The 288358-nt window shown below is 46.0% G+C and overlaps 2 protein-coding genes and 1 long non-coding RNA gene across 6 annotated transcripts; 1 reads left to right on the top strand and 2 right to left on the bottom strand.

The window, feature by feature from the left end:
- Positions 1-77056: 77056 nt before the first annotated feature.
- On the bottom strand, positions 77057-260047 carry LOC141129452 (uncharacterized). 3 transcript variants are annotated; one of them, XM_073617489.1, is made up of 6 exons: positions 259778-260047; positions 238809-239141; positions 235871-236134; positions 235431-235519; positions 233026-233736; positions 77057-77124 (listed from the first exon to the last, which is right to left on the bottom strand). In XM_073617489.1, exons 1-5 carry the CDS (start codon positions 259809-259811, stop codon positions 233461-233463), a joined length of 996 nt encoding a protein of 331 aa, XP_073473590.1. In that variant the 5' UTR covers positions 259812-260047; the 3' UTR covers positions 77057-77124; positions 233026-233460. The 3 variants fall into 3 exon arrangements, with proteins under 3 accessions (XP_073473590.1, XP_073473588.1, XP_073473589.1); XM_073617487.1 differs by lacking the exon at positions 259778-260047 and adding an exon at positions 255054-255184; XM_073617488.1 differs by lacking the exons at positions 77057-77124; positions 259778-260047 and adding an exon at positions 255054-255184 and having other exon boundaries at positions 230438-233736.
- LOC141129453 (uncharacterized) lies at positions 109743-198257 on the bottom strand. 2 transcript variants are annotated; one of them, XM_073617491.1, is made up of 5 exons: positions 198034-198257; positions 129431-129757; positions 124313-124576; positions 119761-119843; positions 109743-114188 (listed from the first exon to the last, which is right to left on the bottom strand). In XM_073617491.1, exons 1-5 carry the CDS (start codon positions 198065-198067, stop codon positions 113964-113966), a joined length of 933 nt encoding a protein of 310 aa, XP_073473592.1. In that variant the 5' UTR covers positions 198068-198257; the 3' UTR covers positions 109743-113963. The 2 variants fall into 2 exon arrangements, with proteins under 2 accessions (XP_073473592.1, XP_073473591.1); XM_073617490.1 differs by lacking the exon at positions 198034-198257 and adding an exon at positions 195508-195658.
- Positions 190259-204086, top strand: LOC141129454 (uncharacterized). Its single transcript, XR_012241831.1, has 3 exons — positions 190259-190780; positions 192427-192589; positions 202720-204086. It is a non-coding gene; the product is annotated as an uncharacterized lncRNA (long non-coding RNA).
- Positions 260048-288358: the final 28311 nt, after the last annotated feature.

Below are 288358 nucleotides of genomic sequence, written 5' to 3'. Positions count from 1 at the left end.
TCATTTTTCGCACTCCTATTAAAATGTGAATTTCTGGCTAGACAAATTATTTAGACCCCCCAGTATATTATATATTCTGAATGTATAGGCCACGTAGAATAAAAAAACAGTCTTTGAAATTGTTTATGTTGCACAATATTTGCCAAACTGTTTATCAAATCTATATTTTCAGGAAAGATACAAAACCCAATGTAATCCCTGATTATTTTTTTTTAACAAGGAAAAAAGGTTGCGCATAAGTAGATAACAAATATGCCAAGCCTGAAAACTGTGTGCTCCTGCAAAACGACAAAAAAATGACATTACCCCAAATTATCAATAGGTGGCGCTTTAAATGCCTTTACAGCTCATCAGTTTAGAGTCCATTGTAAATAAGGGATGTATAATTATTGCTTTCACTTTGATGTTCTTAGTGATACCTAGCATGGCTTGCGCAATTGTTTACATATGCACTGGACGTGCCCATTTGTGTTCTGTACTATCAATCAGGAAAAATACCACATTGTAAGTGCCATCTAGTGGCAATAAACATACGAGATTAATATATTGACCCCTTAGTGAATATTAAGATTATTATATACACCAGAATGTGACTTTTTTTTTCTTGAAAAGGAAGCGGTTAAGAAATGTGGTATTGATGTGTTTCAGCAATCCCTGTCCCAGTATATATTAGAGACATAAGATATGTGAATGATGAATACAGAGATGATGGTATTGTTGAGGATCGAAAAGATAAATGGGCACTTTTTCAAGCTCTCATTTTATAAACCTTCCACTGGTTTATCCACCAGAACTCTAAAATAATTGAAAATCACCAAATGTGGGCATGTCCTGGTCATAAACATATTGGGTTCATTCTCTAACCCCCCCCCCCACACACACATTAGTATTTCTTTTTACCTTAAATTTGGTGAAAAAAATGCAAATAGGAGAGTATTTATAAAAAATGCTGCGCTATATATTCTGTAAAGCTGTTTGTACATTTGTTCTGTGCCGTTCAGGGCAAAATGTTATGTTATTAGCCTATTTTTTTCTCCAGTTTTAATGTTCTTCAAAGAGTGAATGGGAAAATACCGCATTATGGCCTATAGATGGAGCTGACAATCATAATAAATATCCAATGAACATCAGCTCCATCTCGTGGCCATAATGCAGTGTTTTTCCGGTTCACTCTATTGTGGATGTATGAAGAAAATTTGACCTACAGCCAATATAGCCTAATAACATTCTATTTTGCACACAACTAATGCACATGGAGCTTGACAAGACAAAAAACTCAATCTTCATATAAATGGGCCTCACGGTGTTCAACATTTGCTGGGAAAAAAAATGCACAAATGTCCTCAACCTTTCCATTCCAAAACTTCTACAGAAAACCTCTCCATATGCATTTTGATGGCATAATCTGTAATGTCTGTATGTACGGGGTTTCCCAATCATCATCTCAGGGTTCTCATAGTTGCTCGATCTCAGGGGCTAATGCAATAAAGCATTTACTAGATGGAATATGTGCAATAATGAGATATGGATGATGTAAAGTGCACCTGTCTAATTCCATGGAAGGACTTTGGGTCACCTAGGAGTATCAGCCGATGTATGGTCCCTGTGACACTCGGATCAGATAACATTGGAGCACAACAAGAACATTCTGCCTTAACACCATGACCAGAAGTGTAACATTTTGTAAATACTTTGAATTGGTTTCTTTACACAAATGTATCATTTTCCAGACATATCAGCATTGTATTATCTATATTGGTGTTGTATTCCTAAGGCCTTGGGCACACAGGAGGTAAAAATGGTTTTACTGCCCCCCAACCGTCCAAATAAAGCCTAGCAAGCAGTGGCAGCTGGTGTTCAATTTTTTTTTGGGGGGGAGAAAGAGAGAAAAGCAGGTCTCAGGACCCCCATTCTGATTGGCTGGGAGGAGAATCCGGAAGCCAATAGCGAATATTAATTTGCTACTGTCACACAACTTGGTGGGCTCAGGGCACAGTGCCCCGAGCCCACCCTTTTTTTAAACCAATTCGAGCCTCTGGCTCTAATCGCATGCTGCACAAAAATAAAAAATTAAAATCCATGCGTTCGGTGCCCTGCATGTAGATTAAGGGGGCTGCGTCCTGTATGGATGGGCCACCATTGCAAGGCAGCTGGATTGGGTTGCACAAGTCTGGAAAATTTAACTCCGGTTGCAGCACATGTCAGACTTGCCCACTGAAGTCAATGGGACTGCATCACCACCAGATGCTTGGCTCTCGGTTGCGGCGTTTCATACCAAACCAACATGTGGAAAAAAACAAAAACATACAGGCATTCAGGAGGCGTCAGCATCACCTCTTCCATTAACTGGTAGCTACTGATCTACCACCCTCTGATAAACAGTCCACCATGGATCATTTTTCAGAGGGGAGGAAGACACTGTGTGAACTTAGCATTGGATGTGGTTATATTACCACTCTCTGGATAAATTGCTGTAATTTTATATCCTTCATGCTGGAAAACTCTAGGAGGACACACCCATACAGCAATAAAATGTTTTATACTTTTTCCTCATTGTGTGATTTCCTTTGTGTCCATCATCTCATTCATATTTGGGAACAAAGTTTTCATTCCTGGACATTCTTGTCATTCTTGGATTGGGATTCTCTTCACTGCATTACCAGAAGCCCCAAAATCAAGTATTAAAGTATATGTAAAAGCAAACCTTTTTTGGTGGGTTAGACCCTCTGTCCAGATTTTATTACTGTCTGTGTCCCGGCTAGGGAGAGTCACTCTTTAGGTTCTGGTGACCTTTATCCAGAGACAGAAACTGAAGGAAAATCACAAATTGTACAGCCGTCACCGGAGGGGGAATCATCCAATGGGGACACATTTCTAAGATGGGAATTCTCTTCGCTTTAGTCATTTCCTGTTCCTTCCCCAGCATAGGAAGTTATGAGAAATCACCCAAGGGGGAGACAGAAATATAACCTGATAGGGGTCACCTGAGTGCCTTTCAGTGCCTTCACTACCTACCGCCTGAGGAGGACCTGTGATGTCACCGGACTGGTCAAATGACACTGAGGAACAAAGGTGTCCATACATTGAATAGAAGATATAATTCCTGCCTTACACTATGTTTAAAAATGTCCTGACCCCCCCACCTCCTGCTGCCTACCCTGAGTAGGAAAGATCTACACACTTCCCTATTTTTAGTTCACTCTGGTCACATGATCAGCAGTGGCTGCTGCAGCGGAGAGGAGGGAGCACCAACAATGGCTGGGACATGAAAACCTAAGGATGACATCACAGATCCCGAAATTCCCAGGTGTTGAGAGCTCCCTCCTCTTCCCTGCAGCTGCTGCTCATTAACAGAAACTAGAAACAGGATAGGTAGCAGGAGGGGGGGGGACATAGACATAGGCTGGAATTCCACTTTAAAGTGGTGTTCCACCCTAAAAAAAAAAATTCATGACTGTGCCTAAAAAAAAATAAAAAAAACATTTGGAAATTTTTTATTTTTTTACTTACTGTCACGGAACGTCCCACACTCCACTTGAGTGCTTCCGTAAGTATACCACTTCCTTGTAGTCTGTATACAGATATCAGATATTCCAATCTTTCTGAGCACAAAACAAGGCGACACTTGCTTGTTGCTAACATGGACTAATTTATTTAGAATCAAAATTACAAGACTTTATATGCTGTTGGAACCTCCTCTAACAATACAACTGTAACCTAATTAATATGAGCTAGTGACTAAGTGACTACGTCTCCTAGCTCATTGACTATTCAACACACATTACCATAAACATCAACACAGGGTTAATTAGAACAAACAACAATGAGTTGAATACCCTTAGAACCTGTGGTAAGCCAGACTAAACTCATTTACATTAAACACATTATAGCTGACATCAGACAGGTGAGTGGAGTTGATGACATTAGCATCTTCTCACAGTATGAGTCCCAACAGTATAACCTGGTCTGGACATGCGTTAGTCAGGCAGATTGAACTCACAAAGTCTGTCCGCATGATCTCCTTTCTTGGTTGGAAGGAATAGTTGACCTCAGTAGGTGTGAGGCAGAGGTCATTGACTCTCTGTCCGTCTGTCAGTGCTTTATCTGGGTGGTGTTTACCATTCCATGGCTTGGCCTGTTGCTGGGCAGAGGGGCCCACTGTCCCAGTTCCCTGAAGCTGAGAAGAAACTGTAGGTGCTAGGCAGAGGCCAGCAGTGCTCTGCCCTGTTGCCAGTGATTCAGCTGGGAGAAGCATCTCCACTACATCAGCTTGTCGCTGGAGCGAGGGGCCGACTGCCCCGGCTCCCTGGAACTCCACAGTTGTTGCCGGTGCTGGGCAGAGGTTGGTAGCACTCTGCCCTGTTGCCAGCACTTCTGCTGGGGACTCCGCATCCTCCACTCGGGCTAACCGTTGGGGCAGGAGGCTGGCTTCTTCCACTCCCAAACTGTGTAGCTGCCATTGGGGAGGTGAGCCGGTTGCTTCCTTTTCCATTCCCTCATCTGGCTGCTGGGACGACATGTCTATGGTTCTGTCTCCCAGGTGCACAGATCTTTGCTTGGGAGAAAAGTCCGCTTCCTCCACCCTGGCCAACTGTTGGGGAGGGACAACACACACCTCCTCTCCCTTCTCCCCCTGTATCTGCTGCTGGGAAGTGATTGCCACCTTCTCTCCCTGAGCCTCCGAAACTGCCAGAGGTGTGGGGCAGAGGTCTTGGACCCTCTGTCCAGTTGCCAGCATTTCTGCTGGGGGTTTGCTAGGTGGTTCCTCCTCTACAGAAATGTCTATTAAATCCCCAGTCTCTGGAATTGCTAAAAGTGTGGGGCAGAGGTCTTGGTCCCTCTGTTCCGTTACCAGATCTTCAGCTGAAGAAGTTTGTTGTAACTCCATAGATGCTGCTGGCAGAAAATCACATGTCCCTGTCAGTGTTGTGGGAGAAAGGCCGACTACCTCTTCTCTCAAAAAGGCCGAAGCCACTGTTGGTGCTGGGCAGAGCACAGTGAACGTTGGCCCTGATAGCAGCTCTTCTGCTGGAGGCTCATCAGGTTGTTCTTCCTCAGCAGAAAAGTCTATCAAATCCCATGTCTCTGCAACTGATGTCTGGGGATATAGGTTCACCATCTCCTGTCCATGGAACCCAGAAGATGCTATCATTGCTTGGCAGAGGTTAGCAGAGCTCTGCCCTGTTGTCAGCACTTCAGGTTTGGGGACGGCAATCTCCGGATTTTCCACTGCCGATTCTCTGGCATACTGCTGAACGTGTTCTAGCAGTTTCCTGTATGCCCTTTCCAGATGCTCTTCCTTCCTTAGCAAATGGTCCAGATCAGGTTTGAGCTCTGAGACCCCTGCAAAACCGAGCATAGCCTCTCTATATTCTCGCAGGTCCTCAAGGGCAGGTTCCCCTTCATCGCCAAACACAAAACGATCTGTAAGGCTCTCCCACAGCAATCCAGGGCCGCCAAAGTCATATCCCTCTGGAGAGCATTCTGTTGTCTCCCCTAAATATCCCTGCTCTGCGTGCCATTGCAGAGCCCGATAATGGCTGTCCAGCTCTATCTCCTGCTGGACCAGCCTGTTCAACTCAGTCACCCATTGCTCCTGGGGCCGCTCTCCCAGGAATGCCATCCACAATGCCCGTTGGTCACTGGCCCATTGCTCTTGGGTTGGAAAGCACTTGCCCTGTTTTATAGCAGCGAGCTGGAGGGCTCCAATCCAAAGCCCCACCCGAATTTGCTGCCTAAGATCCAGGTATTCATCCTCAGACACAGTCCTAGTGTATGTTGAAAGGATGATCCACAGCAGCCCCGGGAACTCTGATGCCAGGTCCATATCTCCATTGGGGTGACTGAAGTCTGCTATCCTGATCTTGGATCCAGGTGGAGGTTTAGATTTCCCAGACTGCAGGAAGCTTTCCCGCTGCTTGCCACCAATGTCACGGAACGGCCATTTTTTCAGGAGCAGTGATTTTAATAATGCTTAAAGTCAAACAATAAAAGTGTAATATCCCTTTAAATTTCGTAGCTGGGGGGGTGTCTATAGTATGCCTGTAAAGGGGCGCATGTTTCCCGTGTTTAGAACAGTCTGACAGCAAAATGACATTTGGAAGGAAAAAACCCATTTAAAACTACCCGCAGCTATTGCATTGCGGACAATACACATAGAAGTTCATTGATAAAAACGGCATGGGAATTCCCCACAGGGCAACCCCGAACCAAAATTTAAAAAAAAAATGACGTGGGAGTCCCCCTAAATTCCATACAAGGCCCTTCAGGTCTGGTATGGATATTAAGGGGAACCCCGGCCAAATTTTTTTTAAAAAATGACGTGGGGTTCCCCCTAAATTCCATACCAGACCCGAATGGTATGGATTTTAAGGGGAACCCCGCGCCAAAAAAAAAAAAAAAAACGGTGTGGGGTCCCCCCAAAAATCCATACCAGACCCTTATCCGAGCACGCAACCTGGCAGGCCGCAGGAAAAGAGGGGGGGATGAGAGTGCGCCCCCCCCTCCTGAACTGTACCAGGCCACATGCCCTCAACATTGGGAGGGTGCTTTGGGGTAGTCCCCCAAAACACCTTGTCCCCATGTTGATGAGGACAAGGGCCTCATCCCCACAACCCTGGCCGGTGGTTGTGGGGGTCTGCGGTGGGAGGCTTTTCGGAATCTGGAAGCCCCCTTTAACAAGGGGACCCCCAGATCCCACCCCCCTGTGTGAAATGGTAAGGGGGTACTTACCCCTACCATTTCACTAAAAAACTGTCAAAAATGTTAAAAATGACAAGAGACAGTTTTTGACAATTCTTTTATTTAAATGCTTCTTCTTTCTTCTATCTTCCTTCATCTTCTTCTTCTGGTTCTTCTGGCTCTTCTGGTTCTTCCTCCGGCATTCTCATCCAGCATCTCCTCCGCGGCATCTTCTATCTTCTTCTCCTCGGGCCGCTCCGCACCCATGGCATGGGGGGAGGCTCCCGCTCTTCTCTTCATCTTCTTCTCTTCTTCATTTTCTTCTCCGGGCCGCTCCGCACCCATGCTGGCATGGAGGGAGGCTCCCGCTGTGTGACGGCGTCTCTTCGTCTGACGGTTCTTAAATAACAGGGGGCGGGTCCTCCCGGTGACCCCGCCCCCTCTGACGCACGGTGACTTGACGGGACTTCCCTGTGACATCACAGGGAATGCCACAGGGAAGTCCCGTCATGTCCCGTGCGTCAGAGGGGGGCGGGGTCACCGGGTGGCCCCGCCCCCCATTATTTAAGAACCGTCAGATGAGGAGACGCCGTCACACAGCGGGAGCCTCCCTCCATGCCAGCATGGGTGCGGAGCGGCCCGGAGAAGAAAATGAAGAACAAGAGAAGAAGGAAGAAGAGAAGAAGAAGAAGAGAAGAGCGGGAGCCTCCCCCCATGCCATGGGTACGGAGCGGCCCAAGGAGAAGAAGATAGAAGACGCCGCGGAGGAGATGCTGGACGAGAACGCCGGAGGAAGAACCAGAAGAACCAGAAGATGAAGGAAGATAGAAGAAAGAAGAAGCATTTAAATAAAGGAATTGTCAAAAACTGTCTCTTGTCATTTTTAACATTTTTGACAGTTTTTTAGTGAAATGGTAGGGGCAAGTACCCCCTTACCATTTCACACAGGGGGGGCGGGATCTGGGGGTCCCCTTGTTAAAGGGGGCTTCCAGATTCCGATAAGCCCCCCGCCCGCAGACCCCCACAACCACCGGCCAGGGTTGTGGGGATGAGGCCCTTGTCCTCATCAACATGGGGACAAGGTGTTTTGGGGGGCTACCCCAAAGCACCCTCCCAATGTTGAGGGCATGTGGCCTGGTACGGTTCAGGAGGGGGGGCGCACTCTCGTCCCCCTCTCTTTTCCTGCGGCCTGCCAGGTTGCGTGCTTGGATAAGGGTCTGGTATGGATCTTTGGGGGGACCCCACGCTGTTTTTTTTTTTTTGGCGCGGGGTTCCCCTTAAAATCTGGTCTGGTATGGAATTTAGGGGGAACCCCACGTCATTTTTTTTTTTAAATTTTGGCCGGGGTTCCCCTTAATATCCATACCAGACCTGAAGGGCCTTGTATGGAATTTAGGGGGACTCCCACGTCATTTTTTTTTTTTAATTTTGGTTTGGGGTTGCCCTGTGGGGAATTCCCATGCCGTTTTTATCAATGAACTTCTATGTGTATTGTCGGCAATGCAATAGCCGTGGGTAGTTTTAAATGGGTTTTTTCCTTCCAAATGTTATTTTGCTGTCAGACTGTTCTAAACACGGGAAACATGCGCCCCTTTACAGGCATACTATAGACACCCCCCAGCTACGAAATTTAAAGGGATATTACACTTTTATTGTTTGACTTTAAGCATTATTAAAACCACTGCTCCTGAAAATCATCCGTTTTTAAAACTTTTTTTTGCATTGATCCATGTCCCCTGGGGCAGGACCCAGGTCCCCAAACACTTTTTATGACAATAACTTGCATATAAGCCTTTAAATTTAGCACTTTTGATTTCTCCCATAGACTTTTAAAGGGTGTTCCGCGGCATTCGAATTTGCCGCGAACACCCCAAATTGTTCGCTGTTCGGCGAACTTGCGAACAGCCAATGTTCGAGTCGAACATGAGTTTGACTCGAACTCGAAGCTCATCCCTACTCAAGGGTACCCCAAATGCCAGGGGCCATAATCTGTAGGCAAGAGGCTCACATTCAGTCCCCTCCAAAAGCCTCTATCCCGGGTGAGTCTGTCACACTTACCTCTAAATGCCTGTTGCTAGGTGGTCCCTCGTTGTCTGCCTCTTCCAGTGCCTGGGCTGGTGACATCACTTCCCCCTCGGCACAGGAAGGGCTCGGCTCTGCTCCCTCCCTCCTGTCAATCATCTGGGACCCATTACAGGTCCCAGGTGACTGAGCGGCTAATCACGGCGCCGCTCGCGCATGCGCAGTGGGTGCCAGGCTGTGAAGCCACAGCCCGGCGCCCACAGTTGCAATGCTGGCACCGCTGAACGGAGGGGGAGACGAGCGGGGCTTCGATCTCCTGCATCACTGGACCCTGGGACAGGTAAGTGTCCAATTAAAAGTCAGCAGCTGCAGTATTTGTAGCTGCTGACTTTTAATTTTTTTTTTTGATGGGCCCTCCTCTTTAAAGTGTATGTAACTCTTGCAGTGCCAGGGGGAGGACCACCTAAGGGGTAGATTTTTCAAGAAGCCCGGAGTTCAGGTTTAACAAGACCCTGTCACCAGGGGGCATCATTCTCCTTCAGGCAGGAAAGGTGGAAACACTGGATGTACTCTGTAACGAAAATGTAAGCTTAGGATAGTTTTGCCTTAGCGAGATGTGGTGTGATCTGTAGAAGTAGTGTAATTGTATATGTAGTTTCATTCTGGGTTATTAAAAATATAGTATTCTATGTCAGTCATGCACATATGTTCTTTCATTAGCATTTGAAAAGGACAGAGACAGTTTTTTAGGATCGAAGTGACAACTAGATGCCAATAAAAATTCCCATTAGAGTAAACACAGATTGCCACCTTCCTGAGGCTCAAAGAAAACTGCTAGTCATTTTGGCTACATTGATCCGCAGGGGGCATTTGCAAGGCCCCAGCAAGTCTGCAAGCTTTGATTAATATCAACAGATCTAAGGAACCTATTTTATCTCTCATAAAAGCTAAAATATTAACGTCAGAGAGATGAAAATCATTCCTTTTGATAGTACACCTGATGGGTTACGTGTACATGTGACTCTGTAGGTTTAGCAGGTGTGGAATCCTAGAAAACCACACAAAACCGTTATATGGCGCATGATTGCAGCAGGCAGGCAGTGATTGGTACTGTCGCGATCGGACTGATGCGCTGGTATCGAAAATCCTATCCATGACCCAGCAATCAGCACCGTTCTGGGCCAATTTGACTCTGGTCATTTCAGAACACAAACCTTCTGTGGGCTCAGACAGGAACACCCCCCAGGGTTGATTGGCCAAGGGCTAAAGTCCAGCCCACATCCATATTTCAATAAATTGGGTAGCCTGAGATATGGACATTGTTCTTCCATGAAGCCAGTTTGAAACTGGGGAGTTCCCACATGTTCCAGTATGCTTCTACTAACAGATAGACTTCGGTAAAGTTCATTTCTGTTTTTATCCTTTTATGTTCATAGCAAACTGCCAATTTGTGTGTCTTTCTGCATTTTTTTTGTATCTTTTTTAGTAAATAGTTTTTCTTTGTATATCTTTTATGCACTGCCCACTTTCTGGATATTAAATGATAAAATTAATAAGTGACTTCTGTGTACTAAGCTAGGACTCATATCTCTGGAGAGGTTGGTGTATTTTAGTGCCTAAGTACTCGGTCTAAGTTACGTGCCAATCGGTATGCAATTGCATGCAGATTGTAAGCTAACAGATCTTCCAGATGGAGATCTGTGTATTTGGTGGCTCAGCAGACCAGTTTGCGGACAAACTGTTGGGTGGTGGCAGGCTATCGTTTATTGTGTGTCTGGTGTGTGGACAGTCGGAAGAGTGATTAACCCCGGGGGTTCAAGCTTGCAGGATAGCTGGAGGAACCCTAGAAGTGTATAGTAATTGCTAGATTGCTCCTCAACCCTTATGCCGCGTACACACGAGCGGACTTTATGGCAGACTTTGTCCGGCGTACTTTTCAACGGACTTTACGATGCATTTTCCGAATGAACGGACTTGCCTACACACAATCAACCAAAGTCAGACGGATTTGTACGTGATGACGTACGACCGGACTAAAACAAGGAAGTTCATAGCCAGTAGCCAATAGCTGCCCTAGCGTCGGTTTTGTCCGTCGGACTAGCATACAGACAAGCGGACTTTTCGACCCTAGTAATTTGATGAAGGGGGCGGGGAGAGGAGCAAGATAACAGACATGCAAAAGAGAGTGAATGTCCTCATTAAATAACTGAAACTTTCACGAAACGCTAACACCTTGGGGAGTGTTGGATCAACATCTGTCCCACCCTCCCCAGCACTTCTATCGCCAGAGTTTACATACACAGATATCCCTCCCCAGCACTTCTACCCCCAGAGTGTACATACACAGATATCCCTCCCCAGCACTTCTACCCCCAGAGTGTACATACACAGATATCCCTCCCCAGCACTACTACCCCCAGAGTGTACATACACAGATATCCCTCCCCAGCACTACTACCCCCAGAGTGTACATACACAGATATCCCTCCCTGGCACTACCCCCAGAGTGTACATACACGGATATCCCTCCCTGGCACTACCCCCAGAGTGTACATACACGGATATCCCTCCCTGGCACTACCCCCAGAGTGTACATACACGGATATCCCTCCCCAGCACTACTACCCCCAGAGTGTACATACACAGATATCCCTCCCCAGCACTACTACCCCCAGAGTGTACATACACAGATATCCCTCCCCAGCACTACTACCCCCAGAGTGTACATACACAGATATCCCTCCCCAGAACTACTACCCCCAGAGTGTACATACACGGATATCCCTCCCTGGCACTACCCCCAGAGTGTACATACACGGATATCCCTCCCCAGCACTACTACCCCCAGAGTGTACATACACGGATATCCCTCCCTGGCACTACCCCCAGAGTGTACATACACAGATATCCCTCCCCAGCACTACTACCCCCAGAGTGTACATACACGGATATCCCTCCCTGGCACTACCCCCAGAGTGTACATACACGGATATCCCTCCCCAGCACTACTACCCCCAGAGTGTACATACACAGATATCCCTCCCCAGCACTACTACCCCTAGAGTGTACATACATGGATATCCCTCCCCAGCACTACCCCCAGAGTGTACATACACGGATATCCCTCCCCGGCACTACCCCCAGAGTGTACATACACGGATATCCCTCCCCAGCACTACTACCCCCAGAGTGTACATACACAGATATCCCTCCCCAGCACTACTACCCCCAGAGTGTACATACACAGATATCCCTCCCCAGCACTACTACCCCCAGAGTGTACATACACAGATATCCCTCCCCAGCACTACTACCCCTAGAGTGTACATACATGGATATCCCTCCCCAGCACTACCCCCAGAGTGTACATACACGGATATCCCTCCCCGGCACTACCCCCAGAGTGTACATACACGGATATCCCTCCCCAGCACTACTACCCCCAGAGTGTACATACACAGATATCCCTCCCCAGCACTACTACCCCTAGAGTGTACATACATGGATATCCCTCCCCAGCACTACCCCCAGAGTGTACATACACGGATATCCCTCCCCGGCACTACCCCCAGAGTGTACATACACGGATATCCCTCCCCAGCACTACTACCCCCAGAGTGTACATACACAGATATCCCTCCCCAGCACTACTACCCCCAGAGTGTACATACACGGATATCCCTCCCCAGCACTACTACCCCCAGAGTGTACATACACAGATATCCCTCCCCAGCACTACTACCCCTAGAGTGTACATACATGGATATCCCTCCCCAGCACTACCCCCAGAGTGTACATACACGGATATCCCTCCCCGGCACTACCCCCAGAGTGTACATACACGGATATCCCTCCCCAGCACTACTACCCCCAGAGTGTACATACACAGATATCCCTCCCCAGCACTACTACCCCCAGAGTGTACATACACAGATATCCCTCCCCAGCACTACTACCCCTAGAGTGTACATACATGGATATCCCTCCCCAGCACTACTACCCCCAGAGTGTACATACACGGATATCCCTCCCCGGCACTACCCCCAGAGTGTACATACACGGATATCCCTCCCCAGCACTACTACCCCCAGAGTGTACATACACAGATATCCCTCCCCAGCACTACTACCCCCAGAGTGTACATACACAGATATCCCTCCCCAGCACTACTACCCCCAGAGTGTACATACACAGATATCCCTCCCCAGCACTACTACCCCCAGAGTGTACATACACGGATATCCCTCCCCGGCACTACCCCCAGAGTGTACATACACAGATATCCCTCCCCAGCACTACTACCCCCAGAGTGTACATACACAGATATCCCTCCCCAGCACTACTACCCCCAGAGTGTACATACACAGATATCCCTCCCCAGCACTACTACCCCCAGAGTGTACATACACGGATATCCCTCCCCGGCACTACCCCCAGAGTGTACATACACGGATATCCCTCCCCGGCACTACCCCCAGAGTGTACATACACAGATATCCCTCCCCAGCACTACTACCCCCAGAGTGTACATACACGGATATCCCTCCCCGGCACTACCCCCAGAGTGTACATACACGGATATCCCTCCCCAGCACTACACCCAGAGTGTACATACACGGATATCCCTCCCCGGCACTACCCCCAGAGTGTACATACACGGATATCCCTCCCCCTCCCGGAACTACTACCCCCAGAGTGTACATACACGGATATCCCTCCCCAGCACTACTACCCCCAGAGTGTACATACACAGATATCCCTCCCCAGCACTACTACCCCCAGAGTGTACATACACGGATATCCCTCCCCCTCCCAGAACTACTACCCCCAGAGTGTACATACACAGATATCTCTCCCCCTCCCGGAACTACTACCCCCAGAGTGTACATACATGGATATCCCTCCCCCTCCCGGAACTACTACCCCCAGAGTGTACATACACGGATATCCCTCCCCCTCCCAGAACTACTACCCCCAGAGTGTACATACACGGATATCCCTCCCCCTCCCGGAACTACTACCCCCAGAGTATACATACACTTATATTCCTCCCCCTCCCGGAACTACTACCCCCAGAGTGTACATACACGGATATCCCTCCCCCTCCCGGAACTAATACCCCCAGAGTGTACTTACACGGATATCCCTCCCCCTCCCGGAACTACTACCCCCAGAGTGTACATACACGGATATCCCTCCCCACAGCCAAGAGGCAGGACCGGTACATAAATATCCCTTTCCACGGCCAAGAGGCAGGACCAGTACATACGGCGGCCACTATATAAGGATAAGGGGATGTAATATTCAGTAGCCGGTGGCGCAGTACCGTCCCAGTATAGGAGGAGGCGGAATATACAGATGCGGGGTGAGACACCAGGATACCGTGTAATAGGGAAAGCGAAGGGTGAGAGTACTTTGGGGTAAAGGGAGCGTCACTGTGTATGTACTGGGGGTCAGCGGTGGGGACCCCCTTGTACTCCTTTCCTCTCTATGTACTGCCCCATTGATGATCTTGCACACTCCTCTCCTGTTCTCATTGCCTTCCATCATACTGATCACTGTCTGTATCTAGAACTAGCTGTATGAACCTCATGGGAGGCAATATAGAGGAGAGGAGTGCAGAGAGTATTATGGTCTGTATGGGATCTCTTCATATTCTGTACACATTACCTCCACACCCCCCCATACTCTTTTCCCACACATACTGCACCCTGTCATTCTGCACTCCTCTCCTACACATACTGCCCCCTGTTTACACCCTCCAAACTATAATACCCCCTGTACATACTGCCTCATATCAGACTCTATACTACTTATCTCCTAAAATGCTTCCCACTGTAATACTCCCCGCACTCCTCTCCCATATATACTGCCAAATGTCATCCATTCTGCGCTCCTCTTCTGAACACATCCACTTTAATTCTGTATACACTGCCTGCTGTCCTCCCCATCCAGCACTCCTCTCCTGTATACCCTGCCTGCTTTCCTACTCTTCCACTCCTCTTTCTTGCATATGACAGTGGGGGAGGGGGTACAGGGAAGGATAGAAGGGGGGTACAGCAAAGGATAGCAGGGGTGGGGTGTATAGGGAAGGATAGCAGGGGTGGGGTGTATAGGGAAGGATAGCAGGGGGGGTATAGGGAAGGATAGCAGGGGGGGTATAGGGAAGGATAGCAGGGGGGGTATAGGGAAGGATAGCAGGGGGGGTATAGGGAAGGATAGCAGGGGGGGTATAGGGAAGGATAGCAGGGGGGTATAGGGAAGGATAGCAGGGGGGGGGGTATAGGGAAGGATAGCAGGGGGGGTATAGGGAAGGATAGCAGGGGGGGTATAGGGAAGGATAGCAGGGGGGGTATAGGGAAGGATAGCAGGGGGGGTATAGGGAAGGATAGCAGGGGGGGTATAGGGAAGGATAGCAGGGGGGGGGTATAGGGAAGGATAGCAGGGGGGGGTATAGGGAAGGATAGCAGGGGGGGTATAGGGAAGGATAGCAGGGGGGGTATAGGGAAGGATAGCAGGGGGGGTATAGGGAAGGATAGCAGGGGGGGTATAGGGAAGGATAACAGGGGGGTGTATAGGGAAGGATAGCGGGGGGGTATAGGGAAGGATAGCAGGGGAGGGGGGTGTATAGGGAAGGATAGCGGGGTTATAGGGAAGGATAGCAGGGGGGGTATAGGGAAGGATAGCAGGGGGGTATAGGGAAGGATAGCGGGGGGGTATAGGGAAGGATAGCGGGGGGGTATAGGGAAGGATAGCAGGGGAGGGGGGTGTATAGGGAAGGATAGCGGGGTTATAGGGAAGGATAGCAGGGGGGGTATAGGGAAGGATAGCAGGGGGGTATAGGGAAGGATAGCAGGGGGGGTATAGGGAAGGATAGCAGGGGGGGTATAGGGAAGGATAGCAGGGGGGGGTATAGGGAAGGATAGCAGGGGGGGTATAGGGAAGGATAGCAGGGGGGGTATAGGGAAGGATAGCAGGGGGGGTATAGGGAAGGATAGCGGGGGGGTATAGGGAAGGATAGCAGGGGGGTATAGGGAAGGATAGCAGGGTGGGGGTATAGGGAAGGATAGCAGAGAAGGTATAGGGAAGGATAGCAGGGTGGGGGTATAGGGAAGGATAGCAGGGTGGGGGTATAGGGGAGGATAGCAGGGTGGGGGTATAGGGAATGATAGCAGGGGGGGTATAGGGAAGGACAGCAGGGGGGGTATAGGGAAGGACAGCAGGGGGGGGTATAGGGAAGGATAAGGGAAGGACAGTGGGGGGAGTTCCAGGGAAGGATAGTGGGGGGGAGTTCCAGGGAAGGATAGTGGGGGGGGGGAGTTCCAGGGAAGGATAGTGGGGGGAGTGAGTTCCAGGGAAGAATAGTGGGGGGCGGGTAGTTCCAGGGAAGGATAGTAAGGGGGTACAGGAAAGGATAGTAAGGGGGGTACAGGAAAGAATAGTAAGGGGGTACAGGAAAGAATAGTAAGGGGGGGTACAGGAAAGAATAGTAAGGGGGGTACAGGAAAGAATAGTAAGGGGGGTACATGAAAGAATAGTAAGGCGGGGTACAGGAAAGAATAGTAAGGGGGGGTACAGGAAAGGATAGTAAGGGGGGGTACAGGAAAGGATAGTAAGGGGGGGTACAGGAAAGGATAGTAAGGGGGGGTACAGGAAAGGATAGTAAGGGGGGGTACAGGAAAGGATAGTAAGGGGGGGTACAGGAAAGGATAGTAAGGGGGGGTACAGGAAAGGATAGTGGGGGGGTACAGGAAAGGATAGTAGGGGGGGTACAGGAAAGGATAGTAAGGGGGGGTACAGGAAAGGATAGTAAGAGGGGGGTACAGGAAAGGATAGTAAGGGGGGGTATAGGGAAGGATAAGGGAAGGACAGTGGGGGGAGTTCCAGGGAAGGATAGTGGGGGGGGGGTTCCAGGGAAGGATAGTGGGGGGGTAGTTCCAGGGAAGGATAGTGGGGGGGGAGTTCCAGGGAAGGATAGTGGGGGGAGTGAGTTCCAGGGAAGAATAGTGGGGGGCGGGTAGTTCCAGGGAAGGATAGTAAGGGGGTACAGGAAAGGATAGTAAGGGGGGTACAGGAAAGAATAGTAAGGGGGTACAGGAAAGAATAGTAAGGGGGTACAGGAAAGAATAGTAAGGGGGGGTACAGGAAAGAATAGTAAGGGGGGGTACAGGAAAGAATAGTAAGGGGGGGTACAGGAAAGAATAGTAAGGGGGGGTACAGGAAAGAATAGTAAGGGGGGTACAGGAAAGAATAGTAAGGCGGGGGTACATGAAAGAATAGTAAGGGGGGGTACAGGAAAGGATAGTAAGGGGGGGTACAGGAAAGGATAGTAAGGGGGGGGGTACAGGAAAGGATAGTAAGGGGGGGTACAGGAAAGGATAGTAAAGGGGGGTACAGGAAAGATAGTAAGGGGGGGTACAGGAAAGGATAGTAGGGGGGGTACAGGAAAGGATAGTAAGGGGGAGTACAGGAAAGGATAGTAAGGGGGGGTACAGGAAAGGATAGTAAGAGGGGGGTACAGGAAAGGATAGTAAGGGGGGGTACAGGAAAGGATAGTAAGGGGGGGTACAGGATAGGATAGTAAGGGGGGTACAGGAGGCGGGGGGGTGGCGAGGGGGGGAGCCGGGGCGGGGGGCGAGCCGGGGGCGAGGGGGGCCGAGGGGGGCGGCACGCGCACATCGCTCATCTTTTATGACCAGGCGGGGAAGTGCACAGTTCTGAGTTGAGACGGACACAAGCGAACGGAAAAAGGAGTCGAGGACGCAAAAACTGAATACACAGAACCGGGGGATACGGGATGAGACACCGGATAAGAGTGTGATAGGGGGTGGAGGATTTGTGTGTATTGGGGGGTCTGATAATGGGGGTCAGATGGAATGGAGGGGTTTTCATTGTGGTGGTGGAAACAATTGAGGGAAAATGAACCATATAGTACTGGGGGGTGATATTGGGGGTCAGCCCAGTATGGGGGGGTGATATTGGGGGTCAGCTTAGTATGGGGGTGTGATATTGGGGATCTTGCACTCCTCTCCTGTGCTCATCACCTTCCATCATACTGATCACTGTCTGTATCTAGAACTAGCTGTATGATCTTCATAGGGGGCAAAATAGAGGAGAGGAGTGCAGAGAGTATTATGTATGGGATCTCTTCATCTTCTGTACACATTACCTCCACACCACACCATACTCTTTTCCCACACATACTGCACCCTGTCATTCTGCACTCCTCTCCTACACATACTACCCCCTGTTTACACCCTCCAAACTATAATACCCCCTGCACTCCTCACCTGTACATACTGCCTCATATCAGACTCTATACTACTTATCTCCTAAAATACTTCTCACTGTAATACTCCCCGCACTTCTCTCCTATATATACTGCCAAATGTCATCCATTCTACACTCCTCTTCTGAACACATCCGCTTTAATTCTGTATACACTGCCTGCTGTCCTCCCCATCCAGCACTCCTCTCCTGTATACACTGCCTGCTTTCCTACTCTTCCACTCCTTTCTTGCATATGACAGTGGGGGAGGGGATACAAGGAAGGATAGGGGGGTTTAGGGAAGGACAGAAGGGGGAGGGGTTACAGGGAAGGATAGTGGGGGGGGGAGTTACAAGGAAGCATAGTAGGGGGGGGTTACAGGGAAGGATAGTAAGGGGGGGTGGTACAGGAAAGGTTAGTAAGGGGGGTACAGGAAAGGTTAGAAGGGGGAGTACAGAAAAGGATAGTAAGGGGGGGTACAGGAAAGGATAGTAAGGGGGGGTACAGGAAAGGATAGTAAGGGGGGGTACAGGGAAGGATAGTAAGGGGATTGGTACAGGAAAGGATAGTAAAGGGATTGGTACAGGAAAGGATACTAAGGGGGGGGTGGTACAGGAATGGATAGTAAGGGGGGTGGTACAGGAAAGGATAGTAAGGGGGTGGTACAGGAAAGGATAGTAAGGGGGGTACAGGAAAGGATAGTAAGGGGGTGTACAGGAAAGGATAGTAAGGGGGGGTACAGGAAAGGATAGTAAAGGGGGGGTGTGACAGACCTAGCCGGGAGAGAGACTTTTTGAGGGGACTGTATGCTAGCCTCTTGCCGATCGATCGTGGGCACTGGCATTTGGGGGAACGGTGCTTTTTGTGAGCTGTATGCCTGGGGACCCTTGAGGCGTTATTACTGTGGATTCGGGTCCTGGTCCCCCAGGACACAGACTGGGGGGACCCTGAATTTGCCATATTGGAATAGTGACTGATTCATACCGTTACTGTTAAATGCTAATGTCATCAATTCCAGCTACCTGTCTGTTGTCTGCTAAAATGTGTATTGTAAATAAGTCTCTAGTATGGGATCTAAGAGTCATTAGATCCCCATTGTGGTTTGTGTTAATTGACTCTGCTATTGTGATAATGTTGATTGGATTTTCTGAACTACAAGATGGCCAGTCTGGCCTAAAGGTCATGTCTGAGTCATCTAGGCTGTCTAAAGGGATTAGTTAATTAGCTCATGTTAATTAGGTTAATTAGGTTACAGCTGTATTGTTAGAGTAATATGAGCAGGAGGTCTGCACCTCCTCTTTTAGTGTATAAAAGAGCCTGTATATTGCAATAAAAGAGATTCCTGGTTGAACTTACATACAGCCTACCTGGTGTTTGTTCTGAGCTACACAACTGAGTTAGAACGGCACATAGCTGTAGTTCTAATCCCGGAGCATTGGATGACCGAGCAATCAGATGTTGCGATCTGCAATCTGATTCTATAGCTGCAGAGGAGTGTCGGGAGAGTGGAACCGAGCGAGCAAGGGGCTTGTTACATTGGTGGCAGCAGTGGGATTTGCTCTCCAGTTACGGGGACACTCCAAACCAGCCTGCAGGAGAGCCACGCTGAAAGACTTACTTGAGAGCCGTGAAGGGAATGGTGGGATCGTGCTTCCTTGCCGTGAACACATCCAAACCATCACCTGGATCCAAGGTCCAGATAGCAGGAGAGGAGAGATACCAGCCACCATGGATGAGGAATTCAGAAGGAGGTTGCGAGAGATGCAGATACAGCACAGAGGACAAGTATCAGAGCAGGTCCTGCTAAAATGGTTTGACTTTATCCGCTGTGAACTCTGGAAGGAAGCGCTAGCCCGTGAACAGCGACACCAGGGAAAAGTACTCCCCTCCATCCATGTAAGGTACTGGTCACAGAATGAAGTACGATTTCTGTTTTTGGGGGAACAGCTGAACCAGGAGTGGACAGCCGAGTTAAGCAGGCTGATCCGGGCAGAAATGCGGTTGGACGAGAGCTACAGAGCCCTCCAGTGGTATGTAGCCCAAGTGTGCCCGTGGACAGCGGATGACAGCCCCACTGAAGGCTTTGACTACGATGGCCTGGGATTGTTATACTGGAGGCTGTCCAGGGACCCTGACTTTGGAAGTGATCGGGAGTGGCGTTTGGAGGAAATAATGGAGCACAGAGAGCAAAGACTGACTGTCTCAGAAGTGCACTGGTCACAGGAAGATTTGGAGTTTCTGGCCGTTCAGGAATGGGAGCTGGAGATCGCCTACAAACAGCTGTTAGACTCCGCTCAGCAGCAGGGTGGGGCTCCCTTTGCCTGGGACTATCAGGAAATACCAGCTGACAACTCCGAAATCCTGGCTGAAGCGTTGACAATGTGGCAGAGTCACAGTGTGCTTTTCCAAACTGCCCCCGCAGCTATGGAGGCGGAGGTCTTATGGCAGATGCAGCAAGTGCTGACTGACCTTGATGAACCTGTTTCTGCATTGGATGATCTTGGATGGAGGAATGTGCATGTCCAGCAGAATGCCAGAGAATCGGCAGTGGAAAATCTAAAGATTGCCGTCCCCAAACCTGAAGTGCTGACAACAGGGCAGAGCTCTGCTAACCTCTTCCCAGCACTGATAGCATCTTCTGGGTTCCACGGAGAGGAGATGGTGAACCTTTATCCCCAGACACCAGTTGCAGAGACCGGGGATTTGATAGACTTTTCTGCTGAGGAAGAACAACCTGGTGAGCCTCCAGCAGAAGAGGAGCTGTTATTAGGGCCAAACTTCACTGTGCTCTGCCCAGCACCAACAGAAGTATCTGTGAAGTTACAAGGAACTTCCCCAGCTGAAGCGCTGGCAACCGGACAGAGGGTCCAAGACCTCTGCCCCACACCTGTGGCAGTTTCGGAGGCTCAGGGTGAGAAGGTGGCAATCACTTCCCAGCAGCAGATACAGGGGGAGAAGGGAGAGGAGGTGTGTGTTGTCCCTCCCCAACAGTTAGCCAGAGCAAATGGTGTGGGGTTTCCAGCAGAAGGGCTGGCAACAGGGCCGAGTACTGCTGGCCTCTGCCCTCAACTAACAGAGGATGGATTTCCTGTGAAGGTGGATGGGACTTCAGTCTCCACCTGTATACCCCAGGGATGCTGGGCAGTCGGCCCAGATCCCCAACAGCATGACAGAGTGAGCCCAGACACCCTGTCTTCTCTCCAGCGGCAGAAAGGACTCCAAGGAGAAGGGCCAGTCCAGGCCTCTCCCCAACGGCAGATATGTTCTCTGAGAGAGCCAGAGGTTGGCTGGGTGAGTAATGCTTTGTTTGGAACAATTTGTTTGGGGTACTGTGTGGGTACAGGCATTAGTGGACTGGAACTACTGACTAACTTCGGAGTCAACCCGTCTGGGGTCTCCTCCTGTGTTAGTCTCCTGCCAAAAGGGGAGAAATGTGACAGACCTAGCCAGCAGAGAGACTTTTGGAGGGGACTGTATGCTAGCCTCTTGCCGATCGATCATGGGCCCTGGCATTTGGGGGAACGGTGCTCTTTGTGAGCTGTATGCCTGGGGACCCTTGAGGCGTTATTACTGTGGATTCGGGTCCTGGTCCCCCAGGACACACAGACTCTGGGGACCCTGGATTTGCCATATTGGAATAGTGACCGATTCATACCGTTGGGACTCCTACTGTTAAATGCTAATGTCATCAATTCCAGCTACCTGTCTGTTGTCTGCTAAAATGTGTATTGTAAATAAGTCTCTAGTATAGGATCTAAGAGTCATTAGATCCCCATTGTTGTTTGTGTTTAATTAACTCTGCTATTGTGTCTGGCCTAAAGGTCATGTCTGAGTCATCTAGGCTGTCTAAAGGGATTAGTTAATTAGCTCATGTTAATTAGGTTAATTAGGTTACAGCTGTATTGTTAGAGTAATATGACAGGAGGTCTGTACCTCCTCTTTTATTGTATAAAAGAGCCTGTATATTGCAATAAAAGAGATTCCTGGTTGAACTTACATACAGCCTGCCTGGTGTTTGTTCTGAGCTATCACAACTGGGTTAGAACGGCACATAGCTGTAGTTCTAATCCCGGAGCATTGGAGGACCGAGCAATCAGATGTTGCGATCTGCAATCTGATTCTATAGCTGCAGAGGAGTGTCGGGAGAGTAGAACCGAGTGAGCAAGGGGCTCGTTACAGGGGGTGCAGGAAAGGATAGTAAGGGTGGTACAGGAAAGGATAGTAAAGGGGGGTACAGGAAAGGATAGTAAAGGGGGGTACAGGAAAGGATAGTAAGGGGGGGGTTGGAGAAATAGACCCGCTTGCAGTGGTGTATTTAGGTTTTGTGCTGCCCTAGGCCTGACTAAACTCATGCACCCCCCCAATTTAAATATGGCCCACCCCTTCCTGCCGAAGCCACACCCCTTCCTGTTTAAGACCCACCCTATTATCTGTAAACCACACCCCTTCCTCTTTAGGCTCATTTGGCAACTTTCAGGGGGAGGGGGAAACGGGTACCTGTTTTTGACAGGCACCCTTCCCCACTCCTGAGAGACTGCGCTGTCCCCTCTAAAGTTTGCCTCCCCTCCTCCTTCCTCCACTGGGCCATTCAGAAAGTGCAACGCGCTTCGCACATGTGCAGTAGGGAACCAGACGGTTTCCCTAACAATGAATGATGGTGGCAAAACCCAAGAGCCAATCCGAAAATCGTCTGAGGTGTCAACATCGCGGGATCCCTGGACAGGTAAGTGTCCTAATATTAAAAATCAGCAGCTACAGTATTTGTAGCTGCTGAGTTTGAATGTTTTTGGGGTGGGGGAATGGGGGCGGAGCTCCTCTTTAATCATTGATGGAGCACTTTATTGCAATATCATAATCTGCATATTAATGCACTTTCACTAAATGTGGACAGTTTAATGGGTTTGCATTGATTTTAGCATGCATGGAACACTTTGCACATGCCAGTGGCGGCTGGTGCTCCAAATTTTTTGAGGGGCGCAAACAAACTAAAAAATTCAGAAAAAAGACATCAATTGCAGCCTCACTGTGCCCTCAAATGCAGCCACTGTGCCCATCAAACGCTGCCACTGTGCCCTCAAATGCTGCCACTGTGCCCATCAAAACGCAGCCACTGTGCCCTCAAATGCAGCCACTGTGCCCATCAAATGCTGCCACTGTACCCATCAAATGCTGCCACTGTGCTCAATTGTAGCCACTGTGCCATCAAACACAGCTACTGTGCCCCATCAAACGCAACCATTGTGCCCTCAAATGCAACCACTGTGCCCATCAAACGCAGCCACTGTGCCCATCAAACGCAGCCACTGTGCCCATCAAACGCAGCCACTGTGCCCATCAAATGCAGCCACTGTGCCATCAATTGCTGCCACTGTGCCCATCAATTGTAGCCATTGTGCCATCAAATGTCACCATTGTACCCATCAAATGCTGCTACTGTGCCGATAACACTGATAGAATTTACTCAATAAATTTTACCTGCTGATGTCCTGGGGGTTTCCCTCGTGCTCCTCTCTCTCTCCTCCTCCTGATGTCACAGCCAGACCCCGTCCCGGTGCCGAGGAAAGGAAAAGGAAAAGGAAAGGAAAAAGGAAAGCAGTGCGGAGGAGGGTAGGCAGAGCATAAGGCTCCACCTCCGCCAGTCACCGGCCGCTTATGGGGGTGTGAGTCACACGCCCCCCACACTCTGCCAAGCACACCCATACACAGCGGCGCAGCTACAGCAACCTGGCCACCGTGGGCTGCATGTGTGTGGGAATCGGGAAGACGGGTGGGGGGGCAGCCCTGCCTAATTGGAGAGCAACCGCAGACAGAGGAGGATGATCGGTCTGTATTATGGTGGCAGTATAACCAACTGTCAGAGTGGGGGGGTCTGCACCCTCCCAATACACAGAAGATCAGTCGGTGCTCCGCTCATCACCATAGAGGCTGCATTCAGAAAAACAAAACTCCGTGCGGAGGATTTGCAGCTTCTCCCGATCACTCCGGGTCACCTCCGGAGATTAGAGAAGGATCATCACCGGGGAGAGTCCGGGCTACACATCCATCACAGTCCGGGCAGATGTGAGGAAGCCGGTGTTCTGCCGAGAAAGTTCCGCTCAGCGGATAAGTTCCCCCCTCCGGATCCGGCGGAAATAGCCGAAGCAGAATAGCTGAAAATCAGCAGTACACGGTGCCTGTAAGAGGGCCCCTCGCGGGCTCGCTTCGCTTGCCACGCTTCGGGCACGGCCTCGCTTCGCTCGGCTCTTTTAGATTCCCCCTCTAGGTCCACTTGGATGGTGGGGAAGGAACCTGGACCCAGGGCGCAGGCGCCGTGTACAGCTGATTGAAGAGTTTGCGCTTCGGCTATCTCCGGCGGCTGACAGTAGTCCGTACTGCGCAGGTGCTGCGCCTGCGCAGTACAGGGAGGAACTTATCCGCCGAGGGAACTTTCTCGGCAAGACACCGGGCCGGTGTCCTGTCATCCGATACATTGTATCCAAACACTACAATCAGCACATGTCTCCTCCGATACATTGTATCCGCCCCTCTCATCACACTGACCAATCAGGTGAAGGCGCAGTGACGGCGGAACGGGCACTCAAATATCTATATCTATCCCAGTTCGGAGGCGGGAGAAGGCGAAGAACGCGCACATCGCTCATCTTTTGTGATTAGGCGGGGAAGTGCACAGTTCTGAATTGAGACGGACACAAGCGAACGGAAAAAGGAGTCGAGGACGCAAAAACTGAACACACAGAACCGGGGGATACGGGGTGAGACACCGGATAAGAGTGTGATAGGGGGGTAGAGGATTTGTGTGTATTGGGGGGTCTGATAATGGGGGTCAGATGGAATGGAGGGGTTTTCATTGTGGTGGTGGAAACAATTGAGGGAATTGGGGGTCAGCTCAGTATGGGGGGTGATATTGGGGGGTCAGCTCAGTATGGGGGGTGATATTGGGGGGTCAGCTCAGTATGGGGGTGATATTGGGGGGGTCAGCTCAGTATGGGGGGTGATATTGGGGGGTCAGCTCAGTATGGGGGGTGATTTCAGCAGACTGAACAGGCAGCATTGTTTATAAAGTAGGGGGGGCTCATAAAATAGAGGGGACCCTCCTGTACTCCTTTCCTCTCTATGTACTGCCCCATTGATGATCTTGCACTCCTCTCCTGTGCTCATCACCTTCCATCATACTGATCACTGTATCTAGAACTAGCTGTATGATCCTCATAGGAGACAATATAATGGAGAGGAGTGCAGAGAGTATTATGTATGGGATCTCTTCATATTCTACATACATATTACCTTCACCCCCCCAACCACAAATACTCTTTTCCCACACATACTGTCATTCTGCACTCCTCTCCTACACATACTACCCGCTGCTTATACCCTCCTCAGTTCTCTCCCATACACCCTCCAAATTATAATATCCTCCAGTACTCCTCTCCTACACACACTGCACCCTGTCCTCCCCTCCAGTACTCCTCTCCTTCTACACGCATTGCACCCTGTCCTCCCCTCCAGTACTCCTCTCCTTCTACACACATTGCACCCTGTCCTCCCCTCCAGTACTCCTCTCCTTCTACACGCATTGCACCCTGTCCTCCCCTCCAGTACTCCTCTCCTTCTACACGCATTGCACCCTGTCCTCCCCTCCAGTACTCCTCTCCTCCTACACGCATTGCACCCTGTCCTCCCCTCCAGTACTCCTCTCCTCCTACACGCATTGCACCCTGTCCTCCCCTCCAGTACTCCTCTCCTCCCCCTACATGCATTGCACCCTGTCCTCCCCTCCAGTACTCCTCTCCTCCCCTACACGCATTGCACCCTGTCCTCCCCTCCAGTACTCCTCTCCTCCTCCTACACGCATTGCACCCTGTCCTCCCCTCCAGTACTCCTCTCCTCCTACATGCATTGCACCCTGTCATCCCCTCCAGTACTCCTCTCCTCCTCCTACACGCATTGCACCCTGTCCTCCCCTCCAGTACTCCTCTCCTCCTCCTACACGCATTGCACCCTGTCCTCCCCTCCAGTACTCCTCTCCTCCTCCTACACGCATTGCACCCTGTCCTCCCCTCCAGTACTCCTCTCCTCCTCCTACACGCATTGCACCCTGTCCTCCCCTCCAGTACTCCTCTCCTCCTCCTACACGCATTGCACCCTGTCCTCCCCTCCAGTACTTCTGTCAGAGGGCGTACCTCGGCAGACAGGGTGCTCGCGGTGGTGTGCGGCAGGGCGCGTCGGCGCGCGCGTTCCTGTGGACCCCGCTGTGCGTGTTCCTCGCGGTGCTGGTGTGTGTGTCCAGGGTCATCCTGCTGTGCACGCCGGTGTGCGGGGGCGCGCGGACGTTGGCGGGTGCGCGTGCCTGTGTGTGCCGGGGCGCGCGCGTGCACGTCGTTTGGCGCCAAAAGATGCATTTAAGCTGGCGTGCCCCTGTGACCAGTGCTGCCTGATCAACAGCTAGTCGTCCTAGTGCCTGACCTTGTACCTTGACCGTTCCTGATTACCTGCTGACCCGGCCTTGTCTCCTGGACCCCTCCCTGAACTCCGCCTGTACCTGACTTCTGCTTGGTTGACCATCCGCTTGCCTGCTCCACTGTACCTTTGCCGTCTGTCTGTTACCGAACCCGGCCTGCCTCCTGACCATCCGTCTGCCTGCTTCCCTGGATCCCAGCTGCCTGTCTGTTGTCTACCCAGCCTGCTTTCCAAACAAACCTGCTCAGTCTTGTGCCTGTGCTCCAGCCAGCTTCAGCCTTCTCATCTGTTAACCCTGCAGTACCTGGACAGTGAATACAGGCTCTCATACCACTCCGTACTTTCGTGCCTTCTGTTTACTCTACCAGGGGCCGTTAGTCGGACGCGTAAGGGAGCCTACCCTCTGCCCGATTGGACTCGCCGGTCTGGTAAGTAGGAGCCTGACAGTATCAGGCAGCCATGACCGAGTCCGGGCAGGGGGCTTCTCCCATGGATGAACTCTGCAGACATCTGACGGGTCTAACCCAGGCCGTGAAGAGCCTACAAGAGGGATACTCAAGCCTGGAAGAGCGTGTACAGGCCTTATCCGCACCTTCCGGGCCGCAGGGGTCCGCAGCTGCAACCTCAGCACCCTCCGTGGTCATGTTACCTCCAGAGCCAAAGGTACCAGTACCTGAAAGATTCCTTGGAGACCGAAGTAGGTATCGTGCTTTCCGGAATGCCTGTAATCTCTACTTTGCCCTTCAGCCACGCACATTCTCTCTAGAAGCCACTAAGGTGGGCTTCGTTATCTCCTTACTATCTGGCGAACCTCAAACATGGGCTCACCGACTTTTGGAGCAAAAGTCTGCTGTCTTGGAAAGCCTGGATGCCTTCTTCGATGCTATGTCTCAACTATACGAAGACCCCCAGCTTACCGCCACCGCGGAAGCCACCTTACATGTCCTTCGTCAAGGCCGTCGAGCGGCAGAAGATTATGCCGTCGAGTTCAGACGCTGGAGCTCTGATACAGCGTGGAATGACGCTGCTTTGCGCCATCAGTTTAGGATGGGGTTGTCAGATCCTCTCAAGGATGAGTTGGCACGGGTAGGGGTACCTCAGACCCTGGAAGAGCTAATCAACCTGTCCATCCAAATAGACCGTAGGTTGAGAGAACGACGTACCGAAAGAACCACCAGTACCTTTCGTCCCACCTGGATGCTCCCACAAGTACCCTGTCCTCCCAGCAGATCTTCCGCTCCCTCACCAGTCTCGGCCAGTGATGCACCAGAACCAATGCAGCTTGGTCTACTTCGTCCCTCCTTGACCCCAGAAGAGAAATTACGCAGACGGGCACATAACCTTTGCCTCTACTGCGGGGAACCCGGGCACTGCGCCAGCAGTTGCCCCAACAAGACGCGTAAGTGTCGCTCTGCTGATCGTACCTGTGCTACTATTGTACCCACTGTTGGCGCACACCTAACTATCTCTGTCATTTTACAGCTTCCCGGAAAGGCTATCCAAGTTCCAGCCGTCATTGACTCTGGAGCCTGCAGTTGTTTTATCGACCGGACCTTCGCTTCTCAGCATGACATCCCTCTCCTGTATTATTGCGATTTCGCCTTTTATTGACACTTCTAATTTTGTGAACATTTCCGCCATTTCATCCTTAGTTGGTAGCTGTTTTTTTTGTCGGGTCTCCATTGATGATTCGTCTAACAGCGTCGCGCCTCCTACTGGGGTCTCCGTCACTGCCGGCTGTTTCTTTGTTCCGTTCCTCTGCGGGCTCTCTGTTTGTTTATTTTTTGTTCCAGACGAGTTCTCCGAGTTTTCTTTTGTCCCTTCTTGTATTATATATTTTCTTATAGTTCCCGGACTAGCGCTCACTCTAGGTGGAATTCCTGGGGTCCCTTTCCCAGCCTTACCCCTCATCTCCTCCTGTTTCCTAACTGAGGGTTTTTTCTGGCGTCCAAGTCGCTGATTGGTTGCTTCTTCCTATACCTCCAAAGGTTGTCTACTGCTTCTTGTGAAGAGGATTGGGGGTGAGGGTCTGCTCAGTCTATTGTCGGGGCCGAGATCTATCTACTATACTCCACTTCCTTATCTCTAAGGCAGGAGTAATCCTTTAGCTAAACAGTTCAGTCCCCCACGTCGTACAGGTCAGATAAGTCAGATGAGACCAATGTCTCTACAGCGTTTAATACTCTATAGTTACGGCGGAGGAGGCACAAAATGACACAGCATACAATACCAGTTTCCCCAACAGTCCTGCATAAGATTCCTCCCTCGTTTTCCCCTTATGGGTTTTCACAATCCTGCATCTTAGACCATTCACAACTGTTCAGCATAAACTGTCACATCTACTTTTTTTTTTTTCAAACTCACCCAGGACACTGCCGCTACTTCCTTCCTCCTGGGTTTGGCAACTCCTCATAAGTTTTTTTTTTTTTTTTTTTTTACCTACTCCGACGGTGTCCAGCTCTTTTCAAAGCTCCGAGGGCTCACTGCGATCCTCCCTCTCAGCTGTTCTGAGCCTCCTTCCTACCTTACTGCTGCTGCACTGCCATCAGGCTCTCTCTTCAGCTCCGGATCTTTAGTTTTTTCACCGGGGGGTTCGGCGGGTTCGGCGGGTGTCCTGCCGCTTTCAGACAGCCTCGGGAAGACGGGCGGGGGGGCCGTGGGGGGAAGCTATACGGCCATGTCTCCGATCAGCCGCATTTTGGGAGAGCCCGTGCTGCGTGCACACAGGACGAGCTTGGCGTCCACACTAACCCCGCCTCAACATCCGGCTCCTCCCTCCAGCATGACATCCCTCTCCAACCCAAAACTCAAAGCCTGGCGGTTCATCTTGCAGATGGCTCTACTCTCCGTTCCGGTCCGGTTACTCAAGAAACCATCCCCTTAGAAGCTATCATGGGCCATCAACACCGGGAATATCTCTGTTTGGATGCCATCTCCTCACCCCTTTTCCCAGTTATCCTAGGAATACCATGGCTACAGGTTCACAACCCTCAAATCAACTGGGCTGCTGGTAATGTTGAGTTTCTCTCAGGATATTGTCTACAACATTGTCTACAAAGGGTCGGCCGTGAGGTTACCCAACTTCTCTGTTTACATCCTGATGTTGAACTGCTCCAAGCTATTCCTGAGCCTTACCAAGATTTTGCGGATGTGTTTAGCAAAAAGGGTGCAGAATTACTACCTCCACACAGGCCCTACGACTGCCCTATTGAACTGCTTCCAGGAACCGAGGTACCTTTCAGCCGGATCTTCCCACTGACTGAGCAGGAGCTGGGTACCCTGAAGCAGTACCTAGATGAAAACCTGAAGAAAAAATTTATCCGCCCGTCCACTTCCCCAGCCGGTGCTGGCTTATTCTTTGTAGAGAAGAAAGACCATTCCCTGCGACCATGTATCGATTACCGCGAATTGAACAAGATAACAATTAAGAATCGTTACCCGCTTCCCCTGGTACCTGAGTTATTCCAAAGGCTGGGCACTGCCAGAATTTTCACTAAATTGGATCTTCGTGGTGCATACAATCTAATTCGCATCCAAGAGGGTGATGAGTGGAAGACCGCCTTTCGCACTCGTTTTGGGCATTTCGAGTACCTGGTCATGCCCTTCGGTCTTTATAGTGCCCCAGCCACGTTCCAGCACTTTGTGAACGACATCTTTAGAGAATTCCTGGACCTCTACGTCATTGTTTATCTGGACGACATACTCATCTTCTCCTCTTCCTTGGCTGATCACCGCAGGCACGTCCGGAATGTTCTTGCTCGGCTCAGGCAACATGGCCTATACGCTAAACTTGACAAATGTGAATTCGAACTTCAAAGTATCCAGTTTTTGGGCCTCATTATTTCTGTGGAAGGTATTAAGATGGATCCACAAAAAGTGTCTGCCATCCTGGACTGGCCTGCACCTACAGACAAAAAAGGGGTCCAACGTTTCGTAGGATTTTCTAACTTTTACAGGAAATTCATTAAAGACTTTTCTAAAATCATTTCTCCCATAACGGAACTTACAAAACAGGGAGCACGATTCTGTTGGACATCCAGAGCACAAGCAGCTTTCGAGAAATTAAAGGGACTGTTCACATCTGCCTCTATCCTTAAACACCCTGACCCTGCGCTACCGTTTGTGCTGGAAGTTGATGCTTCGGAGATCGCAGTGGGGGCAGTACTTTCTCAACGCCAGGGCCCCAAAGCCCTTTTGTTCCCGGTAGCATTCTTTTCCCGCAAACTCTCGTTGTCAGAAAGGAATTATGATGTGGGAGATCGGGAACTTTTGGCCATCAAGGCGGCTCTGGAGGAATGGCGCTATCTGCTGGAGGGTGCTGTACATCCTGTTCTCATTTATACCGATCACAAGAACTTGGAATACCTAAGGTCAGCCAAGAGACTTAAACCACGACAGGCTAGATGGGCACTTTTTTTTTCCCGCTTCTCCTTTCACATCACGTACAGACCCGGATCCAAGAATGGAAAACCTGATGCTTTATCTCGAATGTTTCATGATTCCAAGAAAATTGCTCCTCCAGATACTATCCTGCCAGTGGGAAATTTTTTACTTCTCCAGGGAGATTTAATTTCCAGAATTAGGCAAGCCTCCTCAGGAATTCCTCAACCTACTGGGACCAGTTTAAGTGATGGGTTGCTCTGGCACGAAGGCAAGATTTTGGTTCCTGAAAAACTTAGAGTGCTGGTATTGGAATTGTGCCACGACCACAAGCTGGCAGGTCACTTCGGAGCCCGGAAAACGACTGAATTGGTGCAACGCACCTTTTGGTGGCCACGATTATTGGAAGACTGTAAAAGGTATGTGGGTTCTTGCCACACTTGTGCCCGGAATAAAAGCAACCGCTCAAGGGCCTGGGGTTTGTTGAAACCCTTACCGATTCCTGACAGGCCTTGGAGAATGTTATCAATGGACTTCATCGTGGAGCTACCCCCATCTGAAGGTTTCTCGACCATCTTTGTGGTGATCGATAGACTGTCCAAGATGGCACACTTTCTCCCCATGAAGGGTACACCCACAGCCGTAGAAACGGCGAAGATCTTTGTCAAAGAAATAGTGAGACTACATGGGGTACCCGCGAATATTGTATCGGATCGGGGTTCCCAGTTCACCTCCCAGTTCTGGAGGGCACTGTGTGGTGCGCTGGAAATTGAATTGGCATTTTCTTCGGCCTATCACCCTCAGACAAACGGCCAGACAGAAAGAACTAACCAGACGCTGGAGCAATACCTCCGTTGCTTTTCTGTGTTTTCGCAAGATGACTGGGTGTCCCTGTTACCAGTCGCTGAATTTTCATACAACTCCCTACATTCAGCTATCAACCAGACACCCTTCTTTGCCAATTATGGATTCAACCCTTCCTTCCTTCCCAGTTCTATCCCGGAATGTACCCTGCCTGCGGTAACTGAAACAATGGAGTTCTTCTCTAAAAACTGTAAGATCTTGCAGGAGACCATGGCCCAGTCCCAGGCATCCTTCAAGAAGATGTTTGACAAGAAAAGACGTGGAGAACTTGTCCTTGAACCTGGTAACCAAGTGTGGCTTTCCACAAGTAACTTAAAGTTGGCTTGTCCCTCCAGGAAGTTGGGACCTAAGTTTATGGGTCCTTTTCAGGTGAAAAGAAAAGTGAATGATGTCGCATATGAACTTAATCTGCCGGAGTCCCTTAGAATTCACCCGGTCTTTCATGTGTCATTGTTGAAACCAGTTATTCCTGATTCCTTTTCTGATCGTAAGGCCAAGCCACCGGAGTCTGTTATGGTCAACAATGAGGAGGAATTCGAAATCGAGGCAATCCTGGATTGTAGAAAGAGGCAGAATCAGTTCCAGTACCTCATTAAATGGAAGGGGTATGGACCCGAGGATAACTCTTGGGAGCCTGAAAGTAATCTCCATGCTGATGAATTGTTACAAGCTTTCAAGGACTCCCATGCAACCAGGTTGGCCCAGCTGGGCATCCAGAGGCTGCCCTTGAGGAGGGGGCACTGTCAGAGGGCGTACCTCGGCAGGCAGGGTGCTCGCGGTGGTGTGCGGCAGGGCGCGTCGGCGCGCGCGTTCCTGTGGACCCCGCTGTGCGTGTTCCTCGCGGTGCTGGTGTGTGTGTCCAGGGTCGTCCTGCTGTGCACGCCGGTGTGCGGGGGCGCGCGCGCGGGCGTTGGCGGGTGCGCGCGCCTGTGTGTGCCGGGGCGCGCGCGTGCACGTCGTTTGGCGCCAAAAGATGCATTTAAGCTGGCGTGCCCCTGTGACCAGTGCTGCCTGATCAACAGCTAGTCGTCCTAGTGCCTGACCTTGTACCTTGACCATTCCTGATTACCTGCTGACCCGGCCTTGTCTCCTGGACCCCTCCCTGAACTCTGCCTGTACCTGACTTCTGCTTGGTTGACCATCCGCTTGCCTGCTCCACTGTACCTTTGCCGTCTGTCTGTTACCGAACCCGGCCTGCCTCCTGACCATCCGTCTGCCTGCTCCCCTGGATCCCAGCTGCCTGTCTGTTGTCTACCCAGCCTGCTTTCCAAACAAACCTGCTCAGTCTTGTGCCTGTGCTCCAGCCAGCTTCAGCCTTCTCATCTGTTAACCCTGCAGTACCTGGACAGTGAATACAGGCTCTCTTACCACTCCGTACTTTCGTGCCTTCTGTTTACTCTACCAGGGGCCGTTAGTCGGACGCGTAAGGGAGCCTACCCTCTGCCCGATTGGACTCGCCGGTCTGGTAAGTAGGAGCCTGACAACTTCTCTCCTCCTCCTACACGCATTGCACCCTGTCCTCCCCTCCAGTACTTCTCTCCTCCTCCTACACGCATTGCTCCCTGTCCTCCCCTCCAGTACTCCTCTCCTCCTACACACATTGCACCCTGTCCTCCCCTCCAGTACTCCTCTCCTCCTACACACATTGCACCCTGTCCTCCCCTCCAGTACTCCTCTCCTCCTACACACATTGCACCCTGTCCTCCCCTCCAGTACTCCTCTCCTCCTACACACATTGCACCCTGTCCTCCCCTCCAGTACTCCTCTCCTCCTACACACATTGCACCCTGTCCTCCCCTCCAGTACTCCTCTCCTCCTACACACATTGCACCCTGTCCTCCCCTCCAGTACTCCTCTCCTCCTACACACATTGCACCCTGTCCTCCCCTCCAGTACTCCTCTCCTCCTACACACATTGCACCCTGTCCTCCCCTCCAGTACTCCTCTCCTCCTACACACATTGCACCCTATCCTCCCCTCCAGTACTCCTCTCCTCCTACACACATTGCACCCTGTCCGCCCCTCCAGTACTCCTCTCCTCCTACACACATTGCACCCTGTCCCCCCCCTACACACATTGCACCCTGTCCTCCCCTCCAGTACTCCTCTCCTCCTACACACATTGCACCCTATCCTCCCCTCCAGTACTCCTCTCCTACTACACACAATGCACCCTGTCCTCCCCTCCAGTACTCCTCTCCTCCTACACACATTGCACCCTGTCCTCCCCTCCAGTACTCCTCTCCTCCTACACACATTGCACCCTGTCCTCCCCTCCAGTACTCCTCTCCTCCTACACACATTGCACCCTGTCCTCCCCTCCAGTACTCCTCTCCTCCTACACACATTGCACCCTGTCCTCCCCTCCAGTACTCCTCTACTCCTACACACATTGCACCCTGTCCTCCCCTCCAGTACTCCTCTCCTCCATACACTGGAGCCCGCCTTTCTATACATGTAGTATGATAGGGGGGGGATGTAGTACAGGTCTGCTTGGAGAGCAGACATTAGAGGAGGATGTTCGGTGGCAGCATAACCAGGTATGACCAGAGACCTCCGACACCAGCCGGATAGAACCAAGAGATCTGTCCAGTACCGGTACACCGATATCCAACCAATTTATATGGGCGACACCTTGAAATCTCCATGTCTGACCCCCTGTACTCCTCTCCATACCATCCCATGTACTCCTCTCCATACAGCCCCATGTCTGACCCCCCCTGTACTCCTCTCCATACCGCCCCATGTCTGACCCCCCTGTACTCCTCTCCATACCGCCCCATGTCTGACCCCCCTGTACTCCTCTCCATACCGCCCCATGTCTGACCCCCCTGTACTCCTCTCCATACCGCCCCATGTCTGACCCCCCTGTACTCCTCTCCATACCGCCCCATGTCTGACCCCCCTGTACTCCTCTCCATACCGCCCCATGTCTGACCCCCCTGTACTCCTCTCCATACCGCCCCATGTCTGACCCCCCTGTACTCCTCTCCATACCGCCCCATGTCTGACCCCCCTGTACTCCTCTCCATACCGCCCCATGTCTGACCCCCCTGTACTCCTCTCCATACCGCCCCATGTCTGACCCCCTCTACTCCTCCTCATACCACCCCATGTCTGACCCCCTATACTCCTCTCCATGCCATCCCATGTCTGACCCCCTGTACACCTTTCCATACCATCCCATGTCTGACCCCCTGTACTCCTTACCATACCATCCCATGTCTGACCCCCTGTACTCCTTTCCATACCACCCCATGTCTGACCCCCTCTACTCCTCTCCATACCACCCCATGTCGGGGCACTGTACATCAGGGCACCGCACATCAGGGTACAGAGCCCAGTACATCAGGGCACAGCACATCAGGGTACAGAGCCCAGCACATCAGCTAATAGGGCACAGTACATCAGGGTACAGTACATCAGGGTACATGGCACAGCAGATCAGGGTATAGCACATCTGGACACAGCACATCAGGGCACACGACATTGAGCCACAGCACACCGGGGCACAGGACATCAGGGCAAAGCACATTGGGACACATCAGGGCATGGGGCACATCGGGGCACGCAGCACATCAGGCCACAGGGCACATTATGGCACATCAGGGCACATGATGGGGCACATGGCACATTATGGGGCACATCAGGCCACATGGCACATTAGGGCATGGGGCACATGGCACATCAGGGCATGTGATGGGGCACGGGGCACATTGTGGCACGGGGCACATTATGTGGCACATAATCAGGGCACATTGTGGGATCTTGCTAGCCAGCATGCAGAGTAGCGCAGGGAGCTTCTGTAGTAGTAAGTTCTCTCTCTCGTGTCATCACGCTGTTCCCCGGCGGCCCCTCCTCTCTTCTTGTCTATACCAGACGATCTTACAAGCCAATTGGTATAGACAAAAAGAGAGGAGGGGCCGCCGGGGAACAGCGTGATGACACGAGAGAGAGAGAACTTCAACAGAAGCTCCCTGCGCTACTCTGCATGCTGGCTAATCTCGATCTACCCCTCAGGTGCCAGCTGTTGGCGGTTGACAGGTAGATCGCCGCACACCGCAGATGCGGCTCAAAGTGAAACTGGCCACACTGAGCCATCGGCCCACCGGGAATCTCCTGGTAGTCCCGATGGCCAGTCCATCCCTGACCACACCCCCCATACTCTTTTCCCACACATACTGCACCCTGTCATCCTGCACTCCTCTCCTACACATACTACCCCCTGTTTACACCCTCCAAACTATAATACCCTCTGCACTCCTCACCTGTACATACTGCCTCATATCAGACTCTATACTACTTATCTCCTAAAATACTTCCCACTGTAATACTCCCCGCACTCCTCTCCTATATATACTGCCAAATGTCATCCATTCTACAGATAGAAAAAGGGGGTGATGGCGCTCCCTATAAATAGTTATGTTGGGCGTGAGCAGGTGTAAGAGGGAGAGATGGAGAGCCAACGTGCTGACCCCAGAGTGGGGGTACCCCACCTAGATGCAGATTATATGTATAAATATACTACTACACATACAATCCCCCTCCGACAAATTATATAAATAATATAAAATATCGTAATGATATATATAAAAATGATAGGTCCCAAATTATTAACCCAGTGTGTGTTGAAATATACCATAGGTGATATCCACATAAAGTGCCAAAATACCTCTCAATGGTGTAGAATAGTCAGTGAACGGTGCAATAACCAGATTAACTATGGTAATACCCCTAGTGGTAGGTTAGTGGTATACCTCCATAGCTAAAAAATGAACCATAAACTGCAACCAATAGCAATAGAAATAATAATAGTAATGCCCATAGATCACCATATAGCTAAAAAACTAGTTTAATAAGCTATACTCTGCGGCCAAGTTATAAAGTCCATAGGAATTATAAGCAAACAAAAATTATATAGTGTTCATATAATAGTCCATAATTTGTGCATTAAGTTTTCTTCAAAATGGTGAAAAAGAATTTTCAAAAAGGTGACTTGAGTGCTCTCAATATCCTTGGTGACTTTGTGCTCCCCCTCAAGGGTCCCCACTCACCAGATCCAGTCACCCCAAAGGGGCAATGCGCATATAGATATAGCCTCTGCGGTCTTCTTGCCAGCGTAATCAATGGAGCTCCAGGGGTAGTCCTCAGTATTCATAAAAATAGTTGAGCCTGGTCATGGAAATTCCCTCATATAGGAAAGAAGGAATAATAGGCTCCCATAGTGTAGTAAATTAAATTTTATTAAAACATTAAAAAACTCCAATAAAAAACTAGTCCAGCAGCAAACTGACTAAAATAAATGCAGCAGCAAGATAGCTAAAAATATATATACACACTCCAGTCTTAGGTGTAGCTGGAAGGATAATGCTACACCCAATCGAGCATAAAAACAGCCGGCAAGCTGTTACGCTAGATGGAGACAGTAGCAGATGCAGGTGGAGTGCAAACAACTGCTACTGTCTCCACTATATAATTTTTGTTTGCTTATAATTCCTATGGACTTTATAACTTGGCCGCAGAGTATAGCTTATCAAACTAGTTTTTTTTAGCTATATGGTGATCTATGGGCATTACTATTATTATTTCTATTACTATTGGTTGCAGTTTATGGTTCATTTTTTAGCTATGGAGGTATACCACTAACCTACCACTAGGGGTATTACCATAGTTAATCTGGTTATTGCACCGTTCACTGACTATTCTACACCATTGAGAGGTATTTTGGCACTTAATGTGGATATCACCTATGGTATATTTCAACACACACTGGGTTAATAATTTGGGATCTATCATTTTTATATATATCATTACGATATTTTATATTATTTATATACTTTGTCAGAGGGGGATTGTATGTGTAGTAGTATATTTATACATATAATCTGCATCTAGGTGGGGTACCCCCACTCTGGGGTCAGCACGTTGGCTCTCCATCTCTCCCTCTTACACCTGCTCACGCCCAACATAACTATTTATAGGGAGCGCCATCACCCCATTATTCTATCTATCTGTGTACTTTTGTAGTACCCCTAGGGGAGCTCCTTTTAGGGGGGCAGCATACCTATTTATTGTCCTAAGCGCAGCCACTATACATATATCTAAGTCATCCATTCTACACTCCTCCTCTGAACACATCCACTTTAGTTCTGTATACACTGCCTGCTGTCCTCCCCATCCAGCACTCCTCTCCTGTATACACTGCCTGCTTTCCTACTCTTCCACTCCTCTTTCTTGCAAATGACAGTGGGGGGGGGGGGTACAGGGAAGGATGGGGGGGTTACAGGGAAGGATAGTGGGGGGGAGTTACAGGGTAGCATAGTGGGGGGGTACAGGAAAGGATAGTAAGGTGGGATGGGGTACAGAAAAGGATAGTAAGAGGGGGTACAGGAAAGGATAGTAAGGGGGGGTACAGGAAAGGATAGTAAGGGGGGGTACAGGAAAGGATAGTAAGGGGGGGTACAGGAAAGGATAGTAAGGGGGGGGGTACAGGAAAGGATAGTAAGGGGGGGGTACAGGAAAGGATAGTAAGGGGGGTACAGGAAAGGATAGTAAGGGGGGGTACAGGAAAGGATAGTAAAGGGGGGGGGGGGGTATACAGGAAAGGATAGTAAAGGGGGGTATACAGGAAAGGATAGTAAAGGGGGGGTATACAGGAAAGGATAGTAAAGGGGGGGTATATAGGAAAGGATAGTAAAGGGGGGTATACAGGAAAGGATAGTAAAGGGGGGGTATACAGGAAAGGATAGTAAAGGGGGGGGGGGTATACAGGAAAGGATAGTAAAGGGGGGGGTATACAGGAAAGGATAGTAAGGGGGGGTATACAGGAAAGGATAGTAAAGGGGGTACAGGAAAGGATAGTAAGGGGGGGTACAGGAAAGGATAGTAAGGGGGGGTACAGGAAAGGATAGTAAGGGGGGGTACAGGAAAGGATAGTAAGGGGGGGTACAGGAAAGGATAGTAAGGGGGGGTACAGGAAAAGATAGTAAGGGGGGGTACAGGAAAGGATAGTAAGGGGGGGGTACAGGAAAGGATAGTAAGGGGGGGTACAGGAAAGGATAGTAAGGGGGGTACAGGAAAGGATAGTAAGGGGGGGGGTACAGGAAAGGATAGTAAGGGGGGGGGGGGGGTACAGGAAAGAATAGTAAGTGGGGGGGTACAGGAAAGAATAGTAGTAAAGGGGGGGGGGGTTGGAGAAATAGACCCGCTTGGGAAGCAACCACAGACAGAGGAGGATGATCGGTCTGTATTATGGTGGCAGTATAACCAACTGTCAGAGTTGGGGGGGGGGTTGCACCCTCCTAATACACAGAAGATCAGTCGGTGCTCCGCTCATCACCATAGAGGCTGCATTCAGAAAAACAAAACTCCGTGCGGAGGATTTGCAGCTTTTCCCGATCACTCCGGGTCACCTCCGGAGATTAGAGACGGCTCACCCCGATCATCACCGGGGAGAGTCCGGGCTACACATCCATCACAGTCCGGCCAGATTTGAGGAAGCCGGGCCGGTGTCCTGTCATCCGATACATTGTATCCAAACACTACAATCAGCACATGTCTCCTCCGATACATTGTATCCGCCCCTCTCATCACACCGACCAATCAGGTGAAGGCGCAGTGACGGCGGAACGGGCACTCAAATATCTATATCTATCCCAGTTCGGAGGCGGGAGAAGGCGAAGAACGCGCACATCGCTCATCTTTTGTGATTAGGCGGGGAAGTGCACAGTTCTGAGTTGAGACGGACACAAGCGAACGGAAAAAGGAGTCGAGGACGCAAAAACTGAACACACAGAACCGGGGGATACGGGGTGAGACACCGGATAAGAGTGTGATAGGGGGGTGGAGGATTTGTGTGTATTGGGGGGTCTGATAATGGGGGTCAGATGGAATGGAGGGGTTTTCATTGTGGTGGTGGAAACAATTGAGGGAATTGGGGGTCAGCTCAGTATGGGGGGTGATATTGGGGGGTCAGCTCAGTATGGGGGGTGATATTGGGGGTCAGCTCAGTATGGGGGGTGATATTGGGGGTCAGCTCAGTATGGGGGGTGATTTCAGCAGACTGAACAGGCAGCATTGTTTATAAAGTAGGGGGGGCTCATAAAATAGATGGGACCCCCTTGTACTCCTTTCCTCTCTATGTACTGCCCCATTGATGATCTTGCACTCCTCTCCTGTGCTCATCACCTTCCATCATACTGATCACTGTATCTAGAACTAGCTGTATGATCCTCATAGGAGACAATATAGAGGAGAGGAGTGCAGAGAGTATTATGTATGGGATCTCTTCATATTCTACATACATATTACCTTCACCCCCCCCCCCAGCAACCACAAATACTCTTTTCCCACACATACTGCAGCCTGTCATTCTGCACTCCTCTCCTACATATACTACCCGCTGCTTTTACCCTCCTCAGTTCTCTCCCATACACCCTCCAAATTATAATACCCTCCAGTACTCCTCTCCTACACACACTGCCCTCTCCTCCAGTACTCCTCTCCTGCACACACTGCCCTCTGTCCTCCCCTCCAGTACTCCTCTCTTACATACACTGCACCCTGTCCTCCCCTCCAGTACTCCTCTCCTACACGCATTGCACCCTGTCCTCCCCTCCAGTACTCCTCTCTTACATACACTGCACCCTGTCCTCCCCTCCAGCACTCCTCTCCTCCTACACGCATTGCACCCTGTCCTCCCCTCCAGCACTCCTCTCCTCCTACACGCATTGCACCCTGTCCTCCCCTCCAGCACTCCTCTCCTCCTACACGCATTGCACCCTGTCCTCCCCTCCAGCACTCCTCTCCTCCTACACGCATTGCACCCTGTCCTCCCCTCCAGCACTCCTCTCCTCCTACACGCATTGCACCCTGTCCTCCCCTCCAGCACTCCTCTCCTCCTACACGCATTGCACCCTGTCCTCCCCTCCAGCACTCCTCTCCTCCTACACGCATTGCACCCTGTCCTCCCCTCCAGCACTCCTCTCCTCCATACACTGGAGCCCGCCTTTCTATACATGTAGTATGATGGGGGGAGGGGGTACAGGTCCGCTTGGAGAGCAGACATTAGAGGAGGTTGTTCAGTGGCAGCATTACCAGGTATGACCAGAGACCTCCGACACCAGCCGGATAGAACCAAGAGATCTGTCCAGTACCGGTACACCGATATCCAACCAATTTATATGGGCGACATCCTGAAATCTCCATGTCTGACCCCATGTACTCCTCTTCATACCATCCCATGTACTCCTCTCCATACCGCCCCTTGTCCGACCCCCCTGTACTCCTCTCCATACCGCCCCATGTCTGACCCCCTCTGTACTCCTCTCCATACCGCCCCATGTCTGACCCCCTCTACTCCTCTCCGTACCTTTCCCTGCACTCCTCTCCGTAGCGCCCCATGTCTGACCCCCTCTACTCCTCTCCATACCACCCCATGTCTGACCCCTGCACTCCTCTCCGTAGCTTCCCCTGCACTCCTCTCCATACCGCCCCATGTCTGACCCACTGTACTCCTCTCCATAAAACTCCATGCCTGACCCTGTACTCCTCTCCATACTGCCCCATGTATTCTTCTCCCCTCCATTCCACCCCAATGCCTGACCCCCTGTACTCCTCTCCATACCACCCCATGTCTGACCCACTGTACTTCTCTCCATACCTCACCCTCTACTCTCCATACTGCCCCATGTGTGACCCACTGTACTCCTCTCCATAACACTTCATGCCTGACCCTATACTCCTCTCCATAACACTTCATGCCTGACCCTATACTCCTCTCCATAACACTTCATGCCTGACCCTATACTCCTCTCCATAACACTCCATGCCTGACCCACTGTACTCCTCTCCATAACACTCCATGCCTGACCCTATACTCCTCTCCATAACACTCCATGCATGACCCCCTGTATTCCTCTCCCCTCCATTCCATCCCCATGCCTGACTCCCTGTACTCCTCTCCATACCGCCCCATGTGTGACCCACTCTACTCCTCCCCATACCTCCCCCTGTACTCCTCTCCATACCCCCCCATGTGTGACCCACTGTACTCCTCTCCATAACACTCCATGCCTGTACTCCTCTCCATACCACCCCTTAGCCTGACCCCCTCTACTTCTCTCCATACCACCCCATGTCTGACCCCCTGCACTCCTCTCCATACCCCCCATGTGTGAACCATTGTACTCCTCTCCATAACACTCCATGCCTGACCCTGTACTCCTCTCCATACTGCCCCATGTCTGACCTCCTGTATTCCTCTCCCCTCCATTCCACCCCCCATGCCTGACCCCCTGTACTCCTCTCCATACCGCCCCATGTGTGACCCACTCTACTCCTCTCCATACTGCCCCCTGTACTCCTCTCCATACCGCCCCATGTGGAACCCAATGTACTCCTCTCCATAACACTCCATGCCTGACCCTGTATTCCTCTCCATACTGCCCATGTCTGACCCCCTGCACTCCTCTCCATACCTTCCCCTGCACTCCTCTCCATACCTTCCCCTGCACTCCTCTCCATACCATGCAGCAGGCTTCACCTTATTATAGGATATAGGCAATAAACAATTACACACGTGTTTAGTGATAGACACTATTTGTCTAGAATTAGGAACTTGCATAAATGACAAAAAGTGCAGTTCACAAAGCAGAGTAGAACTGCCCTCAAGTTAGAAAGGTAAACAAATATATCTATAAAAGCAGCTCTATATCAATAGCAAAAAAATCAATACGAGAATAGGTAAATCAATATTTAGGAACACAACTGTAATCTAAACGTGTTTAAAGGAATAGCAGTTTCCTAATTGTTTTCGAGTGCACTCGAAAAAATGAGAGAAGGTGGGGTCCCCCTTTTAAATGGCAACAACAAACTGTGCAGGGCCAGTGCAAGGATTTTTGTTTACTTATCCCTGGTCCAAGAAGTGACGTCATACAGGGGAGGGCTGGCAGCTTGTCCAGTCAAGTGGCCCATTGAAACACCAAATCAGCCCATCCATGCCCACCTGTTTTTTCATAGCAGCCTCACCAGTGCCGCCTCATCAGTGCCCATCAATGCAGACTCACCAGAGTTGTAGTTTCCTCTGCCCTGCTCGGGAGCTTGAGCACGGACTACAACTCCCGGAATGCAACAGCAGCCGGCTGGGCCGCCGGCCCAACTTCCTACAGGAGAAAAAAAAAAGGCAGCGGGCAGTGGCTGCCAGCTGTTTTCAACATAGATTAGAGTGGCCTAGGGGGCACTATGCCCCCCCCCCGGCCAAGCCTGCCCCTGACGTCATACATGACACTTCCCGGTCTGTGTACAGGAGGGTGGCTGAGTGGACAAAGGTCTGCTGAGCTACGGCCGCCAATCCCAGTGCCACCCATCATGACAGCACCGGGCCCACAGGTGGGACAGTGGCGCCCGGTAAACATGGTGAAGGGGGTTGCACATTGTGTCAGTGCTGGAAGTGATAGGCGGCTTCCCAGCCACTTGTAACACTTCCAGATGAAAGGCGACAGTCAGCTTTACTATAGTACACACACTCCGGGCTGCTATAGGGGCTGGGAGTGTGTAAAAAAAAAAAAACAAAGAACATTCAGCACTGTAAAAATCAGAATCCCCAGCAAGTGGCTGGGGATTAGGATTTTACTGCCCCCCTATCCTGGTGCCCTGAGGTGGCTGCTTAAGCCACCATATGGTAGTGCCGGCCATAGCCCTGGGGCCACTACAGTTATAGGGCATTCTTTAGGCTCGGTTCACACCAGTGTGCTGTGCAACCTCACGTGTGATTTGCACTACACTGCAGTGCAAATCACATGTGAAGTCTGTGCTATGCGATTTCTGCCATACAGATAGTATTGCTGAATTTGCATCGCATTTGGACCAAGGTCATGCAGGACCCTTTTTTGGTCCACACCAGAATCGGATCGCATGGGTGTTCACACCCATGCGATCCGATTCATGTCTAAATTGACAGTTTACACAGCAATATGTGAACCGATCTGGGGGTGTCATTAACTTTGTATTGACACTTTCAGCGGTTCGCATAAGGCAGTGTGAACCGAGTCAGGTGCGATGCAGGAACTGGCAGTGGATTCACAGGGTTCTCGCATCGCACCAGTGTGAACCGAGCCTAAGTGTTGGTTCACACTGCAGCGATGTGGGAACCCTGCGAATCCGCTGCGGGTTCCCGCATCGTATGTCTCCCTGTGGCAGTTAACACTGCCCTATGCGAACTGCTTGGAGTGTCAATACAAAGTTAATGACACCCCCAAGTCAGTTTGCATATCGCAGTGTGAACTGCAAATTCGGACAGGAATCGGATCACATGGGTGTGTACACCCATGCGATCCGATTCTGCTGCAGATCAGAAAAGAGGTCCTGTGTGTTTGGTCCGAATGCGATACAAATTCAGCCATACAATCTGTATGGCTGAAATCGCATAGAAGTCGCATCTGATTTGCACTGCAGTGTGGTACAAATCACATCTGATGTTGAACATCGCTGCAGTGTGAACTAGCACTAAGTGCTAAATCTTCATCTCTAATCGCTGGTACATGTTGCAGCTGTGAATAGGGCCTGCGGGCAGTATTAGGGTCAGAGAATAACAGGGTGGGCAGTTCCTATAGATGGCAGTAGATAATGGCCAACCAACCCTCTTACCAGACCCAGAGATACAGCAACACAATGGTTCCTCTGATCAGGAGTTAGCTCATTCTGGGTTGCCTGTGGCGACTCCGCTGGGTAGTGCCCAGATCTGTATTCTGGAAATAACTTCATGCCTTTCTTCAGAAGGGATGGTGATAGGCTGTGGGGATTTCTCTGTGGTGGAGTCCTGGGTGCACTTCCCCAAAATTCTCCTGGGCTTCTGGATCTCTCCCCCTCTTCTTATGCTGGGGGCTGCAGTTTCTTCCCTTAGTTTTGTAATGTCCACCACTCGATACTACATTTCCCACAATCCTCCTCTCTGTTTCATTCTAGTGTTTTTTTCCCCCTTGTCCAATAAGGAGGGGGAAGAAACAGGAGTACAGTGCTGAGAGGAGGGGGAGGGGGGGGAGGGGGGGGAGAAGAGCCCGCAACAGCTTCTCTCTCCACACAGACAGCTGCTCCGATCTTCTGCTGCTCTGCTCAACTCTGACAGGAGGAAGGAGGGGGGATGGGTAGGAAGCAGAGAGAGAGAGTCCTCCAGTCTTTTAGCGGCGGCTGGAGCAGGGGTGAAGGGGGTCTCCTCGGACCCGCTCCTGTCATTTGCCGGCGGCACATATCAGGCAAATTCGGCGATGGCGAGGCCCCTATGATGGCGAGGCCTGAGGCGATCGCCTAATTTGCCTAATTGGAGAGCCGCCTCTGGCCCCATGTCTGACCCCCTTTGAGTACCAATATTTTATTGTTGTATATATTGGTAGATGAGCACAATAGTTTTTTTTTTTTTTTTTAATTTTTTTATTATAAACATGACTATCTGACCCTATCTCAGTCCCACTACTCCCCCCAACTTGCATTATCCAACCCCCACCCCCCTGCCCCGACCACTTCATACATCCAGCTGACTGACATAATTCAGACCCTTGTCTGCCCAGCATCACTCCCTGGTCACCCCACAGACTACCAATAAATGAAACCTTCTCCATTCTGCCCCTGTCATACCCTCCACACTCCTCTCCTCTACATACTGGAGGGATTTCACCGGACTGGATTAGGGCTGTACTGAGGACACAGAAGGACTGTAGAGGGAGGACACTGCGAGAGAGGACCGACATAGAGGGGAGATGAGACTGGAGGAGGAGGACATAGAATGATGGAGGAAGAGACGATGGGATGGAGGAGATGGGAATGGAGAAGGAAGGGGACATTGCAGTGGAGAAGATGAAACTGGAAAAAGAAGATATGGGATGGTGAAGATGGGAGTGGAGAAGAATGTGGCATGGAGGAGATGGGACTGGAGAAGGAAGAGGACTTGGGATGGAGGAGATGGGACTGGAGGAGGAGCACATGGGGAGGAGGACTTGGGATGGAGGAGGAAAAGTACATGGGATGGCGCTGATTGTACTGCAACAGGAGGAGGATGTGGGATGGAGGAGATGGGACTGGAGGAGCAGAAGGGCATGGGATGGAGGAGATGGGATGGAGGAGATGGGAGTGGAGGAAGAGGATATGGGATGGAGGATATATTTGGTTGTAAGAGTATTAAAATAAAAGTTGGTGCACTGAAGGACTTGGTGGGATGGATTTGGTGGGACAGCCAGTGGGGGGCCTTGAGGAATGTTTGTGGTCAGGCCCGGGGGGGGGGGGGGGGGTACGGCGGCAAGACCTAAAGCTGTGTAAGGGGCCCCAAACTTTCTGATGGCTGCCCTGGTGATTACCAATGATAAATAGTAGAGAAAACTGATAGTGCTTATATAGCATAAAAACCGATGACTGGGTACTCACATTTTTGTGGTGCTTCCAGCGCACCAGTCTGTAAACAGCAAAGATGAAATCCGTGTTTGGGAATCACCTCTCCAATTCGCACAAGCCCCGCCAGCACTTCTCATAGAAATAACTAGCTCCGTGCTAGTTCTGCGATCCTCTAGAACTCAAAACGTACAACCTGTACAATTTTTTTTTTTTTTTTTTTGTAACGTCGCCTTTGGAGCTTTTTAATGGTAAAAGTTTGTCGCCATTCCACAAGCGGGCGCAATTTTGAAGCGTGACATGTTTGGTGTCAATTTACTCGGTGTAACATTATCTTTCACAATATAAAAAAAAATTGGGCTAACTTTACCGCTGTCTTAGTTTTTTTAATTCAAAGTGTGTTTTTTCCAAAAAAAGTGTGCTTGTAACACCACTGCACACTCGTATTTGCGCAGCGGTGTGTAGGCTCATTATAAGCAAGGCATAGCTCAGACAGCCAGTTCAGGTTTTGAGCTCCTAACAAAATAAATGGGTATGTTCTGTAATTTTCCTGATTACAGATCCGGTCCTTCTCGCTGATAGATGACAATAGGACGCTGATTATCCCCAGTGTGCAGAGACAACGCCGAGAGGAGATTCCGGGTCAGGATCACAAACCCGGTCAGTGAGGAGATCCGGGAATACCGGCTGGAAATGGAAGGTAAGAGGAGCAAAGACAACATTTCAAATAATAAAAAAAAAATAAAAAATATTTTGATAAATATAAAAAAAAGTACATGGGTGCAGGAGGGAGTTAAAAGCTGTACAGGCTTATTATAAATAAAACAATATCTGATAGTGAAGTATCCTCCGCTCCTCCGGAATGACAACCACAATACAGTGTGCAGGAATGTAAAGATTTCTAGTAACAGAAGCCATAGAAGCTCACTCTGGAAACGAGGCTTGTGAAAGAAAGTGATCCTTTGAAATGCGTTGATGCCATCTAGTGGCCATTCCTTAATCACACACAGCTGCCTCTATCAACACTAAGAGGTTTCCTGAGTGAGATGATTCAGCGCAGCTCCTACCAGAGTTTATTCTTCAGCAGCAAAGTCACTTGAAGATAAGATGAGATTTATTGTCATTGTAGAAAACAAATTCACAATGAAATTATATTTCTACTCCACACATTATTCATACATCACAATTATCAACCATGCATTTACCACACAGGATTTAAATGTATGTATGTATGTGTGTGTGTGTCCCTGTATTATAAAAAGTGTCCTCATATTAAAAACAAGACAATAAAACAAGACTATGTGACCTCTTTCATTTCATTAATGTATTCATGGCCTTAATAGCCCTGGGAAAGAAGCTCTCTTCAAAGTGATTGTAAAGGTTTAAAACATTTTTTAACCACTTGCCGACCGGGCCATAGCCGAAAGACTGCTACAGAGTGGTCGGCTTATTCTGGGTGGGTGTCCATGGACGTCTTCCCAGAATCTTGCTCCCACACGCACCCGGGAACATCCGTGACCGGACCTGGCTCATCACGGTGAACAGCCGTTGATAGCGGCTGTTTACCACGTGATCGCGCCATCAAATGACAGAGCGATCACTTGTAAACAAACCGGCGTCATGACGCAGGTTCCTCCCTCCCCTCTCTGTACCGATCTGTACAGTCTAAGGGGAGAGGGGGAGAGATCGTTTGCAGCAGCACTGTGGGCTGGATCTGTAGTGCCCATACTCTGCCCATACTCTGCCCTAAATTTTAACAGAAACAAAAAAAAAAATTTTAACCGAATCTTCAGGCTTTTTGATTTATAACGCAAAAAATAAAAAAACCCAGGGGTGATTAAATACCACCAAAAGAAAGCTCTATTTGTGTGAAAAAAAAGGACAAACATTTCATATAGGTACAATATTGCGTGACTGAGTAATTGTCATTCAAAGTGTGAGAGCACCGAAAGCTGAAAATTGGTCTGGTTAGGAAGGGGGTTTAAGTGCCCAGTGGTCAGGTGGTTAAATAACAAACATGTCGTACTTGCCTCCACTGTGCAGCTCGTTTTGCACAGAGTGGCCCCGAACCTCGTCTTCTGGGGTCCCTTGGTGGCTGTCTCAGGTCCTCCCCACATCAGATAACCTCCTCTGGGAAGCGATTTCCTAAGGGGGCTACCTTGCGGGCGCGCTCCCTAGTCCAGCAGTTGCATCCATAGACACGAATGCCGGACTCAGCCCCGCCCCCTGGTGCCCATGTCATTGGATTTGATTGACAGCAGCGGGAGCCAATGGCTGCTATCAATCTATCCAATGAATAGCTGAGAAGACCGGGCCGAGATCTAGCGTGTTCTCGACGCAGGACTTTCCAGGGCTCCGGTAAGTAAACGGGGGGGGGGGGCTGGGGGGCCGGCAACTATCGGATGTTTTTTCACCCTATGCATAGGATGCATTAAGGTGAAAAAACAGGAAGGTTTATAACCCCTTTACATCTATTTCTTTGTTTTAATCACCCTAAAATGTCTCCCAGCCGCCTGTGAAGAAGATCTTTGGTCTGGAAAAATAAAAATAAAAGTCAGCAGCTACAAACACTAGAACTGCTGGCTTCTAATAAACATGCACTAACCTCACCCAGGCTGGTTCTTCATCAGTCTTCAGGTCCTCAGTACCACCATCTTGATTTCCTGCGACTTCAGAGTCAGCTTCCCACTTAGAATGCGCTGCGCCGCTTAAATGGACCTGTGACATGTCCCAGGAGATTGTGGGCCAGGGGTAGGGGCAAACCACTCAGATTACCCCCCCCCAAAAAAAAAAAAACTCCAAAAATGAAAAATGTTAGGGGTGGGGGGATTATGAAAAAAGCAGTGTCAGCCTGTCCATTAGGGGTGCGCGCCCCCTCCCCCCCATCCATGCGCCTGGCCCCCTGACCTGGCAACCAACCGGGGATGGCTGGCTGTGGGTGCATCTTATACCACCAGCCACCACTGATAAAAAGGAACTTCCCTTTTCAGGTGAAGCTCCTATTTAAGATATTCTATTTTATGAATCTTCTACAATGTCTCTTACCTGGACATCCTGCCAGTAACAGCACTTCCTGTTGGAGGCTGACAACATTTACAGTATCTCACAAAAGTAAGTACATCCCTCACATTTTTGTAAATATTTTCTTCTAACTTTTCATGTGACAACACTGAAGAAATGACACTTTGCTACAATGTAAAGTAGTGAGTGTACAGCTTGTATAACAGTGTAAATTTGCTGTCCCCTCAAAATAACTCAACACACAGCCATTAATGTCTAAACCGCTGGCAACAAAAGTGAGTACACCCCTAAGTGAAAATGTCCAAATTGGGCCCAAAGTGTCAATCTTTTCTGTGGCCGCCATTATTTTCCAGCACTGCCTTAACCCTCTTGGGCATGGAGATCACCAGAGCTTCACAGGTTGTCACTGGAGTCCTCTTCCATTCCTCCATGACGACATCACGGAGCTGGTGGATGTTAGAGACCTTGTGCTCCTCTACCTTCCGTTTGAGGATGTCCCACAGATGATCAATAGGGTTTAGGTCTGGAGACATGCTTGGCCAATCCATCACCTTTATCCTCAGCTTCTTTAGCAAGGCAGTGGTCATCTTGGAGGTGTGTTTGGGGTCGTTATCATGTTGGAATACTGCCCTGCGGCCCAGTCTCTGAAGGGAGGGGATCATGCTCTGCTTCAGTATGTCACAGTACATGTTGGCATTCATGGTTCCCTCAATGAACTGTAGCCCCCCAGTGCCGGCAGCACTCATGCAACCCCAGACCATGACACTCCCACCACCATGCTTGACTGTAGACAAGACACACTTGTCTTTGTTCTCCTCACCTGGTTGCCGCCACACACGCTTGTCACCATCTGAACCAAATACGTTTATCTTGGTCTCATCAGACCACAGGACATGGTTCCAGTAATCCATGTCCTTAGTCTGCTTGTCTTCAGCAAACTGTTTGTGGGCTTTCTTGTGCATCATCTTTAGAAGAGGCTTCCTTCTGGGACAACAGCCATGCAGACCAATTTGATGCAGTGTGCGGCGTATGGTCTGAGCACTGACAGGCTGACCCCCCACCCCTACAACCTCTGCAGCAATGCTGGCAGCACTTATACGTCTATTTCCCAAAGACAATCTCTGGATATGACGCTGAGCACGTGGCCTCAACTTCTTTGGCCAACCATGGCGAGGCCAGTTCTGAGTGGAACCTGTCCTGTTATACCTCTGTATGGTCTTGGCCACCGTGCTGCAGCTCAGTTTCAGGGTCTTGCCAATCTTCTTATAGCCTAGGCCATCTTTATGTAGAGCAACAATTCTTTTTTTCAGATCCTCAGAGAGTTCTTTGCCATGAGGTGCCATGTTGCGACAACACCAAATTTAACACACCTGCTCCCCTTTCACACCTGAGACCTTGTGACACTAACCAGTCACATGAAACCGGGGAGGGAAAATGTCTAATTGGGACATTTGGACATTTTCACTTAGGGGTGTACTGACTTTTGTTGCCAGCGGTTTAGACATTAATGGCTGTGTGTTGAGTTATTTTGAGGGGACAGCAAATTTACACTGTTATACAAGCTGTACACTCACTACTTTACATTGTAGCAAAGTGTCGTTTCTTCAGTGTTGTCACATGAAAAGATAGAAGAAAATATGTACAAAAATGTGAGGGGTGTACTTTTGTGAGATACTGTAACTGCTGCTCTGCAATTACCAGCAGCATTGCCAGCCTGCCTCTTTCATTTGGGCATCATGCTGCCTGTCTGATAGACATGGCAAGGGCAGCAATGAAATTCAAAGATGAACAAAAAAGTGAATTCTGTATTATATAAAAAAAAATAATTATTGGTGACCCTTTGCTTAAGCGAGCCAAATGATATCCAGTGAGGCCCCTTACACACAGGTCCGTCCAGCTACAGCGTGTTCCTACTGGCACTTTAGTGTGCCCAGGAGGGATGGGTGCAACATCCAGCTTAAGTTCTAGGGCAGGTTGCAGCTAGATGGGACTGAGTGTTTTACTGAGTGGTACTGGCATTTAGTGTCCTGTCCTTTTTAAGGACAAAGTTCCAGAATGTGGAAAACCTGTATTCCAGAACCCTTTCCCAAAATAGATGGAAACACCGGTACCGCTCTGTACAGCATCCAGCTGCAGCCTACCATACACTTTATCAGGCTGCCTTCAGCGGGTCTGGATGTTGCTCCTCTCCTTCCCATGCACACTAATGCTGGGTGGCCCCATGTGCGAGGGGCCCTATAGTTACTTGTATTAGTAGCTGGCAGTGTAGAAAATATCTTGTTCTGTGCTGGACTCCCATATGTACATGCAGTATTATTATATAACTGGACTGGTCATGACCAAAGCTGAACCTAAAGGACTAATGTTGTGCACAATATTCCTACCTGGGGCAGGTCCATACATTGGGGTAATAACCTGAACTGTATAGATTGAACATGGGGGATCTTATATTCTTGTGTGACACACAATGGTAACATTGTTTTTCTCTATTCTCCTCTGCTTCAGGGATATTGCAGGTCAGTTATAAAGCTTGTATATAATTACACGGTTCTATTTCTATACATTGTATTATCACAATCTGAATAATATTTCACAAAATGGTTAATGTGAACTTTATTCTCTGACAGATTCTCATTCAAATTTCCGAACATTACCAGGACCTCCCATTGCTGCTGGTATAAATATCCGTGTTCCGGTGAGTAATACTTTATATAATAGTTCTCTAAATGGTATCACTAGACGGCTATTATCTATACCAGCGATATCTTCACAATAGCATGCAGAGATTGAAGTGACATTATGGATGTGAATCAATATCTATGTATTTGTACATCATTGACACTGATAGTTTTACGTATTTTAAACAAATTCTATAAAGGCCACCAAAAGCTAAACCATTTTTTTGGGGGGACAGAGCAGGGAAGGTTGGGGATATACAACAGGTTTGCTTTGTTTACATTTTGGAGGTTAAAGTAAAGAATTCATATTGCCCTTCAAACCTGAGGAAGGGGGTGCCCAGAGCACCTATGCTGGGCACTGCCACCTATTATGTTTACTTGCTGTCACAGTAAAGTTGTGTTGTATCCTCTGAGCAGCTCTCACTGTGCTGTACAGGACAGGCAGGAGGCAGTGGCACAAGATAAACCCCACCGCTGCTGTTGATGGGGGGGGGGGGGGGGGTTGAGGTGGACAGGGAGGTGAATATTTTGTGGGCACAGACTGTAGTATATGTTGCTGTGTACACAGTGAGTAGGCTCAAGCTTTAAGCCCCTCCCACTATTAATGCAATTGTTCAGTGCACTTCCAAAAAGTTCCCTATATTGATGGCTATTTAGTGACAGGTTCTCTTTAATGAGACCTCAGTCTTTCCTTGTCCTCTGTAATGACGGGAAAATGAATAATTTTACACAAAGTTCACTATATGGACCACTTATGTATTTATTCATTGTGATCATATTCTCCTTTATGTATTTATTCATTGTGATCATATTCCCCCTTAGGTATTTATACATGGTGATCATATCCCCCCTTAGGTATTCATACATGGTGATCATAACGGTTTAGACATTAATGGCTGTGTGTTGAGTTATTTTGAGGGGACAGCAAATTTACACTGTTATACAAGCTGTACACTCACTACTTTACATTGTAGCAAAGTGTCATTTCTTCAGTGTTGTCACATGAAAAGATAATAAAATATTTACAAAAATGTGAGTGAGGGGTGTACTTACTTTTGTGAGATAGGTAGGTGGGTAATACAAGTGATTCCGAGCAGCATAGTTGTTAAGTTAAACTCTTATGATGGAGATACAAGACACATATATTTTGGGAAATGCTGACCTCGGGTATATGACACCAGTAAGGGGTGTAAAATGCGTCAGCTGATTCATCCACTGTCCTTGATTGCTGTATGGACTGATTTTATTCAATAAAGAAATTTTTTTTTTTTTTTTTACTGGAGTGCAGCTGTCTGGATTTCCTCTATTGCATGGGTAATAAATACAATGGGGGGAAGATGATTTGATTCCCTGGCGATTGTGTAAGTTTGCCCACTTAGAATTATAGACCCTTCATTTCTTTGTATTATAGGTGTATTTTAACCACTTCGCATCCAGGCCATTTCTGACACTTCGCTCCTACATGTCAAAAATCATAATTTCTTTGCTATAAAATTACATAGAACCCCCAAACATTATATATGTTTTTTTAGCAGAGACCCTAGAGAATACAATGGCAGTCATTGCAACTTTTTATCTTGCACGGAATTTTTCAAACGCGTTTTTCGCGCGTTTTTTCATGCTTTAAAAAAAAACAAAACAGCAAAGTTAGCCAAATTTTTTTGCATTGTGTGAAAGATGAAGTTACGCCGAGTAAATAGATACCTAACATGTCACGCTTCAAAATTGCACTCGCTCGTGGAATGGCGCCAAACTTTGGTACTTAAAAATCCCCAAAGGCGACGCTTTAAAATTTTTTACTGGTTACATGTTTTGAGTTACAGAGGAGGTCTAGGGCCAAAATTATTGCTCTCGCTCTAACGTTCGTGGCGATACCTCACATGTGTGGTTTGAACACCGTTTTCATATGTGGGCGGGACTTACGTATGCGTTCGCTTCTGCGTGCAAGCTCACGGGGACAGGGGCGCTTTAAAATTTTTTTTTTTTATTGTTAATTTTACTTAATTTTTATTTTGACACTTTTTAAAATTTTTTTTTTTTTTTTTTTTTTTTTTTTTTTTTTGATCACTTTTATTCCTATTACAAGGAATGTAAACATCCCTTGTAATAGGAATATGACACGATCAGTCTTCTTTACAGTGAGATATGGGGTCAATAAGACCCCACATCTCACCTCTAGGCTGGAAAGCCTAAAATAAAAAAAAATAAATAAAACGATCGCCGCTTCACAGCCGAAGCGGCGCCGTTTTTTTTTTTAATGCAAGGCCGGGCGTGACGTCATAACATAGCGCCCGGCCTCCGAACGATCATAGAGACTCTGGCGACCATCTGGTCCGCCGGAAATCTCTATGGTGAACATCCGGCGCTGGCAGATCTGCTATCCGACTCACCGATCGCTGAGGTGAGTCGGTAGAAGCACCGGAGGGCGGCGGGAGGGGGGGGGTCGTCCCCTCTCGCCGCCCGTAAGAACGATCAAGCGGTGGAACAGCCGCTATGATCGTTCTTATGGTGTACGGAATCGCCGGCTGAAAATGCCGGTATCTGAATGATGTCTGTAGCCTCAGGCATCATTCAGATATAACCCCCGAAAGAGGAGGCCGTCATATGACGGCCTCCGGATGTCAAGCGGTTAAATGGATAGAAACAGAATATTAACCATAAAGAGAAAAAAAACGCATAAAACAAATGCTAAAATTTAAGATACAGTTCAGTGAGTAAAATAAGTATTTGATCCTCAAGAAAAACATGACTTAGTAATTGGTGGAGAAACCCTTGTTGGCAAGCACAGAGGTCAGAAGTTTCTTGTAGTTGGTGATCAGGTTTGCACACATCTCAGGAGGGATTTTGGTCCACTCTTCTTTACAGATCTTCTCTAAATCCTTAAGGTTTCTTGGCTGTTTGGCAACTCAGTTTCGTCTCCCTCCATAAATTTTTTATAGGATTAAGGTCTGGAGACTGGCTAGGACACTCCATGACCTTAATGTGCTTCTTGAGCCACTTATTTGTTGCCTTGGCGGTATGTTTTGGGTCATTGTCCATGACCCATCTTCAGTGTTCTGGCTGAGGGAAGAAGGTTCTTATCCAAGATTTTACAATACATGGCCCCGTCCATTGGCCCCTCAATGATGCAAAGTCGGCCTGTACCTTTAGCAGGGAAACGGCCCCAAAGCATCGTGTTCCCACCTCCATGCTTGCCTGTAGGGATGGTGTTCTTAGGGTCATAGTTGGCATTTTTCTTCAAACAGTCGAGTTAATGCCAAAGAGCTCAATTTTGGTCTCATCCGACCACAGCACACAAAATGTGCAGGAGATCAAATAACTATTTTCCCCTGTATGATAGAGATGTATTGCTCCATCACCTGACCTGCAGTTGTGTCTTTTTATATTTCTAGAGTTGTTGCAAAGAAGAAAGTAAAGATCTTCCTCTGAGTATCATGGAGGAAGGATATTCACAACCAATCCACAATGAATCCACATCCACCCATGGGATCCATGAAGATGATTCTCTGTATATAATGGAGGATGAATATGAGCAACTCAACAACGACACGTCTACATCCACCCATGGAATCCATGAAGATCTTCCTCTGAGTGTCATGGAGGTTGGATATTCACAATCCATTCATAACGAATCCATATCCAGTCCTGGGATCGTTGATCCACATTTGAATAAAGAGTGAGGGTGGGGGGATAATCCACCAATTAGAAGGGATCCCTGTCTGGAGCGGGGGATGGAAGTGTGCTCCACAAACTCTACTAGGGCATGGAGCCACCCACATCTATGATGAATGTAAAACCCGTGCTATTTTCTGGCAGTCATGGCCGGTGGGCTTCTGGAGGATATGTATTGATACGTTATTTTATCTACTTTTATTATTATGCAATCTGTACATTTTATGATTTGTGGTTTATTTTTGTTTTTAAGGAGACCTTAAAGAGGAACTCCAGCCAGAACATTTTTTTTAGTGTGGAGGAGGGTGGGGAAAGCTTAGAACCTCATCCAAGTTGTAAGTGTATGTGCTGGGGGGGGGGGGGGATTTTACTCACTTCCTGTTCCACTGACCACACAGGAAGTGATGGAAATCAGTCCCAACACAGAGGTACCAAACCACCCCTACACAACTTTTATAGCTGTGCGTGTCCCACTCTCTCTCCTCAAAAAAATGGCTGGAGGTTTGTTTTTAAAACCAGTTATACAGTAAGTAAGCTTATGTAAGAATCAAAATATCTTCAGCTTTGAGTAAGAAGTCAGAGATCGCATCAGGGTTAACTATAAAAAAACATTGCTGGACAAATGTCGCAAGAATTCACCCAGCCACCACGAATATTTGCTCTACTTTGCCAAATGCGTTTATTACCTATAATCGTCGGCTCCATCTAGTGGCCATAATGTGGTATTTGGATTGGATTGATGCATTTCAGGAAAATACCACATTGTGACCACTAGATGGAGCTGGCAATCATAGGAAATAAACAAATCAGGCAAATGATGGTGATTATTTGTGATGGTTGGCCAAATGCTTGTGTCAGCTCATCAGCATTATTTTTTGCTTTAGTTTTTTTTTTATATAACTGGACCCCTTAAAATCTAAAAGTTGCTGCCTGATCTTATACTCTCTAATCCTAGGAGTGCGCTGGGTAAAAAATGTGTGTTTATAGATGGATTTTTTAAAAAAAAAATGAACCTACCAAATAATAAATTTGCCAAATCAAACTACTACAAAGAGCAAAACAGGTGAAAAAAAATTAATCGGTGCACAATAATGTTAAAGTGCAAAATGATTTGTCTGCTCCTGATGAAATGCTGTGAGTGGGCGGAGACATGCTGATGTCATCACACACCAGGAAGTCTCACTGTTACAAAGCCTAAGAGGGGCGGCTGAGTGCAGGTTCTGGTGATATTGCAGCACCTGTCTTGTGAGAGATGTTTTTATGCTTTTATTTGTAAAAATGTTTGTTTTTATGCTATGGAATGTTTTGTTTTTTTTTGTGTTTTTTCTCTCAATGGTAAATTGTGAAGGATTATTGGCCACAGAGTGGGGAGAGAAAGTGATGTGTGGGGGGATTTAACCATTTGATTTATGGGGTCAAGTCCTCAAGGTAAGTAAGATGATACTGGAGAGGATCAGCACTTTATGTATTTATCACGGCACTTTGTCGAAGAAGCACTTTACTATTGCAGTTTGTTATAAGGGATTGTAAATAGATTTATGGGCCATTTCGTTTTGCATTCTCTGAATTGATTTGGGTGAATGTTGCACTTTAGTTTTTGTCTGTGGCACTTTATTTGCACGTTATTGTGAACTGATTTTTATTTTTACCTGTTTTGCACTTTTAGTATGGTAGTTTGTTAGTATTCATTTTTTTTTTTTTTTTTTAAATTAAGTGCACTTTATAATCCACATTGATTGGGTAAACTGTTTTACTTGCTCAGCCGCTGTAGTTGGTGTGGTAGGTAGGTGGACAGGATCTGTGGGTTAGCCACTTCCCCTCTGGAACACTTGTTTGCTTTTTCACGCACATAAAAAAAAATCTGCATTTTTGGTTAGAAAATTATTTAAACCCCCCTCAGAATTGTATATATTTTCTGAATAAAGAGGTCCTGTAGAATAAAAAAAAAAAAAAAAAAATTTAGATACCAAATATGCCAAGCCTCAAAACTGCAAAAAGATTACAGTACCTCATCTCCAGTAGTTGGCACTTTTAAATGCATTTACATCTTATTCGTTTAGACCCCTTTCACACTGAGGCGCTTTGCAGGCGCTATAGCGTTAAAAATGGCACCTGCAAAGAGCCCTGAAACAGCGGCTCCATTCACTCCTCGGGCTTTCACACTGGAGCGGTGCGCTGGCAGGGCGTCAGAAAAAGTCCTGCATGCAGCTTCTTTGAAGCGCATTAGGAGCAGTGAACTCACTGCTCCTAAAGCGCCCCTGGCCATTGAAAACAATGGGGCAGCGCTGCTATACCGCCGGCAAAGCGCCGCTGCAGCGGTGTTTTGTGGGCGGATTAAACCCCTTTTCGGACGCTAGCGGGGGTTAAAACCGCCCCGCTAGCGGCCGAATAGTGGCGCTAAAATGATGCTAAAAATAGCACCGCTTTACTGCTGACGCCCGGGACAGCGCAGTGTGAAAGGGGTCTTAGGGGCAAACAGGCATGAATTTGAATGCAGAAGGGACATGCTTTTGTTTCTTTTGCATTAAAGTTACAATAGCGGCTGGTGCTCAATTCCCGCGCCCACCCAGCCACCCGAAGCTCAGGCTCTAATCATGTGCTTCCAAAAAAGAAAAATTGAAATCCATGCGCTCGGAACCATGCATGTAGATTAGAGGCCGGGCGCATGGATTAGGGGGCGGCGCCCCATGTGAGCGGTTATCACTGATTACCTGCCTGTCCATGTGCAGCTCACTGTACAAATTTGGCAATGCCAAATCTGACTGAACTGCCGTACATGAGTGAGAGGGACGTCATCCCTGCCAATGACAGCAGTTAGTGATGAGACACAGAACCCGGCCACCCAAAGATGTCAGTGGCCTGATGGGGAGATCCAGGACGGTGCATTACTGGATTCGAGGTGAGTATAGTTTCGCTTTAACGGTAAATTAGGGACCTCGAATTATCACTCTCACTGTGACGTTTGCAGTGATGCCTAGCAGCATGACTTGCGCAATTGTTGTTTACATAGACATACACACCCAACATGTTTGCTTGTGTTCTGTGTTATCCGTTTTTAAGCCAGGAAAAATGCAGCATTATGGCCACTAGATGGCGCTTCCAATCATATGAAATTATATGAGCTGTGTGGATGTGTCCCATTCCTTCCATACATGACTCTCTAGAGTGAATATTATGATTATTACATAGAACAAATTGTGACTTTCTTCTTGAAAAGGAACCAGTTAAAAAATGTGATATTGATGTGTTTTGCACTTTTTATTGACTGTTCTGATAATCCGCAATCCCTGTCCCAGTATATGTGAGAGATATAAGATATGTGAATGATAAATAAAGGATATTTGTGTTGTGTTTTGAGGAATGGTCAGAGAAAAGCTGGATTTTCACTTACATGGAATGAGGAAGATTGTCTATAAAAGTTTTGGAATCTGAAATCTTGGCACAACACTTTTCAGGCTCTTATTTTAATAAACCTTCCATTGGTTTTTCCACCATAATTATATGAAGAGAGCAAATGACTAAATGTGGGCGTGTCCTCACCATGAAAAAACCATGGGGCCCTGCTCTGCATTATGGCCAGTAGATGGAGCGGAAAAATCATAATAATTTTTTTTTTCACAGTTTTTTATTGAATGAACATAAAAACATATTACAATGTAATGTTGGTATGAACACGTAAAACAAATTACATATAACAAATGGGTTTTAGTACAATTTATATTAAAGTATCAATATTGTTATATACTTTTTCTAGGTATCTCCAGTGATCATCAGCTCCATCTAGTGGCCGTAATGCAGGGTTTTCATAATTTGTATTATTGTGTATGAATGAAGAACATTCAACCTACAGCAAAAATAGCCTAAAACATTATATTTTGCCCCAACTGAATGCACATGCAGGACAAAAGCCTCATATATATATATTTTTTTATATCAATGTGCCCCATAGTGCGAAGAAATGCACAAATGTCCCCCAACCTTTCCATTACAAAACTTCTCTAGAAATCCTCTCTATATGCATTTCCTCTGTTGATGGCATAATCTGTAATGTATGTACGGGGTTTCCCAATCATCATCTCAGGGTTCCCATAGTTGCTCGATCTCAGGGTTTATTGCAATAAAGCACTTATTAGATGGAATATGTGCAACAATGAGATGTGGAAGATGTAAAGGACACCTGTCTAATGCTATGGAAGGACTTTGGGTCAGGTAACATTGGAGAATAAGGCAGAATGTTGACATTAAAGTGGTGTTCCGGCCGAAATTATACTTTTTAAATAAAAATACCCCTATAATACACAAGCTTAATGTATTCTAGTAAAGTTAGTCTGTAAACTAAGGTCTGTTTTGTTAGTTTATAGCAGTAGTTTGTTATTTTATAAACTTACAGCAGGCCGTGGCCATCTTAAGTGTGGCCATCTGAAGCCAGACTGTATTTCTTCCTGGATCTCATCCTTGCAGATCTCGCACATGCTCAGTGCAGCACAAGCAGTGTAATAGGTTTCAGGTCAGGTTTCCATAGCAACGGCAGTGTCAGAGGAAGTTGCTGCCCCTTCCCAGAAGGCATTGCAAACAGGAAATGATGCGATGGGCCACGGCCAGGGAGGAGGAAGTGAAAAATGAATACAGCAGATATACAGGAGGTGCTGAGAAAAACAATAAAAAAATATCAAATTCGTTTAAAGTGCACAGTTTAGTGAGGGATGCTGAAGAGTTGTAAAAGTGGGTGGAACTCCACTTTAAGTGTAACATTTTGTAAATACTTTGTCTATGAATTTTTTTTTTATTTTTTTAAGAATACGTATCATGTTCCAGACATATCAACATTGGGGGTTATTTACTACAACTGGAGAAACCAATCAGCTTCCAGGTTTTATTGTCAAAGCTTAATTGAAGTTAGAAGCTGATTGGCTACCATACACAGCTGCACCAGATCATGATTGCTCCAGTTTTAGTAAATCTCCTCCGTTGTTTTATTTATATTGGTAATGTAATCTTGTTTTACTCGCCCCCAAACCGTCCGAAGAAAGCCTAGCAAGGCAGCTGGAGGGGGTTCCACACATGTGACAAGTCTGGCAGATTTGAATCCGGTTGCAGCACATATCAAACTTTCCCATTGAAGTCTATTGGACTGCACCACCACCACCACATGCCAGATGCTTGGCTCATGGGTGCTGCGTGTTGCTTTAATGCAAAAAAACAAACATTCATGAGGTGTCGGCATCACCTGGAAGCTACTGATCTACCACCCTCTGATAAGCGATCCACCTTGAATCGCTTTTCAGTGGGGAGATAGAGACAGACATCTGTGTGAACTTGGCATTGGGTTGGTTATATTACCTCTCTCTGGATAAATATTCTGTCATTTTATATCCTTCATGCTTGAAAACTCTAGGAGGTCACACCCATACAGCAATAACATTTTTTATACTTTTTTCGTATTGTGTGATTTCCTCTGTGTTCAGAATCTCATCCATATTTTGGAATAAAGTTTTATAAGCTCCTCAGGGGACTGATGTGAATGTATAATATATGTAAAGCGCTGTGTAAATTGACGGCGCTATAGAAGTACCTGTAAAGAATAAAGTTTTCACATTCAGGACATTCTTGTCTTTTGTATTCTCTTCACTGCATTAACAGGAGCCCCAAAATCAAATATTAAAATATATGTAAAGGCAAGCTTTTTTTTTTTTTGGGTGGGTTAGACCCTCTGTCGGGATTGTATTACTGTCTGTGTCCCCCACTGGGGAGATTCACCCTATTGGTTCTGGTGAACTTTATCCCGGAGACAGAAACTGAAGAGAATCCCAAACTTAACAGCTGTCACCAGAACAGGAAGTGAGAAAGAATGATGAGATCCAAGGCACCATAAGCAATTGGCCTCCATCCCAACATCCCAGAACAGGAAGTGGGGGGAAATCATCCGATGGGGACACATTTTTAAGATGGGAATTCTCTTCACTTTAGTCATTTCCTGTTCTCTCCCTGGGATAGGAAGTTCTGAGAAATCTCCTAAGGGGGAGCCAGAAATATAACCTGATAGGGGTTATCTGAGAGCCTTTCAGTACAGGAGCACCTACCGCCGGAGGAGGAGGAGGACCTGTGATGTCACCGGACTGGTCAAATGACACTGAGAAATAAGATATTTGTTCATTGTATTTATTTTTTTAAAAAAAGTGAAAGGTGCCCCCCCTAATTGAAATTTTAAAGCCTTAAATAAATTCTGAAATTTCACTGACAGAGGCCTCCCCTCCCCCCACGCGCCATTCAGTAGAAGATCGACTACCGCTCACCCAATGTTTAATGTTAAACTTCAGACTGCCAGATGCACATTGATATCTCACGGTTATGTGACTGCGATTTGTATTTGTACTTATCTCTGCAGTTCAAAAGAAATAAATGATCGGTGGATCGCCTTTTGGAGAAAAGTAATCATTCTTCTGTCTGATGCTCTTCTACCCCATTCCTCTACTCCTACTCCTAGATTTAAAATAAAATTCCTACCTAAAACTATGTTTCAAAAGATTTTCTCTCCCCTCCTGCTTATCCTACCCAGTGGCGGCTGGTGCTCCAAATTTCAGGGGTGGGGGGCGGCACACAGACTAACAACCCCCCAAGCAAAAGACAACACCCCACCCCCGCGGGAGACAAAAGGCGGAGATAGGGAAGGAGTCATTAGACTCCGTGGCCAATAGGGGCTTCCTGATTAGCCAGGAGGATCAGTGTGTGAATAGCAAATATTTATTCGCTATTGCCACACAAGTGGGTGTACTCAGGGCATAGTGCTCTGCGCCCCGAGGCCACCCTTTTTTGAAGCCTATTGGAGCCTCTGGCTCTAATCACATGCTTCAAACCCCCCTCCCCCATTGGAATCCATGCATCTGGCACTCTGCATATAGATTAGGGGGCTGGATGCATGGATGGGGGGGGGCGCCACTGATCCTACCTACCCTGAGTAAAAAAGATCTGTGCACTTCCTTATTTATAGTCCGCTCCGGTCACATGATCAGCATTGGCTGCTGCAGGGAAGAGGAGGGAGCACCAACAATGGCTGGAACATGAAAACCTATGGATGACATCACAGCTCCCCAAATTCTCAGGCGTTGTCGAGCACGCTCTCCTCTCCCCTGCAGCCGTTGCTCACTAACTCTAGAAACAGGATAGGTAGAAGGGGGAGGGAACATTTTTAGACATAGTGTTGGGCTGGAATTCTACCTTTTTAATGTGCATTTAAGTGGTTAAATAAACACTTCTCAATGTTAAAATTTATTTTTGATTTTTTAATGTATTAAAAACGTTTATTTGCACTAGCGGTTGAGGGGGATTTACCGCCCCTCCACCGCTACCACCTTTTAGCTGTAGAGGCAACGGCTGAGCATATTCACATGCTGCAGTTATACCCACTGTTACTTTTAGCAGGTGTAGCACCCACTGACCGGGACCCATTCAAGTGAATGGTGGCACAATGCAAGCACCCTACAACTGTGTGGAGTTAAAGCAGGTGGTTTTAAAAAGCCGTTTGCTTGTTACATGGAAACGCGTTGGTTGGAGAGAATCTTGTGACGTCACCACGCACCAGCTGGCAGCCTGATAGCTTGTAGCTCTGTGTTTGTATGTTTCTTCTTTCGTTGTGCATGAGAAGAATTTTTGGAATAAAAATACCAATAATTTATTGCACTATGAAGTTCCTCCTTCTTTGTTTTTTTTTTTTTTTAAATATCCTAAAAATCTGCTGGAGGAGTACCGAGCGGAGCAATTGGGAAGTGTTTAATCCATCTTGCTAACCTTGATGGGGGTAACTGGATATTCGGATTAGAAGTGGACTGGGTGGAAGTCTACAGCTGATCTTTCCCAGAGTTACTTCCGGGTTCGCGGGCTCTGGTGCTGTGATTCGCCGGAGCCGTGATGACGTCACTCCCATGCATGCGCGCGGGTGTCGCCGGTCACAGCACAGAGACCTGAAGAAACGGCACGATCGGCTGTTCCTTTTAGTGCGCATGCGCCAATGACGTTTGTGGCAGCGTATATAGTAAATATCTCCAAACGTGTGCAAGTTTAGGAGGTATTTACAGTACCTACAGGTAAGCCTTTTAATAGACTTACCTGTAGGTAAAATTAAACAGGAAGACTTTACTTCCTCTTTATGTCTAAGCTTTTTTTGTTATTTTCCTATTTGGAGATGACTTTGAATAATGGGTCCTTCTCTTGGTGTCTGTATCTATCTCTAACTATCCCTTTTGCCACGCTATCCTGTCAATTCACTAACGGTTACCCCATGTGATAACAAGGTCATGTGACTCATTTACATAAGTTATCACATGCAGTAAAAATGGTTAAATTCACAAAAAAAAAAAGATTGTGTGGTCTTTAATGCTAAATGAAAAATGTGCCGGTATATATTGCATAAAAAAACATGTGGTAAGCTCTTAACTACTTCAGCCCTGGAAGAATTTACCCCCTTCCTGACCAGAGCACTTTTTGCGATACGGCGCTGCGTCGCTTTTACTGATAATTGTGCAGTCGTGCGACGTCGCTCCCAAACAAAATCCTTTTATTCCCACAAATAGAGATTTCTTTTGGTGGTATTTGATCATCTCTAAGATTTTTATTTTTTGTGCTATAAACAAAAAAAGAGCAACAATTTTGAAAAAAAAAAAAAGCAATGTTTTTTACTTTTTGCTTTAATAAATATCCCCCAAAAATATATACAAAAAAACAAATTTCTTTCTCAGTTTAGGTCGATACGTATTCTTCTACATATTTTTGGTAAAAAAAATCACAATAAGTGTATATTGATTGGTTTGCGCAAAAGTTATAGCGCCTACAAAATAGGGGATAGATTTATGGTATTTTTATTATACATTTTTTTTAAATTAGTAATGGCGGCGATCTGAAATTTTTATCATGACTGCGACATTATGGGCGACACATCGGACACATTTGACACTATTTTGGGACCCTTGTAATTTATACAGCAATCAGTGCTATAAAAATGCATTGATTTCTGTGTAAATGACACTGGCAGGGAAGGGGTTAAACACTAGGGGCGATGAAGGGGTTAATTGTGTTCCCTCACTGTTCTAACTGTGGGGGGATGGTCTCACAACAACATGAGAGAGATCACTACTCCCAATGACAGGGAGCAGTAGATCCCTGTCGTGTTGCTAGGTAGAACAGGGAAATGCCTTGTTTACATAGGCATCTCCCCGTTCTGCCTCTCCATGACACGATCGCAGGCCCCCAGCGGACATCGAGTCCGTGGGACCCGCGGGCACGGTCACGGAGTACACAGTGCGCATGCACGCACCCATGGCCGTGACTTTAGACCGCTCTCCGCTGAAAATGGGTCACAGGAGTGCAAAACTAATTGCACTCCTGTGACCCATAGGAGAAGCCCAGCCTAAAAAGCTCAGGCTGGACTTCTCCTTTAAAGTCCAATTCACAAGCAGAACAGAGTAAAAAACATGCAATATTTAACCATTTCAATAACAGGCACTTTTACCCCCTTCTGGGGCAAGCCAATTTTCAGCTTTTAGCGCTCTCGCGCTTTGAATGGCAATTGCGCTGTCATACAACACTGTACCCAAACTAAATCACCACTTTTTGTAGCTGTTGACTTTTAATGAACAAAAAAAGCCTGGAACTCCGCTTTAAGACGGGTTCAGGATCACTGGGTTCTCAAAACCATTCAATTGCAATATTGGCAAAACACTAATTGTAAACTCCGTGTTTCCTGGAGGTAACAGGGAGAGGACGGCACATTCAGGACCCTATAGCAGCAGTTCCAGTCCATATAGAGACCTCTGACATGTGTTTGCCTTCTGGCACTTCGCACAAATAACAGTCCACAGCACGGTCTTTACTCACAGTGTCCGAGGAGCTGTCCACCACCCGGCCTCCACAGGTAGTTCTTCAGTGAGAGAGACAAAAGATCCTTCTCCAGATCAGACAGTGCCCTCTAACAAATAAAAACGTTTAGCTCCTGCTGAGGCCCAGACTGCAATCTCTTCTCTCAGCCCCTTCTCTTCCAGGGGCAGCAACCCAACTTGGGGAAGAAAGAAGAATCAGCTCAGGCCTCCTGCACATTTATTACCTTCTGCATGCCTCCTTCAAGGGATTGGCTGGAGCACGATAAATATTCAACTGATTATTTTATTCTCCCCCTATGCTCTGGAAGCTTCTTCTAGGAGAAGTAATCTAACTCTCAGCTCAGGAATCCAGGTCAGACCAACACAATCAACAACCACTCCACTCACTACAGAGGAACCAACAAATCACTAGGAAGGTGCTACTACAAGTGTAACTGAATCATTGGGTGTTTGATGCCCATGTCATGCCCTCCACACTGCTGCATGCCATCATACCCTCCTGCACACACTGCCCCATTTTACACCCTCTATGTTCACTATATATACTACAGTAAAACCTTGGTTTGAGAGGTTTTTGCAAGACAGGCAATTTTTTTAAATAAATTTTTACTTGATATACAAGTAACATCATGTCACAACTTATTATAAAAGAGAAGAGAGGTGACTCTAAGTGTAGCAATGTGGTTACATTTCATGAAGGTACAACATTTAGCAACATATTGCTACACTTAGAGGCGCCTCTCTTCTCTTTTATACTCTGGAGCTCCTGATGGATTTTGCTTCTAATCCCCTTGTGGAGGCTTCCATTTGTGGATGGACATTTTATGGTTACACAACCGATCACATTGCTATAATCTTTTTATGTGGACTATAAACTGAAGGACTTATGAATAAATGGTTGTGGAACGAATCATTTGAGTTTCCATTATTTCTTATGGAGAAATTTGCTTTGATATACGAGTGCTTTGGATTACAAGCATGTTTCTGGAATGAATTATGCTCGCAATCCAAGGTTTTACTGTATTTGCTTTCAGTATGTTGACTATTTGTGTATTGGTCATGTATACAATTTAGTATCAGTATTGACAATTTGTGATGTGATGCCCCTAATGGACGGGCTGCCACTGGATATATTTGCTATGTACATTTATTTATTGTTCCTTTATTGACAATGTATAATTACTATTCCTATACTATATGCAGTTTCATGCAGATTTTGTAGCGATCATTCCCCCCAATTCCCCCTTCCCTTTATTTTTCTGATTTGATCTCCAGTCTTCCCATCATTCCCTCAATACTCTCCCCCTTACTTTATGAATACAGCTCAGACTCACAGTATCGATCCTCCTCATCCTCATGTCCATAACCCCAGATTTAAAGTATCTCACGAAAGTGAGTACACCCCTCACATTTTTGTAATTATTTTCTTCTATCTTTTCATGTGACAACACTGAAGAAATGACACTTTGCTACAATGTAAAGTAGTGAGTGTACAGCTTGTATAACAGTGTAAATTTGCTGTCCCCTCAAAATAACTCAACACACAGCCATTAATGTCTAAACCGCTGGCAACAAAAGTGAGTACACCCCTAAGTGAAAATGACCAAGTTGGGCCCAAAGTGTCAATATTTTGTGTGGCCACCATTATTTTCCAGCACTGCCTTACCCCTCTTGGGCATGGAGTTCACCAGAATTTCACAGATTGCCACTGGAGTCCTCTTCCACTCCTCCATGAAGACATCACAGAGCTGGTGGATGTTGGAGGTGCCATGTTGTACTTCCAGTGACCAGTATGAGAAAGTGAGAGCGATAACACCAATTTTAACACACCTGCTCCCCTTTCACACCTGAGACCTTGTAACACTAACGAGAGAAAATGGCTAGTTGGACAATTTGGACATTTTCACTTAGGGGTGTACTCACTTTTGTTGCCAGCAGTTTAGATATTAATGGCTGTGTGTTGAGTTATTTTGAGCGGACATAAAATTTACACTGTTATACAAGCTGATGGGTTTTACTTCCTCTTTGTTTCCTGCAAAGGTAAAGCATAATGGGCTACTATGCACCGCATAGTAGCCCAGTATGTGTCCCTTACCTGAAACTGAAGCCCACAATGTCACCGCTGTCTCCTCTTCCACAAAGCGTCCATCTTCCTTCCGGGTATGGTGGTTCCGGCACTGTGATTGGCTGGAGGCGCGATGACATCCACCAGTCACGGCACGATCTCCTTTAGAAATGGCACGCTCGCCATTTCTAAAGGAGTCTAAAGTGTGCCTGTGCCATTTTTTGTAAATATCTCCTAAACCGTGGAGGTTTGGGAGATATTTCGAGCATCTACAGGTAATCCTTAATCTAGGCTTACCTGTAGGTAAAAGTGATTGTAACGGGTTTACTACCACTTTCAGTGCAGCTGAGGCTGCAGAGAAAGTGACTGGGGAATTTGTGTCCTCAGTCCCTTTCCCTGTCTCAAAGGGGAGATGTCAGGGGACTGTTTAGGCTACTGATATCTCACCAAAGCCCCCCCCCCCCTCAACAGGGCTGATGAAATAAAAAATAAAATAAAAAAAAGATTTGTAAAAAATAATTATTTAATGGTTAAATTGTAAAAAGAATTAAAAAAACACTGACGTCGTCCATGCATTGTAAAAAAAAAACTAAATGACAAAAAATATATAAATTGTAAAGAAAAAATAAAATAAAAATTAAAAAACTACTGACTCTGTCCACTTCTCTACTGACACCATCCACTGCCCCCCCCCCCCCAAAAAAAATACAGAAAGCATTGTAAAAAATAAAAACAACTAAAAAATATATAAATTGTAAAAAATAAAATTGTAAAAAATAATAATAATAAAAATATAAAAATTACTGACACTGTCCAGCCATAACCCTCCACAGTGACCCCCACTCGCAACCAAAGGACTGTGAAAAATATTGTGAAAAATAAAATTGTAAAAAATAATATAAAATAAATTAATAAAAATAAAAAAAACTACTGACACTATCCACTGCCCTCACAAAATCCTTGTAAAAAAATACAGAAATAAAATTATAACGATGAAAAAAAACAAAAAAAATTGACACTGTCTATTGCTCTACTGACACCATCCTGCACATACTACTCACCACCATATACTACACACTCTTCTCCCTTAGCTGGTCATTATATTAGTGTCACTGTTGATGTCAGTGTCAGTCAGTTAAGCCGGCCATAGATGATTAGAATCTTGCCTGGTTTAGCAGGGACCAGCTAAGATTTGAACCAACTATGGGTAGGCTGATTGTACCCAAGTGATAGATCGACTTGGGTACAATCAGCCTGTCCGATTGTTACATGTGATTTTTTTTGAAGCGAGTTTGGGGGAGGGGCCATGGGTGGGGCTGAAGGGGGCCCGCCAGGCTGTATGGGGCCCCATGAATTCTATCAGCGGCCCTGCCGGAGCAGCTTCGGGAAAAGTTTATATATAATGATTTTTTCTATATAGGGCTAGATAGGTTAGTGTTAGATCGTAGATGTCTGTAGATGTGGAGATTTTAGTGTTAGGGTGGACTTACACTTTAACATGCGTGCAAAAATTATAAAATTGTTTTAAAAAAGGTAAAACCAGGTTGATCCTGTGATCAGAGACATGTGGGATCACATGATGACATTCTGTCCCCCCCCTCACCCTGTACTCTATTTATTTACTATCAAATATATAAATAGATACATTGTATTTCATCTAATACTGTGTACAGCCAATCAGAACACAGAGACACAACAGACCGCGCCCACCACTGCACACGGCTCATAGGACTGGACTACATACATGGGACTGACATATAGCTTGCCAATTGGTTGAGTATATAGGAGGTGTCAGAGGAGAGAGAGTGCGGAGATGATGGTTACATTGTATGTTAGAGCACAGAGAGGAGCTGGGGACCTGCACAGGACTGTGACCGAGCTGGTAGCGGAGATGTGGGATGAGAAGAGCGGGGAGTGTCTGGAGATTTAATCTGACACTGGAGAGAAAACACACCGGAGGAACCGACTGACTTCCACTTCCCAGAGCTGTGTGTGTGTGCTGCCACCTAATGGAGAAATAGGGGGAACTGCAGTTCTGATTATATTTGTTTCTGGAGCTCTGTGTTTGTGCTGCCACCTAATGGAGGGATAGGAGGAACTGCAGTTCTGATTATATTTCAGTTTCTGGAGCTCTGTGTGTGTGCTGCCACCTAATGGAGGAAAAGGGGGAACTGCAGTTCTGATTATATTTCAGTTTCTGGAGCTGTGTGTGTGCTGCCACCTAATAGAGGAATAGGGGAACTGCAGTTCTGATTATATTTTAGTTTCTGGAGCTGTGTGTGTGTGCTGCCACCTAATAGAGGAATAGGGGAACTGCAGTTCTGATTATATTTCAGTTTCTGGAGCTGTGTGTGTGTGTGTGCTGCCACCTAATAGAGGAAGAAGGAATTGCAGTCCCGTTCTGTTGTTGGATCGGTGAAGGTATTCTAGGATTTATCTGATGTTTCTGGTTTACAATCTTCCCCATTTGCTGCAAGTCACCCAAGAAATATTAGTGGTTGCTGTTATTGCAGCTGTGCATGGCAATCAAATCAGCTTCTGTCTTCAGCTTGTTCAATTAAGCTTTGAAAATGTTATATAGGAGCTGATTGGTTGCCATGCACAGCTGCTCTGGCCTTAGTAACCCCCCCAGCAGTGGGGGAACTTACAGGGTCACACTTGTGCTTGGGCCCTGGTGTTCCACCACTGTGGGGGGCCCTGGGCCCATCCCCCAGCATAACCTGGCTTAGGTACTCTGTGCTTATTCCTGGAGCTCAGTGCTGGAACAAGTTCTTCCCCCAGTCTCCACAACCCCCCCTTCCCCCAGTCTGCACAATTACCCCCCCAGTATGCACAATTACCCCCACAGTCTGCACAACCCCCCCTTCCCCCAGTCTGCACAATCCCCACTCCTCCAGTCTGCACAGCCCCCCTTACCCCAGTCTGCACAATTACCCCCCTTCCCCCAGTCTGCACAACCCCCCTTACCCCAGTCTGCAAAATTACCCCCCCAGTGTGTACAATCCCCCCTTCCCCAGTCTGCACAATTACCCCCTCCCCATCTGAACAACCCCCTTCCCCCCATCTACTCAACCACCCCCTTCCCCAGTCTGCACAATTACCCCCCCAGTCTGCACAACCCCCCTTCCCCCAGTCTGCACAATTACCCCCCCAATCTCCACAACTCCCCCTTCCCCCAGTCTGCACAATTACCCCCCCAGTATGCACAATTACCCCCACATTCTGCACAACCCCCCTTCCCCCAGTCTGCACAATCCCCCCTCCCCCAGTCTGCACAACCCCCCCTTACCCCAGTCTGCACAATTACCCCCCTTACTTCAGTCTGCACAATTACCCCCCTTACTTCAGTCTGCACAATTACACCCTTACTTCAGTCTGCACAATTACCCCCCTTACTTCAGTCTGCACAATTACCCCCCTTACTTTAGTCTGCACAATTACCCCCTTACCCCAGTCTGCACAGTTACCCACCCAGTCTGCACAACCCCCCTTACCCCAGTATGCACAATTACCCCCCAGGCTGCACAATTACCCCCCTTACCCCAGTCTGCACAACCCCCTTACCCCAGTCTGCACAATTACCCCCCAGTCTGTACAATCCCCCCTTCCCCAGTCTGCACAATTACCCCCTCCCCCGTCTGCACAATTACCCCCTCCCCATCTGCTCAACCCCCTTCCCCCTGTCTGCACAATTACCTCCTCCCCAGTTTGCAGGGGGAGTAAGAAATGAGTGAGAAGTAGAGGCAAAGCAAATAGAATTAGGGAGAGAGAGGGAGTTGCGCAGATAGCTCACGTAGCTTCCCCCTCTGGTTAGTCTCCATAGGAGTCCATGCAAAAAGGCTGGAGTGTGGGCAGGGTTTGGGCAGAAATAAATGGGAGGAGGAATGTTGGATTGGACAGGCGGCCGAGTGGGGGAGGAGCTAGTAAGACAGTGGTGACGGGCGACAAGCAGATACAGCCCGACAGGGCCGACCAGAGGCGGGTGCATGGGGTGCAGTGCACCCCGGCGCCTGCAGAGGTGGGGGCGCCAAAGTACCAGAATACTCCCTTCCATCCTCCCTATCCTTGTTTGTTTCACACACAAACACACGAGTCGAGCTGTATCTGCTTTTCTTATCTGTATCTGTTTGGCACTAGACAACGACCCAACTGCCTGCCTATTACATCTCAGTCCGCTATCCAAATGGAAGTACCGTCACTCTCTAATGAGACACCTCATCATTGCAGCCACATCCCAGTCCTTTGGAAATCTGTGTCACCTCCTACAGTGTGTCATTGGATTCATTAGGTTAATGATATTATGTATATGGAGGACCTTACTGCCTCTTTGAGGCAACAAGAGGCCGGAATTCACAAGACTTGGTTTTACTGGACCCAATTCATTTTCTCTGACATGTTTCAAGGTTTACATGGCTCCAGCTCCAGGGAGGAGACCCTTATTATCATTTTTAGCTCTCCTCTTCCTTTCCCCCCTTTTTTATTTCTTTCTTCTGCGCCTTCTTTCTGCCTTCATTTTGCTAACTCCTATCTTTCTTCAAAACTGGATGGAGTACATTGGTCCCCCGCCAACATCTCCTGATTACTTTGCATCTATAGCAGTACTTTATTTGTGGTAGGCTTACAGTGTCTGGTCCTCTTGAAGTGTGTACCATTTGTTTCCCTGGCTTTCTGAAGAACTGTCACATTATGTTTTGTACTTCATGTACTGTATACACTGTAATGATATAGGGTTCTTTACTGTAAGAGTGGCAAGGATGTGGAATTCCCTTCCACAGGCGGTGGTCTCAGCGGGGAGCATAGGTAGCTTCAAGAAACTATTAGATAAGCACCTGATTGACCGCAACATACAGGGATATACAATGTAATACTGACACATCACACATAGGTTGGACTTGATGGACTTGTGTCTTTTTTCAACCTCGCCTACTATGTAACTATGTAACCAGTTTTGCTAATTGAAAGTATGCCTTGCTGTACTGTGTGTTTGGTCACTATAAATAAAGAGTTTATAAAAATAAAAAATCTCCAAGTACTGTTGCCAATTTCAGGCTTGAGAAAGGGGTGGAATCCTCAGAAACACGTTGCCTGATTTCTCTGAGAGTCTCACCTGTGCTCCAGTCCTGAGTGGTGGTGTGGAGTCAGTCTGTGGAGTGAGATGTTCTTATTGCTCTAATGCTGGATTTGTCTTTGACAGCTGGCCGGTGCTAAGCTCTGGATCTCCTCTGGGCTCCTTTGTAGTTTTGTGATGTCCCATTTGGAGCTTTTGCACCATCCCCTCATTATCACATGACCCTGTGCTGTATTAGTGACACATTCTCAATCTAAGTGATGGATGGATTCCAAATGTACCCATTCAGAAGTCTACAAACCACAATGTAAGTGGATATTGTTTTTTATTTATATTAAAACTTCTTTTATTTATTTATTTATTTTTTACTGACACCCTCCTGCGCTCTCTACTCTTCCATTATTTATTTATCTGTGCAAATTGGATCGTCTCCCAAGATCTGTTTTTTTTTTTTTTTTTGATGCTGACGCAAGTGATATGTGCCCTCTCTGATTGAAGACATCTCTTCTCCTACTCTGTCTATACAGTCCTGGCCAGCCATTAAGTATTGATTCTCTGTTTGGACACACACACATAAATATATATATATAATATATCATATTGAAGTCCAAAATAACATATTTTACCCTCCGTGTTTTTATATACATAAGTATTGAACACGTCACCATTTTTCTAAAGGTTCTATTGACATGAAATTTTCACCACATTTCAGTGACAACCCATGTAATTCATTCAAGAAAACAAATACGTTCACAAATAAAGTTCTGTGTAATAAAATGGAATGACACAGGGAAAAAGTATTGAACACACTAACTGAGATTTATTTAAAAGAGAAGTAAAGGAATTTTTTTTCCTGATTAAAGGAGAAGTCCAGGCTGAGCTCGTTTGGCTGGGCTTCTCCTCTGGGTCACAGGAGTACAATTTAGTTTTGCATTCCTGTGACCCGTTTTCAGCAGAGTGTGGTCTGAAGTCCCCTCTCCGCTGACGACACAGGAATCAGTCCAGGCACCGCGTCATCATGACAATGAAAGTCTGGATCCACCTGGACTGACGCCCATCTCTGCCTCTCAGTGAGCCGCTGTGAGCCTGAGATAGCTGCTCCCCTCCCCACCCCCTCCACAGCTCAGCACTCCAGGGGGGGGGCAGAGCGGAGAGCCGCTGACTGACAGTCAGCAGCTCTCTTCTTGGGGAGCTGTGAGAACCGAGCCATCACCAGTATTTGATCGCTCGGTTCTCAGTGAAGAGGCGCAGGGGGAATGATGCTGCATCCACCAAGGTAAGTATGATGAGGGGAAAAAAAAAACAAATAAAACATAATTCTCTTTTAATACTTACCTAGGTGGATGCAGTATCAGTCCGATGCTGCATCTGTCCCCCGCTGTCTCTAAACTGAGAACCGAGTGATTGAACACTGCCGATCGCTCAGATTTCAGAGCTCCGTGAGCAGAGAGCTTCAGATTGTCAGTCACAGCTCTCTGCTCTTCCCCCTCCTCATTGGTGCGCTGACATGTGGAGGGGTGGAGCGGCCGGCTCAGGCTCTCAGTGGCTCGCTGAGAGGCTGAGCAGGGTGTCAGTCCAGGCACCTGGTGGATCCAGACTCCATGGTTGGGATGATGCGGTGCCTAGACTGACATTGGTGATGTCAGCAGAGAACGGACTTCAGTCTGCTCTCTGCTGAAAACAGTCACAGGAGTGCAAAATGAACTCCTGTGACCCATAGAAGCCCAGCCAAACAAGCTTTGGTTATGAGTTGGTTATGCACAAAGTGGCCCTGAGCCTCCTCTTCTGGGCTCCCTCCGCGGCCCTCCTGGCTCCTCCTCTTCTTGAGTGCTCCATAGGAGAAGCACTCTCCCTCGGGACACTCGTGTGAGCATGCTCCCATATCCTGCTGCTGCTGTGTCCATTGACACAGACAGCAGGACTCGGCCCCGCCCCTAGTTCCCACATCATTGGATTTAAATGACAGCAGCGGGAGCCAATGGCTGCGCTGCTATCAATCTATCCAATCAGGACATGAGACACCGACCTGAGCTGGTGTGGTCGTTCCCGTCATGGGAATTACGGGGCTCAGGTAAGTAAAAGGGGTCTCGGGGGGCTGCTGCATGATTGGAAGTTTTTCACCTCAATGCATAGAATGCAAACCTTGAGGGTTTACAACCCCTTTAAGGCATTCATTTGGTCAAATCAATACATTTTGCAAATCATTTGGAAGTACAAACTCTGAAGCAACTGCTGTTTTTTTAATATCTTAATTTCTGCATTGACTCCAGAGCTTTCCCAACACCCCTACATAGAAGGTCAGTCAGCCAGGAGAAGCCTGAGGAACCCCTAGCACCTCTGGGGGAACCCTGGCTGAGAATGGTGAGACTAGAGATTTTTCTATGGGTTATTTGTACAGGAAGACTGCAGAGAAAGGAGACCAACAACCAAGTTCTGAATTTTATTTGATTTGTTCTGTGTTAGTGACACACTAATAATAATCAAAATAAAACGTGTACAATATGTATAAAAGAACACATAGAAAAATATAGTTTACTTCTGGCCCAAAATTGTGGCAGTGACTGATATAAATCTGATACAAATATTAAAAAGTGAATTAAAATAAAAGTGCAATTTACTTTTGACTTCAAATGAAACCAATCTTCTCTCTTCTATGTAGAGGAGAAGAGTACCTGTCCTCCATAGAGGAAGGGAGGCTCAGAGATGTGATCACATTCTGGACAGATAATAGATCTTCATTGTAAATAAACAGGTACACTTTACACATTCCATGTCTCATTATTGCACATTTTCTATTTGCTAAGTGCTTTATCCTGAGATAATTCAATGCTAACGGGATAATTGTGAGAACCGGTATTCACCGATGATACAGATTATACAGTTGGGAGAACTAATACTGTATATGAATACAGTAAAGTTTAGCAATATATACAGACAGTACAGATTATACCATCAGAAGAACCAGAACATACACATCATATAAATTATACTATTTACAACATAAAGTGAATGTTTCTCTGAGTTTCTTTACATCTTATACAATATATTCATTTTTTTAATATATATATATATATATATATATATATATATATATATATATATATATATATATATATATATATATATATATAGTATATGTCCAGCCTCAGCCTCAGTGCTCAATGCAATATTCACCTCTGGAATTGTCCCCTGTAGAACCTCATCATCACCACAAGATGTCCTCAGTCTTCCAGGTTGAGTGATATCCAGTGTGACTAGACCTGCTGGAAGACTGAGGAAAGGCTGTGAGTGCAGAGAGCTATGATCCCGCCCCCTGTGCACATCCCCTCCCCCCACTCACTGTGTAATATTGCAGAGAGAGCAATCAGTGCCGCATTCTGCATCATCCAGGACTGCCCACCCTGGGAGAAGACCAGAGAGGACATGAACCCAGCGTGCCACAGGACTGGCCAGAAGACATCAGGAAAAGGTCATTAAGAAATGTTAAAAACACACATATATACGGGGGGGAGGGGGGTCAAGGAGCACGGATTTGGACTTATAATTATTTTTGCAGACAACTAGCCTAGGTATCTGAATCTGTCTGGATATCACCCTCTGAATAGCAACATTCAGACTAGAAAGCGAGGGGCAACAGTATGAGCCAATCAGGGCTCTGCTGCTTGCACATGTGCTGAGAGGAGGAGAGGGCAGAGTTGATAAGTTAGTCTGTGTTGCTGTCCCTTCACCATCCAATCAGCATGCTGTAGGCAGGAGGTGACATCACTGTATTCTATAGCTGTAAACATCACCTGTCCGGCTCTGATGTGTGAATCACAAAAGTGTCCGGACAGAATTATAAATCCTTTGATGTGGATTTTACCTGATTATTTAGCAGTTTGACTGGATTTCAGCTTAGTATAAATGGCAACAGTAATTTCCTCCAACAATATTGTGGATTAATATGACCCGGCAATGTTCAAATACATTCCAACACAAGACATATAGCCAGGAAATGCCAACAATCACCCGGCAGTGTTGTCACCGGAATAAGAAGTCCAGATCAATGTTTTGCTCATCTGGGAGGTCTAAACAGATGACAATACAGATTACCAATCAGTAGAAAATCCTGAGAAATGTAGGAAATAGATTTTTCCTGCTGCCAATGTTATTCTGCACACTGATTGTAGTACATGCAGAGTGCAGTGTATAGTCCGGGGATCTCACAGATGCCGGAAATGGAGCCGGATGCTGAGATCATATAACTCCAGTGTACATCCAATGGGAGAAGGAAGAAGATGGCAGCTCTGGAAGAGGAGGGGAAGGGCGTGGCATTGGCAGGGATGGAGTGGATGTGGGGGGCTCAGACCTCTCATCATTGGAGGAGAGCACACCCAGAGGTAAGTGCTATGAATACGTCATATTAAGGCAAATGCTGGTGGACGTTATTCAGGGTATAACCCCCTTTTAATGTGCAAGTGAAGGCTTTTTTTAACCACATGGCTGGACCCCAAGTCAAACTGTTATTGCTATGTCCCCACTATGGAGACTCTTTATCTCTATTTGTCATGGTGACAGAACATAATGAGAAGTCAAAAAATGAGAAAATATCCTCATGCACCGCATGCAGGTTAATGTGCGTTGACATACATCTCTCTGCACAGTGACCTGCACATTTTTTAAAATGCAGTTTGACTTCATTGGACACATCAAGGGTCAAGATACTTACATTTTGTTTGTAATTTGAAAAGAATGTTTCATTTATGCAGCCTTTTGTGTGTAGCGCTGCATCAATTGCAGTGTGGTGTGAAGGGCTCAGACAGCAATTGTTTTTAGAGAGTCCTTGTATTGATCGATACATCTGGTGTGAACGTTCCCTCATATGTGAGGAAGTGCTCCACTGCTTCTAATCAGGAATTATATGATAAAGGTCTTTTTTTAATGATTGCTAACAAATCTCTGTTAGACAGCCAAACATTAGACTCTGGATCATGGAGAAAATGGGATCATGCACTGCTGGTTTCTTTGCCTTCCTCTGGATCAACTGTGAGTATAGGATTGTGTATAAAGGGTTGTATATTTTTGTTTTCCTTTTATTGGTTGAACTAGATGGACTTGTGTCTTTTTTCAGCCAGACTAACTATGTAACTATGCAGAAAGTGAGCTGCTCTACATGGAGTAGGGGGCCCCGTTTCTCTTCTATTGATGAAAATTTGTGGCAGGTGGGAATCCAATCTTATTGATGGGTATGGATCCATTCTGGATGGGTGGCACAGATATGTTCTCTGCCAGTGGCACTTCTTGAGGGACACCATTGGTCGGTATGGATCCATTCTGGATGGGTGGCACTGATCTGACCTCTACCAGTGGCTCATCTTCAAGGACACCATTGGTGGGTATTGATCCATTATGGATGGGTGGCACAGATCTGTCTTCTACCAGTGGCTCATCTTCAGAGACACCATTGCTCTTCAAATCTCTTTTTCTGCAGTAAATCTGGAAATATAAATCACACAAAATTGCAGAGACTATCACCAACATACAGCATTGGGACTGTTCTCTCTCTAGTTTATTCCCACCCTCCATCATCCAATAGTCCATTCTCCCATGTGATATGGCTTCTGTTTCATCTTTATTTTCACCTGCCTGGTAGTTATGTGAATAACACACTTCCTGTCCTAGGGTGACAACACTCACTCACTGCACTGTATCTGTGTAGAGCGGAGTTGTCACATTAGGCTGCTCTCCTGAATTGGACTACACACAGATCTTCATCTCCATTACATGGGGGAGGGGAATGCATAGTAGAAGTTTGTAAGAAAGAGCACACTGAATATCTGGCAGGATCAAAAACTATTATCTGTAATTGCTGATCTTAGACTGAAAAAAAGAAGACAAATGCAGCCACCAAATCTAAGGACTGATATTTCCCTAAAACCACCCCCCCCCCACTCACCAACCTTTATCTGTACCAGATGTCACTGCACAGACCTCATCCACACACTAATTCTGCATCCGCATGGTGTCCCCCCCCCATGTATCCCCTTCATTCCCATCCCAAGATGACCAAAATAAGAGGCCTGAGCTGGTTATAGCAGACCTTGACTTAAGCATGAATATAAAACTAGAATGGATAAATAAAGAGTAATGGAAGAAGTGGAGTATTTACTTTCCTGGAACAATTTCCACTTGGGGTTTCCTCCAGTGCTGATTACACAGTAATAGGCATTTGGTTCAGTTTGGCTAATCTCCTCCTTCAGTAAAGATCATGTGACCAGCACCTGAAACTTTATCTGCAAGAGGAACATTAACCAACCCGAGCTCTCAACTCCTCTTCAGAAGAAATCACATGACCAAAAAGTCATATACTGTAGGGAGCAGTGCCCCCCCATCGCTCACTCGATTGCTGCTTCCCCCCATCGCTCGATTGCTCACCCGTAACCCGCCAGCCCCGCACTTACCCCATGCAGTTCGCGGCTTCCCCCCACATCTCCTCCTGAATACCAGCGGTCACTTCTCCTGCCAGCCAATCAGGACTCACGGCCAATTGGGTCTCAGGACCCACATCCTGATTGGCTGGAAGGAAAAACAGGAAGACATTAGTTGAATATTAATTTGCTAATGTCACACAACTAGGTGGGCTCCGGGTGCAGTGCTCTGCGTCTGAAGCCCATCATTTTTTGAAGCCAATTAGAGCCTCAGGCTTTAATCACATGCTTCTGCATGTAGATTAGAGGCTGGGCACATCATGGATTAGGGGGGTGGCGCCCCTGCGCCCTGCATGAGCGGCTGCCACTGGTAGGGAGTCTAATACTCGGTTCACATATCAGCCGCTGAATTCGGACCTGAAATGGACCAAAAGACACACAGTGTTTTTCTGCAAAATGCTCCGGACCTGCTGCGGAGATATGTGAACCGGCTCCATAGAGAGCAGGTCAAAATCTCCTGATATTGAGAATTGGATATGGGGATCCCCCGTCCAATTCACAATGGTGTGAACCCGGCCTAAAGCAGCATTTTCTCCAGGAACAGCAAGTATTTCACACCTTACATTGCTCTTCATGCTTTCCAGAAACGGCTAACATAACTTTCAGTATAGATCCATGTTAAATCAACAGAGTCTCTCTAGAGGCGGCTGCTGATCTAGAGGAATAATCCGATCACAGAAAGGAAAGATGTAACCATTACTCACCAGAGATATCAAAATCCCAATAATCACACCGAGCACTCCAGGAATGAGAAACATTTGGGATCTAATATAACCTGATGTAAGATCTGTCAGAAAATAAATACAATGTTTAGAACACATCTCTGTGTAGAGATTACATGTGTGATCAATATACAATGTATCCGTTCTACAGTCTGCTTTGTTATATTACAATATTTATACATCAGCAAACTTCAGCTTATAGAAAAGTGACGGCAGAAAAAGACCGGAGTATTCCATCGAGTCCGTCCATTTTATTTATTTTTTATTACCTTCATTGTCTGACTATTATATATAACCTGCACACTGACCTCATGCTGTATATTTTATACACACATATATACAGTATATAGTGCAAGTCCCAGGGAAGAATGACAACCTCCTCTATTCCCCCAGTAATTGCCCCTCTCACCTCTGATCTCCAGCCGGTATTCCCGGATCTCCTCACTGACCGGGTTTGTGATCCTGACCCGGAATCTCCTCTCGGCGTCGTCTCTCTGCACACTGGGGATAATCAGCGTCCTATTGTCATCTATCAGCCGGTATCTTTCAGGGAGAGGCTCCCTGTCCACCTCCCAGGTCACAGCGCTCTCTTCTCCAGAGAACTGGATGCTCACCGCCATCTCCTCACCCAGCTGACTACAGTTACTGGTGATGTTGGAGATGAGAACCGGATCTGGAGAAGAACAGTCACCATCAGTCATAGGTCACCAACACAGAGCCCAGATACATGGAATAGAGTGCTAGCTCTTATTGTATACTTATACTGAGGAGGACTGATGGGGAGATATCAGTGGGGAATACTGGAAATCTGTTACATGAAGAACTCATTTCCTCTCCTCACTCATCCTGTATAATAGACACTTCTTCCCCCATAGAGTACAATGCAGTGTAGAGAAGTGTGATGTAGTATATGGACTCTTACCCAGAACACGGATCTCTGTAGAGGATATTAGATGTCCCGGATCACAGTAACACCAGATCTTATACACACAGGAGTCCTCCTTCCTGGCATGTGTCAGCTTCCAGCAGCCGCTCCCTGTGTGCAGTCGGAGTCTGGAGTCGTGAGATTTAGTGTGATTGTAATAACAGTGATTTTCCAGCAATGTCCTCTCCTCCCCTCTGCATTCTCTGTACAGCTCCAGAGTCACTTCTTCATGAGGACACTTCATATTACAGCCAGTGATGTCTGATCCGCTCTGTACATACACCGTTCCTGATGACACCGATATGATCATCATATACAGGAGACCTGGGAGGAGAAGACAGATCAGAAATGTGAGCAGAACTTTCATAGAGTTTAAAAAAAAAGAAACGATTTTAATAATGCTTAAAGTGAAACAATAAAAATGAAATATTCCTTTGAATATCGTGCCTGGGGGATGTCTATAGTATGCCTGTAAAGTGGTGCATCTTTCCCGTGTTTAGAACAGTACCACAGCAAAATGACATTTCTAAAGGAAAAAAGAGAGACTCTGACAGAGAGTAGTTAAAAAAGTGTGTGCCACATCCCATAAATCTGAAAGAGACCAAAAGATTCCCCTATGGCGGGATTTTACAGGCACTACCATAAATGATACGATATAAGTACAAAATAATTTTTTATTACAAAAATAGAAAAAAGAAAATTAATTAACAAAATATATACAAATCAGATACAGAAAATAAAGCCCCCAAATAGACAAGTTGCACTTACAAAATAAAAACTTTAAAATCACATAAAAACCTCCAGAGTAGCACCGCCGTGTCCACATACACAGTGCTTGGCTATCAGCTCCTCCCTTCTAGACGCATATCGGCCAATCACAGGCCTTCCTCAGCATCTACTTTTTATGTTATTTTAAAGTTTTTTTATTTTGTAAGTGCAACTTGTCTATTTGGGCGCTTTGAATAAATTTGTATACGGAGAACACTATGGTCTCTATACTTATTATTTACATGTCCTGAACTCATGGAATCTTGAGCCAAGCTGGGAGATAATCCGCTTCTTTGGATATTAATGAACTGAGTTACCATTAAGAAAAGAGCCATCTGGATCACCCACCATTGATTGGGAAGAGAAAGTGAGAGCAAAGAGCTCGTAGGGAGATCCGCATATGAGTTTTGACTCATCTGGGAGGTGAGCGCACATTTTTACTGGTGGTGGTGTGCACTCCTTTTGAGAACGAACAATCACTGTGGTGGAATTGTGTGGATACACTGATCACAAGAAGAGTTTTTCATGTTTTATTTCTTCATTTTTTCATTTTATGGACTATTCATTTATATGTAGGATTTATTTATTTTAGAGATTTGCACTTTATATTTATAATTTTACACATAGCGCTACATTTATTATTTACTATCCATTTTGAAATTAGTGTGGTATACCACTTGGAATGTTTAGCAGCTGTGCACGTTTATTATTAGGTTATCTTATTTAAACATCACAATATTACTTGTGGCGCTGATTGTTTCATCTTATAATTTGCATTATGTATTTGCATGTTTGCAAACGAAATCTCTTGTTTTAACATGTACTGTTGGACAGGACAATTCAGTTTGTTGCAGGCTGGTTGGTAAGTGAGCTGGGAATTTTTTTTTTTTTTTACATACATCACACTTCCATGCGCTCCTTGCTGCAAAGGCCAGTTACAGATTGGGGTGTTTGCCATTTGTTTGTTCCATTTACATGAACAATGTCATCACACAGAATAATTGCACAAAACTGGATTAGATTTGGAAGGCAAACCAAGGTAGGGGGCAGGAAGAGAACAGTCCTAGAAATTAATACGAGAAAAGTGGTCAAGGAAGCCGACACATTGAGGACTCCGGTGCTAACCAATAATACAGGTGCAGCCCTCAAAATTTCAACTCACCTGCTCGCATTTGGCGAGTGTAATTATGAGCAGTGCGAGTATGGTCAGGGCTGTGCTGTCCAGGAATGTATAGCCAGTGCCTCCCCTGCTGAGCACAGGCTTGCACGGAGGGGCATTTCAGAAGGGGCAGTCCGCCACCTGGGACCGCCCCTCTCCACTCCCCTCCTACCGCTCGTCCCCGCCCCCTGCACATGCTTACACAGAGGGGCATTTCAGAATGAGTAGTCTGCCACCTGTGACCTCCCCTCCTGCTGCTCGTCCCCACCCACCCGCACAGAGGGGCATATCAGAAGGAGCAGTCCACCTGGGACCGCCCCTCTCCACCTCCCTTCTGCTGCACATCTAAGGAGTGGGGCGGTTCATGTCATCAAGGCAGTCCTAGGTGGGCAGGCTCAAACCCTCTCGGTCCGCCCTCAGTGTTTAGACGATGTCAGTGTGCTGTGATTGAAAGCAGCACATAGAGGTGTTGAATTGGGAATTGAACAAGACGTGTGCTGGGAGGAAAAGGGGGGCTATTTGGAGGCATAGGTGTAATAAATGGGGGGTAGAATTGGAGGCATAGGTCTGAATTATACTTATGCCTCCAATGCCACCCCCCAATCTATCATACCAATGCCTCAAAATTCAATGCATTGCATTGAGGCTGCATTGATGGTCACTGTCAGGCTGCATTGATGGTCACTGATCAAGTTGTTGTTAATATTTATTTTTGTAACTTAATTCTGCATAAATCATTTAACAGTGTCATTTCATGAGATAATTTATGAGGGCGTGTTTAGGGGCAGAATTCAGGGTGGGGCGGGGTAGGGGTTGGGTGGGGCAACTGGTGACAAGTAACTCTTAAGGCCTGCCTAGTAGCTCAGGACTTGAAATTTTGAGCTCTGGTTTAGGGGCTCATTCACGTGTGCTTTGTTCTCTGAAGAGTGATCAGTATTTGAATCACTCTTCGGAGAGCATTTGACAAGCGGAGGAGGTATATCACCTGCACAAAGTAATAAACCACAGATTCACACTGTACAGAGCACAGCGCCCGTGTGAATGACCCCCAAGATCTCATCCACACAAAGAGCTTCATTTATTAACTCCATACAGTTCTATCTTTTAGATTTAGCAGGAATTGTGTTTTTCATTATTAATAATAATTTTACTGTATTTTAAGCAAAAATATAACTTGAATTTTTATTATTTTGGGGGAGGGGCTGACAAGTCAGGTCTTCACCACTCAGACCAAAACACTTAGGCTGGGCTCACACCATTTGGAATTGGATGTGGTTTCCCCGCATCCAATTCACATGTCAGGAGATTGTGATCGATTCTCTATGGAGCCGGTTCACATATCTCCGGAGTGAATTGTAGAGGAGTCCTGTGTATCTTCTGGTCTGTTTCATGTCTAAATTCAGCCACAAATTTGGGCAGAAATCAGACCTGAAATGATGAACGGGGCACACCGGACCCCCCGCTGGGAGCCGCTCTGTGCTTCAATGTGAACCCGGCCTTAGGTGGTGCAGAGTGATCCTAGCAGGGCCGGGTATTATTATTATACAGGATTTATATGGCGCCAACAGTTTGCACAGCGCTTTACAATATAATAGAGACAATACAATTCAATAAAAGAGGGTTAGGAGGGCCCCGCTCCTAGGAGCTTACAATCTAATGCCCCGTACACACGGTCGGATTTTCCGATGGAAAATATCCGATCGGAGCGTGTTGTCGGAAATTCCGACCGTGTGTGGGCTCCATCGGACATTTTCTCACACAAAGTTGGAGAGCAGGAGATAAAATTTTCCGACAACAAAATCCGTTGTCGGAAATTCCGATTGTGTGTACACAAATCCGATGCACAAAGTGCCACGCATGCTCAGAATAAATAAAGAGATGAAAGCTATTGGCCACTGCCCCGTTTATAGTCCCGACTTACGTGTTTTACATCACCGCGTTCAGAACGATCGGATTTTCTGACAACTTTGTGTGACCGTGTGTATGCAAGACAATTTTGAGCCAACATCCGTCGGAAAAAATCCATGGATTTTGTTGTCGGAATGTCCGAACAAAGTCCGACCGTGTGTACAGGGCATAATAGGGAGGGGCTGGTGGAAGAAAAGGTAATAACTGTGAGGGATGTACTGATGGGAGAAATAGAAGATTCGGTTATTAGTTGAAGGTGGGATAGACTTCCCTGAAGAGATGAGTTTTCAGGGATCGCCTGACAGTGGACAGAGTAGGAGACAATTGGACAGATTGGGGAAAGGAGTTCCTACAGCAATGTTTCTCATCTCCGGTCCTCAAGGCGCCACAACAGGTCATGTTTTCAGGATTTCCCTCAGATGAAATGGTTGTGGTAATTACTAAGGCAGTGAAACTTATCAAATCACTTGTGCAGAATAATGGAGATCCTGAAAACATGACCTGTTGGTGCACCACTGGAGTTGAGAAACCCTGTCCTAGAGGATATATACATATACACTGAGCATTCTACCCCCCATATACACCGAGCATTCTACTCCCCCGCATATACACTGAGCATTCTACTCCCCCGCATATACACTGAGCATTCTACTCCCCCCCATATACACCGAGCATTCTACTCCCCCGCATATACACTGAGCATTCTACTCCCCCGCATATACACCGAGCATTCTACCCCCCAATATACACCGAGCATTCTACCCCCCATATACACCGAGCATTCTACTCCCCCGCATATACACTGAGCATTCTACTCCCCCGCATATACACTGAGCATTCTACTCCCCCCCATATACACCGAGCATTCTACTCCCCCGCATATACACTGAGCATTCTACTCCCCCGCATATACACCGAGCATTCTACCCCCCATATACACCGAGCATTCTACCCCCCATATACAACAAGCATTCTATCCCCCCATATACACCGAGCATTCTACCCCCCATATACACCGAGCATTCTACCCCCCATATACACCGAGCATTCTACCCCCATATACACCAAGCATTCTACCCCCCCATATACACCGAGCATTCTACCCCCCCATATACACCGAGCATTCTACTCCCCCCATATACACCGAGCATTCTACTCCCCCCATATACACCGAGCATTCTACTCCCCCCATATACACTGAGCATTCTACCCCCCCATATACACAGAGCATTCTACCCCCCATATACACTGAGCATTCTACCCCCCCATATACACCGAGCATTCTACCCCCCCATATACACCGAGCATTCTACCCCCCCATATACACCGAGCATTCTACTCCCCCCCATATACACCGAGCATTCTACTCCCCCCCATATACACCGAGCATTCTACTCCCCCCATATACACTGAGCATTCTACCCCCCCATATACACAGAGCATTCTACCCCCCCATATACACCGAGCATTCTACCCCCCATATACACGAGCATTCTACCCCCCATATACACCGAGCATTCTACCCCCCCATATACACAGAGCATTCTACCCCTCGTATATACACCGAGCATTCTACCCCTCCCATATACACTGAGCATTCTACCCCCCCCATATACACTGAGAATTCTACCCCCCATATACACTGAGCATTCTACTCCCCCCATATACACCGAGCATTCTACTCCCCCCCCATATACACAGAGCATTCTACCCCCCATATACACCGAGCATTCTACTCCACCCATATACACCGAGCATTCTACTCCCCCCCATAACACCGAGCATTCTACTCCCCCCATATACACGAACATTCTACTCCCCCCATATACACCGAGCATTCTACCCCCCCATATACACCGAGCATTCTACCCCCATATACACCGAGCATTCTACCCTCATATACACCGAGCATTCTACTCCCTCCATATACACCGAGCATTCTACTCCCTCCATATACACCGAGCATTCTACCCCCCCATATACACCGAGCATTCTACCCTCCCATATACACCGAGCATTCTACCCCCCATATGCACCGAGCATTCTACTCCCCCATATACACTGAGCATTCTACCCCCCCATATACACCGAGCATTCTACTCCCATATACACCAAGCATTCTACCCCCACATACACCAAGCATTCTACCCCCCCCATATACACCGAGCATTCTAACCCCCCATATACACCGAGCATTCTACCCCCCATATACACCAAGCATTCTACCCTCATATACACCGAGCATTCTACTCCCTCCATATACACCGAGCATTCTACCCCCCATATACACCGAGCATTCTACCCTCCCATATACACCGAGCATTCTACCCCCCCATATACACTGAGCATTCTACTCCCCCATATACACCGAGCATTCTACCCCCCCATATACACCGAGCATTCTACCCCCATATACACCGAGCATTCTACCCCCATATACACCGAGCATTCTACCCCCACATACACCAAGCATTCTACCCCCCCCATATACACCGAGCATTCTAACCCCCCCATATACACCGAGCATTCTAACCCCCCCATATACACCGAGCATTCTACCCCCCATATACACCGAGCATTCTAGCCCTCCATATACACCGAGCATTCTACCCCCCCATATACACTGAGCATTCTACCCCCCATATACACCGAGCATTCTACCCCCCCATATACACCGAGCATTCTACCCCCCCATATACACCGAGCATTCTACCACCCCCCATATACACCGAGCGTTTTACCCCCCATATACACCGAGCATTCTACCCCCCCATATACACCGAGCATTCTACCCCCCATATACACCGAGCATTCTACCCCCCTCCATATACACCGAGCATTCTACCCCCCCATATACACCGAGCATTCTACCCCCCCATATACACCAAGCATTCTACCCTCCCCATATACACCGAGCATTCTACCCCCCATATACACTGAGCATTCTACCCCCCCATATACACCGAGCATTCTACCCCCCATATACACCGAGCATTCTACCCCCCATATACACCGAGCATTCTACCCCCCATATACACCGAGCATTCTACCCCCCCATATACACCGAGCATTCTACCCCCCCATATACACCGAGCATTCTACTCCCCCCATATACACCGAGCATTCTACTCCCCCCATATACACCGAGCATTCTACTCCCCCCCATATACACTGAGCATTCTACCCCCCCATATACACAGAGCATTCTACCCCCCATATACACTGAGCATTCTACCCCCCCCATATACACCGAGCATTCTACCCCCCCATATACACCGAGCATTCTACCCCCCCATATACACCGAGCATTCTACTCCCCCCCATATACACCGAGCATTCTACTCCCCCCCATATACACCGAGCATTCTACTCCCCCCATATACACCGAGCATTCTACCCCCCCATATACACCGAGCATTCTACCCCCCATATACACAGAGCATTCTACCCCCCATATACACAGAGCATTCTACCCCCCCATATACACCGAGCATTCTACCCCCCCATATACACAGAGCATTCTACCCCCCCATATACACCGAGCATTCTACTCCCCCCATATACACCGAGCATTCTACCCCCCCATATACACAGAGCATTCTACCCCCCCATATACACCGAGCATTCTACCCCCCATATACACGAGCATTCTACCCCCCATATACACCGAGCATTCTACCCCCCCATATACACAGAGCATTCTACCCCTCGTATATACACCGAGCATTCTACCCCTCCCATATACACTGAGCATTCTACCCCCCCATATACACTGAGAATTCTACCCCCCATATACACTGAGCATTCTACTCCCCCCCATATACACCGAGCATTCTACTCCCCCCCATATACACAGAGCATTCTACCCCCCATATACACCGAGCATTCTACTCCACCCATATACACCGAGCATTCTACTCCCCCCATAACACCGAGCATTCTACTCCCCCCATATACACCAAGCATTCTACTCCCCCCATATACACGAACATTCTACTCCCCCCATATACATCGAGCATTCTACCCCCCCATATACACCGAGCATTCTACCCCCATATACACCGAGCATTCTACCCTCATATACACCGAGCATTCTACTCCCTCCATATACACCGAGCATTCTACTCCCTCCATATACACCGAGCATTCTACCCCCCATATACACCGAGCATTCTACCCTCCCATATACACCGAGCATTCTACCCCCCCATATGCACCGAGCATTCTACTCCCCCATATACACTGAGCATTCTACCCCCCCATATACACCGAGCATTCTACTCCCATATACACCAAGCATTCTACCCCCACATACACCAAGCATTCTACCCCCCCCCATATACACCGAGCATTCTAACCCCCATATACACCGAGCATTCTACCCCCCCATATACACCAAGCATTCTACCCTCATATACACCGAGCATTCTACTCCCTCCATATACACCGAGCATTCTACCCCCCATATACACCGAGCATTCTACCCTCCCATATACACCGAGCATTCTACCCCCCCCATATACACTGAGCATTCTACTCCCCCATATACACCGAGCATTCTACCCCCCCATATACACCGAGCATTCTACCCCCATATACACCGAGCATTCTACCCCCATATACACCGAGCATTCTACCCCCACATACACCAAGCATTCTACCCCCCCATATACACCGAGCATTCTAACCCCCCCATATACACCGAGCATTCTAACCCCCCCCATATACACCGAGCATTCTACCCCCCCATATACACCAAGCATTCTACCCCCCATATACACCGAGTATTCTAGCCCTCCATATACACCGAGCATTCTACCCCCCCATATACACTGAGCATTCTACCCCCCATATACACCGAGCATTCTACCCCCCCATATACACCGAGCATTCTACCCCCCCATATACACCGAGCATTCTACCACCCCCCATATACACCGAGCGTTTTACCCCCCATATACACCGAGCATTCTACCCCCCTCCATATACACCGAGCATTCTACCCCCCCATATACACCGAGCATTCTACCCCCCCATATACACCAAGCATTCTACCCTCCCCATATACACCGAGCATTCTACCCCCCATATACACCGAGCATTCTACCCCCCCATATACACCGAGCATTCTACCCCCCATATACACCGAGCATTCTACCCCCCATATACACCAAGCATTCTACACCCCCCATATACACGAGCATTCTACCCCCCCATATACACCGAGCATTCTACCCCCCCTCCATATACACTGAGCATTCTACCCCCCCTCCATATACATCGAGCATTCTTTCCCCCTCCATATACACCGAGCATTCTACCCCCTCCATATACACCGAGCATTCTACCCACCATATACACCGAGCATTCTACACCCCCCATATACACAGAGCATTCTACTCCCCCCATATACACCGAGCATTCTACCCCCCCATATACATCGAGCATTCTACCCCCCATACATACTGAGCATTCTACCCCCCATATACACCAAGCATTTTACCCCCCCATATACACAGAGCATTCTACCCCCCCTATATACACCGAGCATTCTACACCCCCCATATACACCGAGCATTCTCCCCCCCCATATACACCAAGCATTCTACCCCCCCATATTTCCCGCTGTCATCGCTCTGCCCCCCGGGATGTGCACTCACCTCCATACACAGGAGAAATGGATGGACAGATCATGTCTCGGTGGGTCGGTGATGTACTCGGTGTCCGGGCTGTACCCTGATCTCTGCACTCACTGATCAACTATTCCTGATAGTGATGTCCAGTTCATGAACCAATCGTTCTTTTGCATCGATTCTTTACAGTGAACTGGATGGATCTGTTTGATACAATTCACTATGGACTGAAAAGTGTGCAGATCAGATCTGGTAATAAGATCCTAGAGTGAGAGAGCTCCGCCCCCTCCCTGCAACCAATGGTGGACCAAAGTCACAGCTCACTGACTCCAGACTGTAAAAAGTGTACAACTAGTCAAAGAGGAATGTCAGTTATTTATCACATTACAGTACAAGAATCATCAGTCACCACCAGAAGAAGAACAATCCACCAAATCAATCATCAGGTAGCAGCAGTGATAAGGTACAGACAGCCTGAGGCCCTTTCACACTTGTCTGATGACTTGGGACTCCAAAGTGACATGACAAGTCACACCCGATGATTTCCAATGAGTACCGTTCATATCTGTGCAACTTCAAGTCACAGCGACTTCAAAGTAGCCCCTGCACTACTTTGGTTCAACTTTGATGTGACTTGAGACAGAGACCTCAAGATTACACAGGCATTGCTTCAAATCACGTCAAAATTGCACGACTTTCAAGTCGCACAAGTGTGAAAGAAGCCTTAGCCCTGGTTCACATTGATGCGATTTGACATGTCATATCAGCGACAATTGCCGGCAATGGCACCGTCCTAATCGGTGCCGCGCCGCAAATTTCCAAAGGTATTTTCTGTACTACTTTTGGCGATTTCAGGGTGAACAGATGTCTCTGAAATTCCCCTGAAGTCGGGACTGACATGCGGGAATGAAAGGGTGGGAGTTCAGCTGAAGTCGCATGCTTTCATTCCCGCAGCTCAGTGTGAACCTGGGCTTAACGATTGGATTTTACTACTATTGGTACAAAATCCGATCTTTTTTATGCGTATGCACTATAAAGACTACAGACAAATCTGATGGCTAGCAATGTTAACTGTGAAGTTGGCCCATCAGAATGCAGTTCACCAGCACAAAACCCACTTTTCATTTAGCCTCGGTTTCCACTAGTGAGACTTGTCATGCGACTTTGGACTTCAAAGTCGCATGACAAGTCGTACCCCATGATTTCTAATGAGTACCATTCATATCTGTGCAATTTCAAGTCGCAGCAACTTCAAAGTAGTCACTGCACTACTTTGGTCCCACTTTGATGCAACATGAGGTCCATAGACCTCAAGAATACACAGGTATTGTTTCAAGTTGCATCAAAATCACAGCAAAAAATCGTTGCAAAAATTGCACGACTTTCAGGTCGCAATAGTGGAAACATAGTCTGAGGCTAGGTTTCCACTATGGTGACCCCCAAGTCGCCCGATTTACAGTGCGACTTTGCAATGCGATTTTTGATACAATGTCATGCGACCGGGGAGAACCATGTGAGAACAAGTCGCACTGAAGTTGGAACAAAGTAGTGCAAAAACCTTTTTTGGAATCACTGCAACTTGAGTTGCACCAATTAGAGCAGGGACCATTGAAATGCATGGGTTTTGACTTGTCATGTGACTTGACATGTGTCAAGTCGCACAACAACTCGCAGTAGTTGAAACAGAGCCTTACACAGCTTTTTGTGCTTCACTAAAATTGATGACGATGGCTAATCTGACAAATTATGGTCTGACACAACAATAGGTTTGTGCTCTGAGCCAAGGAACTAAATCAAAGTAAACTCCCCCAGGACCAGGGCTGTCTTTAATTTTGATTGGGCCCTGAGCAAACATTTTCTTGGGCCCCCCCATTCTTAGACATACAAAAAATAGCAGGTAGACTCCAAATCAGTTTACTGCAGCAGATCACGCAGCGATTGCAATTGGTTGCCAGAAGTTACAGCCTATCCCTACCGCTCAGTGGCTGGTTGCTAGAAGTTACAACACATTTCTGCTTGCTGCTTGGTTGCTAGAGGTTACTGTACATTATTACTGCTCACTGATTGGTTGCTAGGGGTTACAGGATAAATAGGATTGGTCACAGCACAGAACCCTGGGGGACCCCACTAACCACCTCTGACCATTCCGAGTACTCCCCATTTATCACCACACTCTGAACTCACCCTTGTAGACAGTTTTCAATCCATGTACTCACCCTATGGTCCATGCCAACTGACCTTATTTTGTACAGTAAACATTTATGGGGAACTGTGTCAAATGCTTTTGCAAAATCCAGATACACCATGTCTACAGGCCTTCCTTTATCTAAAGGCAACTCACCGCATCATAGAAGGTTAATAGATTGGTTTGGCAAGAACGATTCTTCATGAATCCATGCCGATTACTACTAATGATACCGTTCTCATTACTAAAATCTTGTATATAGTCCCTTATCATCCCCTCCAAGAGCTTGCATACTATTGATGTTAGGCTAACTGGTCTTTAATTCCCAGGGATGTATTTTGGGCCCTTTTTAAATATTGGTGCTACATTGGCTTTTCTCCAATCAGCTGGTACCATTCCAGTCAGTAAAAATTAGGAACAATGGTCTGGCAATTACTTGACTGAGTTCCCTAAGTACCCTCGGAGGATGCAAGCCATCTGGTCCCGGTGATTTATTAATGTCAAGTTTCCCAAGTCTAATTTTAATTATGTCCTCTTTTAACCATGGAGGTGCTTCCTGTGATGTGTCATGATTATAAACACTGCAGTTTTGGTTACTGAAGCCCCCGATTCCCTCGTGAAGACTGAGGAGAAGAATAAATTCAATACCTTCGCCATCTCCCCATCCTTTGTAACCAGATGTCCTTCCTCATTCTTTATGGGACCAATATGGTCTGTCCTTCCTTTTTTACTGTTTACATACTTAAAGAATTTCTTGGGATTTTTTTTTTGCTTTCCTCTGCTATGTGTCTTTTATGTCTTATCTTAGCCGCCCTAATTGCATCCTTACATTTCTTGTTGCATTCTTTATAAAGTCTGAATGCTGATGATGATCCCTCAACCTTGTATTTTTTTAAGGCCTTCTCCTTTGCTTTTTATATGCATTTTTACAGTGGAGTTAAGCCATCCAGGACTTTTGTTCACATTTTTAAATTTATTACCCAATGGGATACATTGGCTAATGCCCTTATTTAATATGCTCTTAAAGCAAACCCATCTCTCCTCCGTATTCTTTGTTCCTAATATTTTATCCCAATTTATGCCTTTTAGCAAGGTTTGTAGTTTAGGGAAGTTGGCTCTTTTGAAATTCAGTGTCTTTGTGTTCCCTTCATGTTTCCTATTTGTGTGATTTATACTGAAACTAATTGACCTGTGATCGCTGTTACCTAAATTGCCCCGTATTTCCACATCCGTGATCAGGTCTGTATTGTTGGTAATCGGTAGATCCGGTAAAGCTTTATTTCACGGACAGCCCCAGACCAGTAATAGACAGCCCCAGACCAGTAATAGACAGCCCCAGACCAGTAATAGACAGCCCCAGACCAGTAATGGACAGCCCCAGACCAGTAATAGACAGCCCCAGACCAGTGGACAGTCCCAGACCAGTGGACAGTCCCAGACCAGGATTAGATGGCCCCAGACCAGGATTAGACGGCCCCAGACCAGGATTAGATGGCCCCAGACCAGTAATAGATGGCCCCAGACCAGTAATAGATGGCCCCAGACCAGTAATAGACAGCCCCAGACCAGTGGACAGTCCCAGACCAGTGAACAGTCCTAGACCAGGATTAGACGGCCCCAGACCAGTATTAGATGGCCCCAGACCAGGATTAGATGGCCCCAGACCAGTAATAGATGGCCCCAGACCAGTAGACAGCCCCAGACCAGTGGACAGTCCCAGACCAGTGGACAGTCCCAGACCAGGATTAGACGGCCCCAGACAAGGATTAGATGGCCCCAGACCAGGATTAGATGGCCCCAGACCAGGATTAGACGGCCCCAGATCAGTAATAGATGGCCCCAGACCAGTAATAGACGGCCCCAGACCAGTACACAGACAGCCCCAGACCAGTAAAGTAGAAAGCCCCAATCCACTCCCTTTCCTCGCCACTACAGAGCGGGATGTAACGCACTGGAATATGTTTTTTTTTTTTTTACTGTGCTCACCTTCCTCCCTGTGCAGCCATCACAGTGTCCCACCTCTGTTAGGAGAGAGGCTGCCACCGTCTCCTCGAGTGCAGCCATAGCTCCAGCGCGCCCAGCCCACAAGGTGTCTGTCCAGTGCAGGCGCTTCCTGCATGTCACAGGAGCCTTCTCTCCTGCCTCCTTCATAAGTGTGCTGGTGCCCTGCTGTAGGAAAGCCCATATAGCGGGAGGTGAGCGGCGGCCGCGGTCTGTGTTAACCCCGTCCGGACCTCGGTCGCCGCTTACCTCCTGCCGTGCGGCCCAGTCATCAAGAAGCCGCTGCTAAAAAATGCGGCCCAGGGACAGCGGCCATCCGGGCAAATGCCTGGTGTGCCCTATCGCCGCTTACCTCCCGCCGTGCGGCCCAGTCATCAAGAAGCCGCTGCTAAAAAAATGCGGCCCAGGGACAGCGGCCCACCGGGCAAACGCCTGGTGTGCCCTATGGCCAGTCCGGGCCTGGGTAATGCCATACTAGTGTGTATCTATAAAAGTTTTTTACTAGTGTGTATGTGTGTGTGTATATATATATATATATATATATATATATATATATATATATATATGGTGTGTGTGTGTGTGTGTGTGTTTATGTATATATATATACATATAAAAGGTTTCCCTTTTTCATGGCAGCGTCTTGTTACCATAGTAATATATTAATTCTTATAGCAGGAATGTGTTGCGCTAATACAGGAATGTGTTGATCTTTTTCTCTCTCAGGGCAGCGTCATGTTGCCATAGAAATGTATTACCTTCTTCTCTCTAGAGTCAACATTGTATTCATTTTCTGTTCTTTTGAGACAACTTTTGAGACAACTGTGTTGATTTTCGTCTCTGGGGACAATATGTTGCTGTAGATATGTGACTGACAATCTCCCCTGACCTGGGTCTGGTTATTTCAGGTATTAGTCATTCCGGGAGAGATCTACATTCTGATAGCACACTATGTATACAAACACTGAGTCTCTCTGTTTTCTCCGCTTTCTAATTCATTTAAATTATTTTTCATTTTTTACTTTTCCTCTCTTGTTCATGTCTGTTATCTCTTTGGCATTTACATGTAGATATAGATATATACATACCGTTATAGCAAAAAATAAGCTCTTAGTAGTTTTGGTATTATATGTTTTTGGAAGGTTGGAATGTTTGTGAGACATACAATGCAAGGTTTTTTTTTGCCTTTTGGTAATCGGAGGGGGACTCTATATAGTTTTACAGCAGCCTTTGGAATTGTTATTGGTAAGAAACATTTAATGGATGTAATATGTATAATTTGTGATTTTCGTTTTTTTCAGCAGTGGAATGAGACTCTTTTTATTTATATCCATATTTATATTTATTATTTAGGGATACTCTCCGGAGCAGTTTGCATTTTTGGCTTTTGGGCTTTTTGGAGAGAGGAAGATAAATACTATCCCTCAAGTGTCTATACAGGTATTTGAGTTTGTAATTTCAACGCTATTATTTTATTGTAATGTATACAGTGTATGGCTTTTGCCTTTCGGCAAGCAGAAGGAGACTTTGTATAGTTTTGTAGTAGCTTTTGGAATTACATTGAGAGTTGATGTTTTGGTGGATGCTGTACATGTGATTTGGAATTTCCGTTAGTTTTTTCAGCTAATGGAGTGAGACTCTGTTCATTTGCATTCATATCTATATTCATTATTTATAGATCTCTCCCCCCCTGGAACAGTTTTGGCATTTTTTGTTTTTTGTTTTTTGGTTTGGGGTTTTTTTGAGAGAAGAAGATAAATACAAGTTCTTCTATATAGGCTTTTAATTTTGTATTTTCCGCTTCTACAATTCTAACGGTTTGTTAATAAACCATCTAAACTTGTGATTATCTGTAATGCTTTTAGACACTGATCATTTGGGATGTATACCACATTCATATCATCGAAGTAGTCCTTTGCATATTCATATCTTTGATTTAACCACTTCAGCCCCGGAAGGATTTACCCCCTTCCTGACCAGAGCACTTTTTACAATTTGGCACTGCGTCGCTTTAACTGCTAATTGCGCGATCATGCAATGCTGTACCCAAACAAAATTTGCGTCCTTTTCTTCCCACAAATAGAGTTTTCTTTTGATGGTATTTGATCACCTCTGCCGTTTTTATTTTTTGCGCTATAAACGGAAAAAGACCGAAAATTTTGAAAAAAATGATATTTTCTACTTTTTGTTATAAAAAAATAAAATAAACTCAATTTTAGTCATACATTTAGGCCAAAATGTATTCGGCCACATGTCTTTGGTAAAAAAAAATGTCAATAAGCGTATATTTATTGGTTTGCGCAAAAGTGTTAGCGTCTACAAACTAGGGTACATTTTCTGGAATTTACACAGCTTTTAGTTTGATTGCCTATGTAATTTCTTGAGGTGCTAAAATGGCAGGGCAGTACAACCCCCCCCCAAATGACCACATTTTGGAAAGTAGACACCCCAAGGAAATTGCTGAGGCATGTTGAGCCCATTGAATATTTATTTTTTTTGTCCCAAGTGATTGAATAATGACACAAAAAAAAATTTACAAAAAGTTGTCACTTTGGGCATATGTGGAATTGCACCCCAAAATACATTCAGCTGCTTCTCCTGAGTACAGGGATACCACATGTGTGGGACTTTTTGGGAGCCTAGCCGAGTACGGGGCCCCGAAAACCAAGCACCGCCTTCAGGATTTCTAAGGGCGTAAAGTTGTGATTTCACTCCTCACTACCTATCACATTTTTGAAGGCCATAAAATGCCCAGATGGCACAAACCCCCCCCCAAATGACCCCATTTTGGAAAGTAGACACCCCAAGCCTATTTGCTGAGAGGCATGTTGAGTCCATGGAATATTTTATATTTTGACACAAGTTGCGGGAAAGTGACAATTTTTTTTTTTTGCACAAAGTTGTCACTCAAACATGCCATGGGCATATGTGGAATTACACCCCAAAATACATTCTGCTGCTTCTCCTGAGTACGGGGATACCACATGAGTGGCACTTTTTGGGAGCCTAGCTTCATACGGGGCCCCGAAATCCAATCACTGCCTTCAGGTTTTCTAAGGGCGTAAATTTTTGATTTCACTCCTCACTTCCCATCACAGTTTTGAAGGCCATAGTATTTATCTTCCTCTCTCCAAAAAGCCCAAAAGCCAAAAATGCAAACTGCTCCGGAGAGTATCCCTAAATAATAAATATAAATATGGATATAAATAAAAAGAGTCTCATTCCACTGCTGAAAAAAACGAAAATCACAAATTATACATATTACATCCATTAAATGTTTCTTACCAATAACAATTCCAAAGGCTGCTGTAAAACTATATAGAGTCCCCCTCCGATTACCAAAAGGCAAAAAAAAACCTTGCATTGTATGTCTCACAAACATTCCAACCTTCCAAAAACATATAATACCAAAACTACTAAGAGCTCTAATAAGAGATCATGCTGGGGATGTAAAGCTCAAGTCCCAGAGGATAAATCTCTCTGTGAGTCATGCTATTCTCGAGCTGTAAAGGAACGTGGAGCTGGAGACCAACAGGTGGAAGCTCTGGTTAGAAGAGTGGTTCAAGAATCTCTGAACAGGACAGATCGCGTCCGTACATCCAGCCCTCCTGCTGCTCCACCACCAGTTCCTGACAGGGTCGACCCTGAGGTTCCAGGTCCCTCTCGTCGAAGTCTCTCTTTAAGTGGTTCTTCCGACGGCGAAGCGGAGGTGGAAGACTCCAGTACAGGATTTGATTTTTCCTTGGTTCCTCAGTTAAAGCGGTTAAAAACGCATTGAGATGGGAGGAGCCGGTAGAAGCACCCTCTAAACAGAGGAAGTACTTCAAGCAGCTCAAGAAAGAACGCCCAAACTTCCCCTTCCTGGGTGAACTTGGGGAAATTATTTCAGATGAATGGAGTAAAGTTGAGAGGAAAAACTCGCTGATTTTCAAGATAGCGAAAATGTACCCATTCAAAGGTGAGGAGGTAAAGCATCTGGAAGCGGCACCCCTCATTGATACGGCTTTAATGAGGTTAGTGAAACATGTCACGCTTCCTCTGGAAGACACTGTTTCTTTTAAAGATGCTGTGGAGAGGAAGATCGACACCGACCTCAAACGCATTTATATTACGGCAGGCATGGCTTGTAAACCAGCCCTGGCTCTTGCAGCTTTGTCTAAAGCTATGGCAGCATGGACGGATGACATGGATGCAGTGTTGGGAAAGATCTCTGAGGAGTTGCTCAAGAACTCACCAGTACACAAGCTGAAGCTGGCATCAGCCTTTCTGGGGGAGGCATCCCTTGATATTATCCACCTTGTGGCATGTGTCATGCTTTCTTCAGTCACGGCGAAGCGCGCCTTGTGGTTGTGCCCGTGGGTTGCGGATCCTGCCTCTAAACAGGCATGGTGTAAAATTCCCTTTGAGGGCTCCTCCCTCTTTGGGAATAAACTTGACTCTGCCATTACCCGTGCTACAAGGGGTAAATCGGGGTTCTTACCCCAGGATCGCCATATTTTTGGTCAGAGAAAAACTCATCCCAGACAAGATCAGGAGCGTGTGAGGGATGCACGTCGCTACAGACTTGGCCATGGTTTCAGAAAAAACTGGAGGAGAAATAAACCTTCAGAGCAGAAGTCCTCAAAGTCAGCCTCTTCTGGGGGACGTGAGGCTGCAAAGTCCTTTTGATATAGAGCCTGTCCAGACGGAGCGAGTCTGGGCTCATTTACTCCATTTCCAGCACGTCTGGGCAGCCTCGATTCGGGATTTCTGGACAGTCAAAACGGTCTCTTCGGGTCATACTTGGGTGTTCAGCAGTCCACCCACACACCGGTTTGTTCCTACAGCTCTTCCACACTTAGAGGAGAAGAAACAGGTTCTTCTGTCATATACAGATTCACTAGTAGCCCAGGGGGCCGCCATTCAAGTACCAACAGAAGAAAGATTTCTAGGGGTGTACTCCCCCTTTTCATGGTCCTCAAAAAGAATGGGTCCTGGAGACCTGTAATCGACTTGACATATCTGAACTCCTTCATCAAGAAGGAAAACAATACGCCAGACGATACAACCGGGAGATTGGCTTGTCTCCATAGACCTGAAAGATGCCTACTTTCATGTGCCGATTGCAAGGGAATTCCAGGTGTATCTCCGATTCGCAGTAGATCAGAGGCATCTCCAATTCACATGTCTCCCATTCGGGCTTACAACATCGCATTGAGTGTTTTTGAAGCTCTTATTGGCTGTGGTAGCGTTAATCAGGGTCAAAGGTATCCGGTTACACCATTATTAGGATGACCTACTTCTGCTTTCACAAGACAGGGATCAGCTGTTGGCACATTGAGATCAGGTCATCTCTACCCTAACAGAGTTCAGTTGGCTGTTGAACAAGGAGAAAAGTCATCTAGATCCAACGCAGTCTCTAATATTCCTTGGAGCCCAATTCAACACGGTGGAGAGCACCATCTCTCTGCCTCTGGAGAAAGTTCCGGTGATTCGGGAAAGAATTTGTCTAGCATTGTCATAATCTCTTCTCAGAGCCTCGCAATGTCTAAAGATAATCAGCAGCATGGTAGCCACAGCCCCCATGGTGAGGTGGGCGCAATGGAAGATGCAGCCCTTTCAGAAGGGGTTTCTCCAACAGTGGGATCCAGGGTCTCAAGACCATCTTGTATGGGTAACCACCTCCATGCGGGAGAGCCTCCCCTGGTGGCTGCAATGGAAGAATCTTCTCAATTGCCATTCCATAGCACCTGTCTCCTGGATCATGGTGACAACGGATGCAAGCAACAGAGGTTGGGGCGCTCTCTGTCTGACGGAGGTAGCCCAAGGCAGATTGGACTTCCCATCCCAAGGGATAGTCTCAAATATCCTGGAGCTTCGAGCTGCCTTCCGTGCGCTTCAAGCCTTTTCCCACCTGACATCAGGGGCCTCAGTCCTCCTGAGACTGGACAATACAACTGCAGTGTCTTACATCAAGAGGCAGGGGGGCACCCGCAGTCTCTCTTTACTGAAAGAAGCAAGTCCGATCATGTCCTGGGCCCAGGCGAACTTGACAAATTTATCGGTTGTTTATCTCCCCGGAATTCAGAATGTCCAGGCGGACTTCCTTTCAAGGGTCACCCTGGACAACAACGAATGGTCTCTTCACACCGAAGTGTTCAACTGGGTCTTGTCTCTGGGAGCGTTGCCAGAAGTAGATCTGTTTGCATCCCCTTGCAACTTCAAACTGCAGAAATATTACACGAGGTGTCGTTGTCCCCAAGCCTTCGGAGTGGATGCCCTGATGGACCAGTGGAGATTCCACAAGGCCTATGCCTTTCCCCCGGTACCAGTCATTCTCCGATTTCTATCGAGGCTCAGGTGGGAAGAAGTTGAAGTAGTGGCAATTGTTCCTTTCTGGCCCAACAGGCCATGGTTTCCTCTCCTGGTTCAGCTCGGTTACCTGGATCCGGTCCCTCTCCCGTCCAGACCAGATCTCCTGTCGCAAGGAACGTCTCTTCACCCATGCCCATCTCATCTCCATCTGATGGCTTGGTGGTTGAGAGGGGAAGGCTGGAAGCACTAGGATGTCCAAGTTCAGCGATTGCTACATTGTTGAATGCCAGAAGAGTGGGCACCAACAGAGTCTATCAAAGAATTTGGTCAAAGTTTGCGGACTATGTGGCCTCCACTAATGGTTCCTGTATTGACCCAAGGATGCAGGATATTCTGGGTTTTCTGCAAACAGGCCTGGACCTGTCTTTATCGGTTAGCTCCTTACGAGTCCAAGTTTCTGCAATCTCCGCCTTCACAGGTGTATCATGGGCCAGGCACCCCCTTACTAGACAGTTCTTCAGGGGAGTAATAAGACTTAGACCTCAAAGAAAACCAAGATTTTCTAAATGGGATCTTCCTCTTGTCTTGGACTTCTTCGCAGGAAGAGAAATGCGTCATGTGGACCAGTCATCTATTAAGGAACTTTCCCTTTAAAGTGGTCTTTTTAGTAGCCATAACATCGGCTAAGAGGGTTTCCAAAATTGGTTCCTTAGGATTCAAGGAACCATTCCTTACTTTCTTCCCTGATCGAGTGGTCCTGATTCCTATTTTAGGTTCAAATCCCAAAGTAACAACTGTCTTCCATGAAAATCAGGAAATTGTTCTTCCTACGTTCAGGTCTTCTGAGGACTCTAATATTCATCCTCTAGATGTCGGAGAAGTTCTAAAGCAATACTTAGAAGCCACAGCTTCTTTTCGCCAATCTGATCACCTGTTTGTTCTCTTCCATGGTAAAAGCAAGGGAAAGCGTGCTTCCTCTAGAACCATCACAGCATGGATTGTTCAGGCCATTCAGTGGGCTTATAAGTCTAAGGGTTTGGCTCCTCCGGAGGCAGTGACCGCTCATTCTACCAGGAGCGTTTCTACATCGTGGGCAGCATCCTGGCGTGTATCTCCGGAAGTAATCTGTAAAGCGGCCTCATGGTCATCAATTAATACTTTTATGATGCACTATTGTGTAGAACCGGCTTCCTTGTCATCGGTTAATTTTGGTTTGCACGTGGTGCCAATTAAACCTTTTTTTCTTTAACCAGCAATTGCCCACCCGGGTGTGTATGGCTAGTCATTTCCCATACATATGCTGCCATGGAGTCTGTCAGGAAAATGGAAAATTTATATCAAATACTTACCGTAATTTTCCTTTCCTGATGGACTCCATGGCAGCAGGAGTTCCCTCCCATTTGCTGGAGTAGGCTAAGTTACGGAACACGGTCTCTGACTAGAGGCAAAGATTTATGGGAGTGGGGTCCTATGAGGTATGAGAGGCGGGATTAACCCATACGTATGCTGCCATGGAGTCCATCAGGAAAGGAAAATTACGGTAAGTATTTGATATAAATTTTCCGTTTTACAGGTTACCACTTTAGATTTACAGAGGAGGTCTACTGCTAAAATTACTGCCCTCGATCTGACCTTCGCGGTGATAACTCACATGCATGGTGCAATTGCTGTTTACATTTGACGCCAGACCAACGCTTGCGTTCGCCTTTGTGCGAGAGCAGGGGGGACAGGGGTGCTTTTTTTTTTTTCTTTATTATTGCTTTTTTATCTTATTTTTAAACTTTTCCTTTCATTTTTATTTTTTTTTAATCATTTTTATTGTTATCTCAGGGAATGTAAATATCCCCTATGACAGCAATAGGTAGTGACAGGTACTCTTTTTTGAAAAAATTGGGGTCTATTAGACCCTAGATCTCTCCTCTGCCCTCAAAGCTTCTAACCACACCAAGATCGGTGTGATAAAATGCTTTCCTAATTTTCCAATGGCGCTGTTTACATCCGGCGAAATCTAAGTCATGAAATGCTCGTAGCTTCCGGTTTCTTAGGCCATAGAGATGTTTGGAGCCATTCTGGTCTCTGATCATCTCTATGGTCAGCTGGCTGAATCACGGCTGCATTCTCAGGTTCCCTGTTGGGACAAGAGAGCCAGAGAAAAACATGGAAGACGGTGGGGGGGGCATTCCCTCCCACTGCTTGTAAAAGCAGTCTAGAGGCTAATTAGCCACTAGGATTGCTTTTACATGAAAGCCGACCGCTGGCTGAAAAGAATGATACCAAGATGATAGCTAAACCTGCAGGCATCATTCTGGTATAATCACTCAAAGTCCAGCAACATACCAGTACGTTGCTGGTCCTTATTGGGCATATATTGTAAACTTTTTATTCATGCAGCCTGTGGGCTGAACGAAAAAAAGATTGATCGGTGGGTATGTCCACCATTAGAATACCTCTCTTCATCCACCCACTTCTAATGATGGGCATACATGCACTGTATATATATGCCGAAGCATGGGGGCATCCTCCCGCAAAAGTTAGGAGCAAATCGCTCCTCTGCCCTCTGCTGCCCCCACGCTTCGGCATATATGCTGAAGTATGTACCTGAGGTGGTGAAATCACCTCCGACAGCGCTGGAGTAACGGCTTTATGTATCGTGGGAGCAAACGCTGTTGCTGTCAAGATAAATAAATCCGCGCTGCAACTGAATGGCGTACCTGCTAAGCAAATGATGGTTAACAAAAAACAAAGTAACAATACAGTATAACAGTAATACTTACCATACCTGCAAAGCAAATACAAAAAAAAACATAGTAAAAAATAAAACATTTAACGCAACCTGTGCCTACCTAAAATATATATATATGCCGAAGCATGGGGGCATCCTCCCGCAAAAGGCAGGAGCAAATCGCTCCTCCACCCACTGCTGCCCCCACGCTTTGGCATATATGCTGAAGTATGTAACTGTGGTGGTGAAATCACCTCTCCGACAGCGCTGGAGTCACGGCTTTATGTATCGTGGGAGCAAACGCTGTTGCTGTCAAGATAAATAAATCCGCTCTGCAGCTGAATGGCGTACCTGAAAACAAAAAAGTGGTTAACGATAAAAAAACAAAGTATAAAAAAATTGCATACCTATAAAGCAAACATGATAAAAACATAACAATAAAACATTGCAGTATAGAATACAATAAAAAAGAGCAGAACAATAGAGAGAGAATAGAGAGAGAACAATAAAACAACTATTTTTGTTTTTTTATTTTATATATTTTGTTTTTTTTTTTTTTTTTTTTACTTTTTTTTTTATTTATTTTTTTTTACACTTTTTTTGTAATTTTAACTTTTTTAACTGGTACCAGGTTTGGGTCTCTCAAAATGCGACAGCATCTTGGAAGACCCTGTGAAAGTGTGTCCTAGTCTGTGCAGTACTGTACCCTACGCTAATACTCCACTAGTGTATGGTAGCGTTCAAAACATTCACCAATGCAAAGACCAGGATTGCCAGGACAGAGGGGACAATAATACCAGGTGTCACGCCTAAATCCGCGCTTGCTGCAGACATGACATCTTTTTTGGGGGGTTAGTTGGGTAGGGGTACTTGGGAGGACATAAAGAAAATGCCTCTCATGCAGCCGGCTTACTGCATTTGGTTGGGGAAGGTGAGGTGGAGCACCGTCTGGAAACAGAAGGGCTCTGACGATCTCTTCCTGGAATTTAAGGAAGGATCCAGTCCGTCCTGAAGCTCTGTATAGCACATGAGCGTTCAGCAAAGCCAAATGAAATAAGTATACAGACACTCTTTTGTACCAGCGTCTGGCCTTACGGGCAACTAGGTACGGCGCCAACAACTGGTCGTTGAGGTCCACCCCTCCCATATTTCGGTTATATTCGTGGACACAGAGGGGTTTCTTCACAACACCAGTCGCCATAGTAATTTGGACCGTTGTGTCTGCATGAAGGGAGGTAAGAACGAAAACATTCTTATTGTCCCTCCACTTCATAGCGAGCAAATTATTACAACGCAAGCAGGCTCTCTCCCCCAGCCTAAGACAGGAATCTACAAGCCGCTGGGGAAAGCCCGGCGATTAGATCGCACGGTGCCACATGCTCCAATTTGATGATCAAAAAGGTGACTAAAAAGTGGCACGCTCGTGTAATAATTGTCCACATATAAATGGTACCCCTTTCCGAATAAGGGTGACACCAAGTCCCACACAATCTTCCCAGCGCTTCCTATGTAGTCAGGGGAGTTTGTCGGCTCGACGTGACTATCTTTGCCCTCGTAAACCATAAATCTACATGTATAGCCTGTGGCCCTGTCACAGAGCTTATACATCTTGACCCCGTATCTGGCACGCTTGCTGGGAAGGTACTGTTTGAATGACAAGCGGCCAGAAAATTTAATCAGGGACTCATCAACGCAGACAACTTGATGGGGAGTAAACAAGTCTGCAAAACGTTGGTTAAAGTGGTTTACGAGGGGCCAATATTCAGGGTCTCCATGAGGACGACAGAGTTCATTGCTGTTGAAGTGCATGAACCGCAAAATCTGCTCGTATCGTGCCCTGGCCGTGGAGTCAGAGAACAAGGGCATATGGTGAATTGGGTCAGTTGACCAATATGACCGCAACTCACTCTTTTTATTTATGCCCATGTTGAGGGAAAGGCCCAGAAAGATCTTAAATTCAGAGACCGTAATTGGTCTCCAATCTCTGGCAAGGGAGGACTGGGGAATAGTGGTGATGTGTTGACCAGCGTACAAATTGCTTTGGTCCACGATAGATCTATAGAGATCTTCGGTGAAAAACAGCGAATAAAAATCAAGTGACGTAAAATCAACTGTTTCCACCTGAATTCCGGGTTGGCCAGTGAATGGGGGAAGTATGGGTTCTGCAGAAGTGGTGGGCTCCCAATTCGGATTGGTGAATGCAGCAGGAAGGGCACTATGGGCACGAAGGGCCTGTGTTCGTCTTCTTCTTGGTGGCAGCAGGACACTACTTGTGCTTGCCACCTCACCTGCTTGAACTGCACTTATGGGACTCACCAAGTCACCACGTGATACTACAGTGCTGGATGTACGACCAGGGTGTACTAGGCCGCTGGTGCTTGCCAGTTCACCAGAAGGAATAGCGGCACTAATACTTCTCAGCTCCATACGAGGGACCTGCGGTTCTTGCACCTCAACAACAGCAGAGAATGTTCGGGGTCTGGTATGCCTGACCTTGGCAGGGACCACAACTCCATCATCAGAGCTATCTGTCATGGAGCCGCTGTCCTCTACAGGATCGTATTCTGAGCCTGAATCTGACAGATGAGTGACTTTCTCTTCACTATCTGTCATGCTCAGAAACGTGTAGGCCTCTTCACTAGTGTACCTTCGATTTGCCATTTTGGGCTCTAAATTTAGGGGAACACTAGTGAGACTCACAGGCAAAAAAGCTCCCGACTGTCAGTGACTGTACCAAAATGCTACCAAAAAACTGTTAGCGATCGCAGGGATCAGGCCTGACTCTGCGAACGCTGCAGTTATGTGTGCTTAGTGTTTTGTAAGTGACAGTGATCGATCGATACTGCACTTGGGTAGGCTGGGCTGGGCCGGGCGGAGGGGCAAAACGCAGGTGCTAGCAGGTATCTGGGCTGATCCCGCTAACACTGTGTTTATGGGAACCCTAAACTGCTGGGGATGCTAGTATAGATCTAATCGGATCAGATATTGATCTGTTCAGATACTATACCACTAGGGATGAGCCAAACACCCCCCTTTTCGGTTCGCACCAGAACATGCGAACAGGAAAAAAGTTTGTTCGAACACGCGAACACACGAACATGAATAAACAAAAGTGCTAATTTTAAAGGCTAATATGCAAGTTATTGTCATAAAAAGTGTTTGGGGACCTGGGTCCTGCCCCAGGGGACATGGATCAATGCAAAAAAAAGTTTAAAAATGGCCGTTTTTTCAGGAGCAGTGATTTTAATAATGCTTAAAGTCAAACAATAAAAGTGTAATATCCCTTTAAATTTTGTACCTGGGGGGTGTCTATAGTATGCCTGTAAAGGGGCGCATGTTTCCTGTGTTTAGAACAGTCTGACAGCAAAATGACATTTTGAAGGAAAAAACTTACTTACTTACTTACCCCTACCATTTCACTAAAAAACTGTCAAAAATGACAAAAATGACAAGAGACAGTTTTTGACAATTCCTTTATTTAAATGCTTCTTCTATCTTCCTTCATCTTCTGGTACTTCTGGCTCTTCTGGTTCTTCCTCCGGCATTCTCGTCCGGCATTCTCGTCCAGCATCTCCTCTGCGGCGTCTTCTATCTTCTTCTCCTCGGGCCGCTCCGCACCCATGACATGAGGGGAGGCTCCCGCTCTTCTCTTCTTCTTTTCTTCTCTTCTTCATTTTCTTCTCCGGGCTGCTCCGCACCCATGCTGGCATGGAGGGAGGCTCCCGCTGTGTGACGGTGCTCCTCGTCTGACAGTTCTTAAATAACGGGGGGCGGGGCCACCCGGTGACCCCGCCCCCCTCTGACACACGGTGACTTGACGGGACTTCCCTGTGACGTCACGGGGAATGCCACAGGGAAGTCCCATCATGTCCTGTGCGTCAGAGGGGGGCGGGGTCACCGGGTGGCACCGCCCCCGTTATTTAAGAACTGTCAAACGAGGAGCGCCGTCACACAGCGGGAGCCTCCCTCCATGCCAGCATGGGTGCGGAGCGGCCCGGAGAAGAAAATGAAGAAGAGAAGAAGAGAAGAAAAGAAGAAGAGAAGAGCGGAAGCCTCCCCTCATGTCATGGGTGCGGAGCGGCCCGAGGAGAAGAAAATAGAAGATGCCGCGGAGGAGATGCTGGACGAGAACGCTGGAGGAAGAACCAGAAGAACCAGAAGATCAAGGAAGATAGAAGAAAGAAGAAGCATTTAAATAAAGGAATTGTCAAAAACTGTCTCTTGTCATTTTTAACATTTTTGACAGTTTTTTAGTGAAATGGTAGGGGTAAGTACCCCCTTACCATTTCACACAGGGGGGGGCCAGGATCTGGGGGTCCCCTTGTCAAAGGGGGCTTCCAGATTCCGATAAGCCCCCCGCCCGCAGACCCCCACAACCACCGGCCAGGGTTGTGGGGATGAGGCCCTTGTCCTCATCAACATGGGGACAAGGTGTTTTGGGGGGCTACCCCAAAGCACCCTCCTAATGTTGAGGGCATGTGGCCTGGTACGGTTCAGGGGGGGCCGCACTCTCGTCCCCCTTCCTGCGGCCTGCCAGGTTGCGTGCTCGGATAAGGGTCTGGTATGGATTTTTGGGGGGACCCCATGCCGTTTTTTTTTTTTTTTTTGGCACGGGGTTCCCCTTAAAATCCATACCAGACCTGAAGAGTCTGGTATGGAATCTAGGGGGAACCCCATGTCATTTTTTTTTTTAATTTTGGCCGGGGTTCCCCTTAATATCCATACCAGACCTGAAGGGCCTGGTATGGAATTTAGGGGGACTCCCACGTCATTTTTTTTTAAATTTTGGTTTGGGGGTTCCCCTTTGGGGAATTCCCATGCCGTTTTTATCAATGAACTTCTATGTGTATTGTCAGCAATGCAATAGCCGCGGGTAGTTTTAAATGTTTTTTTTCCTTCAAAATGTCATTTTGCTGTCAGACTGTTCTAAACACAGGAAACATGCGCCCCTTTACAGGCATACTATAGACACCCCCCAGCTACGAAATTTAAAGGGATATTACACTTTTATTGTTTGACTTTAAGCATTATTAAAATCACTGCTCCTGAAAAAATGGCCGTTTTTAAAACTTTTTTTGCATTGATCCATGTCCCCTGGGGCAGGACCCAGGTCCCCAAACACTTTTTATGACAATAACTTGCATATTAGCCTTTAAAATTAGCACTTTTGATTTCTCCCATAGGCTTTTAAAGGGTGTTCCGCGGCATTCGAATTTGCCGTGAACACCCCAAATTGTTCGCTGTTCGGCGAACTTGTGAACAGCCAATGTTTGAGTCGAACATGAGTTCGACTCGAACTCGAAGCTCATCCCTATATACCACTAAGGGAGGTGTATGCTGCATGTGTGTGTGTTAGCGCTACTGGTACTAACCTGACGCTGCTTGGGGCGATGCAGACCTTATCTGACCCTAAAACCTAACTTATATTACCGCCGGGCGATCAGGGGGCTAAACCTTTATTAGGTAATAAACGGCAGGTGCCCTAAAACTATAAAAAACAAACTAACCAGCATCACCCGTAACAGTTATACGGTGATCACTGGTGAAAGGGTTAACTAGGGGGCAATCAGGGGGTTAAAACCTTTACTAGGTAGTATATGGGGGTCCCTGTCGCTATAAAACACTGACGGCGAACCTATATACTTACCTCCCTAACTAGTGTCACAAGCGACACTAATACAGCGATCAGAAAAACGATTGCTTAGTGACACTGGTGACGGGGGGTGATCACGGGGTTAAAACTTTATTAGGGGGGTACCCTAGACCTAAAGGGGGCTAACACTAACTGCCCTACCACACTAACTGTCACAAACTGACACCAATGCAAAAATCAGAAAAAAAAAAACTGCTATTGGTGTCACTGTGACAAGGGGTACAGGGGGGTTACGGGGGGGTGAAAAGTGTGCCTGCGTGTTCTGTTAGTGTAGTGTTGGTGCAAACTTACTTGGATATCTTCTTTCCTCGGCGCCAGAACAAAAAGACCGGCTCGAGGAGAGATGACATCAATTCCTCTGCTTCTGTTTACATTACAGAAGCCGAGGAAGCATTTCATTCGCCAGGAGCGATCGCGAGGGGGGGCACAAATGAGTAGCCTCCCTCTCACCTTTGATTGCCCCTGACGATAATCCAACCACCGCAGGCACCGGGGGGGTCTGATCGGACCCCCTGCCCGGGGGCAGGCAAGGACGTACAGGTAAGCCCTTATGCCTGCCCGTGCCATTGTGCCGACGTACACGTGCGGCGGTCGGCAAGTGGTTAAGGCATTCATTTGGTCAAATCAATACATTTTGCAAATCATTTGGAAGTACACACTCTGAAGCAACTGCTGTTTTTTTTATATCCCAATTTCTGCATTGGCTCCAGAGCTATGCCAGAACCTCTACATAGAAGGTCAGTCAGGAGAGGCCTGAGGAACCCCTAGAACCTCTGGAAGAACCCTGGCTGAGAATGGCGAGACTAGAGGATTTTTTTGCGGATTATTTGTACAGGAAGACGACAGAGAAAGAACAACCAAATTCTAAATTTTATTTGATTCGTTCTGTCAGCTACAGATAATATGCATCATATTAAAACGTGTACAATATGTATAAAATAACAAATAGAAAAATATAGTTTACTTCTCTCACAAAATTGTAGCACTGACTGATACAAATGTTAAAAAGAGAATTAAAAAAAGTACAATTTACTTTTGACTTCAAATGAGACCAATCTTCTCTCTTCTATGTAGGAGAAGAGTACCTGTCCTCTATAGAGGAAGGGATGCTCAGAGATGTGATCACATTCTGGACAGATAATAGATCTTCATTGTATATAGACAGGTACACTTTACACATTCCATGTCTCATTATTGCACATTTTCTATTTGCTATGTACTTTATCCTGAGATAATTCAATGCTAACGGGATAATTGGGAGAACCGGTATTCACCGATGATACAGATTATACAGTTGGGAGAACTGATATTGTATATACATACAGTAAAGTTTAGCAATATATACAGACAGTACAGATTATACCATCAGAAGAACCAGAACATACACATCATATAAATTATACTATTTACAACATAAAAAAGTGACTATTTCTGAGTTTCTTTACATCTTATACAATATTTTCATTTTTTTAATATTTACTGTACATGTCCAGCCTGAGTTCTCATGTCATTTTTCACTCTGGAATTGTCCCCTACAGAACCTCATCGTCACCAAAAGATGTCCTCAGTCTTCCAGGTTGAGGGATATCCAATATGACTAGACCTGCTGGAAGACCGAGGAAAGACTGTGAGTGCAGAGCGCTATGATCCCGCCCCCTGTGCACATCCCCTCCCCCCACTCACTGTGTAATATTGCAGAGAGCAATCAGTGCCACATTCTGCTTCATCCAGGACCGCCCACCCTGGGAGAAGACCAGAGAGGACATGAACCCAGCGTGCCACATGACTGGCCAGAAGACATCAGAAAAAGGTAAGTAAATAATGTTAAAAACACACATACAGGGGGGAGAGAGGAGGAGGGTCAAGGAACCCGGAGTTGGACTTATAATTATTTTTACAGACAACTAGCCTAGGTATCTGAATCTGTCTGGATATCACCCTCTGAACAGCAGCATTCAAACTAGGAAGGGAGGGTGCTGCTTGCACATGTGCTGACAGGAGGAGAGGGCAGAGTTGAGTTATTCTGTGTTGCTGTCCCTTCACCATCCAATCAGCTTTCATTTGGCAGGAGGTGACATCACTGTATTCTATAGCTATAAACATCACCTGTCCGGCTCTGATGTGTGAATCACAAAAGTGGGGCTGGACAGAATTATAAATCCTTTGATGAGTATGATGAGTATTTAATTTTGACTGGAGTTCAACTTAGTATAAATGGCAACAGTAATTTCCTCCAACAATATTGTGGATTAATATGACCCGGCAATGTTCAAATACATTCCAACACAACACATATAGCTTGGAAATGCCAACAATCACCCGGCAGTGTTGTCACTGGAATAAGAAGTCCAGATCAATGTTTTGCTCATCTGGGGGGTCTAAACAGATGACAATACAGATTACCAATCAGTAGAAAATCCTGAGAAATGTAGGAAATAGATTTTTCCTGCTGGCAATGTTATTCTGCACACTGACTGTAGTATATGCAGAGTGCAGTGTATAGTCCGGGGATCTCACAGATGCCGGGAATGGAGCCGGATGCTGAGATCATATAACTCCAGTGTACATGTGTGGGGGTTATATCATCAGTGCCTGTCCAATGGGAGAAGGAAGAAGATGGTGGACCTGGATAACGAGGGGAAGGGCGTGGCACAAACCAATCTATTAACCTTCTATGAGGAGGTGAGTTGCCATCTAGATAAAGGAAGGCCCGTAGACGTGGTGTATCTGGATTTTGCAAAAGCATTTGACACAGTTCCCCATAAACGTTTACTGTACAAAATAAGGTGCGTTGGCATGGACCATAGGGTGAGTACATGGATTGAAAACTGGCTACAAGGGCGAGTTCAGAGGGTGGTGATAAATAGGGAGTACTCAGAATGGTCAGGGGTGGGTAGTGGGGTTCCCCAGGGTTCTGTGCTGGGACCAATCCTGTTTAATTTGTTCATAAATGACCTGGAGGATGGGATAAACTGTTCAATCTCTGTATTTGCAGATGATACTAAGCTAAGCAGGGCAATAACTTCTCCGCAGGATGTGGAAACCTTGCAAAAAGATCCGAACAAATTAATGGGGTGGGCGACTACATGGAAAATGAGGTTCAATGTAGAAAAATGTAAAATAATGTATTTGGGTGGCAAAAATATGAATACAATCTATAAACTGGGGGGAGAACCTCTGGGGGGATCTAGGATGGAAAAGGACCTGGGGGTCCTAGTAGATGATGGGCTCAGCAATGGCATGCAATGCCAAGCTGCTGCTAACAAAGCAAACAGAATATTGGCATTAAAAAGGGGATCAACTCCAGAGATAAAACTATAATTCTCCCGCTCTACAAGACTCTGGTCCGGCCGCACCTGGAGTATGCTGTCCAGTTCTGGGCACCAGTCCTCAGGAAGGATGTACTGCAAATGGAGCGAGTACAAAGAAGGGCAACAAAGCTAATAAAGGGTCTGGAGGATCTTAGTTATGAGGAAAGGTTGCGAGCACTGAACTTGTTCTCTCTGGAGAAGAGACACTTGAGAGGGGATATGATTTCAATGTACAAATACTGTACTAGTGACCCCACAATAGAAATAAAACTTTTTCGCAGAAGAGAGTTTACCAAGACTTGCGGCCACTCATTAAAATTAGAAGAAAAGAGGTTCAACCTTAAACTACGTAGAGGGTTCTTTACTGTAAGAGCGGCAAGGATGTGGAATTCCCTTCCACAGGCGGTGGTCTCAGCGGGGAGCATCGATAGTTTCAAGAAACTATTAGATAAGCACCTAAATGACCGCAACATACAGGGATATACAATGCAATACTGACATATAATCACACACATAGGTTGGACTTGATGGACTTGTGTCTTTTTTCAACCTCGCCTACTATGTAACTATGCATCGGCAGGAATGGAGTGGATTGGCTCAGACCTCTCATCATTTGAGGAGAGCACACCCAGAGGTAAGTGCTGTGCATACTTCATATTAAGGCAAATGCTGGCGGACCTTATTCAGGGTTTAACCCCCTTTCATTGTGCAAGTAAAGGCTTTTTTAAGCATAGGGAAGGGCTGAACCCTGAGTAAAATTTTTATTGCTGTGTCCTCACTATGGAGATTCATTATCTCTATTTGTCCTGGTGACAGAACATAATGGGAAGTCTAAAAATTAGAAAATATCCTTCACTGGTCTCTGTGACAACTTTCTAAGACTCATTATCTGTTGCACCCCAAGATAGGAAAATGAAGGGAAATTACTGCATTGTGACACAAGACAAATCATAATTTGATAGGATATTTAACACTCTCCTCTATTTAAAAAAGAAAAAAATGGCTGCATAGTGACTTCAAAGTGGACCTAAACGCAGGCATCTTTAGATGACCACTATATTTAATAAAGGTGATGCCTACATAAAGGCAGCTCTTCTAGACTCCGCCCCTGATGACCCCATGGGTGTCAGAGGTAGGAGTGGGCGGGGTATAAAATTGATGATGTCAAACATTTGATAGGTACCTGAGGAGTGTTCAGGCACTGAAGGCTCAATCACACCTGAGCACACAGAAAACACATGCACCGCATGCAGGTTGATGTGCATTGACATACATCTCTCTGCACGCTGACCTGCATTTTTTTTAATGCAGTTTTACTTCATTGGACACATCAAGGGTCAAGATCCTCACTTTAATTTGACAAGAATGTTTTGTTTATGCAGATTTTTGTGTATTGTGCTGCATAGTGCAGTGTGGTGTGAAGGGCTCATAGAAAGCAATTGTTTTTAGAGTGTCCTTGTATTGATCGATACATCTGGTGTGAACGTTCCCTGATGTGAGGAATTTCTCTGTTGCTTCTAATCAGGAATTATATGATAAGGGTCCTTTTTTATGATTGCTAACAAATATCTGTTAGACAACCAAACATTAGACTCTGGATACTGAGCTTCTCTACATGGAGTAGGAGGCCTCAATTCTCTCAATAGATAAAAATGTGTTCTTATTGGCAGGTAGGGATCCAATCTTATTGGTGGGTACGAATCCATTCTGGATGGGTGGCACAGATCTGTTCTCTGCCAGGGGCACATCTTGAGGGACACCAATGGTGAGTGTGAATCCATTCTGGATAGGTGGCACTCATCCATCCTTTGCCAGTGACAAATCTTCATAGATACCATTGGTGGATAAGGATCCATTCTGGATGGGTGGCACAGATCTGTCCTCTACCAGTGGCACCTCTTTATAGACACCATTGGTGGATATGGATCCATTCTGTATGGGTGGCATGAATTCAACTTCTGCCAGTTGCACATCTTCATAGACACCATTGGTGGGTATGGATCCATTCTGGATGCAGTAAATCTGGAAATATAAATCACACAAAATTGCAGAGACTATCACCAACATACAGCATTGGGGTTGTTCTCTTTCTAGTTTATTCCCATCCTCCATCATCCAATAGTCCATTCTCCCATGTGATATGGCTGCCCTGGGTCAGAATTCCCCGCACTCTGCTCAACATTATGTATCCATCACAACTTTACCAACTACTGTCTGTGCCAACACAGCAAATCTAAACCCCAAAACAAAAATGTAATATATTGCAACTTATCAGTCCTTAGATGTGGTGGCTGCATTCATTTTCTGTTGTCTTCTTTTATTTTCACCTGCCTGGTATATCTATGAATAACACACTTCCTGTCCTAGGGTGACAACACTCACTCACTGCACTGTACCTGTGTAGAGCTGAGTTGTCACCCTAGGCTGCTCTCCTAAAAGGGGTTGTAAAGGTAATTTTATTTTTTTTTTTAAATAACAAACATGTTATACTTACCTTCACTGTGCAGCTCGTTCTGCACAGAGTGGCCCCGAACCTGCTCTTCTGGGGTCCCTCGGCGGCTGTTTCAGCTCCTCCCCGCAAGAACTATCCACCTTAATGCGAGCTCCCTCGTATGGTGGTTAGTTCTTGCGGGCGCGCTCCCGTGATACAGCCGGCGGCTATAGCCGCTCACTGTATCACTCGGCCCCGCCCCCCGGCGCGCCGTGTCATCGGATGTGATTGACAGCAGCGCGAGCCAATGGCTGCGCTGCTTTCAATCCATCCACTGCAGCCAATCAGCGACTAGGCTGAGCTGCAATAGAGATGACGGGAACGAGCAGCGGAGATTCGAGGTGTCAGGTAAGTAAAACGGGGGGGCTGGGGGCGGCGGTATTGTCAAAAGTTTTTTCACCTTAATGCATAAAGGTGAAAAAATTTTTACCTTTACAACCCCTTAAACTGGACTACAAACAGATCTTCATCTCCATTACATGGGGGAGGGGAATTCATAATAGAAGTTTGAAAGGAAAAGGACACTGAATATCTGGCAGGATCAATAGCTATTATATGTTCTTGCTGAAGATATTCTTAGACTGAAAAAAGAAGACAAATGCAGCCACCACATCTAAGGACTGATATTCTTTAAAACCATCCCCCCACACTTACCAACCCTTATTTGTACTAGATGTTACTGCACAAACCTCATCCACACACTAATTCTGCATCCACCTGGGAGGTTCTTCCATGTATCTTCTTCATTCCCATCAGGACTGGTGCATAGATTTTTGACACCCTAGGCAAAACCAAATTTTGCCACCAACCCCCCTCCTCCCAGCTCCACCCCTTTTGTGCTGCCAATGTATACACATAGCTTCGAACTTTTGAACTTGAGAATAAGGGACATTGCATAGAGACAGTGACCTGCAGAGTGTAGTGCAGCAAAGAGTGGGTGTGGCCAAATATGATTGTGGGAGGGGCTTAAGAGCCATGGTTAAACAAAACCTTGGCTTCCTTGTACCTATAAACTATGCTTTGATTGCTGTGCCCCAAGCTGGAGTCTCAGAGGTACATATAAACCTCAACACAATCATTGAGAAAATTACTTGGTTTTGTGTACACTGAAAATAGACAGAGAGCTTAACCTTCTCATGTCTGCGCTATAGCCCAATGACAGCTACAGCATGGGCCTTAATTGCCGGAAGGGAGTCAAAAGACGTCTTCCTGTGCATGAGCTGCCTGCGCGCCCCCTGCGAGGTGTGTTCGGCACGCTGTGTGTTCACTGAGTTAATGAGATCCTGGCCTCTTACAACACGATCAGCTGTCAGCCAATGACAGCTGATCACGTGATGTAAACAGAAGATCGCTAATCAGGTTATTTCTCCTCATGTCCGCGCTATAGCCCAATAACAGCGACAACATGGGCCTTAATTGCTGGGAGGGAGTCAAAAGATGTCTTCCTGTGCATGAGCTGCCTGCGTGCCCCCTGTGTGGCATGTTCACCGAGTCAATGAGATCCCGGCCCCTTACCATGTGATCAGCTGTCAGCCAATGATAGCTGATCATGTGATGTAAACAGAAGATCGCTTATCAGGTTTCCTCACGCTGACAGTGTGAGGAGAAAAAAAAAAAAAAAGCAGATCCTCGGCTTCTGTGAAGGGGACATCGGTCCCCAACAGGGAGAGCCACAGCCAACTCATTTGTGCCCACCAGTGCCACCTATCCAGTGGAGACCCATCCATTAGGGGCGCCACCCCCTATGTGTGGGATGGATAGATTCATGCATTATATTAATCTATCCATGTCCACCACAGCCACCTCCTATTCAGGCATCTGGCCCCTTGGAGGATGCCGGGCGCCTAAATTACAGTGGTGGGGTTTTTTTTAAAGCACCTGATTTGAGCCATAGGCTCTAATAGGCTTCAAAAAAGGTGGACTTGGAGCGCAGAGCATTGTGCTCAGAACCCATCCAGGTGTGTTAGAAAAGCAAATAAATATTTGCTTTTCTAACACTGAACCGCCTGTCTGCCAAACAGGAAGAGTGGGTCTAATACCCGCCACGCGATTGGCTAAAAGCACAGGCAATCCTATTGCACGCCTAGCAGAAGGGAAGAAGAGACACACGGGAAGCATGGAGGACACAGGAGCCATTGCCTGACCCACTGCCTGTGTCACAGCTCACCATCACCAACTGCCTGACCTGCCACCAAGATGGGGTAAGTGCCGGTCAGACGGCCGGTGGGGGGGGTCACAGTGAGGCTGCATCTTATGGGCACAGTGAGGCTGCAATTGATGAAGGATCACTATGGTACATGGAAGGCAGAAAGGAGGGACCACTGTGGCACATGGAAGGCAGGAAGGATCACTATGGTACATGGAAGGCAGAAAGGAGGGACCACTGTGACACATGGAAGGCAGGAAGGATCACTATGGTACATGGAAGGCAGAAAGGATCACTATGGTACATGGAAGGCAGGAAGGATCACTATGGTACATGGAAGGCAGGAAGGATCACTATGGTACATGGAAGGCAGGAAGGATCACTATGGTACATGGAAGGCAGGAAGGATCACTATGGTACATGGAAGGCAGAAAGGATCACTATGGTACATGGAAGGCAGAAAGGATCACTATGACACATGGAAGGCAGCAAGGATCACTATGGTACATGGAAGGCAGGAAGGATCACTATGGTACATGGAAGGCAGGAAGGATCACTATGGTACATGGAAGGCAGACTATGGAACATTTAACCTCCCTGGCGGTATTCCCGAGTCTGGCTCGGGGTGGAATTTCAGAACCAAAAGCGGTAACCCCGAACCAGACTCGGTATCACATCGCAGGATCCAGGAAGAGCTTACTTACCTTGTTCCCTGGATCCTGCGATGTCTCTCCGCAGTGTGAGCAGCTCGCCCTCCGCTCGATTCATCACGGAGCCTAGCTCCGTTCCCTGCGAGCGATGCACGGAGACGGAGAACGGCGCCAAATTCAAAAAGTGAAACACGCACAATACATACAGTATACTGTAATCTTACAGATTACATTACTGTATGAATTTATTTCACATCCCTTTTGTCCCTAGTGGTTTCTCCAGTGCCCTGCATGCAGTTTTATATTATAAAAATTGTTCTTTCTGCCTGGAAACTTGAGATTGTCCATAGCAACCAAAACCGTCCCTTTACATCAAAAGGGGTTTTGGACCAGCTAGAAAACAGTGATGATAAATTTAGAATCACTCACAGAATTGAGCGATAGTGATTTGTGGGGAAATCCGTCATCAAACACTGAAAAGCGACAGCGACAATTCTGCAACTGAGCAAATTTCAGTGTTTTTGATTTGATTACATTATTGAATAATTTTTATTATTATATTATTATTTGTTATAATTATTTATAGTTATTTATTATATTATAATTTATGATTTCGTGTTTCAAACTTTATCATACCCGGGCTGTCTACTAGACTCTTGTTTGGACAGATTTAAGGGAGTTATTCCTAAGAATTACAGGCCTACAATATAAAACGCCAAATTTCCATGCAAAATAATTGTACCGCTTTCAGCACCAAAAATCTGACATAATCATACCGCCAGGGAGGTTAAGGCAGAGAGAGAGGAAAGAGTTCACTCACCCGGAGCTGCATTGTCTTCAGAGGCTCAGGGAGACATCAGGGCAGGAGCACTGGTTGCTTTGAAATCTCCCTCCCGCACCCCCTTCCTAGGCACAGATTGGCTGCACACTGGGTTGTGGGCAGACCTAGCCTACCTCCTTCTCCCTCCTCTTACAGGATATACAGCAGACAGGGGATGTGCAGCAGGTGAGCAGGTGTCTTGCCGAGAAAGTTCTCCTGGCGGATAAGGACCCCCCTGTACTGCGCATGCGTTGCGCTTGCACAGTACAAACTACTACGGTGATGCCGAAAATTGATGAACATAAACAGCTGTAAGTGAACTCTACACTGCGCATGCGCAATTAACATGACATTCTACCAAACTATGCCCCTCTGCAATGGGCGGGTCTATTATTACTGTTATATCGTCTAAGCAAGGGGCGGGTCTATTATTACTGTTATATCGTCTAAGCAAGGGGCGGGTCTATTATTACTGTTATATCGTCTAAGCAAGGGGCGGGTCTATTATTACTGTTATATCGTCTAAGCAAGGGGCGGGTCTATTATTATGCTCTATTACTACTGTTATATCTGTAGGCATCCGCCCCTTAAATGATATTATAGTAATAATAGACCCGCCCCTTGCAGTGTAGCACGAGCATCGGGAGTGTGCGGCATCGTCTGGTACAATGTCATGGTAATTCCGCATGCGCGGTGTACAGCTCACTCACAGCTCTTTATGTTCAGCAATTTTCACCAGCTCCGTAGTCCTTCGTACTGCGCAAGTGCTGCACCTGCGCAGTACAGGGGGGTCCTTATCTGCCGGCCGGACCTTTCCCAGAACACCAGCAGGCAGGTGAGTGGGCGGTGGGGGGACTATGTTGCTTGGCACTGAGCGAGGCTCAGCATGGCGCACACCAGACAGGGGGAGTAGTGGAGTTCAGTGCCAAAACATGCCAGCGGCAAGACTGATATGCCGGCCCTGATTCCTGTCCCAAGATGACCAAAATAAGAGCCCTGAGCTGGTTATAGCAGACCTTGACTTCAGCATGAATATAAAACCAGAATGTATAAATAAAGAGTAATGGAAGAAGTGGAGTATTTACTTTCCTGGAACAATTTCCACTTGGGGTTTCCTCCAGTGCTGCTTACACAGTTATAAGTATTTGGATCAGTTTGGCCAATCTCCTCCTTCAGTAAAGATCATGTGACCAGCACCTGAAACTTTGTCTGCAAGAGGAACATTAACCAACCCGAGCTCTCAACTCCTCTTCAGAAGAAATCACATGACCAAAAAGTCATATACTGTAGGGAGTCTAAATCAGCATTTTCTCCAGGAGCAGCAAGTATTTCTCACCTTATATTATCTTCATGCATTCCAGAAACTGATAATATAACTTCACCTTTCAGTATAGATCCATCTTAAATCAACAGAGTCTCTCTAGAGGCAACTGCTGATCTAGAGGAATAATCCGATCACAGAAAGGAAAGATGTAATAATTACTCACCAGAAACACCAAAATCCCAATAATATCAACCAGCACTCCAGCAATGAGAGGTATTCGGGATCTTCTATAATCTGATGGAAGATCTGTCAGAAAATAAATACAATGTTTAGAACACATCTCTATCCGTTCTATAGTGTTATATTACAATATTTATACATCAGCAAATCTCTGCTTTATTATATATAAACCTGCCCACCCACACCATATCTCACACACACACGTATATAGTACCTTCCTGGGCCTATGGTTGCCACCTCATCCCTTTAAACCCGAATACATTAATTACACGGGTTCTGTGGCTGATTAGGATGGTAATTAAACTCACTCGGTGCCTTATCTGCATTCAATTAGCCTCAGAACCCGTGTAATTCATATGTGTTCGGGTTTAAAGGGATGAGGTGGCAACTCTACCTGGGCCCCATCAGGTTAATAGAGGGGCCCAGGAGGTGAGAGCAGAAGAGGGAGTTTTTCTCCATTTTCGGGTGGAGGCAGACAATCCCTGCTCTGTATCAGTGTATGATTTCCTCGGGGACCTTGAGGGGAACCCCCTACGCCGAAAAAGCGGCGTGGGAGGGTCCCCCCAATCCATACCAGACCCTTATCCGAGCACGCAGCCCGGCCGGACAGGAATGGGGGTGGGGACGAGCGAGCGCCCCCCCTCCTGAACCGTACCAGGCCGCATGCCCTCAACATGGGGGGGTTGTTGCCTTGGGGGAGGGGGGCGCGCTGCGGCCCCCCCACCCCAAAGCACCTTGTCCCCATGTTGATGAGGACAAGGGCCTCTTCCCGACAACCCTGGCCGTTGGTTGTCGGGGTCTGCGGGCGGGGGGCTTATCGGAATCTGGGAGCCCCCTTTAATAAGGGGGCCCCCAGATCCTGGCCCCCCACCCTATGTGAATGAGTATGGGGTACAGCGTACCCCTACCCATTCACCTAGGGAAAAAGTGTCAATTTAAAAAAAGCACTACACAGATTTTTAAAGCATTTTATTAGACAGCTCCGGGGGTCTTCTTCCGACTTCGGGGGTCTCTCCGGTTCTTCTCCACGCTCTCCGGATCTTCTGCCGGGCTTCTCCGCTCTCTTCTGCTCTTTTGCCGCTCTTTTGCTAAAGCGGAGGAGCCCGGTCTTCAATCTTCTGCCCTCCTCTCTTCTTCTGATGTTGACACGACGCTCTCTCTGGCTAGAATGCTCTCTGTGCGCTCTGCTCTGACTTATATAGGCAGTGACCCCGCCCCCTTATGCCGTCACAGCCCCTGGGCATGCTGGGACTATGACGGCATAAGGGGGCGTGGTCATCGGGTGATGACCACACCCCCTAAAACGTCACAGTCCCAGCATGCCCAGGGACTGTGACGGCATAAGGGGGCGTGGTCACCACCTATATAAGTCAGAGCGGAGCGCTCAGAGTGCATTCCAGCCCCAGAGAGCGTTGTGTCAACATCAGAAGAAGAGAGGAGGGCAGAAGATTGAAGACCGGGCTCCTCCGCTTTAGCAAAAGAGCGGCAAAAGAGCAGAAGAGAGCGGAGAAGCCCGGCAGAAGACCGGGAGAGCCTGGAGAAGAACCGGAGAGACCCCCGAAGTCGGAAGAAGACCCCCGGAGCTGTCTAATAAAATGCTTTAAAAATCTGTGTAGTGTTTTTTTTTAAATTGACACTTTTTCCCTAGGTGAATGGGTAGGGGTACGCTGTACCCCATACTCATTCACATAGGGTGGGGGGCCAGGATCTGGGGGCCCCCTTATTAAAGGGGGCTCCCAGATTCCGATAAGCCCCCCGCCCGCAGACCCCAACAACCAACGGCCAGGGTTGTCGGGAAGAGGCCCTTGTCCTCATCAACATGGGGACAAGGTGCTTTGGGGTGGGGGGGCCGCAGCGCGCCCCCCTCCCCCAAGGCAACAACCCCCCCATGTTGAGGGCATGCGGCCTGGTACGGTTCAGGAGGGGGGGGCGCTCGCTCGTCCCCACCCCCATTCCTGTCCGGCCGGGCTGCGTGCTCGGATAAGGGTCTGGTATGGATTGGGGGGACCCCCCCACGCCGCTTTTTCGGCATAGGGGGGTCCCCTCAAGGTCCATACCAGACCCAAGGGCCTGGTATGCTCTTGGAGGGGGAACCCATGCCGGATTTTTATTTAAAATTTGGCGCGGAGTTCCCCCTCAAGATCATCTGAGCACAAGTCGTGTGCCGAAGTCGGATCATGCAAGACGGCAATCCGACTTTGATCCGACTTCAATGATAGTCAATAGGCTGAAGTAGGATCAAAGTCGGACCAAAGTAGTACAGGGAGCATTTCTAAAGTCGGAACGACTTGTGTCGGACCAGTTAGGACGGCTCCCATAGGGAAACATTAAATTTCACACGTCATGCGACATGAGCTCCCAATGTCGGAGCGTTTGTCGGACCAGTGTGAACCCAGCCTAAAAGAAAGAGTAATCCCCACGCCGGTCCACAGGCAAGTAATCCCCTACACATCACACTGACACATCACACAGGCTGAGGCTCAGTCCCTACACTCCCTATTGTATGCTCATGGTCATTATGATGATCAGAGCACAGCAGGTTCTCTATGGCTCTGTCAGTGTAAGACCCCTTTCACACGAGGCGGACTCCGTTTCTACGGAGTCCGCCTCGGTCCGCCGGCTCAGCGGGAGATCAGTCCGTTGATCTCCGCTGAGCCGGCGGATGACAGGTCCCTCTCTGCTCACTGAGCGGGGAGGGGCTTGTCAGGCGCCGCTGCCGCCTATGGAGGGATCGGATGAAAACAGACCACCAGCGACGGACCTGGACGTAGGGCCATCCGTCTGCTTTTTGCAGATCAGACCGGGTCGGATGTCAGCGGACATGTCTCTGCTGACATCCGACGCTCCATAGGCTAACATGGAGCGCCCATTCAGGTTCGCCGTCAAAACTGACAGGCGGACCTAAACGGTCCGATCGTGTGAAAGGGGCCTAACATACTGTGTGGTGATGACTTTCTTAATCTATGGCTGTAATGTGTGTTACAGACTATAACACAGCACAGCCATAACAAAGTCAGCACCACACAGCATATTACACAGACAGAGCCATAGAGAACCTGCTGTGCTCTGATCATAATGATAATGACCATGAGCACATAATGAGATGCTACTTTACACATGTGATGGGGGAAGGGACAGTAAAAACACAGCCAGGCTGCATTTTTACCACCCCCCAAATCACTCTCCTTTAAGAATTTTTCACCCAAGCTTTGCAATCAGATCCGCCTGTAAGTTTTTCCTGTGGACCAGTGGGTACAGTAGCTGCGTATGATGGCACAGTAGCTATGTTTGATGGCACAATAGTGGCAATTGAGGGGTACAGTAGCTGCGTATAATGGCACAGTGGCTGCATTTGAAGGGCACAGTGGCAGCAATTGATTTTTTTTTCTGAATTTTTCACTTTTTTTGTCCCCCCATAAATTTTGAGTACCAGCTGCCATTGATGTGGACCTGATTAAAAGCTCCATGTAAGTCTACAGGAGTCCAGATATGAATTGACTTGTCCTTGACTTTGAAGTGTCCATTCACGTCAAAAAAAAAAAAAAAAAAGGAAAAGAAAAGAACATCCTTTTCTATTTTTCCAGACCTAAATGTGACAGATCAGAGATATCCTGATGTAAATGGACACAAGTCTGTGGTGTATGGAGGACACAAACTGAATGGGCACAGATGTCCAAACACAGATCTCTCATTCAGATCCAGTTATGATTGGTAAAGCTTCCTGGTGGTAAAGCTAAGGTGTGTTCAGACTATGCCCTGAACACACCTGAGCTCATCCCAGCTAATTAGTTGTCAAAAAAGTTCTAAAATAAGATCTCTGCTGCTTTATCATAGTGTAAAAAGTTTATAATTATGTTATTAAATCAGAGCTCCACCCAAAAGTGGAACTTCTGCTCATCTTATTCCTCCCCCCCTCCAGTGCCACATTTGGCACCTTTTGGGGGGAGGGGGTACGACAAGGTATCAGGTATCCTTTTCCACTTCCAGGAGTCCCTGCCACGGAGCTGTGACATCAAGGCGGGGCTCCCTCCTCCTCCCCCGGCCGCTAGGCCAATAGAAGAGAGGATCGGGGCCTCGCACATGCGCAGTAGGGTTCCCAGCGTGAAGCCAAAAAGGCTACACTGCCAGGTTCCCGTACCCACAATGGTGGCCGAGTACCCGAGAGCTGATGGAAACATCAGCTGTGGGTGCCAACATCGCTGGACTCCAGGACAGGTAAGTATCCATTTATTAAAAACCAACAGCTGCAGTATGTGAAGCTGCTGGCTTTTAATGTTTATTTGTTTTGGGCAAAACACCGCTCTAAAATTTCACCTTTTGGAACATGTTTCAGCTCCTGCCACCATTCCCCCAGATTTCATGACAGCATGGGTTCAGGGGCGGAGCCAGGGGTGGGGTTGTGGGCAGGGACAAGGGGCCCTGTCAGGTACGCTGTACTGGGCCCATGATTTCTAACAGCGGCCCTGCACGCGCGCACACACACACACACACACACACACACACACCTTTATTCCCCCAGTAATTGCCCCTCTCACCTCTGATCTCCAGCCGGTATTCCCGGATCTCCTCACTGACCGGGTTTGTGATCCTGACCCGGAATCTCCTCTCGGTGTCGTCTCTCTGCACACTGGGGATAATCAGCGTCCTGTTGTCATCTATCAGCCGGTATCTTCCAGGGAGAGGCTCCCCGTCCACCTCCCAGGTCACAGCGCTCTCTTCTCCAGAGAACTGGACGCTCACAGCCGTGTCCTCACCCAACCGACTACAGTTACTGGTGATGTTGGAGATGAGAACCGGATCTGGAAAGTTCAGGAGGAGGACAGTCACCATCAGTCAAATGTCACCAACACAGAGCCCAGATACATGGAATAGAGTGCTAGCTCTTTTTGTATACTTATATACACTGCTTAATGCTCATGTGACCTGAATCCTCTTCCCCACATACAGTCCCCAGTGTTATATGACTGTCAGTTCATTTCCTGCGTGGTACAGTTAATAATTTGGGGTGCAGCCATATCTATACAGATACATTTTGATACTTTTTTTTGTTTTTGTTAATTTTATTTACTTGGATTTTCCTGCAGGGATATTTACTTCCCCATTTGGATTTGAAACATGTCTGCCTTTGTTACCCTCCATTACATAGGGGATGATAGGTGTAGTAGTGTACAGAAGGAAGATAAAAGGTGTTTATATGTTCAGTTCAGCCGATAAGTGACAAGGAAGAAGCATTTCTGGCAGACAAAATACTTAAAAATGCAGACAAAATATTTAAAGTGGAAGTTCATGCAAAATCTAAAATCTCTGCATCTATAGACACCAGGGATCTAATACTAACCTCTCTATCCCTGTAAAGAAAAGATGAGTATACATACCTTTTTGGAAGCTGATCTGACCCGATCCGACCGGATCTCCAGCGGCGGAAGCTCTGCAGAGGACACGGAGGACAACGGCTGTGAAATTAATGGGAAGTGACGTCACCCATAGAGTTACTATGGGGCTTCCGTTGTCGTCTGTCTCCTCTGCACCCGCCCCCATGGCTGACAGCTCAGAGTGGGATCCAGTCGGAGCGGTTCAGATTGGCTTCCAAAAAGGTATGTATACTCATTTTTTCTTTTACAGAGATAGAGAGGTTAGTGTTATGCCCCATACACACGATCAGAAATTATGCCAGCAAAAGTCGGATGTGAGCTTTTGGTCAGAAATTCCGACTGTGTGTATGCTCCATCTGACTTTTTCTGGCAGAATTCCAGCTAGCAAAAGATTGAGAGCAGGTTCTCTATTTTTCGGTCGGAAAAAGTTCCTATCCGAAAATACGCTCGCCTGTATGCAATTCGGATGCGCAAAAAATCATGCATGCTCTGAAAAAACTTGACGCATTCTCGGAAGCATTGAACTTCATTTTCATCGTAGTGTTGTACGTCACGTTCTTGACGGTCGAAAGTTCAGAGAACTTTTGTGTGACTGTGTGTATGCAATGTGTAAACCAAAAAGAATTACCGCGATGCCTAAACAAACAAACAGTGTAAAAAAGGAGAAGCTGCAGCTGCAATCATAATTGTGAGATATGAACAAATACAGTAAATACTAAAAAACGTGAACTGCACTAAAAAATAAATATAATAAATATAAATAAGGAAATAATGTATAAAAAGATCCCTGATGGACCCATAAGTGTGTCAAAAACAAGCACTATAAAAAAATCAAGGCGATTATGTGATAAAAAGACATACACCGATATATAGTCCCAACAGTGAAATAAAGTCCAAACTAAAAGTTCCAGTGATGTTCAGTAAATGTGCAATAAGGCTTTGCAGTTCCACAGATGACACCATGTGAAAAAAAATCCACCACCGAATAAATTGCACGCTTACCAAAGGGCAAGCTTTGTATAAGCTTGTAAATCAACCTGATGCCCAATCAGTGATACCGTCACAGCACGACTTCCCCATATAGAAAGAGACAGACAGGATGGCTCCGTCCGGTAGGCACATAAGGCAGTCAGCAGGAGGGACCCAGAAAAATGAAAAGACGGCTCTCCATAGTGTAAATCAGTAAATATCAAAATTTATTAAGATTAAAGGTTGCACTTATGTAGAAATGCGGGTTAAAAGAATGTGTATGCAAGGCAAGCTTGAGCGGAATTCCGTCAGAAAAACCATCCAAGTTTTTTCTGACAGAATTTCTGATCGTGTGTATGGGGCATTAGATCCGTGGTGTCTATAGATGCAGCGATTTTAGATTTTGCATGACTTCCACTTTAACCACTTCAGCTCCGGAAGAATTTACCCCCTTCCTGACCAGAGCACTTTTTGCGATTCGGCACTGCGTCGCTTTAGCTGACAATTGCGCAGTCGTGCGACGTGGCTCTCAAACAAAATTGACGTCCTTTTTTTTCCCATAAATAGAACTTTCTTTTGGTGGTATTTGATCACCTCTGCGATTTTTATTTTTTGCGCTATAAACAAAATAAGAGCGACAATTTTGAAAAAAAAACGCATTATTTTTTACATTTTGCTATAATAAATATCCCCCAAAAATATATAAAAAAACATTTTTTTCCCTCAGTTTAGGCCAATCGTATTCTTCTACATATTTTTGGAAAAAAAAAAATCGCAATAAGCGTTTATTGATTGGTTTGTGCAAAAGTTATAGCGTTTACAAGATAGGGGATAGTTTTATGGCATTTTTATTAATACATTTTTTTTTTTACTAGTAATGGCGGCGATCAGCGATTTTTATTGTGATTGCGACATTATGGCGGACATGTCGGACATTTTTAGGACCATTGTCATTTATACAGCGATCAGTGCGATTAAAAATGCACTGATTACTGTGTAAATGACACTGGCAGTGAAGGGGTTAACCACTAGGGGGCGGGGAGGGGTTAGGTATGTCTGTAGGGGGGATGGGCTAGCTGTGTCACTACCTGATCACTGCTCCCGATGACAGGGAGCAGAGATCAGTCACACTGTCACTAGGCAGAACGGGGAGATGCTGTTTACATCAACATCTCCCTGTTCATCCTCTCTGTGAGGCGATCGCAGGTATCCCCACGGTGATTGAGTCTGCGGGACCCGTGACCCGACTCACGGAGCTCCCGGCCAGCGGCAATGGCACGGCTGGGAATTCAAATGGACGTACCTGTAAGTTAAGGTGACCAGACGTCCCCGTTTTCCGACTATGATCCCCGGACCCCGTTTGTCCCCGCTTTTGTCCCCGGTTGTGCCGGTCGGCATTTGGGCAGCCAGGCTGCTACAGTTTCCCGATGGATGGGGGCATTTCCCGATGGACGGGGGCGTTTTCCTGGTGGACGGGGGCGTTTTCCTGGTGGACGGGGGCGTTTCCCCAAGAGATAGCACATGCAGAGCTGTGTAGAGTGATTATAGAGGAGGAGCTGGAGTGGCTCCAGCCTGCCTATGCTGTGCTAGTATAGTTAGTAGCCGCCACTCCTCCTCAGCTAAAAAATCCATCACGTGACATGACTCTTCCAGCATCCCGCCCCTCTCCTCCTACCTCTGCTCCCTCCTCCAATCGCGTCCTGGCAGCATAGGGGAGAGGACAGAGTACAGCGTTCCTCCCCTTCCCTCCAGTCCTGCAAGGCACTATGGGAATTGTAGGCAAGAAGTAGTACAGAGTGAATGGCCACAAGCAGGTGAGTTTTTATGCTAGCTGCATAACATGATAAAATTTTTCTCCTTCACTGGTGGGCACTGACAGGCAGCACTCACGTGGCACTATATATATAAATATATATATCTATATAGATATATATCGATCTCTCTCTCTCTCGATATAGATATATATCTATATATATATATATATATATAAAATATGCAATTGATTATATAAAAAAAAAAATCAAATATACATGAGAGTTTTCTTTAACTAGCATTGCAGGAAATGTTATTCTTGAATGTGTGCGCTGTAATATGTTTCCCCTCTAATTCGGGGTACTTTGTCTCAGTAAGCGGGCTTATTTTTTTGAATATGTTCAGGTGTTTTTAACTAGCCTTGCAGGAAATGTCATTCTTGTATGTGTGCACTGTAATCTGTTTTGTACTGTTTGTAGGTCTTATAGCAGCACCATCTTGAATTTAAACGCATTGTAGGGTGTGCCCCCCAAATATGTTTTTGTATATGTGATAGTCAATTGTGCAAAAACCATACAATTATTGTCCAATTAGAGCTGTGTATATCAAAACTGTCCAAAAAAACTATTCGTGAATCCAATGAAACATACAGGAGCTCAGTCCACAAATGACATCTGCTTTCACACTGGGGCGGGGTTGGCGGTAAAGCGCCGCTATTTTTAGCGGCACTTTACCGTACATTTGTAGTCTTATAACAGCTATTAATATTTGATTATTTATGTTCGAAGGTATCCTAAGTGTTGTTACCATGCAATCTTTTACTGTTCTGAATTGTTAATTTATTGTTCGTTGTTATTGTTGAACCAAAATTCTTTGGCAAGAATAAAATACAAAATATGCATTGAAAAGTTTTATCTCCATCTTATCTTCCTAACATTTGGTAGTCGTATCCCAAAAAATTCTAAAGAATTTTTATTTTTTTTAATCTCATGGACGAAATGTGAGAATTAACGTGTATATCATATAATCCTTCCATAAACATATACCACATACACTGCATATATAATTTGAGGAATATAAGCTTATAAAATCGTTTACCATTTGCCAAAAAAAAATGTCCCCGGATTTCATTTTGAAAATCTGGTCACCTTACTGTAAGTCCATTTGCCCAGCCGTGCCATTCTGCCGACGTACATCAGTGTGCGCCGGTCAGGAAGTGGTTAAGGACGGTAAGCTGCAATTTATTACATTTTTATTTTGGGGTTTAGTTATCCTTTTAATAAAAAAAAGAAATGTCAGGAAGGTTCAGTCTGGCAATCACATACTGGGTCACCTCCTCTTATGGAGCTTAATGTCCCACCACTGACCCCCCCGATCCCACCACTGACCCCCCCATCCCACCACTGACCCCCCCAATCCCATCACTGACCCCCCTGATCTCACCACTGCTCTCCCACACGAGGCAGCAATGGTGGAAAACATGCAGAGCAATGCAAAAAGACCAATGCATTAGCCCCCCTCTGGGGGAGAAGAACTTTTATATGGTATATGGACTCTTACCCAGTACACGGATCTCTGTAGAGGATATTAGATGTCCCCATTCACAGTGACACCAAACCTTATACACACAGGAGTCATCCTTCCTGGCATGTGTCAGCTTCCAGCAGCCGCTCCCTGTGTGCAGTTGAAGTCTGGAGTCATGAGATTTAGTGGCATTGATAAAACAAAGATTTTCCAGCAATGTTCTCTCCTCTCCTCTGCATTGTCTGTACAGCTCCACAGTAACTTCATCCTCAGGACATTTCATACCACAGTCAGTGATGTCTGATCCGCTCTGTACATACACCGTTCCTGATGACACCGATATGATCATCATATACAGGAGACCTGGGAAGAGAAGACAGATCAGAAATGTGATCAAAGTTTATATCAATGCCAGCTGAGGATTACTGATCACTGATAGGAGAGATGAATACTCAGGGGCTGGAGAGAAAATAAAACAATTGAGCCAATTTACATAAGCGTTGTCCTCTGAAGGTGAATCGCTGTTTAGAGGACGTTTGACAATCAGTGAGGAAGCGTTATGTCACCTCCTCACTGTCTGTGTTAACCCCTAAAAATCTGCACCACCATTCCACAACCACATGGTGGCAGCGTGTCCCCATTCAGGTAAATGAGTTGTATTTGGTGGGTGGCGGGTGCCACTACCTGCCCAATGTGACAGAGGGATTATTTTGTGCCATAACTGTGAAGCCAAGCATTATGGTTGTGCTGTGTATATCCCGGTCCACTGCCTTTGCAAAGGATGTTTACATAACCTGTGACAGCAATAAACGGTGATTTAAAAAAAAAATTAAAGCAAAAGCTTAAAAATAAAATAAATAATTAAAAAAGATTTTTTTTAAGTAACAGTGTAAAAATAAAAAAATAACAATAAATAATTAAATAAAAAAACAAAATTAAAGTGCCTCCTTCCCCCTGTGCTAGCGAGTAAGGCGAATGCGCATTGGTCGCACACACACGCAAAAAGTGATGGTCCCACAAATGTGAGGTAATGGTCTAAATATCAGATAATGGGCAGTAATTTTAGCACTAAACCTCCTCTGTAAATGTAAAGTGGTAACCTGTAAAGGCTTTTAAAAAGAGTCGCCTATGGATAGTAAAATTTATGTTGTTTATCGTCGTTTCGTGTGCATGCACAATTTTAAAGCATGATATTTTTGGTATTTATTTACTCTGTGTAACATCTTTTATACATTACAAAAAGAAATTAAGGTAAAAACTGATAAATAGAGTCCAATGTAGGGAATATTTGAGGGAATGGAACATTGAAGGGCTTCCCTAGAGAGTGAAAAATAACCAAATTGGAAAAGGTTTGTGTGAACGGCTAATTCTTTCTTACAGAGGAGGGGAAACAAGGCCAAAGCTTAAAAAGACAGAATCAATGACATCACACAATATAGATGTACAAAACTAGATTAGATTTGGGAGGCAAACCAAGGTAGAGGGAAGGAAGATAAAAGTCTGAGAGACATTAAAGAATATGTGAACCCAACACTCAGGGCCGGACTGGGAATATAAACCAGCCCTGAAAAAAATGTCATACCAGCCCCATAACATTATTATACCAGCCCAACATCATAACATCATTATTTTCTTGTTCATGAAAGGGAAAACCATGCATTTTAAAGCACATTTGAAGAGTGTATTATATATCGATAAGACAGATATGAAAGCACATAGGGCTAGGAGTCAATGGTGTCACTAGGGGGGGGGCAGAGGGGGCCCTGACCCCCCCAACATTATGCTGTGCCCCACCATGTGCCCCCCCCAATTAATTTTTTTTTTTAACAAAAAAGCAATGTCTAAGAGGGAGAGTGTGCCCAGTCAGCTCCTGCAGGTGATTCCTCCCCCCTCCCTCTGCTCACTGACACTGCATAATACAAGTGCTCACACAACCACGGCCGCCCAATCTGCTTCTTCCACTGCATCCTCATTGGCAGGGAGAAGAGCGAGTTGCAGGAAGGACTCCACCAGGACTCTGTTACTGAAAAAACAGACTGATTTCTCCCATCCTTAGGACAGGCGAACCAGCCTGTAAATTCCAAAAGATACCAGACCAGCGCTGTCAATAGCAGGGGCAGGACAGCAAGAGGAGGCTGGGGAACCCCACAGTGGCAGAACACCAGGGCCCAGTGGCAAGGCAACCTTTGCAACCCTGATAGTTCTCCCACTGCTTTGGACCCTTATATTTTCTTGGTATGCTGGTGACATATATCTCTTGTTTTCTGCCACCCTGGGGTGCCTAATACAGTAGGAAGGGAGCTCACTGCAGAACATGCCTCACTGTGCCCATAACCACAGCCTCACTGTGCCCATAATCACAGCCTCACTGTGCCCATAATCACAGCCTCACTGTGCCCATAATCGCAGCCTCACTGTGTCCTTAATCGTAGCCTCACTGTGCCCATAATGGCAGCCTCACTGTGCCCATAATGGCAGCCTCACTGTGCCCATAATGGCAGCCTCACTGTGCCCATAGTGGCAGCCTCACTGTGCCCATAATCGCAGGCTCAATTTGTCCATAATCGCAGCCTCACTGTGCCCAAAATTGCAGCCTCAATGTGCCCATCAATGCAGCCTCACTGTGCCCATAATCACAGCCTCACTGTGCCCATAATCACAGCCTCACTGTGCCCATAATCACAGCCTCACTGTGCCCATAATCACAGCCTCACTGTGCCCATAATCACAGCCTCACTGTGCCCATCAATGCAGCCTCAATGTGCCCATAATTGCAGCCTCAATGTGCCCATAATCGCAGCCTCAATGTGCCCATAATCGCAGCCTCAATGTGCCCATAATCGCAGCCTCAATGTGCCCATAATCGCAGCCTCAATGTGCCCATAATCGCAGCCTCACTGTGCCCATTAATGCAGCCTCAATGTGCCCATAATCGCAGCCTCACTGTGCCCATAATCGCAGCCTCAATGTGCCCATCAATGCAGCCTCACTGTGCCCATAATTGCAGCCTCACTGTGCCCAAAATCACAGCCTCACTGTGCCATCGATGCAGCCTCAATGTGCCCAAAATCGCAGCCTCACTGTGCCCAAAATCGCAGCCTCACTGTGCCCAAAATCGCAGCCTCACTGTGCCCATAATCGCAGCCTCACTGTGCCCATAATCGCAGCCTCACTGTGCCATCGATGCAGCCTCAATGTGCCCATAATTGCAGCCTGACTGCCCAAAATTGCAGCCTCACTGTGCCCAAAATCGCAGCCTTACTGTGCCATCGATGCAGCCTCACTGTGCCATCGATGCAGCCTCAATGTGCCCATAATTTCAGCCTGACTGCCCAAAATCGCAGCCTCAATGTGGCCTCGCTGTGCCTATAAATGCAGACTCACCATAGCCTGCTCTTGATCACATACACAGCGGACATCTCCTACTGTGTGTCACAGAGCTGGGTCTGTGTGTTGTCGGCGGCGCTGTAACAAGGTCCCGCCCCCCTAGACCGCCCTGTGTGATAGGCGGAACACAGATTCAATCTACTATCACACCAGCCAGTCTGGGGGGGGACCTTGTAATAGCGCCACAGACAACACACAGACCCAGCTCCGTGACACACAGCACTCCCGCTGTGTGTGACAAAGAAGAGGAGTAGGTGGGAGCACTGCAGCCTGTAGCCACAGATCAAAGCGGCCCCAGGGCGGGCAGCCTACCGGGAATTTTCCCGGTATCCCAGTAGGCCAGTCCGGCCCTGCCAACATTTCAAAATTCCTGATATGTGCCTGCTGTACCATGTACTTGTATGAGAATGTCTCCTGTTCTCTTTGTATTTCTTCCTTTGTGTGAAATCCCTGGTGTTTCTACAAGTCCTTCTGATTTCCTATTAAAAACTGGTAAAGTGACTGGGTGGGCCAAGGGACCTTGGATCATGCTGGTACCAGACAAAGGAAGCATTTATGGCAGACATAATCCTGTTGATGATAGGGGCCTGTGACAGGGCTGTACTATACAATAAGGGTAATGTACTATACAATAAGGGGAATGTACTATACAATAAAGGGGGGGAGTTGTACTATACAGGAGAGGGGGGGCCCTGTACTATACAATAAGGGGAATGTACTATACAATAAGGGGGGGTGTACTATACAAGAAAGGGAATGTACTATACAAGAGGGGGGGAGTTGTACTATACAAGAAGGTGGGATGTATTATACATAAGGAGAGGGGCTGCGCACAGACAGCAGCAGGCAAAGACAGCATGTTTTTTGGCTGAGTATTTTTTTGAATGAGTGTTATAGAAGTTTAACTCCACTTCTATCACTTCCTCATCATGTCTTCTCTGTTCCACTGACTGTTTGGAACATCTATGTGTACAATCCTCATGTCATGTATGACTGATAATTCGCGCTGATATTTAAATTCAAAATACTAACAATAACATACAAAGCCATTCACAAGTCTGCCCCGAGCTACATCACCAATCTTGTCTCCAATTATCACCCAAACAGTCCTCTCCGCTCTTCTCAAAACCTCATACTCTCTAGTAGGAATGAGCCGAACACCCTTCCGGTTCAGTTCGCAGCAGAACTTGCGAAAATGCATAAAATTTGTTCAAACACGCGATCACTGTTAAAGTCTATGGGACACGAACGTGAAAAATTAAAAGTGCCAATTTTAAGGGTTAATATGCAAGGTATTTTCATAAAAAGTGATTGGGGACCCGGGTCCTGCCCCAGGGGACATGTATCAATGCAAAAAAAGTTTTAAAAACGTTAGTTTTTTTCAGAAGCAGTGATTTTATTAATGCTTAAAGTGAAACAATAAAAGTGAAATATTCCTTTAAATTTTGTACCTGGGGGGTGTCTATAGTATACCTGTAAAGTGGCTCATTTCTCCCATGTTTAGAACAGTCCCTGCACAAAATGACATTTCTAAAGGAAAAAAAGTCATTTAAAAGTAATAGCGGCTATAGTGAATTGTCGGGTCTCGGCAATACAGATAAAAGTCATTGAAAAAAAATGGCATGGGATCCCCCAGTCCATTAACAGGCCCTTTGGGTCTGGTATGAATATTAAGGGGAACCCTGAACCAAAATTTTTTTTAAAAATTGTGCAGGGGTCCCCCCAAATTCCATACCAGGCCCTTCAGGTCTGGTATGGATATTAAGGGGAACCCTGTGCTAAATTTTAAAAAAATGGCCTGGGGGCCCCCCAAAATTATTTAAGGGAAACCCTGTGCCAATTTTTTTTTTTTTACATGGCGTGGGGGTCCCCCCAAAAATCCATACCAGACCCTTATCCGAGGACACAACCTGGCAGGTCGCAGGAAAAGATGGGGGGACGAGAGAGCGCCCCCTCTTCTGAACCATACCAGGCCCCCTGAAGCACCTTGTCCCCATGTTGATGGGGACAAGGGCCTCATCCCCACAACCCTTTCTCAGTGGTTGTGGGGGTCTGCGGGCAGGGGGCTTATCGGAATCTGGAAGCCCCCTTTAACAAGGGGACCCCCAGATTCCAGCCTCCCCCCATGTGAAATGGTAATGGGGTACAAATGTACCCCTACCATTTCACAAAAAAAGTGTCAAGTGTCAAAATGTTAAAAAAGACAAGACACAGCTTGGGGACAAGTCCTTTATTAAAAAATAAAAAAATAAAAATGTTCCACGAAGTCCATTCCCGGGTGACCTCACCCCCCTCTGACGCATGGGGACTTCCCCATGGCTTTCCTGGGGCGTCAGAGGGGGCGGGGTCACACGGTTATGTAAATGTGTGGCCCTGCCCCCTCTGACGCACCGGGAAAGCCATGGGGAAGTCCCAGTGCATCAGAGGGGGCGGGGTCACCCGGGAACGTCACTGTGTGGCCCCGCCTTCAGTTATATAAGAACTGTCAAAGCGAAAACGCGTCATACGGCGGATGCCTCCCATGGAGGTGGGTCAGTCACGGTTTGTTTTTTTTTCGGTCCATCGGTGGAGCGAGAGAAGAAGATGAATGGACTTTGTGGAACATTTTTATTTTTTAATAAAGAACTTGCCCCAAGCTGTCTTGTCTTTTGTACTATTTTGACACTTTTTGTGAAATGGTAGGGGTACATTTGTACCCCGTTACCATTTCACATGGGGGGAGACCAGGATCTGGGGGTCCTCTTCTTAAACAAGGCTTCCAGATTCTGATAAGCCCCCCACCCACAGACCCCCATAACCACCGGGCAAGGGTTGTGGGGATGAGGCCCTTGTCCCCATCAACATGGGGACAAGGTGCTTTGGGTTGCTACCCCAAAGCACCCTCTCCATGATCAGGGCATGTGGCCGGGTACGGTTCAGGAGGGGGGTGCTCTCTCACCCCCCCTTTTCCTGCAGCCTGCCAGGTTGCGTGCTCAGATAAGGGTCTGGTATGGATATTTGGGGGACCCCCACACCATTTTTTTTTTTATTTTGGTGTGGGGTCCCCCTTAAAATCCATACCAGACCTGAAGGTTTTGGTATGGATTTTGAGGGGACCCCTACGCCATTTTTTTTTAAATTGCCGCAGGGTTCCCCTTAATATCCATACCAGACCCGAAGAGCCTGGTATGGAATTTGGGGGACCCCATGCAAATTTTTTTAAATTTTGGTTCGGGGTTCCCCTTAACCACTTGCCAAGCACCGCATGTAAATTTAAGTTGGCAGAATGGCATGGCCGGGCAAATGGGCGTACTTGTACAACCCTTTGAATTTGCAGTCGCGTGTGTTCTGCCAGCTGTGCACGCGTGACCCTGCCAAGAGCTCCGTGAGTAGGATCACGGGTCCCGCGGACTTGATGTCCGCAGGGATACCCGCGATCATCTCACGGAGCTGAAGAACGGGGGGATGCTAATGTAAACAAGCATCTCCCCGTTCTGCCTAGTGACACTGTCATTGATCATAGCTCCCTGTGATGGGGAGCTATGATCAGTGATATGTCTCTCGTAACCACTCCCTAGGACACACTTAACCCCTTCCTAGCCAGCTAGTGGTTAACCCCTTCACTGCCAGTGTCATTTTTACAGTAATCAGTGCAATTTTATAGCACTGATCGCTGTAAAAATTACAATGGTCCCAAAAATGTGTCAAAATTCTCCGATGTGTCTGGAATAAAATCGCAGATTGCCGCCATTACTAGTAAAAAAAAAATATTTACAAAAATGCCATAAAACTAACCCCTATTTTGTAGACGCTATAACTTTTGCGCAAACCAATCAATAAATGCTTATTACGATTTTTTTTTTACCAAAAATATGTAGAGGAATACGTATCAGCTTAAACTGAGGAAAGAATGTGTTTTTCTATATATTTTTTGGGGATATTTATTATAGCAAAAAGTAAAAAATATTGAGTTCTTTTCAAAATTGTCGCTCTATTTTTGTTTATAGCGCAAAAAATAAAAACTGCAGAGGTGATCAAATACCACCAAAAGAAAGCTATATCTGTGGGGAAAAAAAAGGCATCAACTTTGTTTGGGAGCCACGTCGCATGACTGCGCAATTGTCATTTAAAGCGAATCGCAAAAAGTGCTCTGGTCTTTGGCCAGCCAAATGGTCCGGGGCTTAAGTGGTTAATATTCATACCAGACCCAAAGGGCCTGGTAATGGACTGGGGGGATCCCATGTCATTTTTTTCAATGACTTTTATCTGTATTGCCGAGACCCGACAATTCACTATAGCCGCTATTACTCTGGGAGTAATCCCGGAGGAAGTCATGAGATTTGTGATGAAACCGGTAGGAGGAGCCTGATTGTCTGACGTGTGGGAAGCAGGAAGTGATCTGGAGTGGAGGCAGAGGATAGATTGAACTCTGAGAAACCGGGGCTGAAGATCTGGGATTCAGGCGACCCTATCCCCCCTCACCACCACAGCATTACAGCATTTTGTTACTATGTAAATGTGAGTTGTATGAACTTTGAGCGTTTTTAAGATTAAACATTTTTTAGATGGTATCACACTATTGTATGCCTCTATTATTCTTCTTATGTGGCATATGCGAGGAGGCTTATTGGAAGTGACAAGGAGAAAACTGGTATCCTCCTAAAGCTGGACTATTATCAGGAGCAGGAGGTAACCAGGGAGGAGTACCAGCACACAGCAGCCAGTATACTTATAGGAGATAGAAGGATGGTCCAGGATATCTGCTGAAAACATCTTTTGGCTTATTTCCTAAGCCCTTAAGGTGAGGGTACAACTGAAGGGGGAGGAGTGCACATTGCATGAAGACACCTTATCACTTTATATGGACTGTGTTGATTATATTTATATAATTTAGATCTATATATTTATATTTAGAACCGTACCAGGCCACATGCCCTCAACATTGGGAGGGTGCTTTGGGGTAGCCCCCCAAAACACCTTGTCCCCATGTTGATGGGGACAAGGGCCTCATCCCCACAACCCTTGCCCGGTGGTTGTGGGGGTCTGCGGGCAAGGGGGCTTATCGGAATCTGGAAGCCCCCTTTAACAAGGGGACCCCCAGATCTGGGCCCTCCCCCCTGTGTGAAATGGTAAGGGGGTAAGTACCCCTACCATTTCACAAAAAAAGTGTCAAAAATGTTAAAAATGGCAAGAGACAGTTTTTGACAATTTCTTTATTTAAATGCTTCTTCTATCTTATAACTTACTTCGGTTTCTTCCTCCATCTTCTTCTTCTTCTTCTTCTTCTGGTTCTTCTGGTTCTTCCTCCGTGGTGTTCTCATCCGGCATCTTCCTCCACGGCGTCTTATCTTCTTCTCCTCGGGCCGCTCCGCATCCATGATGGCATGGAGAGAGGCTCCCGCTGTGTGACACTTCTCCTCTTCTGATGGTTCCTAAATAATGGGGGCGGAGCCACCCAGTGACCCCGCCCCCCTCTGATGCACGGGGACTTGACGGGGACTTCCCTGTGGCATTACCCGTGATGTCAGAAGGGGGCGGGGTTACATAATGGGTGACCCAGCCCCCGTTATTTAGGAACCGTCAGAAGAGGAGAAGCGTCACACAGTGGGAGCCTCCCTCCATGCCATCATGGATGCGGAGCGGCCCGAGGAGAAGGGAAGAAGACACCGACATCGCGGAGGAAGATGCAGGATGAGAACACCGGAGGAAGAACCAGAAGAAGATGGAGGAAGAAACCAAAGGAAGATAGAAGATAGAAGAAAGAAGAAGCATTTAAATAAAGGAATTGTCAAAAACTGTCTCTTGTAATTTTTAACATTTTTGACACTTTTTTGTGAAATGTTAGGTACCATTTCACGCAGGGGGAGGGCCGGGATCTGGGGGTCCCCTTGTTTGGCTACCCCAAAGCACCCTCCCAATGTTAAGGGCATGTGGCCTGGTATGGTTCAGGAGGGGGGCTGCTCTCTCGTCCCCCCTCTTTTCCTGCGGCCTGCGAGGTTGCGTGCTCGGATAAGGGTCTGGTATGGATTTTTGGGGGGACCCCACGCCATTTTTTTTTTTGGCCGGGGTTCCCCTTAAAATCCATACCAGACCTGAAGGGTCTGGTATAGATTTTGAGGGGGACGCCACGCCATTTTTTTTTATTTTGGCCGGGGTTCCCCTTAATATCCATACCAGACCTGAAGGGTATGGAATTTAGGGGGACCCCCACGTCATTTTTTTTTTTTTAATTTTGGTTCCCATGCTGTTTTTGTCAATGATCTTTTATGTGTATTGTCAGACCGGCAATTCATTAATAGCCGCGAGTAGTTTTAAATGACTTTTTTTTCCTTTTGAAATGTCATTTTGCTGTCAGACTGTTATAAACACGGGAAACATGCGCCCCTTTACAGGCATACTATAGACACCCCCCAGGTACGAAACTTAAAGGAATATTACACTTTTATTGTTTCACTTTAAGCATCATTAAAATCACTGCTCCCGAAAAAACTTTTTAAAACTTTTTTTTGCATTGATCCATGTCCCCTGGGGCAGGACCCAGGTCCCCAAACACTTTTTATGACAATATCATGCATTATAAGCCTTTAAAATGAGCACTTTTAATTTCTCCCATAGACTTTTAAAGGGTGTTCCGCGGCTTTCGAATTTGCCGCAAACACCCCAAATTGTTCGCTGTTTGGCGAACTGGCAAACAGCTGATGTTCGAGTCGAACATGAGTTCGACTCAAACTCGAAGCTCATCCCTAGTAGGGAGCTAAAAAAACAGCAGCCTCAGCTCATGATTTGTAAAATTAGTTATAACATGATTGTGTGAGCCATCAAGGCTTCAAGTTTCTGATCTGAATAAATCACAGAGCACACGAGGTTCTCTTCTGTATGATGTCTGTGTGTGAAGCAGGCAGCAGCTAGTCAAATCCAGTCAGTGAATGTCTCACTCAGGAAGAGAGCACATGAGTATCAATAATATGTTTTGTAACATGAGCGAGCCAGCAGCATGACTCCTGAATGTATGAATGACTCATCTGAGCACATGAGGTTCATGAGTTGTGTGTGGCAAGTATGAGGAAGCTGCTTTGGGCCCCACAACAATGACAGGTAGGTCGGTGTATGATTAGTGTATAAGGTGCAAGTAGGTCGGGGTATAATTAGTGTATATGGTGACAGGTAGGTCGGTGTATTATTAGTGTATATGGTGACAGGTAGGTCGGTGTATGATTAGTGTATATGGTGACAGGTAGGTCGGTGTATGATTAGTGTATATGGTGACAGGTAGGTCGGGTGTGATTAGTGTATATGGTGACAGGTAGGTCGGTGTATGATTAGTGTATATGGTGACAGGTAGGTCGGTGTATGATTAGTGTATATGGTGACAGGTAGGTTGGGGTGTGATTAGTGTATATGGTGACAGGTAGGTGTGTGATTAGTGTATACGGTGACAGGTAGGTCGGTGTATACGGTCACAGGTAGGTCGGGGTGTGATTAGTGTATACAGTGACAGGTAGGTCGGTGCAGGCATGTATTGGCCATCGGGACTGCTGGGAGTTTCCCGGTGGGCCGATGGCTCAGTGGGCCGGTTTCAGTGACAGCCTGTCAAAGTAATGGCTGCAAGGCTCGCAAAGCCATTAATTTGAGCACCGCTGTACTGTCCAGGGCTGGCGCTCCCGCTAGGTGAACTAGGTAGCACTACTGCCTAGCCTAGTCAGGAGGATGCAGGCCGGCCCGGATGGATCATCATAATTTCAGTTCGCCGATGCGGCTCTGCTGGAGTAGTACTGTCACTGTGTCCCGAGTGTTACTCACTGTGTGCTTTGCTGCTGAGCCTGTGCAGTGTGTAGGCCTCACAGACACGGTCTGTCTGTGTGTGCACATAGAATCAGTGGTGATGCTGCCACCCACCAGACCCTGCCAATCCCGGCAGCCTGGCTGGCACTGTGTGTGCACAGGACAGGTTCCGTGACAGACAATGAGGTGCTGAGCGTAGACACAGTGCGCCGCCCACTTCAATGTGACATCATCTCCTCCACCAGTCCAGTCCTACCCACAGCAGAGAAGAGGAGCCAGCCCAGTCCCTGGCTGTCTGTCCCACACAGTGCGGCTGAAACAGAAAGAGATTTAGAAGAGAAGGTACAGACTGTGTATAATACGGGTTGTCTACAGCTTGAGCCAGCCAGCAATCATATTCATTATTCCCTATTATACACAGTATTATAGCCTGTAATATGTACATGATGTCATTAAACTCTACACAGGGAATTCCGAATATGATTGCTGCCTTGCTCAACCTGTAGACAAACCGTATTCTATACAGTCTGCAGCAATCATGTTTGGAATTCCATGTGTACAGCATTATGGCATCATGTACATATATGAACAAACATTGGATACTGGATTGATGATCTAGAGAAGAGATGGGGATGGATGGTGGACCAGTGTATGATTTCAGAAGTAAATTATATATCAATCCCCAGACGACGTCTCTTAGTGCCAAAACACATAGGGTGGAGCCTACAACGGTGATGTCAAAAAGTTTTTCCTCTCAGGAGGTTGACAGACAAGCGAACCAGGAAGTAAAGTGAAGCCTGTGTAGACGCCGCCGTTCCTATTACATGACCTGCTGCCTTTGATGCCAATTTTATCTTGTAAGTGCAATCCACTTATTTTATTAAATCTGGATACTTTAAAGTACTGCACTATGGGAGCATTTCTTTTTATATTTCTGGGTTTTACTAGTACAGTGGAGTTTTCAGACACTACTAAAGGTTCCTGGGGGACCTCTTTTCCTGTGATTGGTGAGACCATTATTCTAGTGGTCACGGAGAGCCTGTAAGCAGGCTATTTACACTCACTTGGGTGCGGAGCTGGATGCATATAATGTGAAGGAGTGTCACGTTTTCCTCACCTACAGCTTTTAATCTATACAAAGTACGGATGTCTGTTTCACTTTTATCTATAGACTGAAATGTTGCTTTAGTCTTTTATTCTAAGCTTTGTTTCACCTGTAAATTTCCAATATCACTAGCGCTGTATCTATTTTGTATGTATATCTGTTTGAGTTTGTATTAGACTTTGGGATGCTAGCAGCAGTGCCTTTTATTTTTTTTATTTTTTCTAGTGCAGCCTTTGGGCGTTTTTTTTTTTAATGATATAAGCAGCAGTCTTGTGTGCCATTCCCCGATATTATACCAGCTTCTGGACCACCCCATGCACATATAATGCAGCAGGGCAGCCCTTCAGCACAAAATCACGTACCTGTTAGGGCTTGGGAAAAAATCGATTTAAATCTTAAATCGATTTGAGAGAGGTCAATTCGATTCAAAATTTAAGCAAATCGATTTTCTTAGATTTTTTTTTTTTCACCGCGCTGGTCCTGAGGAGCCTGAGGAGCCCTGAGGAATTCAAAATTTAAGCAAATCAATTTTCTTAAATTTTTTTTTCACCGCGCTGGTCCTGAGGAGCTGCGGGTAGGAGTTTTTAGGCGAGACCGGATGCCGCGAACTAGGCCAAAGCCGCAGCTTCGCCTAAAAACTCCTGCCCGCAGCTCCTCAGGACCGGCGCAGTGTCCAAAAAAAAAAAAACTTGAGAAATCGCAGATTTTTTTTTTTTAGAAAAATCGCCCAGCCCTAGTACCTGTATGTCTTTGTCTTTTTTTTTTTTTATCGGGTCACATAGGGAGTATATCAGCGGATCCAGCGGACCCAAATTCCACCGAGACCCGCCAATTATTTCCGAGGCAGACAGAACGGCGGTCAACAAGGCAGATCGCATTCTGTGAGAGGGGCAGATGGAGATCTTTGCAGAAACACAGATCTTTACATTCCCCCAGTCAAAGCACCTCCCCCACACAGTTACAAAGCACCCCTAGGGAGCACATTTAACCCTTTGATCACCCCTGATGTTAACCCCTTTCCAGCCAGTGACATTAGTACAGTGACAGTACATATTTTTTTAGCACTGATCACTGTATTGGTGTAACTGGTCCCCAAAAAGTGGAACTTAGTGTCAGATTTGTTCCGCCACAATGTTGCAAACTTTTTTTTTTCAGTGGGGGGAGCATGTAGCTGGCCTTGCCTAGGGTGCAAAACAGTCTAGCACTAGCCCTGGTACTGCCTATAAGAGCAATAAAGTGGAACGACTAATGGCCAGTGAAGGAGAGGGGAGCTTGGGTGGCCATCGAGGTTGGCCAGCCAGGGGGGGTGGGGGGGTGGCTTTGTCTGGCCGGTATGAAAGAGACCTGTCATCCGCCCTGCCCATCACCTCACTTCATAGTGCGCAACCCGGCTCAGCCTCAGCGCCGCCGTATTGCTGAATGGCAGCCAATGTACCTCCTATGTCTAAGTCACCCTGTGTCTCTAAGAGGGGCACAGGGTGACCGAGACCCCCAGTCTGATCTGTACTAATCAGACTCACTGTACAACCACACTGGAATGTTGTGGGTGTGTATATCTATCTATATATAGTCTCATTTTGTCGTGTACGGTTTGTTGGGATGTGGTTGTATTCCAATGTTCTATTGTTTGTCTGCCTTGGATATTATGGGATGTGTGTGTTTGCTGTGAGGGGGAGGGATACCTCCAACAGCTCTCCCTGCTGATTGGACAGTCTACAGAATTGTCCCTGATCTGTATATCTTTTTGTACTTGTGTTTTGAATAAACAGCGGTTTTTCTTTGTTTCTGTTAACATTTTTTGTAAATAAGTACGTTTTCTTCTTCAATGACGGGCACTGATATGGCTGCACTGATGCGAACTATAAGGTGGCACTGATGAGGTGGCACTGATGGCAGAGGTGGGGGACTCGAATCACATGACTTGACTCGAGTCGGACTAGAGTCACCTGTTTGAGGACTTGCGACTTGCTTGAGAAAAATTAAATAAATGACTCGACTTGACTTTGACTTGCCACTAATGACTTGCGACTTGACTTTAACTTGCAATCAAATATATGCTGAGAACTTCAATGCTGACCTTGAATGGCTTACCCAACATGGTTCTACCTCACCCCCAGTTAGACATACTTCACTACACCCCAAGTCCATCTTTAACCCAACATCGAAAAAGGGACCTACAGTCCTTTTATCAGGTAGTCTACACAGACCTCATCAAAATGTGCAATAACACCTCCAAACACACTTACATCAAATCCAACCTTTCCCCATTGGAACGCAAGGCCCTGGAACAGCTGACTCACAAAAAATCTATAGTCATCAAACCAGCGGACAAAGGGGGCAGTATAGTGATTCAAGATAGACGATTACATTCTCGAATCACATAGGCTACTCTTGGACACAAGCACCTATGCCAGGCTCCCCAGTGACCCCCACATCCCAGTTTTCACTTGAAGCCACCACACTGGTCAACAAAGCTGTTACCGATAAAATTATCTCCAAATCAGAAGCCGCATTCTTTAAAAGAAACTTCTACAAAGTCCCATACTTCTATCACTTGCCAAAAATCCATAAGGATCTCACCCACCCCCCCGGCCGTCCTATAGTAGCTGCCATGGACAGTGTCACTAGTGGGTTTTCCATATACATCGACCAATTTCTTCAACCACTAGCACAGAACCTCCCCTCCTACATACGAGACGGACCTCATCTACTTGATATGCTCAAACCCTATACATGGAATAAGAACTATTGGTGGCTCTCCCTTGATGTGTCATCACTTTACACATCCATACCCCATGATGTAGGGGTTAGGGCTGTAGAGCATTTTCTGGCAAACGACCCCCTCACCAATCCCTGGCAAGCCAATTTTATACTCAAAGCCCTAGTTTTCTGCCTCAAACATAACTATTTTGAGTCAGAAGGGACACACTACCTTCAGATCAACGGTACAGCTATGGGGGCAAACTTTGCCCCCAGCTACGCGAATCTCATTATGGGATACTGGGAACATAGGTACCTCGCAGTCGACCACCCCTTTTGCCGCACATGTAATATATTATGGCCGATATATCGATGACATAGTGATCATCTGGGATGGCACCCTTGAAGACATTCTCACGTTTGTCCAGTACTGTAACACCAATGCCTTGGGCCTATCCTTCACCTACGTAGCTGATCCCGACACTCTGGCATTCTTAGACCTTGAACTTTGCCATGATGAGGAAACTATATATGCCAAGAATTTCATCAAACCTACTGCAGGCAATTCCTTTATTCACTACACCAGTTGCCACCATCCCAGATGGGTGAATAACATCCCCCGTAGCCAGTTTTGTCGCCTTCGGAGGAACTGCACCAGAGACTCTGATTACGAAATCCACGGCCAAATCTTGTCTAAAAAATTCCAAGATAAAGGATATCCCGTCCCACTCATAGACGCAGCCTTCAACAACTACTGCAAGCCTCCCAATAGTCGCCACAACTCCTCACCTGCTGTCAAGCAACCAACCCGTTTCATCACACAATATCATGATAAACATAAGAAAATGGAGAAAATACTAGAGTCCCACTGATCTATCCTCTTGGAAGACCCTCACCTAAAAACCAGAGTTGCTATCAAACCCAAAGTAACTTACAGAAGATCAAAGAACATCAAAAGCAAAATTGCCCCTAGTAAAATCAAGTCCCTCCAACCCATCCCTCCACAACCTGTCCTCATACCCCTCAGAGGGATATATCAATGTAAAAAACCCCTCTGCCTCACCTGCCAATTCGTACACCATGGCCAAAAAACCTTCAACGTCAAAGGAAAAAATTACACCCTCAAAGAATTTTACAATTGCTCTACGGACTTTGTCATATACTGCCTTACCTGTCCCTGTGGGTTGTTTTATGTTGGTCGAACCATAAGGGCACTCAGAGCACGGTTTGGGGAACATCTGCGCTTTATTGAAAAGGGCCGAGACCACCATAGCGTCCCCAAACATTTCCTCACACACCACGGCCGGTCTACAGCTCGCCTTAGTGTATGGGTAATCGAATCCATTCCCACCACATATCCCCCAGCCGAACGCTTCAAACGTTTGTGCCAGCAAGAGACCTACTGGATCTATTCTTTGGGTACCCTTACACCCGGTGGGCTGAACGAGGGAATTGAAGTACACACACTACTATAAGCCACCTCCCCCCCCATGAGACTACCCTTACTCCCTGCTCCCCCTGTCTCCCCCGCCCCCCCCTTTCCTCCCCCCACTTTTTCCCCCTCTTTCACTTTGGCTCCCCCTTTGGCACCACCAGTGCTGTGTCTTGGCCTAGGCAAAAGCCGCCCCCCCCCACAAAAGAAAGCTCCCCGAGTCCCGGCTTCTGCCCGCACAAATACAGCTTGCTAACATTGTGGGCGGGGATCAGATAGGTGTCCGCGAGCGGCGCTTGCAGTGTTTGCGGCCGCCGCAGACCTTTTTTTAATTTGATGATGACTGCACTGCAGTCTCTCCTCCTAGGCTGTACAGGTCTCTGTATTCCGTCCGGCCAGGCCACGGCACCGCCCCCCTCCTGCTGCGGAGTGATCTCTGAGGGAGTGGCTGGGCTTCTGTGCAAGTGTGCAGAGCCAGCAGCGTGAGTCGCGGGCCTCACGGTGGGGGAGGAAGAAGGAACTGGAAGTTGTCCAAGGAGCCAGCCAAGCCTAGCCGACTGACCGAATCTGAGTGGAGTCCAGTCCAGCAGCCATAGAGTAATCATGGCAGACTATTATTCTTCTACTGAGGGGGCACTGGAGCAGGGACAGTCACACGACTCGGAGGAACTGGTCTGAGAATGGGGGTCAGTACAGTGGTCATCACAGCACAGAAGGAAAAGCACAGAGCCGAGGAGGAGGAAACAGATTTGCAGAAGCTGCAGGTTTGTTTGATGCAGTGCCAAGCAAATGCTTCCCTGAAAACTTCCCTGCAAACTTTGCAGGGAAGCATTAGCTTGCTTGGCACTGCATCAAACAGACCTGCAGCTTCTGCAAATCTGCACTAGTGATGTAGCAGCTAGCAGGGCCCTGGCCGCAGGGCCCTGGCCAGTGGCCAGTGGCCTGTACTGCAGAATGCAGATATGATTGCAGATGCAATCAATCCAGTGGCGTAACTAGAACCTTCAGGGCCCTGGTGCAACAAACCATGGAGGGCCCCCCTGACCTCCAGCCAGGGCCCTTCCCACTAATTGCGGGGGCAGCAGGACCTGGATAGGAGGGGGAACAAATCCCCCCCATTTTCCTCCTGCAACCACTTAATGCCTATCAGAGGGAGAGGAGGAGAAGCAGACTTTTAGTGGGTGCAGGAGAAAAATTGAGGGAATTTTTTCCTTTAAATGCCCCCCCCACATCCAGGTGTTCAGGGGCAACATGTGCGCTATCGCAATTGTTACCCCTATAGTTACGCCCCTGGGATGAGTGGCAACAGTGGTGGTTGGGGAGGGATAGGATCAGTGGCGGGGGATGGGATGAGTGGCAGTGGTGAGGGAGATTTGGGATGAGTGGCAATGATGGGGGGATGGGATCAGTGGCAGCGGTGGTGGTGGGGGGATGGGATGAGTGGCAGCGATGAGGGGGGATGGGATCAGTGGCAAGGGTTGTGGTTGGGGGGTGAGATCAGTGGTGGGAGGGTTGAATGGGATGAGTGGCAAAGGTGGTGGGGGGTGGGATCAGTGGCAAGGGTGATGGTTGGAGGGGGTGGGATGAGTGGCAGTAGTGGTGGTGTGGGGGGTATCAGTGGCAGTAGTGTTGGTGTGGGGGGTATCAGTGGCAGTAGTGGTGGTGTGGGGGTATCAGTGGCAGTAGTGGTGGTGTGGGGGGTATCAGTGGCAGTAGTGTTGGTGTGGGGGGGGGTCAGTGGCAGTAGTGTTGGTGTGGGGGTATCAGTGGCAGTAGTGGTGGTGTGGGGGGATCAGTGGCAGTAGTGTTGGTGTGGGGGGGTATCAGTGGCAGTAGTGGTGGTGTGGGGGGTATCAGTGGCAGTAGTGGTGGTGTGGGGGGTATCAGTGGCAGTAGTGGTGGTGTGGGGGGTATCAGTGGCAGTAGTGGTGGTGTGGGGGGATCAGTGGCAGTAGTGTTGGTGTGGGGGGGTATCAGTGGCAGTAGTGGTGGTGTGGGGGGATCAGTGGCAGTAGTGTTGGTGTGGGGGGTATCAGTGGCAGTAGTGTTGGTGGGGGGGTCAATGGCAGTAGTGTTGGGATGGGGGGGTATCAGTGGCAGTAGTGGTGGTGTGGGGGGGATCAGTGGCAGTAGTGTTGGTGTGGGGGGTATCAGTGGCAGTAGTGGTGGTGTGGGGGGTATCAGTGGCAGTAGTGGTGGTGTGGGGGGGATCAGTGGCAGTAGTGGTGATGTGGGGGGATCAGTGGCAGTAGTGTTGGTGTGGGGGGTATCAGTGGCAGTAGTGTTGGTGGGGGGGTCAATGGCAGTAGTGTTGGGATGGAGGGGGGTATCAGTGGCAGTAGTGGTGGTGTGGGGGGGGATCAGTGGCAGTAGTGTTGGTGTGGGGGGATCAGTGGCAGTAGTGGTGGTGTGGGGGGATCAGTGGCAGTAGTGGTGGCGTGGGGGGTATCAGTGGCAGTAGTGGTGGTGTGGGGGGTATCAGTGGCAGTAGTGTTGGTGTGGGGGGTATCAGTGGCAGTAGTGGTGGTGGGGGGGCTATCAGTGGCAGTAGTGTTGGTGTGGGGGGTATCAGTGGCAGTAGTGGTGGTGTGGGGGGCTATCAGTGGCAGTAGTGGTGGTGTGGGGGGATCAGTGGCAGTAGTGGTGGTGTGGGGGGGATCAGTGGCAGTAGTGGTGGTGTGGGGGGATCAGTGGCAGTAGTGGTGATGTGGGGGGCTATCAGTGGCAGTAGTGGTGGTGTGGGGGGATCAGTGGCAGTAGTGGTGGTGTTGGGGGGGATCAGTGGCAGTAGTATTGGTGTGGGGGGGATCAGTGGCAGTAGTTGTGGTGTGGGGGGTATCAGTGGCAGTAGTGTTGGTGTGGGGGGGATCAGTGGCAGTAGTGGTGGTGTGGGGGGGATCAGTGGCAGTGTTGATATTGAAGGATGGGTGCCACTCACTTGCCGATCACTTGGTCTCCCTCCTTGCTCTGTCTTGCTTGGGCGAGCAGAGAGGATGGGCGGGGCCTGTGAGTGAAGGCGGAGCCGGCGGGGACTGTGCCCATGAGTGCAGGTGTGACAGAAGATGGGCGGGGACTTAAGTGAAGATGGGCGGAGCGGGTGGGGATAGAGACAGATGGGCGGGGACTTTGCGGGTGGAGAAGATGAGCGGAGCGGGCGGGGATAGAGACGATGGGCGGGGACTGTGCGGGCAGAGAGGATGGGCGAAGCGGGCGGGGACTGTCCCCGTGAGTGAGGGAGCAGAGGATGGATGGGGAGGATGGGCGGAGCAGCAGGAGAGGATGGGTGGGATGATCGGGACTCCAGTCTCCTGGGCGGCGGCAGGCCCCCCCACAGTGGCAGAACTCAGGGGCCCAGTCGCAAATGCGACTGGTGCGACCCTGATAATTCCGCCACTGAATCAATCATCAATATCATTGCACATGCTAAAACTATGAAACCTAGGTAGGTACAAACCTTCTTTCCTTGTTTTCTCCTCCTCCTCGGCTCTGTACTTTTTTCTCCTGCGCTGCGACGGCCACTGCACTGACCCCCAGTCCCAGACCAGTTCCTCCCTGAGTCCTTCACTAATTAACTAACTATTACTTGTGCAAAGTACAAAGTGCTCAACGTGAATATTACATACGTGTTTCTTTAATGTCAGGAAAAAAGCACTAAGAGCCCTTGCACACTGGGGCGGTTTGCAGGCGCTATTGCGCTAATAATAGCGCCTGCAAACCGACCCAAAAGTGCCGCTCCTTGCATTCCAGTGTGCAAGCCCCGAGGGCTTGCACACTGGAGCGATGCGCTGGCAGGACGGTAAAAAAAGTCCTGCCAGCAGCATCTTCGGAGCGGTGAAGGAGCGGTGTGTATACCACTCCTTTACCGCTCCTGCCCATTGAAATCAATGGGACGGCGCGGCTATACCGCCGGCAAAGCGCCTCTGCAGAGGCACTTTGCGGTGGTATTTAACCCTTTCTCGGCTGCTAGCGGGGGTAAAACCGCCCCACTAGCGGCCGCAGAGCGACGGTAAAACGCCGCTAATAATAGCAGTGTTTTACCGCCGACGGCGCCCCCCGCCCCAGTGTGCAAGGGCTCTAAGCAGTTTTGTTAATGTTGAAAATAAAACAAAACCTTTCCTGAAAACTGACTTTTAACTCATTTTAAGGATGGAAATGGGGTAGATCAGTATTTTGACTTAATTTGTGACTTGACCAAAATAAATTACTTGACTTGCTTGTTTTCTAGCAGGGACTCGACTTGACTTGCTTGCTTTTCGTCACAGTAACTTGGGACTTGCTTATGACTTGAAGGTTAAGACTTGAGACTTGCTTGTGACTTGCACATGTGTGACTTACCCCCATGTCTGACTGACGGGCACTGATAGGCGGCACTGATGGGCACTGATAGGTGGCACTGGTATGCGGCACCGATGGGCACTCATAGGTGGCACCGATGGGCACTCATAGGCGGCACTGATGGGCACTCGTAGGTGGCATTGATGGGCACTCGTATGTGGCATTAATGGGTACTTATGGGTGGCACTTATAGTTGGCACGAATGGGCACTGATAGGTGGGCACGGATGGGCACTGATGGGTGGCACTGATGACACTGATTGGTTGCACTGATGCCCCTAAGGGTGGCATTGCTGGGCATCACTGCAACATAATGGTGCCAATCAGTGCCCATTTGTGGGCACTGATTGGCACAGATTGGGCACACTGGGCACATGTGGATGGCCATGGGGTACATACCTGGCCATCCACATGTTGCCCCTTCCCTGGTGGTCCTAGTCGTGATCCCTGGTGGTCCAGTGTGGTGATCTGAGGGGGGCTGTGCTGATAAACAATCAGCACAGACCCCCTCTGCCAGGAGAGCCACCGATCGGCTCTCCTCTACTGGCGTCTGTCAGACGCGAGTGAGGAAAAGCCGATCAACGGCTCTTCCTATTGACACTGTGATCAGCCATGATTGGACACGGCTGATTACGTGGTAAAGAGCCTCCGCCGGAGACTCTTTACCAAGATCGGTGTAGCGGTGGGTCAGACTGACACAACGCTCCACCGATTGCCGCGATACGCGCCCCTGCGGCGCGTGGCGGCATGTTATCCTGCTGGACATCATATGACTCCCAGTCAGGATAACTGAACCACCGCCCAGCCGTCATCTGCTATGGGCCGGGCGGGAAGTAGTTAAAGTGGAGTTCCAGTCATAATTTCTTTTTACATTATTCAGCTGCATTAAATAACAACCTTTGGAAAAAAATTTTTTTTTACTCACCTTTTCAGGTCTGTTGCTAGGGGGTCCCTTGTAATCTGCCTCTTCCTCTCCAAGGTGCCTGAGGTCATTTCCCTCAGCCTGTGTTCGCTAGTGCTCCTGGGAGATGTCTGTCATCATTTCCCAGGAGTCACTGGGCAGCGCCAAGGGCTTAGTTGCCATCACAATAGGGGGCGGGCACATCCGATGACACCTCCCATTATGATGGCAACGTCAGAAGTGTACGGCACATGCACGAGAATGGGCGGTGCATGCTGGTCACTCAGCTGCACCAGAGCCCAGAAGATAGTGCTTGTGGGCTTCACATGCTCACAAGCACTATGGAAACTGCCAAGAAACAGGAATATAAGATATATTCCTCTATAAAATCGGCAATCGAGCGCCGATTAATCAGACAAACGTGAGTGCTCTAAATAAGCATTATAACCAAAAGATATTAATCCTAAATAAAAAAAAAATGAACAGTGGGAATTCCACTTTAATGTCTCATATACTCATCTCCTGGCTATGATGGTCATCCTCCAACTTCACCAGAGTCACTCACTGAGAACAATCTATAGATAAGGACTTCACACTTAACCTATCTAGTGGGAATAATGTCCTCCTGACAGACAGCTACAAATCATTGGTGTCATTCCGCTGGTTCTGACAGGTGGTGTCACCCCGGAACTAGACAAACCCCATCAGATGGGAGATCAATCCGCAACAGCTGGAGGAACCACCAACATGCTCTGGAGGAACCCCCAACATCCTCTGGAGGAACCCTGTATGAGAATGGCTGATCTGGAGGTTTTCTGCAGATTATTTGTACAGGAAGATGGTGAAGAGGAGAGACCTTTATAAATCCAAATTCCACATTTTATTTGATTTGTTCTATGTCTGCTACAATAATATGAATCTTATTACACTATATACAATGTGCATGAAATATAAATACAGAGAAAATATAGCTTAGTTCTGTCCTAAACATGTGACAGTGACTGATATGATTTGTGTCACAGATTTCTAAGATGAGAATTAAAAAAAAAAGTGCAATTTACTTTTCACTCCCTTGAGACCAATCTTCTTTCTTATATGTAGAGGAGAAGAGTACCTGTCCTCCATAGAGGAAGGGAGGCTCAGAGATGTGATCACATTCTGGACAGATAATGGATCTTCATTGTATATAGACAGATACACGTTATAAGTCTACAAACCACAATGTAAGTGGATATGGTTTTTTATTTATATTAAAACTTCTTTTTTTTACTGACACCATCCTGCGCTCTCTACTCTTCCATTATTTATTTATCTGTGCAAATTGGATCGTCTCCCAAGATCTTTTTTTTTTCGATGCTGCGGTCAGTGATATGTGCGCTCTCTGATTGAAGACATCTCTTCTCCTACTCTGTCCATACAGTCCTGGCCATCCACTAAAGATTGAGTCTCTGATTGGACTTTTTTTATATACATATGTTATTTTGGACTTCCATATGATAATAAATAAAATATATATATATATATCACGGCGGGAAAAATAAGTATTGAACACGTCACCATTTTTCTAGGTAAATATATTTCTAAGACCCCATTCACACAGGGACAACTTGTCAGGTGACCTAGTCGCCTGACATGTCACCTCCCGTTCTGTACAATGGAATCGTTCTAATCGTCGCTCCGACTTAGAAAAAGGTTCCTGTATGACTTTGGGGGCGACTTGGGGCGACTTGCATAGACTTCTATACAGAAGTTGTTTTGCAAGTCGCCGCGGAAGTCGTCTGCAGGTCGCCTTGCTGAGGCGACCTGCAAGTCGTGTTGCCCCTGTGTGTATGGGGTCTAAAAGGTTCTATTGACATGAAATGTTCACCACATGTCGGTGACAACCCATGTAATTCATACAAGAAACCAAAACAAATACGTTTACAAATGAAGTTCTGTGTAATAAAATGGAATGACACAGGGAAAAAGTATTGAACACACTAACTGAGATTTATTTGTGTTCCACCCAAAAAAACAATTCATGAATGTGCCTAAAAAACTTTTACTCACCTCTAAATGCCTGTTGCTAGGGGGTCCCTCATAGTCTGCCTCCTTCAGTGCCTGGACTGGTGACATCACTTCCCCTCGGCACAGGAAGGGCTCAGCTCTGCTCCCTCCCTCTTGTCAATCATATGGGACATGTGACAGGTCCCATATGATATTACGGCAATCATGGCACGCAGTGCCGCCCACGCATGCGCAGTGGGTGCCTGGCTGTGAAGCCACAGCCGGGCGCCCACAGTAGCAATACCGGTGCCACCAAACGGAGGGGGAGACTAGCGGGGCTTCCGATCCCCCGCATCGCTGGACCCTGGGACAGATAAGTGTCCGATTATTAAAAGTCAGCAGCTGCAGTATTTGTAGCTGCTGACTTTTAATTTTTTTTTAAGTGGGAGCTCCTCTTTAAGGACTAAAGAAAATATATATTATATTATATATATAATGTTTGGGGTTCTAAAAACCTAGAGAATAAAATGGCAGTCGTTGCAATACTTTCTGTCACCCCGTATTTGCGCAGCGGTCTTATAAGTGCACTTTTTTTGGAAAAAAAAATCACTTTTTTGAATAAAAAAATAAGACAACAGTAAAGTTAGCCCAATATTTTTTATATTGTGAAAGATAATGTTACGCCAAGTAAATTGATACCCAACATGTCACGCTTCAAAATTGTGCCCGCTTGTGGAATGGCATCAAACTTTTACCCTAAAAAATCTCCATAGGCGATGTTTAAAAAATTATACAGGTTGCATGTTTTGCGTTACAGAGGAGGTCTAGGGCTAGAATTATTGCTCTCGCTCTACCGGTCATGGCAATATCTCACATGTGTGGTTTGACCACCTTTTTCATATGCGGGCACTACTCACGTATGCGTTCGCTTCTGCGCGCGAGCTTGTCGGGACGGGGATTTTTTTTTTTTTTATTTATTTTTATTATTTATATTACATGATGTCATTTATTTTTACACCGTTTAAAAAAAAAATTGTGTCATTTTTATTCCTATTACAAGGGATGTAAACATCCCTTGTAATAGAAAAAAGCATGACAGGACCTCTTAAATATGAGATCTGGGGTCAAAAAAACCTCAGATCTCATATTTACACTAAAATGCAATAAAAAAAAGAAAAAAATGACATTGAAAAAAATATGCCTTTAACCACTTCAATACCAGGCACTTATGCACCTTCCCGCCCAGACCAATTTTCAGCTTTCAGCGCTCTCACACTTTGAATGACAATTACTCAGTCATGCTACACTGTATCCAAACAAAATGTTTATCATTTTCTTCGCACAAATAGAGCTTTCTTTCGGTGGTATTTAATCACCACTGGGTTTTTCATTTTTTGCGATATAAGCAAAAAAACTGCGAAAATTTTGAAAAAAACGTACTTTTTTTTAGTTTCTATTGTAAAATTTTGCAAACAAGTCATTTTTCTTCATAAATTTGTGCCAAAATGTATACTGCTACATATCTTTGGTAAAAATAACCCAAATTAATGTATATTATTTGGTCTTTGTGAAAGTTAGAGTCTACAAACTATGGTGCCAATCACTGAAAATTGATCACAACTGATGTACTATCTCACCTGAAGGGTGACACTAACATGCCAGGAAAGTACAAATACCCCCCAAATGACCCCTTTTTGGAAAGTAGACAGTCCAATGTATTTACTAAGAGGCATGGTGAGTTTTTTGAAGCTGTAATTTTTTCCCACAATTCTTGGGAAAATTAAGATTTTTTTTTTTTTTACACAAACTGGTCATATTAACAGGTTATTTCTCTCACACAGCATATGCATAATTGCAACTACACCCCAAAATACATTCTGCTACTCCTCCTGAGTATAGCGATACCACATGTGTGAGACTTTTACACAGCCTGGCCACATACAAAGGACCAACACTGAAGTAGCACTTTCATGCGTTTTACAAGCATAAATTGCACATATCCTTTCTCAACCACCTATTACACTTTTGAAGGTCCTGGAGCACCAGGACAATTGAATTGTCCACAAAATGACCCCATTTTGGAAAGCACACACCCCAACGTATAATCTATGAGGCATAATGAGTCTTTTGAACGGTTCATTTTTTTCCAGAAGTTTTTGGAAAATGTGGGAAAAAAATGAAAATGCATTTTTTTTTACACAAAGTTGTCCATCTATAAGATATTTCTAACACATAGCATGTACATAGCAAAAATGACACCCCAAAATGCATTCCTCTACTCCTCCTGAGTATGGCGATACCACATGTGTGAGGCTTTTACACAGCCTGGCCACATACAAAGGCCCAACATTGAAGTAGCACTTTCATGCGTTTTACAAGCATAAATTGCACATATCCTTTCTCAACCACCTATTACAAATTTGAAGGCCCTGGAGCACCAGAACAATGGAATTATCCACAAAATGACCCCATTTTGGAAAGCACACACCCCAACATATAATCTGTGAGGCATAATGAGTCTTTTGAAGGGTTCATTTTTTTCCAGAAGGTTTTGAAAAAAGTGAAAAAAAAATGAAAATGCATTTTTTTTACACAAAGTTGTCCATTTATAAGATATTTCTAACACATAGCATGTACATAGCAAAAATGACACCCCAAAATGCATTCCTCTACTCCTGAGTATAGCGATACCACATGTGTGAGACTTTTACACAGCCTGGCCACATACAAAGGGCCAACACTGAAGTAGCACTTTCAGGCGTTCTACAAGCATAAATTGCACATATCCTTTCTCAACCACCTATTACACTTTTGAAGGCACTGGAGCACCAGGACAATTGAATTGTCCACAAAATGACCCCATTTTGGAAAGCACACACCCCAACGTATAATCTATGAGGCATAATGAGTCTTTTGAACAGTTCATTTTTTTCCAGAAGTTTTTGGAAAATGTGGAAAAAATGAAAATGCATTTTTTTTTTACACAAAGTTGTCCATTTATAAGATATTTATAATGCATAGCATGTACATAGCAAAAATGACACCCCAAAATACATTCTGCTACTCCTCCTGAGTATGGCGATACCACATGCTTGAGACTTTTACACAGCCTGGCCACATACAGAGGCCCAAAATCCAAGTAGCACCTCCAGGCATTCTAGCAGCATTAATCACACATATCATTTTCTGACTACCGATCACATTTTTGCAGGCCCTTCATATTTCTAACACATAGCAGGTACATACCAAATAACAAAAGATTACCTGTGATTTTAGAAGTGCAGTGGTCCACAGAGGAGAGCATCGGTCCAGGCAGCAGGCAGGAATGAGGTCAGCGACAGCAAAAGCAATCATCCAGGCAGCAGGCAGGAATACTGTCCATAGTTCATACAGGCAGAGATACTGTCAGCACAGCCAGAGCACAGCCAAAGCACAGCCAGAGCACAGGTCCAGGTAGCAGGCAGAGGTGTTTCAGCAGAAATACTGTCAGTAGAGGCAGCAGGCAGATATATGGTCAACACAGCCAAAGTATTGGTCCAAACAGCAGGAAGAAACATGGTCCATAATGTCATGGGTCTTTACAGGCAGCAATATGGTCAGCACAGCCAAAGTATTGGTCCGGGCAGCAGAAAGGACCATCAAGCTTAGGGCCAGGGGGACAGGGGTAGAGGCTTCTCCCACCCAAATCGCTTTGAAGCCTCCGGGCAACTAGACCCTGTTCTGGGAGCACAGAAAACGAAAAACTGGTTTTCTCTACTCAGAACGCTATTCTGAAGCCCCTCACATATGTGAGACCCCTGTGTACTAAAGTAGATGGCCAAAAGATCAGTCCAAGTGGCAGGCAAAAACATGGTCGATTAACAGGCCAAGGTCGGTACACGTGGAAGTCAGAAACGTGGTTTAAATCGGCAGGCAGAGGCATCGTCGGTAAACAGGCTGAGGTTGGTACACGTGCATGTCAGAAACGTGGTTTAAATCGGCAGGCAGGGGCATCGTCGGTAAACAGGCTGAGGTTGGTACACATGCAAGTCAGAAATGTGCAGATACGGCAAGCAAAGACATCGTCGGTAAACAGGCCAGGGTCAGTTAATTAACATGGTAGCAGGCAAATGGGGAAATGGCAGTCTGGTAATAATACAGGGAACTAATATTGGATGAATGCATAATAATTTCTGAAGCAATCTCCGATGCACAGGCCAGGTTGGGAGGGACATTGGGGACAATAATAGCTAGAATCTCTTCTTACTCTTCCTCTGCTGCATACACGGCATTTTTTTTGGCGTCTTCTTCCAGATTCTGTGGGGGGAATGCTATAGGGAAGGTGTTGCTCGTGAAGTCTACTCACAGCATCTGAGCGAATGCTTCCTGGGGCGGGACCTTGTGGGTAAATGAGGGCAGTGACGATCGATTCAAAATACTTGAGGTAGGTGACTTGGTTTTGAGTTGCATTTTGGAAGCAGACAAACGAATTAAAAAGGGCCATGTGAAAAAGGTGAAAGGCAACTTTCTTGTACCAGTAACGGGACTTTCTGTTTGATAAGTAGGGCTGTAGCATCTGATCGTTTAAATCCACCCCCCATATACATATTGTAGTCGTGGACACATTCGGGCTTTACAATGGGGCCGCGTCTTCTTTGGATCTCCACCACAGTGTCATTGTGGATGGTAGAGAGCATGTGGACATCTTTCTTGTCCCTCCACTTCATGGCCAACACCTCCTCGTTCCTCATGAATGCCGATTCTCCCTTTCTTAATTTTTTTGCTAGCAGATTTTTTGGGAATCCCTTACGTTTTTTTTTTAAGGTACCACAGGCCGGGGTTTTTTTATTATAAAGGTGACGAAAAAGGGGCAGGCTGGTATAGTAGTTGTCGACATATAAATGGTATCCTTTGTCGAATAGGGGGTATGCCAGCTCCCAGACAATTTTTCCACTGGTTCCAAAATATGTGGGGCAATCATGGGGCTGGAGCTGGGAATCTTTGCCTTCGTAGATCCGGAATGTGAAGACATATCCAGTGGCTCGATCGCATAATTTATTTAACTTCACCCCATACCTGGATCTCTTGCTTGGTATATACTGCTTGAAGTGCAGTCGGCCAGTGAAATGTATGAGGGACTCGTCCACACAAATTTTTTGGTCTGGGATGAAAACTTATCTGAATCGCTGGGAAAAGGAATTGATTAGGGGGCGTATCTTGAACAATTTGTCATGGTTGGGATGATCTCGGGGAGGGCACTGGGAATTGTCACCGAAGTGGAGAAAACGCATAATCATGTCGTATCTTGTCCTGGACATGACAGCGGAATGTATGGGCATGTGTTGGATGGGGTGGGTGGACCAATATGCATGGGCTTCATTGTTTTTTGTAAGCCCCATATTGAATGTTAGGCCCAAAAACATTTTAAATTCATCCAGTGTGACACATCGCCACTGGAACATGCGGGCATAGGAAGAATTGGGGTTGGCAGCAATAAATTGGGATGCATATAAATTAGTTTGATCCACCATATCCTGTAGAAAATCTTGGGGGAAAAATAAAGAAAAATAATCGAATTCAGAAAAATTCGTAGTGTCGGGCTGCACACCTGGCTGTGCGGTGAAAGGGGGGATGATAGCAGGTCTTGAGTTGGCAGGCAACCATAAGGGGTTTGCCAGGGCATCGGGAAGGTAGGACTGGGGCGGAGTTCTTCGGGTTGGGCGGGTAATTCCAGTGCTTGTACTGGGCTCCTCTTTCTCTTCCTGGGGTCTGGCGCTGCTGGTGGTAATTCTAGTGCTTGTACTGGGCTCCTCTTCCTCTTCCTGGGGTCTGGCGCTGCTGGTGGTGGGCAGATCTCCTGATCTTGGTCCTGATCTCAATCTTTTGGGAGGGACGGTTTCCTCTGCGGACTCGGACTCTGATCCACTATCCTCCACTGGCTCGTATTCCGAACCAGATGATGTGAGCTCCCCGCTGCTCCTATCATCCGACATGGCAAGAATCTCATATGCCTCCTCAGGTGTGTAAACCCTTTGTGACATTATGGCAATTCTTATTGGCGGGCCTGTGTGGTGGTACAGATGGCGGTATGGGTGGTGGTACCGATGGAGGTACGGGTGGTGGTGGTGGCGGTACCGGTGGCGGTACGGGTGGTGGTGGTACCGATGGCAGTACAGGTGGTGGTGGCGGTACAGGTGGTGATTGTGGTACCGGTGGCGGTACAGGTGGTGGTGGCAGTACCGGTGGTGGTACGGGTGGTGGTGGTACCGATGGCGGTACAGGTGGTGGTGGCGGTGGCGGTACAGGTGGTGGTGGTACCAATGGCGGTACGGGTGGTGGTGGCGGTACAGGTGGTGATGGTGGTATGGGTGGTGGTGGCACCGATGGCGGTACTGATGGTGGTACGGGTGGTGGTGGTACCGATGGCGGCACTAGTGGCGATACTGGTAGCGGCCTGTGTGGCAGTATAGATGGTGGGCCTGATGGAGGTACTAGTGGCGTTACTGGTGGTGGTACCGATGGCGGTACTGGTAGCCTGTGTGGCGGTACCGATGGCGGTACTGGTAGCCTGTGTGGCGGTACCGATGGCGGTGGGCCTGTGACAGATGGGCTGGTTGACAGATGGGCTGGTTGACAGATGGGCTGATTGGCTGGGCTGTGTGACAGGTCCTCTTTATTGGGGGGGCCGTGTTGTGCACAGTACAGTAATAACAGTAATGTCAGACAGACACTGATTCACTCACTGATCTCTGCTCTCTCCTCTCACGATCGGTATGTGAAGAGAGAGCAGGGATCAGATAGTAACAGCAACTTTTTTGTTTACATTTGTGACAGGCTGTGATTGGACACAGCCGGTCACCTGGTAAACAGCCAATTTCATTGGCTGTTTACCGATCGGGGAAGCGCTGTGTCCAAGGGACACTCGCCTTCCTCGATCACTACACTGGATGCTTTCGGCGGCGCGCAGGGAGCGCACCGCCGAGTTTATTGTGACATGTGATCGGCTGTGACTTTGACACAGCCGATCACTGGGTAAACAGCCAATAGAATTGGCTGTTTACCTAGATCGGGGAAGCGCTGTGTCCGAGGGACACGCGCCGTCGCCGATCGCCGCGCTGCGCGCTCCCGCGGGCACGCGCCGGCATGTTATCCTGCTGGACGTCATATGACGCCCAGTCAGGATAACGCAACCACTTCCCGGACATCAATATGCTATTGACCGGGCGGGAAATGGTTAAGAGGCGTGGGCAGATATGACGTTTTGACTTCGATTCCGCCCAGCAGTGTCATGGAGACGAGTGGGCGCCATCTTAGCCTCACTCGTCTCTGCCGCTACCGAGGGCTCCGGTAAGCGGCAGAGGGCACCGGATCGCGGCGGGGGCCCTCTCCCGCCACCAATAAAAGTGTTCTTACGGCGAATCCGCCCCAGGGACCACTCTTATCAGATAGCAGACCGCAGCACAAAAACGGGGATAGCGGGGTTATGGCAGCTAGCTGCTGCTATAACAACGTTATCCCCCTCCAAAGTTCGGACGTACATCAGCGTGCGGCGGTCGGGAAGTGGTTAAGTTACAGAGGATTCTAGGGCTAGAATTATTGCTCTCACTCTACCTATCGCGGTGATACCTCACATGTGGGGTTTGAACACCGTTTTCATATGTGGCCGCTACTCACGTATACGTTCACTTCTGCACGCGAGCTTGTCGGGACAGGGCACGTTTAAAAATGTATTTATTTTTTTTCTTATTTTTACCTTTTCTTTTTTCTTTTTACACTGTTTTTTTAAAAAAAAATTGTGTCACTTTTATTACTATTACAAGGAATGTAAACATCCCTTGTAATAGAAAAAAAGCATGACAGGACCCCTTAAATATGAGATCTTGGGTCAAAAAGACCTCAGATCTCATATTTTACACTAAAATGCAATAAAAAATAAATAAAATTTGTCATTTAAAAAAAATGAAAAAATAATGGCCCTTTAAGAGCTTCCGCCCTTTAATGATATGGAGACGGGTGGGGGCCATCTTCCCCTCACTTGTCTCAATGTCAGGCCACAAGAAGGACCCAATCGCCGCTGCCGATGGCTCCGGTAAGCGGCGGAGGGCATCGGAGCGTGGCGGGAGGGGGCCCTCTTCTGTCGCCAATAAAAGTAATCTTGCAGCAAATCCGCCGCAGAGACCACTTTTATCTTAAACCGGACCGCTCACTGAAGTAGAGGATACTGGGGTTATGGCAGCTAGACAGCCGACATATAACGACAGTGGGCGGTCCGGAAGTGGTTTAAAGAGAAGTAAAGGAATTTTTTTTTTCCTGATTAAAGGAGAAGTCCAGGCTGAGCTCATTTGGCTGGGCTTCTCCTCTGGGTCACAGGAGTACAATTCGTTTTGCATTCCTGTGACCCGTTTTCAGCAGAGTGTGGTCTGAAGTCCGCTCTCTGCTGACGTCACTGGAATCAGTCCTGGCACCGCGTCATCATGACAATGGAAGTCTGGATCCACCTGGACTGACACCCATCTCTGCCTCTCAGCAAGCCGCTGAGAGCCTGAGACGGCCACTCCCCACCCCCTCTACAGCTCAACACTCCAGTGGGGGGGGAGCAGAGAGCCGCTGACTGACAATCAGCAGCTCTATTCTTGGGGAGCTGTGAGAACCGAGCCATCACCGGTGTTTGATCGCTCGGTTCTCAGTGAAGAGGCGCCAGGGGGGCGATGCTGCATCCTCTTTTAATACTTACCTAGGTGGATGCAGTATCGGTCCGATGCTGCATCTGTCCCCCGCCATCTCTAAACTGAGAACCGAGTGATTGAACACTGCCGATCGCTCCATTTTCAGAGCTCCGTGAGCAGAGAGCTTCAGACTGTCACTCACAGCTCTCTGCTCTTCCCCCTCCTCATTGATGCGCTGAGATGTGGAGGGGCGGAGCGGCCGGCTCAGGATCTCAGCGGCTCACTGAGAGGCTGAACTGGGTGTCAGTCCAGGCACCTGGCGGATCCAGACTCCATGGTTGGGATGACGCGGGGCCTAGACTGACATTGGTGATGTCAGCAGAGAACGGTCTTCAGTCTACTCTCTGCTGGAAACGGGTCACAGGAATGCAAAATGAACTGCACTCCTGTGATACATAGAAGAAGCCCAGCCAAATGAGCTTTGGTTATGTGTTGGTTATGCACAGAGTGGCCCCGATCCTCCTCTTCTGGGCTCCCTCCACGGCCCTCCTGGCTCCTCTTCTTCTCGAGGGCCCCGTAGGAGAAGCACTCTCCTTCAGGACACCAGTGCGGGTGCGCTCCCATGTCCTGCTGCTGCGTCCATTGACACAGACTTGGCCCCTCCCCTCGGCTCCCGCATCATTGGATAGATTGATAGCAGCGCAGCCATTGGCTCCATCAATCTATCCAATCAGGACACGAGACACCGACCTGAGCTGGTGTGGTCGTTCCTGTCACAGGAATTACGGGGCTCAGGTAAGTAAAAGGGGGGGCTCGGGGGGGCTGCTGCATGACTGGAGGTTTTTCACCTCAATGCATAGAATGCAAACCTTGAGAGTTTACAACCCCTTTAAGGCATTCATTTGGTCAAATCATTTGGAAGTACACACTCTGAAGCAACTGCTGTTTTTTTAACATCTTAATATCTGCATTGGCTTCATAGCTATGCCAACACCCCTACATAGAAGGCCAGTCAGCCGGGAGAAGCCTGAGGAACCCCTAGAACCTCTGGAGGAACCCTGGCTGAGAATGGCGAGACTAGAGATTTTTTATGGGTTATTTGTACAGGAAGATGACAGAGAAAAGAGACCAACAACCAAATTCTGAATTTTTTTCATTCGTTCTTTGTCATCTACAGATAATACGAATCATATTAAAACGTGTACAATACATGTCCACATGAACACATAGAAAAATATAGTTTACTTCTGTCCCAAAAAAAAAGTGAATTAAAATAAAAGTGCAATTTACTTTTGACTTCAAATGAGACCAAACTTCTCTCTTCTATGTAGAGGAGAAGAGTACCTGTCCTCCATAGAGGAAGGGAGGCTCAGAGATGTGATCACATTCTGGACAGATAATAGATCTTCATTGTATATAGACAGGTACACTTTACACATTCCATGTCTCATTATTGCACATTTTCTATTTGCTAAGTGCTTTATCCTGAGATAATTCAATGCTAACGGGATAATTGGGAGAACCGATATTCACCGATGATACAGATTATACAGTTGGGAGAACTGATACTATATATGCATACAGCAAAGTTTAGCAATATATACAGACAGTACAGATTATACCATCAGAAGAACCAGTACATACACATCATATAAATTATACTATTTACAACATAAAAAAATGGAAAATTTTGTTATCAAATACTCACCGCAATTTTCCTTTCCTGATAGACTCCATGGCAGCAGGAGTTCCCTCCCAAATGTCTGGAGTAGGCTAGTTATGGAACATGGATAGCAGCCTAGAGCAAAGATAGTTGATAGGAAATTTTCCGTTTTCCTGACAGACTCCAGGGCAGCAAGCGAACACTTACGTGAGTAGCGCCCGCATATGAAAACTGTGTTCAAACCACACATGTGAGGTATCGCCGCGATCGGTAGAGCGAGAACAATAATTCTAGCCCTAGACCTCTTCTGTAACTTAAAACATGCAACCTATAGAATTTTTTAAACGTCACCTATGGAGATTTTTGAGGGTAAAAGTTTGTCGCCATTCCAATTTACTCAGCGTAACATTACCTTTCACAATATAAAAAAATTGGGCTAATTTTACTGTTGTCTTATTTTTTTATTCAAAAAAGTGAATTTTTTCCCAAAAAGTGCACTTGTAAGACCGCTGTGCAAATACAGTGTGAAAAAAAGTATTGCAAAGACCACCATATTATTCTCTAGGGTGTAAGAAAAAAAACAATATATAATGTTTGGGGGTTCTAAGTAATTTTCTTGCAAAAAAACTGTTTTAAACATGTAAACACCAAAGTCTCAAAACGAGGCTGGTCCTTAAGTGGTTAACATTGTCAACCGACAACACTTTTAAACCAAAACTAATAGATGACAAGGCAGCTGGTTCAATACAGTACAGTAGTGAGAAACAAATGTGTTACTAGAAGACCAGAAAGCCGCTCTACAGATAATATTGGGAGCAACATGCCGAGAAGCTGCCCAAGAGGTTGAGATACTGCGAATCGAATGTGCTGTCACTGCCTCGGGAGGAGCCAAGCCCTTTGCTCTGTTAGGCCTCATTCACACGAGGCGGACTCTGCTTCCACGGATCCCGCCTCGGTCTGCTGGCTCAGCGGGAGATCTCTCCGTTGATCTCCACTGAGCCGGCGGATGACAGGTCCCTCTCTGCTCACTGAGCGGGGAGGGGCTTGTCAGGCGCCACTGCTGGCTATGATAGGGATCGGATGAAAATGGACAGCATGTCTGTTTTCATCAGATCTCACCCAATCCAATAGCGACGGATCTGGACGTAGGGCCATTCGTCTGCTTTCAGCAGATCGGACGGGGTCGGATGTCAGCGGACATGTCTCCGATGACATCCCTCGCTCCATAGGCTAACATCGAGCGCCCATTCGGGTCTGCCGTCAAAACTGGCAGGAGGACCTGAACGGTCCGATCATGTGAAAGGGGCCTAAGCCCTTTGAATGGTTTGTACAATCCAAGCAGAGATGGTTCTAACCGAAGCCCACATCCCTTTGTTTTTACCATGGAGCAGGATAAAAAGAAACTCTGATTGTCTGAAGGGCGCCGTAACCTCCAAGTACTGCTTCAGTGTGTGGCCCACATCAAGAGGATGGACAGTCTGACTTTCTGATGACCTGAAAGTGGGAAGCACAATCTCTAGATTTTCATGGAAGACTGAGGTCACTTAAGGTGATATATTAAAGAGACAGCCGCGCTTGGGAAAATAATATATGATAAATAATAATAATAATAATAGAGGATAGCTGCCTCCCCTGATAGGGCTCCCCCGAAAAGGGGAGCTCTAGACCATAAACAGTTTTAAAAGAGCATGGGGTTGTGGCACTTAACTATAAGCTAAAGCACTACCTATATAAAAAATCAGAGCTTATGTTGAACGTGTACTAGGAACTGACCTACATGTACTACAACCACCAGCCTGGTATTATATACCCAGTTACAGGTGTGAAAAAAAGGTGAACACAAATGAGTATGATTAGTGATAGACAAAAAGCCTAAGAAATCATATAGATAAAAATAAAAGATATATATTGAAATAGAATTGTATATATAAGATAATCCTGATATTCACAAAAAACACAATCTACTCAAAGAGTGCATGTGCTAAGTGCATCCAGATAAGTGAAAAATTATTCCTTTAGTGGTATAGCAGGAGTACCTTTAAGGACGCATAATGCTATGTGCATAAATTGCATAAAGATCACCAAAAAAATATAAATAAATATATATAAGACCTATATGTCTGACCTTTTAGAAAGTATATATAATAATACAGGTGCATATGATGTGCTTGTAACCCATATAAATATAAGTGCCCACAAGTGTTAAATCCAATAAGAAAAAAAAAAGAATAAAAAAATGTAGTAATAATTGAATAAAGTCCAGACTCCAGGTATATATATATGGTTGTGTATATGGGTGAAAACTAAAAATCAGTCCACTTATATATTAATCAAATAAAGTAATGCGGATGACAGAGATCAACATAAGTGACTTCAGTGCTTGCAGAGGTATCCAGGTGACTTAAGTGCTCCCCCTCAAGGGTCCCCACTTACCGCATCCCATCATCCCTACAGGGGTAATGCGTATGGTTGTTGCGTTCTGAATCACCCGTCCACCAGGGTATGTGCTCCGTAAATCTCCAGCCATATTCCTTTGATTCCTGGTAACTGGGATGAGACCAATAGATTGTACACCTCTCTGTTCAGAAGAAAATGCTCTTAGTATCACCAGGCCCTTTCAGAAACCTTTCGGACCAGCATACAGACGATCGGTTTTCCCAATAGGGATTAGGTCCGAATCATTTAGAACATGTTCCATTTCTAGGTCTGTCAGATTTTTCCAAAAAAAAAGTCCAATGAGGCCTACACACGATCGGTAAATACGATGAAAAGCTTCCGTCAGACCTTTTCTGTTGGACATTCCGCTCGTGCACGGCTTTAGTGTCTCGTCAATGCTGTCAGACCAGATTTCCATGGCTTTGGATACTGCAGCTACAGCGAGTAATGGTTTGCAAGCCATTCCTGTTGTCAGGTAAATCCTTTTCAGATCAGAGTCGATCCGTCTCTCCAAGGGATCTTTAAAAGAAATCGTATCTTCCAAGGGAAGAGTTACATATCTCACTAATCTCATAAGTGCTTTGTCCATCAACGGAGCTGATTCAAGGTGTTTTACATCCTCTTCCTTAAAGGGAAACAACTTCAGAACTTTTGATTGCATGGAACTTTTTTATCCATCTTGCTCCACTCATCAGAGATGATGTCACCCAGTTCAGAGAGAAAGGGAAAATATTGGCGTTACTTATTGAGCTGTTTGAAAAAATTTCTCTACTTTGGAGGAGAAGTAACAGGGTCTTCCCAACTCAGAGCCTCTCTCCCAGCTTTCATCAAAGAGGGAACCAAAGCATATTCAAAGCCCAAACTTGGATCTTCTAGATCTGATTCGCTGTCTGAGAGAGGAGCAGAAGGACGACTTGGCTGGGAGGAATCCCATGTCTCTTGGGCCAGATCTTCTCCTAATGTAGGGCGTAATGGCTCTGGTGGGGAATCGCGAGGCTGATGAGCCTCCCTCTCCTGTAGAGATTCTCTCACAACCCGCCTTACCATAGATTCAAGGCGCTGGTCTGCGCCAGAAAAAAACACAAAGGAAACCTGCGCTAATGAGCAAAAGAACAAATTATATAGAACTGCAGCTGCAACAAATTACCTCAAATATCGGTGAAGTGTAAAAAACATGTATATATCAAACATTGTGCGCTTACATAAATATACCATATATATTAATTAGGTTTAAAGTTTAGTTTACAGGTAAACTTCTCAGAGCAATACTATAAGCTACAGTGCATATATTATGACAACGACAGTGCAGCGTGATTATACAATTAATTGCATGTATGGCATATCTCCGTGAGAGAGAGTGCAAAAAAGAGTGTGAAAAAGTTCAATCAAAAATTGCAAATAGAATATAGGTTTCCAGTTGAAATCCAGATCGCATGAAAAGCGCATTCATCAGTTCATGGGAATCAGAATCGCAAAAAGAAAATCGCAAGAAAAGTAAGCCGTTCCTTTGGTGCATCACATCGAAATGAAAAGATGAAAGGTGAAAGGACACTTCCAAGCCACCAATAGTTCTGTGAAAGTAGTTATAGATGTACTCTTACCGGACGCGTTGGACCTCCTATATAGCGAGGTCATACAGGCCTGCAGATATAGCCCTCTGCGGGGACAGATGGATACTGGTGCTCGGGTCCACTCACAGGCGCCACACACTGAGAGATGTTTTCACTGCTTCAACGTCAGGAGGGAGACTCACTCCCCACAGGATCCGTAGATGGTAGGAGAAAGAGGGAAAAAGAAACTCCAATAGTGTAGTATTTTATAAGGAGTTTATTGCCTCAGTTGACCAGTGGTCATATACAAAATTCGAGAATAAAAAACGTTTTAAAAACCGGCATAAAAATAAAAGCTGAACGCCCATACAAATTACATGGGATACGTGATGGCAAGCACTGCGTAGCCACGCCCTACATGTTTTGTCATACGTAACGTCTTCAACGGGGCAGCATGTAGGGCGTGGCTAGGCAGTGCTTGCCATCACCGGACTTTATAGCAGATAATGGCCGCCTGATAACGATAAGCAAACAGGCCGTGCGCACTCTGACAATCAAATATTCAAATCTTCAGTGCTACTCTGCATCACCACTCCATACCCTGCTTACCAGTCAGAGCCTATCGGAGGAAATTAAACTGGCGCTCGGCCAATCCTGATCGCAGGGGAGTCATTTTCAGGTAGAGAACCAACAACATGGTCCAATGGAGGGGGACAAAAAAGGAACATGGATAGCAGCTAGGGGTGCGCATCTTCACTGGCCTCACGATTCGGCTTCGATTACACGGTCCATGATTCGTTTTGATTCCGTGATGCATCACGATTACTGCACACGGTTTTCATCCAAAAAATTAAAGTAGTCAGAACTCCATTTTTTAAATTGTATCTGTTCTTAAAAAAAAAGACAACACTCCCTGCATGTAGCAAAGTGTAAACACAGCAGACAACTTAAAGAGGAGCTCCAGACTGCCCCCAAATGACTACAAAAGATGGTGAGAGACTGCAGACATGATACAGGAGATGGTCAGAGACTGCAGACATGATACAGGAGATGGTCAGAGACTGCAGACATGATACAGGAGATGGTCAGAGACTGCAGACATGATACAAGAGATCGTCAGAGACTGCAGACATGATACAAGAGATGGTCAGAGACTGCAGACATGATACAGGAGATGGTCAGAGACTGCAGACATGATACAGGAGATGGTCAGAGACTGCAGACATGATACCGGAGATGGTCAGAGACTGCAGACATGATACCGGAGATGGTCAGAGACTGCAGACATGATACAAGAGATGGTCAGAGACTGCAGACATGATACAGGAGATGGTCAGAGACTGCAGACATGATACAGGAGATGGTCAGAGACTGCAGACATGATACAGGAGATGGTCAGAGACTGCAGACATGATACAGGAGATGGTCAGAGACTGCAGACATGATACCGGAGATGGTCAGAGACTGCAGACATGATACCGGAGATGGTCAGAGACTGCAGACATGATACAAGAGATGGTCAGAGACTGCAGACATGATAAAGGAGATGGTCAGAGACTGCAGACATGATACAGGAGATGGTCAGAGACTGCAGACCTGCTGGACACAGTAAGGGAGGTGCCCCCTCCCCACTAACCTGTCACCATATAATACTATTACCATAGTGCTCCCCTGCCCAGTGTCACCACGGACCAATTCCCATCCTTCTTGACCAGCATCCACACAGTCCTCTGCTCTCCCCCCCCCACCTGTACACTGTGAGCATGCAGATAGGGCAATAAAACAAAAAATGGTGTTGCAGTGCTTTGTGGTGATGTACAAAAGAGTCTTATTAAGTAGTGAATAAATATAAACCTGAAATATATAAATCTGTGATCTGATTGAAAGAAATCTTTTGTGTATTGAAAGTAATTCCAGTGCTGAGTGTTCTCTGCTGTGTTCAAATCATTCACCAGAAATCAGGAATGACACAGCAGAGCACACTCAGCACTGGAATTACTTTCAATACACAAAAGATTTCTTTTAATCAGATCACAGATTTATATATTTCAGGGCTATATTTATTCACTACTTAATAAGACTTTTTTGTGCATTTTTGTATCACCACAAAGCACTGCAACACCATTTTTTGTTTTATTGCCCTATCTGCATTCTCAGTGTAGAGGTGGGGGGGAGAGCAGAGGACTGTGTGGATGCTGGTTGAGAAGGATGGGAATTGGTCCGTGGTGACACTGGGCAGGGGAGCGCTATGGTAATAGTATTTGTCACGGACCTGGCCGGAGCAGAGGCTGTTGGAGAGGACTGTATGCAAGCCTGTTGCCCACTGATTATGGGCCCTAGCATTTGAGGTGAATGAGAAATCCAGTCTGAACTGTATTAATCGGACTCAGTCATGTATATATTGTATGGGGACTCCTTACTGTAGATTTGTGTCCCTGAAGAGGGAGGAGGGGTTCCTCCAGCAGCCCCCTGCTGATAAGACTGATTCATTCTGTTGGGACACATCCTGTGAGGAGATGCTGGTGTTATCAACATGTGTTTATGTTAATTGAGAGAGCTGATCACATTAGCCACCAGCCCTGGCTAATAGACGAATGGTCTAGGCTGAGGAGGGGGGAGATTGTTGTTTGTATTGTTAATTGTATTAATGTGTGAAGCTCGGTGCCCACAAGACTGTCATCTGGTCTGGGTACATTTTGTAGTAAATTAGGTCATGTTAATTAGGTTAGCTTTGAGTCATCCCTGCTGTATAAAGGTCTGTGAGATCTCAAATAAAAAGTTAGTTCTGATGTACTCCAAGACTGGTGTTGTCTAGTTCTTGGGGTTCCTATGGCCAGATCCATTGGACTCGTGTTCCAGAACTTAGGAAGCGGTATATGACGGAAGCACTCAAGCGGAGTGTGGGGCGTTCCGTGACATTGGTGGCAAGCAGCGGGAAAGCTTCCTGAAGTCTGAAGTCTGGGACATCCAAACCTCCAACTGGATCCAAGATCAGCATAGCAGACTTCAGTCACCCCAGCGGAGATATGGACCTGGCATTAGAATTCCCGGGGCTGCTGCGGATCATCCTTTCAACGTACACCAGGACTGTGTCTGAGGATGAATACCTGGAGCTCAGGCAGCTGATTTGGGTGGAGCTCTGGATTGCAGCCCTCCGTCTCGCTGGTATAAAACAGGGCAAGTGCTTTCCAACCCAAGAGCAACGGGCCAGTGACCAACGGGCATTGCGGATGGCATTCCTGGGAGAGCAGCCCCAGGAGCAATGGGTGACTGAGTTGGACAGGTTGGTCCAGCAGGAGATAGAGCTGGACAATCGTTATCGGGCTCTGCAATGGCACGCAGAGGAGGGATATTTAGGGGAGACAACAGAATGCTCTCCGGAGGGATATGACTTTGGCGGCCCTGGATTGCTGTGGGAGAACCTTCCAGATCTTTTTATGTTTGGCGATGAGGGGGAACCTGACCTTGAGGACATGAGGGACTATAGAGAGTCTATGCTCGGTCTTGCAGGGGTCTCAGAGCTCAAACCTGATCTGGACCATTTGCTAAGGAAGGAACAGCATCTGGAAAGGGCATACAGGAAACTGCTAGAACAAGTTCAGCAGCATGCCAGAGAATCGGCAGTGGAAAATCCGGAGATTGCCGTCCCCAAACCTGAAGTGCTGACAACAGGGCAGAGCTCTGCTAACCTCTGCCCAGAAATGATAGCATCTTCTGGGTTCCATGGACAGGAGATGGTGAACCTCTATTCCCAGACATCAGTTGCAAAGACATGGGATTTGATAGACTTTTCTGCTGAGGAAGAACAACCTGATGAGCCTCCAGCAGAAGAGCTGCTATCATTGCCAAAGTTCACTGTGTTCTGCCCAGCACCAACAGTGGCTTCGGCCTTCCTGAGAGAAGAGGTAGTCGGCCTTTCTCCCACAACACTGACAGGGACATGTGATTTTCTGCCAGCAGCATCTATGGAGTTAAAACAAACTTCTCCAGCTGAAGATCTGGTAACTGAACAGAGGGTCCAAGACCTCTGTCCCACACTTTTACCAATTCCAGAGACTGGGGATTTAATAGACGTTTCTGTAGAGGAGGAACCACCTGGAAAACCCCCAGCAGAAGTGCTGGCAACCGGACAGAGGGTCCAAGACCTCTGCCCCACACCTGCAGCAATTGTGGAGGCCCAAGGTGAGGAGGTGGCAGTCTATCGCGAGCTGCAGATCAGGATCCAAGGAGAGAATGCAGTCATCACCTCACAACTGCAGCTTGATCTGGTGTTGGTTGATGGGGCTTCAGTCCCCACCTGTATACCCCAGGGATGCTGGGCAGTCGGCCCAGATCCCCAACAGCAGGATGGAGTGAGCCCAGTCCCCCTGTCTTCTCTCCAGCGGCAGAAAGGATTCCAGGGAGAAGGGCCAGTCTGGGCCTCTCCCCAGCGGCAGATATGTTCTCTGAGAGAGGCAGAGGATGGCTGGGTGAGTAATGCACTGTTTGGGATGATTTGTTTGGGGTACTGTGTGGGTACAGGCAGTAGAGGACTGGAACTATGGATTAACTTCGGAGTCAACCCGTCTGGGGTCTCCTCCTGTGTTAGTCTCCTGCCGAAAGGGGAGAAATGTCACGGACCTGGCCGGAGCAGAGGCTGTTGGAGAGGACTGTATGCAAGCCTGTTGCCCACCGATTATGGGCCCTAGCATTTGAGGTGAATGAGAAATCCAGTCTGAACTGTATTAATCGGACTCAGTCATGTATATATTGTATGGGGACTCCTTACTGTAGATTTGTGTCCCTGAAGAGGGAGGGGGGGTTCCTCCAGCAGCCCCCTGCTGATAAGACTGATTCATTCTGTTGGGACACATCCTGTGAGGAGATGCTGGTGTTATCAACATGTGTTTATGTTAATTGAGAGAGCTGATCACATTAGCCACCAGCCCTGGCTAATAGACGAATGGTCTAGGCTGAGGAGGGGGGAGATTGTTGTTTGTATTGTTAATTGTATTAATGTGTGAAGCTCGGTGCCCACAAGACTGTCATCTGGTCTGGGTACATTTTGTAGTAAATTAGGTCATGTTAATTAGGTTAGCTTTGAGTCATCCCTGCTGTATAAAGGTCTGTGAGATCTCAAATAAAAAGTTAGTTCTGATGTACTCCAAGACTGGTGTTGTCTAGTTCTTGGGGTTCCTATGGCCAGATCCATTGGACTCGTGTTCCAGAACTTAGGAAGCGGTATATGACGGAAGCACTCAAGCGGAGTGTGGGGCGTTCCGTGACAGTATTATATGGTGACAGGTTAGTGGTGAGGGGGCGGGGTATTGGTCATCTTGGATAGGACAGTCTGGCACCTCCCTTACCACGTCCAATCCCCTCGGTGTCTTCCCCGCTGCCCCCTCACCTGGCTATGCCTCATCCATCACACCTGGCTTGATATGCCGCGGCTCCGTGCTCCACAAGCCAGCCACCGCCACTCTTAGCAGCAGCAGCTCCAGCCAACGGCGCTCCATGTCCTCGCCAACGTGCACACAGCGTCGCTCCCCGATGCAGGGCAGCAGGGGGATGACATGAGTCAGGGGCAGCAAGCAGGAAAAGCCGGCACGGCTTACTCCCATGGCTCTTTGGCGGCTTTTGACTCCGTTTGGTCACGGAGGTGGGGCATAACGCGGCGCGAGGATGACATCATCCAAACATCGATTTACTCCAGTCGTAGCAACGAGTATGGTCGAATCCCGATGCATTGATGCTACGATTAATTTCAACAGCCCTAAAAGCAGCCTAGAGCAAAGATTTATGGGAGAGGTATCAACAAATTGGTTCAGAGAAGCAGGATCTCACAAATCTATGGATAGTGTTGGACCCACTAATCTTAGGGTACTTTGTCGCAAAACTTGTGAGGACACCTTGATCCGGACGCCTGTATTCCTTGGGGCTCCTTCAGCTGGAAGTTTGGCTTTGCCTGTGGATGCCAGGAATTGTTGCCGGTTGTGTTCCGTTCCAGTGACAGCATCCAGGAGATCATCATCCCTGAGGGGATATATGTGAGTTTGACCCCTGCTTTGCAGAGGTCCACATTTTCTGGTAAGCGCATATTGATATACTGCACACAGGATCGTTTCTCCTCTGGCCATTGAAAGTTTACAGTGCATCTGCTTCAATTGAGCATTGGGGACTTTTATTATTGAATCATTGCATATATTGTGTATTTATTGCGCTGCACTTACTTTGTTTTTTATACTACTGTCCAGGCATTTTGTGATTACCTGTAGTGTTCAGCTTGCAATCGGGTGTGGGATTTTAGTTGTTTGCGCTGATTGATACTTTTTCATATGGGAGAGGTATCACCATATTCCCATCAGTCCCCTACCTCCCAAAAACACCCAATCAAAAGAAAAGTACTAATAAACTAAAAGAACCACATATCCCAACACCAAAAAAGTTTTTCCATGCAACAAGAAAGAAGGCAAGATCCTAAAAGCAAAAATAAGAAAGTCACAATGGAGACACAAGTGATGACCTCGCAGAAAAACCACACAAATTTGAGAGAGAACCTAAGAGCAATCCATAGGGAGCGCATGAATATACAAACCTCATAAAAAGTATGATAATTCACAATAGGTAATAATTCAATCGCTTATGTTCAGGATATCAATAAACAATAAGGAGAATATTAGTTTAATTGCTCTGCAGGAGAAAAGCTCTCTCTTTATTTTTTTAAATTTTTTTCACAATCAAAGGTTTATTGATGCATATGATATTACAATAATTGCATGTAATACAATTGAACAGCAAAAAGAAAACACGTGAACATTTATCCTTAGTATAAAGGTATTACATTTAGTAACTGGTATATGCAAATGGGGTTTCGTCATATGATTGAGTAAGTAATTATTGGAGTTTATGAAAGTCTTATGAACTATTCAGTATGGGACAGGAATAAGGGAGGGTGACGGGGAGGGTAGGATAGGAGGAGAGGTAAGGGTAGGGGGGAGGTAGTGGGTACAGGTAAGGAGTACTATAGTAGATAAGGGGTAATAATTATCCCATTATAATGGAAAGTGGTCTTTTAAGGATCATGACATCAGATATATATTAAAATATAACCGTTAACCAACAGTAGAGATCACAATAAGCAGTATTGACGTGTGTTGTGGTTTAAAGTACTTTAAGAATAATATACAGCATTTCCCTGAAAGGCATTAGTTATTGATTGCGTCATAAACAGAGGAGTGTATAAACACTAACCACGGTTGCCAGGTGCGGTTGAAATTTGTGCTATTTTCCTTCTTCATGGCAGCAATCTCTTCCATCTTGTATATGTAATTAATTCTATCTAACCAGTCTTTAATGTGTGGAACATGTGTGGTCCTCCAATGGAGGGGTATTAGCGTTTTAGCGGCCAATAATAGATGTCTAGAAAGGGATTTTTTGTATCTGCTTATGGTGAGATTATTGACATTAATTAGACAAGCAGCAGCGTTGAAATCGCTTTTTGAATCTGTTATGAATTTGGTCCATTTTATCACTGTTTCCCAGAAGGCCTGAAGTGGTGAGCATTCCCACCAAATGTGAAGGAAGTTGCCAACCTCCTTCTTGCAGCGCCAGCATATGTCAGAATTTGTGGGGGACCATCTCCTGGCTTTATGTGGTGTGATATACCATTGGGTGAGGATTTTGTAAGAAATCTCCTGATATTTGGTGCTTAGAGAGCATTTATGAGTCATAATACAGGCATTCTCCCATTGTTTAGAAGTAATTTTAGTATTTAAATCTTTTTCCCACTTGTTTTTATGCTTTAAGTCCTCTGTGTGTTGCTTTTGATTCAACCAGCCATAAGCTAGAGAGGTGGAATTGGTTATTAGTGCTCTTTCAAAGCATAATTTTTCTAAAGGGAGTAATGGTAAGCTGTAAGATGATCTATGTTTGCTATTTATCAGGTAGCTTTTGAGTTGCATATATAGCCACGTGCCAGGAGGTTCCCATTCAGCCCTAAGTATGTCTAGGGATTTATTGTTAGAATTAACTAGGCATTGGAAGGCTGTGCAGGTCGGCATGTTCCTCAAATGTAGACCTGGAATAAAATCTGGGTTGTTGGTAACAGGGGTTAATGGGCCTGGAATTGAGGCTAGGTTATTGGGGCCGGCTACTTTGTGCCAAATTTCAAGTGTGTTTGCAATTAGGGGATGTTTTATATTTTTATCCGATTTGGAATGTATGGACCATGGGTCGAAGGTTAGGTTGAAAGGGCTTAAAGTTTGTTCTAATTGGATCCAATCTTTGTTCGAGCTATGGCAATGCCAATCAATGATTCTTGTGATGTGGGATGCTAGGTAATATTTTTTGAAATTTGGGAGTCCTATTCCCCCTTTGTATTTGGGTAGGGACAATAGGTTAAGATTTATTCTGGGTTTTCTATCAGCCCATAGGAAGCGTCTCTGTGCTCTGAGGAGGTTGGTGAAGAAGGATTCAGGAATTTTGATAGGAAGCGTATTAAACAGATAAAGTAGTCTCGGTAGAATTGTCATTTTTAAAATTGAAGCTCTGCCGAACCAGGAGAAGGTTTTAGTTGTCCATTTTTGGAGGTCTTTGTTCAAAGTGATGAGAATGGGTTTGTAGTTATTTGCAAATAGAGAGTCAAGGTTGCTAGTTAGATTTATCCCTAGGTATTTCAATGAGTTTTGTTCCCATTTATAATTATGATTATCTTTCATCAATTTGAGTTGGTCAGTTGGTAAATTGATATTTAGCGCTTCAGACTTAGACTTGTTAATTTTGAAATTGGAAATATAGCCGAATGTCTCGAAAGACTTCTCAAGGTTGGGGACAGAGATGTGAGGGTGAGTCAGAAAGAATAAAAGGTCATCCGCGTATGCGCCAATTTTATATTCTCTGTTTCCTAACTTAAAGCCCTTATTATCTGCAGACAGATTAATAGTTCTTATTAGAGGTTCTAAGGATATGATGAAGAGGAGGGGCGAGAGGGGGCACCCTTGTCGAGTCCCATTTCGTATCTTGATTGGGTCTGAAAATATATTGTTGACTTTAACTCTAGCCTGGGGGTTTCGATAGAGTGCTGAGATCCATGAAAGCATACTCTCATTCAATCCGATATGTGAGCAGGTAGACATCATGTATTCCCATGAGACCCTATCGAAAGCCTTTTCGGCATCAGTAGATAGAAGGAGTCCTTTTGTTTTAGAGTTGTGGGCATGATGAATTAAGTTAAGGGCTTTAGTGGTATTATCACGTGCCTCTCTGCCTGGCATAAAACCTACTTGTTCAGGTCCAATAATCTTTGAAAGGAGGGGTTTTAATCTATTGGCCAGTATCTTGGCCAAAATTTTTAAATCTATGTTTAGTAAAGATATAGGCCTGTAGTTGGCGCAGTCTGTATGGTCTTTGTCAGGTTTGGGGATCACGGCTATGTGGGCCATGAGGAACGAGTCGTGGTCATGGTCATGTTTTGCTAGGTAATTGAAAGCTGATATAAGGGGTTTAGTTAGAACGTGGGTAAATGTTTTGTAATATTGTGAGGTGAACCCATCCGGTCCAGGACTTTTCCCTGATTTGAGATCTTTGATGGCATCTAGTAGTTCATCTGTGGAAATAGGTTCCTCAAGATTATTTATGTCAACTTGGGAGAGTGAGGGTATCTTGCTGTCTGTCAAAAACTGTTGTATCGTTTCCTGTTTTGTCAGTGATAGGTGTGGGGGTTTATGTTGATCAGGTAGGTTGTATAGTTTTGAGTAAAATTTGTGGAAGAGGTCTGCTATATCGGTAGGTTTATATCTGAGAATTCCGTCTTTGTCTCGTATTGCATGTACTTTAAGGGCTTTAGCAAGTAGTTTCCCACTTTTGTCTCCATATTCAAAATATATACTTTTTTTAAAAAAGAGTGCTTTTTTGGTCTTTAGATCTAGGATTGATTTTAGTGAATTCCTACAGCGTCTCAAATCCTTTTCTGTTGAGGTTAAGAGGGATTTTTTGTGTAAAGTTTCTAGTTTAGCTATTTGTGAAGTCAGTTTAGAGATTTCTTTCTCTTTTTAATCTAGATCCCCATTTCATTAGATGACCTCTCATGACACTTTTGTGGGCTTCCCAGTTAGTCAAAGGATTGGTGTCTGTGTCTAGGTTATGCTTAAAGGGGTTGTAAAGGTAATTTTTTTTTAAAAAAAAAATAACAAACATATCATACTTACCTTCACTGTGCAGCTCGTTCTGCACAGAGTGGCCCCGAACCTGGTCTTCTGGGGTCCCTCGGCGGCTGTTTCAGCTCCTCCCCGCAAGCATTTACCACCTTAATGCGAGCTCCCTCGCATGGTGGTGAGTGCTTGCGGGCGCGCTCCCGTGATACAGCCGGCGGCTATAGCCGCTCGCTGTATCACTCAGCCCCGCACCCCGGCGCGCCGCGTCATCGGATGTGATTGACAGCAGCGCGAGCCAATGGCTGCGCTGCTTTCAATCCATCCACTGCAGCCAATCAGCGACCAGGCTGAGCTGCAATGAGGACGAGCAGCGAAGATTCGAGGCGTCAGGTAAGTAAAACGGGGGGGCTGGGGGCGGCGGTACTGTCAAAAGTTTTTTCACCTTAATGCATAGAATGCATTAAGGTGAAAAAATTTTTATCTTTACAACCCCTTTAAAGTAGTCAGTTAAGCTATCCTGAATTTCGTCTTTTACTCTTTGATCAGTTAGAAGTGCTGCATTAAGTCTCCAATTAAAGGTCGTTTGTTGGGGTGAGTCAAGTCGTAGGGATACAGCCGTGGGGGCGTGGTCAGAAAGAGCGACTATGCCTATTTCTGCAGCTTCCAATTTGTTGAGATCTCTCTGTGTGACAAAAATTAAGTCTATCCGAGAGTATCTTTTGTGTGGTGCTGAGAAAAAGGTGTAGTCCCTTTCAGTCGTGTGGATGAGTCTCCAAGTGTCTACTAGTGATAGGGAATTTAAGAGCAGTTTGAGGCGTCTCAAGATTCTATATGTTAGGATGGTATGGCCTGTTGATGTGTCTTTTTGGGGAGAGAGGGGAACGTTGAAGTCCCCTCCTAGGATAATGCATCCTTCAGCGAACCATTTTAGTTCATCTATGATTTTACGCCAAAATGTAATGTGGGCTGTGTTTGGGAAATAAACATTAGCTAGTGTAACGGGTGCTCCTGCCCAGTCTCCTTTAAGAAAGAGGTAGCGTCCTTCTGGATCTGTAAGTTTTTGCTTTAACTTGAAGGGGGAGTTTTTGTTAATGAAAGTGGAGACTCCTTTAGATTTGGCTAAAGGGTTAGTGGCATGATGCATTTCTGTAAATATGTTGTCTGTGAATTTGGGTATATGTTCGCTTTTAAAATGAGTTTCCTGTAGGAACACGAAGGACGGCTGGGTTTTTTTGAGTTCTTTAAGCATTTTTGTTCTTTTTTCAGGGATATTTAGGCCGTTGACATTATGTGAGATTAGTGTTGGTGATTTTCCTAGGAATTTATATGCCATGTTGGAAGTTGTTGGTTAATTTACTTGGAAATATTGAGATGAGTGGGTTTTGTTTAGTATTTGATTGTTAAGTGAGATGTTCTGATCTCTAGTGGCATACTCCTGGGGAGATGGGGATTGGTACAAGGGGGGGTGGGGGGTAGTGGGGAAGGATAAGTGGGGTTGGTTGAGTGTGTGCTCAGAACCCACCAACAAGGTGGAGAGCCAATTAGTAGCCTAGATATCTAGGTACTAATAGAAACTCTGGGGGGTATGTGGAAGGCGCGTTGGTGTTGTTATTTATTATTTGTTACTTAAGAAAGTTTGGGGTATGAAACTGTCTTGTAGGATGCTGCGAGACCCGGGTGTGTCTAGCAAATAGTATGAGAAGTGATTTTGAGCCGCTTGTTTGTTGTCTTGTGGAAGGTATCGCCATCCGTGATCTGGTTAACCACAGAGAGCGACACCCCGCCCAAGTGCTGAAGAAGGATGGTGTAAGTTAAATACCTGTAAGTATGGAGAAACTTTTCTGTTCGTCCCAGCAGATATACCCAATTTGCGAAGTTCTGCATAGGTTGAATAAGGTGATCAACATAAAAAAAACAGTTAAGAGAGAAAAGAACATAAAAAAGAAAATAAGAAAAAATTTGAAACCAATCAAACCATTTAACATTGTAAAACCAAACCCCTTATAGCAGGGTACTTTCTATTCTACTCCGGTATAATGTAACGTCCTGGAATGAACCCTTAATCTAATCTAATCCTTAGATCAAATAGATCCCAGGGTCTGGAACTTAAAAAAAAAGCATTAAGTGAAATTAGGTCTACTGTAATAATGTTCCGCAGTTTTATGCGTGTGTGAGCTTTTTGATGTCATCTCAGAGTCCGAAACCTGTAAACTGAAAAGGCTTCTGTAGATAATTCCATCTAAAAGTTTCCTTTGTAATGCTTGAGTAGAGGAAAGACCAGGTAAACGAAATCTTGTGTTATCAAATATCCTTTCCGCCTGGTGTTGTTTGCTCATCTCACAAAGGAAGGACAGAATATCAAATAGTATCACACATGCAGACATGGGACTGTGTATCCACCGTATGGTTAGAAAGATCACAAGTGGGCCTATCGTTCAGGCTTCCGGTGATGGTGTGTGAGTTCAGAGGGGATGCTGCACGAGTGTCACCAAACGCATTTGAAATAGATAAGACATCATTATGAAGAGGTCTATTTGGTTGGTGACGTCTTCATGCCTGTGACCGTATATGTCTTGTAGGCATTTCTGACTCTTATGTAGAGTAAGGTATCAGGGGTGTATCTAGAATAAAAGACAGTTTCTCAATAAGGTAGTTTCTAGAGACGGGGGGTGCGGAAAGAAATCCATTGAAAAAGTCTGTTTCCCCATTTATATCGGAGTTCTTGTGAAATGGGTTTAAACCATATGAATTTCTGGTATCCTGGTTCCTTCTGCCTTTGTATACATTTATGGTTTTCAAGAATATGTAGGTTGCATAGAATATATCCATTAAAGATTAAATGTGTATATTGCAGAGTAGGAATTTTAGGAGTAGTATTGTAGTTTCAATTGTTGTGTGAAGTCACCCTCTAGTGGATCTTTATAGCAGGGATCTTATTACATTTTAATGCTTATAGAATTTGTAAGCAGGTTAGTGAGGATTGAGGCAGGAGTGCTGAAAAGGGATTGAGGATAAGAAAAAATAAGAATAAAAAATGGGAGTGGAAGAAAGGAATCAAAAGAGAAAAAATAAATGTTTCCTATGACAAAAAAAGGGAGACGAGCAGAGCAATCATGTGTCTGTCATAGATGAAATCCAGATGAGTGTCACAGTGCTGGATTTTATTTAAATCCAGTGAATTAAAATCATTTTAATCTTTGGCTTTTGGCACTTTTTGAGAAAGAAGGAGAATCATAGCTGCTTCTATTGGCGTTTCTGCGACTTTTCCCCTGGTGGGATGGTGAGTGAAATAGGTCTGATCCGCCGGTGGGTGATGGGTTGGAGATTTCAGGGGGTAGTAGAAACTCCGTATACCAGTCAGGCAATTCCACTGGTGCAATTTGGAGGTTTTCACAGAATCTGTCCAGTTCATTGGGGGTTCTGAGTGTGTATTGTTTCCCCATGTATGATGCTTGGAGAGCGAAAGGGAATTTCCATCTGTAGTTTGTGTTCCTTTCTTTTACAGCCTCCAGAAGAAGTTTCAGTGCTCTTCTATTCTTAAGTGTTATGGGTGATAGATCCTGGAAAAGATGTATTGTGCTCTCATTGAACAGAATCTGATCATTGGTTCTTGCTTTTTGCAACACTTCCTTCTTTAAACCAAAATTGGGAAGGCAGCAAATGATGTCCCTGGGAGGATTATCATCAGGGGCTCTGGGTCTGAGAGCTCTGTGGGCTCTATCAAACTCTATGGGGGAGTGTTCCGGCCTGTTTAGCAATCCATTGAATATGGAGGTCAGTGCAGGCTTGATTTGATCTGGATTAATGGATTCTGGTATTCCACGCACCCTTATATTGTGTCTTCTTCCCCTGTTGTCTAAATCTTCTAAGTGCCTGTTCATGTTGATTAGGTGCTGATTATGTGCAGTGGTAATGTCATCTAATCTGGATAATGCTCTATCCCTCCTCCTCCCAGCGCGCTCAGACACAGCCATTTGCTCAGAGAGTTTTAATAGCTCTGATTTAATATCAGTGATCGCTGATGCAAAGGATCTTTTGATATCTGCAGCTAGATCAGTCATGCTAGCATAGGTCAGAGGTTTGTCCTTATCAAAGTTACCTGCTGAGTCTCAGATGCTGGCAGGGACACCTCGTCATCCTCTATGTCTTCCTCCATGCTGTGTCTGTTAGTCGGCGCCATCTTGGCTGATCTCCCACCTCCGCTGTATCTGTATTTGCTGAGGTTTCCTGGGGAGATTTTCTTCTTAGGGGTGATCAAAGAGCGGAGAGTGTGTCCGTGTGTCGCCCTCCTCAGCTGTGTGGACATATTCGGCTGATGCGCGGCGTTATGCGGGTCCCGGGCCTCACAGTCTCCCAGAGCTCTGTCATGGTGCGGCCGTCCACATTGCGCGCCAAGCCATGCCCCCCTCTCTTTATATATATATATATATATATATATATATATATATATATATATATATATATATTATTTATTTATACAAAGAACAGTTTGTCTGGATTGATCCATCTAATTGCAACAAGTTAACTCCGTTCAGGAGGCGTCTCCCATGTATTGTTCAGCTGGATGGATAAATCGATTTATAAATCCACAATACATGTGAAGGGTCTATTTTAGCCCTCTGTATGGGATTCATCTTCTGCCAGCTGCTCTCATCCAGACCTTTCCTTCTGTACTACAATCATCATCTGATTTGCTTTACATTTAACTTCTTGTTTTCAGGGACCGGTGCTCTGTCTTTGAAAGTTCTACAATTGCAGCAGCTGAAATTGTTCTATGATTAAGTAAATATTCTCCTGATTATTGATATCCAGAGCATCTGAGCGATTGATTTATTATCTATTGTGAATTATTATAGTTTTTATGAGGTTTGTATATTCTTGCGCTCCCTATGGATTGCTCTCAGGATCTCCACTTTGTGTGTTTTTTTCTGCAGGATCATCACTTGTGTCTCCATTGTGACATTCTTATTATGATCTTGTATTCTTCCCTGCTGCATGGAGGAACTTTTTTTGGTGGTGGGGTATGTGGTTCTCCGTTATTTTACTTTTGTTTGGGTGTTTTGAGAGGGAGGAGAGGACTGAGGGGAATACAGAGTTTTTCTTGTACTTGTTCTGGATACATATTTTATACATTTTTTCAATAAAAATATTTTTATATTTATGGATCTGGTGACTCGGTAGGTTATAAATGAGTGTCTTTCCACTATTCTTTTCTTTTTATTGTCAGGAAGAGAAAAATCTGTTAACTCCCATCTAGTATTCCATCAGTATGTGCAGAGGGAAGGAGTCCGTCTCAGGAGTCCCCAACCTTTTTGGCACCAGGGACCGACTTCAATCATCCTGACACCATGACTTCATTGTGTCACTTGTCATTGTAGCCATCAGATTAAGAGCCCCTCCCCCAGTACCAGTGCTGTACCCCCTGTCAGTGTATGGAGAGCCCCCTCCCCCCAGTACCAGTGCTGTACCCCCTGTCAGTGTACGGAGAGCCCCCCCCAGTACCAGTGCTGTATCCCCTGTCAGTGTGATCAGTGCTATACCCCCAGTACCAGTGCTGTACCCCCTGTCAGTGTGATCAGTGCTATACCCCCAGTACCAGTGCTGTATCTCCATCCCCACCCCTGCTCTCTGCCCCCATAGTAAACTGTGTTTGCTATGCTTCAGTTCGTGAATGAACAGGAAGCCGCTCAGCACAGAACACTTCCTATTCATTCTCTGTGCAGTGCAGCTGAGGCTGCAGAGGAAGGGATTGGGAATTGATATCCTCATTTCCTTTCTCTGTCTTTAAAAGTAAAGACATTTGAGGTTAGACCCCTGATATTTCACTAAAGCCCCCAACAGGGCTGTTAAAAAAAAATCAAACAACCGAAAGAAAATGTGAAAAAAAAAAAAACCCTTAAAAAAAAAATAACAAAAAAAATAAAGTTTTTAAAAATTCTAAAAATAAAGATAGATTAGGGCAGCCCTTAAAATGTCAACTCACCTGCTCGCATTTGGCAAGTGTAATTATGAGCAGTGTGAGTATGGTCAGGGCTGTGCTGTCCAGGAATGTATAGCTTGTGCCTCCCTGCCCCCCGCACAGGCTTGCACAGAGGGGCATTTCAGAAGGAGTAGTCCGCCGCCTGGGACCTCCCCTCTCCACTCCCCTCCTGCAGCTCAACCCCGCCCCTCGCACAGAGGGGCATTTTAAGGAGGAGCAGTTCACCTGGGACCGCCCCTCTCCACTCCCCTCCTGTCGCTCATCCCCGCCCCCTGCACAGGCTGACACAGAGGAGCATTTCAGAAGGAGTAGTCCACCTGGGACCGCCCCTCTCCACTCCCCTCCTGCAGCTCCTCCCCGCCCCTCGCACAGAGGGGCATTTCAGGAGGAGCAGTTCACCTGGGACCAACCCTCTCCACTCACCTCCTGATGCTCGTCCCCATCCCCCCGCACAGGCTCACACACAGAGGGGCATTTCAGAAGGAGCAGTCCACCTGGGACCGCCCCTCTCCACCTCCCTTCTGCTGCACATCTAAGGAGTGGGGCGGTTCATGTCATCAAGGCAGTCCTAGGTGGGCAGGCTCAAACCCTCTCGGTCCGCCCTCAGTGTTTAGACGATGTCAGTGTGCTGTGATTGAAAGCAGCACATAGAGGTGTTGAATTGGGAATTGAACAAGACGTGTGCTGGGAGGAAAAGGGGGGCTATTTGGAGGCATAGGTGTAATAAATGGGGGGGTAGAATTGGAGGCATAGGTCTGAATCATACTTATACCTCCAATGCCACCCCCCAATCTATTATACCAATGCCTCAAAATTCAATGCATTGCAAAAACACCAAAAGAAATCCCAGAAGATATATAGAGTAAAATCTACAAAATTGCTCATGTAAATGAATCCATTATCCAAAAAAAGAAGAACAATTCACAAAATCGACATGGAAAAAAAGAAACATGATCAGAAAAATGTAAAAAATAAAAGTGAATGTTAAACTGAAACAAAGTCCCAAATGTATATAACAGTGAATCAGAAGATGTCCATGCAGGTATAAAGACATGATGTAAGCACGAAGCCGTGAAGAAAAAAGGACCCTTCCTCCAAGCAGGCATTACACCCGAAGTGAGTATGTAGTAGGGGTGCGCATCTTCACTGGCCTCACGATTCGATTACTATTATCAAGTCAACGATTCGATTCGATTCCGCGATGCATCACGATTACAGTGCAAGTCCGCAGGTGCTCATGGTTTTCATAAAAAAAAATTAAAGTAGTCAGGAGAACTCCATTTTTTTTATTCTATCTGTTCTTAAGAAAAAAAGAGACAGCAGAGGAGCTCCAGGCTCTCTTCCAAAATACTAAAGGAGATGGTCAGAGCCTGCGGACATGCTACAGGAGATGATCAGAGACTGCAGACATGCTACAGGAGATGATCAGAGACTGCAGACATGCTACAGGAGATGATCAGAGACTGCGGACATGCTACAGGAGATGATCAGAGACTGCAGACAGACATGCTACAGGAGATGATCAGAGACTGCAGACAGACATGCTACAGGAGATGATCAGAGACTGCAGACAGACATGCTACAGGAGATGATCAGAGACTGCAGACAGACATGCTACAGGAGATGATCAGAGACTGCAGACAGACATGCTACAGGAGATGATCAGAGACTGCGGACATGCTACAGGAGATGATCAGACACTGCGGACATGCTACAGGAGATGATCAGAGACTGCGGACATGCTACAGGAGATGGTCACAGACTGCGGACATGCTACAGGAGATGGTCACAGACTGCGGACATGCTACAGGAGATGGTCACAGACTGCAGACATGGCACAGGAGATGGTCAGACACTGCGGACATGGCACAGGAGATGGTCACAGACTGCGGACATGGCACAGGAGATGGTCACAGACTGCGGACATGGCACAGGAGATGGTCAGACACTGGGGACATGGCACAGGAGATGGTCAGACACTGGGGACATGGCACAGGAGATGGTCAGACACTGGGGACATGGCACAGGAGATGGTCACAGACTGCGGACATGCTACAGGAGATGGTCACAGACTGCGGACATGCTACAGGAGATGGTCACAGACTGCGGACATGCTACAGGAGATGGTCACAGACTGCGGACATGCTACAGGAGATGGTCAGACACTGGGGACATGGCACAGGAGATGGTCAGACATTAGGGACATGGCACAGGAGATGGTCAGACACTGCGGACATGGCACAGGAGATGGTCAGACACTGCGGACATGGCACAGGAGATGGTCAGACACTGGGGACATGGCACAGGAGATGGTCAGACACTGCGGACATGGCACAGGAGATGGTCAGACACTGCGGACATGGCACAGGAGATGGTCACAGACTGGGGACATGGTACAGGAGATGGTCACAGACTGGGGACATGGTACAGTAGATGGTCACAGACTGCGGACATGGCACAGGAGATGGTCAGACACTGCGGACATGGCACAGGAGATGGTCAGACACTGGGACATGGCACAGGAGATGGTCAGACACTGGGACATGGCACAGGAGATGGTCAGACACTGGGACATGGCACAGGAGATGGTCAGACACTGGGGACATGGCACAGGAGATGGTCAGACACTGGGGACATGGCACAGGAGATGGTCACAGACTGCGGACATGGCACAGGAGATGGTCAGACACTGGGACATGGCACAGGAGATGGTCAGACACTGGGACATGGCACAGGAGATGATCAGACACTGGGACATGGCACAGGAGATGATCAGACACTGGGACATGGCACAGGAGATGGTCAGACACTGGGACATGGCACAGGAGATGGTCACAGACTGCAGACATGGCACAGGAGATGGTCACAGACTGCAGACATGGCACAGGAGATGGTCAGACACTGGGACATGGCACAGGAGATGGTCAGACACTGGGACATGGCACAGGAGATGGTCAGACACTGGGACATGGCACAGGAGATGGTCAGACACTGGGACATGGCACAGGAGATGGTCACAGACTGCAGACATGGCACAGGAGATGGTCAGACACTGGGACATGGCACAGGAGATGGTCAGACACTGGGACATGGCACAGGAGATGGTCAGACACTGGGACATGGCACAGGAGATGGTCACAGACTGTGGACAATAATGCAGAGTTGTGGTGTGATGAAGGCACATAGAAGACAATTCTATGATATGGACTTGTGTCACAGCGCCCCCCCCTCCCCCTCTGTACTTACATGCTGCTCTGGCAGCCTGTAATGAGCAGTGGGGCCGGTGTTCCGCCGGTTGTCACATCTCAGGTCAGCAGTGAATTCTCCCGGGAGAGCTCTCCATGCATAAAGTTGTTATTAGTGTGTGTATATATTCCGGTCATGTGACTCTCAGCCGCGCCTCCCTCCTCTCACGTCTCTCCTGATGTCAGCCCCGCCCGCCTCTCTTCTGACCTGATAGCTCCAGTCAGTGGGCGGAGCTGACACCAGGAGAGACTGAGAGGAGGGAGGCGCGGCTGAGAATCACATGACCGGAATATACACACACTAAAAACAGCTTTATGCACGGAGCGCTCTCCCGGGAGGGGGCGGGGCCAGACATCGATTTTTTGGGTCGCATGCATCGATGCCGCATCGGGGACACCCGAATCGCGATGCATCGATGCTGCGATTAATTTCAGCAGCCCTAATATGTAGTCTCCTTACCCGCAGAAACGACTGAAACGGCATTCTCACCGAGCTCAGGGAATTCCTATTTGGATGTCCCAAACTGCTGGATCCTTGTCACTCAGAAACATAAACAAAAAGTGCGCCCATAGTGCAGTAGTTAAAGAGATAATTTAATATATTCAAATAGATTGCACTTACAAGAAAAAGCTCATGTATACGCGGTGTGTCAATGGATCAAAAATAGCGGCGTCTCCTCGGACAGGTCATGTTTTCAGGATTTCCCTCAGATGAAATAGTTGTGGTAATTACTAAGGCAGTGAAACTGATCAAATCACTTGTGCAAAATAATGGAAATCCTGAAAACATGACCTGTTGGGGCGCCACTGGAGTTGAGAAACCCTGTCCTAGAGGATGGGAGAGGATCTGGAGATGAGCACAGGAGGAGGAGAGGAGGGAAGAGAAGACAGCAGCCATCTGACAGCAAGTAGAGATGTCACTCGTTCCTATGTGTCTGTTCATATCTGATGAAGACGCCTCTATGTCACCCTTTGTTGGAAATACTGGAAGACACTTTTCTGAGGTCCAGAGGGAGATGAAAGTCCTCTGTGTACAGATCAGAGCCAGGTAGATCCCAATCATAAGGCTGCTGAGCCAATGAAGAGTGAGAAGAACCCGATAGAGTTAGGAGTCTCCTTCCTGCCACAGCAATCTGACCCACATGTGGTGATCACTCCTCTCTATACAGGGGGTTCAAGAAAGAGATGATGTCCCCTAAATGTGTATATATAATATAATATTTATCTCCAGGGCCTCTCCTTTCAGAAAATAAATACCTTTTGGGCTGTTGCAGTAATTTCTATATATAAAAAAAAAGAAAATGCAGATTTTAAATACTTCAGTACCGGACACTTACACCCCCATCCTGCCCAGACCAATTTTCAGCTTTCAGCTGTCGCACTTTGAATAACAATAGTGCGGTCATACAACACTGTACACAAACATTTTTTTATAATTTTGTTCCCACAAATAGAACTTTCCTTTGGTGGTATTTGATCACCTCTGCGTTTTTTATTTTTTGCTAAACAAATAAAAAAAGACCGAAAATTAAAAAAAAAATAAAGTTTCTGTTATAAAATTTTGTAAATAAGTAAGTTTTCTCCTTCACTGTTGGGCACTGATAAGGCGGCACCAATGAGGCGGCACTGACGATGGGCACTGATAGGTGGCACTGATATGCAGCACTGATGGGCATTGATAGGCGACACTGATGGGCACTGATGGGAGGCACTGATAGGCAGCACTGCTGGGCACTGATAGGTGGCACTGCTGAGCACTGATACGTGGCACTGATAGATGGCATTAATAGGCATCACTGATGGCACTGGCAGGCATTAGGGATGGGCAATGATTGGCAGCTACCTGGGCACTGATTGGTATTTCCCTTGTGGTCTAGGGTGGCATACCTGGTGGTCCAGTGTGGTGGCATCCCTGGTGGTCCTGGGTGGGCATCCGGGGGGAGCTGCGCTGATAAACAATCAGCACAGACCCCCCTGTCAGGAGAGCAGCCGATCGGCTCTCCTCTACTCGCGTCTTTCAGACAAGAGCAATAATTCTGGCCCTAGACCTCCTCTGTAACTCTAAGCAGGTAACCAGTAACAATTTTTTAGGCGTCACCTATTTTTAAATACCGAAGTTTGGCGCCATTCCACGAGTGTGTGCAATTGTGAAGCGTGACATGTTAGGTATCTATTTACTCCGTGTAACTTCATCTTTCACATTGTGCAAAATAATTGGGCTAACTTTACTGTTTTCTTTTTTTTTTACCCACTTGCTGACCAGCCGCCGCAGTTTTAATGTGGCAGAATGGCACGGCTGGGTGAAACGATATTATGTAACGTCGCTTCGCCCTGTGGCCACTAGGGGTGCATGCGCCTGCTGCCCGCCCCCCATAGCCGATGCGAGTGCCCGGAGGTCACAATCACTCCAGGCTCCCGCGATCGCTGGTCACACACCAAGAACGGGGATCTGTGTGTGTGAACAGTTTCTGGTTCTCTGAGGGGAGAAGAGACAGATCGTCTGTTTATACAGAGTATAAAGAGCGATCTGTCATCTCTCCTACACAGTCCCCTCCCCCTTCAGTTAGAAAACACATACGGAACACACTTAACCCCTTGATCTCCCCCTAGTGTTAAACCCTTCCCTGCCAGTGTCATTTATACAGTAATCAGTGCATTTTTTTTTAGCACTGATCGCTGTATAAATGACAATGGTCCCAAAAATGTGTCCGATTTGTCTGCCATAATGTCGCAGTCCCAACAAAAATCACAGATCGCCGCCATTACTAGTAAAAAAAGAAGAAAATGAATAATAAAAATACCATAAATCTATCCCCTATTTTGTAGACGCTATCACTTTTGGCCAAACCAATCAATATATGCTTATTGTGGTTTTTTTTTTGTTGACCAAAAATAAGTAGAATACATATCGGCCTAAATTGAGGAAAAAAATGTTTTTTTTTATATATTTTTGGGGGATATTTTTTATAGCAAAAAGTAAAAAATATTGCTTTTTTTTTCAAAATTGTTGCTCTTTTTTTGTTTATAGTGCAAAAAATAAAAACCGTAGAGGAGATCAAATACCATCAAAAGAAATCTCTATTTGTGTGGGAAAAAAAGAATGTGAATTTTGTTTGGGAGCCACGTCGCACGACCGCGCAATTGTCAGCTAAAGCGACGCAGTGCCGAATCGCAAAAAGTGCTCTGGTCAGGAAGGGGGTAAAATCTTCCAGGGCTGAAGAGGTTAAAGGTTAAAGGCATTTTTTTTCCCCCAAAAAAATGCGTTTGCAAAATTGCTGAGCAAATACTGTGTGAGATAAAAAGTTGTTACAGCCATTGTATTCTCTGGGGTCTCTGCTAAAAAAACATATATCATGTTTGGGGTTCTATGTAATTTTCTAACAAAAAAAAACAATGATTTTTACATGTAGGAGAGAAATGTTAGAATTGGCCTGGATGGGAAGGGGTTAACATGTGTGAAAATGATAAAATTGTTCTGGTAGATAAGGGGTTAAAATCAGTTTCCTCCTGTGATCAGAGAAATGTGAGATCACGTGATGCAACTCCCATCCCTCCCCCTCCCTGTACACTCCTCTCTATATATTTCCTATAAAGATATAAACAGCCAATCGGAACACAGAGACACACCCAGACCGCGCCCACAACTTTACACACATAGAACTGAACATACAAGAGCGGGATGCTGATTGGTTGAGTATATCGGCGCTGTCAGAGGGGAGGCGATGTACAATGGAGAGAGGAGTTCTAGTGTACAGAGAGGAGCCGGAGATCTGTACAGAGATGTGGGGTGAGGAGAGCGGGGAGTGTCCGGAGATTTCATCTCACACCGGAGAGAAAACACACCGGAGGAACCGACTGACATTCCCTGGAATTGTATATTTGCTGCCACCCTATGGAGGAACAGGGAACTGCAGTCCCTGGAGCTGTATGTGCTGCCACCCCATGGAGGAAGAGGGAACTGCAGTCCCTGGAGCTGTGTGCTGCCACCCTATGGAGGAAAAGGGAACTGCAGTCCCTGGAGCTGTGTGCTGCCACCCCATGGAGGAAGAGGGAACTGCAGTTCTGGGTCTGTATACAGAGCCCCAATCACTAGGATCGTACAGACGGTGATCGGTCAGACTTCTCTTCCTGGTGAGTTCATGTCTATGATGGGCGGATTTCTACATGTTGTGGCCAGTGCAGCAAAAAAATAAAACTTTGTAATGGACAAAAAGACCTAGTGCTAAAGTACCTTAAAAACCAGGGTGACTCTGTAGGTACTCAGTAGCGATTTGTGCCAGCGTCCCCAACATTGTAATTGAAAACACATAGAATCTAGAAATGGGACTTTGGAGGCACAACAGTATTAAACTACGAAAGAATAGATATGTTTGGGATTTTTATTAATAAAGTATAAAAGGACAATGAACAAACATGGACATTTAAAAACAAATCAGGCTAGACATAGAACCTGGTATTGGTACACCATAGGGATCCTGTCCTGCAAGCTTATGTGAAATTTAGAGCAAAAGTAGATATATGATTAGAGCGCTTATTGCCAAATGAAGGAGCATATACTTCCCCAAACATTGAATAGTAAACGATCATAAAGCTCTAATGAACAAAATGTTGCAGGTCTGGTGATCCAAGGTGAGATGCTCTCTAGTTGCTCTACATGTTTCACGTTGCACAGAACGCTTCCTCAGGAGCTAGAGCTTCTATTCAGAGTACATAAAAGAGACAACAAAAAAGAAAAAACTATCACAATGACAGAATATCAAAAAGTAGGGAATGTACATATGTACAGATTTCAATATTGAGAATAAAAAAAATCCCAAACATATCTATTCTTTCGTAGTTTAATACTGTTGTGCCTCAAGTCCCATTTCTAGATTCTATGTGTTTTCAATTACAATGTTGGGGACGCTGGCACAAATCGCTACTGAGTACCTACAGAGTCACCCTGGTTTTTGAGGTACTTTAGCACTAGGTCTTTTTGTCTGATACCTAATTTAGGGGTGGAAGCATCCCATTTAATTCCTAGTTAGGTGACTTCCCTATTTTTTGTTATCTGTATTCTTCCCTTTATTTTTTATATTTATTTACTGGGATTACTAAGTGGAATTTAGTTACCAATACATTGATCTGTGATGGATTTTGTAGGGACTGCATGGTTGGGTTACATTAGTGATTTCCAGGCCAGTTGTTTAACTGACATGGGACAGGAGATTGGACTGGACCACTATATAACTAAAATGAAAAAACTGCTCAAGAAGAAATCCAATTTGCATTGGCATGTGGATTTTCTTCAACAATACGTACGAGAAAACCTAAGTCCTGTGGGACTGAGAGTTCAATTATTCCCATCTTTCCAGAATGCAGGCACCAAATTTAAAATTGCATGGGAAAAAATACTCGCCCAGTGCAGCACTGACCTTATCAAACTTTTAATATCCCATTACCAGGCTGAACTTGCCCTTCTTGATGAGGAAATAATCACTTTCCAAACCAAGAATGACAACTTAAAAAGTCACACACAGTTTAATCATAAATGGCAGGAGGTCAAGGAATATATCACTAAAATCAATAAGGATATCATCTTTTAAAAACAAAATAAACTCATGAAAGATAAATCGGCCTTCTTGGAGGGCTATGCTTACCATTGGCAGACTCCTTCCCATAGTTGCAGACTTAGAAAAACAAACCTTAAAAAACAACCCCCTAACAACGGAATGATGTTTACTGACGATGACACTGAAATTGACTCTGATTCTTCTCTATCTACTCTTTCTTCACAGGTTCCTATTGGAAGAGATCTGAATCCTACATCTAATAACACCGGTGCACGTAAGCGATAATATGGTGGTGGACACTACACACCCTATCCTAAAAAGAAAATAGACAAACAAGACATTAAACGCTCGGACGGCTCACTACGTCAGGGCGCTCCCTGTACAAAAGGTGGTAACTCACAGCCCAATTTTATGGGCCCCAATGCTCACAAAGCACTGCAATTGTTGAATTCGCAAAGTCGCACCAATTCAACACCTACGACACCTCAATTCGGTCCCAGTGGGGACACCTCAAACACCTCTTCTTCTAACAGTATACTCGCGAACGCGACACCACAACCCAACTTCTCCAACCCTCTAAATCTAGCTAATTCACTATCCCTCACGCAATCACAAACATGTAGGAAACAAAGCACCCTTGATCCCCACATTATCTCAAATGCAACACCTACCCTAAATTTTCCCATGCTAGGGATACCGCCACCTCACACTTAGGACTAGATGTCCTGAACCTTACTCCTTATTACTTTTCTGAACAAGATCTAAATGTGTTAAAACTCGGTTTAAGTTTCTGCCCATCACAAAAAATTGATAAGTACGAGACGATTAAGGATGTTTATTTGTTTACTCGCAATCTTACCTACAAATTTCTATTCGACCAAGATCGAATAAGGAGTAAAGAGGAGCTGGAATTTTCAGAGAGTATAAAACATTTTAAGATGGATGAGTTCCGAGCACTTCGGGACCTAATGCTCCTTTTAGAGGAAAGTGATGACACCCCTATGGTGTACCAATACCAGGTTCTATGTCTAGCCTGATTTGTTTTTAAATGTCCATGTTTGTTCATTGTCCTTTCATACTTTATTAATAAAAATCCCAAACATATCTATTCTTTCATAGTTTAATACTGTTGTGCCTCCAAAGTCCCATTTCTTTTTTTCTTTTTTTTCCATAAATGTTTTTATTGTGAACAAATGATGTTACACAGTTTTTACAAACAATAGGTGGATAGACAACATGGCTCTTATTAACATGACTTATTTCACTACAGTGAAGCGAGTCGGTTATGTGTTCAACTGTAAGTCAAACAGACGTATAACAGAATAAGAAAGCCTCGAACTCGAGGTTTACCTCATCATCTGAGATCAGGAACCATCTTGGGCGGGAGTATCACCTTGAATGTGATTTCAGAATTTAGGGGCTAGTTGAGGAATTGGATGAGTGTAGTCAGCTATGAGTCCATATGTTTGTTCCTGAACACGTGTGGATGTGTCGGGCTTGTGACGTGGGGTCTGTCTGCATGGTAAGTTAGTCTCGTCGATTTTTGAAAGGTGAGGATTAGATGGCGAATTATACAACGGAGTTAGGTTAGTCATGGGAGTAAGTAGATGGTTGTCATCGTCAGTTCAGTTGGGGTAGGGGAATAGAGAGGGAGATAGACATAGACGTGAATGGGATTGAGGGATGAAGTGGAAGATAGGAGTAGGTGGGGGGGTAAGAAACTGGGGTGTCCCCTCCCCAGTCTCCACCGGGCTTCAAGAGCATGGATGTTCTCGTGTGTAGATCCCTGTCTGAAGGGGGGTTCCCCCGGGATCCACATGAAAGCAGGAGTGAGCGAAACAGCGAGTTTTGATGGGTAGGTGTATGACTCAAGGGGGTTTTTGGCTTATTTCAATCAGTCGTTGTGGGAGGCTTCGGGACGGTTTGTCTTCATAATGGAGGAATATCTCTCTGTGCAAAGTCCCATTTCTAGATTCTATGTGTTTTCAAAAACTTTGTAATGGGCAGATTGTAGGTCCAGTTCTGGGTCTTTTCTACTGGAGGGCGGGGGAAGGGAGTGTATATAACTGGAGACATCATAGATACCCCCCATATACACCGAGCATTCTACCCCCCCATATACACCAAGCATTCTATCCCCCCATATACACCGAGCATTCTACCCCCCCATATACACCAAGCATTCTATCCCCCCATATACACCGAGCATTCTACCCCCCCATATACACTGAGCATTCTACCCCCCCATGTACACCGAGCATTCTACCCCCCCATATACACCGAGCATTCTACCCCCCATATACACTGAGCATTCTACCCCCCCATATACACTGAGCATTCTACCCCCCCATATACACCGAGCATTCTACCCCCCATATACACCGAGCATTCTACCCCCCATATACACCGAGCATTCTACCCCCCATATACACCGGGCATTCTACCCCCCCCATATACACTGAGCATTCTACCCCCCCATGTACACCGAGCATTCTACCCCCCCATATACACCGAGCATTCTACCCCCCCATATACACCGAGCATTCTACCCCCATATACACCGAGCATTCTACCCTCCCATATACACCGAGCATTCTACCCCCCATATACACTGAGCATTCTACCCCCCATATACACTGAGCATTCTACCCCCCCATATACACCGAGCATTCTATCCCCCCCCATATACACCGAGCATTCTACCCCCTCCATATACACCGAGCATTCTACCCCCCCATATACACCGAGCACTAAACCCCCCTCATATACACCGAGCATTCTACCCCCCCCATATACACCGAGCATTCTACCCCCCATATACACCGAGCATTCTACCCCCCATATACACCGAGCATTTTACCCCCCCCATATACACCGAGCATTCTACCCCCCCATATACACCGAGCATTCTACCCCCCCATATACACCGAGCATTCTACCCCCCCCATATACACCGAGCATTGTACCCCCCCCCATATACACCGAGCATTCTACCCCCCATATACACGGAGCATTCTACCCCCCATATACACGGAGCATTCTACCCCCCCCCATATACACGGAGCATTCTACCCCCCCCATATACACGGAGCATTCTACCCCTCCCCCATATACACCAAGCATTCTACCCCCCCATATACACCAAGCATTCTACCCCTCATATACACTGAGCATTCTACCCCCCCATATACACCAAGCATTCTACCCCTCATATACACTGAGCATTCTACCCCTCATATACACCGAGCATTCTACCCCCCCATATACCCCGCTGTCATGGCTCTGCCCCCCGGGATGTGCACTCACCTCCATACACAGGAGAAATGGATGGACAGATCATGTCTCGGTGGGTCGGTGATGTACTCGGTGTCCGGGCTGTACCCTGATCTCTGCACTCACTGATCATCTATTCCTGACTCATCTCAGAATACTATCATGTGTATTATATATACAGTACAGAGAGGAGTCCTCCTCCTCCTCCTCTTTTAACTTTGTGGTTAAGTCACGTGAGACCCATTTCCTGTCTCCTCTCCTGTGTACAGCTCTTCTCACAGCACCAAAGAACATTTCACTGACTAACAACAAACAGAAGAGAGAGTAATGACTTGTATGAAGCAGATCACCTCACACAACGTCTCATTTCTTTCTTCTTTCTGTGTAATAGATATCAGGGATGGAGACTCATCACTTCTACAATCAGGTTGTTTTGGGTCACATCATTATATTGATTGACTAGAATTCCATCACTTTCCACACTGAGGCTCTTTACCGCCAACACCTCAGTGTGAAGAGTTCTTAAGACGGAGCCTCTTCTTCAGACTCGGTGTTTACAAATTAAAAACAAGGTTTTTTTTTGCTTGAAAATTACTTAGAACCCCCAAACATTATACTTTTTTTTTCTAACACCCTAGAGAATAAAATGGCGGTCATTGCAATACTTTTTGTCACACCGTATTTGCGCAGCGGTTTTACAAGCGCACTTTTTTTTGTAAAAAAAAAACACTTTTTTGAATAAAAAAATAAGACAACAGTTTAGCCCCAATGTTATGCCGAGTAAATTGATACCCAACATGTCACGCTTCAAAATTGCGCCCACTCGTGGAATGGCGTCAAACTTTTACCCTTAAAAATCTCCATAGGCGACATTTAAAAAATTCTACAGGTTGCATGTTTTGAGTTAGAGGAGGTCTGGGGCTAGAATTATTGCTCTCGCTCTACCGATCACAGCGATACCTCACATGTGTGGTTTGACCACCATTTTCATATGCGGGCGCTACTCAGGTATGCGTTCGCTTCTGCACGTGAGCTCGGCAGGATGGGGCGCTTTAAAAAAAAATTTCTTTTCTTATTTATTTTATTAGATTTTATTTATTTTTACACTGTTTTTTTAAAAAAATAAAACATTTGGGTCACTTTTATTCCTATTACAAGGAATGTAAACATCCCTTGTAATAGAAAAAAACATGACAGGTCCTCTTAAATATGAGATCTGGGGGTCAAAAAGTCCTCACATCTCATATTTGGACTTAAATGTAATAAAAGGAAAAAAAAATAAAATAAAAATTTTGTCATTTTGAAAAAAATGACAAGAAAATATGCCTTTTAAAACATATGGGCGTAAATGACGTCGCTTCCACCCTGCTATAGTATGGAGATGGGTGGGGGCCATCTTCCCCTCACTCATCTCCATACACAGACAGGGGACAGGTCCCGATCGCCTCCGCCACTGCCGACTGCTCCAGTAACCGGCGGAGGGGGGCCCTCTCCCGCAGCCGATAACGGTGATCTCACAGCGAATCCACCACAGAGACCACCATTATCGTTAACAGGACCGCTCACTGAAAAGATGGAAATCTCGGTTGTGGCCGCAGCTGCTGTCATTACTGAGAGATCCATCTTTAAAGTGCCGACGTGTTTCTACAGGAGCCAGTCAGCAGAGCCAATAATGATTCTTCCTGCCTTCCAAGTGTTGTTCCCCCCCCCATATACACCGAGCATTCTACCCCCCCATATACACCGAGCATTCTACCCCCCCATATACACTGAGCATTCTACCCTCCCATATACACCGAGCATTCTACCCCCCCATATACACCGAGCATTCTACCCCCCCCCATATACACCGAGCATTCTACAACCCCATATACACCGAGCATTCTACACCCCCATATACACCGAGCATTCTACCCCCCCATATACACCGAGCATTCTACCCCCCCATATACACCGAGCATTCTACCCCCCCATATACACTGAGCATGCATTCTACTCCTCCATACACCGAGCATTCTACCCCCCATATACACCGAGCATTCTATCCCCCCCCCATATACACCGAGCATTCTACCCCCCCATATACACCGAGCATTCTACCCCCCATATACACCGAGCATTCTACCCCCCCATATACACCGAGCATTCTACCCCCCCATATACACCGAGCATTCTACCCCCCCATATACACCGAGCATTCTACCCCCCATATACACCGAGCATTCTACCCTCCCATATACACCGAGCATTCTACCCCCCCATATACACCGAGCATTCTACCCCCCCATATACACTGAGCATTCTACCCCCCCATATACACCGAGCATTCTACCCCTCATATACACCGAGCATTCTACCCCCATATACACCGAGCATTCTACCCCCCATATACAACGAGCATTCTACCCCCCATATACACTGAGCATTCTACACCCCATATACACCGAGCATTCTACTCCCCCCCATATACACTGAGCATTCTACACCCCATATACACCGAGCATTCTACCCCCCATATACCCCACTGTCATGGCTCTGCCCCCCGGGATGTGCACTCACCTCCATACACAGGAGAAATGGATGGACAGATCATGTCTCGGTGGGTCGGTGATGTACTCGGTGTCCGGGCTGTACACTGATCTCTGCACTCACTGATCAACTATTCCTGATAGTGATGTCCAGTTCATGAACCAATCGTTCTTTTACATCGATTCTTTTCAGTGAACTGGATGGATCCGTTTGATAGAGTTCACTATGGAGTGATAAATGTACAGATCAGATCTGGTAATAATATCCTAGAGTGAGAGAGCTCCGCCCCCTCCCTGCAACCAATGGTGGACCAAAGTCACAGCTCACTGACTCCAGACTAGTCAAAGAGGAATGTCAGTTGTTTATCACACTAAAAGAATCACAAGTAACCACCAGTAGAACAATCCACCAAATCAATCATCATGTAGCAGTGATGAGGTACAGACAGCCTGAGGCCCATTTCACACTTGTCCTGCGACTTGGGACTCCAAAGTCACATGACAAGTCGTACCCGATGATTTCCAATGGGTACCGTTCATATCTGTGCGACTTCAAGTCACAGAGACTTCATAGTAGCCCCTGCACTACTTTGGTTCAACTTTGATGCGACTTGAGACAGAGACCTCAAGATTACACAGGCATTTCTTCAAGTCGCGTCAAAATTGCACAACTTTCAAGTCGCACAAGTGTGAAAGGAGCCTTAGCCCTGGTTCACATTGATGCGATTTGACATGTCATATCAGCGGCAATTGCCGGCAACGGCACCGTCCTAATCAGTGCGGCGCCGCAAATTTCCAAAGGTATTTTCTGTACTACTTTTGGCGATTTCTGGGTGCGATTTCCATCCTGTACAGATGTCTCTGGAATCCCCCTGAAGTCGGGACTGACATGCGGGAATGAAAGGGTGCCAGCTCAGCTGAAGTCGCACGCTTTCATTCCCGCAGCTCAGTGTGAACCTGGGCTTAACGATTGGATTGCAAAGTCGCATGACAAGTCGTACCCCATGATTTCCAATGAGTACCATTCATATCTGTGCAACTTCAAGTCGCAGCTACTTCAAAGTAGTTCCTGCACTACTTTTGTCCCACTTTGATGTGACTTGAGGTCCATAGACCTCAAGAATACACAGGTATTTTTTCAAGTTGCATCCAAATCGCACAACTTTCAGGTCGCAATAGTGGAAACCTAGTCTGAGGCTAGGTTTCCACTGTTGTGACCTCAAAGTCGCACGATTTACAGTGCGACTTTGCAATGCAATTTTTTTATGCGATGTCATGCGACCGGTGAGAACCATGTGAGAACAAGTCGCACCGAAGTTGGAACAAAGTAGTGCAAAAACCTTTTTTGGAGTCACTGCAACTTGAGTTGCACTAATTAGAACAGGGACCATTGAAATACATGGGTTTTGACTTGTCATGCAACTTGACATGTGTCAAGTCGCACAACAACTCGCAGTAGTGGAAACAGAGCTTTACACAGCTATTTGTGCTTCACCAAAATTGATGACGATGGCTAATCTGACAAATTATGGTCTGACACAACAATAGGCTTGTGCTCTGAGCCAAGGAACTAAATCAAAGTAAACTTCCCCAGGACCAGGGCCTTCTTTAATATTGATTTGGCCCTGGGCAAACATTTTCTTGGGGGCCCCCCCTCTATTCTGAGACATACAAAAAATAGCAGGTAGACTCCAAATCAGTTTACTGCAGCAGATCACGCAGCGATTGCAATTGGTTGCCAGAGGTTACAGCCTATCCTTACCGCTCACTGGGTGGTTGCTAGAAGTTACAACACAATTTCTGCTTGCCGCTTGGTTGCTAGAGGTTACTGCACATTATTGGCGTTCACTGATTGGTTGCTAGGGGTTACAGGATAAATAGGATTGGTCCCAGCACAGAACCCTCGGGGACCCCACTACCCACCCCTGACCATTCTGAGTACTCCCCATTTATCACCACCCTCTGAACTCGCCCTTGTAGCCAGTTTTCAATCCATGTACTCACCCTATGGTCCATGCCAACGGACCTTATTTTGTACAGTAAACGTTTATGGGGAACTGTGTCAAATGCTTTTGCAAAATCCAAATACACCACGTCTATGGGCCTTCCTTTATCTAGATGGCAACTCACCTCCTCATAGATGGTTAATAGATTAGTTTGGCAAGACCGATTCTTCATGAATCCATGCTGATTACTGCTAATGATACCGTTCTCATTACTAAAATCTTGTATATAGTCCCTTATCGCCCCCTCCAAGAGTTTACATACTATTGATGTTAGGCTAACTGGTCTGTAATTCCCAGGGATGTATTTTGGGCCCTTTTTATATATTGGTGCTACATTGGCTTTTCTCCAGTCACCTGGTACCATTCCAGTCAGTAGACTGTCAGTAAAAATTAGGAACAATGGTAGAGCTGGGGGATTTTCTCCCAAAATGAAATCTGATTTTTTTTTTTTTTTTTTTTTTAACTCTATTCACGATTTGAATAATCAAGGGGGTTTTTTTTGTTTTTTTTTTTTTTTCTTTTGATGGACATCGCGCCGGTCCTGAGGAGCTGCGGGCAGGAGTTTTTAGGCGAAGCCGCAGCTCACCTAAAAACTCCTGCCTGCAGCTCCTCAGGACCGGCGCGGTGTCAGCACTGGTCCTGGTGAAAAAAAAAATTGATTTGCTGAAAATTTGAATTGATTTGACCTCTCAACTCGATTCAAGATTTAAATCGATTTTTTTTTCCCCAGCCCTAAACAATGATCTGGCAATTACTTGACGTTGTTCCCTAAGTACCCTCGGATGCAAGCCATCTGGTCCCGGTGATTTATCAATGTTAAGTTTCCCCAAGTCTCATTTTAGTTCTGTCCTCTGTTAACCATGGAGGTGCTTCCTGTGATGTGTCCTGAGGATAAACACTGCAGTTTTGGTTACTGAAGCCCCCGATTCCCTCGTGAAGACTGAGGAGAAGAATAAATTCAATACCTTCGCCATCTCCCCATCCTTTGTAACTAGATGTCCTTCCTCATTCTTTATGGGGCCAATATGGTCTGTCCTCCCTTTTTTTACTGTTTACATACTTAAAGAATTTCTTGGGATTCTTTTTGCTCTCCTCCGCTATGTGTCTTTCATGTTCTATCTTAGCCGTCCTTATTGTACCCTTACATTTCTTGTTGCATTCTTCATAAATCTGAATGCTGATGATGATCCCTCAACCTTGTATTTTTTGAGGGCTTCCCTTTTGCTTTTATATGCATTTTTACATTGGAGTTAAGCCATCCAGGACCTTTTGTTTGTGCTTCTAAATTTATTACCTAATGGGATGCATTGGCTAATGCCCTTATTTAATATGCTCTTAAAGCAAACCCATCTCTCCTCTGTGTTCTTTGTTCCTAAAGATTTTATCCCAATAGTTTAGGGAAGTTGGCTCTTTTGAAATTCAGTGTCTTTGTATTCCCCTTATGTTTCCTATTTGTGTGTGGTGTTTTTTTTTTTTTTATACTGAAGCCGATTGACCTGTGATCGCTGTTTCCTAAATTGCCCCGTATTTCCACATCCGTGATCAGGTCTGTATTGGTAATCAGTAGATCCGGTAACTCTTTATTTCTAGTTGGTGCATCTACCATCTGACCCATAAAATTGTACTGCAAGACATTAAGGAACTGGTGAGCCTTAGATGAATGCGCGGTTCCCTCCGCTCAGTCACCGATAATTAAAATCCCTCATTATGATAACACTTCCCATCCTTGCTGCTAATCCAACTTGTGATAGGAGATCTGTCTCCCCCTCCTCCCTCAGGTTAGGGGGCCTATATCATACTCCCAGTATTATTTTTCCCTTAGCTTCATCCCTTTGGAGCTCTACCCATAAGGATTCCACCTCCTCCGTAGCTCCCTTAGTTATGTCATCTCTCACATTCACTTGTACATTATTCTTGATATATAGGTATACCTCTCCCCCTTTTTTACCCTCTCTATCCCTGTGATAAGGAGTATACCCTTGAATAGTTGCCAGCCAATCATGAGAGCTGTTGAACCAAGTCTCTGAAATTCTCACAAAATCCAAATCCTCCTTGTTCAACAGTATCTCTAGTTCACCCATCTTGTCCTCCAGGCTCCTGACATTGGTGAATGTGCCACGTAGTTTAGACCAGTCACATACTATCCTCTTATTGGGTGTTCCGAGATATAGACATACCCACAGGTTTTCTGGCCAGTGTGTTGATGTCACAGGTCTTTTTCCTCTTCTCTGGCAGTGGTGGGTGGTCTCCTTACTCCTACATCTAATGAAAGGACTGTAATGAGTGGCGTTTAGTGCGGTAGCTTAGTGAGCACAGGCTGTCCTTCTGAAGTACCTCCCAGGGGGTGTGTCAATGACAGCCCAGGCTCACAGGAAGTGGGTTGAGTGACAGCCACAAGACTGATGTCTAGTGGTGGAAAAGCAGTACTGCAGGAGAGGGCCCGGAATTGAATGCCTGGAGCCACTTAGCCTTAAAGTGTCCCCGCCATGACCTCTTCTTCCTGTGCATGCACACTGCAGCCCTATTCATCACTATAGGCAGAACTGTACTCGTGGCAACCTCCCAAATCACTCAAATAGACGATGTGAAAACCATAGTCATTGGACTGTAAATGACCCAGTGCCCCCGGGGGAGGGGGGTTACAGTAATATTCCGCACAAGCCCCTGATCTGCAGTTGTTTTAATATTTTTATTTTTATTTTTATTTACAGGTGAATCGCAAAAAGAAAAAAAAGCTCTTCTGAGTATTATGGAGGTTTGATATGTACAACCCATCCACAATGAATCCACCTCCACCGATGAGACTGGATCCATGCCTGGAGCGGAGGATGGGACTGTGGCCAGCGCTGGGATTGGATCCTTCCATTCTGGTTCAAGAGAAAGAAGCCCCCAGCACATACAGATCTTCTTTAGAAATCACCCTGGTCCCCTCATCCCTGGAAAATACTTACCATGCCAGCTGGGATGTGCAATATTACTTTCTACTTTACTTTTAAAATAAATAATTGGTATTCTTTTAAATTTTACTTTTTGTATCCACTAATAGGTCAAGCCTGAAGTGTATCTAAAGCCAAATATTTGTTAGATTTGGATGGGACCACTCGGATATTCTTGCCATCTGTCCCCACTGAGGAGATTATATATTCAGGTGATCATCGGAAAGTGATGGGAGAATATAAAAAAAAAATATTGAGCTGGCACCAGAACAAGTGTCCCATTGGAAAATGTGCCTCTTATACCTGTTCTGGTGCCAACTGTCTAAAGCTAGCCATACATGGTTCTATTTTCTTTCACTTGGGTGGATGAAGGAAAATTCTGTACATAAAACACCTTCCCACGACATTTTCCAACATGTCCCTAAGACCCCATACACACTATTAGATTTTCTGCAGATTTTTGTCTTCATTTTTACCAAAACCATGTAGTGTAAGGGCCTGGCTGATTGCATACAAATTGAAACTTTTAAGGTTTGACCTCATATTATATGGTTGTGGTAAATCTGAAGACAAAAATCTGCAGACAATTGAATAGTGTGTATGGGGCTTTAGGCCCCTTTCACACTAGAGGTTCAATTGGGTCTGTTTTTTCAGGTGGGCCCCATCAGACTCTTCACTCTCCTCTATGGAGCAGGGGGTGGGAGTTCACAACCGCCTACATCCTATTCAGTTGGATCAGACAGCAGTTGGATGTAAACAGGCAGGCGGTCCGCTTATATCCAACCGCCCATAGAGGACAGCAGGCTGTGTCCTTTCCACATGAGCGAACATGGACCACTCATCTGCCTGCTCATGGGGGGATCATCAAACAGATACCCTGCTAAGCAAGTGGGTCCCCCCCATGAACACTAATGATACTTGCGGTTCATTCACTCTCAGATCTCTGAATGAATAATGCTGCTGATACCGCTTTCAAAGCGATTGTACGATAATCGGATCGTTAGTACAGAGCTTTCCAGAGCCAATCATGACAGTTCATCCAATATGACAAGCACAAAAATGTATCGTATGATACCAGATTGTACGATTGTTTAATCAGTACAGTTGTCATCTGAAAAATAAATACACTACATCACTTCTGATTTTTTTTAATTTTTTTTTTTATTCAGTTTTACGAGAATTTTCGTGACAAAGTTGTAGAGGAGTGAAAGTGACAAAGTTGTATAGATATCTCACACTGAAAATTGCACTCAAGAAAGAGCCGACACTAGCTTATGTGCAAACTGGAACTCTTTATTATACGTTCACAAATTTATGCAACATAAAATCAGATAAGAGCTTGATCACATTATCCTAAACATTAAAACAGTAATATCAGTACCTCTAATAGTGATCTAATCAACAGCTAACTAATTAACCAGCAAACTAACAGCTATGCCCCTAGACAAGCCTTGATTGGTCAGGGAGTGCCCACCCCAGAAACAGATCTCATTAACCAGCTTTCTTTTCACATCCATCTTCTCAGAGTTTTTAAGTTGGCAGAGACCATCATGGCTTCCTTGACTGTTAAATGTGGTAACTTGTCATCCTTCATTACTGTATATAACAGGGCAGCTTCCTCAAATGCCAGGGCCCATAGTCAGTAGACAAGATGCTACCCTGATAGATCATAATATACATGTGTGTAGCGAGTACAGCTTCACTGACTGTTCGGATTTTAAAGAGACGTTCCACCTCACCTATTCTAGGAAAGGTGACAATCCCTTTGATACTCACCCTAGGCTTCATGTACACGGGACATTTTTCAATCTCTCCTGAACGATTTAACTTGACAGCTAGAAACTGACGTCTAAAAATGTCCGTTTAGCCGCATTTGCGTCTTGAAGCGTTTATAAAAAAAAATATATATATATATATATATATATATATATATATTTTTTTTTTTTAATGAAAAAAAAGTCTGTAAATGAAACACTGCTAAACGCAAGTTACCGCGTTTAGCAATGTTTACAAGCCGATATAGGCGTTTGACGTTTCAAATGCCTCAGAACATCCATTTGAACCCATTTTTTGGCACGCTTCTAAACTCAACTGCCTAGGAATGACTAAACAACCCTGCGTACATGTACTGATAACAGGAGAGTTCAGGGGCAGCTGAAAAAAATTCCCAACTGCTCCTAAACATCTGTTTACCAGCAGCAGTGTACATGAGGCCTTACCACTGCTGAGCCTTCCTCCATGGCAGTACCCAATGCTTTCAATTATATGAGTGATGGATTTCCCTGTGACCACGCTGGAGGCTGGCAGCCAATTGCTAGGCTCAACCACTGTCATAACCAAGGGTTTGATGTCTATGATCCCTCGGGGTCCAACATCAGGGATTTTAGTGTCAGCTGCAACAGAGTAGCAAGGGGAGTGCATGGCAACATAGTAGGTTTCATGTTGGGGGGGCTTTACAAAAGACATGTCCACTTTGCCCTGAGCTGGTAAGATGACATTGTCTTCTTAGGAGGAAAATACATAGGCTGCCATTGCTGACCTTCCTCTGACAATGCCTCAATTATGTTGATCCTCTGGCTTCAATAGTTTGTCACTGACCTTAAGTTATGCAGCCAGTGAATGAAGAATTCCTGATATTTGTACTTTCTGGGTGAGGGGCTCATAATATATTAAAACCCAGCAACAGCCAGCCAATCAGTAATGGAGGTCTGCGTATTTCTCACGATAGGTTTCTTTTTGGGCTCAATGCACACTTCTACGACTTTCCATGTGACTTTGGACATCAAATTCACATAAGTCACACCCATGTTTTCCAATGAGTACTGTTCATATCTAAGCGACTTCAGGAGTAGTTCATTCACAACTTGGGCCTGACTTTCATACGACTTGAGGGCCATAGACTTCAATGTTAACCCTCAAACCTGAATGTTTTACATGCAACAGTTGTCCATTATCACTGGTCAAAGCCAAAGTCGCACCCATCCAAAGTTGCAGCAAAGTTGTACAAGTGTGAATGGAGCCCAAAAGACAGACTTCATAACATTGGGATCCCTTTCATCCAGCTTTATCATAGCTCCAGGCTGCCCTGCACCATCAAGATACTGCAGCGCCCCCCCAACTGAAGGCCCAGAGAGGGAGTAGGAACTCCGGTCTCACCAGCCAGGGGGTCTTGAGGAGTTCACCCCCTACAAGATTTAGGAGTCAAGATCCTGGAAAACAGAAAGGGCTCACGGAACTACTCAGAAAAGTCAAAGCCAGGCATTCCCATCAGATCTACATCCAGAGAGGGACCACTGACCCAACTGTCACACAGTCAGGATAAAACAAACTGTTGCCTCTGGTTGGTAGGAAACAGTCTAAACTGAGGAGGTGGCGTTTTCACTGTTCTTATTGTGTTTCCTGTAGGGGAAGGAACCAATCATCTCTCAGGTTGCCATTTTGGAACATAGAAGACCGTGGCAAAAGTGTCCCATTGGAAACATTTCCATTTACTTCCTGTCTCATAGTTAATCCAAGAAGTGAGTGGGGGAATCCCTGGTTGTCACTCAAGCTAGTGTCCCCCATTGGAAGATATCCCCACTATTCCTGTTTTGGGGACAAAATTTGGGATTATCTTCTACTTGCACTTTTTGTGATAACAGGACTCAGGGCTCATGTACACACAGACTAGGTTGACTGCCAGCTGCGGAAAAATGTGGCAAAATTGCGCCACTATTTAGCTGCACTGTATGGCCAGTCAAAATGTTCCTATCCTGAATGTGATTCTTCTGCATTCAGGAGAAGGAGGTTGAACCTCACATAACTGCAGCAGCTTCTAAACTCTTGTAAAAGCCTATGTGTGCATGGACAAATGCTTTTATGGAGTATAAAACCTGCTAGTGTACATGAAGCCCAATAGAGAAGGTGAATCTCCTAATCAGGGACAGAGACCATAAAAACCAACCTGACAGGTGTTCTAATCCACCTCCACTACAAAAGCAAAAAAACACATGTTTTGCCTTTATTTAAAACTTTAAAGAACCAATATCTGGGTCTTCACTATCCAAGTCTAATCTTAAAAATTTGTGAAAGTATCAAGGCCCAAAGAAAGATTCCGAAGACCTCAAAAAAAAAAAAAAGGAAAAGTTAATATACAAAATTGATCTAGTTATTGGTGCTCACCAGGAAAGGCAAGGTAAAAAAAAAAATAAAAAATGTGAGTTTGGCCTCTACCAGTGCATCATTGGGCAGACTGTACAAATTAAGGCAATTCAATGCCACTGTTACCAGCAAAGGTCATACCAAGAGCAAGGTCTGATACTCCGGGAGATCTCAAAGAATGCCAAGCTAACATCTAAGGAATGAAGGACCTCTCTTGCATTGGCGAGTGTCGGGGTTCATAAGCCTATTAATCAGGAGAATACTGAACCACAATGGTGGTATGGTAGAGCTGTCATTGTCAAAGCTACAATTTTCTATCCACCTACTGTTTACTAAAGACCACATGGATAAGTCAGAAGACTAAACATGGTGGTGACAGCTTTATGCAGTTCCAGACTGGGACAAACAGGCCTGTGTATTCCAGACTGAGCAGCCAATTTCTCTGGGAGGGGGGTCTGATGACTGTACACCCATGGAGCCGATCCCCGGCACTGCAACACAAAAGGTACTGACAGAGGGGGCTGCACTGCAGTGATTACATTGCACACCCTACACCACAGTGACCCCCGCACAGTCCCACCTCCAGCAGGGCAGAGGAATGTCCCTAGGTCTCCCCCAGCAGACCCGGTTCACATAAACAAGTAGGTGACCACCTGTTTGTCAACATGAAGACTCCCACTCTCCAGCTCCTCCTGTGACGCCCCCCCCTCAACAGGGCAACACAACCGATGGGGTGGGAGAGGAGACACAGTCTTGACCACACAGCGGGAGGAGTGTGGTGACTGCAGCCTGTCGCATGGCCTGGTCACCAACATACCACTCTTGCCAGGACATGTGGCCAAGAGCCTGGTGTGCCCTATGACCAGTCTGGGCCTGGCATCATGTTTGCAGGAAAGTGTCAAAGTATCTGTCTATAACTGATGGCGACCCTCGGCATCCCAGATGTTTTGGAACTACATTTCCCATGATGCTCATGTACTCTGCAGTGTAGTTGAGCATCATGGTAAATGTAGTTCCAAAATATCTGGGGTGCCAAGGTTCTCCATCACTGGTCTATAAGCTGGATTTCTAGATAAGGTGTGTCATGCAGCAAGACAATGACTCAAACATCACATACCCTACCTAAGAATGACTATAAAAAAAGTTAAAGTTTTGGAATAGTCACGTTTCAGTCCTGCCCTAAATGCTATAGTATGCTTTTTTTTTGGTTTGCATTCCAATTCCAATGTTGTTGAAGGTCCTGAAGTGTTCAGATCATGTGAGGCGACATCCTGGCTGAAATTGTACTGTAAAAAGGAGGAAGAGGCAAAACTTCTTCCAGCCGATGTGCAGAACTGATAAACTGCTGGAAACATTTAGTTGCAGGTCTTGCTCTTAAGGGCACATCACTTACTGAAACCAAAACCTCCATGTAAAGTGCCTGGAAGGATTTTTTTTCTTCAATACAGTAAGTGAAAAAGCATTTTGTTGACTCCATTGTTTAATACGTTCAAAAAAAAAAATATGTCCATCATATGGGTGGATGGTGGCAGCTGTCCTCAGAGCTCTGTAAAGGTAAAACGCAAAGGGGAAGACAGGGCGCATCACCTAAGTGTAGTATTAAAAGACAAGATTACAAAAAAGGTAAAATCACTCACAAGCAGTGTTAATTTTGGCAGAAAATTTCGATTCAGTTTTAGTCTTATAGGGCGTACACACGGTCGGACTTTGTTCGGACATTCCGACAACAAAATCCTAGGATTTTTTCAGACGGATGTTGGCTCAAACTTGTTTTGTCTACACACGGTCCCACAAAGTTGTCGGAAAATCCGATCGTTCTAAACGCGGTGACGTAAAACACGTACGTCGGGACTATAAACGGGGCAGTGGCCAATAGCTTTCATCTCTTTATTTATTCTGAGCATGCGTGTCACTTTGTCCGTCGGATTTGTGTACACACGATCGGAATTTCCGACAACGGATTTTGTTGTCGGAAAATTTTATCTCCTGCTCTCCAACTTTGTGTGTCGGAAAATCCGATAGAAAATGTCCGATGGAGCCCACACACGGTTGGAATTTCCGACAACACGCTCCGATCGGACATTTTCCATCGGAAAATCCGACCGTGTGTACGGGGCATTAGTCTTAGGACTAAAATGGCATTTTAGTTTTAGTCCCATTTTAGTCTTCTGCAATTGTTTTAGTTTTAGTCGTATTTAGTCAACTAAATCCCCAGTACATTTTGTAAGACCTTTTAATCGACTGTTTTAGTCGTCTGAAATCTAATGGGTGTAATTCAATTATAATGCATTAGTTAACATTTCTCTACAATTTCCAAATGTATTATATACTGCTGGAGTGAAAAATCAAATATGTTATTATTTATGGTATTGAGGTATGAACACGCACTACAGACCAGTGTTAAATTTGAAGTCAAATTTCAATTTAGTTTTAGGCTATGTTTCCACTAGTGCAACTTTTCATGCGACTTGGGAGTGATAAGTCGCATGACAAATAGTACCCCATGATTTCCAATAAGTACCGTTCATATCTGTGCGACTTCAAGTCACAGCGACTTCAAAGTAGTCCCTGCACTACTTTGGTCCCACTTTGATGCGACTTGAGGTCCATAGACACAGGCATTGCTTCAAATCGCGGTAAAAAGTTGCGGTAAAATTGCGGTAAAAAATTGCGGCAAAATCGCGCGACTTTGGGGACGCAATAGTGGAAACATAGCCTAAGTCTTAGTCTTTTGACTAAAATTCCATTTTAGTTTTAGTCTTTTGACTGAAATGCCATTTTAGTTTTAGTCGTATTTTAGTCATATCAGTTGTTTTATTAACACTGCTCGCAAGAGATATAATAAAACATGCCCATCAGATGTATAGGGAATAGGCCTATTGAATTTAGCCGCTCCCCGCCCCTGATGACATCACTTCCTCTGTGCATTCCACACTGGTTTACCTGGACTTCCTAGTGGCCATAGGATGCTGCACACTACTCCTCCATCTGCAGCGGTTCCCTAGCAAGGTGTGGTGTCCAAAGGACGGATCCTAGCAGCTTCCCCATACATGTTTTATATCTGTCTTGTGATTTTACCTTTGTAGTAAATCTTGTCTTTTAATACTACACCTAGGTGCCGCTTCTGGTTTTCCCCTTTGTGTAAAACAAACATTTTATTTATATTAACCACTTAAGGACCGGAAGGATTTACCACCCTATTGACCAGGCCATATTTTGCAATATGGCACTGCGTCGCTTTAACTAGCAATTGCACGGTCGTGTGACGTTGTACCTAAACAAAATTGATATCTTTTTTTCCCCACAAATAGAGATTTTTTTTGGTGGTATTTGATCACCTCTGCGGTTTTTATATTTTGCACTATAAACAAAAAAAGGCAGACAAATTTTAGAAAAAAAAAAAAACAACATTTTTTATCTTTTGCTATAATAAATATCCAACAAAATAAATAAATGTATTCAGTTCAGGCCCATATAGTCTTCTACATATTTTTTGTTAAAATCGCAATAAGTGTATCCTGATTGTAGACGCTATAACTTTTGTGCAAACCAAACTATGGAATAGATTTATTGCATAATTTATGTTTTTACTAGTAATGGCGGTGATCAGCGATTTTTAGTGGGACTGCAACATTGCGGCAGACAGATCGGACACTTTTTTGAGACCAGTGACATTTATACAGCGATTAGTGCTATAAAAATGCACCGATTACAGTACAACTGACACTGGCAGGGAAGGGGTTAAGTGTTCCCTGGGGGGTGTTTCTAACTGTCACTCAGAGTACAGAGAGATCGCTGTTCCTAATCACTAGGAACCGACTATCACTCTACTCCCCTGACAGAACGGGGATCTGTTTGTTTACATTGACAGATCCCTGTTCTGGCATCGCGGGTGGCCGGCGGACATGACATCCATGCGCATGACCTCCCCCGCCGGGCAGCGGGCGCACGCTTGTTATAGCTGTTAAAGGAGCCAACGTAAAGCTACAACGATTTGCAGGAAGGAGCCGACCTGCCACAGTATGATGGTGGCTGGTCTGCAAGCAGTAAAAAAAAAAAAATTGTAATAAAACGTTAGCTACACGCTTCACCTCTGCAATTTTTATCTTTTGCGCAACAAATATAAAAAGACTGAAAATTTTGAAAAAAAAAAAAGTTTTTCTTTGTTTCTGTTAAAAATTTTTGTAAATAAGTATGTTTTCTTCTTCAATGATGGGCACCAATGTTCTCTGGGCTCTCCCCTGCCATCAGGGACCAGGAGAAAGAATTGGCTGCCGCCGGATGACAAGCATCTCTATGACCATTGGAGGCTCGGGCGCGACATTATGACGTCCCTGTCCCCGGTAGCTCATGCTCAGAAGCGAACGCACACGTTAGTCCCGCCCACATATGTAAACGCCGTTCAAACCACCCATGTGAGGTATCACCGCGTGTGTTAGAGCGCGAGCAACAATTCTAGCCCTAGACCTCCTCTGTAACCTGTAAAACATTTTAAAGCGTCACCTATGGAGATTTTTAAGTACCGAAGTTTGGCGTCATTCCATGAGTGTGCGCAATTTTAAACCGTGACATGTCTATTTACTCAGCGTAACATCTTTCACATTATAAAAAAAAAAAATTGGGCTAACTTTACTATTATTTTTTTAAATCATGAAACTTTTTTTCCAAAAAAAAAAAAAACCACGTTTGAAAAATTGTTGCGCAAATACCGTGCAAGATAAAAAGTTGCAATGACTGCCATTTTATTCCCTAGGGTGTCTGCTGAAAAAAAAAAAAAAATAATGTTTTGGGGGTTCTGAGTAATTTTCTAGCAAAAAAAAAAATTATGATTTTTACATGTAGGAGAGGAGTGCCAGAAAAGGCCCGGTATTGAAGTGGTTAACTTTTTTGTTAGTTTTATACAAAAAGTGAAGCGCTCCACACTACAAACATGAAAGTAAATATGAAAACAGCAAAATACTACAATAATGCAAATAAAAATAAGTCCTAAATAAAGTCCCAAATGCCACACACGATAAAAAAAAAAACACACACACCAAGAAAAATTCTGTACAAAAAAAAAAAACACACACCACGAACACTTCCGTACAATAACCACACCAACGTTGCAGTAAACCACAGTTCCTTACTTTGCTTATGACTAATCACAGTACTCTCTGGCAAAATGTTATACCTAATCTGTCATTCTGAGTATATTGTGGTTAACAGACACATGCCATTTGTGTTTCTTATCCTGAGTGTTATTTTAGCTTTGAATGTTAAATAAACCCAACAATTTACATTATGAAGCCCCTTTTTTTGGGATTCTCACGTTCTGTACATTGCTGAGGACCAAAAATCTGGAAATGATCTCTGGATGCTGTCCACAGGCTGTATGAAGAAGTCCTCATTGACCTCCTTTTCATGAATGAGATCGGTGGTACAAGGTGAGGAGACGTCGATCGGGGGTACAAGGTGAGGAGACATCGATCGGTGGTACAAGGTGAGGAGACATCGATCGGTGGTACAAGGTGAGGAGACATCTTCATCGATCGGTGGTACAAGATGAGGAGACATCGATCGGTGGTACAAGGTGAGGAGACATCGATCGGTGGGGGTCACGGTTGGTTCTCCAGGGTGTTTTACACACATTTGTATTCCCTGAATTGCTGAAGTACACTGACTGTCTTGTATAAAGATTTAAAATTGGACTGTATATGGCTCTCACTTCACATTTGTGACATTTGGAACTTTATCTAGGACTTTTCTTCTCACATTGTTGTATTTTACACTTTCATGTTTGGAGCTTTTCTCCAGATTACGATTCCTTAGAGCAAAAACTACACTGTATATGAGCACCGCAAACCAAAAGTGTCATTTAATTCTTTAATATTCAAAGCAATCCCCCCATCCATTGATGTCTCCAGGATTTATTTTACAGAGAAATCTTCTAAAAAACCCTCCTGGTATTTCTGGCTGTGACTGGCATAGCGGGTGCCATGGAGGATGGAGGAGCCGACACATCCGCTCTCCTCTCCTTCTTGTTGCCGACCCGGAAAACTGATGTCACTTCCGGGTCCCCATGTTAGTATGTGCGGGAAAGAATGGAATGCTGTGTTGAATACACGGGAGACATTAGGGGTCTTTTAGACCCCAGATGTCTTATTAAAGAGAACCTGTCAAAAAAAAAAAAAAGTTTAATGGTAAAAAAATTAAGTCTCTCCCAAGCATTTAAAATCCCCCCAAAATTTGAGGACCCCCCACATATACGTCTGGAAATGCACCCATTGAGAGCACCTATGAGTGAAAATGTTGATTGCAATATACATCAGTGATGAGCGAGAGCAACATTTCTATCCCCAAACATCCTCTGTAATGCTAAACTGATGACCTATAGGGAGCCCTTAAAAGAATCGCCTATAGAAGATATAGGGTACTGATGTTTGACACCATTTCACAGTTGCATGCAGATTTAAAGGGGATCGTAAAGGCAGAAGTTTTTTTTTTTTTTATCTTCATGCATTTTATGCATGAAGATAAACATAGGTGTGCGCAGCCTTTTGCATTAGGGTGTGCACCCCAAAGCTCAAACACACATGAACACCACCTGCTGGCTCTTGTAGGTGGAGCCAGTTGATTGGGAGCATATTACGATACACCCTAAATACAGGTGTAACGTGTTCCTAAAGTTGAACCTAGATTTTAATATAATGGGGCATTTACAATGGCAACTGGCACCCCCAACCACCCACCTGGTGCTGCTCCTGGATGATGCCAATGCACATGGGGTGATTAGGGTGTGCCTAGGCACACCCAGCACACCCTGTGCGCACGCCTATGAAGATAAATAAAAAGGCTGTGTGCAGCCCCCCTCATACGTACCATACTTATCCAGCGATGTTGCAGGAGTGTCTAAGCTGCCCAGGACTCCCCTCATTGGCTGAGACAAGGGTGGCGATGGGAGACCCAAAAAGAGGAGGATCAGGGCTACTCTGTGCAAAGCCATTACACAAATATATATTAGAAAAAAGTAAAATAAATTAGAAAAAAAAATAAAATGTTTTAAATGCTCCCCGTCCTGACGAGCTCGCGTGCAGAAGCGTACACATACGTGAGTAGCGCCCGCATATGAAAACGGTGTTCAAACCACACATGTAAGGTATCGCCATGATCAGTAGAGCGAGAGCAATAATTCTAGTCCTACACCTCCTCGGTAACTCAAAACATGCAACCTGTAGAATTTTTTAAATGTCGCCTATGAAGATTTTTAAGGGTAAAAGTTTGTCGCCATTCCACGAGCGGGCGCAATTTTGAAGCGTGACATGTTGGGTATCAATTTACTTGGCGTAACATTATCTTTTACAATATAAAAATAAATTGGGCTAACTTTACTGTTGTCTTATTTTTTTAAATTAAAAAATGTGTATTTTTTCCAAAAAAAGTGCGCTTGTAAGACCGCTGCGCAAATACGGTGTGACAGAAAGTATTGCAACGACCGCCATTTTATTCTCTAGGGTGTTAGAAAAAAAATTTACAATGTTAGGGGGTTCTAAGTAATTTTCTAGCAAAAAAAAAGTTTTTAACTTGTAAACAACAAATCTCAGAAAGAGACTCGGTCCTTAAGTGGTTAAAAAAATTCTTATTTATTTTACTTTTACACTGTCCTTTTAAAAAAAAAAAAAAAAAATTTGGGTCACTTTTATTTCTATTACAAAGCATGTAACCATCCCTTGTAATAGATTAAAGGCACAAAAGGACCTCTTTAATGTGAGATCTGTGGGGTCAGATCTTACATTTACCCTTAAAGTGGTGTTCAGCCCAAAAAATAAATAAATAAAAGCCAGCAGCCACACATACTACACACGCATACTGCACCAGGGCTGGCCCTACCATGGGACCCGATGGAACCATGGTTCCAGGCGGCACATTCAGGGGGGCGGCAAATTGCTGCTCGCCAGCCAGCCCGTTCCGCTCGCTCCGCTGCGGATCCCACTGGGAGGATCCACCGAGAAAGGTTCTCCATCGGATACTGTCCGCCCTGTACTGTGCAGGCGCAGTGCTTGCGCAGTACGGAGAACAAAGGAGATGCCAAAAGTCTCTGAACATGAACAGCTGTTCATGAGCTCTCCACGGCGCCTGCGCTTCAGAGTACATTGTGCCACACGCTCCCGCTGTTGATGTTTGGAGACTATCGGCGTCTTCTTTGTCCTCCATACTGCGCAAGCGCTGCGCCTGCGCAGTACAGGGTGGACAGTATCCGATGGAGGACCTTTTTCGGCAGAACACTGGGCTCCTCACAGTGGGATCAGCAGCAGTGGCAAGTGACAATCCACAATGTGTGCCTGGTGACGTTGCAAGTGACAATCTGCATTATGAGGCAGGTCGCAAGTGACAATCCGCAATGTGAGGCAGGTGGCAAGTGACAATCCACAATGTGTGGCAGGTGGCGCCGTGGCAAGTGACAATCCGCAATGTGAGGCAGGTGGCAAGTGACAATCCGCAATGTGTGGCAGGTGGCAAGTGACAATCCGCAATGTGTGGCAGGTGGCGCCGTGGCAAGTGACAATCCGCAATGTGAGGCAGGTGGCAAGTGACAATCCGGAATGTGAGGCAGGTGGCAAGTGACAATCCGCAATGTGCGGCAGGTGGCACCGTGGCAAGTGACAATCCGCAATGTGAGTCAGGTGGCAAGTGACAATCCGGAATGTGAGGCAGGTGGCAAGTGACAATCCGCAATGTGCGGCAGGTGGCACCGTGGCAAGTGACAATCCGCAATGTGAGGCAGGTGGCACCGTGGCAAGTGACAATCCGCAATGTGAGGCAGGTGGAAATCTGCAATGTGTGGCAGGTGGCAAGTGACAATCCGCAATGTGTGGCAGGTGGAGCCGTGGTAAGTGACAATCTGCAATGTGAGGCAGGTAATGTTGTGGCAAGTGACAATCCGCAATGTGAGGCAGGTGGCAAGTGACAATCCGCATTATGAGGCAGGTCGCAAGTGACAATCCGCAATGTGAGGCAGGTGGCAAGTGACAATCCGCAATGTGTGGCAGGTGGCACCGTGGTAAGCGACAATCCGCAATGTGAGGCAGGTAACGTCGTGGCAAGTGACAATCCGCAATGTGAGGCAGGTGGCAAGTGACAATCCACAATGTGAGGCAGGTGGCAAGGTGGCAATCCGCAATGTGAGGCAGGTGGCAAGTGACAGTCCGCAATGTGTCGCAGGTGGCACCATGGCAAGTGACAATCTGCAATGTGTGGCAGGTGGCAAGTAACAATTTGAAACGTGTGGCAGGTGGCGCTGTGGCAATTGACAATCCACAATGTGAGGCAGGTAATGTCGTAGCAAGTGACAATCCGCAATGTGTACCAGGTGGCAAGTGACAATCCACAATGTGAGGCAGGTGGCAAGTGACAATCCGCAATGTGTAGCAGGTGGCGTCGTGGCAAGTGACAATCTGCAATGTGAGGCAAGTGGCAAGTGACAATCCACAATGTGAGGCAGGTGGCAAGGTGGCAATCCGCAATGTGCGGCAGGTGGCACCGTGGCAAGTGACAATCCGCAATGTGAGGCAGGTGGCACTGTGGCAAGTGACAATCCGCAATGTAAGGCAGGTGGAAATCTGCAATGTGTGGCAGGTGGCAAGTGACAATCTGCAATGTGGGGCAGGTGGCGCCGTGGTAAGTGACAATCCGCAATGTGAGGCAGGTGGCAATCCACAATGTGAGGCAGGTGGCAAGTGACAGTCTGCAATGTGTGGCAGGTGGCACCGTGGCAAGTGACAATCCGCAATGTGTGGCAGGTGGCAAGTAACAATCCGCAACGTGTGACAGGTGGCGCTGTGGCAAGTGACAATCCGCAATGTGAGGCAGGTAATATCGTAGCAAGTGACAAACCGCAATGTGTAGCAGGTGGCAAGTGACAATCCGCAATGTGTAGCAGGTGGCAAGTGACAATCCGCAATGTGTGGCAGGTGGTGTCGTGGTAAGTGACAATCCGCAATGTGAGGCAGGTAACGTTGTGGCAAGTGACAATCCGCAATGTGAGGCAGGTGGCAAGTGACAATCCACAATGTGAGGCAGGTGGCAAGGTGGCAATCCGCAATGTGAAGCAGGTGGCAAGTGACAGTCCGCAATGTGTGGCAGGTGGCACCGTGGCAAGTGACAATCTGCAATGTGTGGCAGGTGGCAAGTAACAATTTGCAACGTGTGGCAGGTGGCGCTGTGGCAATTGACAATCCACAATGTGAGGCAGGTAATGTCGTAGCAAGTGACAATCCACAATGTGTACCAGGTGGCAAGTGACAATCCACAATGTGAGGCAGGTGGCAAGTGACAATCCGCAATGTGTAGCAGGTGGCGTCGTGGCAAGTGACAATCCGCAATGTGAGGCAGGTGGCACCGTGGCAAGTGACAGTCCGCAATGTGAGGCAGGTGGAAATCCGCAATGTGTGGCAGGTGGCAAGTGACAATCCGCAATGTGTGGCAGGTGGCGCCGTGGTAAGTGACAATCCGCAATGTGAGGCAGGTAACGTCATGGCAAGTGACAATCCGCAATGTGAGGCAGGTGGCAAGTGACAATCCGCATTATGAGGCAGGTGGCAAGTGACAATCCGCAATGTGTGGCAGGTGGCACCGTGGTAAGTGACAATCCACAATGTGAGGCAGGTAACGTCGTGGCAAGTGACAATCCGCAATGTGAGGCAGGTGGCAAGTGACAATCCACAATGTGAGGCAGGTGGCAAGGTGGCAATCCGCAATGTGAGGCAGGTGGCAAGTGACAGTCCGCAATGTGTGGCAGGTGGCACCGTGGCAAGTGACAATCTGCAATGTATGGCAGGTGGCAAGTAACAATTTGCAACGTGTGGCAGGTGGCGCTGTGGCAATTGACAATCCGCAATGTGAGGCAGGTAATGTCGTAGCAAGTGACAATCCGCAATGTGTAGCAGGTGGCAAGTGACAATCCACAATGTGAGGCAGGTGGCAAGTGACAATCCGCAATGTGTAGCAGGTGGCGTTGTGGCAAGTGACAATCTGCAATGTGAGGCAGGTGGCAAGTGACAATCCGGAATGTGAGGCAGGTGGCAAGTGACAATCCGCAATGTGCGGCAGGTGGCACCGTGGCAAGTGACAATCCGCAATGTGAGGCAGGTGGCACCGTGGCAAGTGACAATCCGCAATGTGAGGCAGGTGGCACCGTGGCAAGTGACAATCCGCAATGTAAGGCAGGTGGAAATCCGCAATGTGTGGCAGGTGGCAAGTGACAATCCGCAATGTGTGGCAGGTGGCAAGTGACAATCCGCAATGTGTGGCAGGTGGCGCCGTGGTAAGTGACAATCCGCAATGTGAGGCAGGTGGCAAGTGACAATCCACAATGTGAGGCAGGTGGCAATCCACAATGTGAGGCAGGTGGCAAGTGACAGTCCACAATGTGTAGCAGGTGGCAAGTGACAATCCGCAATGTGTGGCAGGTGGCGTATTGGCAAGTGACAATCCGCAATGTGAGGCAGGTAACGTTGTGGCAAGTGACAATCCACAATGTGAGGCAGGTGGCAAGTGACAATCCGCAATGTGTAGCAGGTGGCAAGTGACAATCCGCAATGTGTAGCAGGTGGCAAGTGACAATCCGCAATGTGTGGCAGGTGGCGTATTGGCAAGTGACAATCCGCAATGTGAGGCAGGTAACGTTGTGGCAAGTGACAATCCACAATGTGAGGCAGGTGGCAAGTGACAATCCGCAATGTGTAGCAGGTGGCAAGTGACAATCCGCAATGTGTAGCAGGTGGCAAGTGACAATCCGCAATGTGTGGCAGGTGGCGTCGTGGCAAGTGACAATCTGCAATGTGAGGCAGGTGGCAAGTGACAATCCACAATGTGAGGCAGGTGACAAGTGACAATCCACAATGTGAGGCAGGTGGCAGGGTGGCAATCCGCAATGTGAGGCAGGTGGCACCGTGGCAAGTGACAATCCGCAATGTGTGGCAGGTGGCACCGTGGCAAGTGACAATCCGCAATGTGTGGCAGGTGGCAAGTAACAATCCGCAACATGTGGCAGGTGGCGCTGTGGCAAGTGACAATCTGCAATGTGAGGCAGGTAATGTCGTAGCAAGTGACAATCCACAATGTGAGGCAGGTGATGTCGTGGCAAGTGACAATCTGCAATGTGAGGCAGGTGATGTCGTGGCAAGTGACAATCCGCAATGTGAGGCAGGTGGCACCGTGGCAAGTGACAATCCGCAATGTGTGGCAGGTGGCACCGTGGCAAGTGACAATCCGCAATGTGTGGCAGGTGGCAAGTAACAATCCACAACATGTGGCAGGTGGCGCTGTGGCAAGTGACAATCCGCAATGTGAGGCAGGTAATGTCGTAGCAAGTGACAATCCGCAATGTGTAGCAGGTGGCAAGTGACAATCCACAATGTGAGGCAAGTGATGTCGTGGCAAGTGACAATCCACAATGTGAGGCAGGTGATGTCGTGGAAAGTGACAATCCGCATCTGAAGGCAGGTGACGTTGGCAAGTGACACACTCAGGGCTCCCACTGATTTGGCGTTATGGTGAGTTGAACTATTTTATTGTATATAACAATGTAATAATAGAAATATTGCACTTCAATCATTTTCTTTGTGATATGACACTGCGTCACTTTAACTGACAATTGCGCAGTCGTGCGATGTTGCAGCCAAACAAAATTGACGTCCTTTTTTCCCCACAAATAGAGCTTTGTTTTGGTGGTATTTTAACACCTCTGCGGTTTGTATTTTTACAGGTCCTCTTAATACTTTTATATACATGTATAGAGCCATGACAGGTCCACTTTAGTAACCATGATATAAAATAATGGATGTGGGGGCATTTTGGTGGGCGTGATTTTTTTTTTGGGGGGGCATTTCATTCTTGGTACCAGGCAGCACAATGTCTTGGGCCGGCACTGTACTGCACACACACATACTGTAGCTGCTGACTTTTAATAATCGGACACTTACCTGTCCTGGAGTCCAGCGATGTCGGCACCACAGATGATGTTTCCATCTGCTGTCGGGTGCTGCTGCTGCCACTGCGGGTAAGGGTACCTGGCAGTGTAGCCTTACGGCTTCACGCCAGGAACCCTACTGAGCATGCACGAGGCCCCGCTCCTCTCTCTTACCGGCCTGGTGACAGGGAGAGGGGGAGGGAGCCCTGCGGTGATGTCGTGGGCCGCGGCCCGGACTCCTGGAAGTGGGAACAGGATACCTGTCTTTGGTATCCTGTCCCCCCTCCCCCCCAAAAGGTGCCAATTGTGGCACTGGGGGGAGGGGGAGGAGACAAATGAGCAGAAGTTCCACTTTTGGGTGGAACTCCGCTTTAAATGCAATAAAAGTTAAAAAAAAAGTCTTTTGAAAAAAAAAGAAAAAAATTCCCCTTGAAGAGCATTGGGTGGAAGTGACATTTGATGTCGCTTCTGTAATCCAATGGTATGGAGCTGAGTTGGGACCATCTATCCCTCACTTGTCATCCAGTCTCACAGGGGAGAGGATCTGATCTTCTCCACCGCTACCGACGGCTCTGGTAAGTGGTGGAAGGGGGTCACCTCTCCCGCCGCTGATAAAAGTGATATTGCGGCGAATCCGCTGCGGAGACCACTTTTATCTGAAAGCCGACCGCCCGCCGTTTGAGAAAATACCATTGTTATGGCAGCTTTGTGCCACGTATTCCACGTCAAAGTACCGATGTATAACGATGGCGGCTGGTCATTAAGTGGTTAATGAAGAAGTAAAATTCCCTCTGTTTGTGCCTAGAATGAGACTTACCTCTAAGTACTGTAAATATCTCCTAAATGTGCGCCGTTTAGTTGATATTTACTGTATACTGCACTGATGATGTCATTGGTGCATGCTCTCTGAAGGAATGGCCGCCTGTGCCGTTTCTTCAGAGCCATATGCTGTGACCGGCGGCTCCCGCGCATGCATGGGGGTGTCGTCATGTGGCCCCAGAAGGAAGGCAGATGAGTGAAGATGGATGCGGCCTCCAGCGGGGTGATGAGAGCTTTGTTTGCAGGAAAGTTTGCTAGTGTGCCATGTGTACTAGCACATTATGCCTTTACTTTGCAGGTCAGAAAAATAATACCAGCGTTTACCTTCCCCTTTATCCCTGTGTCAGTCATGTGAGTCTGTATGATCAAAAGTGTGAACTCCCCATATAAACACATTATCCGTACAGAGAGATCGGGGGTGATATATAGATATATAGGGCTGTGTGCTGGAGGGGAGAGATCTGTCACTCTCACTGTCTCTTCATTCTTCGGATCTCCTTATCAATACATACAAGACAAATCCCAACAGAAACTTTGTCAGCTTTTCATCCTTTACTGATCTCCTCTCAGCTCCTCCCTGTAATGTGACGCGTCACAGCAAATAGCTACACTGAGCTACGCCCCCTCTCACTACACACACACAGTGAGCTCTGCCCCCTCACAGTGAGCTCCGCCCCCTCTCACTACACACACACAGGGAGCTCCGCCCTCTCACAGTGAGCTCCGCCCCTTCTCACTACACACACAGGGAGCTCCGCCCTCTCACAGTGAGCTCCGCCCCCTCTCACTACACACACACACACACACACACACACACACACACACACACACACACACACACACACACACACACACACACACACACACACACACACACACACACACACACAGAGCTCCGCCCCCTCTCACTACAGAGACATACAAAGTTTCACTTTCGTTCCTTTACCTGTCGGGGATTGTTTTTAGCTGCAGTCCTGGGCAGAGCTCTGTGGAATGGACACGCCCCCCCATATGACGAAACACCCCCACAATGCAGCTGGTATATAAGGCTGGATTCACATCTATGGCATTTTTAGTGCTTTTTGCATTTTGCAGATTTGCACTGCAGTCCATATACCATGGTTTCCTATGGAACACGTTGTGTAGTGCAAATCTGCAAAATGCAAAAAGCACTAAAAATGCCATAGGTGTGAATCCAGCCTAAGGCTGGTAGCTGAGCGGCTCCTCCAGATGTGTGCAGAGCAGTCCTGTGATAGGAGGAGGAGGAATACACAGCACCGGGGAATACGGGGTAAGACACCGGATAACAGAGTGATGGGGGTGGAATGGAGAGAGTTCTCATGGGGGGTATTATTAGGGGGGGTGGAATGGAGGTGATATTGGGGGGTCAGCCCAGTATGGGGGAGGAGGGGAATGCAGACTGAACAGGCAGCATGGCTTATAATTAGGGGGCAGGTGGGCACTATGGGGGGACTTATACTCCTTTCCTCTCTATGTAATACCCTATGGTTGATCTTGCACTCCTCTCCTGTTCTCATCACCTTCCATCATACTGATCACTGTCTGTATCTAGAACTATCTGTATGATCCTCATAGGAGACAATATAGAGGAGAGGAGTGCAGAGAGTATTATGTATGGGATCTCTTCATATTCTACACACATATTACCTTCACCCCCCAGAGAAGAAAACATTTCCTCTCCACACATCTCCTCTCTCCAATTCTGTACATACTGCCCCCTGTTATACCTGCTACTCTTCTCTCCTATACCTGCTGTCCTCCTCCAGTCCTCCTCTCCTATATACACTGCTCACTTTCTTACTCTCACACTCCTTTCTTACATATACTGGATATGTTTATCCCCCTTTCTATAACTGTAGTATGATACTAAGGGGGATGCACAGAAAAGTCGGAGGGGGTACAGAGAATGATAGTAGAGGGGGGGTACAGGGAGGGATAGTAGAAGGGGGGTACAGGGAGGGATAGTAGAAGGGGGGTACAGGGAGGGATAGTAGAAGGGGGGTACAGGGAGGGATAGTAGAAGGGGGGTACAGGGAGGGATAGTAGAGGGGGGTACAGGGAGGGATAGTAGAAGGGGGGTACAGGGAGGGATAGTAGAGGAGGGGGGGTACAGGGAGAAATAGTAGAGGAGGGGGGGTGCAGGGAGGGATAGTAGAAGAGAGGGGGTGCAGAGAGGTATAGTAGGGAGGGATAGTAGAGGAGAGGTAGTACACAGGGAAGTATAGTGGAAGGGGGGTACAGGTAGGGATAGTAGAAAGGGGGTACAGGGAAGGATAGTAGAATGGGGGTACAGGGAGGGATAGTAGAGGAGGGGGCTACAGGGCAGGACAGTAGAAGAGGGGGGTACAGGGAGGGATAGTAGAGGAGGGGGGTACACAGGGAAGGATAGAAGGGGGGTACAGGTCTGCTTGGATAGCAGACACAGACATTAGGAGCATGGGAGGTGTTGGGAGAAGATCTGACCTTCTATGGTGGCAGCATAACCATGTATGACCAGAGACTTCCAACACCGGCCTGATAGAACCGAGAGATCTGTCTACTACCGGTACACCAATATCCAACCCATTTATAGAAGACCTCCTGCTCTCTAGCTCCCTTGTTACCTCCTCCCATGCTCGCCTTCAGTACTTCTCCAGAGCCTCTCCCATCCTCTGGAATTCCTTGCCCCAGTATGTCCGATCAGCCCCTACCCTGTCCACCTTTAGGAGATCCCTGAAATCAGAGACTGCAGACATGACACAAGAGATGGTCAGAGACTGCAGACATGATACAAGAGATGGTCAGAGACTGCAGACATGATACAAGAATTGGTCAGAGGCTGTAGTTATGATACAAGAGATGGTCAGAGACTGCATACATAGTACAGGAGATGATCAGAGACTGCATACATAGTACAGGAGATGGGCAGAGACTGCAGACATAATACAAGAGATGGTCAAAGACTGCAGACATGATACAAGAGATGGTCAGAGACTGCAGACATACTACAGAAGATGGTCAGAGGCTGCAGTTATGATACAAGAGATGGTCAGAGACTGCATACATAGTACAAGAGATGGTCAGAGACGGCAGACATGATACAAGAAATGGTGGGAGACTGCCCCATCAGTGCCCATCAATGCAGCCTCACCAATGGCCATAAGCTTAACCTCATCAGTGCCCATCAGTGCGGCCTCACAAGTGCCCATCAATGCAGCCTGATGTGGGGGGTCAGCTGTGTCAGGGTCTCTCACCTCAGCGATGTCAGCTCAGCAGGTCCTTGCACAGCCTCCTGGGGGCTGATGGTCCTGGGGTCAAGTTGTTGCAACCAGTGTCTAGCCCCACAACCTGAGGCAGTCACGTGCGTCACAACTTCCTGGTGTGCCCTGCCTCTGCCTGCCTCCAAGACTCTGGGAGTTTCCGCTGCTCTCAGTTCTCCACCCCCTCCCATTCTGCACAACTCCCCCTAGTCTGTTCAATCCCCCATACCCCTAGTCTGCACAAGCCCACCTCCCCGCAGTCTGCACAATTACCCCCCTCCCCCAGTCTGCACAATTACCCCCTCCCCCAGTCTGCACAATTACCCCCCTCCCCTAGTCTGCACAATTACCCCCCCCAGTCTGCACAATTACCCCCCCCAGTCTGCACAATTACCCCCTCCCCAGTCTGCACAATTACCCCCCTCCCCCATCTGCTCAACCCCCCTTCCCCCAGTCTGCACAATTACCCCCCCATTCTGCACAACCCCCCCTTCCCCCCATCTGCTCAACCACCCCCTTCCCCCAGTCTGCACAACCCCACTTCCCCCAGTCTGCACAACCCCCCTTCCCCCAGTCTGCACAATTACCCCCACAGTCTGCACAACCCCCCTTCCCCCAGTCTGCACAATTACCCCCCCTAGTCTGCACACCCCCCTTACCCCAGTCTGCACAATTACCCCCCTTACCCCAGTCTGCACAATTACCACCCCAATCTGCACAATTACCCCCCTTACCCCAGTCTGCACAATTACCCCCCAGTCTGCACAATTACCCCCACAGTCTGCACAACCCCCCTTCCCCCAGTCTGCACAATTACCCCCCTTCCCCCAGTCTGCACAATTACCCCCCAGGCTGCACAATTACCCCACTTTCCCCAGTCTGCACAATTACCCCCCAGTCTGCACAATTACCCCCCCAGTCTGCACACCCCCCTTACCCCAGTCTGCACAATTACCCCCCCCTTCCCCCAGTCTGCACAATTACCCCCCAGTCTGCACAATTACCCCCCTTCCCCCAGTCTGCACAATTACCCCCCCAGTCTGCACAATTACCCCCACAGTCTGCACAACCCCCCTTCCCCCAGTCTGCACAATTACCCCCCCAGTCTGCACAACCCCCCCATTACCCCCTTACCCCAGTCTGCACAATTACCCCCCCGTCTGAACAATTACCCCCCTTACCCCAGTCTGCACAATTACCCCCCAGTCTTCACAACCCCCCTCCCCCGGTCTGCACAATTACCCCCCCAGTCTGCACAACCCCCTTACCCAATCCCCCATACCCCTAGTCTGCACAAGCCCACCTCCCCGCAGTCTGCACAATTACCCCCCTCCCCTATTCTGCACAATCCCCCCTTCCCCCAGTCTGCACAATTACCCCCCTCCCCTAGTCTGCACAATCCCCCTACCCCCAGTCTGCACAATTACCCCCCCCAGTCTGCACAATCCCCCTTCCCCAGTCTGCACAATTACCCCCCTCCCCCGTCTGCTCAACCCCCCTTCCCCCCGTCTGCTCAACCACCCCCTTCCCCCAGTCTGCACAACCCCACTTCCCCCAGTCTGCACAATTACCCCCCCAGTCTCCACAACCCCCCTTCCCCCAGTCTGCACAATTACCCCCCCTAGTCTGCACACCCCCCTTACCCCAGTCTGCACAATTACCCCCCTTACCCCAGTCTGCACAATTAACACCCCAGTCTGCACAATTACCCCCCAGTCTGCTCAACTCCCCTTCCCCCAGTCTGCACAATTACCCCCCCATTCTGCACAACCCCCCTTCCCCCGTCTGCTCAACCACCCCCTTCCCCCAGTCTGCACAACCCCCCCTTCCCCCAGTCTGCACAATTACCCACCCTCAGTCTCCACAACCCCCATTCTCCCAGTCTGCACAATTACCCCCCCAGTCTGCACACCCCCCTTACCCCAGTCTGCACAATTACCCCCCTTCCCCCAGTCTGCACAATTACCCCCCCAGTCTGCACAATTACCCCCACAGTCTGCACAACCCCCCTTCCCCCAGTCTGCACAATTACCCCCCCAGTCTGCACAACCCCCCATTACCCCCTTACCCCAGTCTGCACAATTACCCCCCCGTCTGAACAATTACCCCCCTTACCCCAGTCTGCACAATTACCCCCCAGTCTTCACAACCCCCCTCCCTCGGTCTGCACAATTACCCCCCAGTCTGCACAACCCCCCTTACCCCAGTCTGCACAATTACCCCCCTTACCCCAGTCTGCACAATTACCCCCCAGCCTGAACAATTACCCCCCTTACCCCAGTCTGCACAATTACCCCCCCAGTCTTCACAACCCCCCCTCCCCCAGTCTGTACAATTACCCCCCCTTTCCTCAGTCTGCACAATTACCCCCCCAGTCTGCACATCCCCCTTACCCCAGTCTGCACAATTACCCCCCAGGCTGCACAATTAACCCCCTTCCCTCAGTCTGCACAACCCCCCATACCCCAGTCTACACAATTACCCCCCAGTCTGCACAATTACCTCCCCCCCAGTTTGCACGGGGGGAGTAAGAAATGAGAGAGAAGTAGAGGCAAAGCAAATAGAATTCAGGAGAGAGAGGGAGTTGTGCAGATAGCTCACGTAGCTTCCCCCTCGGATTAGTCTCCACAGGAGTCCATGCAAAAGGCTGGAGTGTGGGCAGGGTTTGGGCAGAAATAAATGGGAGGAGGAATGTCGGATTGGACAGGCGGCCGAGTGGGGGAGGAGCTAGTAAGACAGTGGCGACAAGCAGATAGGGCCGATCCAAGGCGGGTGCATGGGGTGCAGTGCACCCCAGCGCCTGCAGAGGTGGGGGCGCCAAAGTGCCAGAATGCTCCCTTCCATCCTCCCTCTCCTTTTTTGTTTCACACACAAACACACGAGTCGGGCTGTATCTGCTTTTCTTATCTGTATCTGTTGGGCACTAGACAATGACCCAACTACCTGCCTATTACATCTCAGTCCGCTATCCAAATGGAAGTACCGTCACTCTCTAATGAGACTCCTCATCATTGCAGCCAGGGCTTGTATACCAGTCCTTTGGAAATCTGTGTCACCTCCTACAGTGAGTCATTGGATTCATTAGGGTAATGATATTATGTATATGGAGGATCTTACCGCCTCTTTGAGGCGACAAGAGGCCGGAATTCACAAGACTTGCTATTACTGGACCCAATTCATTTTCTCTGACAAGTACAAGAAGCTCCATGACTCCAGATCCAGGGAGGAGACCCTTATTATCATTTTTTTCCTCTCCTCTTCCTTTCCCCCTTTTTTTATTTCTTTCTTCTGCACCTTCTTTCTGCCTTTATTTTGCTAACTCCTATCTTTCTTCAAATCTGATGGGGTACATCCAATCTCCTGATTACTTTGCATCTATAGCTGTACTTTATTTGTGGTAAGTTTACAGTGTCTGGTCCTCTTGAAGTTCGTACCGTTTGTTTCCCTGGCTTTCTGAAGAACTGTCACATTATGTTTTGTACTTCATGTACTGTATACACTGTAATGATATAGGGTTCTTTACTGTAAGAGTGGCAAGGATGTGGAATTCCCTTCCACAGGCGGTGGTCTCAGCGGGGAGCATAGATAGCTTCAAGAAACTATTAGATAAGCACCTGATTGACCGCAACATACAGGGATATACAATGTAATACTGACACATCACACATAGGTTGGACTTAATGGACTTGTGTCTTTTTTCAACCTTGCCTACTATGTAACTATGTAACCAGTTTTGCTGATTGAAAGTATGCCTTGCTGTACTGTGTGTTTGTTTGGCCACTATAAATAAAGAGTTTATAAAAATAAAAAATCTCCACGTACTCTTGCCAATTTCAGGCTTGAGAAAGGGGTGGAATCCTCAGAAACACGTTGCCTGATTTCTCTGAGAGTCTCACCTGTGCTTCAGTCCTGAGTGGTGGTGTGGAGTCAGTCTGTGGAGTGAGATGTTCTTATTGCTCTAATGCTGGATTTGTCTTTGACAGCCGGCCGGTGCTAAGCTCTGGATCTCTTCTGGGCTCCTTTGTACTTTTGTGATGTCCCATTTGGAGCTTTTGTGCCATCCCCTCATTATCACAAGACCCTGTGCTGTATTAGTGACACATTCTCAATCTAAGTCATGGATGGATTCCAAATGTACCCATTCAGAAGTCTACAAACCACAATGTAAGTGGATATTGTTTTTTATTTATATTAAAACTTCTTTTATTTTATTTTATTTTTTACTGACACCCTCCTGCACTCTCTACTCTTCCATTATTTATTTATCTGTGCAAATTGGATCGTCTCCCAAGATCAGTTTTTTTTTCCGATGCTGCGGTCAGTGATATGTGGGCTCTCTGATTGAAGACATCTCTTCTCCTACTCTGTCCATACAGTCCTGGCCAGCCATTAAGTATTGATTCTCTGTTTGGACAAACACACTATATATATATATATATATATATATATATATATATATATATATATATATATATATATATATATATATATAATATCATATCATATCATATGGAAGTCCAAAATAACATATTTTACCCTCCGTGTTTTTATATACATAAGTATTGAACACGTCACCATTTTTCTAAAGATTCTATTGACATGAATTTTTCACCACATGTCAGTGACAACCCATGCAATTCACTCAAGAAAACATATGTTCACAAATGAAGTTCTGTGTAATAAAATGGAATGACACAGGGAAAAAGTATTGAACACACTAAGTGGGATTTATTTAAAAGAGAAGTAAAGGAATTTTTTTCCTGATTAAAGGAGAAGTCCATCCTGAGCTCGTTTGGCTGGGCTTCTCCTCTGGGTCACAGGAGTACAATTAGTTTTGCATTCCTGTGACCCGTTTTCTGCAGAGAGCGGTCTGAATTCCGCTCTCCGCTGACATCATTGGAATCAGTCCAGGCACCGCGTCATCATGACAATGGAAGTCTGGATCCGCCTGGACTGACACCCATCTCTGCCTCTCAGCGAGCCGCTGAGAGCCTGAGACAGCTGCTCCCCACCCCCTCCACAGCTCAGCACTCCAGTGGGGGGGGGGGCAGAGCGGAGAGCCGCTGACTGACAGTCAGCAGCTCTCTTCTTGGGGAGCTGTGAGAACCGAGCCATCACCAGTGTTCGATCGATCAGTTCTCAGTGAAGAGGCGTAGGGGGAATGTTGCTGCATCCACCAAGGTAAGTATGATGAGGGGAAAAAAACCAAACAAAACATAATTCTCTTTTAATACTTACCTAGGTGGATGCAGTATCGGTCCGATGCTGCATCTGTCCCCCGCTGTCTCTAAACTGAGAACCGAGTGATTGAACACTGCTGATCGCTCAGTTTTCAGAGCTCGTGAGCAGAGAGCTTCAGACTGTCACTCACAGCTCTCTGCTCTTCCCCCTCCTCATTGGTGCGCTGAGATGTGGAGGGGCGGAGCGGCCGGCTCAGGCTCTCAGCGGCTCGCTGAGAGGCTGAGCAGGGTGTCAGTCCAGGCACCTGGTGGATCCAGACTCCATGGTTGGGATGACGCGGTGCCTAGACTGATATTGGTGATGTCAGCAGAGAGTGGACTTCAGTCTGCTCTCTGCTGCAAACGGTCACAGGAGTGCAAAACGAACTGCACTGTCACCCATAGGAGAAGCCCAGCCAAACAAGCTTTGGTTATGAGTTGGTTATGCACAGAGTGGCCCCGATCCTCCTCTTCTGGGCTCCCTCCATGGCCCTCCTGGCTCCTCCTCTTCTCGAGTGCTCTGTAGCAGAAGCGCTCTCCCTCGGGACACCCGTGTGAGCGCACTCCCATGTCCTGCTGCTGCGTCCATTGACACAGACAGCAGGACTCGGCCCCGCCCCTGCATCATTGGATTTGATTGACAGCAGCGGGATCCAATGGCTGCGCTGCTATCAATCTATCCAATCAAGACACAAGACACCGACCTGAGCTGGTGTGGTTGTTCCCGTCACGGGAATTATGGGGCTCAGGTAAGTAAAAGGGGGGCTCGGGGGCTGCTGCATGACAGGAGGTTTTTCACCTTAATGCATAGAATGCAAACCTTGAGGATTTACAACCCCTTTAGGGCATTCATTTGGTCAAATCAATACATTTTGCAAATCATTTGGAAGTACAAACTCTGAAGCAACTGCTGTTTTTTTAATATCTTAATTTATGCATTGGCTCCAGAGCTTTGCCAACACCCCCACATAGAAGGTCAGTCAGCCAGGAGAACCCTAAGGAACCCCTAGAACCTCTGGAGGAACCCTGGCTGAGAATGGTGAGACTAGAGATTTTTTTATGGGTTATTTGTACAGGAAGACGGCAGAGAAAGGAGACCAACAACTAAGTTCTGAATTTTATTTGATTCGTTCTGTTAGTGACACACTAATAATAATCAAATTAAAATGTATACAATATGTATAAAAGAACACATAGAAAAATATAGTTTACTTCTGGCCCAAAATTGTGGCAGTGACTGATATAAATCTGATACAAATATTATAAAGTGAATTAAAATAAAAGTGCAATTTACTTTTGACTTCAAATGAGACCAATCTTCTCTCTTCTATATAGAGGAGAAGAGTACCTGTCCTCCATAGAGGAAGGGAGGCTCAGAGATGTGATCACATTCTGGACAGATAATAGATCTTCATTGTATATAGACAGGTACACTTTACACATTCCATGTCTCATTATTGCACATTTTCTATTTGCTAAGTGCTTTATCCTGAGATAATTCAATGCTAACGGGATAATTGGGAGAACCGGTATTCACCGATGATACAGATTATACAGTTGGGAGAACTGATACTGTATATGCATACAGTAAAGTTTAGCAAAATATACAGACAGTACAGATTATACCATCAGAAGAACCAGAACATACACATCATATAAATTATACTATTTACAACATAAAAAAGTGAATGTTTCTCTGAGTTCCTTTACATCTTATACAATATATTCATTATATATATATATATATATATATATATATATATATATATATATATATATATATATATATATATATATATATATATATAAATATAAATTTTTACATGTCCAGCCTCAGTGCTCGATGCAATATTCACCTCTGGACTTGTCCCCTGCAGAACCTCATCATCACCACAAGATGTCCTCAGTCTTCCAGATTGAGGGATATCCAGTGTGACTAGACCTGCTGGAAGACTGAGGAAAGACTGTGAGTGCAGAGTGCTATGATCCCGCCCCCTGTGCACATCCCCTCCCCCCACTCACTGTGTAATATTGCAGAGAGCAATCAGTGCCACATTATGCATCATCCAGGACTGCCCACCCTGGGAGAAGACCAGAGAGGACATGAACCCAGCGTGCCACATGACTGGCCAGAAGACATCAGAAAAGGGTAATTAAGAAATGTTAAAAACACACATATATATGGGGGAAAGGGGGGTCAAGGAGCACGGAGTTGGACTTACAATTATTTTTGCAGACAACTAGCCTAGGTATCTGAATCTGTCTAGATATCACCCTCTGAACAGCAGCATTCAGAAAGGGAGGGGCAACAGTATGAGCCAATCAGGGCTCTGCTGCATGCACATGTGCTGAGAGGAGGAGAGGGCAGAGTTGATAAGTTAGTCTGTGTTGTTGTCCCTTCACCATCCAATCAGCATGCTGTGGGCAGGATGTGACATCACTGTATTCTATAGCTGTAAACATCACCTGTCCAGCTTTGATGTGTGAATCAGAATTATAAATCCTTTGATGTGGATTTTACCTGATTATTTATCAGTTTGGCTGGAGTTCAACTTCATATAAATGGCAACAATAGTTTGCTCCAACAATATTGTGGATTAATATGACCCGGCAATGTTCAAATACATTCCAACACAAGACATATAGCCAGGAAATGCCAACAATCACCCGGCAGTGTTGTCACCAGAATAAGAAGTCCAGATCTATGTTTTGCTCATCTGGGAGGTCTAAACAGATGGCAATACAGATTACCAATCAGTATAAAATCCTGAGAAATGTAGGAAATAGATTTTTCCTGCTGGCAATGTTATTCTGCACACTGATTGTAGTACATGCAGAGTGCAGTGTATAGTCCGGGGATCTCACAGATGCCGGGAATGGAGCCGGATGCTGAGATCATATAACTCTAGTGTACATCCAATGGGAGAAGGAAGAAGATGGCAGCTCTGGAAGAGGAGGGGAAGGGTGTGGCATCGGCAGGGATGGAGTGGATGTGGGGGGCTCAGATCTCTCATCATTAGAGGAGAGCACACCCAGAGGTAAGTGTTGTGAATACTTCATATTTTTTTTTACCACAGGGCTGGACCCTAAGTCAAAATTTTTATTGCTATGTCCCCACTATTGAGACTCTTTATCTCTATTTGTCCTGGTCACAGAACATAATGAGAAGTCCAAAAGTGAGAAAATATCCTTCACTGGTCTCTGTGACAACTTTCTAAGACTCATTTCCTGTTGCACCCCAAGGCAGGAAAATGAAGGGAAATTGCTGCATTGGGTTACAAGACAAAGCATAACTTGATGGGGTTAACACTCTTCTCTACTCTACTTCTCAAAAAAATGGCTGCACATCCAATTCGAAAGAGACTATTCTCAGGAATCTTTAGATGGCCACTATATTAATGGAGGTGATGCCTACATAAAGGCAGCTCTTCTAGACTCCGCCCCTGAGGACCCCATGAGTGTCAGAGGTAGGAGTGGGCGGGGTATACAGTTGATGATGTCACACATCTGATAGGTACCTGTGAGGAGAGGAGTGTTCAGGCACTGAAGGCTCAATCACACCTGAGCACACAGAAAACACATGCACCGCATGCAGGTTGATGTGCGTTGACATACATCTCTCTGCACACTGACCTGCACATTGTTTAAAATGCAGTTTGACTTCATTCGACACATCGAGCGTCAAGATACTCACATTTTGTTTGTAATTTGACAAGAATGTTACATTTATGTAGACTTTTGTGTGTAGCGCTGCATAGTGCAGTGTGGTGTGAAGGGCTCATAGACAGCAATTGTTTTTAGAGTGTCCTTGTATTGATCGATACATCTGGTGTGAACGTTCCCTCATATGTGAGGAAGTGCTCCACTGCTTCTAATCAGGAATTATATGATAAAGGTCTTTTTTTAATGATTGCTAACAAATCTCTGTTAGACAGCCAAACATTAGACTCTGGATCATGGAGAAAATTGGATCATACATTGCTGGGTTTTTTGTCTTCCTCTGGATCAACTGTGAGTATAGGATTGTTTATAAAGGATTGTGTATAAAGGATTGTGTATAAAGGGTTGTATATTTTTGTTGCCCTTTTATTGGTTGAACTAGATGGACTTGTGTCTTTTTTCAGCCAGACTAACTATGTAGATAGTGATCTGCTCTACATGGAGTAGGGGGCCCTGTTTCTTTCAAATGATGAAAATTTGTGTCAGGTGGGAATCCAATCTTATTAGTGTGTATGGATCCATTCTGGATGGGTTTCACTGATCTGTCCTCTACCAGTGGCACATCTTCAAAGACACCATTGGTGGGTATGGATCCATTATGGATAGGTGGCACTGATCTGTACTCTGCCAGTGGCTCATCTTCATATACACCATTGCTCTGCAAATCTCTTTTTCTGCAGTAAATCTGGAAATATAAATCACACAAAATTGCAGAGACTATCACCAACATACAGCATTGGGACTGTTCTCTCTCTAGTTTATTCCCACCCTCCATCATCCAATAGTCCATTCTCCCATGTGATATGGCTTCTGTTGTTTCATCTTTATTTTCACCTGCCTGGTAATTATGTGAATAACACACTTCCTGTCCTAGGGTGACAACACTCACTCACTGCACTGTATCTGTGTAGAGCGGAGTTGTCACCCTAGGCTGCTCTCCTGAATTGGACTACACACAGATCTTCATCTCCATTACATGGGGGAGGGGAATGCATAGTAGAAGCTTGGAAGAAAGAGGACACTGAATATCTGGCAGGATCTAAAACTATTATCTGTAATTGCTGATGTTCTTAGACTGAAAAAAAGAAGAAGACAAATGCAGCCACCACATCTAAGGACTGCTATTTCTTTAAAACCATCCCCCACGCTCACCAACCTTTATCTGTACCAGATGTAACTGTGCAGACCTCATCCACACACTAATTCTGCATCTACGTGGTGTCATCCCCCCATGTATCCCCTTCATTCCCATTCCATGATGACCAAAATAAGAGCCCTGAGCTGGCTATAGCAGACATTGACTTAAGCACGAATATAAAACCAGAATGTATAAAGAGTAATGGAAGAAGTGAAGTATTTACTTTCCTGGAACAATTTCTGCTTTGGGTTTCCTCCAGTGCTGCTTACATGGTTATAGGCATTTGGTTCAGTTTGGCTAATCTCCTCCTTCAGTAAAGATCATGTGACCAGCAACTAAAACTTGGTCTGCAAGAGGCACATTAACCAACCCGAGCTCTCAACTACCCTTCAGAAGACATCGCAGGACCAAAAAGTCATATACTGTAGGGAGCAGAACCCCCCCATCGCTCGATTGCTTGCCTGTAACCTGCCAGGCCCCCTGCCAGCCCCGCACTTACCCCATGCAGTTTGCGGCTTCCCCCCACGTCTCCTCCTGAGTACCGGCGGTCGCTTCTCCCAGCCAATCGGGTCTCAGGACTCACAGTCAATTGGGTCTCAGGACCCGCGTCCTGATTGGCTGGGAGGAAAAACAGGAAGACATTAGTGCCAATTAATCTTCTAATGTCACACAAGTGGGTGGGCTCCGGGTGCAGTGCTCTGTATCCGGAGCCCACCCTTTTTTAAAGCCAATTCGAGCCTCAGGCTCTCATCACATCTTCATCATCACAGCTTCTGCATGTAGATTAGAGGCTGGGCACATGTATTAGGGGGGGTGGCACCCCTGCGCCCTGCATGAGTGGCTGAAACTGGTAGGGAGTCTAATGCTCGGTTCACATATGAGCCGCTGAATTCGGACCTGAAACGGACCAAAAGACACAGCATTTTTCTGCAAAACGCTCCGGGCCTGCTGCGGAGATATGTGAACCGGCTCCATAGAGAGCCGGTCAAAATCTCCTGATATTGAGAATTGGATGGGGAATCCCCCATCCAATTCGCAGTGGTGTGAACCCGGCCTAAAGCAGCATTTTCTCCAGGAGCAGCAAGTATTTCAGACCTTACATTGCTCTTTATGCTTTCCAGAAACGGCTAACATAACTTTCAGTATAGATCCATGTTAAATCAACAGAGTCCCTATCAAGGCGGCTGCTGATCTAGAGGAATAATCCGATCACAGAAAGGAAAGATGTAATCATTACTCACCAGAGACACCAAGATAATCCCATTAATCACACCGAGCACTCCAGGAACAATGAGAAGCATTCGGGATCTTCTATAATCTGATGGAAGATCTGTCAGAAAATAAATACAATGTTTAGAACACATCTCTGTGTAGAGATTACATGTGTGATCAATATACAATGTATCCGTTCTACAGTCTGCTTTGTTATATTACAATTTTATACATCAGCAAATCTCAGCTTTATTATAGAAACATAGAAAAGTGACGTCAGAAAAAGACCGGAGTATTCCATCGAGTCCGTCCATTTTATTTATTTTTTGTTACCTTCATTGTCTATTATATATAACCTGCACACTGACCTCCTACTGTATATTTTATACACACATATATACAGTATATAGTGCAAGTTCCAGGGAAGAATGACAACCTCCTCTATTCCCCCAGTAATTGCCCCTCTCACCTCTGATCTCCAGCCGGTATTCCCGGATCTCCTCACTGACCGGGTTTGTGATCCTGACCCGGAATCTCCTCTCGGCGTCGTCTCTCTGCACACTGGGGATAATCAGCGTCCTATTGTCATCTATCAGCCGGTATCTTTCAGGGAGAGGCTCCCCGTCCACCTCCCAGGTCACAGCGCTCTCTTCTCCTGAGAACTGGACCCTCACTGCCGTCTCCTCACCCAGCCGGCCCCCGGTACTGGTGATGTTGGAGATGAGAACTGAATCTGGAAAGTTCAAGAGGAGGACAGTCACCATCAGTCATAGATCACCAACACAGAGCCCAGATACATAGAATAGAGTGCTAGCTCTTTTTGTATACTTATATACACTGCTTAATGCTCATGTTAATTTATTTACTTGGATTGCATTTTCCTGAAGGGATATTTACTTCCCCATTTGGATTTGAAACATGTCTGCCTTTGGTACCCTCCATTACATAGGGGATGATGGGTGTAGTAGTGTACAGAAGGAAGATAAAAGGTGTTTATATGTTCAGTTCAGCTGATAGGAAGTGACAAGGAAGGGGCATTTCTGGCAGGAGCAACAGATATTTTCTGTATTTGCTAAAAATATTAATCTATAAAAATAAAATGAATGCAGACAAAATATTTAAAGTGGAAGTCCATGCAAAATCTAAAATCCCTGCATCTATGGACACCAGGGATCTAACACTAACCTCTCTATCCCTGTGAACAAAAGATGAGTAAACATACCTTTTTGGAAGCCGATCTGACCTGATCCGACCGGATCTCCAGCGGCAGAGAAAATGGGAAGAGATGTCACCCATAGAGTTACTATGGGGCTTCCATTGTCATCTGTCTCCTCTGCACCCACCCCCACGGCTGACAGCTCAGAGTGGGATCCGATCGGATCGGGTTATATATTATGGGCACTGATAGAAGGCACTAATTGGCACTGATAGAAGGCACTGATAGGAGGCCCCAATGGGCACTGATAAGAGGCATTTATGGGCACTGATAAGAGGCATTGATGGGCAATTATAGACAGAACTGATAGGAGGCATTGATGGGCAACTGATAGGTGGCACTGAGGAACACTGATAGGCAGAGCTTAGGCAGTATTGATGGGCAGCATTGAAGAGTACTGATGGATTGCAATGATGGACGCTGTTAGGCGGCATTAATGAACACTGATAGGCAGAATTAATGGGCACTAATAGGCCGCATTAATGAGCACTGATAGGTTACACTTGTAGGCAGAATTGATGGGCACTAATAGGTGGCACGGATGATTGGGGCGCTGATTATCAGTGTACACAATTTACTGACATTCTTGACAGTTAACGGCAGTCCTTTCCTAACACAGACACAGTGTGGGAGGAAAGGGCTGCAGATAACTGGCAAGTCTGTTTACATGTGATCAGCTAATCACATGGTAAAGGGGCGCTGTGATTGCGCTGGATGCATGTTCCAGGGTGCATACGGGAAGCACGGTTTTGGGAGGATGTCCATGGACACCCTCCCAAAATTGGAAGCCCGGGGCTCAGATGGAAGGGGAGCCCATCATAGTTTCTTGCACCGGGGCCCCGAAGTTTCTAGTTACACATCTGGAACCGTGGTGTCTATAGATGCAGCAATTTTAGATTTTGCATGGACTTCCACTTTAAGGACTGTAAGCTGCAATTTATTACATTTTTATTTTGGGGTTTAGTTATCCTTTAACCGCTTGCCGACTGCCGCATGTACATATATACGTCGGCAGAATGGCACAGCTGGGCAAATGGGCGTACAGGTACGTCCATTTGAATATGTCACCATGTGGTCACATGCGCGCATGCGACCCTGCCAGGAGCTCCGTGAGTTGGGTCGCGGGTCCGGCGGACTTGTTCGCCCGCGATCGTCTTATGGAGCTGAAGAACGGGGAGATGCTGATGTAAACAAGCATCTCCCCATTCTGCCTAGTGACACTGTCACTGATCATAGCTCCCTGTGATCGGGAGTTATGATCAGTGAAGTGCCATTCATAGCCCATCCCCTGACAGTTAGAAGCACTCCCCAGGACACACTTAACCCCTCCCTAGCCCCCTAGTGGTTAACCCCTTTACTGCCAGTGTCATTTTTACAGTAATCAATGCAATTTTATAGCACTGATCGCTGTAAAAATGACAATGGTCCCAAAAATGTGTCAAAATTGTCCGATGTGTCCGCCATAATGTCGCAGTTACGATGGGAAAAAAAAAAAAAAAAAATATCGCAGAACGCCGCCATTACTAGTAAAAAAAATTATTAATAATAATGCCATAAAACTAACCCCTATTTTGTAGACATTATAACTTTTGCACAAACCAATCAATAAACGCTTATTGCGATTTTTTTTACCAAAAATATGTAGAATACATATCGGCCTAAACTGAGGAAAAAAAATCATTTTTTTATATATTTTTTGGGGATATTTTTTATAGCAAAAAGTAAAAAATTATTTTTTCAAAATTTTTGCTCTATTTTTGTTTAGAGCGCAAAAAATAAAAACCGCAGAGGTGATCAAATACCACCAAAAGAAAGCTCTATTTGTGAGAAAAAAAGGACATCAATTTTGTTTGGGAGCCACGCCGCACGACCGCGCAATTGTCAGTTTAAACAACACAGTGCTGAATCGCAAAAGTGCTCTGGTCATTGGCCAGCAAAATGGTCCGGGGCTGAAGTGGTTTATAGTAAAAGAAATGGCAGGAAGGTTCAGTCTGGCAATCACATACTGTGTCATCTCCTCTTATGGAGCTTAATGTTCCATCACTAACCCCTCCGATCCCACCACTGACCCCCCCGATTCCACCACTGACCCCCCACACAAGGCAGCAATGGTGCAGAGCAATGCAAAAAGACCAATGCATTAGCCCCCCTCTGGGGGAGAAGAACTTTTATATGGTATATGGACTCTTACCCAGAACACGGATCTCTGTAGAGGATATTAGATATCCAGGAACACAGTAACACCAGATCTTATACACACAGGAATCCTCCTTCCTGGCATGTGTCAGCTTCCAGCATCCGCTCCCTGTGTGCAGTCGGAGTCTGGAGTCATGGGATTTAGTGTGATTGTAATAACAGTGATTTTCCAGCAATGTCCTCTCCTCTCCTCTGCATTGTCTGTACAGCTCCAGAGTCACTTCATTGTTATCCTCGGGACATTTCATATTACAGTCAGTGATGTCTGATCCGCTCTGTACATACACCGTTCCTGATGACACCGATATGATCATCATATACAGGAGACCTGGGAGGAGAAGACAGATCAGAAATGTGATCAAAGTTTATATCAATGCCAGCTGAGGATTACTGATCACTGATAGGAGAGATGAATACTCAGGGGCTGGAGAGAAAAAAAAAAAACAATTAGAGCCAATTTACATAAGTGTTGTCCTCTGAAGGTGAATCGCTGTTTAGAGGACGTTTGACAGGCGGTGAGGAAGCGTTATGTCACCTCCTCACTGTCTGTGTTAACCCCTAAAAATCTGCACCACCATTCCACAACCACATGGCGGCAGCGTGTCCCCATTCAGGTAAATGAGTTGTATTTGGTGGGCGGCGGGTGCCACTACCTGCCCAATGTGACAGAGGGATTATTTTGTGCCATAACTGTGAAGCCAAGCATCATGGTTGTGCTGTGTATATATCCCAGTCCACTGCCTTTGCAAAGGATGTTTACATAACCTGTGACAGCAATAAGAGGTGATTTTAAAAAAAATTAAAGCAAAAGCTTACAAATAAAATTAATTAATTAAAAAAGATTTTTTTTTTATAAGCAACAGTGTAAAAATAAAAAATTTAATAAATTATTAAATTAAATAAAAAAACTAATTTAAAGTGCCCCCTTCCCCTTGTGCTAGTGAGTAAGGGGAATGTGCGTTGGTCGCGCACACACACAAAGTGATGGTCCCACAAATGTGAGGTAATGGTTTAAACATCAGATAATGAGCAGTAATTTTAGCACTAAACCTCCTCTGTAAATGTAAAGTGGTAACCTGTAAAGGCTTTTAAAATGAGTCGCCTAAGGATAGTAAAATTTATGTTGTTTACCGCCGTTGCGTGTGCGTGCACACTTTTAAAGCATGATATTTTTGATATTCATGTACTCTGCGTAACATCTTTAAAATTTTACCACAAAAAAAAAAATTGGGTTATGTATTTTTTTTTAATTCATTAAAAAAAATTCAAAAAAGGTGTATTTTTTCCTAAAAATTGCATTTGAAAAATCGCTGCACAAATATCGTGTGATATAAAAAATTGCAAAACCCACCAATTTATTCTCTAGGGTCTCTGCTTTAAAAATTTAGATAATGTTTGGGGTTTTATGTAATTTTCTAGCAAAAAAACAAACAAACTGATTTTTACATGTAAACAAAATTTGGTCTTCAATTTGTTAAATCAAGACAAAAAGGTTGGTGACTGGCCTCTATAACAGCCACCTAGGAAGTCCCCAGAAGTGCTCGGAGACCCTCGAGGACTTTTCTGAATGTACTCCATATGTCTCCATCTGTACAGCCCAATACAATACATTATACATGGAGAAGAGAGGAAAGAGGAGAAGAACCAGAAGAACTCAATACGAAGCTAGAAAGACAGAAGAGATGATGTGGAGATGGAAGGATGAACAGTAGAGGGATGGACACCCAAGAGATGGTGACCGGGAGGAATGGAAGAGAGGTGAGTCTGCATTGATGGGCACTGGCGTGTGTGTGTGTGTGTGTGTGTGTGTGTGTGTGTGTGTGTGTGTGTGTGTGTGTATCTGTCATTGCAGCATGCACACATACAATGATATTGCAAACAAATAAAAACAAGCACAAACACATACTGACATTACACACACACACAGAAACTATGAGACCCAAACAATATAAACTACTTTCTGGAGACAGGGGTACTTTGGACATTTTTTAGACCTGCAGGGGTACTTCATTGTAAAAGGTTGAGAAACACGACCTTAGAGGACCGGAGGGATGCCATGACCTCACTTCTGGTTCAGGGCGGAAGTAAACCATTTTTTTTTTAAAGCAAAAGATCAAGGCTTTTAAACGTAAAGGAGAAATTTGGGGTCTTCTTGACCGCAGATCTCTCCATAAGAAGAGGACCTGTCATCCTTATTTCTATTACAAGGGACATTTACATTGTTTGTAATAAGAAAAAAACTGATTCATGATTAGAAATTAAAGGAACAGTGTAAAAAAAATAAAAAATAAAAAAGAAAGATTAAAATCAGCCCCCATCCCTCCATGCTCGTGTGCAGAAGTGAACGCATACGTAGATTGCGCATGCATATGTAAACGGTGTTTTCACCACACATGTGAGGTATTGCCGCCAATGTTGGAGCGAGAGCAATAATTCTAGTGCTAGACCTCCTCTGACTTTAAACTGGTAACCTGTAAAAAAAATTTAAAGCGTCGCCTATGGAGATTTTTAAATAATCGCAGTTTGTTACCATTCCATGAGTGTGTGCAAATTAGGGCTGAAACGATTAATCGATATTATTGATAATAAATCGATAATGAAAATAGTTCTCAATGATTTTCATTATCGATTAGTTGGTCTGCACCTTCCTCCCTGCCAGTCTGTTAGAATCCTCCTGTGTACAAGGTGGCAGCACCGCCGTGATCTCATGAGAATATGGCGGCACTCATGTGACTAGGCACGTCCACCCCTCTCCTCCTCGCTCACGTCAGCTCCCCCCTGATATTCTCAGCCCCGCCCACTGCTGCCTCGAGGGAATAGACAGAGAGAGGCGAGAAGCAGCCATGGGAGCCGAGCTGCACCTGTGTGAAGTGATAATGTAGCGGCTAATAAAAAAACGTTAAAAAACGCTAACATGGAAAACTGTTAATAAACACTATTGCAAAAACATTGAAAAAAGTTGAAAGTTGAAAAACTCACTGCAAAGCTACTGGCATTTTTATAATGCTATGCTAACATCCAGTGTGCATGAGGCCTTAATATTGATTGGACCCTGGGCAAACATTTTCTTGGGCCTCCAAGACATGTCAAGTTTCACAGGCGGCCCATCAAACTTTCCCATTGAAGTTACAGTCACCACAAGCCAAATACAGTATCTTCTCCTGAATACTTGCAAACTGCCTCTGAAAAGCAATCCACTGATCACTTTATAGAGGTGTAGAAGGAACTGCAGCACATGTGAAAAAGGCCTGTGTGGTGAAAGGTCAACTTTATGCTAAAAGGGCTTCACCCGACTCTCCTGTATACTCCATTTATTTTGTGGTCATACTGAACAGTATAGCTTGTTCTGAGACTGAATCCCAGTGATGGTCAACTGCAGCCCCTGACATGCCAAAGGGTTGTGAATATTATATAATGCTAGACATACTACAAGAGATAATCAGAGACTGCGGATGTAGTATAGGAGATAATCAGAGACTGCGGATGTACTATAGGAGATAATCAGAGACTGCGGCTGTACTATAGGAGATAATCAGAGACTGCGGATGTACTATAGGAGACAATCAGAGACTGCGGATGTACTATAGGAGATAATCAGAGACTGCGGATGTACTATAGGAGATAATCAGAGACTGCGGATGTACTATAGGAGACAATCAGAGACTGCGGATGTACTATAGGAGACAATCAGAGACTGCGGATGTACTATAGGAGATAATCAGAGACTGCGGATGTACTATAGGAGATAATCAGAGACTGCAGATGTACTATAGGAGGTAATCAGAGACTGCGGATGTACTACAGGAGATAATCAGAGACTGAGGATGTACTATAGGTGGGGGGCATGACCGGATGGGAGGGTGTGTGCTGGGCTGCAGCATGGAGTGAGTGAGAGTGAGGACGCTGTGTGCTCTATCCCACCTCCGCTCCCTTCTTCCCCTCGGATATACGGACGGCTTACCGGGTGGAGCGGGATATCTGCTGCTCACATGGTGGACGACGCAGAGATCCTTCACTCCCTAAAGGGCTATGAATGCCGAAGAAACCCCCGAGCGTGACATCATCCCCAGCACGCCAGTGTGAGACATTCGGCAAGCGGCTCTCATCCTTATCTCAGCCACAGAACTGAAGACTTCTAGAGCGGGTATAGTATGTGGACACTAGTATGTAAAGCAGATCATGTTTAAGAACCACAGATAATCTTTGGATCGGATTGACCCCTGGTAATGTGACATCTTTGCAATAACACAAGATACCCATGTGTCTCAGTGCCTTGCTTTGCTGGCTGTGTGCGTAATACAAAGCCCGGGAGCTTAAAGAACTAACACAGAGAGAAAATACTTCTCTTTTTGTGCAGAGACTGGCTTGGGATTAAGAGCAGCGGGGGGGGGTACATAAATCTTCCATCCTTCCATCCTTCTATCCTCAGGTGGTGTCACCCCCAACTCACCAATTATGAACTAGCCAAATAGCCAAAAGCCCAGGATACTTTCAGCAACCACAAGGGCTCAGGTGGGGGTCGGGATACTTTATATGTGCACCTTAGTTGCTGCATACCGCCGGTGACTATCTCAGTGGCTTCAATCGGTCCGTGCAATCTATGGTGTAGCCTGCTGGGGGGTAGCACTAACTATCAACGCAGCTGGGGTGCATATGAGTGGAGGGGGCTGATTCACACCGGTTACTTTACCTTAAAGTGCTGTGGTGTATCCTCTGTATAGTGAGTGGATAGGTGTATAGTCTTTCTCTTTTTCCCCTTCTTTTTCTCCCTTCCCCCTTATTCCCCCTTTTTTTTGGACATTGACGGAAAATAAATTGTTGCCAAAAGAGTATATGATGCAGAATCTACGCTCCTCTAAAGATAAAAACCCGCAGCTCACCGCAGCAGCATCAGCAGCAGCGAAATTGGAGCAATATGCTCATACCCCCGCTCTGACTCCTCCAAAAAAGGGGTCACAGTTGAAAATACAACAGGGGGGGCATCGGATAGGAAAAGCCAGGGCCAGCTCCATCCACAGCCTTCCAGGGCTGTGTCGGTTACCCAGTCATCTAAAACACATAGTAATAAAGGACCGGGGCCAAGTGAACAAAACATAAATGTGAATATGGAGGTAATAAACGTCCCAAATCTGCCCCTGGAGAAAAAGCCAACCTTAATGGATGTATTCATGGCAGTAGGGGTGTACAATGGCTCGCTTAAACAACTCTGTTAACAGATGAAGGGAGTTAAAGCAGACCTGCTACTGGTCAGGCAAGATCTACAAAAACTGCAGAGAGAACAACAGCCCTGAAAGAAAGAGTCAGTGGGCTAAAAGACAATATGTCTCCACTAATTAAAGAAATAAAATGGATGAAGGAACAGATCTCCAAGCAAGCCTCCAAATTGGATGAGATGGAGAACAGGAGTCGAAGAAATAATGTGAGGCTGGTGGGACTACCTGAAAAAAGCGAGGGCATTACCCAATCGAGTTCCTAGAACAATGGCTGGGGGAGCTATTTGGAAAAGAATCATTCGCAGCCTCATTCGCTATTGTAAGAGCTCACAGGATCCCCTTTAGGGCACCGCCGGAGGGGGGACATCCTAGACCCCTACTTCTGAGGTTTCTCAACTATAAGGATAAAGTGACTTTGCTCCAGAAAATAAGGGAGGCAGGGGATGTTTTCTTCAAGGGCGTAAAAATATCATTCTACTCCGACTTTTCACCAGATCTGCAGAGGCGCAGAGCGGAGTTTATCCAAGCAAAGCGCAATTTGCAAAAATTTAAGCTGTCATATGCTCTTCTCTATCCGGAAAGTCTGCGGGTCACAGCTTTGGGGGAAACTCTGTTTTTTGACTCTCCAGCTGGGGTTGAGAAGTGGCTTGAAGATAATAGAGAAAAAATTTTAAGCTACACGTAGAGAGAGGAGGGAGGTGTAATAGGCCTGTGATACAACTGGGTGTTACAATGGAGTATTGGGAGGTATATGGGTTTTATATCTGTTTTCCCTTTTTTTTTTTTTTTTTGGTTTGTGTTCTTTAATATTTCATTCCCACCTGCCCCCCGTTAGAGGTCTTTGTTCATTGGGGGATGGGGGATGGGGGATGGGTGCCCACAGATGTTTGTATGAGGGGAGGTGAATGGGAAGAGAATATTGGTGTAAAAGAGTGGTGTTAGTAGATGAGTTAACGGTCATGGTAAACCCCCGGGAGGTTCACCTAGATAGGTGGGAGGGGCTGGGGAAGAGGGGTGGGAGGGGGGTGGGGAAGGGTAGGGGTGGGAGGGGAGGGAGGAAGGGGAGGTAGGGTGGGCAAACCACTGTTTGTGAGCATATACACTACTGGAAACTACCCTAGATGGTTCCAGGTTTTCGCTTATAGATTTTTGGCTTTTAAACTTGCGCATGTAAGCACACTCTGGCAAATTCCTACTCAAGGCTGGGTTGTTATGGCTAAGTTGAGCACGTGGTTTAGAGATTATATTGCTTATGCAGGTAGAAGAGGCACAGAATTCACTAGCGAAAAATTTATTTTGAGTGGAGGGGAGCAAAAATTTTATTTAGTAAAGAAATTAGTTTCACAAAGTAGCACTAGCCGGGGCAATGTATGCTTTTCAGTATCCTGATGCAAGCTAAAACATCCTGGAATGTCAGGGGCCTGGGGACACCACTCAAAAAGCTGGCAGTGTTCTCTACGATGGAGAGGTGCTGGGTAGATCTGGTCTGTCTGCAGGAAACCCACTTAACTAAGGATACCATTCAGCATCTACAGATGAAAAAATTTCAACATCAATTCCATGCGATCCACTCCTCTTTTAGCAGGGGGGCGAGTATCTTGGTGAAAGCTGGGGTGAAATTTTCCTGCAGACAGTCCAGCATAGATGAGCTGGGTAGATATATTTTTCTATTCTGCTCCATTGATAGTGTTATGTATGTGGTGGCAAATATATATATTCCTCCGCCCTTTAATCTGGATGTTTTGCTTAAATTGAACAAATTCTTGTTAGATAAAAAAGAGGTGCCGATTATAGCAGTAGGGGACTTTAATGAGATCCTAGATAGAAAGCTGGATAGATTCCCGCTACGAAACTGCTCAGAGGATACAGAGAAGAGCCGTTTAAGCCTATTTCTGGAGGAAGTGGGACTAATAGATTTATGGAGGGTGCGGAACCCGGATGTGTTACAATATACCTGTCGCTCAGCGTCATACTCTACGCTCTCAAGGATAGATCTAGTCCTGGGAAATGATAGAGCGCTCCAGATACTAGAAAAAATCCTGTATTGGCCAAGAGGCATTTCAGACAACTCCCCCGTGGTGGTCACACTAAATCTAGGAGAGTCTAGATCTCGGAAGGGCTGGAGTATAAGCCCACACTGGTTCGAAGTAATCAAAAAATCAGATGAGACTCTCCCTATCCTGAGGGAGTTTGTCGAGATCAACCAGGGAACGGTAACCCCCCTGTGCTATGGGACGCCCTTAAGGCCTTCCTTAGGGGGGTCCTAATACAACAGATGGCTAAATTCAACAAAGAGGCTAGGAGTGAGGAAGAGAACTCTCTAAGGGAAGCTCTTGAGGCTGAAAATAACTTTATTAGAAATCCAACTCCGGAGAAGGAAATAGCATGGCAAGAGAAACAACAAGCGTATAAAGTAGTTATCACACAGAAGGCAGAGACTGGGCGCATACTTCAGAGACAGGAATCTATGGTGGAGGGCGAGAGAGTGGGAAGGGTATTGGCGATGCTAGTGAAATCAAATACAGCTCCATCCACGGTCCTCGCCATTAGATCTCAAAGGGGAAATAAACTATCAAGTACCCCAAAAATAGTACAAGCCTTCAGGGACTATTATAAAAAACTTTATACCTCTCAGAAAAAGGGAAAGGAGGCCAAGATGGAGGACTTCCTAGGGGGGCTGTCGATCCCCACCATATCACTAGAAGAAAGGGACATATTAGAAACTCCAATAACAATTGCAGAATTACATCAAGCGGTAGCGTGCATGGCAAACCTTAAGTCACCTGGTCCTGATGGTCTTCCAATTGAGACCTATAAATACTACGGTGGAGTATTAATCCCTGAACTGTTAAAGGCCTTGGGGGGGTGCTCAAGGGGGGCCAGCTGCCTGCATCAATGCTTGAGGCAACAATTATAGTGATACAGAAAGATGGGAAAGATCTCCTAGATGTGGCTGCTTATAGACCAATTTCTCTCTTATGTACTGACGCAAAAATCCTGGCCAAAGTTCTGGCGGTAAGATTGAATAGAGTTATTCATAAACTGATTCATGAGGACCAGGCGGGATTTATAGCTAATAGATCTGCAAGCTTGAATATCAGAAGGGTGTTCTTGAACTTACAGTCTCCATCGGAGAACGTGGGCTCGAGAGCCTTAATGACCCTTGATGTATCTAAGGCTTTTGACAGCGTGTAATGGGGCTATATGTGGCGCGTGCTGGAGAAATATGGATTCGGCCCTTCTTTCATCGGGTGGATTAAAATGCTTTACACCTGCCCTAAGGCAAGATTGAAAATTAACAATGAGCTCTCGGATTGGTTTGGGTTGGAGAGGGGGACGAGGCAGGGTGTCCACTCTCTCCTTTGCTTTTTGCGCTGGCGATGGAACCCCTGTCCATCTCCATAAGGGAGAGCCAAGAGATAACCGGCTTCCAGAGAAAGTCGGGCGAGGAAAGAATTGCGCTGTATGCGGATGACATCCTGCTTTTTCTGGGGGATTCGAGAAACTCACTGTCGGGTGCGATGAGAATAGTGGAGGATTTTGGTAGTTTCTCCGGCCTGGAGATAAACTGGGAGAAGTCCGAGTTTTTACTGATAGACCCCATAAGTGAGCCAATAACACGTGAAACGCCCCAGCTGGTAATGGTGGAAGCATTGAAGTACTTGGGAATCGTTCTGACGAAGGACCCCACCCTATATATTAGCAAAAACCTTGCTCCCCAATAATAAAATTTAAACAAAAAAATAGGAATTTGGAGACGTCTGCCCTTGTCAGCTGCAGGAAGATGTAACTTAATAAAAATGATCTGGATGCCACAACTGTTGTACGTCCTGCACAACTCTCCAGTGTGGATTTGCAAGAGGTGGTTTAAAAGAATTGAGGGCCTCTTTAGGGAACTGATATGGAAAGGGAAGCAAGCCAGGATTTGACTCTGAGTACTCCAGCTTCCCATCCGGGATGGGGGCTTTGCCCTCCCACACCCTGAGCGTTACTTTCTTTCAACACAACTGCAGCAGCTAATGGGATGCGGGATCCCGGAAGGGGGCACCCCAAATGGTAGACTGATATTGTTAAGTGCCCCACACAATACAATAATTGAAGCTTTAGAGGCGGATATGTTCCATCACGAATTTCCAACAATTAAATTGATAATTAAACTTTGGAAAACAGTTAAGAAACTGATGAGGTATGAAGGGCTAACAGTTTATACACCTATCTGGAACAATCGCAACCTGCAGGAAGTCCTTAAAATTGGTACATTTAGAGAGTGGGAAAATCTTGGTATTAGAAGGCTAAGTCAACTTTACACAGGCACTAGGCTAAAGAAATTTCCGGAGTTGGTAAGGGAATTCAAGTTACCACAGAGTTCCCCTTTTCTGTATCTTCAGCTAGAACATGCCCTTAAAGCTCAATTCAAGGATCAGATTTTGTGATGGGAAGAGATGCCCCTATTTCAAAGCCTAATCCAGGTAGCCCCCACTAGAGGGTTAATCTCAAGAATTTATGATCAATTAAGTAAATCAGATAACAGGGGGGGCTACTCCAGGGTGTAAGAGCTAAATGGGAAGAGGATATAGGAGTAGTTACCCAGGAACAATGGGTGAGAATTTTGGAGTTGGGGTCACTGGTTTCGGTCTCCCCTCCACAAAAGTTTTCACACTTGATGCTGCTAAATAGAGCCTATTATACACCTAAACGCCTTTTTAGGTTTGGGAGAAGGCCCAATGACAGCTGCCCTAGATGCTGGGGGACGGGAGATATCATTCATATGCTGTGGAGATGCCCCAAGCTGTTCAGGTACTGGGAGGGGGTGACTAGGAGCTTGGGAAATATCTTTGGCACTACAGTGGTGAAGGAGGCTATAGTATGTATTTTGGGGCATAGAAGGGTGAAGGGAGACAGGCTGAGTATTACACTAGCCATCACGCGAGGCCTGTTTCAAGCCAGGAAAATGATAGCACTAAGATGGCAATCAAAGGATCCCCCAACTGTGAAAGATTGGATCTCTGCACTCAGCGAAACCCTGGGTAGGGAAAGATTGGAGTACATTAAGAGAGGCAATCTTCAGGAATTTGATAGTATGTGGAAGCCGTGGGTGGAGAAGGTGGGTTGCTCTTAATGGTGTGTTTAATGCGTAGCAGAGCAAACGATAGTTTCAATACAGGTATATGGGTAATAGGAACCCTCGACGGTAATGAGTGTTTTAGAGAGGTGGTCTTGTTAAGTTTATTTCTAGCCAAGTAGAAGTTAGCTGGGTACATATTAAAGTATGGGGGAGGGTGGGCGGGGTGGAATTAGGAACACTAAATTTTTCTGTATAACAATGGGTATGTCAGCAGATGATGGGCACGGGGAGCCAACTAGTTTGCTTTTTCAGGTTCTTCCTTTTTTGTTTTTCTCTTGTTTCTTTTTTTTTTTTTGGTTTTCTAAATATGCCCAGTAAAAGATAAGATCCAACTGATACTAGGCCTTAGCCCGCTTACAGCTGGGTATATGGGTTCAGGGAAACTAGGGTATGCTGGTAAAGTAATGGAATAAAGTTTCATGCTGTGATTTTATAAAAGGAAATGAGGAAATGCATATACCACAATGATGTGGATTTAAGAAGGCGACAGATAATGAACATCGAGCTGATTTAGCCCTCTAACATTGTTCGCTGATGTGGAAAAAAAAAAAAGTGGTAATTGTAAAGGCTTTTAAAAAGAGTCACCTATGGATAGTAAAATTGACATTGTTTACCGCCGTTGTGTGGGCGTGCACAATTTTAAAAGCATGATATTTTTGATATTCATTTACTCTGCGTAACATCTTTAATATTTTACCACAAAAAAAAATTGGGTTATGTATTTTTTTTTAAATTCATTAAAAAAAATTCAAAAAAGGTGTATTTTTTCCCAAAAATTGCATTTGAAAAATCGTTGCACAAATATCGTGTGATATAAAAATTTGCAAAACCCACCAATTTATTCTCTAGGGTCTCTGCTCTAAAAATTTAGATAATGTTTGGGGTTTAATGTGATTTTCTAGCAAAAAAACAAACTGATTTTTCATTATAAACAAAATGTGGTCTTCAAGTTGTTAAATCAAGACAAAAAGGTTGGTGACTGGCCTCTATACCAGCCACCTAGGAAGTCCCCAGAAATGCTCAGAGACCCTCCAGGACTTTTCTGAATGTACTCCATATGTCTCCATCTGTACAGCCCAATAACCACCATTATACATGGAGAAGAGAGAGGAAAGAGAAGAACTCAATACGAAGCTAGGAAGACAGAAGAGATGATGTGGAGATGGAAGGATGAACAGAAGAGGGATGGACACCCAGGAGATGGTGACCGGGAGGAATGGAAGAGAGGTGAGTCTGCATTGATGGGCATTGGTGAGGCTGAGCTGATGGGCACAGGTAAGGCTGCATTGATGGGCACTGAGCTGATGGGCACTGGCATGTGTGTGTCTGTGCCTGTCATTGCAGCATGCACACATACAATGATATTGCAAACGAATAAAAACCAGCACAAACACATACTGACATTACATACACACAAACTATGACACCCAAACAATAGAAACTACTTTCTGGAGACAGGGGTACTTTGTACGTTTTTCTAGACCTGCAGGGGTACTTCACTGTAAAAGGTAGAGAAACACTGCCTTAGAGGACCGGAGGGATGCCATGACCTCACTTCTGGTTCAGGATGGAAGAAAACCATTTTTTTAAAGCAAAAGATCAAGGCTTTTAAACGCAGGAGAGATTTGGGGTCTTCTTGACCGCAGATCTCTCCATAAGAAGAGGACTTGTCATTCTTATTTCTATTACAAGGGATGTTTACATTGCTTGTAATAAAAAAAATGATTCATGATTAAAAATTAAAGGGACAGTGTAAAAAAAAAAAAAAAAAAAAAAAGAAGAAGAAGATTAAAATCAGCCCCCATCCCTCCATGGTCGTGTGCAGAAGCGAACGCATATGTAGATCGTGCATGCACGGTGTTTTCACCACATATGTGAGGCATTGCCACCAATGTTAGAACGAGAGCAAAAATTCTAGCGCTAGACCTCCTCTAACTTTAAACTGGTAACCTGTAAAAAAAAAAAAATTTAAAGCGTCGCCTATAGAGATTTTTAAATAATCGCAGTTTGTTACCATTCCACGAGTGTGTGCAATTTAGGGCTGAAACGATTAATATTATCGATAATAAATCGATAATGAAAATCATTGTCAATGATTTTCCTTATCGATTAGTTGGTCTGCACCTTCCTCGCTGCCAGGCTGTTAGAATCCTCCTGTGTACAAGGTGGCAGCACCGCCATGATCTCATGAGAATACGGCAGTGCTCATGTGACCAGGCACATCCGCGCCTCTCCTCCTCGCTGACGTCAGCTCCCGCCTGATATTCTCAGCCCCGCCCACTGCTGCCTCGAGGGAATAGACAGAGAGAGGCGAGAAGCAGCCATGAGAGCCGAGCTGCACCTGTGTGAAGTGATAAGGTAGCGGCTAATAAAAAAACGCTAAAAAATGCCAACGTGGAAAACCGCTAATAAACGCCATTGCAAAAACGTTGAAAGAAGTTGAAAACCTCACTGCAAAGCTACTGGCATTTTTATAATGCTATTTTAACGTCCAGTGTGCATGAGGCCCTAATATTGATTGGACCCTGGGCAAACATTTTCTTGGGCCCCCCACAAGACATGTCAAGTTTCACAGGCAGCCCATCAAACTTTCCCATTGAAGTTACAGTCGCCACAAGCCAAATACAGCATCTTCTCCTGAATACTTGCAAACTGCCTCTGAAAAGCAATCCACTGATCACTTTATAGAGGTGTAGAATGAACTGCAGCACATGTGAAAAGGGCCTGTGTGGTGAAAAGTCAACTTTATGCCACAAAGGGCTTCACCCGACTCTCCTGTATACTCCATTTATTTTGTGGACATACTGAACAGTATAGCTTGTTCTGAGACTGAATCCCAGTGATGGTCAACTGCAGCCCCTGACATGCCAAAGAGTTGTGCATATTATATAGTGCTGGACATACTACAGGAGACAATCAGAGACTGCGGATGTACTACAGAAGCCAATCAGAGACTGCGGATGTACTATAGGAGATAATCGGAGACTGCGGATGTACTATAGGAGATAATCGGAGACTGCGGATGTACTATAGGAGATAATCAGAGACTGCGGATGTACTATAGGAGATAATCAGAGACTGTGGATGTACTATAGGAGGTAATCAGAGACTGCGGATGTACTATAGGAGATAATCAGAGACTGCGGATGTACTATAGGAGATAATCAGAGACTGCGGATGTACTATAGGAGATAATCAGAGACTGCGGATGTACTATAGGAGATAATCAGAGACTGCAGATGTACTATAGGAGATAATCAGAGACTGCGGATGTACTATAGGAGATAATCAGAGACTGCAGATGTACTATAGGAGACAATCAGAGACTGCGGATGTACTATAGGAGATAATCAGAGACTGCAGATGTACTATAGGAGACAATCAGAGACTGCGGATGTACCATAGGAGACAATCAGAGACTGCGGATGTACTATAGGAGATAATCAGGAACTGCGGATGTACTACAGGAGATAATCAGAGACTGCGGATGTACTATAGGAGATAATCAGAGACTGCGGATGTACTATTGGAGGTAATCAGAGACTGCGGATGTACTATAGGAGATAATCAGAGACTGTGGATGTACTACAGGAGGTAATCAGAGACTGCGGATGTACTATAGGAGGTAATCAGAGACTGAGGATGTACTATAGGAGATAATCAGAGACTGCGGATGTACTATAGGAGATAATCAGAGACTGCGGATGTACTATAGGAGATAATCAGAGACTGCGGATGTACTATAGGAGATAATCAGAGACTGCGGATGTACTATAGGAGATAATCAGAGACTGCGGATGTACTATAGGAGATAATCAGAGAGACTATGGGAGACGATTGAATATATACTGTCAGTAATCTGAAGGCTCTTTCATCCCCATAAGGTAAATCTGTCCTTTCAGCAAAGCATCTAGAAAGTAAACACAAACATTCTTCAGCTACTTATAATCTGCTAAACAGTAAAGCTCAGAGTACAGTCCCAACCCCCACCTCTTGTGTTCCAGATCCACTCCAGTATCCTCTTCTAATAAGTCATATGTGGGGGGCAGGGAAGGGGGCGGGTCACAGTAAAGCGCTGAATGCTGAGTATCTGAAAGACGGTGGAGGGCGGAGTCAGTCCACACTGTAAGGCTTTGTATGCCAGGCAGGACAGGGCGATGTTGGCAAAGCAAAGCCAAGTGTGATGTACAATGGAGAGAGGAGTTTTAGTGTACAGAGAGGAGCACAGAGGGGAGCCGGGGATCTGTACGGGGATGTGGGGTGAGAAGAGCGGGGAGTGTCCGGAGATTTCATCTCACACCGGAGAGAAAACACACCGGAGGAACCGACTGACATTCCCTGGAATTGTATATTTGCTGCCACCCCATGGAGGAAGAGGGAACTGCAGTCCCTGGAGCTGTGTGTGCTGCCACCCTATGGAGGAAGAGGGAACTGCAGTACTGGGTCTGTATACAGAGCCCCGATCACTAGGATTGTACAGATGGTGATCGGTCAGACTTCTCTCCGTGACAAGTTCATGTCCATGATGGGCGGATTTCTACACGTTGTGGGCGGAATTAGATGGCCAGTGCATCAAAAAAATAAAACTTTGTAATGGGCGGATTCTAGGTCCAGTTCTGGATCTTATCTACCGGAGGGCGGGGGAAGGGAGTGTATATAACTGGAGACATCATAGATACCCCCCCATATACACAGAGCATTCTACCCCCCATATACACCAACCATTCTACACCCCCCATACACACCGAGCATTCTACCCCCCCATATACACCGAGCATTCTACTCCCCCCATATACACCGAGCATTCTACTCCCCCCATATACACCGAGCATTCTACTCCCCCCATATACACCGAGCATTCTACCCCCCATATACACCGAGCATTCTACCCCCCCATATACACCGAGCATTCTACCCCCCCATATACACCGAGCATTCTACCCCCCCATATACACCGAGCATTCTACCCCCCCATATACACCGAGCATTCTACCCCCCCATATACACCGAGCATTCTACCCCCCATATACACCGAGCATTCTACCCCCCATATACACCGAGCATTCTACCCCCCCATATACACCGAGCATTCTACCCCCCCATATACACCGAGCATTCTACCCCCCCATATACACCGAGCATTCTACCCCCCCATATACACTGAGCATTCTACTCCCCCCATATACACCGAGCATTCTACCTCCCCATATACACGAGCATTCTACCCCCCATATACACTGAGCATTCTACCCCCCATATACACTGAGCATTCCCTGCCCCATATACACCAAGCATTCTACCCCCCATATACACTGAGCATTCTACCCCCCCCATATACACCGAGCATTCTACCCCCCCCATATACACCGAGCATTCTACCCCCCCATATACACCGAGCATTCTACCCCTCCCCCATATACACCGAGCATTCTACCCCCCCATATACACCGAGCATTCTACTCCCCCATATACACTGAGCATTCTACTCCCCCCCATATACACTGAGCATTCTACTCCCCCCCATATACACCGAGCATTATACTCCCCCCCATATACACCGAGCATTCTACCCCCCATATACACAGAGCATTCTACCCCCCCATATACACAGAGCATTCTACCCCCCCATATACACAGAGCATTCTACCCCCCCATATACACCGAGCATTCTACCTCCCCCATATACACCGAGCATTCTACCCCCCATATACACTGAGCATTCCCTGCCCCATATACACCAAGCATTCTACCCCCCATATACACTGAGCATTCTACCCCCCCATATACACTGAGCATTTTACCTCCCCATATACACCGAGCATTCTCCCCCCCATATACACCGAGCATTCTCCCCCCCATATACCCCACTGTCATTGCTCTGCCCCCCGGGATGTGCACTCACCTCCATACACAGGAGAAATGGATGGACAGATTATGTCTCGGTGGGTCGGTGATGTACTCGGTGTCCAGGCTGTACACTGATCTCTGCACTCACTCATCAACTATTCCTGATAGTGATGTCCAGTTAATGAACCAATCATTCTACCCCCCCATATACACTGAGCATTCTACTCCCCCATATACACCGAGCATTCTACCCCTTATATACACCGAGCATTCTACCCCCCATATACACCGAGCATTCTACCCCCCATATACACCGAGCATTCTACCCCCCCCATATACACCGAGCATTCTACCCCCCCATATACACCGAGCATTCTACCCCCCATATACACCGAGCATTCTACCCCCCTATATACACCGAGCATTCTACCCCCCCATATACACCGAGCATTCTACCCCCCATATACACCAAGCATTCTACCCCCCTATATACACCGAGCATTCTACCCCCCCATATACACCGAGCATTCTACCCCCCCATATACACCGAGCATTCTACCCCCCCCCATATACACCGAGCATTCTACCCCCCCCATATACACCGAGCATTCTACCCCCCCCATATACACCGAGCATTCTACCCCCCATATACACCGAGCATTCTACCCCCCCATATACACCGAGCATTCTACCCCCCCCATATACACCGAGCATTCTACCCCCCCCATATACACCGAGCATTCTACCCCCCCCATATACACCGAGCATTCTACCCCCCCCATATACACCGAGCATTCTACCCCCCCCATATACACCGAGCATTCTACCCCCCATATACACCAAGCATTCTACCCCCTCCCCCCCATATACACCGAGCATTCTAACCCCCCTCCATATACACCACGCATTCTACCCCCCATATACACCGAGCATTCTACCCCCCCATATACACAGAGCATTCTACTCCCCCATATACACAGAGCATTCTACCCCCCCATATACACCGAGCATTCTACCTCCTCCCCCCTATATACACCGAGCATTCTACCCCCCCATATACACCGAGCATTCTACCCCCTCCCCCCCATATACACCGAGCATTCTAACCCCCCTCCATATACACCGAGCATTCTACACCCCCATATACACCACGCATTCTACACCCCCATATACACCAAGCATTCTACCCCCCCATATACACCGAGCATTCTACCCCCCCATATACACCGAGCATTCTACCCCCCATATACACCGAGCATTCTACCCCCCATATACACCAAGCATTCTACCCCCCTATATACACCAAGCATTCTACCCCCCTATATACACCAAGCATTCTACCCCCCTATATACACCGAGCATTCTACCCCCCCATATACACCGAGCATTCTACCCCCCCATATACACCGAGCATTCTACCCCCCATATACACCGAGCATTCTACCCCCCCATATACACCGAGCATTCTACCCCCCCATATACACCGAGCATTCTACCCCCCCATATACACCGAGCATTCTACCCCCCCATATACACCGAGCATTCTACCCCCCCCATATACACCGAGCATTCTACCCCCCCCATATACACCGAGCATTCTACTCCCCCCCCATATACACCGAGCATTCTACTCCCCCCCCATATACACCGAGCATTCTACCCCCCCATATACACCGAGCATTCTACCCCCCCCCATATACACCGAGCATTCTACCCCCCCATATACACAGAGCATTCTACCCCCCCATATACACCGAGCATTCTACCTCCCCCATATACACCGAGCATTCTACCCCCCATATACACTGAGCATTCTACCCCCCATATACACTGAGCATTCTACCCCCCATATACACTGAGCATTCTACCCCCCATATACACTGAGCATTCTACCCCCCATATACACTGAGCATTCTACCCCCCATATACACTGAGCATTCTACCCCCCATATACACTGAGCATTCTACCCCCCCATATACACTGAGCATTTTACCCCCCCATATACACCGAGCATTCTCCCCCCCATATACCCCACTGTCATTGCTCTGCCCCCCGGGATGTGCACTCACCTCCATACACAGGAGAAATGGATGGACAGATTATGTCTCGGTGGGTCGGTGATGTACTCGGTGTCCGGGCTGTACACTGATCTCTGCACTCACTGATCAACTATTCCTGATAGTGATGTCCAGTTAATGAACCAATCATTCTACCCCCCCATATACACTGAGCATTCTACTCCCCCATATACACCGAGCATTCTACCCCTTATATACACCGAGCATTCTACCCTCCATATACACCGAGCATTCTACCCCCCATATACACCGAGCATTCTACCCCCCCATATACACCGAGCATTCTACCCCCCCATATACACCGAGCATTCTACCCCCCATATACACCGAGCATTCTACCCCCCTATATACACCGAGCATTCTACCCCCCCATATACACCGAGCATTCTACCCCCCATATACACCGAGCATTCTACCCCCCCATATACACCGAGCATTCTACCCCCCCATATACACCGAGCATTCTACCCCCCCATATACACCGAGCATTCTACCCCCCCCCATATACACCGAGCATTCTACCCCCCCCATATACACCGAGCATTCTACCCCCCCCCATATACACCGAGCATTCTACCCCCCCCATATACACCGAGCATTCTACCCCCCCCATATACACCGAGCATTCTACCCCCCATATACACCGAGCATTCTACCCCCCCCCATATACACCGAGCATTCTACCCCCCCATATACACCGAGCATTCTACCCCCCCATATACACCGAGCATTCTACCCCCCCCATATACACCGAGCATTCTACCCCCCCCATATACACCGAGCATTCTACCCCCCCATATACACCGAGCATTCTACCCCCCATATACACCAAGCATTCTACCCCCTCCCCCCCATATACACCGAGCATTCTACCCCCCCATATACACCAGGCATTCTAACCCCCCTCCATATACACCACGCATTCTACCCCCCATATACACCGAGCATTCTACCCCCCCATATACACAGAGCATTCTACTCCCCCATATACACAGAGCATTCTACCCCCCCATATACACCGAGCATTCTACCTCCTCCCCCCTATATACACCGAGCATTCTACCCCCCCCATATACACCGAGCATTCTAACCCCCCTCCATATACACCGAGCATTCTACACCCCCATATACACCACGCATTCTAACCCCCCTCCATATACACCGAGCATTCTACACCCCCATATACACCACGCATTCTACACCCCCATATACACCAAGCATTCTACCCCCCCATATACACCGAGCATTCTACCCCCCCCATATACACCGAGCATTCTACCCCTCCCCCATATACACCGAGCATTCTACCCCCCCATATACACCGAGCATTCTACTCCCCCATATACACTGAGCATTCTACTCCCCCCCATATACACTGAGCATTCTACTCCCCCCCATATACACTGAGCATTCTACTCCCCCCCATATACACCGAGCATTCTACTCCCCCCCATATACACCGAGCATTCTACTCCCCCCCATATACACCGAGCATTCTACCCCCCATATACACCGAGCATTCTACCCCCCATATACACCGAGCATTCTACCCCCCATATACACCGAGCATTCTACCCCCCCATATACACCGAGCATTCTACCCCCCCATATACACCGAGCATTCTACCCCCCATATATACACCGAGCATTCTACCCCCCCCATATACACCGAGCATTCTACCCCCCATATACACCGAGCATTCTACCCCCCATATACACCGAGCATTCTACCCCCCATATACACCGAGCATTCTACCCCCCCATATACACCGAGCATTCTACCCCCCCATATACACCGAGCATTCTACCCCCCCATATACACCGAGCATTCTACCCCCCATATACACCGAGCATTCTACCCCCCCATATACACCGAGCATTCTACCCCCCCATATACACCGAGCATTCTACCCCCCATATACACCGAGCATTCTACCCCCCCCATATACACCGAGCATTCTACCCCCCATATACACCGAGCATTCTACCCCCCATATACACCGAGCATTCTACTCCCCCATATACACCGAGCATTCTACTCCCCCCCCATATACACCAAGCATTCTACCCCCCATATACACCGAGCATTCTACTCCCCCCCCCATACCGAGCATTCTACTCCCCCCCCATATACACCGAGCATTCTACCCCCCCATATACACCGAGCATTCTACCCCCCCCCATATACACCGAGCATTCTACCCCCCCATATACACCGAGCATTCTACTCCCCCATATACACCGAGCATTCTACTCCCCCCCCCCCATACCGAGCATTCTACTCCCCCCCCATATACACCGAGCATTCTACCCCCCCATATACACCGAGCATTCTACCCCCCCCCATATACACCGAGCATTCTACCCCCCCATATACACCGAGCATTCTACCCCCCCATATACACCGAGCATTCTACCCTCCCATATACACCGAGCATTCTACCCCCCCCATATACACCGAGCATTCTACCCTCCCATATACACCGAGCATTCTACCCCCCCCATATACACCGAGCATTCTACCCCCCATATACACCGAGCATTCTACCCCCCATATACACCGAGCATTCTACCCCCCCATATACACCGAGCATTCTACCCCCCATATACACCGAGCATTCTACCCCCCATATACACTGAGCATTCTACTCCCCCATATACCCCGCTGTCATGGCTCTGCCCCCCGGGATGTGCACTCACCTCCATACACAGGAGAAATGGATGGACAGATCATGTCTCGGTGGGTCGGTGATGTACTCGGTGTCCGGGCTGTACACTGATCTCTGCACTCACTGATCAACTATTCCTGATAGTGATGTCCAGTTCATGAACCAATCGTTCTTTTACATCGATTCTTTTCAGTGAACTGGATGGATCCGTTTGATAGAGTTCACTATGGAGTGATAAGTGTGCAGATCAGATCTGGTAATAAGATCCTAGAGTGACAGAGCTCCGCCCCTCCCTGCAACCAATGGTGGACCAAAGTCACAGCTCACTGACTGCAGACTATAAACAGAGTACAACAAGTAGAAGAATGTCAGTTGTTTTTCCTGATTCACCACCAGTAGAAAAAAACACCAAACCAATCATCAGGTAGCAGTGATGAGGTACAGAAAGCCTGAGGCCCCTTTCAAACTTGTCCGACTTGGGACTCCAAAGTCACATGACAAGTTGTTCCCGGTGATTTCCAATGGATACCGTTCATATCTGTATGACTTCAAGTCACAGCGACTTCAAAGTAGCCCCTGCACTACTTTGGTTCAACTTTTGATGCGACTTGAGACAGAGACCTCAAGATTACACAGGCATTGCTTCAAATCGCGTCAAAATCACACAACTTTCAAGTCACACAAGTGTGAAAGGAGCCTTAGCCCTGGTTCACATTGATGTGATTTGACATGTCAAATCAGCGACAATTGCCGGCAATAGCACCGTCCTAATCGGTGCGGCGCCGCAAGTTTCCAAAGGCATTTTCTCTACTACTTTTGGCGAATTCGGGGTGAAATTTGCATTGACATCTGTGCAGAAACCTGCACAGGTGTCTCTGGAATTCCCCCGATGTCGGGACTGACATGCGGGAATGAAAGGGTGCCAGTTCAGCTGAAGTCGCACCCTTTCACTCCCGCAGCTCAGTGTGAACCTGGGCTTAACGATTGGATTTTACTACTGTTGGTACTTCACCTGCGGTAGTAAAATCCGATCGTTATTCCTGCGTATGCGCTGTAAAGGCTACAGACAAATCTGATGGCTAGTCATGTTAACTGTGAAGTTGGCCCATCAGAATGCAGTTCACCTGCACAAAAATCCGCTTTTCATTTAGCCTCGGTTTCCACTATTGAGACTTGTCATGCGACTTTGGATGCAAAGTCGCACCCCATGATTTCCAATGAGTACCGTTCATATCTGTGCAACTTCAAGTCGCAGCAACTTCAAAGTACTCCCTGCACTACTTTGGTCCCACTTGATGCGACTTGAGGTCCATAGACCTCAAGAATACACAGGTATTGTTTCAAGTTGCATCAAAATCGCTGCAAAAACTCATGGCAAAAATCACACAACTTTCAGGTCGCAATAGTGGAAACCTAGTCTGAGGCTAGGTTTCCACTGCTGTGACGACTAAGTCGTGAGATTTACAGTGCGACTTTGCAATGCGATTTTTGATGCAATGTCATGCGACCTGTAAGAACAAGTCGCACCGAAGTTGAAACAAAGTAGTGCAAAAACCTTTTTTGGAGTCACTGCGACTTGAGTTGCACCAATTAGAACAGGGACCATTGAAATGCATGGGTTTTGACTTGTCCTGCGACTTGACATGTGTCAAGTCGCACAACAACTCGCAGAAGTGGAAACAGAGCCTTACACAGCTGTTTGTGCTTCACCAAAATTGATGACGATGGCTAATCTGACAAATTATGGTCTGACACAACAATAGGCTTGTGCTCTGAGCCAAATAAATCAAAGTAAATTTCCCCAGGACCAGGGCTGTCTTTAATATTGATTGGGCCCTGAGCAAATATTTTCTTGGGGCCCCCCTCCATTCTGAGCCATACAAAAAATAGCAGGTAGACTCCAAATCAGTTTACTGCAGCAGAACACGCAGCGATTGCAATTGGTTGCCAGAGGTTGCAGCCTATCCCTACCGCTCACTGGCTGGTTGCTAGAAGTTACAACACATAATTTCTGCTTGCCGCTTGGCTGCTAGAGGTTACTGCACATTATTACCGCTCACTGATTGGTTGATAGGGGTTACAGGATAAATAGGATTGGTCCCAGCACAGAACCCTGGGGGACCCCACTACCCACCCCTGACCATTCCGAGTACTCCCCATTTATCACCACCCTCTGAACTCGCCCTTGTAGCCAGTTTTCAATCCATGTACTCACCCTATGGTCCATGCCAACGGACCTTATTTTGTACAGTAAACGTTTATGGGGAACTGTGTCAAATGCCTTTGCAAAATCCAGATACACCACGTCTACGGGCCTTCCTTTATCTAATGGCAACTCACCTCATCATAGAAGGTTAATAGATTGGTTTGGTAAGAATGATTCTTCATGAATCCATGCTGATCACTGCTAATGATACCGTTCTCATTACTAAAATCTTGTATATAGTCCCTTATCATCCCCTCCAAGAGCTTTTATACTATTGATGTTAGGCTAACTGGTCTGTAATTCCCAGGGATGTTTTTTTTTTTAATATTTGGTGCTACATTGGCTTTTCTCCAATCAGCTGGTACCATTCCAGTCAGTAGACTGTCAGTAAAAATTAGGAACAATGGTCTGGCAATTACTTGACCAAGTTCCCTAAGTACCCTTGGGTGCAAGCCATCTGGTCCCAGTGATTTATTAATGTCAAATTTCCCAAGTCTAATTTTAATTCTATCCTCTGTTAACCATGGAGGTGCTTCCTGTGATGTGTCCTGAGGATAAACACTGCAGTTTTGGTTACTGAAGCCCCCCGATTCCCTTGTGAAGACTGAGGAGAAGAATAAATTCAATACCTTTGCCATCTCCCCATCCTTTGTAACCAGATGTCCTTCCTCATTCTTTATGGGGCCAATATGGTCTGTCCTCCTTTTTTACTGTTTACATTAGAGCTGCACGATTCTGGCCAAAATGAGAATCACAATTTTTTTACTTAGAATAAAAAGATGACGATTCTCGCAATGTAATTTTTTTTAGGAGAGAGGGATTGATTGAGATTGAGAGCGATTTATTGAGACTCTTAATCTCTCTCTCTCTCTCTCTCTCTCTCTCTCTCTCTTTCTCTCATTAATTCAGAGATTGATTAATTGAGACTTGATTGAAGAGAAAGAGAGATTGAGCATTTGATTCTTAAAAAAAAAAAAGTAAAGCAGCTCACATGTCCTCAGCGCTGCAGCCATGCTTGTCCCCGAGACGAAGAAGAAACTTTACTTGCCTGACCAATCACATTCTTCTTTGCGGTGTGACGTCAGCACGCTGGCTCCAACGGCTTCCCCTCCGCTCTGAAACAGGGGAACATCCCAGGGACTACATCGATCGGTGCGCGGCGGCATGAAGCATGCTTTTCAACTCAAAACATTCAAATTGCTTTAATGGGCAGAATCGCACAAATCTGGAGTTGCGATTGCAGTGGGCGGAGAATCGCGATTAACGATTCTGCACAATTAACCGTGCAGCTCTAGTTTACATACTTAAACAATTTCTTTGGATTTTTTTTTGCTCTCCTCCGCTATGTGTCTTTCATGTTCTATCTTAGCCGTCCTAATTGCACCCTTACATTTCTTGTTGCATTCTTTATAAAGTCTGAATGCTGATGATGATCCCTCAACCTTGTATCTTTTGAAGGCCTTCCCCTTTGCTTTTATATGCATTTTTACATTGGAGTTAAGCCATCCAGGACTTTTGTTTGCGCTTTTAAATTTATTACCCAATGGGATGCATTGCTAATGCCCTTATTTAATATGCTCGTAAAGCAAACCCATCTCTCCTCCGTGTTCTTTGTTCCTAAGATTGTATCCAAATTCATGCCTTTTAGCAAGGTTTGTAGTTTAGGGAAGTTGGCTCTTTTGAAATTCAGTGTCTTTGTATTCCCCTTTTTTTTCTTATTTGTGTCATTTATACTGAAGCCAATTGACCTCCCTCAGGTTAGGGAGCCTATAGCATACTCCCAGTATTATTTTCCCCTTAGCTTCATCCCTTTTCGAGCTCTACCTGTAAGGATTCCACCTCCTCTCTAGCTCCCTCAGTGATGTCATCTCTCACATTCACTTGTACATTATTCTTGATACATAGGCATACCCCTCCCCCTTTTTTACCCTCTCTATACTTGTGATAAAGGATATACCCTTGAATGGTTGCCAGACAATCATGAGAGGTCTCTGAAATTCCCACAAAATCCAAAACCCTCCTCATACAACAGTATCTCTAGTTCACCCATCTTGTCTGCCAGGCTCCTGGCATTGGTGAACATGCCACGCAGTTTAGACTGGTCACATATTATCCTCTTATTGGGTGTTCTGAGATATATACACACTCAGCGGTTTTCTGGAAGGGACTGTAATGAGTGGTATTTAGTGCAGTGGCTTAGTGAGCACAGGCTGTCCTTCTGAAGTCCCTCCCAGGGGGGGTGTCCATGTGCCCAGGTTTACAGGAAGTGGGTTGAGTGACAGCCATGAGAAGACTGATATCTAGTGGTGGAAAAGCAGTACTGCAGGAGAGGAATTGAATGCCTGGAGCCACTTAACCTTTCTTAAAGTGTCCCCGCCATGACCTCTTCATCCTGCGCATGCACACTTCAGCCCTATTCATCACGATAGGGAGAACTGTACTTGTGGCTGCCTCCCAAATCACTCAAAAAGACGATGATGTGAAAACCATAGTCATAGGACTGTAAATGACACAGTGCCCCCTGGGGGGGTTACAGTAATATTCCGCACGAGCCCCTGATCTGCAGTTGTTTAATTTTTTTAAATTTTTTTTTATTTACAGGTGAACTGCAAAAAGAAAAAAGCTCTTCCTCTGAGTATTATGGAGGTTGGATATGGACAACCAATCCACAATGAATCCACCTCCACCGGTGAGAATGGATCCATGCCTGGAGCGGAGGATGGGACTGTGGCCGGCGCTGGGATTGGATCCTTCTATTCCGATTCAAGAGAAAGAAGCCCCCAGCACATACAGATCTTCTTTAGAAGTCACCCCGGTCCCCCCATCCCTGGAAAATACTTACCATGCCAGCTGGGATGTGCAATATTACTGTCTACTTTAAAAATATATATATTTAATTTTACTTTTTGTATCCACTAATAGGTCAAGCCTGACTTTGAAGTGTATCTAAAGCCAAACATTTGTTAGATTTGGATGGGACCACTCAGATATTCTTGCCATCTGTCCCCACTGAGGAGATTATATATTCAGGTGATCATCATCAGAAAGGGATGGGAGAATAAAGAAAACATATATATTGAGCTGGCACCAGAACAAATGTCCCATTGGAAAATGTGCCTCTTATACCTGTTCTGGTGCCAACTGTCTAAAGCTGGCCATACATGGTTCTATGGGTGGACGAAGGAAAATGCTATACATAAAACACCCACCGACAACATTTTCCAACATGGGGCGTACACACGGTTGGACTTTTCAGCTACAAAAGTCCGACAGCCCGTCTGACAGACTTTCGACTGACTTTCTAACGACTGGACTTGCCTACACGTGATCACACCAAAGTCCGACGGATTCATATGTGATGACGTACACCAGACTAAAACAAGGAAGTTGATAGCCAGTAGCCAATAGCTGCCCTAGCGTCGGTTTTTGTCCGTCGGACTAGCACACAGACGAGCGGATTTCTGGGTCTGGCGGAGTTACGACGTAAAGATTTGAAGCATGTTCCAAATCTAAAGTCCGTCAGATTTGCGACTGGAAAAGTCCGCTGAAAGTCCGGGGAAGCCCACACACGATCGGATTGTCCGCCGGATTTGGTCCGTCGGCGTCCGTCTGACTTTTGTAGCCAAAAAGTCCGACCGTGTGTACGCCCCATAAGACCCCATACACACTTAGATTTTCTGAAGATTTTTGTCTTCAGATTTATCAAAAACATGTAGGGCAAGGGCCTGGCTGATTGCATACAAATTGAAACTCTTAAGGTTTGACCTCATTATTATATGGTTTTGGTAAATCTGAAGACAAAAATCTGCAGATAATTGAATAGTGTATATGGGGCTTTAGGCCCTTTTCACGCTAGAGGTCCGATAGGGTCCACCTGAAAAAACAGACCCAATCAGACTCTTTACTCTCCTCTATGGAGAGGGGGTGGTAGTTCACAACCGCCTACATCCAATCCAGCTGGATCGGACAGAATTTGCGTGTAAACAGGCAGGCGGTCCGCTTACATCCAACCGCCCATAGAGGACCGCAGGCTGTGTCCATTCCACATGAGCGAGCATTGACCTCTCATCTGCCTGATCATGGGGGGATCAGTAAACAGATACCCTGCCAAGCAAGTGGGTCCCCCCCATGTAAAATGGGCATAAGACAAGTCAATTAAAAAAAAAAAAAGGCTTCTGTCGATCAGAGAAGAACACACTGATTTAAAAAAAAAAAATAAAATAAAAGACTTTAGGTATATTTTAAAATGAAAACGAATAAAAGGTCACGGGGGAAGGGTTTGACTCTGTCATTAGGGAGCTTCCTCATTTCACAGGCCGAACGAGAGAAAATCAATAGTTTTCCCAATCTGTACTAAGAGGAGATCCCCACTGCCAACTATTGAGATCTTTGCACAGCCACACATAACATGAATTTTGACCAATTCAGACTCTCGGATGGACTGGGAAAGGTTCTGAGGGTTGCTTCCTCAAAGTGCACAACTGTGAGATGAAAAAGCCCAACTCTATATGTAGTGAAGCTCGACTGCTTTACATGATCCTTAGGGAATGAGCTTCATACATGGATGAGATGATCCAAATCTCCAGCTGGAAATTACCACAGCCATTGTGGAGGTACAAGTCTTGTTCTACCCTGCCAGATAGAGGAGGTCAAGGTGAGGCCTTGGGTTACACAGAGGCTTAGGGGTGTAATACATTTTTTTTTAACCGCATAGCAGTTTGCTAGAGAACATGTATGTACAAACATTCTGTGCAACTAGGGCAAAACCAATGTTTGCAGACTATTTCTTGTGCTACTTTTTCATTGGTTTAAACTGGAAAATAACACATTTGGCCATCAGATGGTGCAAAGTATGATGGGACATTTCTAGGCAATTTCTAATGGCCAAATGCAGTATTTGTAAAGGATAAGATCACCTTTAAAAAATATATATATACTTTTATTATTAATACACTTTTTTGCATATATTATTATTTTTGTAGGAGCCTGGACAGTATTGCACCCACAAATCAGATCGTAGGTGTAATGCCACAGTCCTGTAGACTGTCAGCATATCTATCTGCTTGTACTTCATATGGGCAGGCAGTTACACACCGACAGGAAGAATCAATGAACACTGATGATACTTGCAGTTCATTCACTCTCAGGACTCTGAATGAATAATGCTGCTGATACTGCTTTCTAAGCAATCGCACGATAATCGGATCGTTAGTACAGAGCTTTCAAGAGCCAATCACGATAGTTCATCTGATATGACAAGCACAAAAATGTATCGTATGATACCAGATTGTACGATTGTTTAATCAGTACAGTTGTCATCTGAAAAATAAATACACTACATCACTTCTGATTTTTTTTATTCGGTCTTACGAGAATTTCCATAACAAAGTCATACAGGAGTGAAAAGTAAACAGTCGTACAAAGTCAAAGTAAGGCTTCATGTGCATGGGACATTTCTCAACCTCTCCTGAATGCTGGAACATCACAGCTAGTAATCCACATTTAAAAATGTGTTTTTAGCCACGTTTGCGTTCAGGAGCCTTTGCTAAAGATAACCTCAGGAGACCCTCCCAAATGATTAGAAAGCACTAAAAACAAGTATTTATTAACTATTTCAGCCATTCTGTGAGAGGACAGTGTGAGTAGCACCTGAGAAAGTAGTGTGCTTGTTGCTAGCTGTAATGCCCTGTACACACGGTCCGACTTTGTTCGGACATTCCCACAACAAAATCCATGGATTTTTTCCGACGGATGTTGGCTCAAACTTGTCTTGCATACACACGGTCACACAAAGTTGTCAGAAAATCCGATCGTTCTAAACGCGGTGACGTAAAACACGTACGTCGGGACTATAAACGGGGCAGTGGCCAATAGCTTTCATCCCTTTATTTATTCTGAGCATGCGTGGCACTTTGTCCGTCGGATTTGTGTACACACGATCGGAATTTCCGACAACGGATTTTGTTGTCGGAAAATTTTATCTCCTGCTCTCCAACTTTGTGTGTCGGAAAATCCGATGGAAAATGTCCGATGGAGCCTACACACGGTCGGAATTTCTGACAACGCGCTCCGATCGGACATTTTCCATCGGAAAATCCGACCGTGTGTACGGGGCATTATTGTTTGGTTGGTTTGTTAATATGGATCCTGTGATGAGCATGTGAGAGGAAATGCTCCTGATGTGTGAGGAAATGCTCCTGATGTGTGAGGAAATGCTCCTGATGTGTGAGGAAATGCTCCTGATGTGTGAGGAAATGCTCCTGATGTTGCTTTTGCTGAGGCTCCAAGAACATTGCGTGAGAGGACCAGAGTTCCTCGCTACTGGACACCTCCATTGATGGCTCAACGCATGTCCACAGGATACTTTTCTAATATCTATGTTCAGCTGCGTAATTACACAGAGAAATTTTTTAATTTTACACGCATGTCAATTGCCACCTTTGACGTCCTCTTGGAAAAGGTTAGACCCCATCTAGAAATGCAAACAGCCAGACATTAGGGTCTCAAGCTCAATGAGGGGGTCATCAGGTTAAATTCTCAATGGTTGATGGGTGAGTGAAATTCCTATTCAACCTCAGCGTCAAGTAATGCAAGTTGTGTATTGTACAGCATAATTGGCTGATGAGGGGAATATCACATGGTATATCAAGCTTCCAGGTAGTGATAATTGAGTTTTTGGTGTGTTTTTAGCATTTTCCAGGCTCAAAGGTATTATATAAAATGTTTCTCTTTAAAAACACTACTAGACGAAAACACACCTAAACGCAGGTAGCTGAGTTTAGTGTTCGAAATGCCTCTAAACACAGCTTCTGAACGCATTTTTTGGGTTCCAAAAAAAGTCTCTAAACACAACTGCCTAGAAACTACTATAAAACGACCCCGTGTACATGTACTGATAAGATAACAGAGGAGAGTTCAGGGGCAGTTGAAAAAAAAAATGGCCAACTGCTCCTGAACACCTGTTTACCAGCAGCAGTGTACATGAGGCCTAATGACGTGTACACATGGTCGGACTTTTCGACCGGACTGGTCCGACGGACCAAATCTGGTGGACAATTCGATCGTGTGTGGGCTCCACCGGACCTTCAGCAGACTTTTCCCGTCGCAAATCTGACGGACTTGAGATTTGGAACATGCTTCAAATCTTTACGTTTTAACTCCGCCAGACCCAGAAATCCGCTCGTCTGTATGCTAGTCCGATGGACAAAAACCAACGCTAGGGCAGCTATTGGCTACTGGCTATCAACTTCCTTATTTTAGTCCGGTGTACATCATCACGTACAAATCCATTGGACTTTTCTGTGATCGTATGTAGGCAAGTCAGTTCGTTAGAAAGTCCGTCAGAAGTCTGTCGAAAGTCTGTTGGACGGGCTGTCGGACTTTTGTAGCCGAAAAGTCAGATTGTGTGTATGCAGCATAACAGAGTTGTAGAAAGTGCCAGAGCTGTAGAAAGTTGTAAATATTATATCACACACTGAAAATTGCACTCAAGAAAGAGCCGACACTAGCTTAGGTGCAAACTGGAACTCTTTATTATACGTTCCCAAATGTATTCAACATAAAATCAGATAAGAGCCTGATCACATTATCCTAAACATTAAAACAGTAATATCAGTACATCTAATAGTGATCTAATCAACAGCTAATTAACCAGCGAGCTAATAGCTATGCCCCTAGACAAGCCTTGATTGGTCAGGGAGTGCCCACCCCAGAAACAAATCTCATTAACCAGCTTTCTTTTCACATCCATCTTCTCAGAGTTTCAAGATGGCAGAGACCATCATGGCTTCCTTAACTGTTAATGTGGTAACATGTCATCTTGCATTACTATATATAACAGGGCAGCTTCCTCAAATGCCAGGGCCCATAGTCAGTAGACAAGATGCTACCCTGCAGTCCCCTCCAAACTCCCCTGTCCCATTGGGGTTGGTCACAGGCTCAATGATGCCGTACTCATGTAAATCATCCAATTAAATACAAGAAGTCTCTTCCTTTAGTAGGTTACCACCCCTAGTCTGATAGATCATAATATACATGTGTGTAGGGCTGAAACAACTAATCTATTAATTTCATAATCGATTAGTTGTCAATTAATCGATTAGTATTTTCATAATCAATTAATCGACCAGTAACATAATTGGGTTAAGTAAAAAAACTAAAACGATCCCTTTTTAGTGCAAAAAGAGCAAATAATCGCTATTGTAAATATTACTTTCACAGTTCTACAGTAAAAAAAAACGAACCCCTTACAGTAGTGATTATTTGCTTTTTTTGTACTATAAAGGGCTTATTTTAGTTTTTTTAACCCCATTATGTTACTAAACGTCTTACACCTGGTTCACACCTATGTGTTTTTTGGTGTTTTTTGCAGAAACGCACTACAGTTCATTGACATCTATGCTTTTTTCAGCCGATGCGTATTTGGAAAGGGTCAGGGACTTTTTTTAAATTCAAAACTGTGCATTTTTTGGTTCAATATACTTCAATGGAGAAGCTGCAGAAAAGCATGTAATGCGTTTTTGCAGCAATTTGTGTTTTTTTAATCTGCCCAACAACAAATTGGCCAAAAAGAAAAATGCAAGTCGCAGCAAAATCACGTGCTCAAAAATCAAAAACGCACAGCAAAAAGCACTGCAGAAAGAGATCAACAAAAGCAAACTGCATAGGTGTGTACCGAGCCTTATACTGGCCACATGGATAAATTATAAAATCTAACGAACAATTCTTAAAATTACATTTTGTTTGAAGGAAGACATTGTTTTTTTTTTTAATAAAATAATTTGATCTGAGTCCGATGACATTTACCAGGTTTACCCTTTAATAGTATATACAGTATATCTCTCCTCTAATAATATATACAGTATATCTCTCCTCTAATAGTATATACAGTATATCTCTTCTAATAGTATATACAGTATATCTCTCCTCTAATAGTATATACAGTATATCTCTTCTAATAGTATATACAGTATATCTCTCCTCTAATAGTATATACAGTATATCTCTCCTCTAAAAGTATATACAGTATATCTCTCCTCTAATAGTATATACAGTATATCTCTTCTAATAGTATATACAGTATATCTTTTCTGTCTGTTATTCTCAGAGTGGATTACAGATTTTGCTCTCTAATCATATAGCTGGTTATTTATATTTATCACTGCATAGATATATTTAAGAATAAATTGCCTTTTATTTAACCACTTCAATACCCGCGTATAGTCATATGACGTCCACAGATGGGATCTCCCATCCTGGGTGGACGTCATATGACGTCCTGGGATTCCCGGCCGCCTAGGGGGCACACGCGCCGCGTTGCTCAGGACCCGGTGCGTGTACCCGGCGGCCGCGATGTCCGCCAGGCACCCGCGATTGCCCGTTAACCGGCCCGGACCGTGGATGTGTGTGTGTAAACACACACATCCACGTCCTGTCAGCTCAGAGGAGAGCGATCTGTGTTCCCAGAACGGAGGAACACTGATCTCCTCCCCTTGTGCGTCCCCTCCAGCTACAGATAGAATCATTCCCTAAGAAACATATTAACCCCTCCCCGCCCCCTAGTGGTTAACCCCTTCACTGCCTGTCACATTTACACAGTAATCAATGCAACTTTATAGCATTGATCGCTGTATAAATGTGAATGGTCCCAAAAATGTGTCAAAAGTGTCCGATGTGTCAGCCATGTCGCAGTCACAAAAAAAAATCTCGATCGCCGCTAAAAAAATACATAAATATATTTTTTTTAAAAACGCCATAAATCTATCTCGTATTTTGTAGGCGCTATAACTTTTGCGCAAACCAATCAATATACGCTTATTGCGATTTTTTTACCAAAAATATGTAGAAGAATACGTATCGGCCAAAACTGAGGAAAAAATTATTTAAAAAAAAAATTTTTTTTAAAAATTGGGATATTTATTATAGCAAAAAGTAAAAAATATTGTGTTTTTTTCAAAATTGTCGCTCTTCTTTTGTTTATAGCGCAAAAAATAAAAACCGCAGAGGCGATCAAATACCACCAAAAGAAAGCTCTATTTGTGGGGGAAACGCGCAATTGACGTTTAAAGTGCGACAGCGCTGAAAACTAAAAATTGGCCTGGGAAGGAAGGGGGTGAAATGGTCCTGTATTGAACCGGTTAAACTTTACATATTAACAAAATTATACACCACACTTTTTTTTTAATGTTATTAATCGAAACAATAATTGGCCAACTAATCGATTATGAAAATAATCGTTAGTTGCAGCCCTACATATGTGTAGCGAATACAGCTTCACTGACTGTTCGTATTTTAAAGAGACGCTGCCACCTCACCTATTCTACGCAAGGCGACAATCCCTTTGATACTCACCCTAGGCTTCATGTACACAGGATGTTGTTAAACCTCTCCTGAACGATTTAACTTGACAGCTAGAAACCGGCGTCTAAAAACAGCTGTTTAGCCGCATTTACATGACGCGTTTAGCCGCGTTTGCGTCTAGAAGCATTTGTAAAAAAAAAACATTTTTTTTTTTTAAATGAAAAAACGTCTGTAAGCCAGTGTTAATTTTGTCAACTAAAACAGTTTAGTCGACTAAATTAATACTATTTTAGTCGACTAAAACAATTGAGATGACTAAAATACGACTAAAACTAAAATGCCATTTTAGTCAAAATACTAAGACTAAAACTAAATTGAAATTTGATTTCAAATTGAACACTGGTCTGTAGTGCACATTCATACCTCAATACCATAAATAATTACATATTAGATTCTTCACTCCAACAGTATATAATGAGTTTGCAAACTGTGGAGAGATGTTAACTAATGCATTACAATTTAATTACACCCATTAGATTTTAGACGACTAAAAATCTACTGGAGATTTAGTCGACTAAATACGACTAAAACTAAAACAATTGCAGAAGACTAAAATGGGATGAAAACTAAAATGCCATTTTAGTCCTTAGACTAAAACTAAATCGAAATTTACTGCCAAAATGAACACTGCTGTACACAAAACGCTGCTAAACACGAGTTACTGCGTTTAGCAATGTTTACAAGCATTTGGTGTTTCAAATGCCTCTGAACATCCGTCTGAACTAATTTTTTTGCATTCCAAAAAAAGCTTCTAAACTCAACTGCCTAGAAACGACTAAATGACCCTGTGTACATGTACAGATAACAGGAGAGTTCAGGGGCAGCTAAAAAAAAATGCCCAACAGCTCCTAAACGTCAGTTTACCAGCAGCAGTGTACATGAGGCCTTACCGCTGCTGAGCCTTCCTCCATGGCAGTACCCAATGCTTTCAATTATATGGACGATGGATTTCCCTGTGACCACGCTGGAGGCTGGCAGCCAATCGCTAGGCTCGACCACTGTCATATAACCAAGGGTTCGATGTCTATGATCCCTAGGGGTCCAACACCAGGGATTTTAGTGTCAGCTGCAACACAGCAGCAAGGGGAGTGCATGGTAATATGGTAGTTTTCATGTTGGGGTGGCTTTACAAAAGACATGTCCACTTTGCCCTGAGCTGGTAAGATGACATTGTCTACTTAGGAGGAAAATACATAGGCTGCCATTGCTAACCTTCCTCTGACAATGCCTCCGTTATGTGGATCCTCTGGCTTTAATTGTTTGTTTGTCACTGACCTTAAGTTATGCAGCCAGTGAATGAAGAATTCCTGATATTTGTACTTTCTGGGTGAGGGGCTCATAATATATTAAAACCCAGCAACAGCCAGCCATTCAGTAATGGAGGTCTGCGTATTTCTCACGATAGGTTTCCCTTTGAGCTCAATGCACATTTCTACAACTTACCATGCAACTTTGGACATCAAATTCACATAAGTCACACCCATGTTTACCAATGAGTACTATTCATATCTAAGCGACTTCAGGAGTAGTTCATTTACAACTTTGGCCTGACTTTCATATGACTTGAGGCCAAAGACTTCAATGTTAACCCTCAAACGTTGCACCTAAATGTTTTACATGCAACAGTTGTCCATTATCATTGGTCAAAGCCATCCAAAGTTGCATCAAAGTTGTACAAGTGTGAACGGAGCCTAAAAGACAGACTCCATAACATTGGCATCCCTTTCATCCAGCTTTATCATCCAGCTCCAGGCTGCCCTGCACCATCAAGATACTGCAGCGCCAGCGCCCCCCAACTGAGGCCCAGAGAGGGAGTAGGAACTCAGGTCTCACCAGCCAGGGGGTCCTGAGGAGTTCACCCCCTACAAGATTTAGGGGTCAAAATCCTGGAAACCAGAAAGGGCTCACGGAACTCCTCAGAAAAGCCAAAATCAGGCATGCCCATCAGATCTACATCCAGAGAGGGACCACTGAACCAATGGTCACACAGTCAGGATAAAACAAACTGTTGCCTCTGTGTGGTAGGAAACAGTCTAAACTGAGGAGGTGGAGTTTTCACTGTTCTTATTGTGTTTCCTGTAGGGGAAGGAACCAATCATCTCTCAGGTTGCCATTTTGGAACATAGGAGACCGTGGCAAAAGTGTCCCATTGGAAACATTTTCATTTACATCCTGTCTCATAGTTAACCCAAGAAGTGAGTGGGGGATTCCCTGATTGTCACTCAAAATAGTGTGATAACAGTAAACAGGACTCAGGGCTCATGTACACACAGACTAGGTTGATCGCCGGCTGGGGGATCGCGCCATGATTTTGCTGCATTTTGTGGCCAGTCAAAATGTTCCTAACCCAAACGTGATTCTTCTGCATTCAGGAGAGGGAGGTTGAACCTCACCTAACTGCAGCAGCTTCTAAACTCTTGTAAAAGCCTATTTGTGCATGAACACAGGCTTTTATGGAGTTTAAAAGCTGCTAGTGTACATGAAGCCTAATAGAGAAGGTGAATCTCCTAAACAGGGACAGAGACCATAAAAACCTGACAGGTGGTCCAATCCACCTCCACTCCAAAAGGAAAAAAAAATTTTGCCTTTATTTAAACTACCAAAATCTGGGTCTTTACTATCCAAGTCTTATCTTAAAAAGTTTGTGAAAGTGTATCAAGGCCTTAAGAAAGATTCCGAAGACCTACAAAAAACAGTCAATATACAAAACTGATCTAGTTATTGGTGCTCACCAGAACAGGCAAGGTTAAAAAAAATGAGTTTGGCCTCTACCAGTGGATCGTTGGGCAGATTGTACAAATGAATGCAATGCAACACCACTGTTACCAGCAAAGGTCATACTAAGAACAAGGTCTGATACTCCGGGAGATCTCAAAGAACTCCAAGCTAACATCTAAGGAATGAAGGACCTCTCTTACATTGGCGAGTGTCAGGGTTCATGATCCTATTAATCAGGAGAATACTGAACCACAATGGTGGTATGGTAGACCTGTCATTGTCAAAGCCACAAGTTTCTGTCCACCTACTGTTTACTAAAGACCACATGGATAAGTCAGAAGGCTAAATGAAACCTGGTGGTGACAGTCTCATGAAGTCCCAGACTGGGACGTCAGGCCTGCCTATTCCGCACTGAGCAGCCAATTCCTCCGGGGGTCCGATGACTGTACACACAAGGAGCCGATCCCCTGCACTGCAACGCAAAAGGTACTGACCCAGAGGGGGCTGCACTGTAATGATTACTTTGCACCCCCCCTGCACAGTCCCACCTCCAACAGGGCAGAGGAATGTCCCTAGGTCTCCCCCAGCAGACCCGGTTCACATAATCAAGTGAGTGACCACCTGCTTGTCAATATGAAAAGACTCCCACTCTCCAGCTCCTCCCGTGTCGCCCCCCTCTTCCAACTGGACAACGCCACCGATGGGGTGGGAGAAGAGACACAGTCTTGGCCACAAGCGGGAGGAGTGTCTCATGGCCCAGTCACCAACAGGCCACTCTTGCCAGGACATGTGGCCCTGAGCCAGTTGTACCCTATGACCAGTCTGGGCCTGGTATTATGTTTGCAGGAAAGTGTCAAAGTATCTGTCTAACTGTGATGGCGAACCTTGGCATCCCAGATGTTTTGGAACTACATTTCCCATGATGCTCATGCACCCTGCAGTGTAGTTGAGCATCATGGGAAATGTAGTTCCAAAACATCTGGGGTGCCAAGGTTCTCCATCACTGGTCTATAAGCTGGATTTATAGATAAGGTATGTCATGCAGCAGGACCAGGGCTTTTCCGGCACCTCCTGGACTGACTGTATGTAATGGTAAGGGGTGCTGGGGTGTGCTGTAGAGTATTGATGCTCACTGCTGGGGATCTATTCTAGCTGGAGGGGATATATTTTTGCAGGGCGGGTCTATTGTTGTTAAGGAGGTCTATTGTTGCTGGTGGGGGACCTATTGTTGCTGGGGGTGGGTCTTATGTTGCTGGGGGGGTCAGTTGTTGCTGAAAGAGATCTACTGTTGGGGGAGGGGTTTATTGTTGATGGCTGCTGGAGAGTCTATTAATGCTGGCTGTGCGGAGATCTGTTGATGCTGCCGGGAGTCTATTGTTGCCGGGGGGGGGAATTTTGTTGTGGGTTGCTCCATTGCTGTTAGGGGAATCTATTGTTGCTGGCTGCAGGGGATCTATTTTACTGCTTTTCTTGATATCATTACCAAATTCCATATAAATTACTTAGCAACACAAAATGATACTTGGTTCTTTATTGTCTAAAAGGGGCGGTCCTGGGAGGTGGGTAGGGGATGGAACAAAGGGATGGTGCTCGGAGGTGGGTAGGGACGGAGAAAAGGGGTGACTCAGAAAGGGGGAGTTCCTGCACCTATTGTCTGAGAAAAAAAGCCCTGAGCAAGACAACGACTCAAACACCATGTTACCCTACCTAAGAAGGACTATAAAAAAAAGGAATGTTTTTTTGGTTTGCATTCCAATTCCAATTTTGTTGAAGGCCTTGAAGTGTTCAGATCATGTGAGGAGACATCCTGGCTGAAAATACTGTAAAAAAAAAAAAAAAGAAGTGGCAAAATGCTCCCAACTGATATGGCGCAAGTCAATGTAGTCATGACAACTACAGACCCTCAAGGGGGACACATCAGTAGCCTAGAAAAATAAGTCCTAAAAAAATAAATTCATCCATCATATGGGTGGATGGTGGCAGCTGTCCTCAGAGCTCTGTAAAAGGTAAAACACAAAGGGGAAGACAGGGCGCATCACCTAAGTGTAGGATTAAAAGACAAGATTACAAAAAGGTAAAATCACTCACAAGATAGAGATATAATAAAACATGCCCATCAGATGTATAGGGAATAGGCCTATTGAATTTAGCCGCTCCCCGCCTCCGATGACATCACTTCCTCTGTGCATTCCACACTGGTTTACCTGGACTTCCTAGTGGCCATAGGATGCTGCACATTACTCCTCCATCTGCAGCGGTTCCCTGGCAAGGTGTGGTGTCCAAAGGACGGATCCTAGCAGCTTCCCCATATATCTGATGGGCATGGTTTATATCTGTCTTGTGATTTTACCTTTGTAGTAAATCTTGTCTTTTAATACTACACCTATGTGCCGCTTCTGGTTTCCCCCTTTGTGTAAAACAAACATTTTATTTATATTAACCACTTAAGGACCGGAAGGATTTACCGCCTTAATGACCAGGCCATATTTTGCGATACGGCACTGCGTTGCTTTAACTAGCAATTGCGCGGTCGTGCAACGTACCTACACAAAATTTATATCCTTTTTTTCCCCCACAAATAGAGCTTTTTGGTAGTATGTGATCACCTCTGCGGTTTTTATATTTTGCACTATAAACAAAAAAAAGGCCCAAATTATCTTTTACATATTTTTGGTAAAAATCGCAATAAGCGTATATTGATTGGTTTGCACAAAAGTTATAGCGTCTACAAACTATAGAATAGATTTATTGCATTTATTATTTGTTTTTACTAGTAATCAGCGATTTTTAGTGGGACTGCGACACTGCGGCGGGCACTTTTGGGACCAGTGCTATAAAAATGCACAGATTACTGTATAAATGACACTGGCAGGGAAAGGGTTAACACTAGGGCGCGATCAAGGGGTTAAATGTGTTCCCTGGGATGTTTTTCTAACTGTGGGGGGAGGGGACTGACTGGAGGAGAGATTGAAGTTCCTAATCACTAGGAACAGACGATCACTCTGTACTCCCCTGACAGAACGGTGATCTGTTTGTTTACATTGACGGATCCCCATTCTGGCTCTCTGTAGAGCGATCCCAGGTGGCCGGGGGATATCACGGCTATGCACATGGCCTCCCCCACCATGCAGCGCGCATGCGCCTGCTACAACTGTTAAAAGGAGCCGACATACAGCTACAGCGATTCACGGGAATGAGCCGACCTGCTACAATATGATGGTGGTTGGTCTGCAAGCGGTTAAAAAAATTGTAATAAATGTTGGCTACACGAGTCAGATTTTTTTTTTTAACTAAAAAAGTTAAAGGAATTTCCATTGTAGCCCCAACAAGTGGAGATGTATACAGCAGTGGTGTCCGGATTGGTTACCATTTTTTGGTTAAAGTGTTACTGAACCCCGGAGCCTCCAGTCACTATATATCTGATCTCCCACAGAACATGGAAAAGTAATTATTTTAGTAAATATAAACTGCTGAATATCTTTTCTCATCAATATATAGCAGTGACTTCTATCAGTGTCTGGTTAAAGCTTGTAGGAGGAGTTTTCATTCTCCCGATTGTCCTATGAGGCTGCAGGACCCCTGACCCTCTGTCAGGACAGTGCTGATTGGCCCTACTTTGATTGCATGCACTCAAGAAAAAAAAATTCTAGCAATACACACCAAACTGAGCATGTGCAGAGTGGCCCCAAGGCTCTGTTCTATGAGGGGGTGGATTGGGGACTGTGGAAGAAGGGGAGGATCAGAGAAGACAGGATCAAACAGCCTTTTTACACAATGCAGAGGATTAACCCTCTTAGGTTCCACAGTGAGTATAAGAAGCATTCTTTACTGCATATAAAGACTGATTTTACTGTTGTGGGTTTAGTAACACTTTATTGTCATAAGATGTAGGGATTTGGAGGTCTGCTCACAACATTTGATTGCTAAGCAAAAAAAAAAAAATAATAATAATTGTGCATTGAGAAACTATCTGAAGTTACCAGAAACTAACTATGAGCATGGATGTGAGGGAAAAAAGCAGAACTTGTTTCTTCATGTAAAGAATGTTGTCTTAGTGAGGTCATATGAACCAACCACAGGACTGACTCTACAGGACACGGAGGGGAAGTTCCTTCCTGCTGTATGTGGATGACATCCGACTTCTATCAAACACATGAAAAGAGAAGGATAATCTGGCACTCTATGGATACACAATATATCTAGAATGGGGGGAAGAGGGACAATCAGGTATCAATTAGAACTGATTAACAAATACAAACTGTGGCCATAAAGGCAATGTGACAGTCATTTAAGGACAGTGTTAGTCACGGTATATGAACAGTACAGCCTGAGTGTCAGAAAAAAAAAAGACGTAAAAAAAGTGAACACAGTACCTGTCAGTGTCATCTGTTCCCACTGTCATCTGTCATCACTGCCATCTGTCATCAGTGCCACATTTTAGTGCTATCTGTCATCAGTGCCACCTGTCAGTGTCACGTGCCATCTGTTATCAGTGTCTCGTGTCATCAGTGCCACGTATCAGTGCCATCTGTCATCAGTGCCACGTCAGTGTCACGTGTCATTGTCCTGGTACTCCAGGGCCTTCAAAAGTGTAATAGGTAGTCAACAAATTAGATGTGTAATTTATGCTCCTAGAACACCTGATGGTGCTCCCTGCATGTTGGGCCTCTCTATATGGCCAGGCTGTGAAAAAGTCCCACACATGGGGTATCGTAATACTCAGGAGGAGTAGCAGAATGTATTTTGGGGTGTTATTTGTGGTATATACATGCCATGTGAGAGAAATAACCTATTACAATGACAATTTTGTAGGGAAAAAAATAAAAAATAAAAAAATCTTAATTTTTCAAAGAATTGTGGGAAAAAATGACAACATCAAAAACCTCACCATGCCTCTTACTAAATACCTTGGAATGTCTACTTTCAAAAAAGGGGTCATTTGGGGGGTATTTGTACTTTTCTGGCTTGTTCGGGTCGCAAGAAATGAGATAGGCCGTCAGTACATCAGGTGTGATCAATTTTTTATGATTTGAACCACAACTTGTAGACTCTCTAACTTTCACACAGACCAAATAATATCGACTAATTTGGGTTATTTTTACCAAAGATATGTAGCAGTATAAATTGTGGCCAAAATTTATGAAGAAAAATTAATTTGCAAAATTTTATCACAGAAACTAAGAAAAATTCTTTTTTTTTCCCAAAATTTTTGGTCTTTTTTCATTTATAGCGCAAAAAATAAAAAACCCAGACGTGATCAAATACCATCAAAAGAAAGCTCTATATGTATGAAAAAAAGGACAAAAAATTCATTTGGGTACAGTATTACATGACTGAGTAATTGTCATTCAAAGTGTGAGAGTGCTGAAAGCTGAAAATTGGTCTGGGCAAGAGGGGGGATTAAGTGCCCAGTAGGCAAGTGGTCAACCGATCGGATTTTGTTGTCGTAAAATTTTATATCCTGCTCTCAAACTTTCTGTCGGAAATTCTGACAGAAAAAGTCAGATGGAGCCCACACACGATCGGAATTTCTAACAACACAATCGGATCGCACTTTTTTTTTGTTAAAATCAATGTAAAAGCAATGTTATTAGAAGAAAATGTCCACAGAGGGCTGCCAGTTCAGAGTTGAGAATGCACAAGAACTCTAGAAGGGATGAGAAACAATAAACAGCGCCCTCTAAGTGCAGTATACAGGTTGGTTTAATCAAGGTAATGGTTAAAAACACTCACAAAAGTGGATGAATAAAAAGGCATAAATGTCATCCGCTCCAGACGGCCGGGTGAGGGAGAGGGAGGTCCGGTATGGCTGTGGTGGTGGCAGTGTCTTCATGGATCCAATCCTACGCCGGTCACACTGCTGGTTCACTGTGCTATCCGGTGGATTGGAGGGGGATCGATGGTGTTCACCGCTTGCAGAGACGGACGTCACTTCCGGGTCAGGTTGACGGGATCCATGGATCCATGAAGACACTGCCACCACCACAGCCATACCGGACCTCCCTCTCTCTCACCCGGCCGTCTGGAGCGGATGACATTTATGCCTTTTATTCATCCACCTTTGTGAGTGTTTTTAACCATTACCTTGGTTAAACCAACCTGTATACTGCACTTAGAGGGCGCTGTTTATCAGGGCCGGTACAAGGGGTGGGCAGGCGGGGCTTCTGCCCTGGGCGCAATATGGGAAGGGGCGCTAGGTTGTGAGCAGAAAAATCTGTCCACAAAATGTAGCTGTAAAACTTGTATGCCCCTGTTGCCTGCCTAAATGAAGGATTATGCGCTCCTGCTCACTGCTCTGCGGCAGCAGATGCACCCTTTTCCAAGCTCCCTTCTTGAGTTCCTATGAGTGTCCCCCCCCATCGGAGCTGGTACAGTCCCAGTGAAAGTGAATGTTGGCGGAGCAGGAAAAGAACCTCACATTGCAGCATCGATCTTCGGTTCCCGCCCAGCACACAGCAGAGCCTCCTCCAGAGCAGAGTGAAGATGTGTAAATCACGGATGACAGACTGGATCCTCTTCTACAGTGAGTGCTGACTGCTCTGCATTCCACACTGTGATTATAAACGTGCCCTGTACTTTTCAGTGCAGGTTTATTGAAAGTGAAAGTAAAATTATTGAACAGGTTAGGAATTAGTGTGACATTTCAGGTGCTACATAGATGTAATCCACATAATATCTTCTAAAAAGAATGATAGATATGAAAGATATAATGTGTATGTGGATTACATCTATGTAGCACCTGAAATGTCACACTAATTCCTAACCTGTTCAAGAATATAAGCATTACACAGCAAAGGATGTGATTTCTTGTCCCAGCCCAACTTCAAGAAAGTCCACTTTTGCAGTGTGGGGGAGGGGGGAGAAGGTGGGTACTGTATAGTCTTTTTTTTTCCTTGTCAAAAGAAGTTTATTGAGTATACAATGTTATAAAGATACATAAAGTAAGTTTACAAGGATCTATAAAGTAAGCTCATTGTTTTACAGTAGGGTTTATATAGGTAAATATCATGAAATTTCAGATATTAAACATTGGGTTCACGTAAACCTAAATTAAAGATATATATCATTTCCTTAGTTACTTTTGTAGGTATCTAAATAATTTATACCTACTATACATATTGTTTACAAGTAGAGTGTATATAGGTCAAATAAATTCTGATAATGAGCTTTAATCGTAAGGTGGAGAAAAGGAAAGAGAAAGAAGAAAAAGGGTTGAAAGGTAGAGGTATGGTCCACAAGGTTGTCCCGCTCGTCAGTTTATTATTCTTTTTAGTTCTCTTTGAAGCCTTAGAATGGGTGTCTCTGTAAGTCATTTAATCTGTTACCATGGCAACAGGACAGAGTCATTGAAATTTGACAGGAACTGTGCCAAAGTTTTTCAAATTTTGGAATTTGATTTTGATCGATGGCTACCATCTTAGCATGGGACATTGTATTATTCATTCTGTGAATTGTTTCTGCTAGTACCAATGTAGGAGATTTCCATGCCTTGGCCACTGTTTGTTTTGCAGCCGTTATTAGTTGGATCATAAGTTTGAATTGAGAGAGTGTTAACCATTCCGGTTTTAGATTAAGTAAAGTTAAATATGGATCTGGTTGTATTATTTTTTTAAATATTTTAGATGCAATCACGAAGACTTCCTTCCAGAAGGTTTGGATTACTGGGCACGTCCACCATATGTGTAAATATGTGCCTATTTCTGGGCATCCTCGAAAACAAAGAGTTGAGGTATTAGGTGAATATTTTGCCACTCTAGCGGGTACAAGGTACCAGTGAGTTAGGACTTTATAATTTGTCTCCAGTGCTAAGATGTTGGGTGAAGATGACTTAGATGTGAGCCATATGTTAGACCAGTCCGTGTCTTCTAAAGTTCGTCCCAGGTCCTCCTCCCACCTCTGAACGTAAGAGGGTCTATTAAGATTTACTACTCCATATAATTGATTATAAAGTGATGAAATTGTACCTTTAACAAATGGATCTTTTGTACAGACTGATTCAAAAATGGATAATTGGGATAATGGTGTATCCCCCTTTAGGAATGGTGTATAGAAATTTTTGATTTGGAGATATCTAAATATCTCAGAGTTTGGTAGATCATATTTTTCTCTAAGCGATGGGAATGAAAGGAATGATTTAGATGCTATGAAGTCATTTAGTGTCTGAATGCCTGATGTTGTCCAAGCTTTAAAAGAATTTGGGTAGATCCATGCCGGATAAAAGGCCGGATTTCTGATAAAAGAAAGGAGAGGATTGTGTGGAGATTGTAACTGATATTTGGTTTTTAGTTTAATAGTCTTTTTTTTTACATGTGAATCTATGCTTCAGCCAGCTCCAGTGCTCTCCTCCTCCCTATCACATATAGAGGAAGATTAACCCTGTATGGTCCAAAGTGGAGGCTGGAGTGTGACCACTGTCACTCCTGACACAGGGGCTGCAGGGAACCAGTAACAGAACTGCAGAGAGCCTGCTGAAGCAAAGGACAAGGTAAAACTGAGTACACAGTTCAGAATTCAGCAGGGGCTGAATTTTTGATCGGTGTGTAACCCTCTCTGTTAGACAGAAACTGATTGTTATATCCACTTCTGGTGGAAATCCTTGTTCAATTAGCTGTTTGCAGTACTGATCAGTGTATTCTGATAGGGGAGAGTCCCTGCTGTCAGAATACAATGTCCCAGTGAGGGGGGGTTCCCACGCCCACCCCACTTGTGAGGATGGAGGAATCTGTCAGCCACTTGCTTGAGCCCCATCTCGATCCAGCAATGTGCACAAGAGCACTTGCTCTCTAATGGACTGTTTGTTTATAGTGCACTATAATAGTACTTTGCACTGTGTGTCTGATTTGCAGCACTGGGAGTTTGGTAGTAACTCCAAAACCAAATTGTGTAAAAATGAACCATGAGATTTTGACTAGAGTTATTTGAATATTTGGGAGTTATTCACATTATATGTTATAGTATTTCATTTTTTTATTTACAGTACCAGGAGTGTGGTCTTAACTCCCTCACAACATGTTTTTGCAGCACAGGGAATTTGGTCCCACATACATGTGATATATGTAATTGAATATTTATGAGTTGTTCGCATTATATGCTTTGGTATTCTACTTGCAGCACCAGGAGTCTGGGATTCGCCCCCTCACAATTTTGTTTGCTGCACTGGTATTTTGGTTCCATATTCATGTGATATAAAATTCACTTGGCCATATTTGATAATGGCACATACACTAAATTTGATATAATTTATAGTGGTACTGCTATGCACTAGGGTGTATATACTCCTGGTCTCTGTACCCTGCAGTTTACCGCTCTTGACTCCTGTACATTGTATATTACTGTACATACACCTTACCTCTGCACTCTATATGTTTTCCTCTCCTAACTCTGCACACTGTACACGCTGCTCCTGATCATTGTACTTTGACCTCAGATAGATATCAGGTGTGTAAAATAACTGGTCATGGGGGGGCGCAGCCCGGCATGTTCGCCCTGGGCGATGGTTGACCTTGTCCCGGCACTGCTGTTTATTGTTTCTCATCCCTTCTAGAGTTCTTGTGCATTCTCAACTCTGAACTGGCAGCCCCCTGTGGACATTTTCTTCTGATAACATTGCTTTTACATTGGTTTTAACATTGCTATTAATGTTGTTTTTGCACTTAGAGGGCGCTGTTCTGTTTGTTTCTCGTGCTACTTCTGTCACCAACAGAATTATTTTTTGCTTTATAAACAAAAAAAGTGACAATTTTGAAAAGCACAATATTTTGTACTTTTTGCTATAATAAATATCCCCTTTTTAAAAAAAAAAAAAGCAATTTTTTTTCTCAGTTTAGGCTGATGTGTATTCTTCTACATATTTTTGGTAAAAAAAAAAAAAAAAAAAAATCGCAATAAGCGTATACTGATTAGTTTGCGCAAAAGTTTTAGCGTCTACAAAATAGGGAATAGATTTATAGCATTTTATTATCATTTTTTTAACTAGTAATGGCGGCGATCTGTGATTTTTATCGGGACTGCGACATTATGGCGGACACATCGAACACTTTTGACACATTTTTGGGACCATTGGCAATTATACAGCGATCAGTGCTATAAAAATGCACTGATTACTGTAAAAATGTCACTGGCAGGGAAGGGTTTACCACTAGGGGGCGATCAAGGGGTTAATTGTGTTCCCTCAGTGTGTTCTAACTAAAGGGGGGATGGGACTGTCTAGGGGAGATGACAGATCGCTGTTCATACTTTGTATGAACACACGATCAGTCTCTTCTCTCCTCAGAGAACCGAGATCTGTGTGTTTACACACACAAATCCTGGTCCTCGGTGTGTCATGAGCGATTGCGGGAGCCCAGTGGTCATCGCTCCCGCCGGGCACTCTCAATGGCTCTGGGGGCGAGCAGCGGGCCAGCGATCTCTTTGATACTCCTATAGTGGCCACAGGGTAAAGCAATGTAACATAACGTCGTTTCGCCCAGCCGTGCCATTCTGATGCAGTAAAACTGCGGCGGCTGGTCGGCAAGTGGTTAAACAACTGCACTGTTGATGAAACTAACAGCTACACATACCTCGGCCTAGAAATGAACAAATCAGGAACTTTCAAGCCAGCCATAGAGGCACTAAAAGACAAGACTTGCAGAGCCTTCTATGCCATCAGGAGACAGCTGTACCACCTAAAACCACCAGTGAGAGTCTGGCTCAGGATATTTGATAGCGTCATCACCCCAATTCTTCTTTATGGCAGTGAAGTTTGGGGTCCTGTCACCTACCCAGACCAATCCAAATGGGACCCCAACCCAACAGAAATATTCCATCTGGAATTCTGCAAGCACCTCCTCCAGGTCCATCGGAGCATCTCCAAGAGTGCTTGCCGGTCTGGTTTGGGCAGATTTCCCTTACTTCTCGCAGTACAGAAGAGGGCGCTATCATACTGGGACCACCTACAAAACAGCAGTCCCAACTCAGACCACCATAAAGCCTTACTGAACAGTGAGGACCAGTCCAGGCCATGTGGTCTGCAACAACTCAACACCTTGTCTATCCCAAACTCTCACCAATGCGGCCTGACAAAATCTCAAATCTCTCAGACTGACACCTGGATCTCCTTCCCCGCTGTCATAGGCTGCCTGATCTCAATTATCAGTGAACTGCTTGTGGGATGAGCCTCCAATGGCCAGACTGTGACCTGTCAGCATAGAATCTTAGACTGGGTCTCCTTACACTGTCATCCAGGTTGGACATCAGGCTGAACCTTCTGTTATCATGTGAAGAGATTTAACACTTTACTTCCCTGCATGCTTTTGTTTGACTACTCTTAGGGCTCCCTCACATGTGTAGAAGTGACTGTTGCTCCTCTGAAAAGATCCATGCTTGGATCGCTTTTCAGAGCTGTTTAAGAGGTGGTGAGAAGGCAATATATTGCCTCTATTCTTTTTCACAGCACCTCCCACTAAAAGCAACATGCTGTTTAACCGATTCCATCAGTGCTTCCAATCAGTGCCCCTATCAGTGACCATCAGTACCCGTCAGTGCAGCCTCATCAGTGCAAAACAGTGAAGGTGAAAAACTACTTATTTGCAAAATGTAATAATAGAAGCTACGCAAAAGTTTTTTTTTAATTGTCAGTCTTTTTTGTTTGTTTAGCAAAAAATTTAAAAAAACCCCAGTGGTGATTAAATACCACCAAAATAAAGCTTTATCTGTGTGAAAAAAAATTATAAAAATGGTACTTGGATACAGTGTTACATGACTGCGCAATTGTCATTCCAAGTGCGACAGCGTTGAAAGCTGAAAATTGGTCTGGGCAGGATGGGGGGAAAGTGCCCGGTAGGCAAGTGGTTAAGCACAGCAGCATAGCATAAAGATGTTATTGTGCCCATATAGAATTTAAAATCTACACTGGCTTAAGCCAATGCTGCACCATGCAGGTGTAGGTTTTTTTTTTGTAATTGATCGAATGCCTAATTTTATGTTTATTTATACCTTTACTTTCTGTGGTCGCAGAATATTTTGCTTGGTTGTGTATGTGGCTCAGATCACCACAGCAAAACCAGGTACATTCTCCCTCCTCAAAAAGTGCCAAATGTGGCAGTGGAGGGGGGGTCAAGTAAACGTGATAATTATAAAGCCCCTCCTCTTCATTAGATTGTCAAAAAGGGGCGGAGCATGGGTGACCTTAAAATGATGCCCCCCCTGAAAAAAGTTCTGCGGACACCCATGCACCCACACCATGATATTCCCACTTCCAGACCTCACTGTTGGTATGGGGGGCGGTCAAGTAACACTGCACTCAAATGACATTTTTATCATTTTTTCACACATACAGAGCTTTTTTTTGGTGGTATTTAATCACCGCCGGGGTTTTTATTTTTTACGCTACAAATAAAAAAAGACCAAAAATTTTCCAAAAAAATGCATTTTTCTTAGTTTCTGTTATAAAATTTTGCAAATAAGTAATTTCTTTTGATAAATTTTGACCAAAAATGATGCTGCTACATTTCTTTGGTAAAAATAACCCAAATCAGTATTTTTTGGTGTTGGCAGTGATGGGGGACAGACAGAATTTTTATTGTGACAATAAATGTGTATAGGGATAGGGGTATATCAGTGGTGCTTGGTGTACTTTTGTATGGTGATCTGTAAGAACTCTCTGTGTAAAATCACCCTCACACAGAGAGCTGTCACGGATCTGCAGATTCCCCCCTCCCCCCCACTGAGCTCTTACTGAGCTCGGCGGGGAGACCTGTCACAGAGACACGCGTCTCTGTTTACATTGTGACGGCTGTGATTGGGCACAGCCATCAGGTGATCGGAAGGGTCAATCACAGCACCCATATCCCGATCTCTGCTCAGCTGGATCCTGTGATCAGAATGATCACATGATTGAGCCATGGCACCTCATTGCCGCGCTGCGAGCACTCGTTCTGAGGGTCATTCCTGAATGTCTACTCAGAACGAGGAAAGGACCACCCGGCCGTTTATGTGCAGTGGCCAGGTGGGAAGTAGTTAAATAACAAACATATCATACTTGCCTCCACTGTGCAGCTCGTTTTGCACAGAGTGCCCCAGATTGTCATGTTTTGGGGTCCCCCAGTGGCGCTGGTACCTCCTCCCTGCATCAGATAATCCCCTAGGAGAAGCGCTCTCCCAGGGGGGTTACCTTGTGGGTGTGCTCCTGAGTCCAGCATTTGCGTCCACAGACACGAATGCCGGACTCTGCCCCGCCCCCCCGGAGCCTGCATCATTGGATTTGATTGACAGCAGCGGGAGCCAATGGCTGTGCTGCTATCAATCTATCCAATCAAGAGTTGGGACCCCGTGGAGAGAGGAACAGCGCAT

The sequence above is a fragment of the Aquarana catesbeiana genome, linkage group LG02 (genome assembly GCF_042186555.1).
Source record: "Aquarana catesbeiana isolate 2022-GZ linkage group LG02, ASM4218655v1, whole genome shotgun sequence".
NCBI classification, from domain to species: domain Eukaryota; kingdom Metazoa; phylum Chordata; class Amphibia; order Anura; family Ranidae; genus Aquarana; species Aquarana catesbeiana.
Note: the sequence above shows the minus strand (reverse complement) of the source record. Positions and strands in the feature narration are given on the sequence as shown.

Excerpts from the sequence above, each read along its gene's own strand:
- LOC141129453 (XM_073617490.1), bottom strand. The coding sequence starts at position 195,607 with ATGATCAGTGAGTGCAGAGATCAGGGTACAGCCCGGACACCGAGTACA. Across the intron at positions 124,577-129,430 it reads TACAGAGATCCGTGTACTGG|ATCCGGTTCTCATCTCCAAC; the intron begins GTAAGAGTCCAT and ends TGAACTTTCCAG. Across the intron at positions 114,189-119,760 it reads TTGGGATTTTGGTGTTTCTG|ATTTACTGCATCCAGAATGG; the intron begins GTGAGTAATTAT and ends TTATATTTCCAG.
- LOC141129452 (XM_073617487.1), bottom strand. The coding sequence starts at position 255,150 with ATGAGTGAGTGCAGAGATCAGTGTACAGCCTGGACACCGAGTACATCA. Across the intron at positions 239,142-255,053 it reads CATTTCTCCTGTGTATGGAG|GTCTCCTGTATATGATGATC; the intron begins GTGAGTGCACAT and ends TTCTCCTCCCAG. Across the intron at positions 233,737-235,430 it reads GGATTATCTTGGTGTCTCTG|ATTTACTGCAGAAAAAGAGA; the intron begins GTGAGTAATGAT and ends TTATATTTCCAG.